The sequence below is a fragment of the Cynocephalus volans genome, chromosome 3, assembly GCF_027409185.1.
Source record: "Cynocephalus volans isolate mCynVol1 chromosome 3, mCynVol1.pri, whole genome shotgun sequence".
NCBI classification, from domain to species: Eukaryota; Metazoa; Chordata; class Mammalia; order Dermoptera; family Cynocephalidae; genus Cynocephalus; species Cynocephalus volans.
The window spans coordinates 23,680,076-23,968,433 of record NC_084462.1 but is presented as its reverse complement, the minus strand read 5'-3'; the positions used below and the strand labels follow the sequence as shown (position 1 = coordinate 23,968,433).

Here is a 288,358-nt window from a genome sequence, read left to right as displayed (position 1 = left end):
AAGTGAAGGGAGCAAGAGAGCCAGAAACTTCTCGGTCCTGGGTCCCCTAGGCCTTAGTACCCTTCCAAATGGAAATCTGTGCCACGACCAGAGAAGCCGGAAAGAGGGTGAAAATACTTAGGGGACTGGGTCCTCCGGTCAAAGGCAAGACTACAGGCAGTAATGACAGGGCGCCCAGCGAGGGCAGGGGCTGGGCTGCTGAGGGGGGAGGGGTGGTTGAGAAGACTTTGATGAGGGGAGTCAAGAGGCGCAGAGGGGCAAGCCCCATGTGCCTCAGGAGTGATGCAGATTCCTGCCCCTGTCCCACCATCAGAGGGGCCTCGGGCTGGGTCTGGGGCCTCTGACCCAACATGCTATACCTTTCTCTTGGCCACAGCCAATTTCCTCAGTTGGGTTTCCTCTGACATCTTGGGGCAGGGAAAAGGAGAGGGGGACCGCATCACCATCATCCAAGCACTGCGGAATCGCTTCCTTCAGCTAACAGCGCAGATCTGCAACTGAGCCAGAGCTGGTAGGAGCGGGTGGTAATAGGCAACACTGAAGTGGGTGTGGCCTCAATGCTCAAAGCAGGTGGAGTCACAATGAAAGCTGTGATTGTTGGCCCAACCCCCTGGGGGAAATGGGCGGGGCTCTGGCTTGGTGCCCACTCAACTCCTGTATGACCCTTCATGGCGGTTGTCACAGAATTCGAGGCACCTGGAAGAGCAGAGAAGCCGCTCTAGGGCCCCGCCCTGGGCCCTCCTGTGACAGTTCAACCCCTAACCCAGGGGGCGTAGGACCCCAGGGCTTAGGAGGTGGGCAAGGAATGGACAGCAGGGGAGAGTGTATCCCTTCACAGTCCCTTTCCAGGCTCCTCACAGCTCTGCCTCAGACTTTCTCATCCCAGAAACCACCTCCACAGACCCCCATCCAGTCCTCCAGATGCTTCTCCACTCATACTCTTCCTCGAGGGTCCTTTCACTGATCCCAGGAGTGTAGCTGCCCCCTCCCAGCTGGGTCCCATCCAGGTCACTCCTGCTTGCCAGCTGCTCCTCCTCTCATGCCCCACAGCACCCCCCTCCTCCCAGCACAGGCTCTAGGTCCCATCAGCCTTTTCCCTCAGATGCCTCAAGACCAAACTGGATGGGGGGGGGAGCTAAAATGATAAAACTTACATAAGGACACATAACTGTAAATCTTCATGATCTTAGATTAGGCGATGGTTTTCTAGGCGTGATATCAAAAGCACAAGCAACGAAAGAAAAAATGGATAAACTGAACATCAAAATTAAAAACTTTTGTGGTTCAAAAAATGCCATTGAGAAAGTGAAAAGAAAAATGAAAGAAAGTGAAAAGAAAACCACAGAATTGGAGAAAAGTTTTACAAATCTTACATCTTAGGAACTTGTATCCAGAATATATACAAAAACGATTACAACTTGATAATAAAGAGATAAATATCTCATTTTTAAATTGGCAACAAATCTGAATAGTTTTCTAAAGAAAATATACAAATGGCCAGCAAGCACATCAAAAGATGTTTGACATCAGGAGACATCAGAGAAATGCAAATCAAGTCCACAATGAGACATCACTTCACACCCACAACCATGGCTACAATCACAAAGATGCATAAAAACAGTGTTATAAGGATATGGAGAAATTAAAACCCTCACACATGGCTGGGAAAACTGTACAATGGTGCAGCCTCTTTGGAAATAGCCTGAAAGTTCCTCGAATGATTCAGTGTAGACTTATCATATGATCCAGCAATTCCAATTGCTCCTAGGTATATGCCAAGAGAAATAAAACTATGCATCCACACAAAACCTTGAATACAAATGGTCATAGCAGCATTATTCACAACAGTCCAAAGGTAGAACTAGCCAAGTGTCCATGAACTGATGAAAGAATAAACAAAATCTGGGATATCCATGTAAATAAACATTCTTCAGTCATAAAAAGCAATGAAGTACTCACACATGCTACAACTTCACATGAACCTTGAAAACATGCTAAGTGAAGGAGGCCAGTCACAAAGGACCCCATAATGTACGATACCTTTTTTATTAAATGTCCAAGGTAAGGAGATTTGTAGAAAAATAAAGTAGATTAATGGTTGCCTAGGGTTGGAAGGGATGGAATAATTGGGGATGATGGCTACAGGATTTATTTCTGGAGTACTGCAAGTGTTCTGCAATTGCTATGATAATTGCAAAACTCTGAGTGTATTAAATCCATTGAATCACACACTTTAAATAGGTGAGTTGTATGGCATGCACATTATATCTCAATAAAAGCTGTTAAAAACCAATGTGCCATGACTTCAGCTTCTCATTAGGATATAGATGTTGCAACAGCCTGATGCACAACACAATGACTAGGAAAAAGCCAGATAAACTATTAAAATCCTATTTTTGAAGGCATAACAGAGTTGTGGAAACAATAATTAGATGAGCTTGAATTTCATAAAGAGAATTCTAGGGCAGGGTTTTTGCTAGTTCTCAGCAGGGGCTGATGATCACACTTGGCCCACGTGGGGGACAGAGAAACCAGGGAAGTATTGGTTGGTCACTCATGGTTGATGCTGGCATGAGAGATCACACAACTCGAGAAGCAATGACTGATGTCTGGGAGGTCCCAGTAGATGGTCTCAACCCACCCCATCTTCTTACCAGGTTCTTGACTCCACCACAGGAAAGAATTCAGGAGTAGAGTCACAGGACAAAGTGAGAACAGGTTTAATGTAACAAAGGAGAGAGAGAGAGAGAGTGCAGCCTAGGTCCAGAGACTGAGAAGGGCCCACACCAAGTTTAACACAAAGGCAAGCAATAACACTTAAAGTTCAGTACCGAGTGCAGGCTGGCTCAAGAGAGTGAGCAGCTGCTAGCTGAAGATAAATTTGATACAAAGAGAAAGAAATATACACTCCACAGGTAGAGTGTGGGCTGCCTCCAGGAGAATGAGAACTAGCCCTGCCTTCTGCTGGGATCTGGCTTTTATAGTTTCACGGTCTAATGAATATTCAATAGAAAGTGTGGTTCCCAGTTGTGTAACAGTCTTCCACATGCTCAGCTGGTCTCTTGATGGTGCATGCTCATTGGTCAAATCCTACCACATGCACCAGACATATCTGAGGATATTCTGTGCTCTCTAGCTCCTGTAGTGGAAGGTCATTCAGCTACCAGGGTTACATAACCCCTCTCTACTGAGCATGACCAGCCACTGGATTTGCATAAGCCAGCCCTTTGTGGTCTCATTTTCACCATGTTGGCGCTGAAAATAGGTCTAACTGGCAACAGTAGATTTCCTCTAGGGGAGACCTCAGGGAGTGGCTGGAAACCCAGACGCATGTCCAGATACCTGGACTCAGTGAAACTGAGCACCTTCTGTCTCACGACATGGTTGGTGTTTTCAAGACATTCTGTATGTTCTGGAGATGAATGTAGGGGATTGAGGAGCCAGGTAAAGGTTCCCTGAAAGTCAGAGTAAAATCTTCCTGAAGCTCAAAGTGCTTAGATTATGTTTCCCCAGAGGGAAAGGGCTGCTGATTGGTCCCTCAAGATTTTTGGCACATTTTAAAGCTGCAGGATGTATGCTCTTAAGAAGCAAACTGAAACCTCTTAAAGGTCACAAGTGGATTTGTCATGGTCTTTCATTGTTGACCAGTGGCCCACCAGAATTTCCATCCAACTCCCTGAAGGGCCTTCCCTGAGGAAGAGGGAAGCACCAGAGGTGGATGAGCCTCATTACAACTTTGTATGGGTAATTGGACTCAGAGGGGGACAGAGAGGGGAGAGAGAAGGGGCAAAAGCCATAACTGAAGGTGTAATTGCTGAGGATTTTCCAAAATGGGTATAATACACCAATCCACAGATTAAAGAACCCCAATTAGATCGGCAAACCCCAATTGGGAATAAAAAGGAAAAGAGGAGGAAATCATACTAAAGCCCATCAGAGTTAAATTGCTAAAACGAAGCAAAGTCAAATTTCTTTTCTAAAGCAAATTCACACCCTTATATGTCATTATTAAACAATGAATATCAAAATACTCTAAAAACTACTCATTCATCATAAAAAGGTGAGAAAATAACAACAAACCTAACATTCACAGGAGAATGGATATACTAAACACAATAGAATGAGATCAAATTATCAGGAGAGGGGAAAATGACAGAATTGATAGACTAGTAAATCTAAAAGCTGTTTATTTGAATAATAAAAACCCAAGAAAAAACACGTATTCACTTTCAGTATTTATTTTAATTAAATAAATTTTATTCAAGTAAAGATACACAAAAGTGGGAGTGAAAAAAAATGATGTGACTATGGATTCTGAGGAAACTACAAAAATAAAGGTAACTATTGAAATAAACTTTTCATAAATATGTTTGATATTTTAATGAAACAAAATTTTCTGGTATAGTATAAATCATAAAACTTTATTTAAGGGCCCCCCTGGCCTCACCTGGACTTCTGCTAAGGGCCTCCTTGGCCTAAACTTGCCTGCAGCTATTTGTCTCACTGGCCTGGCCTGGACTTTTGCTAAGGGCAACCTGGCATGAACTGGTCTACCACTAATGGCCCTATGATTTTGGCCTCTGATGTCTCTTAGGGCCCCCTATCCTGGCCTGGCCTGGTGGTAAGGAGCACCATGGCCTTGCTTGGCCTGCCACTATGGACCACCATGGAAAAACTAGCCAGCTGCTAAGGGGCTCCTGGAGTAACCTAGCCTGCCACTAAACTGAGCTGTTTAAGCCTGGCACTAAGGACCCAAATGGTCTAGTGCTAAGGGTTCCCTGTACTGAGGGGACCTGGCCTGGTGATGACATGCCTGACCTGGCCTGTTCTTTCCTGCCACTAGGGGCTCCACTTTCCTGGCCTAACCTGCTACTAAGGATCCACCTGACCTGGCCTGGACTGACATATTACTAAGGGCCCCCCTTGCCTGGTCTGCTCCTAGGTCTGACCAGGCCAGGCCTGCCCCTACAGTGTCCCATGACCTGGCCTGCTGTAGGCCCCAATTGCCCCCCTAGACTGGCCTGCCAGTAAGGGCATCCTGCCGATGAGGGTATCATGCCACTAAGGACCACCATGGTCTGGTCTGCCTCTTAAGTGTCTTCTGGCTGCTAAAAGCCCCCTATGACACTAAAGGCCCCCCTCCAATATGAGCCCCCCTGCCCTGGCCTGCTCCTAGGTCCTCCCTGGACTTTCCTGGCCTACCTCTAGGCACCCCCTGGCCTCACCTGACCTGCCCCTGCAGCACCCCTGGCCAGGCCTGTCCTGTCTAAAGGGTCCCCCTGCCCTGGCCTGCCCATAAAGCTGGCCCTGGCCAGACATGCTGCTATGGGCCTCCTACCACTACGGCTAGCCTTGCCTGGTGGCCCATGGGACCCACTGGTTGGCCTGACATAGGGCCACCCTTGACAGGCTTGCCCTAGGGCCTCCTTGGCCTGTCTTGGCATTAAGGGGCCCCTTGCCTGGCCTGCCATGAAGTGCTCCTCTGGTTTGGCCTGTTCTGTCACTAAGGGCTTCCCTAGTTAGGTCTGGCCTGCCACTAAGTACACCCCTGGCCTAGACTGCCACTAAGGGCTCTCCTAGCCAGGTCTGGCCTTCCACTAAGAGCCCCCCTGGCCTAGCCTATGGTGCCCTTAGCCTGGCCTGACCTGCTGCTAAGCAACCCCTACCACTAAGGGATGCCCTGGCCAGAACTGATGCTAAGGGACCCCTTGACACTAAGGGTTGGCCTGGCCTTGTCTTTCCAAGAGACCCACTAGACTGGCCTGCCAAAGGGGCCCTTTCTATAGATCTGCCCCTAGGGGTCTCCTGCATTTAAGGCACCCATGCTTCTAAGGGCAACCCTGCCACCAAGAGACACTCTTACCTGGCCTGGCCCTAGGGGCTGCCTGGCCTACCTCAGGGTCCCCCTGGCCTTGCCTGGCACTAAAGGCCTCCCTGTCCAGGCCTACTATTCAGGGACCTCTGCTGCTAAGGCCCCCCTTCTACAAAGGGCCTGCCAGGCATGCCCCAGCCTGCTGCTAAAGGACCCCTTGTACTGGCCTGCCCCTAGGGCCCCTTGTCCTGTCCTGTCCTGACCACTGGGCCCCTGACCTGGCAGGCCTGACACTAGTGCTTCCTTACCCTGGCTTGCCCTGAGGGCCTCATGTCCAGTCTGGCCTGTTGCTATGGGCCCCCCTGGCCTGACCCTAGGGCCTCCTGGTTGGCCTGCCACTAGGGCCCCAATGGCCTTGACTGCTGCTAAGGGCCCCCCATCACAGCCTTGCCCTAGGGCTCCCTGGCCTGGCAGTAAGGGTCCCCCTTGACTGGTCTGCCCCTAGGGTTCCCCTGGCCTGGATTGCCACTAAGGGCTGAACTGGCCAGGACTGCTGCTAAGGGCCAACCTGTTACTATGGGCCATCCTGACCTGGCATTGCCAAAGGACCCACTGGCCTAGCCTGCTGTATGGCCCCCCTCTACTGGTCTGCCCCACAGGGTCTCCTGCCGTTAGGTCCTTGCTGCCACTAAGGGCCCCTTTCTGCTAAGGGCCTTCCAGGCCTGACCTGCACCAGGGCCCTCCTGGCTTGCCTTGGTGCTAAGGGCCTCCCGGCCTGGCCCACCAAAGGGACCAACTGGACTGGTCTGCCCCTGTGAGCTCTCAAGCCTGTACTGCTGGTAAGGGTACCCTGCTGCTTTCTTTTACAGTTTTTCTTTTTTGTTGTGTTTTCTTTTCTTCTTTTTATTCATTTTTCTTTTTTTGTTTTCCTATTTTTCTTTTTTTTGTTTTCTTTCTCTATTTTTTCCTTTTGCGCTTTCCCCCCCCCCCCATTTTTTTGTCTTTGTTTTTTATACTTCCTTTATTTTATTTTACTTTGGATTTCTACTTTTTGCAGCTTTCTTCTTTCTGTTGGGGTTTCCTTCTTTTGGGGGAGTTTCTTCTTTGGGGGTGTTTCTCTCCTTGGGGGTGTTTCTTCCGTTTTGGGGGGGGTTTCTTTTTGAGGGGTAGTCTTTTTATTGGGATTTTCTGGTTGAATTTTCTTCTTTTTGGAGGTTCTTTAGGGGAGGTCTTTTTAGGGGGAGTTTCTTGACTGATAGTTTTTCTTGTTATGGGGGTTCTGATTTGGGGGGAGTTCTTTTGGAGTTGTCTTATTTGGGGGGAAGTTTCTTTTTGTTGGGGTTTTCATCTTTCCTGGGTTTTCTTCTTCTTTTCCTTAGGGTTTTCTTCTTTTGGGGGGCGGTGTTATTCTTTTGGAGGATTTTCTTCTTTTGAGTTTTTTTTTTTTTTTCTTCATTATTTAGGGTTTCCTTTTGGGGGTTCGGAGGGTTTTCTTCTTTGGGGGAAATTTCATCTTTTTGTTGGGGCTTTTTTTGTTGTTGTTTTGGTTGTCTTCTTTTTTGTTGGGATTTTCTTCTTTCGGGGGGGTCCTGTTTTTGGAGTTTTTCTGTGGGGGGTTTTTTTTTTTTTTTTCTTTGCAGGGTTTTCTTTTCTATGGCTTTTTTTTTCCTATGGGGGCCTGTTCTTCCTTTTAGGGGGGTTTCTTTTTGTTTGAGTTCTCTTCTGGGAGTTTTTCTCCTTTTTGTGGGTTTTTTCTTCTTTTGGGGGGTTTTCTTTTTGTTGGGGTTTTCTTCTTTTGGGAGGGTTTTCTTCTTTGGCAGTTTCTTCTTTTGGGAATTTTGCTTCCCTTGGAGGGTTTTTCTTCTTTTCATGGGGGATTTTCTACTTTTTGCAGGAGTTTTCTTCTTTTCATTGGGGTTTTACATTTTTCATTGGGGTTTTTTCTTTTGGGGGAATTTTTCTTCTTTTGGGGAGGTTTTCTTTTTGTTGTTTTTCTTTTGGGAGAATTTCCTCCTTTTTGTTGGGGTATAAATTCTAAAATTTTACTAAGGGCCTCACTGGCCATGCATACTGCTTGGCCATGCATACTGCTAAGGGTACCCCTTCAGCTATGGGACCGCTGACCTGGCCTGCCACTAGGGCCCTCCTGGCAAGATCTGTAATGTCCTCAGTGCCCCCCTGGCCTGTCACTTCACCATTGTGAGCTCCAGTTTCCACAACTAAGAAAGGGGTTAATTAAACTTCAGAGTGTTCTTGTAGATGTAAGTGCTATTAAAATATGAAGAATATTATTATCCAGACAAAATCCTACTTAAGAAATTGGCATTTGGATGGAACACTTAGCCCAGAAACAAGATTATTACAGAGAAAAAACACAAAAAAAATATTTTAATTTTTATATAGACAGCAAAATTGTAATGTTATAATAGTTCCTACAGAACTTATTCTTCACTACTGTGATCCTCGAATCAAGAATAATTCACCAACTGCTAAAATATTAATGATTAATATTTTCTCTATTTCACTGTAACACTTAATATCCAAGTTGAAAATGTTTTAAAACTCATTTGTACGGGGACTTTTCACTTGCTAGCTTTTTAAAAAATTGTGGTAAATTACATACAACACAAAATTGACCACTGGTGATATTTTGTACATTACAATACTGTGCAACCAACCATCAACCCCATCCCCTTTTGGAACACCTTCATTACCCCAAAAGCAAACCCTTTTCCCATTAAGTAGCCACTCTCCATTCCCACTGTCCCCAGCCCCTAAATCACATCTTGTTTATCCATTCATCAGTTGATGAATGTTTGGTTTATTTCCTATTTGGGGTTACTATGAACAATTATGCTATGAACATTGTGCAAAAATTTTTGTATGCACAGATGTTTCCATTTTTCCTGGGTCTATATCCAGAAGTAGACTTGCTGAGTCATATGGTGTTTCTATGTTTAACTTACTATGGAGCCATCAAACTTTTCCACAGTGTTTGCCACACTTTATATTTCTACTAGCAACAGCTCCCCTTCTCACTTCCACATCATCTCAGGGGAGTGGAAAATCCACTTGGTCCCCAACCTCCATAGATGCATGGATGCCACTTCTAATCACTTACACCAATTTGCAGAAAAGCAATAACAGCAAATAGCAAAAGCACTAGGTGTGAAGCATTGCTGTAAATGCCTTATACATAGTCACATAGCTTTATAACCAATACAACGTGTGTAAAACCTGGTTTCCACATTTCCCCTCTCATAAGAAAAAGAAAAAAAAAACTTTCTTTGGAAATTCCCTCATCAAAGATTTCATATATTCCCAATTAAAACTGTTTCCTTTCACCTGCAACAAGACATTAAATAATAAGAACTGATACACTTTAGGGAAATCTGTCATGGAAAAGAAGACATATAGAGAATAATACAAACATCTATTTTTTCCCAACTAGCTTTGGAAATGATTTCCTAAAGTCAACAGCTGCATTATAGAATCTAGTAAATTAACAACTTGGAAACGTTCTAATTATCTTAACTTTATGATTATGCATGATATTTTAGTGGATTACAGCGAGGAAGAGAAGAAAAGAGTGAAGTGCATGTAATGAAACCTCAATATATAAAAGAAGTATGAGACTTGATGTATGGTTTTCAGAGCAGCAGATATAAGTGCTAGATGATCCTTGTGAACTCAGGAGTGCCAATTCAGGGTCTCCAGGGTAGGGAGCCATAGTCCCCATCCTCATACTAGCCTAAGAATGTGTGTTGGAAAACTAACCTGAACTCCATGAATCAAACCTTTGTTTTAGACTGCCACCTCTCTATAGACACCAGATATGATAATCTGCTATACAGCAGTTCAGGCAATCAATTGGTTGATGATACAATTAGTTTTATGTGTAAATTCAATATTATTTCTGTAGGGAAGTAGTTTGGGAACATAAAAACAATTTTTCAAACTTTATTGGACTATTTAAGAACACTTGCTGAAGAAAGATCTGTTCAAGTAGTTTAAAAACCCAGATAATACCTGGGCATTGGGTAGGAGGTGGAGTGGGGCCTAGAGCCTTGCTCTCATGACTCTCATTCTACAGACTCTGAACACCCACTCCTCAAGCAGCACATACAGCCATGTGGAAAAACCACTCTCTCTCTCCACTTTAAAGTCTGTCTGCAAAGTGGTTTAAATACTAACATTGAAGGGCCATCAGAATACAGCCAGATCTCCTTGCTGCCACCTTCAAGTCCTGCTTCTGCATGAACCCATGTTAAATGCACCTGTGAACCTCCTACTCTCCATCTCAACAAAATCAACAGTAATTTAAATGTTTACTGCAGGGTCTCAAGAAAATGCCAACTGGGATGGAAGTAGAGAGTAGCATTATTCATAGCAGAGGATTTTAAATGGTTTTAAGAAACCATCTTTTCCAAATAAGGACCCTGTGATCAGGTTGACTGGGTTTAAACCTCAGTTTTCCCAGTTTTAAGTTGTGTGCCTTTGAGCAAGTTCCCTAAATATTCTGTGTCTCAGTTTCCTCATCTGTTAAGTGGGAATAAGAGCATGACTACCTTCCATGGTTGTTATATCAGGTCCTTGGGACAGTTTCCACAGGATTTGCTCAATAAGTAGCACGCACATTAACTGCCTCCTACACATACAAAGTCCTACTGCACACTGCTCAAACAACTCTCTCATATACAGCCTGGACTGGCTGTCTTCTATTTGTTGACTGCTTTTCCTTTTTGTCTTTATTCATTTTTTCTAGTCAGTAGCTCTTTGACTCTTCCAAAATAAATTAGTTTAGCCTCCTCAAGCTTCTATCACTTGCCCTGTATCCTTCCAGCCATTCTTTGATCTCATCAGGACCTCCAGCAGTTCACTGACTCATTAGTTTCTTACAATCCATCACCCCTCTATTATTTTTCACCTTTCTCTTTATCTGACTTAGATGGTGTTATGGTGTTGTCTTTCCACAACACTACTGCCAATAATCTTAAACTCTGTCTTTCTTTTGGTCTCACCTATATGGCAAAACACCAGTCCTGCATGAGCCTAACTCTATGTGCTCTCTGTACCTGCATCTGCACATCCCAGTGCTATCAAAGGTGCACAGCTAGATGGGACTAGTAACCCTCAAAATACATTTTAATTAGCTACAAATGGACTCTGAACACAAACCAGAAACCCTCTTGTTTGGTTAAGTTGCTCTTCTCCCTTTTCAATGGCTATTTCAGATTTTCCATACTGTTCAGATCTCCAAACCTTTCCCATCCACTCTCTCTCCTTCAGCTGATCTTGGTACTTTCTTCCCAGGAAACATAAAAGGCATCAGATGGGAATTCCTTCACCTTGCCATTGCCAAACAAACTAAGCAACCCACATATGCAAACATCTTCTCCTCCTGCCCTCCTGACTTAAAGAAGGTGACTTCTTTGCTCATAAAAAGTGTTACTTGCTCATAAAAAGTCAACCCTTTCCAACTTTTGTTTAGAGCCCATCTCCTCATGCCTATGCTTAACTAACCCTTTATTTGCATAACCAAGCAGCTCCCACCATAAATAATATGTATACCCAAAGGAATGGAAATCATCATGTCAAAGGGATAATTGCACTCCCATGTTTATCACAACTCTGTATAATAGCTAAGCATTGGAACCAACTTAAATGTCCACTGTCGTATGACTGGGAAAACAGCGACCATACCCTTGAGGTCAATAAATTCAATGGACATTTTCCAGTGCTCATTTTATTTGACTTACAACTACTATATACTTTAGACCACTCCTTCCCTTTTTAATATAATCTTTTCCTTGATTTCTGTGACACCACACACTCATTCTGTTCATCACCCTATTCATCCTAACTCTGTCACCAATCCTGTACATTGCAGCCATCACTCGTTTTCTGGCTTGTAATTGCTATAGTTCTTTTGCCATGTTTTAGTCTCACTCTATATACTCTCCCTAGGTATTATCACCCATGGTCATGGCTTAAACTTCCACCTACATGATTTTTCTCAATTATAACCTCTCAGGCTTAACTTCTCTGAGCTCCTAGACATCTCCACTGGTATATACCAGATACTCCAAATTCAACAAATTCAAAATTGTACTCCCCCTACCCTGCAAATCCTGATCTTTTATCAGGGCTTCCTATCTTAGTAAATGGCACCACTATTTACTATATTAAACAATCCAGTATACCAAGTATCATCTTTGACACCTCCCTCTCTCTTACCAGTCTATCACCATAACTGATCACTTTACCTTCAGAATATCTAAAGCCTCCTGTCTTCCTATACCAATTCTTGTTCCCCTCCAATCTATTCCTCAATCTAAAGCTAGAGTGATCTTTCAAAAATAGAAATCTTCACTCAGTACAGTGTGGTGCTGATAACAGCAAGTTCAAGGGTTTGGATCCCTGTACTGGCCAGCTACCAAAAAATACCATTCAATACAATATAACAAAATAAAAATCTGATTATGTTGACTCCTTGCTTAAAATCTTTCAATGACTCGTATCTTCAAAGTACAATGACAAAAAATCCTGAAAATATCCAATAAGTTCTTCCTATCCAGACTTATAACTACGTCTTCTCTTTCCTGAGGAAAATAACAAAGGGATCAGAGTACTCCATGTATATCTTACTTAGTCAGAAGAGAAGCTTTGTCAGGCCTACAAATGCTTAGCTATAAGATTCACATGATCCCTCTGTGTTAATCTGCCAGAAGTTCTAGAGTTGAGGCTCCTTCAGGAAATCAAACATACCCCTCTTCAGAGAGATGCTGAAGAAAATTGCAGGTATTAGCTAAATATTGTTTATGGTATGTACTTAACAGGTAATAATAGGAGAAAAAGTTTATATATATATTATTTTATATATATATAAAATAATCAGAGGATAGCCTTGTCCAGAGAAGAGAGGGAACATTAATTTTGGCAGGCCCTAAAACACCTGAGAAACAACAAAACTGAATGAGTAGACAGGAGTAAAAACTTATGAAAGAGGTTGAAAAAGAGCAGATAGAAAAGTAAAAAAGACAGAGGAGTACTTTTTCTTAAAAATTCATGGGAAAAGAAAGAAACGGACAAAAGCATAAAATGTTGCAGAATGTTGCAGTAAAATAAAGACTGTTTTACTTATAAATTAGTTATTTTTATAAGAATTTAGCCCTGAGGAGATATTTGCTGAACTTGGAAGAGGCTGATCAGCAGAGTGAAGGAGGCAGAATCCAGGTTGAGGAGTGAACTTGAAGGAAGTGGACTTAGGAAGCTTAGGCTCCTCTTTCAAGAAGCCCAATCACAAAGTGGCTACTGTGAGAAGGGAGTACAGGACTAAAGCTGTGTCTGGGTTGTTCTGTTTGTTCAAGATGGCTAAGCATGGAGCATGTTTATCTGCTGACAGAAAAGAGCCAGTAGAAAGGAATATGTGTCAGAAGATAACTGATGGGCCTCAAGTTCCTGAGGACATAGCAGAAGAGGAGCTCCAGACTGAGGAGTTGGTGGTGGTCTAGGGAGCGGGGATTACGTTAAAGAACAGGAGGTAGTGTTATCCTCCATGACGAGTGCTGCAGATGGGGCTGGAAACTTATGAAAGTGAGGATACAAAAAAGAGATGGATAAAAAAGGAAGTTGAGATAAAAACAAATTAAAATACTGGAAATGTCAGACTTTGGGCAAAGGAGAAGGAAGGAAGATTGATACAGTGGAGATATGTGAAGGAGTGATCAGGACACTGGTAGAAAAGAGAAATAAAGAAGGTCACAACACATCTAGAAGGCATTGGGGATTTAAGAGAATGCTGAACCTTTAAGGACTTTACCTCAATAAAATAAAATAAAATAATTAAATTAAATTAAAATAAAATAAATTAATTAAATTAAATTAAAATAAAATAAAATAGATGATGTGCATGTGTGCATGAGTTATGTAAACTGCTACAGAAATGTCAGATATTCTTGATAGTAGAGATATCCCTGCTGTTTTTAATACCATTGTCAGTATTTGGATTATGCTCCCTTTAAAAAAGCAAGCTTTGTATTTGAAGATAGTGTTAATCACAGGACTAACGAATGTTTTAGTCCGTCTTTTGTTGCTATAACAGAAATACCTGAGACTGGGTAATTTATAAAAGAAAGAGGTTTATTTGCCTAATGATTCCAGGACAGCTGCATCTGGCACGGGCCTCAGGCTGCTTCTACTCACGGCAGAAAAGTGGCAGGCAGCTGGCAAGTACAAGCAGATCACATGGCGAGAGAGGAAGCAAGAGAGAGGAAGGAAGAGTGAGAGAGAGAAGGTGCCAGGGTCTTTTTAAGCAACGAGCTCTCACGGGAACAAAAAGAGGAGAACTCACTCATTAATCCCCCCTCCCCCAGGGAGAGCATTAATCCATTCATGAGGGATCCGCCCCATGACTCAATCAATTTCCAACACTGCCACATTGGGGATCAGATTTCCACATGAGGTTTGGAGGGGACAACACATCCAAACTCCATCAATGAAATTAGTAAAATACCAACCTTATATTTTGAAAGTAGACTCTAATATTTCAATATATTTCACTTATTTTCTTAATTGAACACTAAGAAAAACTTTCCATCTCCATAAAGGAAACATAAATCAACACACCTGGATAGTAACCTGGATGAATTTCTTTTATTTTCTCTGATGTGAATGTTTTATATTTCAATGTTTCCTCTTCTGTTTCGGCTGGAGCATTCTTTGATGGTGTAACCTATTTGTATTTTTGCTCTTCATATTTTAAAAGTCTAGTGTGACAAGAAAAAAAATAAATCTAAAAAAATAAATAGCCACACCCACAAAATATTGAGCTGTTAACATATTACCTAAAATTTCACATTTATTATTGAAACAGCTTCTTAGGTTTAATAAATGCTACAGTTAACATCCTCTGTAACCTAAAGATTAAATATTCTGTACTTTATAGTACAGTATAATATCTAACCTTTCAAGCAAGTTTTGATAGGCACTTTGAAAAACAGATCTGAGATATTTACATGGAGGGTACAGTTAAATGCTAAATAGGTCTAACTGGTTTTAGCATAAGAAAACAAATATCATACATTGTCACTGAAAATTTAAAGCTTGAAGGGACTTAAGAATCTTGATCTTATTTTAGGAGATGAAGAAATGTTACCCAATTAAACTTAGTGGCAGAGTAAAGTCAGTTTGCTAAAATTGCATATTTGCATACTGCTCTCCTTTATGGGGGAAAAGAAAGTGCACAGACACAAACAAACAAAACACCCAGCCCATATCAGAAGTAGAAACCCAAACTTTTTCACAGTACATTAGCCAATTGTCTACTTTGTAAATGTTGGAAAAAACTTTATAAGAACAGAATCCAAAATCATTGCCTATAGATAGATTTTTACAAGGCAGAGGAAATTCAGGGTTCTGTAAAGCCTTATATGTACTTCCTTCTTTGAGGAAAAAAGTACCCATTAAATGTACCTGTTAATCAAAAATACTTAATAACATGAATAAGAAGGTAATACTTCTCTTCAAGGACAAATAAAGCACTTCTTTGAACTTGTTTATGAGTAGCTTATTTGGTATTCTTAACATTCTTCTCTTCTGAGCACTTTGTGAATCCCTATTTGATTTATAAACATCTTGAAATTTTTCCTCTTTATTGAAATGTCTACGCATATATTTTGCCCTTCCCCTCCCCCTTTTTTAGTATTAAATTGTTTGCCACTTTCTTAACAGTGTTAAGGAGTTATTTATACATTTTAGATACAATAGTAATCTGTCCTTTTATATCACTGATTTAGACTTATCTTTTCATTTTCTTGATGTCTTGATAAGTAGATCTTAACTTCAATAAAATGTCATTATCTATCTTTGTCTTTATGGTTTGTTTTGTTTATGCCCTCTTTAAGAAATCTTTCCTTACTTCAAGGTGATGACAACATTCTCTTATACATTTTCCTAAGAGTTTTTTTTTAAGTTTTGCCTTTTACCAAAGTTTTTCAAATTCATATGTAGGTTCATAATCCTTGATTTTGGGGTGTGATATAAGAGGTAGACTTAATTTTTCCCTTTAGCCCCCCAATAAGCATATGCAATTGTCACAGCACCTTTGCTGAACACCCCATCCATTCCCTCACCAACCTGTAACACCAAGTCTGTCATCACTTACAATTGTCTGTCCTTGTTCTTTACTGCACAAGAATTTTTCCAAGACCACCAGTGGATGCCTGAAACTGCAAATAATACCAAACCCTATATATGCCATATTTTTCCCTATACATACATGCCATAATAAAGTTTAAGCATTAGGCACAGTAAGAGATTAACAACCATAAATAATAATAAAATAGAACAATTATAATGATGTACTGTAAAAAAAGTTACGTGAATAAGGTCTCGCTCTCAAAATATCTTAACATTTCAAACCACGGTTGGCCACGAACGAGTAACTGAAACAACAGAAAGCAAAATGTCAGATAAGGGGAGAGGTACTGTATTTTTGTCTATCCTTGTTTCTTTCGCACACTGCCTTGATTACTAAAACTTTATAATGTTTTGATAGCTGTAGGTCAAGACTCCCACATTTCTTTTTTTTAAGGAGTGCTTTATGTATTCTTGGCCCTTTGCTTTCCTATATAAATTTTGTTGAGTTCTCAAATAAACTTTATAATTCTTTTTGATGGTCAAACATTAGTTTTAAAAATAAATTTTCTGGGTACCTATTTTTCATTACTGTTACAAATGGTGGTTATAACTTATGTTTTCAGTCTAATGCAATTCACTTACATATAGTAACCTTAAACTAGCAGCCTTGCTAAACTCACTTATTAATTATAAAACTTTGTAAATTCTTTGGTCCTTTCTTTGTAGACAGTCATATCATCTGTGAATGATTATGATTTGTTTCTCCTTTTTCAAACCTTACACCTTTCATTTCTTTTGTCCTTTTCCTTTTCTTCCTTTTTGTCTTACTGTCCTACAATATACTATAAGATGTTGAATAGAAGTAGCAATAGCAAGAATCCTTGTCATATTTCTGAATTTAAAAGGGATGTTTTTCACACTTGACCATTAAATATAACATTAAATATGGTTTGGGGTAGATGCCCTTAATCTAGTAGTTTGCTAAGTGTGGAGGATATTGACTAAGAAGTTATTAATGAGATACAAATAAAACACATGTATTTCACAGGGTCAAAGCCTGTAGTTTAGAGGACCAAAGTCCTTAGTTTAGGCCAAAGCCTGTAGCTTAGAAGGACCAAAGTCCTGTATTTTAGGAGGCCAGAGTCTCTAGCTTAGGGAGTCAAAGCCCAACCCTTTAGGAAAACATGCAGAAATGCCAAGATTAAGGAAGACCAGAAAACTTTCACAGGACTAAAGCCTTTGATGTAGATAAGAGAACTGAAGCACAGCAAAAAATGATTGCTCCCTTAGTGCAGTTAAACCTAGATGCTTGGGAAAGTATGTAAGCTAAAATTTTTGAGGATATTCTTCAAGTTAGTGCTTGGGGGACGTTCCACATCTTGCCCTAAGCTGTTTCTTTGAGTTTCTTGGGGAGTTAGGCACTTTGGTGATTATCATTGTTTCTTTTTGTACATAACATAGCTTAGTTTTATGATTCCTTTTGATGGTAAACTGCTTGAACTATTTTAAGATACACCTGCTTTAATGAAGATTGTCACGTAGCCACTCTACATTTTCACTATGACTGATTAACCACTTGTGTTTCTTCTGTAACTTTCTTGTCTTTACAATAAAAACTGAAGCAAGCCTGACTCAGGGCTGTGCCTGGGCTCTCCTCTCTTGAAGAAGTTTTCCCTTGGGGTAGTTCCTTTGGGCTTCTCATTGCTCTGAATACATGGGCTCTGAGTAATCTTTTGCATCTCTGTCACTCTGCAAGAGGTGACAGTTAAGAGCTTTTATCATTGCAAGATACTGAATTTTATCAAATACTTTTCTTCCTTTAGTAGTGGTAGTTGATATTGATTTTTCTAATGTTGAACTAACCTTGAATTTCTGAGATAAACTACTCAACTTGTCCTGATGTATCATCCATCTTTACACATTGCTATAATTAATAGGTTAATATTTTGTTTAGGATTTTGTACTTCTAAGGTCATGAATGAAACTGATTTGGAAGGCTGTATAAACTACCCTCATAAATTGAGTTAGGGACTATTTATTCTTTTTCTGTTCTATAGAAGAACTTGTATAAGATTGAAATTATCTATTTCTTGAATGCTTGTTAGAATTCATTTGTAAAACTGTCTAGACATGATGTGTACAGTGTGTATGGGGGTGGGGTGGGGGTGGTAGTGATTCATAGCTACTAATTCAATAATTTTAGTGATTAAAAGATAGTTGATCTTGTCTATTTAGCCCATTTTGATTATATTTTTTCTTAAAATTTTTATACTTTGTGTCAGTTTTCAATGTTATTGCCAAGAAATACTTGATAATTTATTTTTAATCGCAGGTCTGTCTGTATTTATCTCCCTTTTGTGATCTAACATTGGTTAAAGGGCCACTGCATGTCACTATGTGTTGCATGAGTCACGCTGCTCCACCTGGGTTTGTATATGAGAGAGCAAAATGTGAACAGAACACATTGAAAATGGTGCTTCCTGGAGTTGTGCAATGTCACAACCCTCATTATTTATTTGTGACTTCTCTCTTCTTTTTCTTGATCTTGTCAAAGATCTGTCAATTTTATTGACAACTGTTGCTTTTGCTGATCCTATTATATCTTTGATTTTTATTGTTAATTTCTGATATTATCTTATATCTTTCCTTCAACTTTCTTTGGGTTTCTTCTCTTCAGTTTTTTCCTCCTAACTCCTTACATTGGATTGTTAACTCATTATTTTTCAGCCTTTCTTTACTAAAGTAAGCATTGATGGCTATAAATTTCTCTCTAAACACTAAATTGACTACATCACATAATTTTTATATGTGTAACATTGTTAAGTAGTAGTTTGTTAAGGCATTTTATGTACTTATCTTATCTTACAATATTTGGTTCTAAGTTTTTTCTAATTTCCTTTAGGTGTCCTACATTCACCCATGAGTTATTCAGAAAAGTATTTTTCAGATACTATGCTCATTTCCAAATGTATTGCAGTTTTCTAATTAACCTCTTGTTACTGATTTCTAATGTAACTAAAGAGTGTGATCTACATTGATTTTCTTAAAATTTGTTTGAAAAAGCTTCTACACAACAAAGGAAAAAAAATCAACAGAGTGAAGAGGTAACTTGAAGAAAGGGAAAAAAATATTTGCAAAGTATTCATCTAATGAGGGATTAATATCCAGAACATACTAGGAACTCAACACAATAGCAAAAAGAAATAATCCAATTTAAAAATGGGCAAATGACCTGAATAGATATTTCTCAAAAGAAGACATACAAATGGCCAAGAGGTATATGAAAAATAAATGCTCAACATCACTAATCATCAGTCAAATGCAAATCAAAACCACAATGGGATATCATCTCACCCCAGTTACAATGGCTATTATCAAAAAGAAAAAAATAACAAATGCTGTTGATGGCTGTGCTAATTTACTTTCCACCAACAGTATTAAGAATTCCCTTTTCTGAACATCGTCAGTAGTTGAATTTTCAGGTGTCTCAGGTGTGGGTGCAGAGCCGGCTTCTTTCAGGTGCTCCACGTATGGGTGCAGAGCCAGTTCCTCTCAGGTACAGCACCAGCTCTTCTCAAAGACCATTCTCCAGCACCTGCTATTCATTTCTTCACACTGGCCTCCCTGATGGGGATTCGTCACAACTTCTTCTTGAGGATCTTGACTGCTGTCTTGCATAGCATCTCTGAGTCCAGCACCTCCTTCTCCTTGCCTACGACCCTTCCCCCAACAGGTACTTGCCGAGGAGCTTGGCCTGCTTGCCACAGGGCTTGGCAGGTGGACCCAATGTGGTGATGAGCATTGTCCAGCCCCACCGACATCAGCTCACCCTCTATGAGCATGCCCAGCTGCTGCAGCTCCACCAAATTCAGCCTGGCCCCAGCACTGCCCAGAAGTCCCACTGGCAACCCCTTAATCCCCAGGTGAGAGGTTCTTCCTTTTGTCTTGACTTCCCTTCTCCAAATGTTTAAAAAGAAAAAAACAAACAAAAGGCAACGAACCCCTCCCAAAAGAAAACCTTTCCTTCAACAGAAATGATTGTCAGTTCAGGCTGCAAGCAGGCACAGGGTGTGCAGCTTGGACCTGAGTTGGGGGGCTGCCTGGCTTCAAGACTGGGGAGGCCCGTGCAGGGTCAGCATGTCCAAGGAGGCCCTCAGGAGGCCTGCTGGGACTGCTAGGTCCTAGGTCATCACAGGCCTCAAACCCACAGACAAGCATACAGGCAGGCAAACAAAGCCTCCTTGGGGGTACATGCCCCTGGGGTGGGGCACGTGATGAGGGACCCACAGCAGCCAGCCAGCAAGTATATAGGGAGATGAACTTTGCTGGGACCTCTTCCAGTGAAGACCCTGTGGTCCTGCCACTGTCCCCAATGTGAGCAGATAGCGTGCTGCCACCCGAAACTGGGAAGAGGGAGCTGGGGGCTTCTGGGTGCCCTCCTGCCCCAGTCAACAGCCCTGCTCTGGGCAAGCATCTCCCAGTCATGCTCTCCCCTGACCCCTCCACCAACCTTTTGAAGTACCCTTGTATACATTTGCATATCATATATACATGCATGCTCTGCCTGAAATTATACTATAAATATTTTGATTACTACAAATGATTTATATTTTTTTTTTCTTAATAGTATGTCATTAGCATTCATCCCGTTGACCAAATTTTTAACTCTGGATACCTAAAGCACTTGTTTTGATTTGAATTTTTTTCTCATTCTAGGATACAGGTATGTCATGCTTTGCCAACTGTATAAAGAGCAATTTAGAAGCAGGGTTGTGTTGTGCCTTCCATAGCCCCTGATAGAGTGATAGGTATTTTAAAGCTATTTAACTAGTACTTCTAGAATTAAATTAATAATGAGTTGAGTCCCTAATTTAGCACTGTTTTATATTTAAGGGTTACGGGTTGGATATTTTGCAAGGGGATCAAGAAGGTATATGGGTTAGGAAGATGAATTCTGCATAAAACAAATACCCCAAAAGGTTAGAAACTCTATCCATTCTCATCTTCATTAAAATATCATGTTCAAAAGTTAGTTTTAGTGAATGTAACATATACTACCTTTAATATCAATGGGAACATCAAGTACAGAACATCAATTACACCAAGGGCCTAGACCAATGTAACTTCCAAAATCTGAAAATTGCTTGATGTGTCTAGGATTCAGAAAAAAAAAGTCTGTCTCACAATATTATCCTACACATTTAAAACAAAGTATATGGTTCATATCAATTAATAATTAAGATATAAGCAACAGGTTGTAAATATTAACAATGATAAAGATACTATATTTTCTAACTCTACCCTTAGGACATGTATATTTAAATTCCACCATGGAACATCAAAGAAAACTGAAGAAATGTAAATCCCTAAAGAGGTTGCATAAATCCTTTATTATTTCTAAGAAAATCAAAGCCCTACCTAAATAATAAAACTATGGAGAAATTCCCAGAATATTAATTTATTCAGTCGAAGAAAAATCAATTTATCGCTACTTGACAGGGGAAAACCCGCTTCTATATAAAAATGACCAGAGTGGATTTGGGGATAAAGTATCAGGTCCACAGCATGCATGGAAAGACCTGCCCCTTAATGGAAGCAGGGATTTCCTTCTCTTGTTTGTAGTGGGAGATATGTAAAAAATATGGTTCAGATGCTGTTGGTTTGTAGGTGAGGTGGTGGGTAGGTGTAGGAGCTGCTGTATACTAGTATCTGTTTTCTCACTGAAGTGTGAAGTGAGGTTATCATGAGTCATGGGTAAGTGGCACAGGATGTTTATGGAGGTTTGAGAGAAGATGTTAACAAATCTCAGAAACTGAGAAAGCTAAATTTGCATGGGAAAATCTTATAACATTGCTGAGAAGAAATGAGTTCCAACAATAGGTTCATGGTCATGAATTTAAAGTCATACCAGTCAGTGTCCTTGTAAGGACCTCCTCCTCTTCCCTCCCCACTCATGGCCAGAAAAGATTTTCAGCTACTCAATGCTCTGGAGCAAATAAGGAAAAAGCAAAGCAATGAGCTTAAGGAGGGATGCTGGGCACGTGCCTGGTGAGTGAGACAGTGTGGACCACAAGCTGCACATTGTTCCAGGTACAGAGACACAGCATGGAGCAAAGCAAAGCTGCTCTCCTAATAGAGCTTACACTGCTGAGGGACAAATAAATAACACAACTGTGGATAGTGCTAAGTGTTATAAAAAACATAAGGCTGGGTGGAGGCAGCTACTTCAGTTAGTATATTCTTGATTCTCCCAAGGATGGTACACAGCTAGCAACTTTATGATGAATGCTTTACAGCAGTAGGATTTAATTTTTTATATATGCCTTTTATACCAGGGGTGAGGGACATTCCCAAGGAAGTGTTTGAATGGAGACCATGAAATTTTGGCTTAAGTAGAACTATGAAGACAGGGCAGGGAAAAGTGGACAGATCAATGGATTGCAGGGCTAGATGAAATCCACAAAGATTGTTAGCATGTGGACCACAGATCACACAGTAGGTGATTTGCAAGGATAAGAGTTATTTCTATTATACTGTGAGAACTAATGCAATAAAAAGGTATGGCCAAGACTGGGCATAGTCTCCTGAATTGTTCAAGAGATTTGATTTTATTTGACCTTTTTTTATACAAACAGGGTGAGAGCTTTTATTTTTATTTTTATTTTTTAATTGAAGCACAATTGTTTATACATATTTTGAGAGTACAGTGTTGACTATCATTATTTATGTACAATATGTGATGATCAAATCATTATTATTAGCATATTCATTATTACGAATCATAATTACTTTTTGTGCCCCTTACGCAATTTCTCCCTAATGCCCCTCTCTCTCCCCTAAGTTCGAGAGATTTTAGATTTGGAGAATGAGACACATTCGACTGTGTATATAAAAACATGAATATGTCTATGTAAATTAATCTGAGCACAGAGGTTAATATAAGAATACTATTTTATTATTGATAATAGCCTAATTATAAGCAAAGATTTAGCATATATTATTTGTATTAATGTGGTCTTTTCTTTAGTTTATACATTTAGTTTTAGAATTTTGCCCTGACAACTAGAAGGAATATGGGGCAAAAAAAACTGGCTGTATTCTTAACAATTTATCTTAAGAGAAACATTTTTTGAAATCCTTTGTTTTCACTATGTATCATTGAATATAAGTTGGAGAACAACTATTTTTAAGGGTGGACTTTTATTCCTTAACATATTTGACACATTTGATCTAAACACATTTGATATACCTAAGTATGTGCTGCAAAGGATTTTCTGTTGTTTATGTTGTTATCGTCTGTCTTTTAGATAATGCAGAATGTAAAAGTCATTAAGACACATACATTTTCTTATTCACTGCCATAACTCATACTCAAAAGGATGCCTGAACATATAGAAAACATTTAAAAAAGTATTTTAATGAACAAATAATCATAGAACACTTGAATAGGACCAGAAAAGAAATAAAAAGGCAATTGAAAGTGGTAGAAAAAGAGCCAGAAAACTCATCTTACTTAATCTAATGACCAAAAGTGAAGCATTTCATACTTATAAGAACACACACGTTATTGTTCTTACAACACTGATGTTTTCATTTAACATCATGAAGTAAAACAATTGCTAATATCTGAATTTCATAATAAGGAGGTTAGAAGATCTTCCTGGAATATCACTAAAATCTGAAGAGATACTTATCCATTTAGCATTACTGGGCAATCCTGTCTTCTCTAGCAGACAAGTCTCGAAGGCCTCTACCCACCCTTTGAACCATCATAAATGATAAACATACCACATGTGGCTGATTATCTGTAATTTGGAAGTGTGGTTTCTAAATTCCAAATGGGTCTTAAAATATAATTCCACTATTGAAAAATGACTAAGATCCAGTCATTAAAAAACAGCCAAACAAAACAACCACAACAATGACAATGAAACAATCTCAATACCTGGTCTACAAAATACAGATTCAGAATATTATATAATAAATCACATACAACGTGAGCAACAATGTGAGTGATGCTTGTTCACTATTAGGTGTGAAATCCAGCAAATAGCTTGACTTCTTTTTTGAATATGTCCTAGGATTAAGTATTCCTTTCTTCCTATATGCCAAAAATAAATATTCCATGCCTTTACCTATATAATTTTTTAAAGTTATATATTCTCAAACTTAAGTATCCCTGGATGGAAAAAGCATGACTCAGTTTTATTTACCACCAAGAGTGGAGTCAGCTTACAGGGTTCTCTAGTATGTTACTACAGGACTAATGATTTCAGTCAAAGAACTCTAGAAATCAATAAATAGATTCCCCTTTTGAGTCACTGAGGATGTCAGAATTTGAAAATGACAATCACTTTATCAACTGACCAGAGTTCTGTTTCAATCCCAATGGTTACTTTAAATGGTTAGTATTTGTCCCATCTAAAAAACAGGCTGTTCTTAACATTTAATCAAATTGTAGTGTGACTCATTTATCATGAATCATCACTACTGACACTTGAATAACCTATAAAAAACACAGCCTAATAAATGGAGAATGGAGCTGACCTTCAGAATACTCCTTAGCCTCATTCTCATGCCATGTCAGCCTCTAGCAGAATTCCTGAAAGAGCGAGAACTTTCCCAGAGTGTGGCAAGATACAAACCTGATGCTGAGAAGATATGCAAACATTCAAAAGATGAAATGTTTTGAGTAGTAAACGCTTCGAGTTAATAGTAAGTTTCAATGATTTCAAACAGCAAGACTTTCAATAGATGGTTTCCCTCTTACAGAAGAAATTTCTTTCTTAGGTACCTTCTAAAATTTTCCATCTATGCTGATCTCATAGGAATGTAGCAAGAGTCAATGAGATAATATTTATATTTTTAAACTCACTGGAAGAAAGGTGTTAAATATCCAGAGGCATTAATGTAGCCTATAAAAAAAGCAATAAGGTTCTGAAGATCTGAAAAAACACCAATATACTTTGTTCTTTGGGCACAATGTTTTGACAAACCAAATAAATATCACAGTGAAATGAAGTAGCTAATTTTCTATAATAAAAAGCATGGAATTTTTAATGTCTCTGTAAGTCTGAGCTATTTTAACTAATATCTACTATATTTACTGGCATGTAAAAAAAAAAAAGCAACAATAATAATGAGTATTATCCACCAAATAGCTTCTTTAACAAATTGCTAGCCTCTCACAACTCTGTGTAACATCAAAATAATCCCTTTAAAACCAGTGAGTATTTGTAAAAAAATGCCTTCCACCTTTCCTCTGAAAAGGGAGGGAAACAGCACATCTCTTAGGAATTTACCTTGAATAACAAATTGCTCCATGTTTTCTGTGAAAAGATGCATGTGCTCTTTTGAGGAGATCTGGTACATTTTCCCCAGTTCATACAGGCTGAAATGACAGACTTGGTTTAGAGCGTCACACTGTTAATGGACCATTAACACAAATTTAAAAACATATGGCTAATGTTAGAAACTCCTATTAACCACACTAATTGACAAATATGTTGGATACACATATTTTGGAAACATCCAAATACTGACACAAGAGTCCTATGATCCAGACTTCCTTTTAGAAGACTGTAAAAATAAATTCTTTAGAATCTCAAGTCCCAATATGATCACTTCCAAACTGATCATTTAGGCAAGTTACTTAACCTGTAAATCTCAGTCTCTTCATCTGTAAAATGGGCATCATACTAGAGCCAACATCACAGATCAGTTAAGAGGATCAAATCCATTAACAGATATAAATGCATAAGACAAATGGTAGAATAGTGCCTGGCACATAGTAAAACAATATGTAACTATTTCTATCATCATCATCATTATTATCAACTGACTTCTAATACAAGTTTACTCCTAATAAAAAATCCAAATTTCTGAAAAATGGCAAACAGTGGTGGTAATGTTAACATAACCACCAATAATTATGGAGCATCTATTACATACCAGATGCTTTTTAGCTGTTATTTAACTTAATCCTTAGAACAAGTTAGTAAAGTAGATATTATTAGCCCCTTTTACACTTGAGAAAATTGAGGCACAAATAAAGCACTAACTGACTCAAAAGTTCACAAATAAGTAGCAGATCCATAATTGAAATCAAGATCTGACCCCAAAGTTTGTACTCTTTCTATGTCTCTGGCATCATAAATGTCTAGTGAGCCAACTTGTAATAATTAACTGTCTCTAAGAAAATTTCCAAAGAAATGTCTGCCATTGTGGTGATAGCAGGAGACCTAAGTCAGAAAGGAAGTCATTCAAAGTTGAAAAGTGTATATTTTAAAGACGAAACTTTGGACAGATAGAGGTCTGATACCGAAAAACATTCTCTCACTGCAATTGTTAAGGTCAGGTTACCAATTCTCCAAGGCAGCTTTGTAATTGCACTCCAACATATTTTCTTTCTCTTATAAAGCTGTACTTTCCTCCTTACCCCCTCCCCGGTCATTAGCTTGTCTAAGCAGGGGAACACATGAGGGCTGTACTGTCAGCACACATCCTGCAAATGCATAAGACAAATGGGCACAGTGAAATCTAAGACCAGTCCAGGCACACCTAGGATTCTCTCTGCCCATCTGCCCCGCACTCCCCACCTGTTGCCTGGGCAGTCTCGTGCATTCCAGATGCTGGTGACTGTCTGATCTATACCTTTAGCCCAGGTATCTCATAGCTCCAGACTTACATATTGAACTGCCGCTGACACCAAATGCTCAGTATTTTCAATACAGAACTCATCACACCCTTCTCTAAACTTGCTACAACCCTGTTCTCCCTCCTTTGGTGGTAATACCACTAACTCTCTCAAGCCAAAACAGGAGAGCCATTCCCCACTCTGTCTCTTTATTCCAGCATGCTGTTCTTTTTACCTCCTAAAGGTTGGCCTATCCTGTCCATTACTGGTCTATCATGGTACAAGTATCCCACTGTTCCTACCTGGGCTACTATAAAAACCTTTTACTTGATCTTATCTCCAATATACCACAAATCCATGCTGCTCCTCATAGCTTTAAAAGCCACCCAGAAGGACCTGACTAGTTACCTAAAACTGTTCAATGACCTCTGCCCTCACAGCTGCACCCTGAATAGAGAAACAATTTCAAAGCCTATAATATAAAGTATAGCACTCCTACAAAGTAGGCCGTGCCAAACTATCACACTATCTACCACTGCTTCTGACATTTTCTGCAGACTGAATGCAAATTCTCATCTCCATATCCTTGGTCAAGTTGTCTCTGTTTGAAATGCTTCTCTCCTTTCCCTCAACCCTTAAATCACCAATTCCTACTATAAATTTAGGTCTTAGGTAAGATGTAACTGCCCCAGAAAAGCATCCCCTGACCCCCCTACATCCCCTGCTTTCCTCCAGCCCTGCCACCTATCTCCAGGCAGAACTGGGAGTCCCTCCTTTGTGATCCCATTGTACCTTGTGCAGACAGTTAAAGCTGTTGTTTAATGAGTACTTCCTATGCACATGGACTGTTTCTGAGTGTTGCCCCATTCAATTCTCATAAAACCCTTCAAAGTAGGTTATTAATATGCTTGTTTTACATTAAAGAAAAATTAAGTACAAAGAGACTGCCCACATTAACGAGTTCATAAGCTGAGGAGGTGGGTTTCGATATCAACTACCACACCATATGAAAGTTATTTGTAACTGTGGCTACTCTGCTCCACTACACTAAGCTACTTGAGAGGAAATCTGGCTCATTTCCACTCGCGTGTCGAGTGCCCGACACAGGCAACAAATAATTGTTCAATGGGCTAGAGGCTGGATAAATGGCTACTAACAAGGAAATACATTCTATCTAGGTTTTGGAATCCAGCAGATGGGGTTTAATTTCCAGCTCACTCATCCACTGAACATGCCTGTGATTTGGGGTTAATTACCTAACCTCTTTAGATCCTGGTTGCAACATCTGACAATGAATTTATAAAAAAAATCTGTAACATTGGTATGATGATTAATCAAAATGTATATAAAATGCCTGATACTGAACTTGTGATAGATAAGTAGGTGCACAAAAAAATACTAGTTATTGCTGCTATTGTTTTTATAATCCAGATGGAGTTCAACCTAGAGAAGTCTAAGAAAATCTAAGAAGTCTATGAAATACAGTAGCTGCTTTCCAAGAGCTGAAGTGTGATCCCATGAATGAGTGGGTGTATACTTCCTCTGTCTATTTCACGGAAGGAGGAATCTGAAGGAGCAGAAGTCAGAGAGAGATGTCAGCTCAATGTGATGGGGATGGCAAATGCTCAGGGAGCTCCTCCAGGAAAGTGACCTGCCTGGTGAGGTGGAGAGCACTTCACCACTGGGACTATTCAGAAACTAGTTGCTGAAAGGAACGGGTCAGCTGAGGAGACACCTGAATTTAGCTTCTTATGGGCTGTGCCACTTATGACAGCCCAGGTAACCAGAAACTCTGCATTTTTAATGTGTCCAGGTGTATAATAAGGATATAATTATGTCATAACTTCCAGAGTTTTCTAAAAATGTATACATTAGGATCCTGAATAGAAGGAGTATTGTAATAGAAAAGTGTAACTTTAACCTACACTATTTGCCAGTATAACTTTAACCTGCACAAATTCCTGTAAGCACTTACTAAAAACGGGGAAACATATCTAAAGGTATTTTAAGTGAAGCAGCCTTTAAGAGGTCAGGCAGAGGTCAAGGCAGCCAGAGCTGGTCCCAAGAACTAACCAGCCCTCTTATCTTCAGGACACCTGGCAGAGCCCAGGGAAGATTGAAAAAATGTGCCTGTCCCTTATAGGGGTGCTAGCCTGTTGAGCCAGACCATAAATCTTAAGGAGCTTCAGCTAATTAACAGCTGACCCTGTCATAAAAGCCTCTGTCCAAGGGAAGTGTATAAAAACTCTAATATCAAAGAGCTCTGAGCTGCTTTTCCGAAAGGCAAAGCGCCCCAGCTTGCTGGAAAATAAAATTCCTCATGCCTGATTGCAGCGTCTCTCTTTTCTTGTGGTCTTTGTGAAGCGAGCCACCCCTGAGGTGTGGGATTTGTGCTTAGTGCACGGGTCTTACAGTATCACTTAAGTGACACATGTTATAATCACTTCAAGGGATTGACGTTGTTTACCAGCCCTTCCTATTACTTTAGTGAATCATTTCTGGTAAAACCAGTTAAGAGATGCTTCCAGAGGTCTTTGAGCAGTTTCTAATTGCCAATCACTCACTCATGCAGGGCACATATATTGATTGACCCCCCAATGGTTGAAATCACTGCTCCAGGCACTCTGGCTACTGTGTGAATAGAACTGGCCAACAACCTCTGTCCTCAGGGAGCTTGTCTCTGCTACACCACACAGTCTTTAATAACCATGTTTCAATCCCAGTGAGAAAAGTGAAATACTAATTGACCAAAGTCTGATAGTGTAGGCTAGCATGGGAAAATATCCAGTCTCTCACCTCCGATTTTCAAAACTTAAAAGCCTGAGGCAAGGGAGATTAATATTTTAACTGTTAAATTATTACTTCATTTCTCATTTTTTAAGTTAGAAAATTGAAGTATTAAGTGTTTTTTTCTCATGATGCTATACAATGTCTTGAGATCTAGGATGCTGTATGAACACCCTGACACTAGGAACTGGCAGAATCATGTAATGGGTCTGGTGCCTTAAAGGAAGATTTTGTTAGTTAGAAAAGCAGAGTTATTAGGTCATAGAGTTAGATCATAGGCTGTGACAAAGTCTTCTGAAGGTTGCCAACATTTCTCTGGGTCTTCAGTTTTACTAAGTAACTTTTAAACAACATCCAGCAGGTAAGAAGAAAATGCATGCAATAATAATTGGCCCTCAGATTTTTTTAATATTTTATATTTTAAATTAATTTTCACTTATTTTTAAAATGTCTCATTCACATGAACTATATTCTTAACATAAATGCAAGCAAAATCTGTTTTCTCTATTTCTTTTATGTGTTCTCCCCCTTAACTTACACTAGAATTTCCTGTGTACAGTGGGAATGAGTATAATTTCAGATCTAGAAAGATGGTAAGGTCATTCACTTATAGCCTCCTCTCATCTCCAATCCTCCTCCAGAAGGCCATGAAAGACATCTGTCCAGGATCCAGGTGTTTCCAGTGATGTCCATTCATATCATCAGGCAGCTTTTTGCTTACTAAGCTTCTCTAATCATTACAAATCTCAACTGTATACTGAGCAGAAATCTCTCTACAGTTTACCACCTGTGGAATGATATGTCTGGGGTTGTTTTACAACACTCCAGATGTATTCACATAAATACCCATGCAATTAAAAACAAGTAAAAAAAGGTTCCTAAGTCCAACTGAGAGTCAGGTCTTTAGTGCATCACAGAACAAGGTCTGCTTTCTTTGAGGACAGCTTTCTTCTTTACCCTCATCTCCTACCAATCTCCATTTACTTGTTCTGCTGTATTGTCAGTATAAGAACAGTCCCTGCTAGGCAGTATGCATTCAAGACTATCTGTGGAATGAAAACGTAAGTTAATTGTAAACTCCTGTCACAGTGATCTTCTTAATCTGAAAAATATCATACTTATTCAAATTTCTCTAAGCCTTACTCATACAATTCACCCACCTGACACACTCTTATCCCCTGCAACCCGGTGTTGAACTTCTACTTATCTATCCACACCCAGCTTCTGGTCTACCTGCCACCCCAAGCCAAGAAGGTCAATCTCCCCCTGAACTTTATATCTCCCTTTGCTATAGAACACGTGTGAATGATACAGGATAAAAGCAAAGCTTTGGATAAAATAGATCTGGGTTCAAGTCTAGTTCTACAACTAGCTATGTAATTTTGTGCTAGTTCCTTAAATTATCTGAGCCTCAGCTAGAAATTGATCTTGAAGTGCTAAGCACTGAGCTGGCTACTAGCAAGTTCTCCAAAAGCTACAGCTGTTAATGATATTATCTCATTTCATTTATTTGTGTATCTTTGTCTCTGATTACAATTTGCATTCCTTGAGGCCAAGGGCTGTCCTATTAACCTCTGTGTGTCCAGTGTCTGAAATACAGAGGAAGCACTAAAACCTTGTGTGGAAGAAAGTGCTTTAAACTGTGTCCATGATCATGAATTTTCTTAATCTGGATATTAAGTTTCCAGTGGTAGCTGACTTATAGCACCACATAAATCTGCCAAGTGTACCAAAACTCAAACCCAAACTTCCAAACTCTCAATTGTGATATAAAATCTGTACAGTTATTTGTGAATAGTTGTTGCTTTACTTATATTTAAAAAAGGAAGGTCCTGTTGGACAAACTAAAAATAGAATATCAAGTTCTAGAGTTTACAGACCTTACATATGTCTAATTCTCATATATACTCTTACATATTCAATACTACATATGAATATGTTCGATGCAGTAAGCTAATAAGGAAATTTCTCTAGAAGACTGGTTCCCATTCTTCTCTTAACTGTCATACATCATGCTGAGCAACACATCATCCTGGCTATTACTTATCATCTTCAAAATTTGTATGTGACTATGTAAATTTTTTAAAAAATCAAACACTACAAACTTACAAACTTGAAAGATCATTTAGAAACACTATTAAAAACAGAACAAGGATAGAGTTCCTGGAAAACTTGCATTATAGTCAAATCCAAATACGAAAAACCGTTTGTTAGCAGACTGCTGGCATCACTTAGAAATTCCAATCATATGAACTTTTGTTTTAAAGACCTTTTTGAGCCAAAACGAGTTTATATTTTGTTAAAGGGCAAATATTGGAAAGCATGCGTTAGGTTTCCAAATACAAAGAAAAATCCAGTCAAGCAGAAGAACAACAAAGATCACTCAGCTACTCCCACTGTAAAATGGGCTCCAGTACATCAGTGCCAACTACAGACTGGGGCACTATGGGCAGAGCAAATGCCACCTTATCACTGTCAGGTGCAACCAAGAGCAGCACACACACTTCCTGAACTGAACCATGCTCATGAGGAGTCTGGGCATAGTTTCTAGTGAATTGGAACATTCCTGCAGTAATTTATACTAGTCTCCAAGTTCAATCAATGTTAACCACAGTTTAGAGTCACTGCTATTCTGTGAGCTTCCAGAAGGTTTCATTGGCATCTACAAAACTGCCTTGGCAAGTATGAAGGAAGCCACATAAAAGATACAAAGGAGAAGACACAAGGGTGACTAGATCAGAAAATTCTTTCATCTAAAGCCAAATTGTGCATTACCCAGAGCAATCAGACCAGAGAAAGAAATAAAGGGAATCCAAATGAAAAGAAATAAGAAAGCAAATTGTCACTGTTCACAGATGACATGGTCCTATTTACAGAAAAACTGATAACCTCTACCAAAAACTCCTAGAGCTGATAAATGAATTCAGTAAAGTTGGAAGACACAAAATAAATATACAAAAATCAGTAGCACTCTTATACAGCAACAAACAGAAAAAGAAATCAAGAAACAAGCCTATCTACAACAGCTACCACAAGTATAAAACACCTAGGAATAAATTTAACCAAAGAGGTGAAAGATCTCTACAATGAGAACTACAAAATTCTGCTGAAAAATGGAACCAACCCAACCCTAAACGTCCATCAATGGATGATTGGATAAAGAAACTGTGGTATATATACACCATGGAATAGTACTATGCCATAAAAAATAATGAAATTCTCCCATTTGCAACAACATGGATGAGCTTGGAGTAACTTATGCTGAGTGAAATAAGCAAAGCACAGAGGGATAAATACCACATGTACTCATAACTGGGAGCTAAGAGAGAAAGAAGGAAAGAAAGAAAGACCACAGTGGTGCACTGGACTTGTAGAGGGAAAGAACATACCTTGGGATAAAAAGTGGAGTGGGGCAGAAAGGGGGAGGTGGAGGGAGACTGGGGATAACTGGGTGGCAGATACAGGATACAATCACAATTTGTGGTAATGGGCATGCTGCCAGTATGGATCTGGCCTTCACAGCTTGGGCACAAGGGGGGACAATCAGCATTGTATCTCATGAATATTCATAACCCAAAAAATAATTTAAAGAGGCCACCAAAATATGGGAAGACATTCCCTGTTCATGAATTGGAAGAATTAACGTGGAAAAAATGTCCATAGTATCCAAAGCAATCTACAGATTCAATGCAATCCACATCAAAATACTAATGATATTCTTCACAGAAATAGTAAAAACAATTCTAACATTCATATGGAACAAAAAAAGATCCCAAATAGCCAAAGCAATCCTGAGCAATACATACATACATACATACATACATACATACATACATACATACATACATACATAAATAAAACCACAGGCATTACAATATCTGACTTCAAATTATACTACAAAGCTGTAGTAACCAAAGTAGCACAGTACTGGCAGAAAAACAGGCACATGGGCCATTGGAACAGAACGGAGAACCCAGATATCAACCCAGGTACTAACAGCAAACTGAACTTTGACAAAGATGCCAAGAACATACACTGGGCAAAAGACAGCCTCTTCAGTAAATGGAGCTGGGAAAACTGTACATCCATGCACAGATGAATGAAACTAGACCCATAACTCTCACCATACACCAAAATCAACTCAAAATGGATTAAAGACTTAAGTACAAGACCTGAAACTATAGAACCCCTAGAAGAAAACAGGGGAAACACTTTAAGACATAGGACTGGGCAAAGACTTTATGAATAAGCCCCAAAAGTACAAGCAACAAAAGAAAAAATAAACAAATGGGATTATATCAAACCAAAAAGCTTCTGTACAGCAAAGGATTCAACAGAGTGAAAGACAGACCATAACAAAAAGTTGAACTTTCAGAAGGAGAGAACAGACCTATAGTTATTAGAGGCGGGAAAAGGGAAGGGGGAGAGGAGACAGGGAGTAATTTGGTAAGGGACACAAGAAGTAATTATGATTTATAATGATGAACATGCCAATAATATTAATTTGATCATCACATTCTTTACACAAACACTAATATTCAACTCTGTACCCCATAAATATGTATAAGTAAAATATATATATATATATTTGAAATTACGTACATTCAACCTTGGTGAACCCATCTTCATCTTGGTTACCCTCAAGGTTTGATAATTATGAATAATGCTATTATAAATATCCCTTTGCAGGTTTTTGTGTCTACCTACATTTTCAACTCATCCGGGTAAACCCACCTTTGTAAATTGGCTTGGGGACCAGGACAAACCTCTCTGCCACATGGATGAGGTTGAGAACAATTCACTCTGTGAACATCAAGTGGATGGGGACTTATCACGAGGCTTGCATAAAAATAAAAAGTGTGTGAATTCAAAATATAAAATAAAATAAAACCAAATTGTTTTCCATGTAAGCCTGCCTGGTTTATGCTTTATTGTGGGTTCAGCTTCAAGAAACAGAAACCATTGTATCTATTTAAAGCAGATTGATGCAGGCAGTGAGAGGCTTACAAACCAGTCATAAGCACAGAGAGACTGGGCCCTAAACTTGGTCTCCAGGTATGACTCCCAAAACAAAACTGCAGAACTGGCCCATCAGAGGAGCAGCTGTCTATACCACAAGCAGGACCTGTGCCATGTGGTGGGTGCCACAGACTCAACTGCTGATTTTAGACTCAAACCTCACCTGCTAAATCTGCACCATCAAATGAATTGTTGCTGTGCACATTTGCTCTGCCTCTCAATACTCAGGGGCCTAGTGATTGGGCACTGGAACACTGATTCAGGAAAACCCGATCTCTCCACATTACTGCTCAACAGGAAAACAAACCACAGAAGTGGCACAAAGATGATGTCTGGTTTCACCACTTCTCACAAGTACATGTACTAATAAAAGCAAAATCATACACAGAGCAGAAGGCTCAGATTCAAGAAGTATGTAGAGGGCAAAGTGAGCAGAGCTTGGTAACTGATTAGAGTGTAAGTCAGTGGCCCTTCATGAAGAGGCAAACTTCAAAATAAACTGTGGAGTCTTTTCAGAGTTTACCTGCCAGTGCTCCAAACTAAGTCATTTTAAGTAGTCATCTCTAAGGATAATATTCATGATGGCATTCACACAGTGACTCTGATGTGCACTCATGAGTGAAGGTGAGGGAACTGAGGATGGGAAAGAGGATTGAAGCTTGGGTGGCTTGGGAATGGAGGTTGCAGGAGGAGTAGCTTTCAGAGGAAAGAAAATGAATCTGGTTTTGAACACACTGGTTTTAAGAGGCCAGTGGAATAGCCGGGTGTAGTTTTCCATCAAGCAGTTGGATGAGTGAGTTTGCAGATCAAGGCAGTAGTGGAAACTCTGAGCATGGATAAGATCACTTGGGGAAAGCATGTACAGTGAGAAGAGGGGCCAAGGCAGAATACCTGAGGAATAGCAACTGTAGGAAGAAGTGGAGAAAGAGAAGACCATGAAGAAAGAAGACATAGAAGCAATGTCAGACATCATAACGAGAGTCAGAAATGAGTGGGGCTAATGAAGCTAATGGAAGAGTGAGTTATAAAGAGTGAGTCAAATGCAGCAGAGACACTGAATGATATTGGGGTTGAAATAAAATGTACACTCAATTTGGCAAACAGTGACAGCAGTGTCAGTAGTGCTAGGGACTAAAGACAAACTGTGATAGAGTGAAGAAGGAATGGGAAGGACTGGATCAAAGAACCCAGAAGTTGACCAGAAATCTATCACCATCTTGGCTAATGTGCATGAGTATTAACCCAGAACCACTGCCCAGCAAAGGTGTGTGGGTTATGGGAAGACCAGTGAATAAATTAACACAATCTTTCCAACTTCTAGAAAATTCTCATGATGTTCTAGTCTTGCTAGTAGTGGATCACTAGGTCTAACTGCACACTAAGAGAAGCATTTTACTGACATGGACCATTGTATCTGGAAGGTAGGTTTCAGAAAAATCTGACCCCTAATAATTGAATGTCTATAGACTAATCTCAAAATAGTTCCTCATCACATGAACACAACAGAAGAGGACGGAGATACCACACCCCCCCACACACACCACCTTAGCTAGAACACAGACTTAGCACTGTCTTAACTCACATTTGCTCTGAGTTCACTAGTTTATATGTCAAAACAGATCTAAACAGAACTGAAGGGCTTCATAAGTCTGTTCTTCAACTGGTGTTTCCCAAGTGTACTCTTCAACACAAGAGATTTCCAAAGGGAACATCATTTTAAGTTGAAACGAAGGGAAGAACAATGTATTAACAATTTTTGTTTTGTTGTTTACATGTTCATTTCTATAAGACAACTCTCAACTGTCAACCCCACCCCATACACAACTGATTATGTTTTCAAACACAATGCACCGACATGCACAGATCCAGTGTAAAGGTAAGAGACAGACAACAAATACTGGCTGTGACTTTCCAAAAGGTACAGTCTTTCTGTGTCTCAGGTTCTTCATCTGTAATACACAAATAACAACAGAACCTGCCTCCTAGCATTGCAGAGAGGAATAAGTCAATTTACTCATATGCAAAGCATGTAGAATGGTGCCTACAACACAGTTAGGGCTATGTAAATTTTAAACATCATTATTATTGTTGTTGTCATTGCTATTGCCAGAAGCAGCAGCAGCAAACAAAAAAGCAACATACCCCAGGGTCCAAGAGCATGAAGCCTGGAGACTGGGTTTGCACCCTGGCTCTTTCACTTACTAGCTGTGTGTCTTCAACCAAGTATGAATCCTCTCTGTGCCTCAGTTTCTTCATCTGTATAACATGGACATGATAATAGTGCATAATTCATAGGGTTGTCAAGCTCAAATTATTTTACGTATCTAAAGCACACAGAGCACAGCTTCACACATAGAGGAACACAAGTGAGAAAGAAAAGTGACCTGGAACAATAAGAGCTACATGAAGTCTGCTCAACTTATAAGGCCCAGAGAGATATGAGTGTGAAACTTCAGTCACATCTCCTTCACCATGTCTGGGATAACTGCTAAAAGGCATGTTTCTGGCAAGTTTCCAGACTAGCTGCAGCCACCCGTGGGTACAAACTACACAAATGTTATCACAAGTTGTACAATATGACCCTCACACCTTTTCTTTGTTCCTGGAATTTATGATGCAAAGAGCAATTTATACCTAATCAGTAGCTTGTGTTATTTTAGTTAAGCAATGTAAATTCTTGGCAAGCAACTTTGGAACTGCCTACTAACTTCTCCCTTTCTCCCTCTTTGTATCTCATGAATATTCATTACCAATTTAAAAAAATATGTTTGCAACCACTGCCTAAAGGAGCACATATTCAGGACAACTTGAATTTAGGTCTTCTGGGCTGCAGTCCTCAACCTTGACCCAAATAAACTCTTTGTTTTATGTGTTTTTCCCACAGTTCTCCATTAGGTGGAGAGAAGCGTTTCCTACAATCACTGCTGCTACTCTGCTAGCCTCACCACACACCAGCACCACTGCAATTACCACCACACAGGAAACTGAGCACTTAACCTCTCAATCTCAAGAAGCATGGAAGCAATGCTTCAGACTGTGAGTGGGAATGTTTCTATAGGGACAGCCTAGAAAGAGTTACAATTTTTTTTTAATTGTTATTGAATCAAAATTGATTATACATATTTTGGGGGTTCAACATTGAGATATGTTGATAAAATCAATATTACTAGCATATATGTTACAAATCATAATTATTCTTTATGCCCCTTGTCCAATCTCTCCCCATCCTCCATTCCCTCCCCCCTCTAATCACCCTAGATTTCTTCTCTCCCTCTGAAAGAATAATGGTTACTCTGTTGATTTGCTGCCCAAATGATCATCCAATGCTGAGAGGCGTGATCAGGTCCCCCAATACTATCATAGAGCAGATGTCTCTTCCGTCACTATGAAACGGGCTCTGTGGAGAGAGAGATCTTCCTTCTTTCTTTATCTCTGCTGGTGACTCTCCTTGTGTCAACTCACTCCAATGGCTGGTGGACCATCTGTGTTGTGGTTGTGGCATCTAGCCACTTTTGCGGCAGCCACGTGAGCCACCCACATGGAGGAGACATTTTAGCCTGCTCTGTGGTGCTAGCAGTGTGCCTGGTTGTGGAGAGTGTCCAATCCCCGGTTCCATGCCCCGGGTCCCCAAGTGGGTCCTGATGTACTGGCACAGTGTGCCTGGTTGTGGGAGGGGGATCCGGTCCCCTTCTCTATGCCTTGGGCCCCAGGCAGGGCCCTGATGTGCTGTCCCAGCATACCTGGTTGTGTGTGGCGAGGTCCAGTCCCCAGCTCCTTACCCTGGGTCCCTGGGCGGGCCCTGAGGCACTGGTGCAGTGTGTTTGGTTGTGGGAGGGGGATCTGGTCCCCTTCTCCATGCCCTGGCTCCCAGCGTGGGCCCCAAGCCGCTGGTGCAGTGTGCCTGGTTGTGGGAGGGGGATCCAGTCCCCGGCTCCAAGGTCCCCAGGTGGGCCCTGAGGCACTGGCATGGTGTGCCTGGCTGTGGGAGGGAGGTTTGGTCCCCTTCTCCATTCTCCAGGGTGCCGGGTGGGGCCCCAGGTACTGACGAGGTATGCCTGGTTGTGGGAGGGAGGTTCATTCTCCTTCTCCATGCCTTGGGCCCTTGGGTGGGCCCCAAGGGGCAGGCGTGGTGTGCCTGGTTGTGGGAGGGGGATCCAGTCCCCTTCTCCATGCCCCAGGTCTCAGGGCAGACTCCAAGTCACTGGCACAGTGTGCCTGGTTGTGGGAGGCACGTCTGGTCCGTGGCTGCTAGCACCAGGTCCCTGGCTGCTAGCACCAGGTCCCTGGGTGGGCCCCTAGGCATTGGTGGTGTTCCTGTATGTGGGAGTGGTGTCTGGTCCCCAGCTCCAATCCTTGGGTTCCTGGGTGGGGCCCTGAGGTGCTGGCAGTGTAAGTGGCTGTGGGCGGGTGTCCTGCCCCTTGCTCCATGCCTCATGTCCCCTGGTGGGCACCAAGGTATTTGTTGTGTGCCTGGGCTGGAACTAAGTTTTTGTCCTCTGCTTGATTCTAAACACAGGGGAACTTCCTGTGGGAACCAGTACTTGAGCTCTGTGGTTGAGGTAAATTGCTGCTTTGCTGCTGTTTCTCTAGGGAAGACTTTTTGTGAAGCTCAGGGTTTAACGGCTGACCTTATAGGTACTTCCGGCTCTCTAGAGACCCAGTGTACCTGGGTTGTGTAGAAACTGATCTGGGCCTGAGTTTTTTCATCGAACTGCACCCCATGCAATTCTGCATTCCCGACCAGTCTCCTCTGAGTGGTCCTGCACTGATTGGGGGGCAGATCGGCTGTCCTTGCTGTGTACCAGTCTTCTCTCAGTGGGCCCGTCTCCCCCACCGCCCATGCTCCAAACACTTCCCATGGGATGGGCCCTGTGCCAGTCTCTTGCAATGACTCACCGGCTGCTGAATAGCTCCCCCTTTTCAGCTGTTCTGGCTCCTTGCTCCTGCATGGGTCCACGGGAACCCTATTAGTGGTCTTGCTGTCCTGGGGGCCACCAAAGTCCTCTTCCCCCTTCCGCCTCCAAGTAACTCCATCTAAAGGGCTCCAGCATTAAAGTGGCCACAGCCCGAAATGCTGAGAGCAGTTTTTTCTTTCTCTCGTTGTGGTTTCTCCCGCCTTCATGATTTCCGTAGGTCTCTCCTCCTCTTCACCTGAGCTCCAGCAGCCCCAGCTTGGCTGATGTTACATTTTTATAGTTGTAAATTCACTGATTTGTGGGAAAGAATGATCCTGGGGACCGTCTATTCTGCCATCTTGACCAGAACTTGAAAGAGTTATAATTTTTTTCAAACGTATTCTTTACTGGCAGTAATTATTTATGACCTATCTCATACCTGATTAAGATGCATCTCATAATTAATGGTGACTCACCATGAGTTGGTAAGTAGATGACACTGGCTGGACTACATGACCCTCTAGGTCACTTTGATGGGAGCAAGTTCTCTGAGTTGGTAACTGATGGGTTTAAGCATAGACCTGTGACAAATAGTGAGTGAACATTGTTAGCAATTAGACTTTCTTTTCACATTTAGGATTGGAAACATAAAAGGTTAACTTTTATATGTCATCATAATGCCACAGTGGTCATTTAGATAACTTAAATGGAGTCACTCTATCAGTAAGGGACAGTCCAAAGTGAAATTAAAGTAAATTCTAAGTTGTAGAATTGATGTATGCAGTGTCTACATAAATAGCAGTTTTCCATAACGTAAAACTCCACAAGTTTGTTCTCTGCAAGCTTTAGGAAGAGTCACTAGTGTTGATTCTTTTAGCTGCAACCTTGAACATTTCAAATGGCATCAGTTTCTAACAAAAAGTCATGAGTAAATTATGGTATCTTCTTTCAAAGAACATCTATCAAACAGTAAAACTGACTTAACTACATTTACCTGCAATAAAAATAGATAAATCTTAATAACACAATCTTGAGAAAAAGCAAGCTTAGGAAAAATACAAACAGTATGATTTCAATTTCTTAAAGTTATTGCTCTTTTTTCTTTTGAGATATGTTTAGTGGACTTTGAAGCTTCCCCAAACTTAAAGCCCATAAATTCTCTAATAAGTCCTTGATTTCATTCCACTCCTTTCTGACACTTATTGTTCCTTTGAATGATAGACTAGATGGTGCCCCCTTAAGCATTTTAGTAGCTCACTCTGTACTTCAAATACTTCATAATTTTTTTCATAATTTCTTCTTACTGTTCTCCCCTCCTCCTACATGTATGTTTCTCTTCCTTCTTTTAAGCAGTTCTTTCCATACCTCCCCCTTCATTCCTCTTGTGAATTCTGGGAACTCAAATGACAATACTTTTGAACCCCAACACATTACTTGGCTTTAAATATATCCTTTGTTAATTCTCTGTTCATAGGCCCAAAGTAAAAACCATGAATTCAAACAGCTGTACATGTGAGGGTGGAACTTTGTAACACAAAGACCACATGTGGACCCCAAGAGGGCAAAGTCCTGATGAAACCTCATGTACTATCTAGTACATGGAAAATTCTAAAGAGTTACTTTCTACCACAAGTGTACACCGGGTCTAAAAGTAGAAGAATGTGTTTACTTCTTTCTATCTCCTCTATCTCCCTTCTTGGTCAAAATCACTCTCATCTTTTTTTTTGAGTTCCTAACTGGCCTCACAAATTCTATGTTTGTCACAGAAATATTTTTAAGACAAAAATCATTTCACATCAATTCCCTGATTAGAATTCTTCAGTAGCTGGATATTGCCTTTAGAGTAAAATGAAAACTCCTCTTGTACAATTTCCATGATCAGAAAATGTTTTCTCTCATCTCAAGCTCACTTGTGTTCCAAAATGCTGGGATATCTGAACATTTCCTCTGCCTGAAATGCTGCTCTGTCCTCTCCTCCTTTTCCTTCACAACCCACTTCTCTCTCTCTCTTGCTCTGGCTCTCTCTCTCTCTCTCACACACACACACACACTTTGCCCACCTAGAGTCTTCCTGCCTATGTGGGACTGCATACTCGGGTCACTACATATCTGTGGCTTTATGGCATTCTACTTCCCTGCAAGCAACCAGTATTCGAGTCATGTAGAATGATTTAAAATTCCAAAAATGCACTAATCTCATCTCATTGAACTGGATGATTCACCTATTCAAATTTCCTTCCATAAATTTTTTCACCTGGTATTCATATATCATCACTCAGTTCTAATGGCAATACCTAACTCAAGCCTTTCCTACCCAATTAGGGAGAATCAAGCTCACTTTTCACTCTGCTTCCTGTTTCTATTTTATCAACGTTGTTACTATGCTACAGTGCAATTCTGTCTGTATGTTTAGCTTCTCAACTACACAGTGAATTCTTTAAGTACAAGGACCATTTATCATTCATCTTCTCCCTTCAAGCATCAAGGAAAACAGCTTGGCAATAAAAAGTGCTCAATAAAAAGGCACTTCAGAAAGTTCATGGAAAGATTTGTATTTCCAGTTCTGAGTTCTTTTGTCTTTAAGGAGAACACATATTTGGATAAACTTTGTTCACTTAAACAGTACCAGACTCAGAACTTTATGGACATGCTTGAAACATAGTTGATAATATAATGCCAAAAAAGAACTTTACATGCAATAAAAATACAGCTCCACTGTACTAAACAAGAATATAAGAACAATGAAAATTTGATAGATTACTTGTAAAAATTTATATTACTTGAGACACATACACATAATGCAACCAAAGATGGAGTTGTATAGAAATGCCATGTGAAAAAAGACTAGAGCTCAATAGCTAATGTGTGATTCTGCGAGCACACCTTCCACTCCTTTATATGCCATGTCTAAAGCACTTGGTAATTGGGAACGTTCTGGTTCTTACTACTTCCTAATTAAACTTAAGTCTTAGAATAGAATTTTTTATCTGTATGTTTTTACGCTAAAGACACTCCTGATTTTTACTAGGGAATAATAATTCTAGATCTAATGGAAAATGGACTATGGAACTACATTTCAATGTAAATAGGTGAGGTACGCTGAACCATAACATGGGTGTGTGGTAGAAAGGGTGCTGAAATTGTTGTGTGAAGGATGGGAGTCTAAGGCTGACCCAGCTTGGAGCTATGATCTTAGCCAGGTCCAACCAGACTTCTCATTTATTTTCTCTGGTTCTGAAGGGCCTTAATTAAGAACGACTGACATCAAAGCCATTGACTCCTTTCCTTCTCCATTCCTTCCTGTGAGAGTTTTAGTATCCTTCCAGGTATCCAAGCTGGAAATCAAAGTCATCTTGTTTCCCCTTTTTTCCTTAACTGTATTAGTGCAATTACAGAATCCATCTCCACTCTCTATCTCCAAAGACTCCCAGACGTCTTCCTCCTCTTCATTCCTACCACAAGGACCTCAGCTTATGCCCTCAGCACCTCTCATTGGTGAGGCCTCCTGCTTCCTCTCTAAACCATCATTCATGAGCTCTCAGTATTCTCTTTCAAAAATGCATGTTTGTGTGTGTCATACCCTTTCTTTTTTAAAAGAATTGCTGTGGCTAACCAATGAATGCAGAATCAAGTCCAAACGACCCTTCACAAAGATGCCTTGTCATCCTCTGGTTCCACTCCCCTGAGCACACCATGCTTTGGTTACATCAGACTTTACCACCCATTTGTCATCAGTTTTATTAGTTCACTTACTGACTGAGTCCAGGTCATGTCAGGCTTGTGCTAAGAGCTAAGCACACTCAATGTCAAGCCTTCCCTAAAGGGTTCTGTGCAATTAACCCCAATAGGAAGCAGGGTTCATGCTGTGGTTCAGAGGATGAGCTCTGGATCAGGGTCCCCAGGTCCAATCCCAGCCCCCACTCGTGCTATATAACCCTGGGCAGGGCATTTAATGTCTCCAACTTGCAGTAACCTAATCACTAAAGAGTGGATCAATGAAAATATCTATGCCATGGGCATTAAATGAGTTAATGCATGTAAAACACAGACACAGAGGAGGCACAGCAAGCTACCCAAAAGGCACATTAAAATTCATAGCTGCGAGGCTTTTTCAAACCATATATGTGCACAGTCCTGACCCTGCTTGTGAATTCTGCTGCAATAAGCCACATTTCTGGTATGAATATTCTGTAACCCTCACATAAATGCCTGATATAAATTGATAAGCCTCTCGCCTCAAAGACTAATAGACAATGCCCAAATAGTTGCAAAATAGGTAACTTTGCTTATGCTCTTTCCTATGTTTCAATGCTATTATTTTTGCCTCTTAAGAAAATGTTACTGATTGTTCAAAGTCCATTTAAATATAATTTTCCAAGTATAGTTAATGATTACCTCTTCTGTGTTTCTATAGCATCTTGTGTATATAACTGAAAAATTACTTGTTATACTGCACAGTGGTTATTCATATCATCATTGTTCCTCTTTTTAGTCTATGAGCTATGAGGGAAGGCTCTATGCATTGTCATTTTCCATAAATTTAATAAACGTGTTGAATAATTAAGATATATGGATTCACAGACTGCACCTTCCCTCTGTTAAGGAAACAGCAACAAAAGAAAACACAAGAAAGGAAACAGAACATAGAGAGTGTGCTCTTAAATATGTAAATATCTCCTTGGATCAGAAATAGTAGAGAAGCCTGGGTTCATGAACAGGCGGAAGAAAGAAGTTGCTGGACTGTGCACGTGGAGGAGAAAGGAAAGAGCTTCGCTTCTGTGGGGACTGGGGAAGGGAGGGGAGGTCTCACAGGAGGGAATGGAGCCAGCTTCACTACTGCAGACCCAGAGCTGTGACTGGCCTCCCCAGCTCATGACAGGAGGTGCCACAGCTATAATTCATCACTTCCTAAGACTATAGCCCATGCACAGCTGTAGGCAGACACAGCTTTCCTGCTAAGATCTCAGTCAAGTCATTCACTAGCTTGGTGGTTGGATGTGCAATAAACCTGATATGCCCACAGGGCAGGAGCCCCAGGCTGCTGATGGAAGCTTTGGCTCTGATTTGGGTAACAAAGGCAGACCAAGTTAAAGTGATTGAAAAAAATCCACACAGTGAAGGACTCTGGGGGTCAGGGGAAGGGAAAGAGCCAGACATAGACAAATTGATATTCTCTATAGGAACTCCTTAACTGCAGTTATAACACAAAAGCAGTCTTAGACGATATGTAAATGATTGGGCATGGCTGTTCTTCAATTGAACTTTAGCTACAAAAAGAGGCAAAATTTAGTCCATTGGCCACAATTTTCTGACACCTTTTTAAAATCAACATTGTTAACATCACATAGGGAACTAATGAGTAGAAAGGCTGAGACAGGACAGGGCTAGGCCGGTAACCACACTGACTCCTGTTTCCCTGCAGAGGACATTTTGTTACTTTTCTACTCTGGAGTCATGAAACCCCAGGGCACGTGATCACTCCATAGCCCCAGTAAAAGTAACTGAAAGAGACCAGTTGGGGTAACAGCCCTGATAAAATAAACTGAGATAAGAAGGGAACAGATATTCACTGAGTTGTGATGGATTTTGGACGTGACCGGCGCCACTGTGCACATAATAAAATATATTATAAAATATTACAAAACAGCTGCCAGCCTCATCTCCCACTCCAGCACCAAACCCCTCCCCCTTCCCTTTAGGAGAAGCCTCCTAACGTAAACAGAAACCCCTTTTGCTTCTGCAAGGACACAGTTGTCCACCCAGATCCACATTAGCATAATGCCCCTCCTTGATTATATCAGCCAACCCTTGGCACCCTATATAAGCTCTACCACCCCCACACCTGGTTCTGTTCTCCATTTTGATGGCAGCCATGGGCTGCCACCCACTTTGGGCACAACCCAGCAGATTCTTTTCCTTTATTAAAGCTTGTTCGTTACCCGGCCTCTGGCTCACTTTCTTTCAAGTTGCAAAACCCCTTCCCCAAGTCTTGTTTATTTAAAACTTATCATCTACCCATTCCTTCTTTCCCTGTAATTACAAAAACTAAATTACAGGTTAACCTTGAGACCCCTTTGGGAGTTGCATACAGGATGCTCCCAGAACTGACATCCAACCCCCATGACCATGTGAAGATATCAGAAATCATCAAGACAAGATGCTGTCATCAATTGAGGGACTGCTTGCCTTTAAAAACCCTTCCCCAACTTCTCTTGGAAAGATAGCTTTTCTATTGTTATCTCCTTTACACATAAGTGTGTCTCTTTTTAATAAAGAGTTGCTTGCCTTAAATTCTGCTGGGTACTGTGTTCACTTTGATGACCTTGTGACCCAAGAGCCTAAAGGAAGATAAATTCACTTCAGATGAAATGAAAACTGAGAAAGGACTTTAATATGTTTTTACAAATATCAGTGAGATAAAAGATAATATCCAAAATAAGAACAAGAAACTGCTTTAGAGGCAAAAATGAATATGATAAAAAACACATTAGTAATCTTGGAAACAAAAATTATCACCATTTAGAAGTAACTACACTGATAATATAAACACTAGATTGGACAGAGTCCAAGAGAGAATTAATGAACAAAAAGATAACGGTGAAGAATGCATGAAGATTATAGTAAAAATGGGGGAGGGGAGATTTTTTCAATATGAGAGAGAAGTTGGGAAACAAAAGGGATTTGATCAAGAGACTCCAATGTACATCTAAAAGGAGCTTCAGGAAAAGAGGAGAAAAGTAATACTAGTGTGGATAATGACTGAGAACTTTTTTTTTTTAAAAGATGACCGGTAAGGGGATCTCAACTCTTGGCTGGTGTTGTCAGCACCACGCTCAGCCAGTGAGCTAACCGGCCATCCCTATATAGGATCCGAACCCGTGGCCTTGGTGTTATCAGCACCGCACTCTCCCGAGTGAGCCACGGGCTGGCCCTATGACTGAGAACTTTTAAGAAATTAAAGAAGCCATTAGTTTTTAAATTAAAAGTTCTCATTAAGAACACAGCAAGATAAAAATAAAAAGAATATATTTATACTATATATGTCAAAGGATATGTATTTATACTAAATATGTCATTATTGAAAACAGACTTGTCAGTAATAAGTAGAGATGTCAGAAGGAAACAAAAGTATCTTAAAGACACTGATGATCAATGAGTCAGTGTAGACTCTTTATCCAGTAAAACTATCATTCAAGAACAAGTAGGAAAAATTCATTTTCAGTCATATTTGGACTAAGTGTTTAACACTCACCAACTTGCATTGAAAGAATGCCAAATGAGAAGGGGGAAATGGGATGTTACCATGGTAGCATAGTAATTAATGAAATATACTTGTAAATGTTAATTCCAAAACTGATTATAAATCAGTAGTAAATTTTAAAAGAAAACTGGTATTTCTAAAAGTCTGGAAAGTAGAAGGAGATCAATTACTAGTGAGAATGTTCTAAAACTCTCATCTTATTTGGAAGGATCAATATACCACATAAATTTACAGCATGTTATAAAATTGTATAGTTAAGACAATATGTTAACATTTATGTCAGCCAACAGATTAATAGAAATACCATGTAGAAGGTGACAAACCAGAGGCAGAGAGTGAGCACCTGACCTGGCACAACCCTGTGAGTGACCCCTGGACCAGCCCTGTTTGGGGGGCTGATGCCCACCCGGCTCCCGCCTGCATCACCAGGCCACTCGCCGCCCCGGGGCTGCCTCCATTTTCCCAGGTGCTGGCAGCTCCGCCTGGCTCGGCGGTCACTGAGCCTTCCCACTTGCTTGGCCCGGCGCGGGGCTTTCCGGAGCCTGCGGGCCGGCCTCCCCTCCCACTCCCTCCGCGGTTCTCGGGCGGGTTCGTGGCGTGGGGCGTCCCCGGCCAGTGTCGGGAGGGCAAGGAAGTACGGGCGGGCCGACTGTCACTCCACCACACCCTGGACTCTGACCCACGGTAAATTTCCTATTACTGGGAGGCAGATACCATCTCTGCGGCCACCAGTTCGGAAAAAAGCCTAACGAATTTCTGGTAGGGAATAGTGTGGTAGGAGAGTTCCCAGGTCCGCTTGAACCTGCCAGAGAGCTGGCTGCAGGCGGGCGCTAGACTCGGTTTATACCAGGGGGATACAAAGGTGAACAAGTCCTGAGAAAGATCTACACAGTGCTACAAAGGCACCCAGAGTGACCGGTCGTCTGTGCCTAGCAGAAACCTGGTAGACTTCCTGGGCGAGGCGGTGCCGAGCAGGGTCTTGAAGGCCCAGCTGATAAAAGAGGGTTGCAGAAGACACGCCCCAGCCCAGCACAGTGCAGACAGACTGGGGAGACGTGCGGCCAGGGAGGCGGAGACTCGACAGAAACCACACACCCTGTGGGGTCGCCACTGCACGATCCAACAGCCTGGGCCAGAGCACATGGAACAGGGAGAAGTCCTGCACAGGAAGTGAAAGCTCAACAGCGATCACACACCTGGTGGTACGTGATCCACCAGCCCAGCAGAGTCCAAGCTGACCAGAAAGGTGGCTCCCCGGAGAAGCCCAAGACCTGAGGCAACCACACACACAAGGCACTAGAGGCCAACTGAGCAGCCACGGAGGTAGCCATACGAAATTGGCAACCACAGCAACATCCTAGTTAGTCATTAGTCTCAAACCGGTGGACTGTGAAACCCCCTGCCACAATGAATAAACATCAAAAAAAAGATACCAGAAATACAAAAAATCAAGAAAGTACACCACCAAAAGTTAATAAATCTCAAACTCTAGATCCTATAGAACAAGAAGCCCTTGAAATGACTGACAAGGAATTTCAAGTGATAATTCTAAGGAAACTGAATGAGATACAAGAAAACACAGCTAGACATCATGATGAAATGAGGAAAAGTATACAGGATCTGAAAGAGGAAATGTACAAAGAAATCAATGTCCTGAAAAAAAATGTAGCAGAACTTGCTGAACTGAAGAAGTTATTCAGCGAAATAAAAAACACAACGGAGAGTTTAACCAGCAGGCTTGTTGAAGTTGAAGAGAGAACCTCTGAACTTGAAGTTGGGCTGTTTGAAATAACACAAGCAGACAAAAACAAAGAAAAAAGAATCAAGGACATTGAAGAAAATCTGAGAGAGATATCAGACAACCTCAAGCGCTCAAATATCCGAGTCATGGGTATTCCAGAAGGGGAGGAAAATGGAGATTCCATTGAAAACATATTAAAAAAAATAGTGGCAGAAAACTTCCCAGGTATAGGAAAAGTCACAGATCTTCAGATCCAGGAAGCTCAACGATCTCCAAACGTATTCAGCCCAAAAAGGCCTTCTCCAAGACATGTCATAGTCAAATTGGCAAAACTCAGAGACAAAGAGAGAATCTTAAAAGCTGCAAGAGAGAAGCGTCAAATCACCTATAAGGGAGCCCCAATCAGGCTAACGTCAGACTTTTCATCACAAACCCTAAAAGCTAGAAAGGAATGGGATGATATTTTCAAAATACTAAAAGACAAAGATTGCCAGCCAAGAATACTCTACCCTGCAAGGCTATCCTTCCGAAATGAAGGGCAAATAGTATATTTCTCAGACAAACAAAAACTGCGGGAGTTCACTACCACACGACCACCCTTACAAGAAATCCTCAAGGGAGTACTGGGTTTGGTTCCTGAAAAATAACTACCACTGCCATAAAAACCCAAGAATAATCAATACCCACTAGTACAATAAAAATGGCATTCATGAAGAGAAAACAAGCAAACAAAAATGCTATCTACAACCTAAGGAACCAACAAACACAGAAACCAAACAGTAAATCAGAAAGCAAGGAACAAAAGACACCTAAGACAACCAAACAACCAATAAAATGCTAGGAATAAATCAACACCTTTCAATAACAACTCTTAATGTAAAAGGCTTAAATTCCCCAATCAAAAGACACAGACTGGCTGACTGGATCAAAAAGGAGGACCCAACTATATGCTGCCTACAAGAGACCCACCTCACCCATAAAGATTCACACAGACTAAGAGTGAAAGGATGGAAAAAGATTTACCATGCAAACAGAAAAGAAAAACGAGCTGGAGTAGCTATTCTTATATCTGACAAAGTAGACTTTAAACTAAAAACCATAAAAAGAGACAATGAGGGACACTACTTAATGATAAAAGGACTGATCCATCAAGAAGACATAACAATCATAAATATGTACGCACCCAATGTTGGAGCAGCCAGATTTATAAAACAAACTCTATTAGACCTAAAGAAGGAAATAGACACTAATACCATAATAGCAGGGGACCTGAACATGCCACTGTCAATATTAGACAGATCATCTAGGCAAAGAATCAGTAGAGAAACACAAGATCTAAACAAGACTCTAGACCAATAGGAATTGGCAGATATCTACAGAACATTCCACCCAACAACCTCAGAGTATTCATTCTTATCATCAGCACATGGATCATTCTCCAGGATAGATCACATATTAGGTCACAAATCAAGTCTCAATAAATTCAAAACAACTGGAATTATCCCATGTATCTTCTCAGACCACAATGGATTAAAACTAGAAATTAATAACAAATGAAATTCTGGAAACTATACAAACACATGGAAATTAAACAGCATTCTACTTAATGACATATGGGTCCAAGAAGAAATCAAGCAGGAAATCAAAAAATTTATTGAAACTAATGAAAACAATGATACATCATACGAAAACCTGTGGGATACTGCAAAAGCAGTATTGAGGGGGAAATTTATTGCATTAAATGCTCACTTCAGAAGAATGGATAGATGGCAAGTGAACAACCTAACACTTCACCTTCAAGAACTAGAAAAACAAGAACAATCCAAACCTAAAGTTAGCAGACAGAAAGAAATCATTAAGATCAGAGCAGAACTGAATGAAATTGAAAACCAAAAAACAATTCAAAAGATCAACGAATCAAAAAGTTGGTTTTTTGAAAAGATAAATAAAATTGACAAACCATTAGCATGGCTAACAAAAAAAAGAAGAAAGAAGACTCAAATAACAAAAATTAGAAATGAAAAAGGCGATATTACAACTGATTCATCTGAAATACAAGGAATCATTCGAGACTATTATAAACAACTATACGCCAACAAATTTGAAAATCTGGAGGAAATGGATAAATTTCTGGACACACACAAGCTCCCAAAACTGAACCATGAAGACATAGAAAATTTGAACAGACCAATAAAAATAAAGGAGATTGAAGCTGTTATCAGAAGGCTCCCAACAAAGAAAAGCCCAGGACCAGATGGATTCACAGCAGAATTTTACCAAACATTCAAAGAGGAATTGACACCGATTCTTTACAAACTATTCCAAAAGATTGAAACGGACGCAAATCTCCCAAACTCATTCTATGAAGCAAACATCATCCTGATACCAAAACCAGGTAAAGATATAACCAAAAAAGAAAACTACAGGCCAATATCCTTGATGAATATAGATGCAAAAATCCTCACTAAAATACTAGCAAACAGAATACAGCAACACATACGAAAAATTATTCATCACGATCAAGTGGGATTCATCCCAGGGATGCAAGGTTGGTTCAACATACGCAAATCAATAAATGTGATACACCATATTAATTAACTCAAACACAAGGACCATATGATCATCTCTATAGATGCTGAAAAAGCATTTGATAAAGTTCAGCACTCATTCATGACAAAGAGCCTCTATAAGTTAGGTATAGAGGGAAAGTATCTCAACATAATTAAAGCCATATATGCCAAACCCACTGCCAATATCATCCTGAATGGGGAAAAGCTGAAAGCTTTTCCTTTAAGAACAGCAACTAGACAAGGATGCCCACTCTCGCCACTCCTATTCAACATAGTGTTGGAAGTACTAGCCAGAGCAATCAGAGAAGAGAAGGAAATAAAGGGCATCCAGATTGGAAAAGATGAAGTCAAACTGTCCCTGTTTGCAGATGATATGATCCTATATATCGAACAGCCTAAAACCTCTACAAAAAAACTCTTGAAGTTGATAAATGATTTCAGCACAGTAGCAGGATACAAAATCAACACACAAAAATCAGTAGCATTTCTTTTCTCCAATAGTGAACATGCAGAACTAGAAATCAAGAAAGCCTGCCCATTTACAATAGCCACCAAAAAAATAAAATACTTAGGAATTGAGTTAACCAAGGAGGTGAAAAATCTCTATAATGAGAACTACAAACCACTGCTGAGAGAAATTAGAGAGGATACAAGAAGATGGAAAGATATCCCATGCTCTTGGATTGGAAGAATCAACATAGTGAAAATGTCCATACTACCCAAAGTGATATACAAATTCAATGCAATCCCCATCAAAATTCCAAAGACATTTTTCTCAGAAATGGAAAAAACTATCCAGTCATTTATATGGAACAATAAAAGACCACGCATAGCCAAAGCAATGCTGAGCAAAAAAAATAAAGCTGGAGGCATAACACTACCTGACTTTAAGCTATACTACAAAGCTATAATAACCAAAACAGTATGGTTATGGCATAAAAACAGACACACTGACCAATGGAACAGAATAGAGAATCCAGAAATCAACCCACACACTTACTGCCATCTGATCTTTGACAAAGGCACCAAGCCTATTCACTGGGGAAGGGACTGCCTCTTCAGCAAATGGTGCTGGGATAACTGGATATCCATATGCAGGAGAATGAAACTAGATCCATACCTCTCACCGTATACTAAAATCAACTCAAAATGGATTAAGGATTTAAATATACACCCTGAAACAATAAAACTTCTTAAAGAAAACATAGGAGAAACACTTCAGGAAATAGGACTGGGCACAGACTTCATGAATACGACCCCAAAAGCACGGGCAACCAAAGGAAAAATAAACAAATGGGATTATATCAAACTAAAAAGCTTCTGCACAGCAAAAGAAACAATTAACAGAGTTAAAAGACAACCAACAGAGTGGGAGAAAATATTTGCAAAATATACATCTGACAAAGGATTAATATCCAGAATATATAAGGAACTCAAACAACTTTACAAGAAAAAAACAAGCAACCCAATTAAAAAATGGGCAAAAGAGCTAAGCAGGCATTTCTCTAAGGAAGATATACAAATGGCCAACAGACATATGAAAAAATGCTCAACATCACTCAGCATCCGGGAAATGCAAATCAAAACCACACTGAGATACCATCTAACCCCAGTTAGGATGGCTAAAATCCAAAAGACTCTGAACGATAAATGCTGGCGAGGTTGCGGAGAAAAAGGAACTCTCATACATTGTTGGTGGGACTGCAAAATGGTACAGCCTCTATGGAAAATGGTATGGAGGTTCCTCAAACAATTGCAGATAGATCTACCATACGACCCAGCTATCCCACTGTTGGGAATATACCCAGAGGAATGGAAATCATCAAGTCGAAGGTATACCTGTTCCCCAATGTTCATCGCAGCACTCTTTACAATAGCCAAGAGTTGGAACCAGCCCAAATGTCCATCATCAGATGAGTGGATACGGAAAATGTGGTACATCTACACAATGGAATACTACTCAGCTATAAAAACAAATGAAATACTGCCATTTGCAACAACATGGATGGACCTCAAGAGAATTATATTAAGTGAAACAAGTCAGGCACAGAAAGAGAAATACCACATGTTCTCACTTATTGGTGGGAGCTAAAAATTAATATATAAATTCACACACACACACACACACACACACACAAAACGGGGGGGGGGAGAAGATATAACAACCACAATTACTTGAAGTTGATACGACAAGCAAACAGAAAGGACATTGTTGGGGGGGAGGGGGGGAGGGAGAAGGGAGGGAGGTTTTGGTGATGGGGAGCAATAATCAGCCACAATGTATATCGACAAAATAAAATTTAAAAAAATAAAAATAAAAATAAATAACTTTATACAAATTAAATTTAACAGAGTTCAATTGAAAAGAAAAAAAAAAAAAGAAATACCATGTATACCTTCCAAAATATTATTGGAACAGTCAGAGAGAGAATATTAAAAATGTATTAAGACAACAGACAACCATAAAGTAAATAGAATATATATGTAAATAAAATCAATTATTCTATTGTAAGGGAGAGAATGTAAGACTGAACAAAAATTGCAAAAACTACATGCATCACGGTATACTTGTATAATTCATGTACGTGCAATACATACTCGCACATCACATACAGACATGACAAAATATAAACATTGTTTATCAGATAAGTGTATTTTTTTCTCTACATTTTTCAATGTAGTCTAAAGTTCTTATGCTAAAAACATTAATTTTAAAATCATAATTAAAAGTTATTTGTAAAAAAGCTTGTTCTCTCTTCAAACATAGGGAAAAAAGAAAATATCAAAAATCTACAATTTTAAATATAATAGTTACAAATTTTAAATGTAATAGTTACAATAAAGTAAGATAATAATAATTCAATTACAAGCCAGTTTAAAGACCAGTGTTTCCTATATATCTCTGGACAAGACATTGCTTCACCTTGAAAATATAGTTAATAAATTTTAAACATATTTTCAAGTCAGGTATTGAAAAAGGTTGGGGGCAGAAGGCAGGACAGAGAGAGAAAAGATGCAGAGAAGAATTTGCATGAGAACATCCTTGTCCAGTTCTGGTAACTCAATTACTCAACACTGTGCATGTTGAGTTGAGTGAAGCCATGTGGCAAGTGCTACAATTCTGCCCAAGAAAGGCACTGGAATGGAAGTTATCCTTTGGCATGACTACATCAAGAACAGCTGCTGACAGCCAGAAGAGATCAACAGCAAATCAGGTTGCTTAACAAACTATGTGTCACTGAGCTCGAAAGCCAGAAGAGCACCTTGAGAAGCTGCGGAAATCTTGGCAATAAGTAAATAAACCAAACAGCAAATGTTCTTATAAAATGCTACAATGAGATTCAGTTGTCTTATTAAAATGTCCAAGCCATAACACATTACTTCTTAACCTTTTCTTAGAAATAAAAATCGCTAAGGAGAAGCAGAAGTGAGAAGATGAATAACTTCATGGTTGTAGATTATCTGTCCTTATCAAACTAATCACAGTATTTATTCTATTTTTACCTTATTATGAATACCACTATTTATTGGATATTTACTGTATGGAAGGTATCAGGATAAATGCTTTAAATACATAATCCCATATTCTAAACCTTTTTAAAACAACTTGCTTCTGAAAAATGTGGACAGCCATTTGAATCTTCTTAAATAAATTTCCTAAATTGATCACTTACAAGGAATCATTTTTAATAGGCTACATTGATCAAAGTAGACATCACTTTAAAGCAATTATATCTAAAATAATATAATCAAGTAATCTCCAATTAGTCAGATGAAGCTATATATCTATTTGTACCCATCTGATTCCTAAAAAGGACATGAGGCATCTGTATTTTATGACTTGATATAAAATGCTACATTTATGATAAATCTTTACTTCCAGCAATAGCATTTAAATTTAAGTTCACAAGATTTCCTTCCTCATGTCACAAAACATCTTATTTTCTATGTAAAAAACGAGTTTGGGGAAAGCAAAAAATGAAGTAAATTATAATTTTTTGTCAGTTTTTAATCTTCAGAGTTTGACAGTCTTGTAAACAGCTGAAGCTGATATCATTTTACAAGAACAATAATATATAATTACACTGTTTCATGAACTGTAGTTTCATTTTGCCTCCTTCACTGTAATCTCCTCAGAGGCAAATGTCATGCTTTTGTTGCTAACACAGTACCCGGCTTGCATTCCTCAAAATGTGTCCCACTGACTACAGAACCCACCAGACATTCTGTGAAAAAAAGTGCCGTGTGTTCAAATAAAATGGGAAACTACCATGAACCCTTCTTTTGGGGAAAACTGTGAATTCTTTTAAATTCAACTTAACCCAGCAATTTCTATATTCATTTGGTCATAGAACTCTCCATTTCTAGGGCACCACATTATAACAACCTATGTGCAAAAGTTGCAGTTGCCAGTTGAGGGTGCAGGGCTTTCCCCTACATAAAGGGTAAATTCTCAGGGTGAAAATCATCTCCTTAATCTCCTGAGGCACTCAAAATTTGCTAAGATGCTCCTTCAATATTTAACATTCCATAGCTACTGCATTCCTCGAGAAGGCAAATGGTCAAGAGGAAATGGTGTTCAGAGGCACTGCTATGTCCTTCTCAATCCCATTATCTGGTGTTAGTTAGCTTTTTCATTTTAGCTCCAAGCCTTGTGAGAACTTGCCATTTTCATGGCCACATGTATATGTAATACCTATAATAAGTTATGCAGATATTAAAAGAAAATAGGATAACGTTCCAAAGTGATACACCAACCAAAGGTAACACAAATCCTCTGGTAACAAGACTACCATCCCTCTCATTTATCAAATCATCTATAAACTATGAGATCCTACTCTGCAAGACTAAATTGTTGATCAAAGCATGAAGTTTTTCCTGTTCTACAAATGCCCCTAACACCACAGCAGAGAGAGAGAGAGAGAGAGTGTAAAATTTCAAAAGAAAACCAAGACATTTGGCATAATTCTGAAGTATCTAAATACTACAGCTTGAATTTTTTTTCTGTTGCTTTAAGAATTCATTCTTAAATACACAGTAAGATAAGGTTATACAAATGGAACATAGTTTCATTTATATTATTATGAGTATAATGAAAATAAGGCAAGTCAAGGCAGTCATTCTTGGGCTTAATCAATGAGCGCCAACTTGTAAGGCTCGAAGGAGGCACCTCTAAAGAGTGTCTTCCTCTTCAACAACAGGGAGTGTACTATGTACCCACCGCGCTTAGCAAATGCTTGACATGAACCAGACCTGTAGAGTATGCATAAAGCAAATATACTTCTCAGGGCCTGGTTTTCCAAAGCCTTGCAGTTTCAAATATTGACCTTGAAAAAGACAGGAAATTTTTCCCATGCTATATGGTCTCTGTTGTAAGATAAAGAATTGTAACACAACAAGGTTGCTGGCTCAAAGACAGACAAGTTACTGATTGATATGTAAAGTTATGGGGAAATTGCTGTAAGAAGAGAATGTTTGCTAAAATCAATCTTTTGTTGCAAATTGCATTCTAGAAGGTCACCTTGCTTGACTTACTGAATGTTACCAGCTTCTATTATTAAGCTTGTTAAACGGTACTTAGAAAAAACCCCACCTGTGTTCTCTTCCTGTAACTTGCTAGTCTGGAGAATAAATGCAGGAAGAGAACCCCAATTCGTGGTTAATTTCCCAAAATGGAAGGAATGCCTCACACTTGAGGGTTCTTGGATATTAGCCCCTTTCTGGGGCATCTCACTGCTCATAAGAGATGGGCTTTGAGTAATCTTTGGTGGCTCTGTCACCCAGGTGAAAAGGGGTGACAAATCCATGGGAGGTAAAGCAACACAGAGCCATAACAATTGTTGTTGAATATATAAGAACTACAAGAACACTATATACTGTGGCTATGTTCATTGAAATCCATATAAAAACATCTGTGCCCAGGATATAATAACTCCATGAAGTTAAACAAAGATCTGTATCTTTGGATAAACATCTCAGAACTGGGATAGAGTCTCTTAAAAAGTTATGTTATTTTTTCATTTCTGGCCCAAAATACTTCAGCCTCTTCTTCTCATCTAGTAATACAATATCAAATGAAATACTTATGTAAATTTATTCACTCTTTATCTGAACTTATTAGCATTAGAAAGAGGCTTAAATAGTTAAGGTGTTCTCAACTCTATAATAATAAGAATAAATCTCATGAAAAGGAGATAAAAGGGATCTTCCTTAGAAAAGTAAAAAAAAAAAAATTGCAAACTATTTACTTTTGAGTAAATGCCATCCATATTTTAGAAATTTTAAGAATTTCAGACTCTCTTCAAGGCTTCTTGACCGAACATTTATGTGTTTTTTGACCAAATATGCAAAAGAAGATATTGTGTTCCCAGTTTACAAGCCACAAAATCTTGAGCAATTATACCAAGGGAAAGTGGGGAGGGACTATTTATCTTTTTAACAATGACATGATCTGTGGACCCAATCATAACATGATTCAATGTCCAAATGCTCTTGGTTATAACATAAAAACGAGACGCGCACTTGGTTTTTATTCAAATACCAAGATACTATTCAATAACTAAATTTCTGACACACATAACTTTTTAAACAACCAAAGAATAAGAAGAATGGAAAAATATTTCTTCTGCTACACACACACACACACACACACACACACACACACACACACACACACACACACGCAATTTATTTCTACAAGCATATAAAAAACTAATTCAATTCTTCAAAAACATTCAAAAGTCTGCCTTCTCTCATTAAAAAAGCATAAATAAAAAAATGTGAGTTCTAGATTATGTTACCTTTCAAGTCTTTCTTCACTTTTCTGAGATCCTTTTGAAAATCATCTAACTTCATCTGTGAAGTCTGAAAAAGGTCTCGGGGTTTGGGCAATGGAAAAACACACTGTTCTTTTCCAGTATCCTAATTAGCAAGAAACACAGAGTTCTTAAACAAATTAGCATTAATAGGAAAAAGAATAACACAACAGCAGCAATGACAAAAACAAAAACAAAACAACAACGACAACAAACAAATGCCAGATAACCCAGCAAATGAAAAATGTATGTAAAAATGATCTTACCTCATCAAAATTTTGAAGATAATACGAAACAATGTATGACAAAAGGCTTCTACTATTGTCCTAGGCAGAAAGACCACAGTAAGTAACATCACATTTTTAAATTATTAAATATATACTGTTAAATAAATTCTAGTTAATCCACATATATACATGAGAACATTTAGAATGAAATGGAATATAATTTTGAATAGCCTCATCGTATCTAAGGAGTTTAATGACACAGAAGGTTCCTCTCTTCCCACCTCTGCCCAGCGTTCCAATCTAAACTTGAAATAGAAACACAGCTGTTTAAGGGCAGTCTCAACTGCAAATACTTTACTATTTGTATGCTCTTTCATCAAAATTCAGTTCATTAATTTTTGTTTTACTATTTTATGTTTCCATTATGAATTTTGGTTTGATAATTATATTTATGTTTTATAATTATGACCTTACATGAAATAATTAAATACTGCTAGCTTTATATACTCATAAGCTAGATGAGCAGGTACCACTCCAGTACTAAGTATGACTGACATTCATTAGCATCTAGACTAGGGAAATAAGTTAGGTAAGTAAGAGCTTTTAAAATACCAATGCATATTATAATTTTTTATATCAGCAATTGAGATTGAAGAACTAATATCCATGCAGCTATAAATGAGACAATGTGTGTAGTTCTATCAAAAAATGTAAAATTGTTTCATATATAATAGTCTTCAAAGAATAGTTTTTCATCTCCTTACTGTATTAAGAGGCATTGATTCAATTTATTTTTTAATTTTAATTTACACCTTGCAATAGTACATACTTATTGTGTACAGTCTGATATCCTGATACATATATATGTTGTATAGTAATCAGGTCAGGTAGGGGCATTAACTTTCAATTTAACTTTTTTGCATTGCTCCACATTAACAAAAGATAATCTGAACTTAAGAGACCATACATATATTTTACTTTAAAAAGAAACCCTATGATACAAACTACATCCTCTGGAACATTTGATATAACCACAATTTCCCCCTATTTTTTTCTCAGATTTCCTATTTTTTATTGACTATACATATTCATGAGGCATAGAACTGACTGTCAGCACCTGTGACCAAGATGTGGTAATCAGATCAATATGATCAGCATGACCAGAACTTCAAACAGCAATTATTCCCTGTGTCCCCTACCCAACCTCTCCCAAACTCCCCTGCTCCTTGCCCCAACCCCGGCAACCCTAGGTCTGTTTCTCTCCCTCTGCATGTCTTACAACCACTATGGTCTGTCTTTCCTTCCTTCTTTCTCTCTTAGCTCCTACTTAGGAGTGAGGACATGTGGTATTTTTCCCTCTGTACCTGGCTTATTTCACTTAATATAATTTTCTCCAAGCTAACCCATGTTGCTGCAAATGGCAGAATTTCGTGGGTTTTTTTTTTTAGGGATGAGTAATATTCCATTGTCTATATATACCACATTCTTTTAAATCCAGTTATCCATGGGTGGACATTTAGGTTGTTTCTATATCTTGGCTATTTTTTAATTTAAATTTGTTTTATCATTATCATATTCATTCTTCTAATCCAAGAGCATGGAATGTCTTTCCACCTTTTTGTGTCTTCTTTAATTTTTTTCAGTAGTGATTTGTGGTTTTCTTTGTAGAGATCTTTCACCTCCTTGGTTAAAAGATCCTAGATATTTTGTTTGGGTGACTATCAGAAATGGGCTTACTTCTTGGTTTCTTTTTCTGCTAGTTCATTATTGGAGAATAAAAACGCCACTGATTATGGGATGTTGATTTTGTATCCTGCAACATTACTGAAACTGTTAATCAGCTCTAAGGTTTTTCTATTTCTGGGATTATTTCTTCTACAAACAGGTACAGTTTGACTTCATCTTTTCCAATCTTGATGCCCTTTATTTCTTTCACTTGCCTGATTCCCCTCTGGCTAGTACTTTTTACACCATGTTAAATAGGAGTGTTGATAGTGGGCATCCTTGTCTTGTTCCTGTTCTTAAGGGAAAAGCTGGAAGCATTCAGGATGATATCAGTGGTGGGTTTGTTGTATACAGGTTTTATTGTATCAAGATACTTTCCTTCTATACCTAATTTGCTCACAGCCTTGATCATGAAGTGATGTGGAATTTTGTAACGTTTTTTTCTGCATCTACCATATTTACTTCAACTGAATATTTTAAAAACATGTCCATAATTTTCTTCATCATATTCTTCTGTGTGGTGATTCTTTTATCAGAGAAACATAACTCTTTTACTTCATACATGTAACCTCCTTCTATACCTAATTTGTTGAGAGTTTTTAACATGCTGGGATGTTTAATTTTATCTAATGCTTTTTCTGTGTGCATCTATTGAGATGATCATATGGTTTTTGTCCTTGATTTTGTTGATGCGGTATATCACAACTATTGACTTGTGTATATTGAACCATCCTTGTCTCCGTGCGATGAATCCCACTTGACTATGATATATAATTTTTTGATGTGTTGCTGTATTCTGATTGTAGTATTTTGTTGAGGATTTTTGTGTCAATGATCATCAGAGATACTGGGCTGAAGTTTTCTTTTTTGTTGTATCTTTGCCTGCTTTTGGTATCAAGGTGATTCTGGCCTCATAGAATGAGTCTGGGAGAGTGTCCTCTGTTTCAATTTTTTGGAATAGTTTGAAGAGAACTGGTACTGATTCATCTTTAAAGATTTGGTAGAATTCAGCAGTAATGTCATCTGGTCCCAGGCTTTTCTTTGTTGCAAGACTGCTGATTACTGCTTCAATTTTGTTGCTTTTTATTGGTCTGTTTAGCCCTATATTTCTTCTTGGTTCAGTCTTGGTAGTTTGTATGTGCCTGACATTTATCCATTTCCTCCAGGTTTTCAAATTTGTTGGCATATAGTCGTTTGTAACATGTCTAATGATTTGTTGTACTTCTGTGGTATCAGTTGTAACGTCTCCTTTTTCACTCTGACTTGTGATTTGGGTTTCTCTCTCTCTCTCTCTCTCTCTCTTTTTTTTTTTTTTTTTTTGGTTAACGTAGCTAATGTTTTGTTTATTTTGTTTATCTTCTCACAAAAAAAACCTTTTTGTTTCATTGATCTTTTGTACCATCTTTTGGGTTTCTATATCATTTAGTTCTTCTCTGACTTTATTTCTTTCTATTAACATTGGGATTGGCTTGTTCTTATTTTTCTAGTTCTTTGAGGTGTTATGTTAGGTTGTTTATTTCAAATCTTCCTATTTTTTTGACATAAGAATTAATTGCAATAAACTTCCCTATTAGTACTGCTTTTGCAGTATCCCACAGGTTTTGATATGAGAATAATACCCCTTCATAATGGAGTTTGACATGAGATAATAATATATCTACTAGAGACTTACCGCTTTAAACAAGATTAACTTGTAAAATGATTTAAGCAACTTCACTTCTTTTCTCTCTCCTAATGTGTAAATCAATGAAATGATTGGCAGTGACTAAATCAAGTAACATAACATTTAATAAAGGCCTACTGATAGGCATGCTTAGAGAAAATTCTGAGTGATCAAAGTAACAGCTCTGTCCTTGGATGTCTACAAACAGTACTGAGGAGTAAGTAGTTACATTTGTTTTATAGAGAAAGCACCAATTCAAGAAGACTCTGAAAGAAAGTGCAAGTAAAAATAAAATTCAGGAAGACTACAAGCAAGTGCAGGTAAAAATAAAATTTAAAAAATTTTGCTTCTTCACTCAGTATTTAATTTTTATTTTAGATTTCTCCTTAATTTTAATTTAACAAAATTTACCTTAATGGAAAATTGAATAGGATATATAAACAAATTTTTAAAATCCAATTCATTTTCATATATACTTATGATTGGAATCTATTTCAGATCCATTTTACAAATTAAACATATATTGATGTTATTTATACTACAATGCTATTTGCAAAAGTTATTTGCTTCAATCCCAACAAAAGCAACTGCTAGGAACTATTGAAGAACTACCATATGTTGAGAAAAGAGTTTTTGTTTGTTAACAAATGTGATTTATGAGGTCTATATGCTAGAGGTTCCTATGAAAATGTATATCACACAAATATAACAGCATTTGAACAAACATAACCATAAAATCCCCAAAATAATTTGCTGTTGGTGTGCCAAGAAAGTGTTATGCAATTTTGGAAAAGCACAGTTTCTAACAATTCATAGACACTCAGTGAAAGAATAAACAAACTGTTGACAGACAGAAAAGATCAAAAAGAATCTCTTATGAGGGAGATTATTTCATTATCTAGGAAGGAGAATCCTATATATTTTCACCTCTACAAGACAATATTTACTTAAACTGAATATTTTAAAAACATGTCCATAATTTTCTTCATCGTATTCTTCTGTGTGGTGATTCTTTTATCAGAGAAACATAACTCTTTTTACTTCGTAAGTTTACCCTCCCAGAATTTAGTCTGTCACTCTCAACGTCATTCCTAACCTATGTTTCTACTGGCACTGTCACAGTCTCTCAGATTTTCATTTTAAACAAACAACTGTAGAAGTAGGATCAAAAGATAATTATGTCTACAAAAGGGCTTAGACATTCCCCCACATACCAGTACAAGGAAGCTCAATCATTAAATGTTCCCTTCTGTGAGACTACTATCCTTCAAATTTAATGAGTACTTAAAGTAAAAGAACTTTTCTGAAATATGAACATAATTGAACAAAATTAAATATCAGAACTCAAGTTCAGTGCTCTTTAGACAAGAACCTACCTCACACAATTTCTGTAGTAATTCCAGGTTGCGATAAATTGAGCAAATGCTTTCTGAAAACGTGGACTGGAACATGATGCAAAAGGCTTGCTCCAAAAAGTTGGGGATTTGTGACAGTTCATGAAGGAACCTAAGGAAATAAAGCCAAGCTGAGAAGAAAATAGAATTCACACTAAAAGATGTTTAGCCTTGTCTCATTCACACAAGTATGCATTAAAGACTGTATTTCTACATGGAGAGAGCCCACTGTAGCCTGGATGCCCTCTGCATGGTCCAAGGCATGCTTACTGTTTGGGTTTATCCAGAAACTTGGCATTTCCCTTGACTTTAGAGGAACAGCCATGCTTTTCCATTTTTTCTCCTTCATCTGACTGTGCTCTCTGGAAAAACAGATAATGATAATCTTAAAATAGCAAAACTCTATGTTCATATTTCTTAGCATCTGCTTTTAGTAAAGCTTTACTTAATTCACGAGGCATTTTAAAGTTTAAATATGTCTAATGCAAATAAGTACATCCCCAAATCTTCTGTATTAGTCAATTTTTGTTGCTTATAGTAGAAATACCTTAAACTAGGTAATCTGTAGAGAAGCAATACATACTGCTTACAGTTTCGGAGGCTGGGAAATCCAAAGCCCAGGGAAAACATCTAGTGAGGGCCTTTTGGAGGGTGATGACTCTCCACAGCAACACAAGGTGTCACATGTAGAATAAGGCAAGAGCTGAGAGAAACTAACTTCCTGACTCACACTCCTTTCAGAGCCATCAGAACCATGCCCATGACCACCATTAAATCATCAGTGGATTAATCCATTCACTAGCACATGGTCCTTGCAATCTAACCACCTCTTCTAAGCCCCACCTCTTAATTAACATAATAGGATTTCCTATCCTCTTAATACTGTCAAGTAGGGGTTAAGTTTCTAATGTCTAGAACTTTGGGAGACACAATTTAATCAACAGCATCTTCCAAGTAATGTTATAGACTATTACTGATATGCAAAATACTTATTCATTCAAGCATGATTTAAAACAATACAGTTTTTCTTTATTACAGCTCTAATACTCTTTAGAATTAAGAATTTCACTTTACAGTGGTATTTCTTATACAAAAATAAATCAAGTTAAATTTGGAAGCAATTAGATCCTAAAGTTTTACAACATTTAAAAAAACACTTTCTTAGCTATTGCAAACATCGTTTACTGCTTTTTGTATTTTGGGGGAAGAAAAGTGCAACTAGGCTATTTATTTATTTAGTGCATAGCCCATATGAGGATCTGAACCCATGACCTTGCTGTTATAAGGCAGTACTCTAAAAATTATTAAGTCATAGAACAAAAATAAAAGGTTTTGAATTTTTGGTGAGTTTTCCTTTTCATACAAAAAGGGCTCCAGGATTATCTTCTTCCTGTCTTCTTTTACCTTTTATAATCTCAAATTACAAATTTGTCATCCTAAATTTGTTTCTCTATGGGAGAAGATCCTCCGCATTTTTAATATAAGGTAGAAGATTCCAGACTTCAAGAAGCACAAATGTATCTCTTTTTATAGAGCACTTATGTTATTTTTATTCTTAGTCCTGTCTTTTACAGCTCACAAAGATGTTTCAAAAGAGTCAAAATACTACATTTTCTAAACACATTAAGGAGTGTGAATAGGCCACACAATATCACAAGTGTGAGTCCAGACCTCAGAACTTAAAATTCTTTCATCATTATTTTGTATTTAAGAAGAAAGTAGCTCAGCTAAGAACTGCTGTAGAATAGAGAGTCTGACAGATTTCTAGAGAATAGACAGACATCATCTAAACAAAGCTAGCTTCTGCTTGGTATTTACTGATTATTTTGAAATGCAGGTTTTTAGTTGACAGGATTAACTAACGAAGACCCGTTTCCCCAAAAGAAGCTTCTTTTAACAGGGGAAGAGGAACTGATGATAGATCAGCCACATAGAAAAGTTGATCCTCTGACAGTTGCATAAACTTTGCTTTGGAATGCAGTTCATCAAAAGTATACAAAGCAGTAAAGGAGGTGCATTTTACTCAAATATCCCCAGCTACTCCCAAACCAAGAATCTTCTTGTAGAACTTCAATTGCATGGTAATCATTTTTCCCCTCATTTATTGTGGTCCTGCCCAAGAATTTTAGAAGAGTAAAAACCACCTCATACTTATGTTACCTATGTCAGCCTCACAGACACTACCAGAATACCACTTATATCAGTACCTTTTAAAAATAACAGTACCCATTTTTCTGGCAAGTGAGAGACCAGGGTAAAATTACAAAAGAATATTAAAGCTAACAATACCAGTAAGGCAAGGGTTGTTTTGAAACACACATGTCCATACCCAAGAATAACACATAAAGCTTTCCAATCCCTTTAATCTCTCTATTCTTTTAAAAGAAACGACAGCTTCTGCCAGAACAGGTGGTTAGTCTGCCATCTCCAAGCTCAACTTCATTCTATACCCAAAATCTTATAAGGAAAAAACAAAATCAAGCTTGCTGCAATCTGGTGAGGTAAATATGTTTGTTGGTTTCATTTTGGTTTTTGAAGTTTACATACCTTGACATGGACTCAACCCAGCTGTGTGCTGGTGCTGGGATGAATGACTAGAAACCCTCTCCATGGACCCAGTAAATCTTCCTGGATCTTAAAATACAAAAATAAAAACAACCCAAAGGGAGATATAAGAGAAAAAAAGATGGCCAAGGTAAATCAGAGTAATAATTAAAAATACAAGAGAAGGATAAAATTCCTCAGTGTCTTTAGAACAAAGTGACTTTCTGGCAGTGCTACAGAGTCACTCCCCAAACTACTCAGCACATATGAATTATTAATTGCATTGTCCTTTCTACCCTGTACTCTATTAGACCATATTTGCTCACTACAGAAATAAATGAAGCTTTCTCTGTACACTTTATGGCAAGTAGAGGGAACTGTCACTGTATCCATGCCCCATTAGCTCCTTTCTTCTTCCCCACAACTGTGTGTGCATGATGCTATCTCTTCTGTTCTTTTCTTCTTCTCTATGGAGCTTAGTTAACTCCATAGAGACCAGAGGTGGTCTCTCTCACTTTCACTCTCATACACACACACACATATATATATACATACACACAAACAAATACACATACACAGTCGATTGTCATTATTCATGGTACTGGACACTAAATTAGTAAATATTAAGCCATTACAGCTAGTAAAATACAGAGTTCCTTCAGACTGTGCAGTCACAACATTTCCATCGACCTGTCAATACATAACCTTGTTTTATGTTTAAAGACACCTTTTAAAATATATGCTGTTGATTCATTTCACCAAACTTATGGCCAACAGCACCATAATTCATGCCTGAACAAAGCTCGTCTAACACATTTTCTCCATAAGGCATACTACAGCCTTCTTGTGTTTAGCAACACTAGACAGCACTTCCACGCTGCAAAATCACTAACATAAAGCACAAGATGTGGAAACTTCAAAAAGGATACCGGTTGACTGCATGAGAGCTGAAAAAAGGCAGATGTCCCCTTGTTCAACCTCAGCTTGGCACATGCGTGTAGGGAGACTCAAAATTTTCACCACTCAGCACATGTCCACAAATAACCACAAAAGTCCCATGGATACTGATTTTGGGCTGCATAGGCAAATTTGCAAATATGAAATCCACAAATAATGAGGATCAACTTCACACGTGTGAGTGTCTATGACTACCCATGTGCACATACAAGGATACTTCCAAAAGTTCATGAAAAAATAGAATTAAAAGGTAATACAAACATTTCCATGAACTCGTTCAAGACCCCTCATACATGAGAGTTACTGCAAGTATATATTTTTGAGCCCCTTCATTTTTCTCCTTCAGCCAATTATGTTAGAAAAATATATCTCTTTTCATTCAAAATCAAAGCAATGGTGGATATGCAGAAAGATGGTGGTGGTATCCCTGAAGCCACATATTCTGATATATTAAATGTCTTAAAGAAACAGGTGACCAATCTCTAAAAGCCCTTGACATATCATAGCTTGCATATGGCCCCCAAATTGCAAACATTCAATAAATATCCATTGTTTAAGTAAAGATTCTCCACAATTAGAGAGTACTATAGCCAAAGTTTTATTTTCTCTATTTTTTGTATGCAAAACTTTAAAAAGTCATTCGTGGGATAGGCCAGAAACCAAACCACTACTTATAGTCTAGTATGGTTATATTTTAAAAGATCAGAATTGTCTGAAATGATGTTTCTGCTGTTGACAGGACTGGTGCCATTTTAAGAAAACCCCTCCATTTTGTAAAAACTCTGGCAGGGAAAACCCGGACGGGGAAAATGTGGGAGGGGCTGGGAGGAGCCATGCTAATGGCAAAATTAGCTTATGTACTGTTGGCTTGCTTGCATTGGCTAGTAACTCCTGGCGGTGATCAGATGACCGAGTTGCTGCACTTGCAGCTTTAAAAACCAAAAGTAAAAACAGCTTTGGGCCGCACTCTGAATTGGCTAGTGCGGTCCCAGCTGCTGGCAATAAAGTTTTTTTTTTTTTCCACATCAGTCTCCGAGGGTGATTTCTCCCAACGCCCATAACAGTCAAGTGCCAATGTTCAAATGACACACTCTCCTATTCAGTCTGACAGTGCTTTAGGAAAACAACAAAACAAAACATCACCAGAATAGCATATAAATCAATAGCAAATGAAAAATTACCAGATAACGTGTCCAGGTGGGGTACTTATGAGGAACGTGAGACAGGCTTGCAGTCTGTATGCTCAGCAGATGAGTACTGCCCACCTGCTGCCACAGCCCACTGGCATGATGAGGAAAAAGGAGGCTAGCAAACCCCAGCCCCTGTCTTCAGGAAGAGCACACAGCAGGCAGACAAATGAATAAACTGTCATGCACCAGTGTGATGGGTGCTCTAGTGGAACTAGTAATGGTGGCAGGACAATGAGGTTTGAGAGAACTTCGAGACTTTGGAATCTACAAACAGTTCTGGAGAACTGCTAGGGCAAAAAGATAAATGATTGGGATTCAGCTACCCTCGAGTAACACATGAAGAGATGCCTGAGATGAAGCTTCAGAGGAAAGACAGAAGCCAGCCAGGAACATATCCTGGACAGGACTCCCAACATCTCAGAACAGGCAGGTGGAGGCAGAGGAGCCAGTGCAGATGTGAGAGAAGAGGCCAGAGACACTTTTGTCCTCAGGCTGGGAGCAAAGGTGGAAGGAAGAACAAAGACCCAGTACCTGTACTTTGGTACAGGAAAGAATATAGAAAAACCTTGCATGTTGATGATCTCAAAGTTGTGAATAAATGTGGAGGTGAGATCATCTCCCACAGGTAAGGAAGTTCAAGGCAAGGACGATGACTTAGAGAGGGAAAGGTCTGGAGGAGCCACTGTGTGAGGAACACAAACAACAAGAGAGAAGCACAGTGAAGGGGTTAAAGTTCCAGTGATGAGAGAGAGGAGGGGCTCCTGGGGATGGCAGAGATCAAGAGGGGAAATCAAGTCATTATTAAAATAACTGGAGGCACAATGAAGATAAAGGACAGGTTCAGAGACATTATGGCATAGATGGAGAGGGGGGAAAAAAGTCACTCCTAAGTATCTTGCAAAGGGAAAACACCAACACACATGCCATGGCTAAGCGAGGTCCCCAAAGGTCAGCTTCACGCTGCTCCATGCCCAAGTGTGTCAGCCACAAACCCCTCTCAGGGGACAGGGCATGACAGCTCTCTCCCTTCCACCACCATGCCCTTCCATGTGTGGCTTCCTAACTCTGGAAAGCTCTTATTAAGACATGGTCAATCATCACTGCACTGGGGAATCACTTTCTGACCAAAGACCATTTTCCAACTATTCCTCTACAGCACTTACTGCCACTGTGATTTTATGCTTATTTTGGTGACTCTCTGATTAATGTCTGTCCCCCACAGAGACTGAAATTTCCATGAAAGCACTAGGAAAAAAATACCATGAGCTAGATTGGCCTGAAAAAGCTTCATTAATTAGAAGAGATAAGGCATGTGTTTTGAAGACAGTGTTGTCTCTAGATTGACGGGAAAGAACCAAGTTAATTTACATGACTCTACATTTGTTCTGCTCTTTGCATTCCGGTCATTGCTGAAGCACAGGCATCTACCCAATAACTCATGCATCCAACCAGGTCTTCTTGTCTGGAACAGGTTCACTCACTTTGGCTGGATACTCTTGGTTTGGCTTAGGTGTAACCTCCTCTGGAAAGCCTCCTGTGACCACCTTGACCCCATTATAACTAGTCTCTGTCTAGGATGATAGCACTGAACCTTATATTTGCTTTGTTTTATGCTACTCTTACCACAATGTTTTACTGATGAAATATAACTACACACACACACAGAGAGAGAGAAAGTCTGCTTCTTCTATTGACTAGGATTTAAGCTTTTGGAGGAAAAGGGCCATGTCTTATGTATCTTTATGGTCCTAGGGACCAGTATTGTTCATGGCACAAAGTTAGCAGTCTATTTCTTTTTTTAAACATTGAGATATCAAATCAGTAATTGAATAGGAAAAAAAAGAAGGCCTCCCGAGTGAGGGGGAAAGAGAGAAAGTAGAAAGAGGAATGATAACAGTGACAGGACAATGTAAGAAATTACATCGATGAAATAATGATATGCAGATAATGCCAATTGTTTAATATCATCCTGAGTATACTCAGTATATGAGTGTCCTTAAGAGGTCACACGAACTCCAAAATAAATATCCGGGCACGCATGAGACAGAATTAGTACTTTCAGATGTCAGTACACAAATGGGTAAATAAAGAAGAAAACTATGCCTAGCAAAAGTGCAGATGAATTCACTCATCACTCAACTTCATTGTGCACCTGTCATTCACACAATATGCAGAAATACATATGTGTGTAAAGGTATAAGAACAAGGTCTAAAACATATATATATATATATATATTTTTTTTTTTTTTTTGGTAAAGCAATGGTAATCAAATCTGCAAGACTCTGCTCTTCATTAATATACCATGACCAACTGCTTCTGACCCATCCTCTTGGCTTCCTTCTTGCAAAATATGAGGGATCGAGCAAGTCTGTTACTCTCTGCCTGCTAAGGCCCCAAAACCTCACTCGTATCTGTAATCATACGAATTACCTCAAACTAGTGACTGAAAGTTGTACCAGAAACCAGAAGTCATTTGGATAATTTTGGTTTTGCTTGACCTCCAAAGTAAATTTAGTCTCAAATGTTCTTCTCTGGCCCACCACTTTGACATAACCCTAAGGGTCGGGCTTTAAAAAAGGTAAATTTTAGCTGTTCATTCAACCATTCATCCAAAGGTTTATTGTTTACCAATCATTACACTGGACCCTGGGGATAAAAAAAGATAAATTCTGAGCTTCAGATTCAAGCAAAAGCTGACAACACAACACACCAAATTACTCATAACACCACTCCTGTTTCTTTAAAACATTCTATAGCTACCTTCTTCCATTGCTTTTAAGATTTTATACAACTCTCTATATGTGAAGGGGATGCTAGTGATCCACCTAGAATTTCATCAGTGGTGATGATTTGTTATCCCACTCTTTCCACAAAACTATATCTAGCACTTATTGCATTAGGCTGCAATTATTTACGTTCACATTTTTCATCCACAATTTACTCAAAGCTCTTCAAACAAGTGAATGGAACATTTATTTTATAACACCAACACCAGGCATATAGTAAATACACTCTAAATACTTCTTGGAAAAAACCTTAGATTTATGTTTAGGTTCTGTCATTTTATTTGAATATTTTAAAAACCTACACATAAGTTACCTTATGGATGAAATAGCTTCTTGTGTGATGGACTCGGGACTTCCCAGCCCTTTTAAGAACAAGTACTTCTCCATTACTAAAGGGCCACAACGAATATACTTTTGCACATTACACAGCCAAGAGTTGACGGATGGTCTATAGACTATTTGTTGACTCACACCTCCTCTAATCTCAAAAACTAGCCTTTCAAAGATATACTTTTTATGATCCACAGACAATGCACTCAGCCCCACAGATCTTTCTTCTCTAGGCACCTTAAACAACCGTAATATCTTTAATTGCCCAGGACTTAGGATAATCGTAAAAAAAAAAGTGATCACATACACCACAGCAAACTAAGTTCTATGTCCAAAGGCCAAATGGCTTTTTGAGGATGTGAAAATCTTGAATACTTAACTGTATGTCAGCAAACATGTGAGAAAACACAAACTTCAAAGCCAAATACATGAGATGCCATCTGGAATCACCCAACTTCCTAAATAATTCAGTGAAGGAAAATGTGGGAACAGTTCTACGTCCTTATTAAGAGAGTTGACTACTCCTTTCAAAAACTTATTGCCTAGTTAAATTTTGGTTGCTGCAATCACAAGCAACAAGGAGGGAAGGCTGATGACCCTTTCAAGCATATGTACAAACCATCAAATGTTTTTGATGTTCACGCATAATTTCCAGTCAGGACCCAGCTTCAGTAATAACCGAAGTACGCTGCAGGCACTTACAACAATGTTTGTTTCCAATTAAAAAACCTCTACCTTACATGATCACACATAGGCCAAACCTGAAAATCTTCTACCTAAACAACAATATTCCTCATGTTAAGTACATTCCTTTAACATAAGGTGAAGAAAGGGATAAAGAAGAATAAAGTCTTGTGAACATTTATGACATCAGGATGGCAAAATTCATTGTGGTTGCTAGCCAATTACACCATTTCCCTACTGCTTGCCTGCCATCATGGAAAATTGCTGGAAAATATTTAGTATAGGTGTGTCAGAGGAGACTGTCTTCCCAGAACAGCTGAACAGTTATTAAAGAGTAAATGTGCAAGAACACTTTCTGTACTCTACCAAGCTAAAGAAGAGTTGTTAATATTCTCAAAGAGAGAAACAAGAGGCAGATCATGGAAGAATAGAATTTATATGAAAACAATGGCTGATAGAGGCAGACAGGGACTTATAAATAACTGAATAGCCCACACAGGCATGTATGTGCAGGGTGGGAACCATCCGATCTGCTGGGGGTTCGGAGAGAAGAAGACAGAGGAAAGAGATGAAGCTCTCTCTCTCGATCTGCTGAAGCTGGGATACACTCTTCTCTCCTGTCCATGGACATCAGAGCTCAAGACTCTTCAGTTTTTAGGTTCCAGAACTTACACCAAGTACACCATAAGCTTCCCTGGTTTTGAGGCCTTTGGACTTGGACTGAGCCACACTACCAGCATCCAGTTTATAGACGGCCTATCGTGGAAATTTTCTTCATAGTCATGTGAGCTAATTTCCCTAATAAATCCCTCTCATATAATTATAATGTATCCTATTGATACTGTCTCCCTAGAGAACACTGACTAATACAGACTTTGGTACCAGGAGTGGTTCATGTACTTCTGAGAGAGCTCCTGAGGGACCAAAGAAGCTGTAATAAAAGGAGAAGCAAAGAAGTGTTTTCATTATCACATAAGGTCACATTTAACTAAAACACAAGAAAAAACAGCGGCAGGGATCAAAGCCAGAATTAAGCTGATATAAAAGTGTTGGAGTGAGCAGGACTGAAGCCATGTTGGGACCTAAAGCTGCCTGGGCTTCAGAGGGAGTGAGGATTTTTAAAAGGACAGTTTTTTTTCTCTCCTCTATTGCTTCCCATCCCCTGACTTTCTTATCTCGCTCGCTAAGTAGGAAAACAAGGCAGAAAAGCTAATTAGTACTTTGCAAAGCTAACAGTTCTTTCTTGGAGACTTGTAGAGTTTTAAGAAATGATCAAGACCAAATGACTGAAGCTGACCTTGGGTATCTGCCAAGTACACTGGCGCAAATTAAAATCTTGCAGGGTCCTGAGATAACAGCGAAGATGGGAACAGAAACCAGATGAGGCCTTGGCGAGACCTTGTACCTGACGCATAGAAACGGACCCCTCGTAACTCACATCTCCCGCTCTCCTGCTTTTCACCTCCCACGTTCCATTCCCTAAACCCTTCCTTTAAAAACCCCTAAGTAAATGTAAATCTTTGAGATGGGATAGCCTACCATCTCCTTCAGCTGAATACATCTGCTTTTCTAACACCAACCGTTTGACTTCTCAGTTTTTTCTTTCCTTTTCAAGGGGGCGGGCAGCCGGACCTGAGTCCAGTAACACATGGATGCTCAAGTTTCTGATAGAAAATTGAGTACTAATTGCATGTAACTTATGCACACCATCCCATATATCTTAAATCATCTCCAAATTGTTTACAATATCAAGTACAATGTAAATACTATGTTAATAGTTGTTATATTGTACTGTTTGAGGCAATAGTAAGAAGTCTGTACATGTTTAGTACAAATGTAACTATTTTCTAATACTTTCAATCTGCTATCAGTTGAATCCACAGTTACAGAACTCACAGATATGGAGGGCAAACTGTACTTGTATATTCTACATAGTAGTGAGATTGTGGGGAGGTTTAGGCTGAGCCTTGTGAAATTTGAAAGTCTTCTGCAGTTACTATTATCTACCAAAATGGGCCTAAGTTCTGTGAATACCACATCGACCTCTGAAATATGAACCAAATGTTTTATAAAAAATTCAATCTATTTTCACAAAACTAAACTACTACTACAAAGCTGAAGGGGACCGGACCACCCTCCCACAACCATGCACACCATGCCAGCACCTTGGGGCCTGCCCAGGGACCTGAGGCAAGGAGAAGGGGAATGGACCTCTCTCCTACAACCAGGTACACTGTGCCAGCACCTCGGGGCCTGCCCAGCCCAGAGGCATGCAGAAGGGGACTGGACCCTCCTCCCACACCAGGCACAAAATGCCAGCACCTCAGGGCCGACCTGGGTATCTGAGGCACAGAGAAGGGGACCGGACCCTCCTCCCACAACCAGGCACACTGCGCCAGTACCTCGGGGCCCGTCCAGGGACCTGGGACATGGAGAAGGGGACTGGACCCCTCTCCCATAACCAGGCACATGGCACCAGTGCCTTGGAGCCTGCCCAGGGACCAGAGGCATGGAGAAGGGGACCAAACACACCCCACAACCAGGCATACTGCCAGTACCAAGGAGCATGCCAGAAAACAGCACCTCCACGTGGGTGGCCCACCACAGCCACCACAATAACCATGGCTGCTGCAAAAGCAGCTAGATGCCACAGCCATCACGCAGATGGTCTGCCAACCACTGGAGTTTATTCACACAAGAAGAGTCACCAGCAGAGACAAAGAAAAGAAAAGGATGTCTCTTTCCACAAAGCCCATTCCAGAGTAACAGAAGAAGCATCTGCTCTATGATAATATTGGGGGACCTGATCACATCTCCCAGCATTGGACAGATCATCTAGGCAACAAGTTAACAGAGTAACCATTATTCTTTCAGAAGGAGAGAAATAATCTAGGCCAATTAGAGGGGGGAGGTGGAGGGAATGGGGGACGGGGAGAGGTTGGACAAGGGGCATAAAGAATAATTACAATTTGTAACAATATATATGCTAGTAATATATTGATTTAATCAACATATCTCAATGTTCAACCCCAAAAATATGTATAATCGATTTTGATTCAATAAATAAAATAAAATTAATTTTTTTAAAAAAATTCAATCTATTTTCACAAAACTAAACTACTACTACAAAGCTGCCGGGTACTCTCATATTACCCATATATGCCAATAACAGGCTAAATAAATTGAATCAATCTTCCCACTAAGAATAACTAAAAATGCTGCATTAAATTATGTTTATAAAATATCATAAAGGCATCACAGAGCTGACAAGACCGTAAAGCATAACCTCGTAAATGGAAGGGAAGAGAACACTCAGAGCTCACTAGCCAGCTCACAAGCTGCTTTTACTCTGATGGTATTTGCCTATCCCCACAAATCTGAACTTTCTGTTGACAGCTTTTTGAGGCCAGAGGTCAAATATCAAAGCCCAGAGCCCACCCAAAGTACAGATCCCAGACCTTACCCACAATAAACTGGGACTCAAAAGGCTGTACACTCAGGAAAACTAATCCATGCAGTGGATATGGCCAGTTAGCACTGCCTGAAAGGACCCCTGGAGCTTGACTTAAGGTGATCCCAAAACCCACACTGCCCCCAGGCCCTAGTACACACACACACACACACACAAACGGCAAATCCTCTCTGAAAGGTACCTTCACTCTAGACTTTAAGTTATTCTAAACCATCAGACTGGGAATTTTCAGGAGTGCATGCCACAGTTTCACCCTCCCCATGGAAAAATTGTTGTAACCTGCAAGTCAGTTTAGAAATTACCAAACTACTGTATTCCAACAAGCACAGAGCTCCGGCCTTCAGTATGACTATTACATACACACGCATGCACACATGAGTGCACATGCACACACAGAGTTAATCATTCGGGGCTGCCTCAGTTGTAATTTGCCACATTAATAAACTTAGTTAAGAACCAGATCCCTCCTCTCCTCTCTGCCTTTTGATTGTGTGTGTTGCTGATGACTCCTTACAGCAGCTATTGTGGAAATAACGTGCACTCATCCTACAGGCTGAGCATGAGCATGGAAGTGGTACCAAGACTCAGTGGAAGTGGTACCAAGACCCGGATTAGACCTTTGACACCTAGAATTCATACCTCACACACTATTCACTCGCCTAGGGACATCATAACTGTCATAACTTCGTAATACAGCGCATTACTCACATGTTTGTGGTGATGCTGGTATAAACAAAATATGTTGAGGAGGAGTGCCTAGCTTACCCACAGGGCGACCCTCCCAAAGGTAGCTCAGACATTTAAGACAGAAAAGCAAGAATTTCAGAATAGGTCTGACCCCAAGTGAAAGTGTTGTTGTCTACTTTACAATTTTTACACATTCCCAACCTGTAGTTTAACATTTGTAATTTTGTGGGGGTGGTATTACTCTAATGCTAATATAACAGATGAGGAAAGCGAGGTTCCAAGATACTTAGTAATATAACTAGAGGGCCCATTTTCATGTAACTCAGTGCAAAAAAAACCAGAAAAATTCACCACTATTCCCTTTACACTGTCACACAACTATGAAATCAATTTCTCAGAACATATTCCTGTTGTTAAGTGATACATAACTGAATTTTATTTCGGCTTATAACAATGACAAAAATAAAAATGATAATACTCAATGCTGATCAGAGTTTATACTCATACACTGCTTAGGAAATCATAAATAGGTTCAAGTTTCCTAGAAATTATTTGGGGAAGATTATCAGGAAACTTAAAAGGACCACTCATTTCATCCAGGAATTTCACTACTAGTAATCTATCCTAAGGAAACAACAGATAGTCGGATAAAGATTTACATACAAGAATATCCACTATTCCTATTTATAACCAAAATAACCAACCAAATGGGAATTAAGTAAATTAAGGTACATTAATATATATAAGGTATATTATGATGCTATTAAAAATCGTGTCCTTAAAGAATAGTATATTATAATATGAAAGGAAAATGAGAATAACCTTAATTTTGCTTAAATTATTAATATGCATAGGCACAGAAAAAAAAGATAGGATGAAAAATCAGTGATGATGTACTAGTCAAAGTAAAAAAAAAACACAAAAAGTCTTTCAAACGAGAATACTGTACCCAAGAAAAGTGTCCTTCAAACATGGAGAGATAAAATCCCCTCCCGGACGAACGAAGGCTGAGAAAATTCATCACACAGACCGCTCTTAGAAAGCGAAGAGAGTTCTTCCACTTGACAGATGATGTTGACGTGCGACACCACCACACCTGAAGGTACAAAAAGTCACTGGTAATGCAAGTATCAAAACAAACTCAGAAGACACTCAAACTGGGACCAGGAGGAGAGAACCGCTCCCCGCCCCCGCCAGGTCTCCCGCCATGTCTCCCGCCGCACTCGCAGCTGCCCCGGCTCACCAGGCCCCGGACCCGAGGGCACAGCCCCGCGACCCGGAGGTGCAGCCTGGCCGCACCTGCTCACCCGGCTTGGCCCCAGCCCCGGCGGAGAAGGCGAGCGCGGCGCGGAGAAGGATGGCTGGCGGCGCTGGCTCTCCTGAGGGGAGCGGACGCCCAGTCTCCTCTCTCTTGCCAGCGCCGGGCACCCCGCCGTCTCCATGCCCCCCGTCCCACTGGCCTCCGCCGCCCCTCTCCCCCAACTCGGGGCTCAGGGGACCCTCCCGAGGCACTCCGCGCCGCCCTCCTCTCAGCCCGACGTTACCTCCTCTGCCTCGGTCGGAATCACAGCCCAGAATCCGGACCCTACCTGGTCCACCGGGCCGCTCCTTCCCTCGCAGCGTCCTCCATCCGCCGCTGCTGCGCCACCTCACGATCTCGTCCGCACTCGTCCCCTGGAGCAACCGCCAACGGCCGGACAACGGCCAGACAACGGTCCGACAACGGTAACATCCGGGCTCCAGCCCCCGCAGAGGGGCGGGGCTCTGAGGGAGGAGTGGAGACCCCAGGGTGTGCGGGGCCGCGCGGCAGGGGCGCGTTTGTCCGTGCGGAGGCCGGTGGGGACTAATCTCACGTTCTCACACCCCCGTCAGGCCCCGCCCAACCGGCGTCAACACTCCTCCATCAGAGCCCCTCCCCTCTGCATAATACATGTTTCTCGGCTTTTTACTTTCAACCTATTTGTGCCTTATTTTGTACATTATTTTTCTTGTAAATAACACACAGCCAGGTTTTACATGTTTTATCCCATTAGACGGTTGTTGCTTTCGGTGGTGGTGCGTGGTCCGCTTGCGTTTGACGTGATTATTCACGCGGCAGCACGTTAAGTCCGCAGCCTGCACTGCTCCAGAGGCACGTGTGCTCTTCATTTCTTTGTCCCTTAGGTTTTGACTTCTTTGAGATAAACTGGTTCTTCTTTAAAGTTTCATGTTATCTTCTAGATCGTCTTTGTAGCTAAACTCCTCCTTGCCTGGGTCTGTGGCTGCTCTCTTCCCCACTGTTGCCGCCCTCCTCCTGTCTTCTCCCCAGTTTGGGTGTCTAGTTTTTTGTCTCCCCAAGACATTCCCTTCCAGGGTGACTGGAATCTTATTTGTTTGCTTAGGCACTCATCATTCATTCATTCATTCATGTCTCCTGGATGCTGGTTGCATACGAGGTCCTGGCTAAATGAGGGCATGTGGCTGTCTATCTGTCCTAGGGGAGATGGCACTCTAGCAGCAAGTAAGGGATGGTTTCCAAATGGTGGCTGGCGTCTAGGGTAAGCCAGGGTGCTGGGGAGGGTCACCTCATCCTGACAGGGCTTGGGGAAGACTCCAGGGAGGAGGTGACATCTGAGCTGAGGCAAGGCCTTGCAGGTGAAGGGAGGGAACTCTGAGGCCAGGCACACAGGTGGCCCATGGTGGGAGGGGTTCAGGGGCTCCAGACCCCTGCAAGGGACTGGGCAATGAGGAATGGTGGGGACACATGATGTGAAAGGGCCCAGGGCCTGTCACACAGGCCTGTGTATTCAGCTAAGGGGTTAGGGCTTTATTCCCTTGGATTATGCACAGCCTAGTTGGGGAGCCTCCTGTCCCCACCCCTCCTGCCAGGGCACCTGGCTCATGGACTCCCTTTTATTATATGGTGGGAGCTCCTTGGGCAGTGAGGGCTGTGGGGAGCAGGGAGCAGGGAGCAGAAAGGATGGTGAAGTGGGTGAGAACCTCATCTTCACCCCGTCACATTTGTGCCTGGGGAGAGACCCGCTTGCTCAGGGCTCAGGATCTTCTGCGAGGCATAGGATCACCATGGAGCCGTGGGGTATGGCGTCGAGCTCGGGCCATAACAAGGAGCCTGCCTGCTTCCTAGGCCACAAAGCAGAGCTCCTGGGTTATGTGGCCATTACCTAGACAAGAGGAACCTCGCCCTCTCCAGCCACGGCCATTCCCATGGGGCAGGAGTCCATGAGGCCATCTGCAGCCTGAACCCCTCTTCTAGTCATTCTCTGAGGACCTGGCTACAGCCCTGAGTGGCTTCCAGGCCTGCACTAGCCTCTTGCTGGAATTTGCCACCCTAAGGGAGAACTGTGCCTATGGTGGGTGGGCGCATCCTGAGCTCCAAGGGGCGGGAGAGGGGTGGCTGTTTAGAAGGGTGGGGAACGTGGATGGGCCAGGCCCACACGTTGTATGGTTGGGAGCTGGGGGTAGGGAGGAAAGTGAAGGTGTGAAGTGGTAGCAGGACCCGCTTCGCCTTGGGAAGTTACCAGGAGGGAGGATTCAGCACCTCCCCAAGACAGGTCTAGGGTGGCGTCTGGCTTGTGCCAAGCCCTCCCTGAGTGCTGGTTGTGCCCCTCTGAGAAGAACATGAAGTGAGCATGCGGCACCCGCAGCAGCGCCTCCTGCCCCATCCTCCTGCTGTCTGCACTCACTCAGTGGGGCTAGATTTGGGAATCAGCATGGCCGTAATGCTTGGTGGGGCTTCTCTGTGCAGAGTGCTGTGAGGTCATTATGTCCTAATAAAATTTTTATGGCAAAAGTGTGCAGGTGGGAGAAGGGAGGGTGTGGTTGTGGAAATGTGAGCGTAACAGCATAGGGCACGTTGAAGCCTACTCACAATGCACTGGGTACTGGCATATGTCCCTAATCCCTCTCGGTGCCCCACCCCCTCCCCAGGAGCCCCACATCTACCTCTTTCCCTGTGCTTATTCATTCACTGTACCTTTTCAACAAGTACTTATTGAGGGCCTGCATGTGCCGAGTGGGAATATGGTGGAGAATAAGACCAGTCCTTTCTCTTGTGGACTCTGTATTTGAATTGGGAAGGGGGTGACCAACAATAACAAATAAATAAATAATTGAGAAAAATATCCCCTAGCCGTGAATGCAGAAAATAAAAATAGGGTGCTATGACTGAGCATGACTTTCAAGGAGGTGGGAGAGAGACTCTTTGAAGACATGATGCTGAGATGCTGAGCCTCCAAATGAAGACTTAGTTTGTGCAAAGGCCCTGAGGCAGGGAGATCTTGGATGAAGGGACAGAGACAAGGTCAGAGTCCAGGAGCAGAGCAGCTGAGGAGAGTATGGGCAGAGACTAACTGCCTTGGGCTCACATTTGCATATTACTGTGAGTGCACTGGGAAGCCAAGGAGGGTTTTAAGTAGAGGAGAGAAGAGAAATAACTCAATTTAGGTTTTTTTTTTAATTAAACATTTTATTTTGAGATAACTGTAAATCACATGCCGTGGTAGGAAATAATACAGAGAGAGCCTATTGTTCCTCCCAATGGTAACATCTTGCAAAACTATGGTGTAATGTAACAACCAAGATACTGAGAAACCGACATTGGTGCAGTGAGGATACAGAACCCTCCCATCACCAGGAGGACTCCTCATGCTGCCCGTGTATAGACACCGCTTTCCTCCCCGCTCCACCCCCTCCTTATCCCCTGATAACCACAATCTGTTTTCCATTTCTATAATTTTGTCATTTCAAGAATGTTGTAGATACGGAATCATATGGTATGTAACCTTTTGGGAATGAAGTCTTTTCAGTCATCGTAATTCTCTGTTCACATCCAGGTTGTTGGGTGTGTCAACCTAAAAGAAGAAACTGAGGCAAAAATACGTAAAACAAAGAGTTTATTTGGGCCAAATTTTAGGCCTGCAGCCTAGGAGACATACTTAAGTCGCCTTGAATATGTTCTCCACCCAGCAGCAGTTACAGACAGAATTTTAAAGGAAAAAGAAGTTAAGGGGGTAGCGCCGAAGTTGTTTGCCAGGAATTTAAATTGGTTCAGTAAAATTACATGAGCTACTGATTGGCTATACATTATTCTGTGTGTCATAAATCCCAGAACATTGCAACAAAGAAAAAGTGCAGGTCACATGGTACAACTTGTAATAACATTTGGGTAATGTATACCATTGGTGACAGCAGCTAGTCTGGATATTATTGCTAAACATGCCTTTAGCAATTTTCCCGGACATGGGCGAGGGGGATGTGACTGAAGCCCCGTGCTCATATCTCTTTGGGCCTGATAAATTGAGCACAGCTTACACACCTGAGATTGCTCTGAGCTACTTTTCTTTCTCAGGTGTAACAAACGTTTATTCCTTTTTATTTGCTGAGTAGTTTTCCATGGTATGGACATACCAGTTGGTTCAACCATTCGTCCATTGAAGGACATCTGGATTGTTTCCACTTTGAGGCTTCTATGAATAAAGCTTCTATAAACATTCATATATAGGTTTTTATGTAAACATGAGTTTTTATTTCTCTGGGTAAATGCCCAGGAGTGCAATTGTTGGGTCATGGGGTAGTTGCATGCTTAGTTTTTTTTTTTTTTTTTTGTCTTTGTGTGACCGGCCGCACCGTGCTCAGCCAGTGAGCGCACCGGCCATCCTTACATAGGATCCAAACCCGCGGCGGGAGCACTGCTGCGCTCCCAGCGCCGCACTCTCCCGAGTGCGCCACGGGTTGGCCCTGCATGTTTAGTTTTTTAAGAAACTGCCAAAATATTTTCCAGAGCAGCTGCACCATTATACATTCCACCAGCAGTGTGTGAGAAATCCAGTTTCTCTGCATCCCTGACAGCCTTTGGTGTTGTCACTACTTTTTATTTAGTCATTCTGTATAATCTACCTCATTGGGGTTTTAATTTGCATTTCCCTAATGGATAATGATGTTGAACATTTTTTCATGTGCTTATTTGCCAACTGTAAATCTTCTTCAGTGAAATGTCTCTTCATGTCTTTTGCCCATTTTCTAATTGGATTGTTTGTTGTTTTACTGTTGAGCTTTGAGATTTCTTTATATATTCCAGATACTAGTCTATTGTCAGATGTGTAGTTTGCAAATATTTTATCCCACTTCATGGCTTGTCTTTTCATCCTCCTAACAGACTTGTGCAGAGCAAAAGTTTTTAAGTTTATAAGTTTTTCCTTTTGTGGATCATGCTTTTGGTGTCAAATCTAAGATCTCTTTGCCTAAACTTAGATCCTGAAGATTTTCTCAGTTTTGTTTTCTCTAAAGTTTATAGTTTTATGTTTTACAGTTAAGTCTAAGGTATATTTTGAGTTAATTTTTGCACAAGGTGTAAGGTTTAGTTTGAGAGTCTTTTGTTTGTTTGTTTGGTTTTTTCCCGCCTATGGATGTCTGATTGTCCTAGCATCGTTTGTTGGAAGGCTGTCCCTCCTTCCCTTACTGAATTGCTTTGCATCTTTGTCAAAAATCATTTGGACATAGCTGTGTCAGTCTGGTTCTAAGTTCTCCATTCTTGTCCATTGATCTGTGTGACTGTTGATCTGCTGGTACCATACAGTCTTGATTATTGTAGCTATACAACAAGACTTGAAATCAGTTAGATTGATTCTTCTCACTTTATTCTTGTTTTTGAAAATTGTTTTAGGGGCCGACCCCGTGGCTCACTCGGGAGAGTGCGGCGCTGGAAGCGCAGTGATGCTACCACCACAGGTTCGGATCCTATATGGGGATGGCCAGTGCGCTCACTGGCTGAGCGCGGGGCGGACAACACCAAGCCAAGGGTTGCGATCCCCTTACCGGTCGCAAAAAAAAAAAAAAAAAAAAAAAAAATTGTTTTAGTTATTATAGTTTCTTTGTCTTTTTATATAAATTTTAGAATTATCTTGTCTATATCTACCAAAAATCTTCATGGGATTTTTTTTTTTATGGGAATTGCATTAAATCTGTATATCCATTTGGGAAGAATTGGTATCTTTAGTGTGTTGAGTCTTCCAGTCCAGGAACATGGTGTATCTTTCCATTTATTTCTATCTTTTCAAATGTATTCCATCTTTCTTCATTGATTTCTTTGATTTCTTGTGGGTTTTGGCATATACAAGTCCTATACTTGTATGTTAGATTTACACCTAATTATTTTATGTTTTTGAGTGATTGTATGTGGTATTATTTTTGTAATTTGTAAAGTTGCATCTTTAATTTCAATGTCCATGTGTTCTTTGCTAATATCTATATCTAAAAATATACATAGTGTCTATATCTAAAAATACAGTTGATTTTCATATGTTCGTCTTGTATCCTGTGACCTTTCTGAACTCACTCACTAGCTCTGGGAAGCTTTCTGTAGTCTTTGAGATTTTCTATGAAGACAATCATGTCATTTGCAAAGAGGGGCAGTCTTATTTCTTCCTTTCTGATCTGTATGCCTTTTATTTTCCTTGCTTGCTGCTGCACTGGCTAGAACTTCCCGCATGTTGTTGACTAAGAGTGGTGAGAATGGACAGAATGCTTGGTTCCCAAATCTTAGGGGGAAAACATTTTACCATTAAGCGTAATGTTAAGTGTTAGGTTTTTATAGATGTTCTTTATGAAGTAGAGGAAGTTCCCTTTTTACTATTTTTGTGGAGTGTTTATGGGTGTTGAATTTTGTCAAATGCTTTTTTTGCATTGACTGATATGATCATGTGATTTTTTTCTTCTTTAGCCTGTTAATACGGTGATTACATTGAGTGATTTTTAAATATGGATCCAGTGTTGCATGCCTGGAATAAACTCCGCTTGATGATAATGTATAATTTTTAAAATATATTGCTGAATTCTATTTGCTAATATTTTGTTAAGGATGTTTGTGCCTGTATTTATGATGGATATTAGTCTATAATTTTCTTATTTTGTGCTGTCTTTATCTGGCTTTGGTATCTAGGTAATATTGGTCTCATAAGATGAGTTAGGAAGTGTTTCCTCCTATTCTATTTTCTAGAAGACATTATATATAATTGGTGTTAATGCTTCTTTAAATGTTTGGTAGAATTCTCCAGTGAAACCATCTGAGTCTGGATATTTCTTCTCTGGGAGTTTTTAAACTACAAATTCAATTTCCTTAATAGTTATAGGGCTATTCAAAAGATCTATTTCATATTGAGTGAGTTGTGGTAATATGTGCTTTTTGATGAATTGGTCCATTTCATTTAAGTTGTTAAATGTATGTGTAAGGTGATGTCCACCCTTTTGTTCCTGATATTGATAATTTGTGTCTTCTCTCTCTCTCTCTTTTTTTTTTTGTCAGTGTTGCTCAGGGTTTGTCATTTCATTGATCTTTTTGAAGAACCAGCTTATGGTTTTATTGATTTTCTTTTTCTCTATTGTTTTTCTATTTTCAGATTCATTGATTTCTGCTTTTTACTATGTTCTTCCTACTTATTACTTTAGGTTTATTTTTCTCTATTTTTTTCAAAGTTCCTTAGATGAGCTGATTTATGTTTTGAAAAGATCACTGGCTGCGGTGGGGAGAATGGAAGCAGGCATGGCATGGGGGGTGGTGGCTCATGCTAGGGTGACAGCTGGGGCAGTAGAGAGAAATGAGTTCATGGGGTATCTGCGAGCTGAGAAGACAGGAGTGTCTCATCACTTAATGGCGGGGAGCAACCAGGGATAACCCTACATTTTTGGTGTGAGCAGCTGGCTGGCTGGGCATGACGTTCACTGAGATGGGGACACTGGGAAGAGGTCAGGCCTGAGAGGCAGAAACCAACAGTTCCACTTTGGCCAAGTTGTGTGAGATGCCTGCAGGGCGTCCATGGGTGAGGGGTGCCAGGTAGAAGGTGGAGTAGGAGGAAGGAGCCAGGGCTAGGACCATATTGTATTTCATTGATCCTAAGATTTTGTGAGTAGTAATGCTGCTAATTAAACTATAGCACACTATCAGCTGTAGTAAGAATCCCAATGTCAGAGATGTTAAAATGTAATAATACGTGTATATTAGAACTGAGGACGCATGGTATGATTGAGAAGCATCAGCATGTAGATGGTATTTTAAAGTCATGAGACTGGAGATGACCTTGGGGGTGAATAGATGGAGGAGGGAGGCTGGTCCCTGAATAGTCCTGGGCACCCCAACCTTACAGGTGGGTCTAAAGAGGAGGAACCAGCTAAGGAGACCAAGGGGGAGCAGCCAGAGAGCCTGGTGTCCTGGGAGGTGAGTTTCAGTAGGGGGGTAAGGGGGAGAACGCAACTGTCCCAAATGCTTCCTGACGCCTTACAAGTGACCACTGGATTTAGCAATGTGAGGTCATTGGGGACCCTGGCAAGTGCAGTTTTAGGGAGTGATGGGGATGGAGGCCCAGATAACATGGGGGGATGAGAAAACAGGAGGTGAGGAAGTGCAAACCACGAGAACAGAAAATTCAAGAAGTTTTGCTGTGAAAGGAGCAGGAAATGGGGCTTGGAAGCTGGGGGCAGCCTGGGGTCAGGGGATTCATTTTGTTTGTTTTTAAGAAAGGAGGTCTGAGAGCATGTTTATGAACTGCTGAGAATGAGCCGGGAGAGCGGAGACAATGGCAAAGGACTGCTGCAGGGGCGAGTGCCGGAGAAACCAGAGGGGTGGGCAGGGAGCAGTGGGGGGAGCAGGGTGCTTGTCGGAGCAGCAAGAGAAGGGAAGGCTGGGAGCGGGGAAATCCACACGACACTGAGACCGTCTGACTGCTGGGCTCTTTCCACCAACCCATGACAGCCTCAAAGGCAGGAGGACCACATGTGCTCATTGAGTTATTCCCAGGGCTTAACACAGGGTCTAGCACGTTCAGGCGCTCAACAATGTTCATTACATGAACGAGTCCATCTTCTTGTGAAATGAAAAGAATATTTGTATATAATACAACTGTTTGCTGTGTCTATTTCCCCACTGTGTGATTTTTTTTATGTTGGATTTTTGTAGTGTGGGTGAGCGTGTTGGAGGTGGGGGTGAAGATAGCACCAAAACTAATGTTTGCTCTCGTGAGGCCCAGAGCCTGTGAGGTCTGGGTGCACTGGGGACAGTGGCCTTGTCTCAGGTTTCATCAGAGGGTGGGGTGGGGACACATGTTAATCAAAAACTCACAAGCAGTGGAGGGAGACCTGGACCAAGGGTTTCCCTGGGGAAGGACATTTGAGCAGAGATCTGGGGGATGAGGGGCTTTCACTAGAGAAGGGGTGTGGGTGCAGAAGAGGGGTCCTGGCAGAGAGAACAGCCTGTGAGGGTCATGCCATGGGACCTAGAGGGAACCCAGCCTGCAGGCAGGTGCCCTAGGCCAGTCCCCTCCCTGCCAGCTGGGTGACTGCCTCCTGACGGCTCTGTGGTGAGGGGCTGGACTGGGCGACTTCCCTGTAAAGGCCGCCCAGACCCAGCTGGGGACCCGAAGGCAGAGAGGGCCAGCAGTGCTTACCTCCTCTGTGACTTAGTTTCCCTTTCTGGAAAATGGGGATAGCCCCCTGCCTCACTCTTGAGTGCAGAAAATGCCCTGGCTTGTGCTCTGTTCCTTGCCATGGGGAGGTCAGGCGTCATTGACGCTGCCCTCTGCCTTCAAGCCCCTTCCTCAGCTGCTAGCAGGGGTGGGCCGGGGCACAGGGGCCTGAGAGACTTGGAAGGACAGTCCCAGGGACTCGGGGGTTAAGTTTTCTTCAGCCGGGCTTGCCCTGCCCTTGGCTGTCTCCCTGGCCCCTCCGAGTTCTCTGATGGCATCAGAGCCAAACTTTTCCAGATGTGCTGAGCGAGGGGTTTGCCGGAGCTCTCCAGGGCTTCATCTGCCTCCTTCATTCCCTCTGCCAGACGCCCCCGCCAGCCAGCCTCCCCCCTCCAGTTGGGTCGCCTGCTGCTTGGGACAGATGCCCTGCCCAGAAGGTTACATGAAGTCCTGGATTTAGGAACTTTCTTAAAAGATGGCCCTTCTTCCCTGCCCCTGCTCCTCAGCTGGGCTGTCTGGCCGAGAGCTCACAGGGCTGCCTCCCCCAGCGGTGGGAGCCTGTCTGGGCTACGTCCCCCTACCGCCACTGCCCCCAAGCAGACACTGGTCCTGGCTGGACTGCAAGGGGAAGCCTGGGCGGAAGACACTGCCTGCTGGGCCCACTGTCCCTTCCGTCTGGCATTTAGGAATGACTAGCTTGGATTCCAGGGAGGCCAGAGGCCAGAGACCCCAGCGTCCTGCCTCAGAACTGTGGTGGGACAGCCCCTTCCCCTCCCAGCCCACCGCTGCTACTAATCAAGGGATTCATAATCTCCTGCCTCTCTCTGAAACCCCCACTCCCGTTTCCTGTTGAGTCTCCAGCCTGTCTCGGAACCTCCCAGTCTGTTCCTCCTCACGGTGGTCCCTGTTGGGGAAGTGGGGACCAGGGCAGGAGAGGGGGCCAGGCAGGAACGGAGTTCTGGAAGGCTGAAGTGCCTAGTGAGGGAGGGGGCGCCCTGCTCCCCCAGACGAGATCTCTGGGCTGGCAGAGTCTTTCTGAGCGGGAGAACCAGGTGGATAGCAATGTCCGGGCACCCACTGAGGCACCTCGTGATGCTTTGGGGACATCACCTTTGGAAGCCAGAGAGCCATGGCCACCTCACCCCTCCTGAAAGCTCTTTCTTCAAATCCCCTCTTATGTGACCTTGTGTGCCCTGGGCTGCCTTTGGGGACACACAGGACACCTGCGCAACTTTCCAGGACAGTCATCAAGCCTGCGGTGGGATTCCTGAACCTTCTGCAGGCTGGACATGTTGAGCTACTGCAGCAGCTCTTTGGAGGACCTCATGACCTCAGTCCTCTGTGCTCCCTGGGAGGGTCCTGGGCAGGGGGTCGAGGGCTGTGGCCTGAGGGCTCCCGGGAGGCAGCTTCTGTGCAGTGGAGCCAATAAGAACACACACGTCAGACACATCAGGAGGCCGCGTCCGTCAAGCCTATGCCACTTTACAATCTGGAGTCTGACCCCCTGCTCTCCTCGGCCTCAGTGTTCTTCCCTGTAAAGTGGGGACTTTCATCCCTGCCAGGCCCCCCTCTCTCGGCTGGCAGCCTCCTGACTCACTTCTCCCCTTCCCACCCGGCCTCCACGCTGCCACAGGTAGAGCCTCTCATGAAAACAGATCACACGCTCCTCGGCTTCTCAGCACCAGGGGCCTCCTCATGGCCAGGAGGGGTGGCCCCTCAGTGGGTACCCAAACCTGTTTGTTGAAAGACAAAAAAGCCACATCAGGTCTTCTGTTTATTTTTGAATCTATAAAATAAGAGAAACAAAGCTCTACTGATTTTTAATATATGCAAAGACAGTAAATAGTCCATGTATGCATTAATATGCATTATCACAGTCTCAAAAGTAGTGTGCTGCTCAGGAGCATGATCCGAAAGCCCAGAGAGCTCTGGCCAGGCCAGTGTCCACAGGCTGAGTGCAGCTTCCTGGCCTGCATTCCAGGCCTCTCCCAGCCTGGCCTTCGTGAGCTGTCCTGTCCGTCAAAGCACTCTGCTCAAATGCACCCAGAACGACCTCTGGGGCTGTCCTGGTGCTGGCTTCCTCCTTGCCTTCTCAGCTCGACAGACCTCCGCAAGTGTTCCCCATATGGGAAGCCTTTTCTGCCCCCTGCCGTGGAAGAACCGGGTCCTGCTCCTCCAGACATCAGAACGCAGACATCAGTTTTCATAGCCGTCCCCAGCCCTGCACCCTGATCTGCAGGGAGCTGCTGGTCCAGCCAGCACTGCAGTTCCCTGACTGGGACTGCATTGGGGTCACACTGTTCATTGATGGCTTCATTCATTCCATCAGTCTTTACTGAGCACATGTGATGTGCCTCCCTGCAAGCTAGACTCGGGTCAAGCCAGGCTTGCTGGAGGAGACAGACATCAGACAAATAATTGCAGGGGTGGGTGTGTAATTATAAGTGCTTGGAGGAGAAGTCTGGGCTCTTCGAGAGCGTAAATCGAGAGGGCCCAGCCTGCAGTGGTGGGGGGCAGGACAGAGGGTGGGCTAGTAAAGGAGGGCCTCTCAGAGGAGGCAGCACTTCTGCTGGGCTCTGGGGACTGCACCGAAGCTAATCTGGGTCTTGGGCAGAGGGAAGGGCAGATGCACAAGCCCGGGTATGGCTGGTGGAGTTCTGAGTGGGGGGGGGGAGGGGCGAGCAGGAGGCGGCCAAGGTGGACAGACAGTGGCTGGATCTTAGTCCATGTAATCATACTAAGGATTTGGGTTTTGTCCTAAGATTGAAGAAGCTAGGAAGGGTTCAAAAAGGAAATTTCTGCTAGGAAAACATCCCTCGGAGGAACCAGAGAAGCCTCATCTGACCTCTGGGACTTATCTGGGGCAGGAGGTGGTGGCAGGTGCAGTTAAGGGTGGGGCAAAGGCTCATGGCTGGCTCCTCCACTTCCTGATGGTGCAGGACTCAGCATTTTCATCTGTAAAACAGGGACAGGAAAACTCACAGGTATGAGTGGCCTGAGCACTCAGGTGTTCAGTTGATACCACTCCCGAAAGTCCCCTTTGTTTCCAGAGCTCATTTTGCCATCTGTAAAACTGGCATATAGAGCACTTTCTGTGGACCAGTGAGGGGCTCCCCACCTTCAGCCCATCCCCACGGTCTTGTGGCCTTGGATGACATTTGGCCAGCAGGCTCCAGGTGAACCATGACAGGATTTCTTTCAACTTATGCACTGCTGAATGTAGAGCCCAGTTAAAGCCCCAGGGGGGATGAAAACAGGTTTGGGAGGAGTCAGATCCCTGGTCAGTTGATCAATAGTCTTGACTGTAGTGTGGACTTGGCTCTAAAGTCGGGGATGGATGGGACATCTCCATCTTGGGGAGGACTCAGGCCTTGAAGCCAATCTTGTTTCTCCCTCCAATATCCAGGAGTCATTAAAGTCTTGGTGGTAGGAGGGACTCTCCTGGGGCTATGTGGCCCTCATCCAAGACCTTGTCTTTGGCCCTTGATATTGCTGCCAAGGAGAGAGTCTAACACTACTTTGTGGATGGTGGGGTGAGCACTGAGCTGGGGTGCAGCCTTTGCAGAGAGCCTTGAGGAAGTCAGGTTTTTTCCTGGAGTCTCGTGTCCTCAACTGAGAATAGCCTCGAGGCTGTCAGAGGTTAAATAAAATGTGTAAACCCCAGGATTATATTAGCTGTCTTATTGTGGAGGTGTTCTGTGGGGGTGGTTTTGATTTGAAAGGAATTGTTCCTTGAGGTGAGGGGTGGGAGTGGGGTGGAGAGAGGCCTATCTTCCCCTTGGGAACAGTCTTAAAGCAACAACAGGTAGCCTCCTGTTGGGAAAAATAGGAAAATGTCAGGGCTCCTTGGATGTTCTGAGTCTTGCCAAGCATTTGCTGTAAATATCCTCAGGTGTTCCTTGTTACTGCTTAATGTAAGTTGTGTATGGGCACCCAGGTGTCCAGAGTTGTGGACTTAAGTATAAAAGACTAACAGCTCTGATCCACAGTGCTTCTCAGAACTCTCAGAGAAGCAGCTAGGATAGTTGCTCCTAGATCTGAATAAAACCCATTCATTTTTCTGTAACTATGGCTCCCAGAACCTTTTTTTTCTATTACCTAGCTCACAGACCTGTGTGTGGAGGGTTTGTAACCCAATCTGTGCAACAGACTCGAGGGGTCTGTAAGCCCTAGCTTTACACCTCCTTATCTCAGATATGCCCTCAAGTCAGTGTGTGTGTGAGTGTGTGTGTGTGTGTGTGTGTGTGTGTGTGTGTGTGTTCCTGCTTCATTCATTGGTTCATTCATTCATTTATTCATCAGTTATCTACTGATGTGGCTATACTTTAACAACACTGTGCTCAGTCGATGAGGCAGAGGCGGGTTGTACTTGGGAGGATGTCCTGGTCTGTCGGGGGCAATTACTAAACAAAGAATAGCTTCTTCATTATTATTATAATTGATAACATTTGCTAACATTTATTAGCATTTGCATCTTCTACCTGGACATCATGTCAAGCACTGAATATAAATCTGTATTAGTCTGCTTGGGCTGCTATAGAAAAATATCACAGACTGGGTGTCTTAAGCAACGAACATTTATTTCTCACAGTTCTGGAGGCTGGGAACTTCAAGATCAAGGGGCTGGAAGATACAGTTCCTGGTGAGGGCTCTCTTCCTGGTTTGCAGACAGCTGCCTTGTTGCTGTGTCCTCACATGGCAGAGAAGAATAGAGCTCTTGTCTCTCTTTCTATTCTTATAAGGCCACTAACCTTATAATGGAGGTCTTAGTATTACAACCTCATCTAAACCTAATCCTCTCCCAGAATCGCCACCTCCAAATACCATTACATTGGGGGTTAGGGCTTCAACATATTAATTGGGGGTGTATTAATCAGTTTTCTTTTGCTTGTAACAGAATACCTGAAACTGGATAATTTGTAAAGGAATAAAATATATTTCTTACATTTTGGAGGCTGGGAAGTCCAGGGTCTTCTGTAACAACATAGGTGTCTGTATTAGTCCATTTTTGTTGCTTATAACAAAATAATCAAAACTGGGTGATTTATAAAGAAATGAAATTTATTGCTTACAGTTTCTGAGACTGGGAAGTCCAAAGTCCATCTGGTAGTGGTGAGAGTGACCCAGGGGTCTCACATACCAAGATGGTGGAAGCAGAGAGAGAGAAAGACAGATTCTCCTCTGTCTCCTTTTAAAGCCCTCAGAACCACTCCCCTGACTGCCATTTTTAATCCATTCACTACTGCGTGGTCCTAAAATCCAACCTCTTCAAGGCTCCACCTTTCAATTACCGTAATAGGATTTCCCACCCTCTTAACTGTCACAGTGGGGGCTAAGTTTCTAATACATAAAACTCGGGTGACACAATTCAGCTTCAATGAGTTTTGGGGGGACATAATTCAGTCCACTACAGAGTCATGTGGCGAGAATGGGCTGAGCAACACTGAACTAAGCTTGTCACTTGCTCTCCTTATAAAGCCATCAGAGCCACTCCTATGACCATCTATTAAACCATCAGTGGATTAGTCCATACAGGAGAGTACAGTCTTTACAATCTAATCACCTCTTAAAGGCTCCGCCTTTCGATTACCATAACAGTGTTTCCCACCCTCTTAACACTTTCAAAATAGAGATTAAGTTTCCAATACATGAACTTTTGGGGGACATATTTGACCCATAGCATTCTGCCCCTGGCCCCCAAAGTTCATATTCTTTTCACATGTAAATACATTCATTCCATCCCTAACGGTTAACTTGTTTCAGAATAAAAGTCCAAAGTCTCATCTGTGAAATCAAACAAGTTTTCTGCTTATAAGATGCAATAATGGGACAGGCATAAAACAGAAATTCTCATTCCAAAATGGAGAAATAGACCAAAAGAAAGGGGTTACAGATCCCAAACAAGTCCAAAACCCAGCAGGGCAGGCATCAAATTAGAAAGCTGAAGAATAAATTCCCTTGACTCCATGTCTGGATCCTCTGCACACCAGTGTGGGGGTTGGGCCTCCAAGTCCTTGGGCAGCCCCACTCCTGTAGTTTTCCTGGTCTCCAGCCATGTTTTAACTCTTGCAGGCTGGCATTGCACGCTGGTAGATCTACAGCTCTGGGGTCCATATAGTGGTCCCACTCTCACAGCTCCATTAGGAATGGTACTGATGGGGTTTTTCTGCTGCAACTCTGACCCCATATTTGTGCTCAGCATTGCTCTAGTGAAGGCTCTCTGTGGTGACCTCAGCACTGTGACAGACGTCTTCCTGGGCCCCTATGCTTTTCCATACATCCTTTCAAATCTGGGTGTGATACCTCTACAGGCTCTTGCATTCTGTGAGCCTGAAGACTTAACACCACATGGACACTGCCAAGGTTTCCAGCAGGTATCTTCCCAAGCAGTAGGTCCAGTTGCTCTTGGGGCCCACTTAGCTACTGCTAGGGCAGCCAGAGCAGCTGGGGTACAGGGAGCAGCATCCTGAGGTGGCTCTAGGCAGTGAGCCTGTGGGGGGTGCCTGGGCCTGTTCCTCAAAACCATTCTGTCTTTCTAGGCCTCTGGGTCTGTGATTGGAGGGGATGGCTGGAAGATCTCTGAAATGCCTTCAGGGTCTTTCTTCCATTCTCTTGCTTCTCATTTACATACAAGACCTTCTCAGAATGGCCTTTACTGTCCATATTTCTATCAGCATTCCGGTCACCACCACTTAAACAGTCTCTAAGACCTTCCAAACTTTCCCTGGTTTGCTTGTCTTCCAAACCTTCACCAATATCTAGGCTTTTCCTATCCTCCTCCTCCAAATTCTTCCAGCCTCTGCCCACCATCCAGTTCCAAAGCCACCTCCACATTATCTGGTATTTGTTATAAGCAATACCCCACTTCTTGGTACCAATTTTCTGCATTAGTCTGTTTTCTGTTGCTTATAATAGAATATCTGACACTGGGTAACTTATAAAGACACAACATTTATTTCTTACAGTTTTGGAGGCTGGGAAGTCCAAGGTCCAGGGAACACATTTGGTGAGGGCCTTCTTATACAGCGATGCAGGGTATCACATGATGAGCATGGGCTGAGCAAGAGTGAGCTAAGCTTCTCACTCATTCTCCTTCATAACTACACCCATGATCACCCCTTAAACCATCAATGTATTAATCCATTCATGAGGGTATAGTCCTTACATCTAATCACTGCTTAAAGGGCCAACCTTTCAATTACCATAATAAGATATCCCACCCTCTTAACACCATTTCAATGTAGATTGTTTCCAATACATGAACTTTAGGGGGACACATTTAACCCATAGTAGGGTGGGGAGGGAATACAAACTTTCAGTCCATAACAACATTGGCTGGCCAGTTAGCTCAGTTGGTTAGAGTGGAGCTCTCTAACACCAAGGTCATAGGTTCAGTTCCCCTTACCATCCAGCTGCCAAAAAAATAAAAAAATAACAGCATCATCTCATTTTTATTTAGTATTTACATTTTATTAGTTTTGAGTGATTTAAAAGGTACAAATTTCAAAATCTAGAAAGTATAAAGGAATTTGCACTGAAAACTAAGGCTTCTTCAGCCCTAGAAGTGATCACTATGCCAGTTTCTTGTGTATTTGTCAAGAGATAGAGAATTCCAACTAAATAAATCCTTTATGACCATAGATATAAAAAATCAGAACAAGATATTAGAAATAGAATGTAAATATAAATATAAAAAGGGTAACACATCATGACCAAGTGGGATTTATCCCAGGAATGCAAGGTCAGCTTAACATTTGAAAGTCAATTAATGTGATTCATCAAAGAACAGAATAAAGAAAATCATTATCATCTCAATAGATGCAGAAAAATTATTTGATAAAATTCAACACCTGTTTATGATTAAAAAGAAAAAACCAAACTCTCAGAAGACTATGTATATGTAGAGGATTGAATTGTTTCCCTTAAAACTCCCTGAAGCTTGAATTGTGTCCCTCAAGTTTTATGTGTTAGAAACTTGGCCCCCACTGTAACTGTTAAAAGGGTGGGAAATCCTATTATGGTAATTGAAAGGTGGAGCCTTAAAGAAGTGATTAATTGTAGGACCGTGCCGTAGTGAATGGATTAATGATGGTGGTTGGGGACATGGTTCTGAGGGCTTTAAAAGAAGAGAGGAGAGTCTCTCTCTCTCTCTGCTTTCTGCTTCCACCATCTTGCAATGTGAGACCTCTGGGTCACTGTTGCCACTACCAAGACCCTCACCAGATGTGTTCCCTGGATTTTGGACTTCCTAGCCTCCAAAACTGTAAGCAATAAACTCATTTTCTTTCTAAATTACCCAGTTCTAGGTATCTTGTTATAAGCAACAGAAATGGACTAATACAGTATAGAAGGGAACTTACTCAATCTAACAGAGTATGTACAATAAAACCTACAACTAACATCATACTTAATTGATGAAATATTATACACTCCCCCCCTAAGTTTGGGAACAAGAAAAGGATGTGTGTTATCAGCACCTCCTTTCAACATTGGACTATAGGCAAAAACACAAGGAAGATAAAAGCCACACATATGAGAAACAAAGAGGTAGGACTCTTTATTCATAGATGACATTATTTTGTACATAGAAAATCCAAAGAATCCACAATTATACTACTAAAATTAATAAATGAACTTAGCAAGGTCACTGGATACAAGGTCAACAAACAAAAAAATGCATAACAATATACTTAAAACAAACAAATAGAAAGTGAAATGTAAAAAACCTCCCTTGTACAATAAAGTCAAAAAGTATTAAGTACTGTATGGACTGAATGTTTGTGTCCGCCAAAAGCCGTATGTTGAAGCCCTAATTCCAGTGTGGCTGTATCTGGAGATGGGACCTTTAAGAAAGTAATTAAGGTTAAATGAGATCATAAGGGTGAGGTCCTGATCTGATAGGATTAGTGTCCTTATAAGAAGAGATACCAGAGAGCTTTTTTCTCTCTCAGCTTGTGCACACACCAAGGAAAAGCCACGTGAGAACAGAGTGAGAAGGTGGCCATCTGCAAGTCAGGAAGAGAGCCCTCACCAGAAACAGAAGTGGGTGGAACATTGATCTCGGCTAGAGTTTCCAGAACTGTGAAAAAATTAATTTCTGCTGTTTAAGCCACCCAGTCTATGGTATATTGTTATGGCAGCCTGAGAAAACTAATACAAATAACTAGGAGTAAATCTAACAAAAGATGTATGCACTGCTAAGAAAAATTGGAGAAGACCTAAATAAATGGAAAGTTATTCCATATTCATGGATAGGAAGACTCAGTATTATTAAGATGTCAGTTCTCTACAAATTAATCTATGGATTCAATGTAATCTTTATGGGATTTTTCTTTGGCAGAGTGAAGGCAGCTTGTTGTGCTATGGCGACAGGAGCCTTGGCTGGGAGTGGTAGAGGAGGTGATGGTAGAAAAGTGGGCAGGGCCTTATTTATTGACCTAAAGAGTTTGGTCTTTAGTCTATGGGAGCCATGGAAGGTTTTGAGGGAGGACAGTAACCAAACTGGATCTGCATTTAGAAAGTTTGCTCACTGTACCCCAGCAGCAGGGGCCAGGAGTTCTTCATAGTGTAGGAGGCCAAAGCTCCCTCAAGTTCTTGCCCAGACTGGGGGATGGGCCATGAATGCTGAACCTGCCTTGGGCATCCAGGTGAGACCCCCCCCCCAGGGGTCTGCCAAGCTCAGCCCATTGGGCTGGTGAAGCAGTGCCACCTACTGGAGTGCCCTGCTCCTGGACTTCACAGGCCATCTGGTCCTTTGCAGCCTTCTGGTTCCAGAGTGTCACAGGTCACTCCTGTGGCCCTCAGAATAAGGGTCAAAAAGAGAGCTTCTCTAAGGGGAAGAGCTCTCCCTCTAGTACAGGAGCCCAAGATCAGTATCCTTGTTTAGAGATGTTGGGAGGAAGAGAGTTCCCTCCTACTGAACGAACACAAACTGGTGGGCAATCCACAGGTGACCCAATTTACCCCCTATGTCCCGAATACCCAGGTTGAATTAGTTGACTTGGGGACACAGTTCAGCAGAACTGTGGGGAGCCCCTGGCTGCTTGGCTGCTGTGGTTATGGGACCTAGGGGTGGATAGTGTGATGTGCTTTGGTGAGGAGATGGAAAAGTTGGCCTCCATTACCATGCACCCATCCCTGAGGCAGTGGCTGCAGAACAGCCGCAGGAATGCACAAAGGCCAAGTAGTCACTCCTTAATGGAATAGGTGAGTGCAGCTGCCCGAACCATGTGGGCGAATGCTGGAGAACTGCCCAAGATTTTTAGCAAATGGCAAACATATGCTGAATTGGTTCAAATAATTTGGGAGCTAGGGATGTGGCAGTCTATGTTTAATGTGAACACTCGTGGCCCGGACAATGAAAATTTTACAGGCAGCATGAGAGACATAGTGCTGCAGAATGCCCCATCAACGTCCTTTGGGTCGTTGATGGCCATACTGGCCCCATACATGGGTCGTCCTGTACATGAGGTAATGACCATGATAGCCAGCTTGGGTGAAGTACAGGAGAGGAGAGGAGACAAGCAAAAGGGGTCCAAAAGGTGGCTAAGACCAACCCCCCAAGAAATACTTGGGATTTTATCCCAAGTAGACCAAGCAAGACTAGCCATAAGCAGAAGTGACTTGACTTGCTTGCAGCAGGGGTTGATAGGAAGAAAACTGACCAGCAGCCAAATGTGGTTCTGTTTGCCTTGTGGCAACAATTGCTCCCTGAAGAGCATTTTACTAAACGTCCAGAAACAGGTAGCAAGGTATGTTCGGTGGATTTAAAAGACTTTTAGGAGGCAGATGAAATGTTGAATTTTGAATAGGGAGCAGGCCAAGGTACTCATCTTTTGTGGGCAGTTGAGGACTGGAGGCCTCATGTTGAATTGGCAATACATTGGTCGAGGACAAATGTGCAGTGTGTTTTGGCATTGGTGGATACAGGTGCAGAATGTAGACTGATATATGGCAATCCAGATAAGTTTCCAGGGGCCACGGTTTGTCTAGATGGCTATGGAGGACATACTGTTGAGGTCAAAGCCATGTCATTGCCATTGGGCATAGGAAGATTACCCCCTCATGTATACACTGTATATATATCTCCTGTAGCTGAATACATCTTGAGTATGGATGTACTTTATGGTTTGCACCTGCAAACAACAGTTGGAGAGTTTCGGCTGCAGATATGGACAGTAAATCCTGTGTTATGAGGATATGCTAAACATGACCCACAGGTGTTAACCAAGCCAAGATATGTAGTTAATGTAAAACAATATCACCTACTGGGAGGACATGCAAAGATAAATGCCACTATATGGGAATTGGAAAAAGTTGGCATTATTCATTTAGATCATAGCCCATTTAATGCTCTGGTATGGCCAGTGAAAAAGCCTGATGGTACCTGGAGAATGATTGTAGACTATTGAGAACTAAACAAAGTAGTGCCTCCTTTGCATGCAGCTATGCCTTCAGTTCACAACTTGATGGATCAGCTGATGACTCAGCTGGGAACTTATCATTATGTATTGGACCTTGCAAATGCTTGGCCGATGGCCAAGATCAGTTTGCCTTCACCTGGGAAGGAAGACAGTGGACCTTTCAAGTATGGCTCCAAGGTTATCTGCATAGCCCAACCATCTGTCATGGTTTGGTGGCTGGGGACCTAGCCAAGTGGACTAGGCCCAGCACGGTTACAATGTTTCACTACATTGATGATGTATTATTAACTTCTGATTCTCTTGCAGATTTAACCTGGGCAGCTCCAATGCTGCTAAGTCATTTGGAACAATGTGGGTGGGCCATGAACACAGCCAAGGTGCAAGGACCTGTACTGTTAGTCAAATTCCTGGGAGTGGTCTGGTCAGGTAAGACAAGAGTCATCCCAGAAGCTATTACAGGTAAGATACAGGCATACCCTCGACCCACAACTGTAGCTCAGCTACAGAAATATTTGGGATTTATGGAGTATTGGAGAGCTTTTGTACCCCATATGGCCCAAATGGCATACTCACTGTGTGCATTAACAAAGAAAGGAGCCCCCTGGGATTGGATTGAGGAAGTAGAACAAGCTTATCGGGCTACAAAAAGTGCAATACAGCAAGTACAGGCTTTACAAGTGGCTGATCCCACTAAGCCTTTTGAGTTAGACGTACATATAACCCAGGACGGGTTAGAATGGGGTTTGTGGCAGAGACAAGACCAATTCCACACACCTGTAGGACTCTGGTCTCAGCTCTGGAAGGGTGTTGAAGTGTGTTACACCCTAATAGAAAAGCAGTTAGCAGCTGTGTATTCTGCCCTGATAGCCACTGAAGCTATCTCAGGAACTGCCAAAGTCCTAGTAAGGATGACATACCCCATAACAGGTTGGCTGTGCATGTGGGCTGCCAACCCTAAAATGGGTGTATCTCAGACTCCCACTCTGTCTAAATGGGGAGCATATATAGAACAAAGGAGCACTGTGTCAATGAGTCCTCTGTCCAAAGAGCTGCAAACTGTGCTAGGCCCAGTAGAGGCTGTGGGACCTATCACAGAGCAAGCTTGGTGTCCAGATGGCTCTAGCATGGGACCTTCAGCATCGTGGACAGCTGTTGCTGTCCAGCCCTCAACAGATACCATGTGATATGAAAATGGCACAGGACAAAGCAGTCAATGGACTGAACTGAGAGCAGTATAGATGGTGATTAAAAAGTGAGCCTGGGCTATTAACCATCTATACTGACAGCTGGGATGTGTTCAAAGGTTTAATTAACCCTTTGTATCTCTACTTGGAAGTATTAATGGGGGATGGTAGGCCACCAACCCCTGTGGGGACAAGCCATGTGGCAAGAGTTATAGGAATTGGGGCATGAGAAAGAAGTAACTCTTTTCCATGTCACAGGACACTTTCCCTTAGCCAGTCCAAGAAATGATGAAGCCGATGCCTTGGCTAAGGTAAGATGGCTGGAGAGAGCCCCAGCTGCTGATATAGCCCAGTGGTTACATCGACAAATGCAGCATGCTGGCAGTAAAACCATATGGATGGGCCCTGAGCTGCCAATCCATGACGTTCCCAGTAGGTGTGTGTGTGTGTCTCTGTGTGTATGTGTGCATGTGTATATGTGCATATGAGTGTCTGTGTGTAGTGTGTATGTGTGTCTTTGTGTTTATGTGTGTGCATACATGTGTGCATGCTTGTCAGTGTGTGTGCCTGTGCATGTGTACGCACACATATATGTGTGTACATGTGTGTGTTGTCTCTCTGTGTGTATATGTCTGTGTGTATGAGTGTGCACGTGTGTGTACGTGTGTCTCTGTATGTATATTTGTGTATGTATGTGTGCATGTATGTGCCTCTGTCTGCAAGCGCGTGTGTATGCCTCTGTGTGTACTCGTGTGTGTGTGTGTGCATGTGTATGTGTGTATATGTCTGTGAATGTGTGTGTGCATCTATACATACTTTTGGGTCTTAAATGGGGGATTTGTGTGGAGCAGCAACCACAAAAGGGCTTTGGCTGATGCTTGAGGTCAGTCCCAATGTTCTGGCCCCCAAACAGGCGCTGCTGAAGCTGAACTTTGAGCTGTTCTCCGCACAAAAGTTCACTGAATGTGTGATCAGGTGCATGGGCAGAACCGAATTCGTATCCCAGCCTGTCTACTTCCTTTCAGCGCCAGGTGACCCTTAGGAAGTAGCTTGAACCTCGAGCTTTAGCTACTATGCCTGTAAAACTGGCCTAAACCTGCTATTTCACAAGGGTGTTGCCTGGACGGACACAGCACACACTCCCTGCTCATAAATGGTCACTATTGTTGTCACACGTTTCAAGGGGATTGGGATCCTTTCAGCAGGAGCACAAGGACAGTTCGTCCCTGCATTCCAAAGCGAGGTGTGAGATAGCCCACGGGACAGACCCACATCAGAGAGGGGGCCCTCACGTGGGGGCCTCTTAGAGGAAGTCCATGGGCTGTGAGCCCCCACTCTGCATGGGCTTGGAAAGCTGAGTTGGGGCCGATTTTGAGGGTGCAGGTGTTCCAGGGGCTTCAGCCAGAGGAGGTTTATGCTGTGCCTTCTAATACTTTCCTAGCCCCCAACTCCCTGCCTGGTAGCAGAAGGAAAGCTGGGTCCCAGATACCGAGGTGACATTTCAAGGCTAAGAGTAGGATCTGGGGAGGGGCTGGACAACTTGGAGAGCCCGCCCGGCCCCTTCTGCCTCCGCTGGGCCTCTTGGCCCTCAACACAGAGATACCTGGGTCCTCACAGTCTGGCTGGTAAGACTCTTGCCTTCAGAGCTGCTTCTTTTATATCTCATCTGAATCCTAACAGCCTGGCTGTGTATCTCCAGTCCCCCATCACACAGTGTCTCTGCTGAAAGGATTCAGTTTTCCCAATCCTTTTCCAGACCAGACAGGCCACTGGGGCCTCCATTTTTGCTGCCTTGCCCCCAGTGAGGGGGGCAGATGAGCTACACTTGGAGCCAGGTGGATGGGGCTTCAGTCTGCTCCTGATTTGCCTCCTGGGTGATGTGTGCTATTTAAAATGTATTCTTTCTAATGCCACATGACTGACCAAGGCCAGTTTGGGCTCCACTGGGAGCTCAGATGTTCTCTCTGCACCATTTTGACAGTGAGTTGCAGCCTCTGGGCCCTGGCATGGGGGAGGGCGAGGGGGAGAGCTTCAGCTTTGCTGCCCAGACAACATGGGACGTGCTCTAGGCCCAGCGTGGTGATGAGATATCACCCTTCCCATGTAAACCAAAACCCATGAACAGACTGTAGTGGTTTTACAGAAAGGAGACCAGAGAGTCTCACCTCCCTTGGGGTTGCACATGTCCCCTGGAGTGGAGAGTGAGCAGGGGCAGCTGGCTTGGGCAAGGGCGCCCCCTGTGGGGCTGGGGCTTTCCATCCAGCTGGGAGGGAAGAAAGGGCTGAGCGCTCAGTTTCCCCTTCCCGCCACTTGCCAATTGCTTTGCCTGAAGTGGCTCCATTTCCCAGCTAGAGCTCCTGGGCACAGACGTGGGCTTGCTTCTGCACCATTTATCCCTCCCCGTCTGTCCCGGACAGTGATTCTGTATCCCTCCCCTGTATGGACAGTGGAAAGGCCACAGGCTTCAACTGCCTCGGACTCAGGGTTTAAATCCTGGCTCCACACTCTCCCTCTGTGGGCAAGTCACTTCCTATCTGAACCTCAGTTACCTCCTCTATAAAGTGGGCACAATGATACCTGTTTTGCAGAATCATTAATTATAGTGTGTATTAAATGTGGTGAATAACAAGTACCTTACATGGCACAGTCCATGGCACATAATAGTCCCTTAGCAAATGGCTTTTGCTACCATTGTTATTATCCCAACTTGCCCAGTGCCTTGGCACAATGGTGTCTGAAATACATGTTGTCTGATTTTTGTGTCTTCTCCTTAGAATATAGACACTTAGGACTAAAATGGACCCTAAAATCTCAGTTATGTCCTGGTTTGTGTGTGTGTGTGTGTGTGTGTGTGTGTGTGTGTGTGTGTGTGTGTGTGAGTGTGACAGAAAGAGATTGATTCAGTTTCTGCTTTTTTTTTTTTTGCGAGGTGGGGGGTCTGAGTACAGATTCTCTGGGTAGCAGGGGCCACAGAGGTGGGGTGTCCCTTGGCTATCCGGTGGCTCTAGCAGCCCTGGCAGGTGCAGGGTAGCTGGAGTTCAGGTACCTTGAGGGGCCAGAGTTAGTGAACTACCCCACAAAGGTGCTGTTCTCCTTTAGGGAGTGGAGATTTAGGGAGCGGCTGGGGTTTGGGACCCAAACACGCCTTCAAGGGCAGCGGGTCAGCACAGGGATGCTGTGAATGGAACTTGGGAGGCAACAGGTGGTGTGGACAGAGCTTAGGTTTGAGGCCAAAGTGGTGACCTTCGTAAGTCACCTGCCCTTCTATTTCTCCTCCAGAAACGGGGTCCCAGGAGTAGCACTGCCGTGGAGGGGGCGCCTTTGGGGTCTGTGAGTCTTCGGCCCTGTGCTCCCCGCAGCGGGGCTCCATGCTGCCAAGCACAGCCGCTGGAACAAGGCAAGCTCTGGTTATTGTAAACTTCCTGCAGAACCCAGGGTGCCTTCCCACGATGCCATGTCTAGACACAAGGTCAGGTATAAATTATGGACACAAAGTAGCATGTTCAGTGGTTAAACTGTAAAACTTTGACAAGAGGTTCTGTGTCTTGAGCACGTGCTGGGGAAGACTGTGGGAGGAGGGAAGAGACGCGCTCGCCTCCTCTCCGCTTCCTCCCGCCGTCTGCAGGGTGCAGGGACCACCAGGAGTGGGCAAAGCCCTCAGCACGCAGCTCAGACTTGGGTCTCTGATGGCGGCTTCCACCAGAGTGGGCAGTTCCCAGGACTGGTTAGACCTGGTAGCTGGAGCTCTGCACTACTGTGCTGGGTGGACCTTGGGCAAGTCATGGCCTCCCAGGGCCTCAGTTTCCTCATCTGTAAAATGGGGGTGCGAGAGAGACTCTTCCAGCACAAATGTTTCCATCTCCTGACCCTATTTGACCTGACAGAGAAAATCAGTACACACACGTGCAGACAGAAGGAATGCCTATTTGAGTTTAAGACCTCTCTCCTGGGGCTCAGGTGACGAGGCATGTGGCAAGGCAGAGGAAAGGCTTTGTGGGATGTAAAGTGCCATGCAGATGCAAGGGGGCTGTCCTGGAAATTCTGGGGTCGTCTTCTTAGAAACAGGCTGAAAGCTACACTGGTAACAATTTAGGGGAGATCTTTGTGGGAAGGAAAATAGACACTGTTGTGTTTTTTTTCTGATGACAAATGCATTGTTCCAACACCAGTTCTCCAATTATCTGACATGAACTAGGTGTCCAACAATTCAGTTCAGTTCTGATACTAACGATCCGGAGTTAGGGAAGACCCTGCAAGTTAAGGGCTCAGTGCCATAAGACTGTCCCCACTTCAGATGCCAGCCACAAGTAGGGTCCCCAGGCTACCCACACTTCTGCCCAGATAACTACAAATTCAGGGATTTCCAGGGATTTCAACTGTGATAATTTGCTAGAATTACTCACAGAACTTAGGAAAGTAATCCTAAGTGCTTCGCTCCTCCTGATGCTGCAGGACTTGTGAAGTCTTTGCCTGTTTTTTCCTCCCACTGCTCTTGCTCAGCTGCAGTTTTCCAGACTGAAGATTCTGTGTTTTCGATCTCAGCCCCACCCCACCCCCAACCCCCAGTGAGTTTGCTTGTGTCGGGTTCTGCAAAAGGCACACATGTTGAGGAATGGCAACATGCCTGCACACAGAATTCCCTGTGTAAATGCATTATAAATTTATAGAAACTTGACATCATTTCTCCCTGATGTTTTCTAGGATCATTTAAAAATTTTTTTATCTTCAAAGACATACAAAAGTAGAAAAAATGACAATGAACCTCCATGTACCCACTGGCCAGCTTCGACAACTGTCACATGGTCAATCTTTTTCGTGCATTCTTCCATGCACTTCCCATTCCCCACTGGACTGTTTTGAAGCAAACCTTAGATGTAATTATCATATCTACGATGTTTTTTAATGAGGCCAATCTTTCCACACTGTTCAGATGTCTAAGGTGGGCCCGTTCTGGGTGCCACATGTTAAGGGGAGCCTTCATAAGCCAGTGGTCATCCAGAAATGAGCAAATCTGAAAGTGTCAGGCCTAAACACCATAGCATTCTACCTAAGAGAACTGCAGAATTTTTCCTTACCTTAGGTAGGAGAAGAGAAGGGGAGAATAAAGGACAAAGAAATGTTAGTTTTCAAATATGAATGAAGTGTTGTCATTTGAAAAAGGAGTTTTTCTTCTGGGATTCCAGAAGACAGAAAGAGACCAATAAATAATTATGATGGAAAGGTTCACTAAAAGGAAAATCTTTCTGTTAGAGTGGCTCAAAAGTGACACTTCCTGCATCATCTTGGCTGTTCTGAAGAATGGGAGAGCACTGAGGATGGGGAGGATAAGAGTTTTGCAGAGTGAATCACTGGGCTACACAACCTTCAGCATCTCCTTCCTACAGCTTGCCTCAGACCCCACTAGTTTTCACCTACTCTCCAACCTTTTTACAATACTTGCTCACCATTTCTGTTCCCTCTACCCACATCCTTTGAGTATTTACTATGGGCCAGGTACTGTGTTAAGCATTTGGTTTCAATTCTTTATTGCTACATAAAAAAATGTAGTGCCTTAACACAATAATTATTTAATATTCTTTAGATAATCTCACTAATCTGTGGATTGGCTGGGCTGTTCTGCTTCTTGGTGTGTCAGCTGAGGAGCTGGGACGACTGGCTCACAGACTGGAATCTCAGCTGGGGACACTGTCCTGCAGCCTTGATTTTTCTCCATGTGAAACTGTCCACGTGGCTGCTTGGGCTTCTTCATGGCATAATGACTGTTCCCCAAAAGGAGCATTTTAAGAAGTGAAGATGGAATTTGTTGATGTCTTGGAAGTTACATAGCATAATTTCTACCATATGCTGTTTGTAAAACAGGTTACTGGGTCAGAATCAAGCAGAAGACAAACAGACTCTCTCTCTTGGTCACATTGCAAGAATCTGTTTGAGATAAGTTGTGACCATCTTTGGAAACAATTTACTGCACACACATTTATCTTCAGTATCTCAATCCTATGAAATATTGCAATCCTGAGAATACTTACCCCTGTGAAATATTAAAATTTCCATTTTATAGATCAAGAAATTTGGGCTTAGAAAAGTTACTTTTCAAGGGCCGGCCCGTGGCTCACTTGGTGGAGTGTGGTGCTGATAACACCAAGGCCACGGGTTCAGATCCCATATAGGGATGGCCGGTTAGCTCACTTGGGAGAGCGTGGTGCTGACAACACCAAGTCAAGGGTTAAGATCCCCTTACCAGTCATCTTTTTTAAAAAAAAGAAAGAAAGAAAAGTTACTTTTCCAATATTACACAAGTGCTATATATGGGAGAGTCAAGATTCAAACTTGGCTCTCTTTTCTCCAACACGCTATACTGCCTCTGCATTAGAATAAGAAAGAAGAGATAGGAAATGAGAACAGGATTAATAGGGCAGAGGGTGAAACCAGGAAACTTGCACGCATTCCATGAGCCACACTTGTGTCAATGCTTTGCCAACACTCCGTCCAGCCTCTTAGCGAAAGGGTCTTTGCCTAGTCATGAAATCAGTAAGTGGTTATGTTGGGCCTTGAAGAAAACCCTTCTAATTCCAAGTCCATTGTTTTTTCCAAAGCTGAGGTTCCACTAAAACAAAGGGGCTTAGAGTTGCAAACTATTAATGCCAAAACAGACCTTGAGGCAATCCAGTTAAGGTCTTGTTTTCAGATGACAAAACCAGTGCCTGAAGAAGTAGGATCCAAGGCATACTAGTTAGCTAATTAGTAGCAGAGCTGAGAGTAGAAGCCAGATTTTCTAATTCAATCCTGTGTGCTTGCTACTTCTCAAGAGATTTTTTAAAAAATATCATTAGAAAGATAAATTTACTTTCTATCCAAATCACAGTGAATTAAGACAAGTTGATTTAGGAGGATCCATTATTTCTTCCCATCAATATAACCATGACCATATGAGAAAACCCCAGGAGCAAAGACAAAGAAGAAGTTAGCCAACACGACCAGTGGCTCTCTGTGATGTGCCACACGTATTTCATCTTCAGAATGGTTTTAATTCCGAATGCGTTCATTCAGCAAACACTTATCAAGAACCTACAATATGTTAGGCATTGTTTAAGACTCAAAAATTTAAAAATAAAAAATATACAGCTCTTGGCAGATATGTAAACAAATAGTACAGATATGGTCAATGATAACAGAGAAGAGTTCCATAAGTGTTGACTGAGTGAATGTGTCATCCAGGTATCCATGGACTAACCTGCTCATACCAGGCACGCATCCTTCCTCTGATGGCTCTCTGCTTCTAGTAGCTTCCATGCCAGATAGCTTACTACTTTAGAAGACAGTTCCCTCCTTTTGGAGAGTACTAATTGCTAAATGTTCTTTAAAGCAAAAAATCTGCTTTCCTATTACTTGAACTCACTGAACCTAGTCCTTTTATCTCACAAAATACATCTAGTTGTTGTCCTTATCATCCCTTCAAAATGTTTGAAAACTATCACATGGGATTGTCCTAAAGATCACCTACAGCAGTTCTGTGGTCATGTCTGGAAGTTGCTTCTGAATCTTGGAATGTCAAATGTGTAGGCCTGGAGACCTGAACTCGTTTAAATGACTCTGGACTCTCCCACTTGACTTTCTCTACATTACTCCATTCTCTTTTGTCCTGGAAAGTTATTTGGCTTGACAAAAGAAAAAGATTTCTGTACTTTTGTAGAAGAAATCCAGCTACCAGTGTTGACCGTCATCCCTGACTCCCTCCCTTCTTTACCAGCAGGGTGATCATGGTTCTCTGCAGGATAGCTGTTTTCTGGATCTTCCTAGTTCATTCTCTCCATCATTTATTTTTGCTGCCATCAGCATGCTTGGCCAGTAGGGGGTGATCAAACCTTGTGAACACGGCTGGGCAAGCTTCCTGCCCACTGCAACTCTGAACACTTCCCTTTTTTAGTCCTGGAAGGAGTCCACGTGTACAGTGTGTTAGGAAGCTGCAAAGAATTCGCTAAAGAAAAGGAAAGGAAAAGAGAATAAAGGTGAAGTGGTGTAGGTAGACCATTGTTAAAGAAAAAAAATTCAATGATGCTTATTAAAGCACAGTCTGGAAGACTTTATTCAGGACCATTGAACCACTGGAATAGGATTTTGCAGTGAGTAAAAGAGAATGAGCTCGATTCCAAATACAGCATGGGGAAGTGGGAATTTATAGTCAAGGAACAAAGATGGGGGTTTAGTAGATGGAAAATTACTAAGAGGAAACATCAGAGGTAAGATGATTATGGCTAAACGGACCTAGCAGGATTCTTGCTGAAGACAAGACAAGGTGATCAGACACCACCTGGGGGATCGTGGAGGAACCCAATTTAGGGTGATCAGGTATGGTGGGTGGGGGGTTCTTGCTAAACTGACTTAGCAGTGTTCTTTACTAAAACTGAATTTTACAATGAAGTACACACATGAGCCTATGAAAAAGTTCAGGAACCCGACTAAACTTTGGTCAATCAAATAATCTTTATCACAGTCCTATGGCTTAGAACCAGAGCTCTGTTGCTAATGAGTCCTGGGAGATTTGGATAGGCAACTTGATTATCTGCAAAATGGGCCTAATAATACCACTCTGACAAACTGAAAGCATCTGGAGAAAGATCAAATTATAACATGTATGAAAGAGTACATGTTCACAAGCTAGCTTTGTGAACTAGCTTGGTGAAGAAAAAATTCACAAATAGTAAGGGATTTTTAATCTTCAGAACTCTTGGCTACAATATTATTTCTGAACTCCACTTTAATGTCAGCCTCCCAGGGATAGATGTGCGTTGACCTATCATGAATCCTTTTTCTGTTCTGCCTTTTCTGGATAGGGCTACTTGCATTCTTCTTAAGAAGGGAAGGGAAGGTGCCCTGCCAAGATCTTGTCCTTCTATAATAGCAGGTTGCTGGCTTGTTCTCTCTCGTTTGGGAAAGAACCCAGAAAAGATTTGCATAATCTCAGAGTGGAAGGAGATCATAAAGAGCATCTGGCCCAGCTCCCCCTGTGCAAAATCCCTTCCTTCCCAGGAACCCGGAGTGGTCCCCAGCCGTATTTGAATGTCTGAATTGATGCAGTGACATGCTCTGGCTGGCTCTGCCAGATGGCTCTTGCTTCTCCCAGTGGCTTCCATTTAGGGCCATTGCTTCTGGTTGTGCAACTGGTGCCCTGCACAACCCCAGGCACCATTCATCTTGTATCACAGAGTTGTTTAGTTATCACAACTTTCCAGCACAAGGCAGTCAAATGTCTTGAGGAGGTGGTGCCTCTTTCTAGTTTGCCCAAAGGCCTGGCAGCAGCTAGGCAGAGCTGGCCTTACTCACCTGCCTTACTCATTGCCATCTCTCTTTCCTGTTATTATTCCTAACACCCAACGCATGGCCTGACAGTAATGTTTGTTGAAAGGGGTTTAGTTCTATTTCCCAGAGTCATGCAGAATAAATCAAATCCCTCTTCTAACATGACAGGCCCAGATATTTGAGATCAGAGACCATGTTCCCAGCAGTTTTTTCTTTACCAAGCTAAACACTTTATTGCACCTGTGAGGTGGTTTTGAAACCCCTGTCAACCTGATCGCTGTCCTTTTGCCAGGCTGCAAGTGGTACGTCTCTCTTTTAAAACACAGAATCCAGAACCAAATGCAGGGCACACGGCGACTGCTAACCTGGGAAAGTTAGAGTCAAAACTTTCCCAGATAGAGTCTTGCCTCCTATATTCAAGAATCTGGAGTGGAACCCATGCTGAAGATACCTAAGACACGGGCAATAACTACTGCAAACAGGCAAGGGTGGCTTGGGATAGGAAAGGACTCAACAGAAATTTCTGTCACTCCAGGGGAAATTTGCTTCATTGGAGGATGTGCATTGCAAATCAGCTAGAGAAGGATAGGGCAGGGGAAAGAACTGAGCAGGGACTGGGACAATCTGAATCACAGAGGCCACGTGAAATACTGTCCATAACATCTGGGATTGTAATGGGACCAGAGCCTGGGTCCCCACTTTTCACAAAGACCTGGTTTCAAGGTTACGTATTTTAGGGACTCATGTGATGAAGGATACTGCCAGCATGCCTCACTTTAAAAAGGGAGACTTTTGTGAGGGGCAGATGAATATTCAAGAGAAAAGAGTGAGAAGCCCATGGAGAAAATAACAATAGCTAATATTTTTGGAACACTTATGTCAGGCACTGTTGTAAGTGCTTTACGTGTATTAGCTCGTTTAATAACTCTGTGCCCACTTTACAGATGAGGAAACTAAGAAATTTTAAGAAACTTACCAAGGTCATACAGTAAGTACGTGGTAGATGAAGGATTTGACCCTAGGGAAACTGGCTTCAATAACTGTGTGCTTAACCATCAGGCTAGGCTGATCCATAAACATAATTGTAGGGTCATGTTAGTTATGGATGAAGATGGGAAGATAATTGAGCTCGTAAAAGAGGACAAGGGACAATGAAATAGTGGAAAGAACCTGGTTGCTGGAGTCAGACAGACCTGTTTTTAAAATCCAGCTCTGCCACTTATTGAGTAAGCCACTTCACTTAATGGACATCAGTTTCTGCACCTGTAAAACAGGGCTACTGTCTTTGCAAAGTTGATATGTGGATTAGAGACAATTCATGGATGTTATTTTTCATGAGTGAAGGAGAAAGAGGCACGAGTTGAAGGACAGCATAATGCAAAAACTGAGAGGGTTTCAAGGAAATGGTCAAATGTTACAGAAAAGTAAGGAGAATGAAGATGAGAGAAAATGCTTTGTCAGGAACACTGGGGACCTGTAACAGTGCCATTTAGGCTGTTAGCAGAGGAGCTGAGTTGCATGGGGCTTTAAGAGGGGGATATCAGCAGAGTGGAGATGACAACAGTGGTTAGGAACCACTTGGCAGAGGAATTGGTAGCCGAAAGGAAGGGATAAAGTCAAACAAGATTTTTAAAATTTGCTTTTGCCCTTTAAAGCTACAGGTTTGTGCTTATTTAGACACAAAGCAAGTGTTTAGGCATGAGGAGGAATCTGGAGGCACTAGAGAGGTGACCACATCCGTTGGCAGTCAGCAGGACAGAGGGTAAAGGGAGCAGGACCAGATAGGGAAGCACGTCGAAAGGCCTGAGGTCCTTGGGAAAGAATATGGAGGGGCACCTACTGAGAAAGGGTGAGGTGAGGCTGTGGTAGGCATGGGGGTTTGGGGAGTAGTAGATTACTGGACCGTTGTAGGGCACTGAACCCAGGAATACAGCAGAGGATTGTCTAGGAGGGTCAGGGGAAGAATGAAAGTGGCTTAAAATTGTAGGAGGCCATCCGTGCATATTTTCCTGCAGCTGTCCTCTATAACAAAGGCACAGGGATGGACGAAGTGGAGGAAGCCATCAGGGTTTGAACTGGACAGAACATGGTAAGAAGTAGGGGAGAGAAGCTCTTGGGAGATAGATCTGACCCTTATGACTCAAGGGGCTCTTCCTGAAGTGGGGGCACTGTGAGGCTCTGGTCCTCTCCACACCCAAGCTGATATTAACCCATGACCAGAGTCTCTCACATCATCAACAGGTCTGGAAGATTCTATGTCCCGCAGAGCCACAAAAGTGACTTGGACAGACACCTCAAATAGAAAGAATACGGTCCAGCTACCTCAGACTGGGGCAGGCAATTTTCAGAAGACTTTTTAAGGTATGACACAGTGATTATTAAAAAACTTGGTCTTTGTCCCTCGTTCCTGGCACACAGCTCCTAAAACCCTTGGAATCTCCAGTTATAAGAATGTGTTTTGTATGCAAGTAAGACTACTGGTGGCTGGGGACGCCCAAATACCTGTAGCTTCAGGATGGGTGCTGGTTGCCAAAAACCAAGGCATGATTAGAAGTTAGGACTTGCAGACCCAGCTGGGCTAGAGACTGAGTTGATTACCAGTGGCCAATGATTTAATCAATCATAACTACATAAAGAAACCTCCATAAAACTCCCTAAACCACAGGGTTTGTGGAGCTTCTGGGCTGGTGAACACAGTGAGGTGCTAGGAAAGTGGTGCACCTGGAGAGGGAATGGAAGCTCTGTGCACCTCCCAACTAACACCCCATACCTTGCCCTCTGTACCTCTTTATCTGACTGTTCTTTTGTATCCTTTGCAATAAACCAGTAATAATAAAGCAAAGCACTTTCCTGAGTTCTGTGAGCCATTCTAGCAAATTATCAAACCTGAAGAGGGGGCCGTGGAAACCCCTGGTTCACATCCAGTCTGAAGTACAGGTGAAAAAAACTCGAGACTCATAACTGGTGTCTGAAGTGGGGGACAGTCTTGTAGGACTGAACCCTCATCCTGTGGGGTCTGCGCTAAATCCAGGTAGTCAGTCCAAGAATTGAATTGAATCATAGGACACCCAGTTGGTGTCCACAGTTGGAGAAATTGGTTGGTGTGGGAAAAGTAGTCCCACATATTTGGTGTCAGAAGTGCTGTGAGTACGAACAGTTCATAGATATATCTGGAACCCTCTTGCTCCTACCTCTCATCATCTCAGCTCACTTTTTTACTCAGGTCATTGTAGTGCCCAGCTTTGTGCAGGTGTAACCAGCAGCACTTGCTCCATGGCTTCTCTGACATGTACATACCTGAAATGGTGAGGAAATCACTCCATGGAGCAACTCTTGAATGAATGCTCCCTTCCTCAGTTCCTGGAGCTGCCAGTTTTGTCATGGGGGGATTGAGACACACTTGTCCACACAGTGACCAAGTTCAATAAATGTGTTGGATTTCATCCTGTTTCTGTCTTTCACCCTGCCCCTCTCTCTGTTCTCTGGCATCACTTCCTGAAACAAATCACCTGCACACAAGCCCTTGCCTCCGGTTCTGTGCTCTGGGGTACCCAGGCTAAGGCAGTTGGGCAGGAGAGGGTCAAGTTCCTCTAGTCTGGGATTTGCACCTGGTTAAAGACACTGTTTTTTCATATGTGCTACCTTTTATTCACCTTTTTTTTTTTTGCCTTAAAATTTTTTGTTTATTCCACCATAGCCTTGGAAAGCAAGCTGGGCAGGGGTGAGTATTCTGATCTTAAGGATACTGAAACTGAAGCAAAGAGGAAACCAGAGCACTCTGAACCTCTGTTCTGGTTTCTAAATAAGAGGAATGAGTCAATTACTTAAATTAGTCCAAAAAATAAAATCAAGTTTTGTGTGAGGGTTTTGTTTGCGGGTCGCAGTTCGTTTTTAACTTTGAAATTATACTTTTTTATTTACCCTAAACACGTGCATTTGTGCAACTAAGGATGACAAAAAACAAATACAAGTATTGCCACCTAAAGATGATAATTTATTGTTTTACCACGACCCAGAAGAGAAACAACATCAACAGAATATTTATGACAAATCCCCACAATTTCCTTCCCCAACCTCACTACTCTAACATTTCTTGGTCAGACACCACCGGCCTTCTAAAATGGACCATGGACTATAAGTGCATATAAATTTTATTTCACTGCCATTTCTCTTATGATTGAAACTTTAGCCCTCGATCAAGGTTTCAAATTATTTTTAGAGAAGGAATTTCCTAGCCTTTAAAAAAAAAAAAAAACACTTTCCTCTAAGATTCCATTATTTATCAAAATAAGCCGTTCTAGAAATGTTAATGAAGATTTTAAACAAATTCAATTTAAAAATCCTTTATTGAACATCTACCAAGCATCTGGACTCCTCAGAGACTAGCAAAATGAAAAATCCAGTTTTTAACAGCAATAACTTAATTCTGTGGTATACAAAGACAAATAAGTTTCTTCTTTTGGTTTTATTTATTCTAAACAAAGAAGCTGGAAACTGACAAAACAGAACAGGTTGTTTTATCTAGTCTACAAATAAACAAGACAATGCCTGAGTTAGCTCTATATATAGATTTAAGCTTATGTTGACCTGGTTGTCATAATCTATATTTAACTAAAAGTTAATAAAAATACATATGCTCATTTTAAAATAATTACTGATTCTGCTTACATATCCCACCCCTTACCCCTAAACTCATATTTTTAGAACAAGATTTTCCTGCATAATCACAATCTGCCTCCTCCCATCCCACCCCCCTCATATACATTTTCAAATAAGATCCCCTGCTACCAGCAGAAGCATCTCTAAGTCTAACATGCTTTGACCTTGCTAGGGCAGACTAAAAACTTTAAAAAGCAACTGAATGCTGTTAACTGGTTGAGGTCAAGGGGAAGGCAAGTGGGCACTAACCCAACACATCCCCAACAGTTTCTCTTCTCTCCCTCCTCAGGGAGGGCTGTTCTAACCTAACCCTCTTCCTCCTTCTCAGGAGACTTACATGATAGTGATTCAGGGTGATTGCAGCTGCCTGGTCCCTTCCCTGAACCAAAGGAACTTGAAACCCAAATCTGACACTGGAATGAAATCCAAGTTTCAATACCGCCTTTCAGTCACTCACAGATCTCACTATTTACATCTTAAAACAGCCTCATTGCTTAATGATCGCTGAAGGGAGAAAATTTAAAGAGCAATTAATTTTGCTGATTACTGTGTAATTTGAAGAGAGTCATGATTCTTTAGTAAATGGAAGTGAGAATCTCAAACATTAAAATCACAGCAGACCATGATTTACAAGTCTACCTCATGCCCACTCTTGACCTTCCACTGTTTTAGGATAACAGAGAAAAACATGAGATGGGTGGTGTCCACTATTAAACAGAGCCAGACAATATGAAACCAAGTTCTCATGTTAAGACATTCTGTATTATGGGATGTCAAAGTATTTCCCAAACTTTTGTTTGACCTGCAGAATTGGAGATGGCTTACCTCCCTATAACTTCAAGTTTGTTTTACAAAGCTTTGAAAAGTAAAACAGATAATTTCATTTTCAGATATAATAAAAAATTAATCTGAATAGCAAAATAAGTAACTGCTTTTAATTGTACAGTAGTGTGTCCATTCTAAAAATGAAAACTAAATCTACATTAGAAAAACTTTTCAAACAATAATGCTTTTTATTAAATTCTCTAGTACTAGTTGAAATAAAAATCTACTCTAATTCTATGAAACGATCTATTTATACTACTTAATTTCCTTTTTTATGATTCTATATTTCACTTAACAATCTGCAGACCTTCATTTGGTTTCCCAGATGGGGAACCCTAACCCCCTCAGAAATATTTCTGGTAAGTTGCTCGGAGTGGGACACACAAAAACATGGCTCCTCTGGCAAGTGTGGTTGTCGCTGACCTCATTTCAATATATGTTGAGCTTCCCTAACCTGAAATCTGAAATGCTCCAAAATCTGAAACTTTCTGAGCACCAACATGACAATACAAATGGAAAATTCCACACCTGATCTCATGTGACGGATCATGTGTTTCATGCACAAAATTATTGAAAATATTGTATAAAACTACCTTTAGGCAAAGCGTATAAGGTGAATATGAAACGTAAATAAATTCTGTCTTGGGATTTGGGTCCCATCCCCAAAATATCTCATTATGTATATGCAAATATTCCAAAATCCAAAAAAAATCCAAAATCTGAAATTCTTCTGGTCCCAAGCATTTAGGATAAGGAACAACCAACCTGTTCTGTTACTCTAATTCACACAATGAGTCTTCCATGAGGATGGCAGGGTGAACCTGGTTAGCTGGCTTTGTATAAGCAGATCAGCATGACTACATAGAAAACAAGGTGACCAACTCTAGGATAAACATTAAAAAAAAAATTCTTTCTTAACTATGGACCTTCACAAACCCTCTCTCCTAATAATAATAATCCAGGGGAATAAAGTGGGAGCAGGGAAGGTACACAGAAGCACAGCCAAAGGCAATATTGCAAAATGCTTCTCAAGCCCTATCAAACAAACTTCCTGCAGTGCCATACCTGGATGCATCTGTGTCTATTTCCCAGGAAAGAGCCTATCTTGGTGTCTTCCTATCCCCAATTTTCTAAGCATAAAGACTTGAGAGTTAGTGGGGAAGCAAGAATACAGTTTATAGAATCTGGTCAGGGTAAGTGGTCCCACTGGCCATTCCAGTACGTTCCCTACTCTCAATTCAGGGAGAAGACCCCTCCTCCCCGCCAAGCTCAGAGAATCCATTCCCTTTGCTTGCGATGGTCATCTGACAGCACAGAGGTCAATTTCCCAGTTTTGAAGAGAAAACTCTCAAGAAGTGGCAGATGTTTATAGGGGCTGTTCCGTTTTAGTGCCCTATTAATGGGTCCCTCCTCATGAAATTACCAGTCTCTTCTCTCGGTTTGATTAGCACCAAACTATGAAGCTTTTTTTTTCGTTTTCCCCTTTCTCAGATCTGTGAAACAACTTTTTGTCTATAACCACATCAGTTTCTTCACTACTCACTCCAAAACTTCACTCTTGTAGAGTGATGTGCACTGTCAAATAGATTAAAATACATAATCTGTTTATAGGAAATATACAGAATAACAGCAGGGGTTGGAGGTACAAAACACCCACTGACATTATGGTCATACAAAATATATATGAGTACCCAACATTAATGATTTTCGTAAGAAGTTGTACCTTTTGCTATTTCTTTAGCATTTTCCCACATTTTTTTCTTCTGTGGATCCTCTGGAGTTAAGATTGAGCTCCCTCTGCAGTGTTTCTGAAATTCATTACATGACTATAACAAACTGATGGAATTCATTTTCTATCCAAAGCAATGAGTGCTATATATGAAAGTCTTCATACTAACATTAATAAAGTTTATTTACAGTGTAAGCTTTCTGATGCTAAGGGCTGAGACATGATTAAAGGCTTTGCCATATTTATCACATTCAAGAGGTTCCTTTCCGGAATAAATTCTCTGATGTATATAAGATGTGAATAGTCCCACATATCAAATGTGTCAATCTCTCTACACTACATTAGCACAGTTTCACTTTTATGCCCTTAATATTAAGTGCTTTACATATCAAGATGTCTCATACATCTATATTCTCAGGTTGTAGTCTTGCCTATCAGGCTGGAGAAGAAACAAATACTCCATAACTTGAAGAATTTTACTTTTCTTCCTGGCAAGGTATATTTTTAAAAACTCTTTAAAAACTTCCATTAGGTCACCTAGCATGCTAATGGTTAACCAGGGAGTACATAAATGGTTAGCAGACTTCAGCCAATCAAGAAGTTCTGAATGACTATCCTGAGCATAAATTAGATGTCGCAACTGTTTTGGGCCATGACCCAACTACACTTTACACTGAGTATCTGATAAATGAATACAATGCAAATGGTTTTAATAAATGGGTTGTAGTCTGTTTCCTCAGAAAACATATCTTCCAATAGCTGCCTCAAGGAAAACATCTGCTGAAGATCTGGAGCAACCTTGGTGGCTATCCAACAAAGTCAGTAGGATGTCCCTACAAAATGGGAATTAAATGTGGGGGCACAGGCCACATTTAACTTTTACCTAAAAACAAAAACCTACAATGTTGGCAGAATTGTGTCAGCATGTAGTTGTGGCTGAAAAAGAAAAGGCCGACGTGAAACCAACCAAAGTCCCTTCCCTCTTAATAACAAAGTCACTGCTTGGATCGGTGCCTGGAGTTAAGCACCTCACTTTTGGATGCTTTCAAGCAGGTGAAAAGTCCTTGCTCAAAAACACCAGCAATTTTCTATACACCCACCGCTGTGGCTCATTCTTTGAAGAAAATCCTTAAAGCATTTCTACCTCTACTTTACTATAAAAAGTTACTTAGGTATATCTTCTGGAATATCTCTTCAGTTTTTCTTAAGTTGGGTGGGTAGAAAATTCTGGTAACCCACTGACTTACTACTTGAAGTTTTCCCAGGCAACACTGATGAAACTGCTATAAGGAAGCTGTGGTTGGTCCAAGTAATAAAGCCAAATAGAAGCCAAAGAAATGACTGCTGTGCAGAATTTTAGTTTGGTCTGGAGCAGAGGCCACATCTGCCCTCCACTTCACTGGCTTCCGCATAAAGCCATGCTGTCTTGTGGACTTTAGCTGTTGGTCAGTGAGCTACTGATGAATGATAGTATCAGTTCTATTTCTTGAGGGAAAATCTCAAACTGTATGTCGGATTCTCCTGAGAGCAGTGTGAGGTGGTCACTCTTACAGTCTTCAGGTTTGTTCTTAGTCTCTTTCTAAGTCTCTGTAGCACTGTTCTCGATCACTTAAATGCTCTCATGAATAGAGCCATCCCTGCTCAAGTCCTTGATAACTACCTATCTCATGACACTTGGGTCTCCTGTGTGTGCGAAAAAGTCTGTATCATTAGCTTCTAGGTAGTCATTGCATCCTCATGCCTAAATGATGGGAAAGTTAAAGTTTCATAACCTCACCTCAGTCTTTAGTGATGAGTAATAGAAAAGTCACTGTGCACTATGACCACAATACCAATCACCTCTTAGTACATTGGTGAACTTCTCAGAGCAACATAGTAAGTTTAGTAATTACCAGCTAATGATAAATGCTTTTGCAAAGTTTCTGGGAAAGCATGGAAAAATGCTTCCTACAACTTTCCTTTTTCAGAAAAGCAACAAAAGTCACATATTCTGAACTATATTATCTAAGTTACAAATGATTCAGAAAGTGCCCAAATCATCACACCGTTCAGCAGCTGACTGAAGAGAATTCTGGCTAAGATCTTTGCCACAGAAAGATGTCAAAAAGTGACCTTAGTGTGCATATTTTTCTTCTTTAAGGTAACAATGGAGTCATTTCCAACATTCCATAGTACTTACTCACTGATCTGTGTTTAGAGAGTCTATGCAGGTGGCTAACAGTGCCTTTTTGTTTATATTTAGGACAAAAATAGCATCAGACCCTAGCCACTAAGCAGGCCTCCTGACTCTGATGGTCCTCTTCAAAGTTTGGGCCAGGCTACTGTATCTCAGGTACTCATGATGCACAGGGCTTTATCATACATGAAAAAGTCCTGTTAGAAGTCAGTCATGAGTGCTTCGTATGTATTCAGCATTATATCTAATGCTGTGCTGTCAGGGATGATCGAAGCATCTCTTTTCGGGGGGTGGTAAAAACTTCCATACGTGAAACAATGAAGGATTAAAAGACAGTATACAATCAAGTGCTAACTTGTGGACAAATGCATTTAGGAGTGCAATAGTGCTTTAGAGATTTCAAGGAGGAGGAGAAGTGTTTTGACTCATTGTTGCCATTTCAGTAGAACTGATCTCAGCGATGAGGATAGACCATCTACATTTGTTGCAGTCCTTTGGAACTGTAGACTGGTGCACATACCCTCTCTTTCTGGAAGAGATAGAAATCTTTGGTTTGATACTGATCAGCACAGTCCTAGATTTCTATAGCTTTGGTAGGCTACCAGTGATCATATATATAACTTACTGTATACATAACTAGCTTCAGCAGCATGTCCCAATGTAGTTTTTGTTTTAACTGTCCCTCTGAGAAATAAGTAAGATGTTGGCCAAGTAGGGCTTGTTTGCAGCAAGTAGCTTCTTAACCTCAGTAACATGTTCACAGAGCCAATCTTATCTTTCAATTACATGTCGTGGTTGCTGATAGTCCAATAGTGCCTTAAAGGTATCCTCATTACTGAAAAGCTTGACATTTTACTGTGTATGTGCTTTTATCTTGTGTGGAAATATTATATGAATTATGCATATGACTAGCTTTCCCCTGTAGGGGCTGTGTGGAAGAGGTACATGTCCACAGCCTACACAAAGGCAGAACACTGCTGATCTAACTTATAAGGATCCTTAAGTGTCACCTTTTTTTTTTTTTAAATCTGTTGAGGCTGTTTTCTTTTTTTCCCTCCATGGGCACACATCTCTGAAATTTTAGAAACAAAAGGGAGAAGTGGCTGGATGACAAACACTTGCTTTAGACACAACTTTTCAGGAATGCTCCAAACGCATCAAGGGAGGCTGGGCTGTACTCAGAGGCCCGCTCTCTGGCATGGATTCTGTGATGCAGAGTGAGTGTTGAGCTCCGGGTAAAGGCCTTGCCACACTTAGTACACTTATAGGGCTTTTCTCGAGTGTGAATTCTCCGATGCAAAATAAGGTACGAGTTTCGGTTGAAAGCTTTTCCACATTCACTACATTCATAGGGTTTCTCCCCCGTGTGGATTCTCTGATGTTTAGTGAGGTCTGAGCTCTGGCTGAAGGCCTTCCCACACTCATTACATTCATAAGGTTTCTCTCCAGAATGGATGCGCTGATGCAGGATGAGATTTGAACTGTGACTGAAGGCTTTGCCACACTCATTACATTCATGAGGTTTCTCTCCTGTATGGATTCTCTGATGTAGGACGAGGTTCGAGTTAAGACTGAAGGCTTTCCCACACTCACTACATTCATAGGGCTTTTCTCCAGTGTGGATTATTTTATGGCGAATAAGGCTTGAACTTCTTGTGAAGCATTTACCACATTCATCACATCTGTGAGACTTTGCTCCTGTTGGAACTTCTTCAGGGGTATTAAAATTTGAACTCAGACTGAAGCTTCTTCCCAATCCTTTACCCTTCTCCCTTGGGCCTCTCTCTCCAGTGGTGGGTTTTTTTTCCTTGACTGTAGCTAGCCCTGAATCTCTCTTCTCTTTCCCAGTTTTTTCCTCAGGGTTTCTCTGCTGCCTTTCTATTATTCTGCCCTGCTGTTCACGTTTCTCTCCAAGCTCTTTTTGGAATCTTCCTGCTGTCTCCCGACGTGATGCTGAATCTTCTGTGATTTCAGCCTTTGAGGTTGACTCCTCATTCTCAGTCCTGTTTTCACAACCTGATGCAATAAATAGAAATACAAATAGCACCTTTTTCTTTTGAATATGTAAGTTAATTAAGTGACATTATTTTCCAGGAAGCTTCTACATGCCTGCAAAATGACTCCAAAATATTAATCAGAGATAAAATAGGAGAAAAATAAGTGAAAAAATTGGGTCTATAGGGAGTAGAGTTAGAAAATGAGATGGCAGGCAGAGAATGAAAGAGATGGGAAATTACAATAAAGGATGTGTGCAGAGAGGGCGGGAATAAACACATGGGGGAATGATCAGAGGGGACAGAACCAGTTAAGGAAGGAAGGGATAAGGAATGAAGGAACTTCAAGGTCACAATTCTATCATTGGATCGCCCAATAATTAATTTGAAAGAACAGATACACATTTAAAAAATCATGTTCCGTTTTTAATAAATATCAGTAAGTTTTAAAAAAGAGAACAAACAGGTCTTTGCTAGAAAGTGGTTGGGAGTATTAGCAGAAAAAAAGGAACACAGTTTAAAAAGGAAAAGCAAATATTCCTCCAATTCTGTGACTATTTTATCAACAAAGTGACGGTTAACGAGCAAAACAAGGAACTGTGAACTTGACAGGTTACTGGGACCTTCAGACGTAGGAAATAGTTGCTCTCCACCAAATAGAGCAGCACAGAGCTCACAATGCTCAAGTAACAGAGATGGGGGTGAAGAAGATGGTTGGGGCATAATTAAAATCTTCACTGACTGACAACGGGGAATAACTGAGAACAGAAAAGAAATTGAAAACAATTCTAGAGATAGTCCATAAAGGAGATAATATAAGAAAATAACATTTTACAAATATAGAGCTAATCTCTTCACTTTAGTAATCAGTATATTAAAACACTGGAATTTAATTTTTATTGTACACTGTTATATTCTGTGTGTCACTTTGCTTTTAAGTGAAGACTGAAGATTGTTCAACAAATGTACACTATTTTATATGTTTACATTTGTCTAAGGGGAAAAAACCAAAGTTTCCCAACTCTATTCTTTATTTATTTGGACTTAAGAGACCTCTCTAAGAGGGTGTGCATGATCCCAAATGGCCCCTGAATGCAACAACAGAGGGAACTGAATAATATCCCACTGTTGACGTTAATAATGAAATCACCACAAATGCTGAACCAATTGTAAGAAAGAGGAAATTGGAAACTTGTTTTGAATTCCAAGACAAGGTCCTTAACTGTCTGGCAGTTCCCAGACTGTTCCCAATGTCTTTTTTTTTTTTTATGTTACCAAAATGGGTAACACCAGTTCATAAGCAGAGATTGGTTCTTTGGCTTAATTTTTATCTAGTACGAAGAGCAAGAACAAAAAACCTACGAACCCCACTTATACCTATGGTTCAAAGCAAAACTTGAAGTTTCTTCAGTAATATCCTTTCTTCCCATTTACCCTTCCTTCACCCTCCCTTTGCCTTCCCCAGGTGGCAGTTTCCCTGTGGACTTCCCCATTACTGTACTAATTTGAGGGTTTCTTTGTGGCACTGTCTCCTAGGGGTTAAGATTTAGCAGATATAAACATGAATGTTTGCCAACTGGGTCACGCTGTCTTATCTGGCTGATGCCTCTTGAACTTCTTTGTTCTTACTACTCACCCGGGACACAGAGCTCCTCACAGAAGATTACAATCAGGTTTGGAAACTGGGAATCCTAATCATAAGGGAGGTCCAGGTGCAAGTGTGTGTAATCACACAAAGCAGTCTCTAAGCAGTACTCACACAGGATGGAAACAGATAGAAAGCCCCTTGGCAGGTTCAGGAATGTGGTACCAGGAATGGTGGGTTAGGATCAGACTGATGATCAGTTCACCTGGCCAGCTCTGCTAGGAAGTTGATATTCCCGACAAGGGCATTTACACCCACGGGGAGTGGAACAGAATCCTCTTAGGTAACTGAGTAGTTGAAGAGATGAGGACTCAGAGCAGAGAGTTTATTTCTGATTTCAAAGAATGAAAACTACCTAGAGTAAAAAGCCACATGGAATCAGGGAGTTGCAGTACCATGCTTTAGGAGTAAACGAACATGAATATTTTCACTCTCTATCTCATCAGAAGAAATGGGATCAGCAGTTTATAAATCCTTATCAACACTCAACTGAATGCATCACAGACTCCACAGCTAACAAATAAAGAGACAAAACAATCTTATCAGACAACAATCCTGCATCATTCTTACCCTGTGAAAACACATTCCCATAATTCTCCTGCCTGTTGTCCCTACTGAGATTCCTCCGAGCCAGGTTCTGACATCCCCATTCCTCCAGGATGAGCGACACAGCCATGTCCTCAATCTTCACCATTGCCTGAAATCATAGGAGATCCCCACATTCAGTTCCCCCAAAACTCAGGGGTAGTCCCACTGCCCAAACCTAGAGTCAGGGACAGGGGTGACTGTAAAGCTACAGAATGCTGGGAAGAGAGATGCAACCAGAGCTGGTGGACTGTGGGGGGGTGTGTGTGGTGGAAGATACTAAAAGGACAGGGGGTGGGGCTTCTCTGTGGACAGGGGCATCAAGATTAAGTGGCCTGTGTGGAGACTGCGAAAAAAGCTCCAGGTAGAGAGGCAGACAGAAGGGACTCAGGAGGGCAGAGGGGACCATAGCTCACCTGGGAATCTGCTGTCAATAGCGCAGATGCCATCGCCTGGTCTCTGGGACTCCCCTCATGATGAGGGGCAGGAACATGGGTGGCAGGGAGAGCTGAGGGAGGAAAAAAGAGCTGTAAGTAAATCAGCTCTGCTCTGAGCCTCCCTCAAAGAAGGCCCAGAGCACTCTCCTTCCTGCACCAGTAGGTTCACTATCGATGTTTAACTACTGAATAGAGAATTCCAGGGAACATAAATAAGAGAAAGCAGGACCTTGCTTTTCCCAAAACCTCTACTCCTAAGAAGTAGTCACAAGGAGTCACAAAGGGTCCTTAAAATCACCTGATCCAAACTTTTTATTTTTAAAGAGGGGGAACTGAGGCTCCAAGAGGGTAAATAACTAGAACTGAGGTTCTTACTCTCAGCTACAGGAGTGGGGAACACTCCTCACAGGATTGAAGTCTGGCTCATAATTTTCTCTAGTCCAAGGAACAGTACCAGTATATTAGAATCCCATTTATGCCTACATTCGTAAAAACACAACACAACTTTAAAATCCTTAGTGGTAATATCTAGAAAAGAAGGGAAGGAAGGGAGTCTTCTTACCTTTGGATACGTTTTTGCCATTTTTTTTGTTCCTCTACATTTCTCCCTCACTTGGCCACAATAAATACAGTTTTTTGAGAAAATGTACACATGGTTCAAATGTTCATGAGACATTTACAAGTTAAGTTTAAGGGTATGAGAGTCACACTCATATAATAAAAGACATCCATGACATATATAATCACACTAACTGCAATGTGTAAGAAAAATAAGAAAAATTTTAAACTAAAAATTATCCCCCCCTTCTCCTCTTGCCAACTACTAGTAGATTTGGAAATGTAACTGGTAGACAGAAGATGTTACTAATCTATGAAGATTAGAGAAATGGATTTGAAACTGAATTACTAAACCCTGTACCTGTCTCAAAATGTACAATAACAAGACAGGCTACAGCAAAATGTACATAAAGATCAAGTACCTAGTGTTTTAACTTTCTGACACAAACACTCCAGAACATGTATAGGACAAAGAGGAAACTGAGAATAAATGTATATGCATCGATTCATTCAAGAACTACTTACTAAATAACAACTCTATGTGTCAGGGTCTCTAAAACCATTACTCTGGCAATCGGAAGCTCTAATCTGCTGTCTAAAACCATGAGTATCCTCTCCAGTTTCCTAATGTCACCCTCAGTGACTTCTGCTTGTGGAGTGTGGAGAAACTCACAAGCCCTAGAAGGACATCAACAGTGGTGGAGTTAAACATCACAGTACATCGGCTCACGTGAATTTCACCAGTACGTGTCCTCCAGGACACATGGAATGTGTCCTTAAGCTCCACGATTTAATATTCCTACCCTAAATGTCACCACAAATAAACACACTGGTTAAGGAATGTGCCTTGATCAACTCTTCTTGAACAACTGTACCTTTAGCACTTCATTGTTTTACTGACATTCTATGCAGCTACACTGATTTTAAAATTAGATAAAGATATAATACATTTTCCTCAAAGGAAAAAACAAAACTGATTTTTATTTATATGACCCTGAACTAATTTTTATTTTATTTTATTTTTTTATTTTATAAAAAAATTATTTTATTTATATGACCCTGAACTAATTTTTTTCTCATGTTCCTCAACCAAAAAGTTTTTCCATTCTTTTCTCATTGTTTGAAATTTTTGAAAATAACCTAGAAAAGACTGATGCTATGCAATATCTTTATATATTTTATATAAAATGGATCTTTAAGTGGATGTACAATCCTTTTAAAGATAATTTATGACACACCAGAGTGTTTCCGAACTCAGGATAGAAATGATATATCATCTGTTCCCAATGCTTTTCTATTAAAAAAAACGTAATGTCCATCTAGTTCATTATGCACAGTTCATTTATCTCCTTAATAACATCAATTAACTCCTGAGACTGGTCTGTAAGTTATACTTCCCCTACATTTAGTAACAATGACAAGGTATAATAACAAGAATATGCCTGCTTTTTCATCACTGGCACTTAGCAATGGAGAGGGTGCCCCCATCCTGAACCATTTACTACTTCTCTCCCAATGAAACCTTACTTCTTACCCTGTGACTGTAAGAGGCGGGGTTTCCGAGAAGAATGCTTGAAATGGGACTGGGTGGCCTCATGATGAAGGTCGAAACTCGTTGACTCCTGAACTGGATCCAGAGGTACCACACCCCTTGAGAGCATCTCAGGTCCATGAACTTGACCTGGGACCTGAAGACAAACAGGTTGGGCTTGAGGGTAAATCACTTTTTAAATAGGAATTAAAATATTAAAGAAAAGACCATAACTATGCTAGTGGATGCAGGGAGAAGGCCAGAACACTTTTCAATACCTGAGAGCAGGCAGAAGAAGCATACAAAGACTACTAACTTCTAGTTTTAAATCAGTAACTTTCTCCTTGTGCTAGTCTCAAAGTCCACACCCTGCCCACACACATTAGATTTCACCTCTTTTTACCTGCTGCCCTGATAAATCAAGCTCCAAGTCTTCCAGCAGAGTCACAGCCTCCTCTCCACTATCAGGGCGGTATTCCTGCAGCCAGGCCTGGAGCTCCTTAGGCAGAATGGAAAGGAACTGTTCCAGCACCAGCAGTTCCAGGATCTGCTCCTTGGTGTTTATCTCTGGTCGCAGCCACTGATGACAAAGTTCCTTCAGTCGACTCAGAGCCTCTCGAGGCCCAAAAGTGTTCTGGTAACAGAAGCGCCTAAAACGTTGGCGGAATATCTCTGGGTCAGGGGGAGGCGTCTCCTGCAGGCTGGAATCTTGCCCCCACATCTGGTCTTCCTCATCTTCCTCTTCTACCTTCACTATCACAATCGCATCCTTCTCCTGTGCAGCCTGGGGGGACAGACCTGTGGCTTCCCTGGATTCAGCAGTCATCATTCAGGCTCAGGGTCTGTGCTCACCTTTCTGTCCTAGGAGATGTTTTAAGGTATCGGTTTCTGGACTATTCCTGAAGTATTAAAAAAAGTTATTAGCACCTTTATAAAAAGTAACCCATAATACTATGCTAATGCTTCATACAAGGATACCACCAAGGCACTAAGAATGCCTCTGAATAACAAAGAAAAGAACAACTACAGAGCTGCACTGTCTCCACTGTCACTTTCCATATCAAGGTTTGCAAACAGAAACCTCAATCAGGCGCACTCCACTCTCAGGGTGTTTGCCTGGAGTCAAAACAACTTACCTCCAGGTGGACAGCAGTTTATGAAATCGTGCATTTACAGTGCTTAGCCCATGAGAGCTAAATGTTAGCAGGGTGCCAGGCACCAGGCTTAAAGCAATACACGCACAGTCTTCTTTCGTTTTCACAACCATCCTAGCAGATAGGCAGAACTGTTAGTACCATTTTATAGACAACATAACTAAGGCTAATGATAGCTTAAGTAAATAGCTCAGTAGCAGGTGGTTACCTAGTGGAGTCAACATTCAAGCCAAGTTTGGAGGCCCACGATTTGCTAATCTACCATCTAGCTATTTTGATTTTTATGAATGTCTTGGCCAGTCTAAAGCTGTGGTTTTCAAAGTACAAGATGATCCACTAAGGACAAAGAAAGAGTCAGAATGTCTATATTTTAAAAGAGAAATCAAGCCATGTTTAACATGCAAATTGATGCTAATGCCCTCATTTGGTATAAATGTTGAACTGTCACATGTCACATAGGGTACGTGATACATCCTTAGGGAAAACAGAAAGGTCACCCCTTCACCCCGCAGCCCCCCAGAGGGCTGCCAAAGTGCCCTCACTCTCTTGTTCACTGTTAGATATTGTGATGTATCTGGTTTATCTGAGACAATAATGGATTATTTTATCTAGCTTTAATTAATCTCACTGTCATAAAAGCAACAAGCAGTTTTAAAGAAACTACAATTAGAGGAAATACTACTGATGCCAACACAAGTGAACAACAAGAAAATGGCACAGCTGCAGCTTCTATATAGAGCAAGGTCTTGGCCAGATTAGGAGGTAAAAACCAATGTTGATCTAAATCAAAAAGTCATCAGAGTGAGAAAAGTAACTGCTTTAAAAGAAAAAGAAAGTGTGGGTAAAGAACAGTTATGAGAACAGATGAATGAAACGTTTCCATTGTTATGTAATTTTAACCGACAAAAATGATACCAAGCATAGTGGAAAAACCCTTACGTATATATTCTAAAAACTTGGAAATATTTTCTAACCTGTTTAAAAATCTTACAGATGAAGAACTTTAGAACTTTAGGTCTTAAGCCTGTTAAAAATATAAAACACTACCTTCTGATTAGTTTGTAAGAATAGGTGATTTAAGGCCATGGAAAATGGAAATATACCCTGAACTTCAATAACAAAAATTTAGCATGGTTGGTGGAAGGGATCAACATATTATGCAGAAGTGACGATGAGATTCTTCCATCTGAATCTACAAATCTTTGTGAAGTATCTTTTGCACTTCTACAGCCATCAAAACTGAAATCAAATCGAAGATTAAGAAACAGACCGTCCAATCGCTGGGTCAATTAGTTACACCAATAGATTTAAACCAGTAAGGCATTTTTAACCACATGGCACTCACTAAAAAAATCATTAATAATGCTGGTGGAAAAGGAATCGTGTACATTTAACAGCATAAAAATTATTTTTAAATAGCACAATTTAATGTATTTTTTGTTTTATTATATGAAATCTTGGCAGAATAATACGTGTATGTAATTTTTATAAATTGTTGTTTTTACTGATACAAATGTATGACCAAAAAAGTTTAGAGAGGACTGTTTTAATCACAAAGATTATGATTTTAATCTAAAATTTATCACAAGATTAGTTTTTCAACTCACCTTTTTGTCCTTAATGAAAAATAGAAATCTTTATTAAAATTAAGTCTATAATAACAATATGAACACTACACTAAAAAAAAAAAAAAAAAGGCTTTCTACATAAATGTTAAGAAAACCTGGGAATTAAATCATTTCTCCAATGATTTTAAACTGGTGAAAGTTCTATTGTAGACCAATTTCTGGCCCTTCCCATTGATTCCTTCAGACCTGTTTTGTACCCAACCCCACTTCTGGGGTAAATATACTTGGTTTTTTCAACTTCGGATCAGCTTTCCCTCTGAAGTCTTTACAGTTACAATTATCCCATTTCCCAAACAATTTCTGCGTATCTACAATATGCAAGGTGTCTTGTAAGACTGAGGGCAATAAAAAGATGAGAAGCGTGATTCTGACTTATACACAAATAATTACAGTACAAAGAATGTTCTAAGGAGGTTTCAACACAAATGCTGGAGGAGCCCTGAGAAGTAACTGATGGGTTAACAAGAAAGGAGCTTCCAGAAAGAGATTCTCCTGGAGTTGGGGAAACGAGAAGAGACAGGGACTAAGGTAGCCCAAGAGATCCTTTCCTTTCTTTGACTATCTTTTTTTTTTTTTTTTTTACCTTTTTTAACTTAGCCTATGAGTAGTTCTCACAGCAGAAAGACTGTATCTTTTCCTGCTATGCCTCCCACACTTACTTCGCACCATCCTGATTCAGACTCCCTATCTCCTGCCTAGACTAGCACCACACTCCACAGTTTCTTTAGTTCCACTTTCTCCCTGTTCCAATACATCCAATATAACAAAGTCAGTGTAGTGTTGGTAAAGTATGCTTCTGGTCATTCCCTCCTTCCCCTCCATTATTATCAACGAACTCCTGATATCTACCAATTTAGCGTTCAAGAGACATCACACCACACTCCACTCTACTTTTCGAGTCTTACCTCTCACCACTTTTCTTAGTCATGATCCCCCATATTTCAGCCTATCTGGCCCATTAATGTTGCCCAAGCATGGACCATGAGTTTTCATCTTCACCTCTTTGCTGTGAATAATCTCCCTCCTGATCAACTCTATTGGCCAAATTTTTACTTGTCCTTCAAGATGCACAAATCTCTCCTGATATCCTGAATTAAATAAAATATCCTCCTCCTCTGAACACTCTTAGTACTTTCTTTGTTCCTATTTTATGGCACTTATATTCTCCATATATTATCATTACTTGGGTTGCAGTTCCTGCCTCTGCCTCCCAACTAAATTTTAAGCTCCCCAAAAACAGGGACTCTTGCCTTCTCTGTACTTACCTCCTAGAGAACCTGGCAATTTAACTCTGTGAAACTGAACAGATGTTAAGAACTGCCCAAACTATTCCAGCCTCCACTGCTATTCTCTTACTGCCTTTAGTGGCAATTAGTGATTGGGACATCACTACTAATATCTCAATTACTCAGGCTCAAAACCCTGACTTCTTTGATTCCTCCCTCCTCATATGCATTGCGTCTCCAAGCACCAGAAAGAAGTTTATAGTTCATACTTATTTTTCGATCTAGTTCCATGAAGTCCAGCTTCCTCTTTGGTTCCCTGCCTTCATTTTCTCCCTACTGTCTCACAATTCATCTTTTACCTTACTCTCAGATTATTCTTCCTAAAACTCTATTGCCTTGCGGTCAATACTCTCCAGTACCCAGTCCCAACATTCCCTCAAGCTTCATTTCCCATGATCTCCCTCTCCCCCTGCACCATGAACCTTCCCATCCAGCAAAATGAGTCTAATTGCTCCTTCCTACAGATGCCTTGTATTTTGGCACCATCCCTCCCTCGCATCATCCTCAATGGCTAGGATTTCCTCCCCGTCCTCTCTGCGTTTACAAATCGTACTTCTTCAAAGCTAAGCTAAAATGCCACTTGCCCTCATCACCGTTCAATTCGAGAACCCTCTCTAGTAGGTATGATAGTAACAGCCAACATTTATTATGTTAAGCATTTCATTTGACTACCCAACAATCTTAGGAGGTAGCTGCAACTATCATCTCACTTTATAATGATAAAACTGTGGTTTACTGACATTAAGTAACTTACTCAAGGTCACACAGAAAGTAAATGGTAGAGCCAGGATTTGAAATTAAGACAATGACTCCTTGGTTCAAGTTCTTTCACCATTATACCAAATTCATCCTGTACCTAACATGTGGGGTAATGAAGGGCTTCTGTGTACATATAGATTCTAAAATGAAGGCCTATGAAGGTGACTATGAAGAACGGCCAGTCAGCAATGGGCCTCATCTACCATCCACTGATTTCACCAAACAATCACTGTGAGAAAGAAGCCCTTCCTGGGAAAGGGACAGTCAGTAGGAGATGCAAGTGGAGACTGTCTACAATATAACTAGGAGGAACCTACAAACAGGACAATTGAGCAGAATTGGTACAGTAGCTAGCCTAGCCATTAGAAATCTCTACTTTTGTGAAAGTTTTATCCTGTCTCAGCTATGGAACAGGACACTCCTTGGATCAGTGGGAATCAACAGGAAGGGATTCTGAGGAGGAAGTGAGAGCCAATGGGACAGAGACAACAGCAAGGGCACATTCCCTCTGCTCTCAATCAGGTCAGGTCCTCTTCCCCACCCTCAATATTTCTCTACTCCTACTCTGGGCCAGAGAAGAGCCATAACAGCAGCGGAAAGGCTGGGTTTTATTTTAGGTTTCCCAGATGATTTGAGCACACAATCTTCTCTCCTGCCTCAAAGGCCCTAATGGTCTTCACAAAGCATTTGCTCTGTAATTTCTTACGATATCTCTTTCTCTTACTTTTTCTTGCACTTCTCCTCAACTAGACTGTTGTTAAGGGTAAGCTTCTTTGTACTTCTTATACTACTTAGTATGATTCCTGCAAGCATTATTTTTTAAAAAAATACATGACTGAATTTACAATGTTACTATTTTTTGCCCACTCATTCTGCATTCAATGTCTTTCTCAAATTTGTTCCACTGGTTACTTGAAAGAGTTTCATGTTAACATTAAAACTGCTCTACCACTTACTTAGTAGATGACCTTAGGCAAGTTAATGGCTCTCTGCATCAGTTTCCTCATCTGTATGATGGGAATAAAAAACAGTATTTGCCCCATAGAACAGTTGTGAGGATTAAATGAGTTAATATATATAAAGCACTTAAAACAGAGTCTGGTATTTAGCAGGCACTAGAGGTGTTTCAGTTTTTTTCAATAAACTTAAGAAATGTAACTGTACACTCCAATCTTCAGCCTGCTTAAAAGATTAAGCAATGGGAGAAATCCTGTAACAGTGAAAGCAGCACAGAGGCTGGAACAACTGAATTCTATTCTCCCACAAATAGGTTACACATCCCTGAGTTATTTAACTTCTCTGGCATTCAGTGTCCTTATCAGTCAAATGGGGGGGGGCGGGTGCTCAGAGCAATAGAAAACTACCTCTGGGGTCCCTCTGAGCTGAAAAACATGACATATCATCCACTTTAGCTAAGATTACCCCCAGCAATCAGTTCTCACCATGGATAAATATGAACAATTATCTTACAAAAAGTGCTTGGAGTTACAAACTCAGTTTATGTCAAAGACTGTTTACTGAACAGGACACAGTCTTTTTCAGGACACAGTCTTGAAAGTTAAAATAAATTGCCCCTCTACCCCCATTTTTTAAGAGCTATAAAATGTTTTAAAACATGAAAAAGCTACCTTTCAAGACAGCTAGCTACCCAAAGACTATTGATACTACCACAGTATGAAAAGGCAAGATTTACTGTAACATTAATCTGTATTTAGATGCAATATAAAACATTAGAAAAATTTTAATCAGAATCAGCAAAAGTATTAAGTAAGTAACTTCCCTATTTGTAGTTAAGATTGGTGAAAACTGCCTGAAATGAACAAGAATTTTACATAGTAATTCAGACAGGATACAAACCAGGAGAAACATTACAGAGCAAACTTTCATTACGTTTCCTGGTTCCCTACCTAATATAGCTACTTCTCCACGTTTGCCCAGCATATAGAGTAACAGTGCTTTGTTGATGTGGTTACAATGAATTCTCCACAATTCAATTCAACAAGTATTTATTGACCGCTTCCAATCCGCCTAGCACTGGCCCGTACAATAAATGCTTTCTTTGGTCCCAGGCCATGTAACAGCCACTCTCTATAATGAAAGTGTCTTACTGTGTACTGGAGGCACTGCAAGAAAGGGAGGGAAGGGAGGGGGAAGTGTCAGGCTAAACCGTGGCTGAATTTTTCAATTACATCGACCAAATCAAATCATTTCAAAGTTGGAAGGGCCTTTTGAGAAAATCTAGTTAATTTTATTGATGACAAATTGAATTCGTGTCTTGTCTCATCCAAGGTCACTCAGCTAATCAGTCTCCTAATAGCCCCTTGCAATTTCCACAAATTCTCTCACCCACTCCAAGTCAAAGAGAGTAACTACCCAGAACAGAAAAATCCACCTAATCTCCCAGACAGCTCCTTTTAAAAGGCCTTCAACACATTCCATAAAACTGAGAGTGGAGTGCATATAATCTCTACTAGATCCGAATCATTTCTTTATCCACTATGACTAGGCTTCAAACACTCTTTAATCACCGCTCAGTGGTGGGGGTAGGGTGACAAAAAGCAGGAGATCTGGAAACGTACGGAACACTTCAAAACGTGTCCATCTTTCGGTCTTCCGCATTTTTCACCTCAAGGTCCTGAAGGACCCAGGGGAAAAAAAACAAAACAAGACACCTCTCACCGAAATCAAAGCAAATGGCGACGATCGGAGAGCACAAAAATCAGACAAGGGTCGGTTCGCTCACGACCCTGTTCTCAGAAACGTCAAACGACGATGACGACACTGTGGGCTAGGGGCCCGGAAGGGGCCCGCGGACGGCTTCTCCACAGGTCCCCGAGCACCTCCGGCCACTGCAACCCTCGTCCCCTCCCTGCTTGGACCTGGGGGTGGGGCGTGAACGAGTCCCCGGGAGACGGCGCTTCTTACGGCCGGGTCTGGGGAGAGGGGAGGGGTATGAACTCTCTTCGCAGTGCGCCGGGACCGCCTGGAGGGGAGTCCCCGGGGTCTCAAGCTGCAGAGCCCACCCTCACGCACACACCCGTGCGGCCTCGCCCGCCCTCCCCACAGGCCGGCCCCAAGTCTCACCGTGAGCCCTGGGGGCGGCCTGGGGGCGCTGGGCGAGACAGGGGAGCTGACTCTGGGGCTCAGGCCGGCCAAAGGGCACCGCACACGGACCTAGGCCCTCCCGACGCCTCGACACAGACACAATGAGTCACAAAGGCCGGAAATGTGTCAGCGCCTCGCCTTCCGGTACCGCGCTGCACTTCCGGGTTCTCTCTAGGAGCTCAGGAGGACTATGCATCTCGGTTCCCGAATGAGGGGACCTGGCCCCTGCCCTTAGGTGGTCGGTCAAACCTCCAGCTTTGAGGCTCCTTCCATTGGCTTGTCCGGGACGAATCAGAGGGGGTTTCTGTTTGTTTCCTTGATGCAAACAGACTCTCCAGCACAGATACCAGACCTTATGAGAATTATATTTCTCCTGTCTTTTCCATCTCGGTCAGTCCTTGTAGTAATTACAGTTGTTATCAAACAATAACAATACTTAGTAATTGTATGTCTGTGGCAGAGGAACTGAAACAAGGGTGCAGAAAGCGGAAGATCAAAGTGAAGCCAGGGGTTTCTCAAAGCTGCCATGGTAGCTTCTCCCGGGGCCTTGGATGTATGCCAGTAGAGTGGGTGGTATTTTCAAATACCTGGCCTGTGGACAAATCACATCTTTCCACAAACAAGCTAGTTATAAGGTTCCGTGTTTTGCTCATGTGGTATATTCTACTATAGCAGTTTAAAAGGAGTTTTCAGAGTAATAACACTTTTGCCTTCAGGGAGCTTTCACAGCCTACAGCAATTCAGCCTTCATCTTCACCTTGTGGGATAAAGCAGGAATAAGGCTTCACCTTGTGCAAGAGTAACTATGGGTTTAATGGTTTGGACTTTACCTTCCAAGACAGGTTCATGGGAGAGACTGAACTGGATAGCTTGGTTGAATAACTCCTACTGCTTGGAGAGATTACCATTTTAAAAACACTCAAAACTAAAAAGCAATTACAGTATCAATAAAGCATATTTGCAAAGTGGAGAAAAAGAATCACCTGTAATCCCTCCACCCTAACACAACTACGATGCCTTTAATTCATCCTTTTCCTATCTGTTTTCATATATAAATTTTTATTTGTATTATTTTAAGCATTGTTCAAAACCATAACCATATTGGAGAGGTGGTTGCTGTGCTGGAAGTATCTGCAGCATTCATACTGTTTGACATACAGAGCTGATTGGATCAGGTTTGGGCACCCGATAGCAGCACAGCGAATACACATGTTGACCAGTGGAACTCGGAGGTGGCCTGGTCTGAGAGCTCTGATTACAGGGATAGCTGTGACTAATTGAAGCAATGATTTCCCGTTTCTTGGTGAGTTTAAATGTGAAACAAAGAAAATTGGGGACAAGCAGAAATCACTATGCAGAAGCTGTTGGGTGATAGAAGCCACAAAGTGTTGGGAGTCATGAGTTAAGCAGAGGCTTACTTGAGGTAGAGAGAAAAACAAACTGAGCTATAGAAACAAAGACAGTGAAGGGCTGGCACAGCACAATGGCAGAGCACACAGGAGGGGGCCCAGCCACCCAGTGCTGAGGGTATACAGCATGATGAGGTGACAGCTTGAATAACCTCCAGGCCCCAAACAATGTTTTGTTCTCTGCATTGCTTAACTTAGCTGCAGATGCCACTGTGCCCTGTCTTCCTATTTCCCTGCATGTTGTTCTGTTAATCCCTTGCCAACAAAAGACTGTAACTTTGTTCCTTGTCCCCTGGAAAAGCCTGATGTAAAAACTGCTGTGAAATCATTTTTCCCACTTAAAAATGCTTGATACCATATCACTAACATTTTAAATTTTGCTACATTGAATGGATAATTACCATGTTAATATCTGTATAGTATTCTATTGAGTAGCTATACCATTAATTATATTATAATTTCTCTATTTCTAGAACGTAGAATACTTCCAGAGTTTTGTTAGTTTAAGAAATAATTAAATGAAGATTTTTGTGCAAATATCTTTTGGATTATTTAGTTAGGACAGATTCTAAGAAATGAGTTAATAGATATGAACTTTTAAAAATATATATTACCATATTTCTTCCCAAAAGAGGTATGATTCTTATCTTCATCCTGAAGCAAAGTCATATTCACAGCGGGGGGTGGGGGGAGACAGGAATGGGGTGGGGTGGCAAATATCCTTCCATTGATCTTGCTTAATTTATTGTATTACATCAGAGTTATGCCAGAATTTATGTATTTATTCTATATTCATTTATCACCTGTTATGTATCAGGATCATGCTTGATTTTGGATGATACAAAAGTGACATTGCTGTGGCCTCCAAGAAGTTTACAATCTGGTAGGGCACATCAGACAAATGCATAGAGCATATATATATGGAACCATATAAAAGAAGTTCTCTGTCCTGGTTGCATCTTCCCCAGGACAGAACTAGGGTTTCTGTGGAGTCTCTCTTTTGAAGGTTCCTTTCTGCTAGTAGAAAAGGGAGTTGTCTCAAGCCTGCTCCCAGATTGACTATGTTGAAGCTGCTGGCACTGCTGTCTTCTTTGTGTTTTTTGGCTTTGAACAGTCTCTCCTCCAGATTCCTGAAAGGTCCACTAACATGAGGTGGTTGTACACAATAGATTTTATCCTCTGTTTCTGAATAAACTAGGAAGATTATAACAGCCCAGGACTGGAATCAACCTCAAGGTAAATATTCCACATCTTCGAGTTTCTCAGCCAACTCAGCCACAGGAATGTATCCCCAGCTAGCTCTCTAATGCTCAGCCCCCCTTGAAGTCCTCTGTTTCCTCCAGATCCTTCCTCACATCTCCTTTCCTCTAGAATCCTAATGATCTCTTGGAGCTTTTATTCTATTGAGCATTGATTTCTCTTTATATATATCAATCCTCCCCACCCCCAAATGCTTATAGGGGCCAGGCAGCCAATGGCTGGGATAAATTTAACTGTTACCTGGAGGTGAGGTGGGACTGTGGGCAGCTGCCCATCTGTTGAGCACATGCCCTGGCTGAGGGAGGCAGTCATTCTTCAGGCTATTGTTGCCAAGTGGGGTGTGGACTCAATTATCAGACGGTCTCATTTTTTTCCCTAGCAAAAAACTGATACCATTATTTGGACAAAATGTCTCACTTTTTAAATGGTACTCAGCAAGCAAACAAGGGGCATGCTTGTGCAGGGCACATGTACACATACACCCCCTCTAGGTTGAGTGCAGACAGGTCTGCAGGTGGGTGGTCCATCTGCTACCTCTTGTCTAAAGAGCCCCATGACTAAGGAGCCTCTCCTTTGTTAAACAATGACTCTCAAGGAGTTTCCCTATCCCTCCCCTGTAACATGGAAGCCCCATTACAATTCCTTCCCTTTCAAACAATAGTCTTTTTCTTCATGTTGCATGAGGACGTTCTCTGTGCATCCTGGAGGTGAGCTCACTAGGCCCCCAGTGAAGGAAATTGGCCTTGGATTTTAACAGATACAGCTGGTCGTTCTTAATTCTTGGCATCATAGCCTTAAACCAGAATCAACCTCCCCTGGGATTTTTGTGGCCCTCAGTACCAGGGGGTTGGTGATGACCTCCAACAAAGTCACACAGCATCTGCAAGCTTCTCACTGGCCACGCTTGCAGGAAGCCTGGGACTCCTCAGGCAAGGTGGATGGCTGGGGTGGAAAAGTTCAGCAGGTGGGTGGTCTGGACAAAGAGAACCGAGACCTCACCCAGGGTCTGGGCAAGGAGACCTCAGCTAGGTCCCATTCATCCACTATTGTGTAACCTTCCCCAGTCACTTCATCTCTCTCAGCTGCAGTAGGTCACTTAAGAAAAAGCAGAATAATGTTGCAGTCCCCTTCCTACCATCCAGGACAAGATGGGCTAACACCTATGAAAGCCTCTAAGTGTTACACAAATATCGATCCGCACCATGGCAATCTGGCTTCCATTGAGAGAAGCCTTCATGAAGCACCTGTCAGGTGTGTATAACAAGGTGTGTGGACAGATCAGTGGATAACATTTCTGTTACTCCTTCCCTTTCCCAAAGATAGGGAACACATTCCCCAGAAACCATAAGGAACTAAGAAGAGCAGATTGGAAGAAAAAGAACATAAACTTCTCTTACAAAGAAAATATTGAATTAGAAATATCAGTCTCACTTTAAGAAAGGGAATAAATACGTTTGGTTGGGTTTTGGGGGACAGTGGTTCTCAAAGCGTGATCCTCAGCCCACCAGCATCAGTATCACCTGTGAGCTGGTCAGAAATGCACATCTGGGGGCCCAGTCAAGACTTTCTAAATCAGAAACTTGGGGGTGAAACCCAGCAATCTTTGCTTTCACAAACCCTCCAGGTGATTCTGATTCATGCCAAAGTTTGAGAACCACCATTTTAGTAAAATGCTTTGATGGTTCGTGTAGTAGTCTGTTTCTGTTGCTTATAACATAATACATGGAACTGAGTAATTTGTAAGAAAGTGAAATTTATTTCTTACAGTTTCTAAGGCTGGGAAGTCCAAAGTCCAGGGAACACATCCAGTGAAGGTCCTCTTTGGTGGTGGCTTTCCAGCAATGCAGGGGTCTCACATGGCAGAAAATGGCAGAGCAGAGAGAGAGAGAGTGAGAGAGAGAGAGAGAGAGAGAGAGAGAGCGCTCCTCATGTGCTCTCCTTATAAAGCCCCGAGAAACACGCTTATGACCACCATTAAACCACAGACTTAATCACCTCTTTAAGGCCCTGCCTTTCAGTTACCATAATAGGATTTCCCACCCTCAACAGTTACAGTGGGGATTAAGTTTTGGGGGGACATTCAACCCAAGGCAGTTGGATATAGTCGAGAAAGTCTCAATGCAAATTATTTTTGTTTACAACATTCTTATAATGGTGTCTTTGTTTGTTTGTTTTTTAAAGTCCTGACCCTGAAAAGAAAAAGGACAAGAACTCTTGTAGAACTGATGAAATGAGTTGGTTTTCCCCTATTTATGAAATATACATCAAAGACCTTTATGATTGAGTTAGCTTTAAGGTTTATGAAAAATTATCCAAATAATTTCAAAAGTTATAAAAATGGTTAGTGTGATAATTCATGATAATTTAAGACTGTATTGGTATAATGGAACATAGTACAGTTGACTAAGCTTTTTCTTTAGGTGTATTATAAAAGCTATAAAAAGCTTAGGATGGATCTAATGTTTAAAAAAAATACATTGCTGTTTCCTGCAGCAATTTAAAAATAAAACAAAACCAAATACTGATTTCTGATAGTTTTTCCTGAATTTCTATCACAATGAGTTTATGTGTGTGTGTATTATTTATTATTCTTTCCCACCCCTGTAGTTACAAGTAAAGCAGCATGTGCACTGCAGGCAGCATGAGAGATGGGCTTAGAAGGCTGAGCCCCAGCCAGGGGATTTCTAGCTGAGTGGTCATGGGCAGGTTCCATGTCTTCAATAGGCCACAGTTATCTAATCTGTAAAATTGGTATAATAATAATAATCATACTGATGGAGTTTGGATGTATTGTCCCCTCCAAAACTCATGTGGAAATTTGATCTCCAATGTGGGGGTGCTGGAAACTGATGAGTCATGGGGGTGGATCCCTCATGAATGGATTAATGCTCTCCCTGAGGAAGGGGGGATAAATGAGTGAGTTCTCGCTCGATCAGTTCCCGCGAGATCTCGTTGCTTAAAAAGACCCTGGCACCTTCTCTCTCTCTCTTGCTTCCTCTCGCCATGTGATCTGCTTGTACCCGCCGGCTGCCTGCCATTTTCTGCCATGAGTAGAAACAGCGTGAGGCCCGTGCCAGATGCAGCTGTCCCTGAATCGTAAGCCAAATAAACCTCTCTTCTTTATAAATCACCCAGTCTCAGGTATTTCTGTTATAGCAACACAAAACAGACTAAAACAAATGCCTATGTTTTAGAGTTGTTGTGAGAGTTAAATGTAATGGTCTTTGTAAAAGTACTTCTCCAAATATGAAGGGTCATAGAAATGTTACTATTATTATTATTTACTGGAAAAATCAGAAAAAACAAGTGCACATAATCAGGAATGGTGGGAGACAGATGTGTTCATTTGCTGCTTGCTTGTGCATTTGCACCCATGATTTTTTTTTTTTAATTATTTTCTTTCAATTCTCAGGTAATTGTCATGCAGAAGAGTCTTGTCCCCTAGGCATGACTTTTTTCTGTGTATGACCAGAGGCTTCACATGGAAGTCAGCAGAGTGTATGATCCACTTGATCCTTAGTGTCAGACTGGGGTTTAAATCTTTGCCAAAGTACTAACTTTCTATGTGAGTTTGGGCAAGTTAGTTAACCTCTCTGAGCCTTTGTTCTTGTTTTGGGTTGAGTTGTGTCCCCCTAAAAAAGATATGTTGGAGTCCTAACCCCCAGTACTTCAGAATGTGACCTTATTTGGAGATAGTGTCTTTAAAGAGGTAATCACATTAAAGTGAGGTCACTAGGATGGGCCCTAATCCAATATGACTGGTGTCCTTAAATGAAGAGAAAATGTGAACACTTGCATGTACAGAGAGAAGACCATGTGCTATGGCTTGAATATGTTCCCTGAAAGGCATGAATTGGAAACTTAATCCCCAATGCAATAATGTTTAGAGGTGGGGCCTAATGGGAAGTGTGTAGGACATGAGGGCTCCACCCTCATGAATGGATTAATGCTGATTATGAAAAGAGTTTGAAGCTGAGAGTTTGATCTCTTGCTCTCTCTTGCCTGCTCTTTGCCCTCTGCCATGGGATGATACAGCAATAAGGCTCTCACCAGATGCTGGCAGCTTGATCCTGGACTTTCCAGCCTCTAGAACTGTGAGAAATAAATTTCTTTTCTTTATAAATTACCCATTCTGTGGTATTCTGTTATAGCAGCACAAAATGGACTAAGGCACCATGTGAAGACACAGGGAGAAGACAACTATGTAGAATCGAAGGAGAGAGCCAACCAACCATGCCCACACCTTGATTTTGGACATCTAGCTTCCTTAACTGAGAGTCAATAAATTCATGTTGCTGAAGTCACCCAGCCTGTGGTACTTTGTTATAGCAGTCCTAGCAAACTAATACTTCTAAGAGTTCATGGAAATATTTCATTATCTTTTAATTCTATTTTTCTAAAAACTTTTTGAAGTTCCTCAGTTACAAGCTGGGGTGAGTGGTCCCTGCCTCACAGGTCATTGTAAGGATACATGGGTATAGGTGGTGAGGAGTTGCTATCTAGGTTCTAACCTAATCCAATTTGGGGGTCCAGGTAAGTCTGGGTCTTTCGTGTTGGAAGAATATATCTTCCTTGGGTTTATTTGCATGAAGGTTTGAGGTGACTTCTGAGACAGAGCACCCCCACGGAGATGCCAGCAGATGAGTCATGCTCAGCAACAGAGCATTAGTCACCACAGAGGAGGGCACTTGTGAGCACACGCGATGGTGCCTCTCAGACCGATTTCTTGACTGGGCTCCCTGGGGCCTCCTGTTGCAGTCTCCCAGACCACAGGGCATATCTGCATAAGGAAAACTAGACAAGGAAGCTTTGCCAAATGCTGATGGCTGTCACTGCAGTGAGATTGGCCTGTCAGCCAACTCTTCCCTCTGGCAGAGCCCCAAAGGTTAGTTTCTGGAAGTCTTTTCTCTGGGGCTAATTGGTTTCTGTATCAGTTTCCTATTGCTGCTATAACAAATTGCATCAAATTTAGTGGCTTCAACAATACATACTTAATCTCTTACAGTTCTGGAGGTCAGAAGTCTGAAATTGGGTCTTACAGGGATGCATTCTTTCTGGAAACTCTAGGAGAGAATCTATGTCCCCTCTTTCCTGTCTTTTTTGGCTGTCTGCTTCCTTGGCTTGAGGTCCCTTCTTCCATCTCCAAAACCCAACAGCGTAGCATCTTCAAATCTCTCTCTCTCTGACCTCTGCTTTTGTCCTCACTTCTTCTCTGACTCTGAGCCTCCTGCTTCCCTCTAATAAAGGACTCTTCTGATTACACTGAGCCCACCTGGATAATCCAGACTAATCTCCCAACCTCGAGATCCTTGACTGAATCTGCAAAGTCTTTTTTTGCCAGAAAAAGTAACATATTTACAGGTTTCAGGATTAGGACGTGGATGTCCTTGGGGAGCCATTATTTTGCTATCTGAGTTTTAAACCATGTCTGTGGGCTGTGCGTCCAGCTCCCAGGTCCTGGGCACCCATGAACTTGCACCCCAGGCCACTGTGACTGCTTTGCCACCAGCTATCACCCTTGCAGTCTTGCTGTCACCAGTGCTAAAGCTGTTGCTGCGGCCACTACCCCCGCAGGAAATGACATCAGAATCTCCTTTTGGCAAAGGAGACTGGAAATTGTAACTTGCAAGGTCTGAGACTTCTTCAACACAGAATGGAACACAAAAGGGAGCGAATCAAGCTGAGAGCCAAGAGCGGATGGTAAAGCTGAGCAGCAAAATCCATCGCTAGGGCTTCTCAGCATACATTCTCACCCTTAATCCAGATTTAACTTCCACACAACAACAATAACAAACATGTTGTGTTTTCCCTTAAGATACTGTCTCTCATACAAGTGAAATGCTTTGGCTCTTTTCCACAAAGTCCCTGTTAGTCACGTATCTGCCATTGGGTATTGTTAATTTCTCTTCTAGTTCAGTTCCAATCTCACTGTAACCAAAATCTGACTTGTAAGTTAACTGCTTCTGATGTAAAATTAGCAATATTCTTTCTGTAAAATAATAGGGGAAACAGAGAGAGGTACAAGGAGTGATTAGTAAATACACAGAAATATATAAATATAATAATGTGCTGTATAACAATGTTTCGGTCAACAGTGGACTGCATATTGGTGGTCCCATAAGTTATAATGGAGCTGAAAAATTCCTGTTGCCTAGCGATGTTGTACCCATCTCAACATCGTAGTGCAACACGTTACTCATGAGTTTGTGGTGATGCTGGCGTAAACCAACCTACTGCAAAACATGTTGAGGAGGAGTGCCTAGCTTACCCTCAGGGTGACCCTCCCAAAGGTAGCACAGACCTTTAAGATAGAAAACCAAGCATTTGACTAATTAGATCTGACCCCAAGTGAAAGGGTTGTTGTTTACTTCAGAACTGTATTTTTAAAAATGATTCCCACCCATCCCCATAGTAAAATAATAGTTAACAACAGTTAGCCTATACTCACTGAGTACTTGCTGAGCTCCAGGCACAATCCTTACCTGTAATTTAATTTTCATAACTTTGTGGGGGTGGTGTTATTCTAATCCCCATTTAACAGATGCAGAAAGTGAGGCACAGAGAGATGTAGTAACATATTTGGAGATCCCACACTCATGCAACTAGTGGCCAGTGTGGATAACAGGAAAATTCATTGCTGTTCCCTTTCATAATACACTTTGTACAACAAAATCACCTAACAAGGCATTTCTCAGGATGTATTCCCTTCATTAAATGATGCACAACTGTATAAAATATAATACAAATAAGGAAGAAAATATTCATGGTTGCTACAGGTCTTCTTGTTTTTTTTTCTTTTTTTTTTTTTTTTTTTTGACTGGTAAGGGGATCGCAACCCTTGGCTTGGTGTTGTCTGTACCATGTTCAGCCAGTGAGTGCACTGGCCATCCCTATATAGGATCGCCCGTGGCATCAGCGCTATCAGCACCACACCCTCCCGAGTGAGCCATGGGGCTGGCTGAACAGGTCTTGTTTTTATAACTCATCATAAGATGTATGTTGGGCAATTGGCAACCAATCTGGAAAACATAAAACATTAGATATACACTTTGTACTTATATCAAAATAATTCCAGACGGATTAAAAATTTAAGTGTGAAATATAAAACCATATGAGTCACAGGAGAAAAGAGGTATTACTATTTACACATGTTGAGGAGTGGGGGGGTTATTAAGCATGAAACCTGAGGGGCGCATACAGTGACTTGTTTGCCCAGCAGACAAGGTGGATTTTCAAATTTAAATCCTCCTCTTCTGAGGACCCTCCACCCCTCCCCCGCCATGGAGATGTGGTTTGAACAGGTGGTGTCATCTCATCTCCTTGTGTAATTCCACTCTCCTGGCCACAGTGACTGGTCTGGAGGTGAACTTCTCATCCCAGCTGGGCTAATCGTTCCTCTGGCCGCCAATCTGAGTCACCTGGAGATTCCTTGAACCACTTTCTGTTCATGAAACCAAGGAGATGCGTGTTCTGGCCCTGCCTTTGGAGGTGATTCTAGCTGTCTGGACATAGCCATAGTGAGAAAATAAAACTGACGAGGAGAGAAAAGCAAGTTGAGGAGCAAGGAGAGGCCTGGTTGTGCCTGGCCCCTGCTTCTGTAATGCTGCCTTACCCCCTGTCCTTTCTGGTTATGTGAGTTCATAAACTCTCATTTTTGCCTGAACTTATTTTAGCTCAATTTTTATCACTTACAACACAAAGTTCCAATTCAAAAAAATACTGGAAACAGGGACCATAAAAAATAATAGATTTTAAAATTCAAATCCTTTTAAAACCAGTTTTTTTTTAAAAAAAAAATACCACATACAGGAATTAAATTACAAAATTAAAAGACAAGTCAGAAAAATTTGCAGCACACGTGACAGAGGCTTTTGGCTGTTTTCCCTCATGGCCCCAAGATTGCTGCCACAGCTCCAGTCTTCTCTTTCTCATACAGCCATATCCAGGGAATGTAAAAGGAACTGGGCTGTCTTCTGTCTTGTATCCCCTTTTAAGAGCAAGAAAAACCTCATAACTCGCTGTATCCCATCCCCATTCCCAGTAGCCTTTCACATCTCATCAGCTAGAATAGCATCATATGCCCATGCCAGGAACTATCAACACATAGAGGATGGAATTACCGCGATTGGCTGAGACTTATGAAGATTTACTGCATGGGGTATGGTACCTGTGAGTTATATGGAAGGTGAGAACCTAAATGAAGTCAGGGCTCTGCCAGCCAGGGAAAAGCATAATAGCTGAGATCGATAGAACTAGGGACACAGATTTAAGTAGACTAACCAACATGTTCTGCCAGATAGACAAGTAGCTAGGATACTTTTCTCTGAGATACTGTCTATTGCACAAATGACTTCAGAGACTGGCATAGCTCCTCTTAAATTTCACTATACAGCAGGCATAGTGTACTTACTCAGAGAATAAAAATTATAGTTATATGGAGCTGGCTTCAAATCTCAGCTCCACCATTAACTAGTCATGCATTTGGTACTTTTTAATAACCTCTCTAAGCCTTCAGTTTCATCTGTAAAGTGGTGATAGTTAATCATTGATAATTATTGATAATGGTGATAATTATATTAACCTCATAAGGTCTTGGTGAGAGTTAAATGACATAATGTGTATATACAGTACATAGAAAAGTGCTTGGCACACAGTAAGCACTCATGTGACCCATCATTATGATCATTATTATTATTATTATCATAATCTTAATTAGCAGAGGAAATGATGGAGTTTATGTCCATATGGAGGAAAAGGATGATAAACGTGTAAATAATAAAATAAAACAATTTCATAGGAGTGCTTTGAGAAAAGCAACACATCTTTGTGCATAGTCATGAAAGACATCTCTGATTATTTACTAAGGCTCAATCTCAAGAATTGAGGTTACTGGTCTCACAGGTAGTCAGAGGGACTACAGGAAATAGTGTCGGCAACTCCAAGCTTCTAGATCTGTTGGCAAACAAGCTCAGCTAATGAGATCAGGTGGCACGCACCCAAGAGTTTTGAAAGCTCTCAAAGGTAAGGGTAAAAACCACAAGACATAATGACTTATGATTACAAAGAGCCACCATGCTTGACAACAGGCAGGACATGCTGAACAAATAGAAGTTCCTGGAGGGCACTCTAGAAACAGTGGGCTCCCAAGTTTACTCTCATGTTGTGAAAGCTGGTGGAGTTAATACTAGAGGGAAGCATCCCTGATTTTGCTACTGACACCGTGCACTAGGGACCTCAAGGGTCTGTGTCCTCGTGTGCCCAGTGACTTTCTCACCATGACTTCCTTGGGAGCTGGTTGAGCCCTGGGTTTATGGTGCAGTCCTCAGAGAGAATCTGTGTTTGATTCTGTCATGTCCCCATGAATATGAATAAGTCAGGGTCATGATGAACAAAATTTAGGTAGAGAGAGATCTTTGGGGCCGCACCAATAGTGTGATTTTGTGCTTCAAACTTTGTGAGGGTGGCCTTGTGGTTAGGAAGGGCCCAAGCAGGCACATATCTCTGTCGTCTTCCTCTTCAGGGTGAGTTTTATTCTAATTCACCGTGGTTTCCAGCTGTAGGCAGAGGCCTCAGGTCCCTGGCTTTGTTTCCCACCCCCTCATGTGTGGCCTGTTAAAGCCCATGCTTTAGACACCAGGGATGGATACAAGTGATCCAGGGCACGCTTATCCCCCCGATTGCTGCCTACTTGTCACTTCTGGCCTCCAAGGAACTTCTTTACTTTCCCACCATTTTATTCATGCATTATAAAAGACGCTTTTGTGTTGAACCCACCATTTTTAGGTATGCTGTAGTGGGAGAGTTTCCCTGATCATCTATCTGCCGTATGGCCAGAAATGCAAGTCTAAGGGGATATATATTTAAGACTTGAAAAATTATAGATGGTGTGACTGGAGTAAAACAGGTGTAATCATTGAATCTTAGAACACTAGGATGAAGGATCCCAAGTGTGGTACAAAGGACAAATATTTGGAGATACTGCTTTACGTAGAAAATTGTTAAGTTTGTGGATCTTATCCCAGGGAGACAAGCTAGAGAAGTGTGACCCTCAATGAGTGTTTGCTGAATGAGTAGATGGCAGGTAAGAGCAGAGTTAGATAGCGTTTTTAACTAGTGGAATTATCAGACCCAAGTTATATTAACAAATGCACATCAGCTTTCAATGAATGGAGTCTCCAGAGGCAGGCTAGTGGCTCTGTCTTGTTGTTCCTGTTCAACATTTTTATCAATGTTATATATATGAGTGTTGGTGACATAAAATTAGATTTGTGCTAAGATTGTTCACTAGTATGTTGAAAGTAGAAAAGCAATCCCTGCTCCACCCACCATCCAACAAACAAACAGGGAATGGACAAGTTAGAGTGTAATAGAGCCAAATGTTCTGTATTTAGGTGGAAATATCTATTTAATATCCCTGTGGCCACCACCCAAGACAGAACATTAGTCTGGAAAAAATAAGTATGAGAGTACTGGAAGTGGCAGATGTGGCTTTGTGACAGCAATGTTAGTGAACAAGACTTGGGCTCTTCATGGACTCTAAGCTCAGAGTGAGCCAAGAGTGTGGTTCAGGGCTGAGCCCGTGGAGCACTCGGTAGAGTGCAGCGCTGGGAGCGCGGCGATGCTCCCACCGCGGGTTCGGATCCTATATAGGAATGACCGGTACACTCACTGGCTGAGCGCCGGTCACGAAAAACGACAAAAAAAAAAAAAAAAAAAAAAGAGTATGGTTCAATAAAATGTTAACGAACCTTGGAGTCCAGGGATGGCAGCACAGTGTCCAAACATGAGGTGAGATGCACGCCTTCCTCTGTGATGGTCAGACTACCTGCTCCACCTTCTAGGCACTGGAATGAACTGGAGTGCAGGTGGAGGAGAGCTACCCACCCAGGGAAGGGCAGGGAAACCTTCTCCATGGCCCAGTAAGAGGGGCAGGGTCTGCTTAGGTTGGAGAGGAGATTGGACGGCTGCCTGTGTTAGTTTGCTAGGGCCACCATAACAGAGTACCATGGACTATGCAGCTTGAAAAACAAATTTACTTTCTCACAATTCTGGAGGCTAAATGTCCAAGATCAAGGTGTTGGCCAGTTTAGTTCTGTCTGAGGCCTCTCTCCTTGGTCTGCAGATAGCTGTCTTCTTCTGTGTCTTCATGTGGTCTTTCCTGTGTGTGTGTCTGTGTCCTAATCTCCTCTTCTCTTAAGGACAACAGACATATTAAGTTAGGGTCCACCCTAGTGACCTCATTTTAACTTATTACCTCTTTAAAGGCCCTGTCTCCTAATACAGACGCATTCTGAGGTTCTGGGGGTTAAGACTTTAACATAGGAATTTGTGGGTGACATAATTCAGCCCGTAACAGTGCCTGAATCTTGCCTCTACATGTGGAAAAGGAAGCAGATTTCTGCTTTGTGATTCCAGCAGACAAAACAAAGACCACTGTGTGGGAATTGTTAGGGATGCTTATTCCGGCTTGATGTAAGGAAAAGCTTTGTAAAATACAAGGAAAACCTTTGCCTTAGGCAGGGATGGTTTCAAAGATGGCCAAAGGGAGGGTAGATAGTCTCTTGTTGGGAATGTTGTATTGGAAACAAGGCAAACTAGAAGATCCCTCAGATGCATTTATCATTCTGAGGTTCTTTGACGTTGAATGGCACAGAACAGTTGAAGAGTGTAGCTCATTGATCTCTAACGAATTATATAAGAAGCCTTGCTGTTTCAAGGATACTTTTTAGTCTTTTGAGGATATATGTGCACACAATTATAAAAATAGCTCTTGTGCTCCCCTTTAGTGATAGAATATTGCATCTGGTGCACAAATCATGGTATTAGACCAGTGTGACATTTCTTCTGTCCTTAGTTTTAAGCATAGGGACAAGAAGATGGCTGGACTGCAGCAAGGTGACCCAGAGGGAGGAGGAAATCGAGTCTTGCTCTGGTTCACTCGGCTGGAATGACTAGGGTCCACCCACGGGGGGGTGCACCCTCATCTGCAGCACCATTCACTTTGGGGATGAATGTAAGAAGATCCAGCTGGCTGCTGTGTCTCAGCAGAAGGTCACTCTGGTTACTCTTGGGCACCAGTTCTGTGACCTGAATTTCTGTTTGGTTCTAAAGATCCGTCTCCTTTAACCTTTCATTCTGAGTTCCCATATCTGGAATCCTGCCTTTTCCCCATGCCAGATGTCCTGACTTAGGAATTTGCCTAATACACTGGAACGTTTAAGACAGGCACAGGGCTTCAGCCCAGCTATTCCTCATCCAGGGGCTGGAGTTCTTCCCCTGCTCATGGTCACAGCAGGTAGATCCTAGATCCCTACTGACAGGTCTCCCTGATACCAACTGCCTACCTGCTTCCCAGTATCACCTGCTCCTGAATTCCCAGCTAATGTTGGAGCCTCCTGCTACTTTTCGTAAGATTCCCAATACCAACTGTTTGCCTATCTGCAGTAGACCCTAGGGACACTCAAGTTTCATGCTGATCAGGACTTCTTCCTGGTGTCCTCAACCGGGTTTCTTTTCTCTATGTCTTGACCCACCCAGCTAGAAAGCCTAATTCCAGATCTCAGCCCTTCAGAACTGTCTAGTCCTCCTTGGCAAAAGTGAGCCATGCCCAGACTTATCTAAAGAAGTGTCATTAAAGGTCTCTCCCCAACCTGCCTTCCTCTTCACTGGAGAAGCATTTCCCTACTAAATTGTGAAGGCAGTCACTATCTCACCCTCTAGTGGGCAATTACTTTCCTTATAACTTGCATATAATAGACTCTTCCTTCTATACAAATACTTCTCTTGGCCTCTTGGTTGCCTTAATGTGCAAAGTCCATGGTTTTCCCCAGCTTCCAGTTAGGACGTCACAGGAGCCTAGAAAGGCATGGAGCAGGTTCTGCTTATCATACAGAGTTATTTCTGCATACAAATCCTTCCTTGCCACTGTGCTGATAAAGAAAGGAAAATTTCCAGGATGGGTATTTGAAAAAGTCTCATAGGAAGAGGCAAAGGCCCTTCGTAGGGGACTGAGAAATATGTTCCATTTATCCTCAAAAGACAATGGCTCTTACTTTTATTCCCATAGCTGAACCATCTTCAAGGACATTATGGGGAAAGAATGGGTCTGTGGGATGGGAAGCAGAGTTGCCTAATGACCTATATAAAATGTCAATAAGAAAGAAGATTTAGAGGAAAACGGAAATTGACAATTTCTAAATATATATAGCTTGGAGCTTTAGGTGAATGAGAAGAAAACTCTCATGCCTCCAGCCAGAAATTATTATACCGTCTACCTCCTGACATAAATATTTCCTACTGCCCCAAGGATGGTGTCCACGCTTTGTTCTTGGGTAGGAATTAATTTTGTTACTTGACAAATGTAACCACTTTATTGAGCAGTCTCAGTTCAGAGATGTACAGCTGTGGAATAGTTGTTTTCCACATCATTGCCCGCCCCCCCTGCCCCGTATTGTTGAATCTCCCATCTCCTTGAGTAACAGATTTTTACATGACACTTGGAGAAGATTCCACACTCCCTGGTTACTTTCGGTTGAGATTTTGCCAAATTTAAAACCCTAGTCTCCTATCAGATCAAAAGTTCCTTCCTTTACTGGGTTTCCTTCTGGCTGTGGCTGGGGAGCCTGCGTGGGAAGGTGAGGGTGGTCTGTTCCTTTACTCCTCCCCCTACCTCTCCTTGGAGTGGATGGAGGGAGTGACCTGCCTCTAGGAGACTGTCCCCCCTTTATTTTCCTATTCTATAAGCTGTGGCTTCTCTGGTGTGTTGGATGGAGTGGAAGGAGAGGATCGAGTCTCTTAGGTAAGAGGCTGAACTCTCTGTTGGTCGTTGCTGCTTCCCTAGATAACACAGTGTTCCAACTACTTAGGCTGCAAAATGAATTACCCCAAACTTTAGTGGGCTCAAACAATGGCAACATTGTTTATTTTGCTCATAATTTCTTCAATTTGGGGCAGATATCAGCAGGGAATGCCTCTTTTGTGCTCCACCTGGCTCAGCTGGGGAGGCTCACAGCTGGGGGCTGGACTCCCTAAAAGCTCGTCCACTCACTCCTAATCCACTCACTCCTAGTAGAGTGATTGGTCTGGCAGTCTGCTGAGATCTTAGGTGCAGCTGTTGGTCAGAACACCTGCATGTAGCCTGGGCTTCCTCACAAGATGGTGGCTGGGATCAAGGACAACCATCCAGGGAGAGAGGGGAGGAAGGGAAGGAAAGAAGGAAGGAGGGAGAGAGGAGGGAGAGGTGGAGGCTGCATTGCCTTTATGACCCAGCCTCAGAAGCACACAGCATCACTTTCTCTGCATTCGATTCCTGGAGGTGGTCATAAAGTCATGCCTAGTGTCAAGGGGAGGGGAAATAGATACCACCTCTTGTCAGGAAGTGGCAAGGTTATGGAATTGCATGTAGAATCAGAAATATTGCTGTGGCCACTTTTGGAAAATACAATGAAATCTTCAGGGGGCACTAGGGGCCTGCCCCTTGCCCAGTCTCCAGCCCCAGTAGCTCTGCCTCCTGCCCCCAGCCAGGCAGTGCACAACCTCTATTGTTGGGGGTCCTTCAGGTGGGGCACTGGTAGGACAGCTCAAGCCCAGCTAACCCTCTTCTGGGTTCACTTGAGCTGTGGGAAATGCAGGCATCTTTGGCCGCTCACATGGCTGGAACATGGGCCGTCACACTGCCCCCCTCTGTCACTTCCCATCATGACAGTGGACTTGATCACTCTCCACCTGCCTGGGCGAGGAGAAAGTCTCCTATCTAGAAACATCCTGCAATAGGTGGAAGGCATTCAGCTTCTACAAAGTCCTTCCGCTCTTTCTTGCCAGTTTCATCTAGACTTGGGGAGCAGAAAAACTGGCCCAGCAAACAGAGCATCTGAGCTTTTCCACCTGTTATGTAGGTGGCATCTGGGACCTTCGATGTGCTGTGCTGTGGGCTGGGAGTGTCCTCCAGACATTTTGGCTGCTTTGTCCTTACTGCCGGACTCCAGCCACCAACAATGGAGTCCTAGTCCATGTCCAGTCACGCTGGTGCAAAAGCGCCTGGGTCTGAATGGGTATGCTTATGAGGATCTTGGTGCCTAATCAAATCAAATAAAAACAAAAACAAAAAAAAGTCCAAGCCTTATGGCCTTATTCTCAAATAAGCTGTAGCCATGTCCTTCATACCTATGGTGTGTAGCATATGGCTGCTGGATTCAGATGACCTTGGTTCTAATCTTGCTTGTTCCATGTACTCATCTCCTAGTTACTTAAACTTTTAGAGCCTCAGTTTCTCTGTCTGTAAAACAGGAGTTCAAACAGCAACTGGGTTGTCATGAGGCTCTAATTGAGTGGATGCTTGTAAAGCCACATGTTGTCTGTACGCTATGAACTCTTGCTGTAGCTAGTAACGCTGTTGTTATCGTTAGTATATGTTTTGCCTCACTCACCTTGGACTCAAGATGAGTTTAGGGCTCTGGGCTGTTGACTGGCTCATGGGCTTGAGCCGCATGGGTGGGCCCATGCAGCAGCTCTTTCCTGTCTCTGAGTGGATGACAGGGCCTCTCTGTGTGCAGTACCCAAAGGTGGCAGATACCGGGTAAAGCTGGTACAACTCTAGTGGCTCTGAAGTCATCCAACTGGGGTGGGATGGGCCTTCCTCACCCTTTAGGAAGTAAAGTAAAGACAATAATGACAATAGACTATGTTCACAGTCTTGTCTTCATTTGTCCAAACCGGGTACAAATTTTGCATGATCCTCTTGGAAATTTTGGGATCTGACCTTCGGATGCAAGACTAAGTCTTCTCTGATCATTTGGGTTTCAATTGCAGGCAAACTGGGAGTCATTTACAGCAGCGCCTCCCAATTTTGCCTCTGGTACAGGCCAAATGGCAGAGGAAAGAGAACACAGGTCATGAGGACACATCTCAGAGCTGGGCTGGCATCTGGAGAGCAACTGGACCAACCCAGAACTTCCTATAAGTATTTGAATAGTTTATAAAGGAAGAGGAGTGTGACCAGCTCTGAGGAGCTTACAGCTCGAGGCAGTGCACCGTGGATGTACAAACACATCCAGGGAGCACAGGGCACCTGGCTGTGACATGAGCTGTCATTCACCTGCCACATGATCCTGAAGGCTTCCGTTCCAGGAGTCACAGTCCGAATTTAGCAGTCTGTGACAGGAACTGAATGTAGAGAGAGAATAAAGAAGGTTAAAGGAGATCACCAATCAAGAGTTTTTGGAGGAAGGGAAATGAGGCCTTCCCAGTAGGAAGAGTACTTGAAAGCTTATAAATAGCTTTTTATCAGGAAGGTAATAAAAGATCTGAATGTAGGTTGGTTAAAAGAATAATGGCAGGCAGAATTCAGGCACAATGAAGGTGAAGACAGAAAAACAAACAAAAACCCCAACAGTTTTAGTCGTTTAGGCAGAAGATCGATAGAGATCTTACTGGGAGGAGGAGCTAACTTCCAAAAGACGCAGTATAAATGCATGTCTCTACACACGTCTGTAAAAATACTTTGAAAGCTGCAAAACACAGTAACACATTACCTGTTATAGAGGGGTGGTCACAGAAGGATAAATTGGCAAGAAGAGAGGAGAACCAAGATTTGACAGTGACAAGAAAGAGTAGATCAGGAGGAGAGCCCAGGGGCTAAGTCAGGTGCTGGGCTGGGCTAAGGGTGGTGGGAGCAGAGCTGAGACCTTTGAGTGGAAAAAAAGTTCTAATCAGTCACACTGGCAAAGCAATTTGGACCGGGCAGTGGAGCTGTATTCAAGGGACAGAAGTAGAGAGAGAAAGGTGAAGATGGAATGATGCCTGTTGGGTGGGTTTTGTGTTTTGTGTTATAAAAGGGAGGATAAAGAACTGGCAAGAAGTAGCTAGGACCGTAATTGGAATTCAGGTAATGGCTTCAGGTAGACAGGTGCAGGTTCGAATGCAGGGAGAGAGAGTTCGAGAGGATTCCATAACAGCTTCCTTGTTCGCCTTCATCAGTTCAGCTGCCTGTGGGACGTTCTGTGGGTGTTACATGAGGTTTCACATGGTTGGGCTTCAGTCTGCACATGAGGCTTACTCTGTGCGCAGGGATTGCCCCACTAGTGTTACCCAGGGACAGACTCCAGAGCCACCATCTATGCATCCACCATGTCCCTCAGGTGTAAGCTCTTACCCGGGGGCTGCCTGCAGGTGGTTATGATTGGAACCAGCTCTCTGCCTGCCTTCATTTACAGCCAAATGGCAAGAAAGGGGTGACGGAGTGGAAAGAACATAAAATCTGGGTTTACTCTCTGGCCTCTGCTCTCAGTGGGGGTGTGGTTTTGTGCTAATGACTCGACCTCTCTGCGTTTCAACTCTTTATCTGTAAAACAGGGATGACTTTTGGCGACTGCTACTCACTAGCTGTAGTGAGGACAGTGCAAAGGAGTGGAGAGGGCAATGCTTTGTTCACTGCGAGGTACTCTATATAACTGTCACCATTCTTTAAATGTGGAAAACTGCATTTCTCACCACCTTGCAAAAACAATTTATTTGGTTTGGATATGAATTAAAGGGGAAAAAAGTTTAAAAATAGCAATGTCTCAAGAATTTTCCCCCAAATTGCCAGGATTCACTGTCAAAGAAAAGATGGGCATCTCAGAAACAGAGTTGGCTGGGGGCTGCCTCCCCAGAGGCCCTGGAGCACAGAGGGTGCCTGACCTACAAATGTTCTGCAGCTCAGCCAGAGAGCAGCCAGATGGCTGCTGCCAACTCCCTCCCTGTGCAAACATCTGTCACCCAGCCGAGTCAACAGGCCTCCCTGAGTCAAGAGGCTCCTCTGCACTGCTTCTGTGTGGCAAAGCCCAGGAACAAGGAGACTGAGGCACAGAATTTTGGTTATGTTTCTAATTGGGCACTGAGGCAACAAGGTCATCTGTCTTGGCTCCCTCTCTCCTTCTGTAAACAGGGCTGGTGGGCCCATGTGGTAGAGCACAGCCAGATCCTGCTTTCACCCCTTCCTCGTGTAAACACATTACAAAGAATCTTTGTAGCTGTCCAGGCGGAGCAGCCCTGCGGAGGGGAAGAGAGCCTGCCTCAGGACAGGGGTCGAGAGGGCAGGGGTGGTGCCTACCCATACTTTCTGCACCATGCGGTGCACAGAGGAGCTCAGCTTTGCCCAGTGACTGACTGTGAGAGGAGAGGGTCTGTTACCTGCAGCATAAACCAACGTAGGCGAGGGGTATTAAAAAAGAGGGGAACCTTCATCCCCTAAAATCCCAGAGCTCTGACACCTTCCCTACCTTAGCATTTCAAATGTAGTAAAAAGAGAACTAAGGCCTTCTCCTCAAGCAGAACAGGGTAGAAGAAAGAATATTAGCTGGAAAGTCAAAAAAACACATTGTATTCCTGCCTCCAACCTGTATGAGCTCTGTGCCCTTTGGATGGTGCCTTATCTCCTCTGAGTTTCCTTGTCTAGATGCATTAGAATGGTAATATCCACCATTTGTTAAGCACCTGTCAAGTGACAGGGACTTTTTATATGCTATTTTACTAATCCACACAAATACCAAATGAGGTAGTGATAATTATACCCATTTTAAAGATAAAGACATTGAAGCTTAGCTAGGAGAACTGACTTGCCCTCAAATATACACGCATAAGTGGCACAAGAAGCTCTTTTCTGTTCCAAACCCCCATTCTGCCCCTGCAACTAAGAAAGGTGGGATTGCTTTCCTTGATAATTTGAAAGTTGAGAACAGACAGGGACTGAGCTATTTAAAGCAATGTTTATTGCTCGGGGACAGAGGTTCTGACTTCAGTAAGCACAAGGCCTGGATCAGGGCTGTGTCTTGGAGCCCCCACCGTTGCCAGATATCTCCTCCCACTGTACTCGTTTATCATCTTGGTTAACATCCAGGGAGAGGGAACAATCAGCAACTTGTTCCACCCGGGGTAGGAGTTGGCAGGAACCTTGGGATTGCTGTTACCACCTTTCAATTCCAAGGCAATTCATAAATGTCTAAATTTCCATGGCATATTTTGGAGGCTGCATGAGGGAGAAAGAACCACTAACACACAGACAACAGTCAGTTCTGGGAGGCATTGCTGGGCAGGTTAAGAAAGTTTCAGAGGACTTCGGCAATAAACTTCTGACTACAATGTCCTGGGATAGGGGTTGACATACTGCCGCATCCGGGCCAAGTGCAGCTGGCTGCCTAGGTTTTACAGACAATGATCTAAGAATTTCACATCTTTCAATAGTTGAAAAAATTGAAAGAATAATTGTTCACAATGTAGGAAAGTTATATGATAATCAAATGCCAGAATCCATAAATAAAGTTTTTCCTAAAACACGGCTATGCTCCTTCATTTACATATTGTCTATGTTTGCTTTTGTGCTGCAACAGAGGAGTTGAGTAGTTGTGACATCAAAATAAAAATAAAAGAAAGAATGAAAGAAAAAATAATAAAATTTTTTAAAAATTTAAAAAGACATCTATCACGTGGTGCGCAAGGCCTAAAATAGTCACTAACTGGTCCTTTACAGAAAAAATTTGCCATTTCCTGTTCTAGGAAAAAGCAATCTCTTGGGCAGGGGTGGGGGAGAGTCTCACCATTCAGGAGGTAAATATTCATTTAGTCCCCCTGTGTTCTTATAGCACTCACACCCTCACTGTGCCTGGTGTTCCCCAGTCCAGCTGGGTCTGGTTGGTAGCCTGAGGGGTGTGGGATCTCAGACCCACCGTGGATGGGCAGCCTTGGCCTTACCCCGCCCACCTTCAAGGGTCAAGTCCTTTCCTCTGTTGGCATCCAGAGTGGCAGCCAGGCTTGGTTTCCTCAGGTAGGAGACTGGAGAATTTTCCTCTGGAGTAACTGACCAAGAGACAAAATCTACAGATACCGACAGTTGGGAGTCCAGTTCCCACCAGATCATCTAAGGGACGCTCATAGTGGACAAGCCTGCCCACACCCAGAGCCTTCTGGTCAGCTTCCCAGAGCTCCATGTTGACATGTGAGTGGACAGCCAACACGTTTGAGAAAAGCCCAAATCTCACGGTAGGTGTGGTGAGTTTGAAGATTTTGGGGAGGATCAAGGAAGAGGCAGGACCAGGACACAGCAGGATTGCACAACAAGCTTTATTGGGCAGATTTTGGACAGGAGTACATGAAAGGAGAGGCCCCTCTCAAAAGACCTCACAGAGACAGCTGTGGTGCTGGCCACTGCCCAGAAGGGGAAAAGCGCAAGGAAATTCTCAAGGGAAAGAAGAATCAGAAAGGGGGCTTATGTGTCCAGGAGATGTCACTTAGCACCAAGGTGGGGAGTCTCTGGGTCAAAAAACTCTGAAGTACAGCAGCAGTTTGGGGTCCTTTATAGCCCCGGGGCTTATCTTATCTATGGCTAGCAGATGCTGGATGCATTTTTGCAGGGCATACAAGCTGGCAGGCTCTAAATGGCTAAAATATACTTATTTGGGCTATACTTAAAGCAGTTGGATGTGTAAGCATTTGAGATTAGCACTAGCTGGTGGGATTTGAGCTAAGGGTCCCAACCTACTATGAAGACAATATAGGAGACATCTTTGAGCCATTTAAATAAAAGCAGGCCACAAAAAAAGAAAAACCAGGAAACCATAACGATGCAAGGAGCAGAGGAAAACCTTTTACAGAAACCACTGCAGTTAATGTCCTTCAGGACAGAAGAAGAAATTTCAGGATGTTCTAGAGAATGAACATTCAGAAAACAAAAGGAATAACTTGGAAATGCAAAATATGAGAGCAAAAATGAAAAAAAAAAAAATCAATAGAGGAGAGGGTGAAGGAAATATCCCAGCAAACAAAAGAAAAAGACAAAGAGATTAACAACATGAGTGAAAAGGTTATGAAAATTAGAGAATCAACCCAGAAGTTCGACATCAGAATTTTAGGAATTTCAGAAAGAGAGAATGGAGAAAATTAAGTTGGGGAAATTGTTGATAAAATTTAAGAAAATTTCTCAGAAATAAAGAACAGGTACAGCCCACAGAATGCTCAGCAAGATGAATGGGAAATAAACAAACAAAACATACTCATCAATGTGAAATTTTAGAACTCAAAGATTTCCAGAAATAAAAAAGATTTCTCATATAAAGAACTGAGAATCAGAATACTGTTGGACTTCTTAACAGCAACACTGGAAGTTAGAAGGCAAAATTACAAGGGAAAATAATTTCCAACATAGATTTAATCAGTATTTAAGGGAAAAAGAAGAATCTTAAAGGGGCAGTTCCAAAGTTGTCATGAATTTACTTTGCTTGATTAAAATAACAGGAGCTACTGATTGGCTCTACAGTGATCTTTGAGTCACAAAGTCTACATTGCAACAACAATAACAGACTAAAATAACACGAGAGTAACATTGTACAATTAGTGGTAACATTTGTGTTATCTATACCCACAGGTGGTGCCAGCTAGTCTGCAAGTTTCTACTAGCATGTGATTTTTAGCAATGATCCCAGACAAGAGCCAGGGAGATGTGACTGAAGCTCCAGGCTCCTATCTCTGTGGGCCCGATAAATTTAGCAAACCTCGCATTTTTTAGATTTTTCTGAGCTACTTTCTTGTTTCAAATTTTACACCCAAACTATAAAATAGTTGTGAGGGGAGCAAAAAAGATATTTTCAGATATGTGAGTTTTCAAAATATGTACCCCACAGGCACTCTATTTCAGGAAGTGTCATGGAGGACATGCCTCACCATAAGAGGATTACTCAAGAAAGAGGTCAAAGTGGGATCCAGAAGCAGGAATCCAACAGGGGAGGGTTGTCAAGGGGCTCACTATAATGCTGCTGAGGGGAGGTCCTGAGAGAGCAGACAGGCCATTTTGGAGCAGGAAGAAAGAGCTTTAGATTTTTCTAAAGAATAAAATATATGGCTGTGTACAGGTTATAAATCGAACTGTTCTCAAAACCCAAAGAAGACATTTTAGCGTTTATGGCAAAGGGCTTTGCTGCATTTCTTAAGATTTTACTTTGTTGTTTAGCTGTTTTCAAAAAAGCAACCAAGTTCTTGTTTTTCCGTATTCTTTGTCACCTGTATATCTACTTGATAACATGAAGAAGACAACTTCTGGTAAAGAATATTCTGACATCTCTGGCTATCTCTTGCGTATGATATCTTACTACTCACTTCTCTTAATTTTCTTCTTTCACATTACGCAGAAAAACTACCAAAAATGTAGAGCCCATGGATTTTCCAGATGGCCTGGGGCCTGTTCTTAAATGCAAGATTGTGGAGAGTTGGCTACTCAGCCAGCTGTGTGAAGAGGCTGCTTATCCACCTCTGTCACCCCATCCGCCTCTGCTTACAAACTTTAAACACTGCTCTTGTGGACAGAGAGAAAATCAAGAGCCTACATCTGGAGAATTCTATTTATTTTTATTTATTATTAGTATTTTTTTTTTTTTGAAGCTGGCCTGTATGTGGATCTGAACCCCTGACCTTGGTGTCATTACACTGTCCTCTAACCAACTGAGCTAACCGGCCAGACCTGGAGAAGGATTTTAATGAAAAGATTCTGGGCATTAAGGCTAAAGTGACTTGATTCTGCCACGTTGTGGCTATTGGTCTTTGGCAGCTCTCTGAATGCCAGTTTTCTCACTGAGGTACTACGCATGATACTTCTAACCTTGCAGATCTTGTTACCAGACAATGGGGGTCTGTACCTCGGAGAGTGCAACCACGACTGGAGAGGGGGAAAAGGCTTTATTACTTGCAAGTAAGGAGAACACTGGGGATTGCTCCCAAAGCATTGTCTCCCTGAACAAGGGATAAGGGTCTTCTTATATGGCCGAAATTCCAACCTAACTCCCTGCCCAAGTTCTCATTGAGGTGCTCACATATAAATGAAAGATATGAACTTGTTCAATTTGGACTTGTTGACTATGGGACATAGTTCACTGCTTATTTCTGAAGCCCAAATTTGCATTTGGACCCGGGAAGGAATGTGGCCTTTGGGCAACAGTGGGACTTCAGGAAATTGTCACATGGACTAAACCTTGAGCCCTCGGCTAGTACAGGTTACAGTCCAGAAGTGGCAAATTGAGACTTCCTGTCGTGGCTGACTCATGACATAAAACAGGGGCAGGTAGGTGTGGGGATCCTGGCTCTTTCTTGGGTGAAGATTCACCAAAGTTCATCTCTGGGGCCCTATTTCAGTTTCAGCTGATATATTTTGAGGATAGTCTAGTATTTCATGGTTCATGACTTCCTGCTGCCTCCTGTAAGAACAGAAACTCAGAACAAGGGGTTATGACTGGCTCACTTCCTGTTTTGGGCCTTTTAGTGGGGGTGAGTGCCTGGGCATTTGGGAGACCCCAGACCCTAGGTTTCATTCAGAGTTTTAAAAGTGATAGTATCATGGATATAAAGCACCCTGTACCATTCCTGGTTCCTAGTAGGTGCCAAACACTTAGCAGCTATTATTACACGTTATTATTTTATAGTTTACACAGTGCTTTCATATATCTTTTCCCACTGAATCTTCAATGAGGTGGGAGGACAAGTTCTATGTCTCCTTTAAAAATAGACAAAATCAAGGCTCGGAACAGGCCAGTGCTATGGAGGGATCCTTTAGGGAATAACATTTATGATTATTCTCATAGATGGAGCCCTTGGGAAGTCAACTGCCATGAAAGATCAATTCTCCTTGCCATAGTTTTACTTCCAGTACAACCTTTCTAGCAGCAGAACCACGTGGTTGAGAACAGAGACTATTAAAATAACTGACACAAAAGCAGGATTCATGTTTAATTGGGCAAATTATCTGAGTATATGAGGATTCTGTTTACTTTTTCTGTAAAAAGAAAATGTACAATGAAAGGAAGAAAGTGATGTGACTCGGACTATTTAGTATAAGACCAAAGAGCCTTGAGAACCTCATTGTGTAAAGGATTTTCATAATGTTGACTGAGTTAGTAAAAACAAGTTAAATCACATACACATGGGAAGGTGTCACACATGTTAGAAAGATGTCCATGCAGAATGATTAAAAGTGTTATGTCTCAAGTCATTAGCAGGAAGCTAATAAATGTGGGTTGAATGAAGAAAAATTATTTCACAACAGTAAAATATGAGAAGACTAAAATACTAACATATAAATGGTAATCTCTAATATACAACAGTATTATATTCCAATAGTCCATTAGAATGGGCTATTGGGAATTTGGATCTCAGTTTCTCAGTGTTATAGACAGTAATTACACTCTCACAAAAACATAATGTAGATGAAACGCTTTGTACAAGCAGTGAAAAACAGTATCATCACAATTATTGCAATTCTAGCATCTAAATACAAAAGGAAAATAATAAAACTGGGTTAGAAACACTATTTTCTTCATTCTGGATGTTAGTATTTGAAGAGTTGAGGAGATCACCAAAGGAAGAGCTTCTGTCTGTGGAGATTCTGAGTGAGGTACCTGGGTTTTCAAATGATTAGGACGCTGATAGATGCTGTGTAATTTCACTTCGATACTTATTCTTTTCTTTTACTTTCTCTTTTCTTGATAACAGTTGTATCTCTGGATTATCGTTGATCAAATCAGCCACGATTATTGTCATTTTTGAGTTGACAAATGGAATGAACATGGTAAGACAAAAAAAGACAGTCGGTTCCCGAAGGTTTAATAAGGCAAGTGATGAAAGGCAGAGGCCTATGGCAGGGACATAAAGAGGGAGCTTGTGTACCTGTGTAAAAGAGAGCCTGAGATGGATTAACCAAATGGCGAGCAGTGACGGCCAGGAAAAGATGGCAATGAGGACGTGGTTTCTCTGAGGGACTTGGAAGAAGGTGGTAGGGAAGAGATGCCAGATCAGACATTTCCTTGAGCCATAACTCCCGGTTGCTGGTCAGAGCCCACAGGGGTGGTGGATTGTGGGGGTGTCTGGGAGTATAGAGAGAAGGTGGCACAGTGCAACTGGCCACTATTCTTGCACATGTTAGTAAATTGCACACTTGTAACTTGAGGACTACCTGCACTGTGTGTATTTCAGTCTCACCTGCCCCATCCCATTTTTCCCCCATCTGCCTTCCCGGTTCTTGACAACTGTGCGTCTCTGCTATAGAAGCAAAAATTATTATCCATGGCATTCTCTCCTGAGAAAAAATTAAGAAAAAATATAGCTTGAATTGTAGAAGGACCCAAAGGAAAAAAAATGACCAGATACAGTCTGTTTAGCTAGAATATGTGTTTCTGGAGTATGAATGAGCTCAGATACACTTGGTAAATAGGAGAATAATATTAGCATAATAGGAAATCCTGTTGTTCATACACAAGTTTTCTTAGCATGCTGATATTTTGTACCACTAAGCAATAGCACCTGGAAGCAAAGCACACCAGTAAAGCTGAATTCAGCAAGCTGTGGGGTATTCCAGTACTGTACACAACCACCTTTCCTCCTGTTCGCTCATGAGGCCACATGCTTTATTTCTGGAAAAGCTTATTGCACAGTTGCCCCTAATCTTTCTGTATTTGCCTGTGTCTCCCTAACTCAATAGCCTCAACCTTACCACATGGCCCTTCCAAGCTACTTTCTCCTTTTATTTTTAAGGTAAATTCTCATATACTATAGTATTCTTTTATTTATTAGGAATTGTGTCTTTTTAACTGTGCTGACATTTTAAGTTAACCCTAATTTAAAAGTTAGCATAGTTAAAAAGATATTGATTGGGACATAATTAGGATTGCTATTGTATTTTCTTGAAGTTTTGGTCACAAAAGTACATAATTTTGAGTAGTCTGCTCCAACCCTACCAGCCTTGGTCTTGTTTTGATTGCTGGGCACAGGCTTTCGAACAGAGAATTACACTTTACAAGGAAATTGGGCTTAATAATTGCTCTTAGGAAAAAAGACCTACCTTCCCCCGCCCCCACATGCCGAAGAAAACCCAGAAAACACAAAAGAAAGGGAGGAGGAAGAGAAAACATTCTCCTTCAGTTCCCAAGAAGGGGGAAAAAAGGCAGAAATTCTATAAATGAAGACAACTTTGGTTTTCTCAGTGATTCTCCGAATGTTTTCTATAGGCAGGTCCTGAACTCATGAGAGTCTTAGAAGGAGGTTCCAAGATGTATACATTTCAAATCACATAAAAATGTCATTAAAAAGTGATTTTGCATAGAGAAATACAAAAGTATACTTATTTTTTTAAAGTATACATTATTGTGCTTGCTTCCGCTCTGATAAAAACGGTGTAAGACGTTATGGGTATAATAACAGAGGATAGATAGATGATTTCCCATCCAAATTTTGTGAGGACTGAATAGGTTGACGTCAAGTTCCCACACACATCTTTCCTATCACTTTCTGGAATTTACATATTCTCTTCCTCTTCCCACATTGTTCACAGTACACAGAAGGAGGCTCTATGATGGGAAGAGCACAAACATTGAGAATATCACATTCTCAATGTTTATTAATAGTAAAAACAAAAACAAAAAAAACGACAAAGCTACCACTTATTAGCACTACCCGCCACATGCACTGTGGTGGCTGCTTTACACACATTAACCTCATTGATTTCTCCCTATTAAATATGTACTATTGTTATCCCTCCTTTAGAAACGAGGAATCTGAGGATCAGAAAGGTTAAGTAAATTGGACAATCAGCTCTCATTCTACTATACTATCTCTAGAAAACAAACCAAGATTTATTTTATTTTTTAAGGGACTTGGTTATTTTTAGCAGAAGAGATTTAACAATCTCTAGAGCAGGGATCTGTGGTCACACATTCTTTAATTTCCACTACCCAGAACAGAATAAACAGTTATCAGGATGGTGTTGAAATATTTACCACTCTCTCTGCAGTTCTGACTTTTTCACCTTTGAGCTTTTGCTGGAGCTGTACCTGGGATGTTCTTCTCGGATGGTTGGGCATTTCCACAGATCCAATTCCTACCCCTCCTGTGCGGAATACCTGTGCGGAAGTCTTCCCTGATCCCCACAGTAGCAGCTCTTTATCTGCATCTCTCTTACCGTATCTCAGTATATTAAGAACATACGTCAGTACCCTTGCTATATATAGTGTCCCATTCTGTGAAAGGCAAGAATCTTGCCTGAATCCTCACTTCCCCTATACCTAGCCCAACGCTGGGGTTATTAAGTGCATGTTGGAGAATAAAGAAAACTGAAGGCCAAGGGATCCAGAGCGGACAGCAGCGTGGACTTGGGAGGACGCGGGGTCGTCCTGAATTCTGCAGCCAGGCCGGCTCCAGGGACGGCTGAAACGAGGGGTCGAACCGTTCTCCTCCCTTTAGTCTTCCCGGCCGGCTGGGGGCACAAATGAGGACGTGACCAAAAATGTGGGAGCAGTGGAAAAGATGCGGTGCCAGGGTTGAACAAGCCGAGACTAACGCTCGGTGTTTGGAGAACAAACGCCTTCGAGCTGGGAACCCCAACCGACGCCTCCGGCCCTGACCCCGGCAGGCTGCCGTCGCCGCCGACACACAAAGGCCGGAAGTGCTGCCGGCGTCCGCTGCCGAGGCGCCCTCTCTAGGACCGCGGAGGCCCCGCACCTCGGTGGTTCCCTTGACTCTAAGACACCCCCGACTCCAAGGGCGTGTACCCTAATCCAGGGGCAGGGGGGAAAAGAATTGATTTCGGCAGCTCAAGTGTGTAAAATATATCCAAGACTAAATTTCAGCTAAGGGGTTGGAGCATGGCTGATTATCATGCTGGCTCCTGCAGAGAAAGAGGAAACTGAGGCCTGGAGAAAGTTCTCGCTTGGCCAGAGTCTCACAGTGACCCAGGTCTGAACCAGGACTTGTGCCACCATGGCTTGTGCCCTTTCCATCCCTTTCCACTGCCTGGGCTGCTTCCCATCATTAATGAAGACTAATAAAATTAAAGCTTATGCGTTCAAAATGGCAGGAAACAGGTAACAATTCAAAGCAGACAAAACAAGTGCACAAGAATTCAGAGACAACCACCTCACACCCATCAGGATGGCTGCCATGCAAAATAACAGGCATTGGCAAGGATGTGGAGAAACTGGAACCCTTGTGCCTTGTTGGTGGGAACGCAAAGTGGTGTAGCCCCTGGGGCCAACAGTAGGGTGCTTCCTCAAAAAATTTAAAATAGGGTCACCTTATGATCCACCAACTCCGCTTCTGGTATACACCCCAAAGAACTGAAAGCAGGAACTTGAAGAGAGATTTATACACACATGTTCATAGCAGCATTATTCACAATAGCACGTGAGTCTCTCTCTCTCTCTCTCTCTCTCTCTCTCTCTCTCTCTCTCTCTCTCTCTCTTTCTCTGCCTTGCCATTCTCGCCATGTGAGACCCTGCATTGTTGTAGAGTCACCTCACCAGATGTGTTCCCTGGACTGTGGACTTCCCAGCCTCTGAAACTGTTAAGCAATAAATATTGATTTCTTTATAAATTACCCAGTTCCGGGTATTTTGTTGTAAGCAACAGAAATGGACAAATACACCCGAGGTCTAGTCTTTGCCTCACTGCTAATAGTCAAAGGCCAGGAGGCAGCTCTGCCACGTGTGAAAGGGGTAAGCAGAGCCTCCTAGTGCAGTGTTGTGGGGGGGTCAGTGGGTGCCCCACCCCTGTGTAGAGGGGAAGGGCTGGGCTCTGGTTCCTGCATGCTCAGGCACACTGGGAGCAGCTCAGGTGAGGAGCATTGGTCTCCCAGGTGAAGGTCCTGAGGTTGTCCCTAACCCTGGTCCTCACCATAGAGCCCTTCTTGGAGGGAGAGCTGAGCATCCCACTCTCATGGCTGCCACAGACATGCCTTCATTTTCCAATTTATTTTAATATCATGGTACAACTTTAAGTCCCCCCCCTCATTATTTTAATCTCCCTGCTTTCTGTCTCTACTCGCTCTCTCCCCTACCATCTCATTCCTAGTTTACATAATCTTGGTGGGATAAACCATGTCTTTTTTTCTTTAAATTTTTTATTTCATTTTATTTTGAATTGAAACAGTTGATTGTACATATCTTTAGGGTACAGCGTTGAATATTAATACTTGTGTGCATTATGTGATGCTCAAATCAGGATAATTAGTATATTCATGTTGCACAGTATAATCATTTTTTGTGGCCCTTTACCAATTGGATGGACCATGTCTTGATTGGGTCAGGTTGGATTCAGGGTTTTCTTTCATTCTGCTCTTTTATCTTTTTGATCTCTAACCTTGTTCCTCTTCTACATGTGCTTTCAGCTTTTCTGGCTCAACTTTCACAGTTAGAGACTCTACTTGGAGGTGAGGAAATGTGGAAAAATTGTTTAGAGTTTCTAATCTAGCCTGAAAAACCAACCACAAGAAAAAATGACCTGATTATATGACCAATACATTTGCACTAGGGAATAAGATAAAATAGTGCTATGGGCTGAATTGTGCTTCCCTCCCATTCATATGTTGAAATCCTAAATCCGCAATACTCCAGAATGTGACGGTATTCGGAAATAGTGCCTGTAAAAGGGTAAAATGAGGCCATTAGGGTGGGCTCTAATCCAGTATGACTGGTGTCCTGATAAGAGATTACGACATAGACATGCACAGAGGGACGACCATGTGAGGACACAGGGAGAAGATGGCCATCTTCAAGCTAAGGAGAGAGACCTCAGAAGAAACCAGCCCTGCCAACACCTTGATCTTGGACTTCACACCTCCAGTACTATGAGAAAGTAAATTTCTGTTGTGTAAGCCTCCCAGTCTGCGGTACTTTGTATGGCAACCCTAGCAAACTAATACAAATGGACAAAGCATTCTGCTCTCATTCCTTTAGCCATTCCAAGGAACAGGAATTGCAAAAGTTGGCCCCAGAAAGCAACTGAGCCATTGAGTCCTGGGTCGGGGGAGGAGAGTGCAGAGAAGACCTCTGAAACTGGGTATGTTTCCTGAAAGGAGGGCTCCTCTTTAAGGTTTAACAAATACTAGAAGAGCTTTGGAAGACTTCTCATTTTGTCAAATGGATAGATCCCTTGACTGGCAACCCTCAGACACTGGACATCATTCAGGATGAACAGATGAAGATCCCTCATGGTCTGCATTACCAACCTGAACCGGTGGCCACACCAGGCATGCACAATCATCTCAACCTTAACCCCCATACAACAGACAGACAATGTGGCATGACCACTCCCAACCTCATTCATTCATAGCCGTTGGTGCCACGCCAGGTGCTAGGGCTGCAGGGCACACACTTTCCCACTCTCTTGGCTTTTAGGGAAGTCATTTGAGCAAATGATGACATTGCACAGGATAAGACGAGGCTTCCGTTGTTGAATGGAGAAATGGGCTGGTTGGGTTGAAGCCAGCTTGCTGGTATTTATCTGGATATTTATGTTGACTTTCAAAAACAATTTTTTTTATTGTGGTAAAATATACGTAAAATTTACTATTTTACCCATTTTAAGTGTGCAGTTCAGTGGCATTAAGTACATTCATATTGTGCAAACATGATGGTGATCCATGTTCAGAACATCTTTCATCTTCCCCAACTGAAACTCTGTCCCCATTAAACACTAGCTTCCCATGCCGCTGGCCAACCATGTACCTCCTGTAAGTGGAATCATGTGGTATTTGTCCTTTTGTGACTGGGTTATTTCACTTAGCATAATGTCTTCAGGATTCAAGTATCATCCATGTTGAAGAATGGATTAGAATTTCCTTCCTTTTAAAAGCTGAATGATATTCCATTTGTTTGGATATGTCATGTTTTGTTTATCTATTTATGTTAATAGAAACTTGGTTTGCTTCCAGCTGGGAGGACTCTGACACTTTAACTAGGGCACAGTGAGATGGGAGCAGTCTAGTGGGGGAAAGGGTGAGATTTAGAGCATACGCTGGATTTGGAGACACCATGTCTACATGGGATGAAAGAGAGGGGGCAGGAACCAATGGTGTTCGTTTGGGTGGTTAGGGGATAAGGATTCCTTCAACTGAGATAGAGAAACCAGGAGGAGAAGGAGGAGGAGTTGTTTTTTATTTCTTTGGAGATGGTGGAGGGTGGAGTGGGGAATGAGCATGCTGGGATTTGGACCCGGGATTCCCAAGGTGTCTTCAGGACCTTCAGGTGGATATGCTGGAGGACAGGTGTGAAAACAGAGTGGGGCTCAGAGGTTTACATTTGGAGGTCAGGGGAGTAGGTGAGATCACCCTGGGAGAGGCTGTCATGTGCAGGGGAAGACTGGGGCTGGAAGTGGAAAAGACCAAGCGTGCCTGAAGAACTGCTTTAAGGTTGCTTGAAATTTGAGGTTATTTATACGGCTAAATCACCGTATTGAAAAGTGTCACTTACAGATAAGAATGGGACAGGCTGAGTGAGGTAAAGGGGAGCTCAGAGCGTGAAAGAGGAAACATCAGACTCAGAGCCTTTCCTGGGAAAGGCCCTGCTAGGAAGCTCTGGAAGCAGTTCTCCCCGTGAGGCTTGTTCAACTCTCTACAGATTCTCCTGGGTGGTGCTCAAGCTTAGACCATGGGCTGTTGGCAAATAGAATGTGTGAGCTGATCCCATAAATACAACAGGAACCAACAAATATAGTTGAAAAGAAAATCCCTCCTCTCTCCTCATCTGCCAGGGCTCCCTGCCAACCCCACAGTTTTTTTCTTCTCTCAGTATTTTTCCCCCTGGTTTTATTAAGGTATGATTGGCAAATAAAAATTGCATATATTTAGGGTGTACATGTGATGCTTTGATATAGGAATACATTGTGAAATAATTAAATCAAGGAAACGAACATATGTATTACCTATATGCCAGGCATAGAAAGCCAAATACTTGGACTGCATGACCTCACTTATATGTGGAATCTGAGAAAGTGGAGCTCATAGAAGCAGAGTGGAACGGTGGGTGCCTGGGGCGGGGGTGGTGGTTGGGGGTTGGGGAGATGGGAGATGTCAATCAAAGGGAACAAAGTTTTACTTAAGCAGGATGAATAAGGTCTGAAAATCTACTGTACAGTATGATGACTACAGTTAATAAGAATGTATTGTAAAATTACATTTCTTCTGAAAATTGCTACGATCTTAAATGTTCTCCGGACAGGTCGTTAAAGCTGTTGGGAGAAGCTTTTGGTATAGTGCCCTCTCGTGGCAGTAACTTGCAACTGCAACTAAGCCTATAACAAGGCAGAAATGTCTCTCCTGAATCCTGAAAGCAGCAGTTCTGTCCTATTAGCCTAAGGAAATTTACACTGACTTGCACGCGGTGTGAGCAAAAACGTGAGAATTGGAACTCCTGCATTGCTCGTGGGAGTGTAAATAAGTAATCCCTTCTGGATGTCAATGTGGCATATGCCATTTGGCCCAAGACCACAGTCTTAATTATTAAGTTGATATTTGGTTACACTGAGATTATTGTATGTATATTTTGATATTATTGTATTTTGGTATCTGGTAGTGAAGTCCTTCCCACTCCTGCTGCCACCTTATTTCCACCCATTTCCTTAACTGTAAAATGGGGACAATATTATACTTACCTCCTAAGGCTGTTGGGAGGAGTAAACAAATTAATACAGGTAGAGTTTTGAACAATATCTGGTTTAAGAAAGGCTTCTTTATTTCAACAACAGTAACAATGATAATAATAATTATTTTAGATCCCCGTACTGGCCTGTCACCAAAGACAAATAAATAATAATAATTTTAGCTAGTAATTATTGAATGTTTACTAGGCACCTGCCACTAAAGAGTGTTACCTGTGTTACTTATTCCTCATCATAAAACTCTGAGGTAAGCACTACTCAAGTATTATTTCTATTTTACAGACAAGAAAACTGAAGTAGAGAGATTACATAGTTATAAATGGTAGAACTTCCAGTTGAAGCCGTTAACTCTTATGCCAGAGTCCACTTGCTTAACTAGTGACCCACACTAACTCATATATATATAATGTTTTTTACCTTTTGGGGGGTGATGGTGGTTTAGTATTATATTAAGGGCTGATTCCTATATCTAAAACAAATTGTCCTCAAGAAGGATGGGGGCTGGTCTGTTCTCTGTTGGTTAGAGCACGGTGTTATAACACCAAGGGCAAGAGTTCATATCCCATACCAGCCAGCTGCCAAAAAAGAAAAAAAAAAAAAAAAAAGATGGAACAATTATTTCAGGAGGTGACTTAGTAATATGCATCAAGAAGCTTAAAAAGGCAGGTGTGAAGATATCACAGCAATATTTATGCTATTGAAAACTGGAAACAGCATAAACATTCAACACAGGAAAATGTTTTAGTTAAGCCATGGAACATCAGTTCTATGGAATATTATTTCTGGAGCAAGGATGCTTTCACGGGATATGCAATAACATGGGGGAAGGAATTAGGATGTGAATTTATATATTTTTAAAAAGTCCATGTTTAGAAAGAATAAAAATGTTGGTAAAGATTAGGATATTTTTGACTTTTTCTTTTTTATAGTTTAATATACAAATGTTCCTTAATGAGCATGCAATATTTTATAACACATATTTTAATTTTATACTCATTGCATTTAGTGATGAGGTTTGTCTTGGTGAATAACCTAATATCTTACAGCCCAAAGAAGTATTTTTCAAATACCTCTAAATTCCTGTATAATGAGTCTGTATGACTGAACTTGGGGGAACAAGTGGATATAACATTGACCTTGTGGTCAGAAATTTCTTCTTGATCCCACTTGGGGATCAAGTTCTGGTTCTGTCATTCATAAGCCACATGAACTTGGCCTAGTCATTTCATTTTCAAATCACTATTTATAACATTTAAAACTAGAATTAGCTCCTGCTGTGAACTTGTCTGTTTTCTTTTCTGCTCTCCCTGCCTTCTCATACCTCTGTCCACAGACCCATGGGCTCCTTGAAACCCTAAGAGCATTCAATTGTTCACCAAGATGAATTCACCACTGAGTACATTTGGTAAATATTTACCATTAAAAAATTTAAATAGAACAATACATGCTAAGTAGATCTCCTTTTAAAAAGCCATTTAGCATTTTCTTTTTATTATGAAATACTTCAATTATACAGAAAATGTACAGCATATGATAATAACCACATGTGTAACCACAACCCAGTTTTGTTCATTTTGCTGTTTTTGCCTTATGTATATACTTTTTTAAAAAAGCTTCTAAAACAGTAGGGAAATAGTTGATGTTTCCTGCATGGGCCTTTCTGGTCCCATTCTTCTCTCTCCCTCCCAGGGGTAACTATGCTTCTTCCTCTGCGTATTTTTAGCTTACTGCATATGATGTGTCCACAAATTATACTGGGTTACATGTATTTAAGTTATAAAATGGATATCATACTGTACATATTATTTTGCAGCTTATTTTGTAATACAATAGTATATTTCTGGGATTAATTTATATTAATCCATAGAGCTCTGGTTGATTCACTCTAAATTCAGTGTATCACTGCATTATATGAACATGACACAATGTATGTATCCATCAGTCTGTTGATGAACATTTTGATTTTTTTGTACAAGTGTTTACTATCATAAACAATGTTGCAATGAATAATATCATATTTGTCCCTTTCTACTCACAGGAATGTATTTCCCTAGGGTATGTGCCTAAGAGTGGTGGTGTTGGGTTTTAGGATATGTGAATCTTTGTCTTTAGTAGATATTCTCCAAACTGGCTGTCCCCACTCCTTTCCCATCAGCAGTGCATGAGTGTTCCCGTTGCTCATCATCCGTGGGGTGGGGAAATGTATGCAAAATGTATCTCATTTTTTAAAAAACAGCTTTATTGAGATAATTCACATCCTATACAATTTACTCACTTAAAGTATATACTTCAGTGGCTTTTAGTGTATTCACAGAGCTGTCCAACGATCACCACAATCAACTTTAGAACATTTTAATTACCCCCCAAAGAAACCCCGCACAAAGTTAACCATCATCCTCCAAACCCCTCTACCTCCATCCCTGGTCAACCACTAATTTACTGTCTGTCTCTGAAGATTTGCCTATTCTGGACATTTCATGTAGATGGAATCATACAATATATGATCCTTTGTTTCAGGCTTCTTTCACTTAGCGTAGTGTTTTCAAGGTTCTCCCATGTTCTTGCATGTATTGGTACTTTATTCTTTTTTATTGCTGAATAGTATTCCATGGTATGGATATACTACAGTTTGTTTATTCAATCATGGGCAATTTGTTTTTTTCCATCTTTCAGCTTTTATAAATAATGCTGTTATAAATAAACATGCCGTACAAGTTTTTGTGTGGACATAAGTTTTTATTTCTCTTGGGTCTGTACCTATGAGTGGAATTACTGGGTCATATGGAAGCTCCGTGTTTAACCTATTGAGCAATGGCCAAGCTGTTTATCACAGAAGCTGCACCATTTTATGTTCCCACTAGCAGTGTATGAGGATTCTAATTTTTCACATCCTCTCCAACACCTATCTGTCTTTTTGACGCTAACCACCCTCATGGGTAAAGTGATGTCCCATTGTGGCTTTGCATCTCGTTGTTGTGATTTGCATTTTCCTGTTTACCTGTGACATTGAGTATCTACTTATTATCCATGCCTATTTCCTCTCCTGTGAATCATTTGTTCATAATAGTTGTCTTACTCCCACTTGCCTTTCCCATTAATTCACAGGTGTTTGAAATACATTTGCATATTAAATCTTTTGTTGATTTTATGGGTTGCAAAATATATTTTCCCAGCCTGTGGGTTGCTTTTCACTTATGTCTTTCATTGTACACATGTTTTAAGTTTTAAGGTAGTACATTTCAATTGATTTTTCTTTTTTTGGTTTATGCTTTTTGAGTCTTGCTTCGCAAATCCTTTCTGCCCCCAAGGTTATAAAAATATTTTCCAGTAATAAGTTTAAGGTTTTGCTTTTCACATTAAAATGGCTAATCTAGAACGATTTGGCCTTTTCCTTATACTTTCCCTTTCTGTGTTTGCTTTAGAATATTACTTCTCAAGACCAACAAAATGGCATGTGGTAAGGGACAGTGGTACAAATCAATGTGTAAATAATATGGAAAAGTGTACCCAGAGCATCATTTGTTTCCCATCTGTTGGCACCTGCATATACTGCAATTTTCTGCTCCTTTTGCTGTGATTCTTGCATAACCCACGCTCACTGGGCAGAGTTTTTTCTGATCCTAGAGCTTCCACTCAGCCTCAGAGGCCTGCATGAAGATTTCCTGTGTGGTGATGAAGAAGAGAGGCCTGAAAAGGAGAATAAAAGAAAGAGCCACAGTGACTCCATTTCTTGAACTTAATTGACATGTTTTCTTCTAGCCTGAGAAGCTGAACTTCCATAGAATGTATTGCTTGACAGACAAACTCTTTATGGGAATTTGTTGTCACCAAGAAACCCATTGCTTAGGTAAACTCAGATGACATTATTTAGAGAAATCCTGGGAAAAGAAGATGTTTTTATCCTGTTGTATTTTAAACAAATATGGGAATTACTTTCAAGCTAAGTAGTCTAGATTAGTGTAGCCATAAATATTCCAAAGGCCTGAGAAATCATCATTCAGTGTATCACAGTCAGTTCTCCATTCCGTCCTTATACAGTGTTTGGAATTTATTTACTGCCTAGACCTTCCTGAACTTATACTGTAAAACCTCCTCACCTTTTCTGCTTGTTGGGCAGACTTACTACCTCTGAGAGGTAGTCTCCCTGATTTGTAAACCTAATAAATGCCTCCGTACAGACTGCAGTGTTTCGCGTTGACAGTAGTAACCCTCTACGGCTATAAACTGGATTTTCCCTGGATCTCTATGCTCCAGCATGGCCGATGTTTAGCTGCTCACTGGCCTGGGCTCTGCTGATGCCCATTACTCTAACCCAAATGTCTACCGGGTCTGGATAGGGAAACGGTGGGCTGGCAAAGGGACACTGTCAGCCAGGTTCCCCAGGCTCCATTTCAACCCTATTCAGAGTTCATTTTATACAAGGATATTCAATGCCCTTTTCTAGGAGAATCAGAAAGTGAGGGGCAAAGAGGAGCTCAGCTTTCCCTGAAGCTTTCTGCAATCTCTTTACCCTCATCACAATGATCAATGTTTTCCAAGCAGATGGGAAATTCCTGTGTTTAAGCAAAGGGAGGCAGCTATAAATGGAAGGCTATCTTTTTTACTGGAATTCAGTTAAATCGCCAGAAAGTAGCCAGAACCCAACAGTATCTTTACATTTAGAAGAACACAGTCTTTAATCTCATGAGCATATTGTCTGGGCTCCACAAGGCTACAGGGGATAGCAGAATGATTGCTTCCCCACCCGAGGGGCGGCCCTCTTCCTGTGCCAATGTACCGAGTTCTCACAGCTCACTACAAATCTGGATGCCACACCTGGTTCCACATTTTCTTTTTGGACTAATTGGGATCAAGAAACAGAACCCAGTTGAGGTGGCAAAAGCGAATAGGGAAGTTTATTTAATGGACACATGGGATCTTACACTACCCAAGAAAGGAAGGGCACCCTTGGGCATGATAGGACCAGAAACTGGAAAGACATTAGCAATCAAGACAGACACCCCCACCACCAGCCCACACCTCTCTCTGTGTCTGTCTGTCTCTGAGCCTGCATGAGCTTCTATCTCTAATTTATTATTTGCTGATTTCACTTTTCTCCCTCTGGCACCCCAGACATTTCCTCCACTTGTCCATGGGGCACACATTTGCCCAGCACTCTCAGATTTCCTCTCTTCTTGATTCATGTCCCTGGCAAGAGACTGCAGGCATTGTTGGCTCCAAATCTAAATTTCTAAAGGAGAGAACTGGTTTGGCTCAGTGGTTAATGTGTCCACCTGATTCATGAGTTATATCCACTGGCAGGGGAGGTCAGGAGGCGTTACCCCTGTTCACCAGGGCTGTGTGGGTGCATGGTTTCTGGGAAGGAAAAAGGCTGGCCAGGCAGATGGGTCATAGTGTCTGCTGGAGACTCTTTCAGCTGCCCAGAGCAAGGGCATGGCTGAAAGAGGACACACCTTGGAAGTTCCCCAGGGACTCACAACATCTTCTCAGACCCAGAAGTACAAGTTAAAAAGGAGTAAAGATGAGACAAAACCCACTGACCCCAAACATGGTTTTTAGAAACATGATCTTCTTTGAGGGGTGGGACAAGATGCAGGTAACTCTACTGGGGCAAGACTGTCACTGGCATTCATAGAAGATGGGCATCTGGAGCCTGTACAGATGGTACTGCACTCCCAGGGCTTCTCCCTCAAGGACCAGTCAAGCCCCTGCCTGTGCCACTGTAGGCCCAGAGTGACCTGAGGCTTCCTGCCCCTGAGGCATCTCTGTAATTTTCCTACTGAGGAGAAGGAACCAGGGCTCCTGGAAGCTGCTCAGATTCCTGGCACACAGAACAGGCCAGGCCTGCTCTGTGTTAAATTCCAGCCTTCCTGGAAAGGTGCTGGAAAAGTAATTGGGGAGGCTGGGCCTGCTTCTTGGGAAGGGCGAGGCCCGGCAGGGGAAAGGTGATAGAATTAGATATCAGGGTTGGCAGCCATCAAGGGCCTGCAGCCTTGAAGGAGCCCTCACCGCCAGGGTCTTCCTTCTGTGTTTGGAAGTATTCCACAGGTGAATGCTTTCAAAACAACAACAAGATTTATAGCAAAAGCATCAGCAGACTCTTTTAAGTTCGTTGTTAAACTTCCTGGATTGGCCCTCAAATTTGTAAATCTTTTATATTTTCCAGCACTTTATCCTTGTAATGAACCGATAGATGTGTTCCCCTGAGTTCTCTGAGCTGCTCTAGCATATTAATGGAACCTGAGGAGATTGGGGGAACCCAGAGCCAGTTGGTCAGAAGCACAGGCCACCACCTGTGCTTGCAACTGGCATCTGAATACCTGAGGCTGAGTAGTTTATAAAGAACAGAAACTTATTTCTCATGGTCCTGGGAAGTTCAAGAACAATGCTCTGGAAGGTTTGGTGTCTGCTCAGGGCCTGGCCTCTGCTTCTGAGATGGTGCTTTGAACACTACATCCTCCAGAGAGGAGGAATGCTGTGTCCTTGCGTGGTGGGAGAGTGAGGGAGCAAGAGCGAGAGGGAGAGAGAGAGAAAGAGCCCCCTCCCACAAGCCCTTTTTTTTAGTGGCATTAACCCATTTGCAAGGGCAGAGCCCTCATGACCTAAACACTTCCCGTTTGGACCCACCTCCCAACACTGTCAAAGTGGGAATTAAGTTTCCAACACATAAATTTGGGGGGACACATTCAAATCATATCAGATGTTTTTAAAAGTCTAAATCAGATCATATTGCTATCTTAGTTAAAACCCACCACTAGTTGCTATTGCAATCTAAACTCCTTGCCAAGACCTACAAGGCCCTACGTGATCTGGCTTCTGCTGGCCTTTTCAATACCATCTCGTATTGCTCTCCTCTTGTTCATGATGCTCCAGCTCCACTGGTCTTTATTCCATTTTTCAGACACACCAAGATCATCCCTGACCCAGGGCCTTGGCATTTGCTGTGCCCTCTGCCTGGGATGCTCTCTCCAGAGCTTCTCGTGATGGTGTTCTGTTCATCAGTTAGAGTTGAATTCAAATTTCATCTCCTTAGAGAAAGGGCTTTTCTTACCTCCTCTCCCCGTCATTCCTTGCCTTGTTATTCATGGCACTTTATTTGTTGGTTTTTGTGTTGATAGCCAGTATCCCTCCTCTTGAATATAAATTCCAAGCAATCAGGGACTTTTCAGTTTCATTCACTGCAATATATACTAGAACGGTAATGAGGCACATGGTAGGTACTCACTAAATATTTGCTCAACCCATGAAAGAAGAAAGAAAGGAGGGGCTACTTTAGATGCTACTGAAAGGTTGAGCATGATTAGGGCAGAGATGAGTCCACCGGCTTTGGTTTTGACAACATGGAGTTCACTGGTAATGCCGGAAAGAACAATTTCAATGCAGGTGGGGAACGGATGCTCACTTGGGTGGTTAAAGGATGACTGGGAGGTGAAGGAATTAGGAAAGTGCGTATGGCCAACTCTCACTGACATTTTCTGTGAAGCAAAGAGAGCAATGGAGTGATGGCTGGAGGAGAAATGCTGTCATGAGAGGTTTTGTTTTGTTTTAAGATGGCAAATGCTATGTCTATTTTAGCTATGTCGAAGAGAAACAGGATAACTAGAAAGATGAGATCCTTGAATAGGAGAGGAAGGATGAGGTCCAGAGCAGAAGTGGAAGGATTGTTCTTCCATAGGAGGAAAGACATTTCCTCTTGTAAAACAAGAAAGAGAAGGTAGGGGAGATGATATGTCCCTGAGATTATGGTTTCAGTGGTGGGAGGATGGAGAATTTTAGTCTAATGAGCCCAGTTTTCTCAATGAAGTATTAGCGTCTCTCCTCTCCACCAATATTGGCTCATCTTCCTTTCTGTGCCTGGGTTCAGAGCTTGGCTCTACCATAAGATGCTTATAGACAAGTTTTAGATGTGCTCCAATCCAGAGTTTTTCCTAGAACATACTCTTACGTGCAGAAGATGTATAGCAGTGTACTCCCTCTATATGTGTGTAACTTCATTAATAAAAAGTAAAATCATTTGTGAGAAAATTCCACTGTGATGGTGGGCTCTGCAGGTGATTTTACAGTGGTAAATAGTCTGGAGGGGACAGCCTATGTGTCAGTGGAGGTTCTGATATCACCACCCTTTTCCCTCTCTTGCTAAAGGCCAGTGATTCTGAGCTCTTGTTTTATGGCTAGTTCTACATACAGGATGATGCCAGTTTCTTCAATGGCAATTGCTGAATTTGCAAAAGAAATTTATTTAAAATCATCTTCATTTAGAAATGAGAATGAGCCATATATCACTTTAGAAAGAGAGGTGGAAAAAATGAGATGTTATGAAGGTAGCTTAACCAATATCGGGTGTTACCATAGCAAGGAGATTCAGCATTTATACCTCAGAAATACCATCACAGATATCTCTACTTGGGGACAATGGGCTTTTTGCAGCTAGTTTCTCCCCAAACCCTCTAATCCACCATACTCATTAATATCCAGTTAATATCTGATCATGTCACTCTACTGTCAAAAAGCCTTCAATGATTACACTCAGAATAAAGATCAAACTTCCTAGCATGTCATTCAAAACTCTCCCAAGTTTGCCTAAAACACCTTTGGGACCTTACAGGGGATGATCTATTTTCGGTACATTTCTCTATCATATAAACCACTATCTAAGTGCCTTGTAACTGAGACACATTCAATAAACATTTGTCAAATGAGTGGATGGATGGATGGATTGACCATAACTCTAAATAATCAACGGAAAACCTTTGGGTTGAGATTCAGGAATTGGCAAAGTTGATTTCTGTACCTTTCCTATCATTTTTCTCACCTCCCTCTGCCTCCGTCTTTTATTCCTTAACTTTTTTTCCCCTGTTTTCTTCACATGAAGAAGGAACAGAAAAGAGAACCGGTGATAGAGTGGTCCGCCTTACTTGCACAGACAACCCTTCCATCTTTAGATAGTGTGAAATTTCGCTTCCCTCAAATGTGACGTCTTCCTTGAAATCATCCCTGATATTTCCATCTGAGAGAGACTCCGCATGGAAAGAATACACACTGGAGTTGAGGACTGGGGAAATGGTCATGGAAGGTGAGATTTTAGCTGGACCTTGACAGTGGGCATTGCTGTCATCAGCAGAATTAAGGTAAACTCCATACAGGAAAGGGCTGTCTCTGCTTTGTTCTACTGAGTCTCTACTGCTTATCAGAGTATCAGGCATATAGTAAAGGCTCAATGTGTAATTTTTGGATGAACCAATAACTGCACAAACAAAGGCAATAGAGAGAAAACACTGAATTTGTCTGATGGCCAATAAGTCTACTTGGCTGGAACAGCGAGAGCTACTGTGCAAGGGATGAGCAGAGCTCACCAAAGCTGAGAGGACTTCTCAGGGGGGTGCTGCATCTCTCCAGTGTACCTGGTGATGGTCCCGGCCTGTACATGTGAACTTGTGGTTTACTCATCAATCTTAAATGTTTATCCCGTTACTTTCTGTTTGTTCAAGGTGCTATCATAGTTTAAAGCATTATTTGCTATATTTTTCTTTCTTGACTATTTGAATTTTCTTCTCTGTGGCCCTCTACTGTTCACGTGGGGCTATTTTTTGCCCCAGAAGAGGGGAATGTGGATTTCATATACACTAAAGAATTAATTTCTCAGATTTGATTTTCAAAATGGAGCAAAAATACAACAAAAAATGAGTGTAGCCTTCAAATTTTAGCTTTCAGGGAAGGTAAGACAGTTATTCTGATTTCTGAAGGAAGAGAATGATTTCCTTAAGGAACTCAACTTGGAGGAGTGGTTTTGGAGGAATGCAGAGTGGCAGGCTGAGGATAGGGTGTTAAGGAAGCTATTGTCATGCAGGTGGGAAACACACAGTCACAGGCAGATGAGGGCTAATGAAAAGGTCAGGTGTGACTGAGTTCTGCTCTCCTTTTGGGTTTAACCTGTGCATGAATCAGTTGAAACAATACACTCAAGTGGATTTGGAGGGGTCCAAGAGCATCAGATCAATTCCTGCTTCCTTGGGAGCATGCCCTGGAGAGATGAGGTCTCCTGAATAACCTCTGACTATGTGTGGCTCAAGGCCAGCACGGTGTGGGAAAGGCTGAGTAGCTGGAACAGAGGGTGGTGTCTCACTGGGACAAGGGAGAGCTGGGGAAACAGGTACAGGAGAGGCTTGGGTTTGCATAAAAGAGGTTTCAGAGTACTAGGACCTCACAGCTAGAGGAGCCATGGATATCAGCAGTGAGTGCCTGAATAGTGCTCAAGGGACCAGGTGGTTGACACCACACTTGGGACATGCAGGTCAAGATGCCCAATAAACAGTGCTTGCAGTGGATACCAGGAATTTCAGATGAATCAAATGCTTGGGGGCAGAAGGAGTGATGAATGGAGGCGCATTTCACAGCACTTGACAATTACAGAATAGTCCGCTGTGCTGCGCAAGGAGATGATTGTTTATTAGGTTTACAGATTACACAATGGGATTTGCAAGGTGAGGTGATTTGGTGGTGAGAGTCAGCCCAGTGCCCGGTATTCAAGTCTTCTGTCTCCAAATCCCCCATCTGTCTGTCCCTGACACTGCCTCTGTGGGCCTTGCTGATGACACTGACAGTGACTGCTGAGGCTGAGCTGTCTCATGTCAGGCAGAAAGGGTGGCTACTGGGGCTGAGTCCCCGAGTTGCCAGCAGATCCTCCTACTGGTTCCCCAACCCACCGCACAATGAGGGGCCGGGCCAGGCTGCTGTGCTCCACATAGCAAAAGTAGGGGCCTCTGTCATGAACAGGGATTTGCACACTCATCCAGGCCTTGTAAGTGCCATTCCTGCTGGGAACAACTGCCCCCAACTCAGGCCCCAGTGGGACACCAGCTCGAGTCCAGTACAGAATAATATCTTCTGTGTTGAAGCCAGTGGCCTTGCACGTGAGTGTCTTCTTGCTTCCTGGGGCTGCACGGCTGGTGACTGACACAGAGGGAGGGTCTGTGGGGAGATAGAGGGTGGAGAGTGAAGGCTTGAGGTTGAATTCCCTGACCCATGTCACTTCTCACCCCCACTCCTGGATATCAGCAATCAGCAGAGCTCAAAGCTCCACACCCGCCTCCCCCAAGAGAACGTTAGGAAGATCAGGGGAGGCTGAGGCTTCCCCAGAGCCTTCTTGCTGGGTCATGTAATGTCCTCAGCCACTCTCTAGGCCCCTCCACACCCCACCGTGCATTGACTTCTGAGGGCAACAAGTTGTGAATGTCCCATCGCCTTCCCCATTCATTCCCAAATATCAGTGGGCTTTGTGGGCCCCCTCCCCCAATCTCAGCCCAGCCCCTGGTTCTCTCTGTGGCTCTTTCCTTCAAACTCTTCCCTGCTCCATGGCACAATCTTTATTCTCAGTCCTTCTCAAATCTAGCTCTCAGCTTGTGGCAATCAGTTCTGCTCACATTGGCTGGTATTCGTCCTTCCTAGGCAGACATTTAAACACCTGCCTTCTCTCCACAGACAAGACAGGAGGCATCATCGCAGAGAGAACTGACAATGGGATTTGGGATCTGAAATGTGGAATTCAAGTCCTGACTCTGCCCCTTACGACCACTATTAACCTAACCTCTCTGCCCCTACCTTCTGCATCTGTCAAATGGGGTATTTAGGGAAGCCCGCCACTGACTCGCTGGCTTTTCTGTACCATCCTGCCTGAAATTTTGATCAATGTTCTTTTCAGACCCCACATCATGTCTTCCCAGGGATGGAATTAATCCTAGGAGGTGCAATTTGGGCGAATAAGGGAGTTCCAGAAGTGGACAGACAAGCCTGAGATGTTCCCCTGAGCTCCCAGCCTGAGATCCCCTTGGTCTTTGCCAGCTCAGTACTGGGAACAGCCCATAGGACAAAGTGAGTACCTTTTTGGTCCAGGTACAGATTGCTGTATTCCAGGTACCTTCTCAGCATGGCGGGGCACTCCTCCTCCAGGTACTCCCTGGCTCTGTACACAGAGCCTTCTGTCTCCCACTTGTGCTTGATCATCACGGCGGCTGGGTCCAAGGGGATCCAGGCTGGGATTGTTGTGTTGAATTCGATGAAGTCCCGTCCATCATATGCGTTCCTCCAGAACGCCCCACTGCTTCTGTTATTCCTGATCTCACAGCCAAACATTTCCTGTAGAATGTGAGACCCTGAAGCCTCCCCCGACCCCACAGGGATTCAGTCAGCCTGGAACCAACTCCATCTGAATAACTCTGATTCCTGTATACTTTGCAGCCAATAGTAAACAAAGTTTTTGAAATGTCAGCATGCAATCCCTTCATGTTGGCAAATAGGTTACTAGGCAGGTATAAGCAGGCAGAGAGGAGAAACTGGTTGGTTTGGCATTTCAGGGCAGTCTGAGATAAGACATATTTTTTCCAGCCAGGGAACAGAAAAGAGATACAGACTATGGACAGATCTCTATCCTGTATCATCTCATTTAATGAAGCTTATTTCTTTAATTATAGAGTGAGTTCTCAGCAATCTGACACAATTACACCAATGTGCATTTCCAATTTATAGAATAATAAGAGAAATAATAGAAATTATTTGTGATTTCATGAGGATTACAGGAATCTCTCCTTTTCTGTCAATTCTAGGTGCAGTTCTATCACCAGTTGAGTAAATATAATTCGATCACTTCTTCCATATTTTTTGGTGGTGGTTGTCTTTATTCCATACCCTTAAAACCCCAAACGCTTACTTATTAACCCACAAATCTCCAAAATTGATTGCCTAAGGGCAGGGGTTCACAAGCTCCCCATATTGACTCTACAAGGAAGGGTTTACCCAATGCTGGTTAGTGCTGTTGGCACAGGCTCTAGTAGGTCTCAAGCTACCTGGCCTAAAGTCACAGATCTCCCCACACCCCAATCTGGCTTCTTCCATACACTTGAGCCATTAACCTTTGCTTTTCTCATCTCTGAAATGGCAACAGTCCTATTTTCTCGAAGGTTACCGTGAGCGTTAAAGGTTTTAATAAATGCGCCTGGCACAGAGTAAGGGCTCACACTTGTTAGCTGTTACTATTTTCTAATACCCTGTATTCATGTCTTTATCTCTGCATCCTCCTTACTCACAGTTTCTACTTCAACATTTCTATTCCATCAATCACAGTTTCTTTCAATGGCCTTCTTGGTCACCTGTGTCCTCCTACCTCCTATTTCTGACATACCGCACAGGTCATTCCTTTCCAAGACTTCCCGTTTTACACCTCTCAGATTTCTGCATGACTCTTGCCACCTGTTGGAAACCTTCAGACTCCATGTAGCTTCTTGGGCATTTTTGCACTCAGAAGCCCAGCTCTTGACACCCACCCTATAATAACTTGACATCAGCAGTTCACCAGACCTGAGACTGGCTGCCTTGGGGGTAGGCAGTGTGGGTCAGGAGACAGAGTGCTGGGCTGGGAGACAGAAGGACTAGTCTGCATCTGGACTCTACCACCTGCTCCTCCCACCACATGTAAAGATGACTCCTCCTGTGTCTTCTTTCTATGGACAGGAGGCTCTTTATGATTCCAGGAACTCTAATAGGCTGTGGTTTGAATCCAGCACTTACTGATCTCCCAGTATGGGCCATGGCTTGTGCTAGGAATGTTTTGTCTATTCTTTTGACAGATTTCAACCAATCAAATATGACTGCCTAAGCCCTGTCCTAGCCAATGAGGCCACAGGGAATATCACAGCCGACTTTTGTATCTTTCATGGAATCGACCAAGACAAGGTTGCAACACCTTTTAAAGGTAGGACTCAGTGCTCCAATTTTTGAGATTCTGACCAAATAATTGAGAAACTTGCTCATGGCCAAATGGCTGGTGACTGGTGAAGTCACCAGGTAACCTGGGTCTGGCTGGCTACAAGGTTGGCTCACTCTGCTCCCAACATCCCTGGACAGGGTGAGTCTGACACCTTCTAACGTGAGGTCAGGCTTGGGCAGGTGGGGTGTTGAGGTGAGTTGTCACAGGTTGCTGGATAAGAAGTGACTCTGACATGGACTGCTGTGTGAGCTGAGGCTGGGGGGAGCATGGGGGAAGCGATAGGGAGGGAGGGAGCAGATGTGCTGTGGGGTGGGGGGAAGGCGGACATGTCTGTACATTTCTCCCTGTGCCTCCTGTTCCTCCTTTGGGGTGGGGACTGTCCCCTCCGGCTGACCTCTTTCTTCTCATGTATCCAGGACTCCCTCTTGAGCTAAGACCTACCACCCCAGCCATCTGTTGTCCACTGACCTTCACTGTCATTGTAATAGTCCATGATTTCTTGCAGGGTCTTCATGTAGAAATCCTGCCTGGCCTGCTGAAGTCGGGTCTCATTCTTCCAGTCTTTTATTCCTTCCACATGCTTCCATGGTCCCAGGGGCTCAGCCTTCCTGCTGTTACTATTGTACTCATAGAAGGGCTGGTCATTTAGGTAGACAATGCCCTGGAGCATGGGGATGCCTTCTCTTGGCCTGGACCGCCCAGTGTAGACATAGGTCAGAGAGTAATTACCTAAAAATGAACAGAAGACTCTGATTGGGAGGGGTCCAGTGTGGGGCAGCAGAGGGCCAGGAGGGAAGACCTGGCCTCTGGGCTTCTTCTTTCCCAGCTGTCTGCCCTGCTGTCAGCCTCATCCGTTGGAGGCTCGCTCCAGTGAACAGGCTCTACTTCTATTCTGGGGACAATATTTCAGAGACCATTCTGTGTCTTCACTACATTGTTTCCTCTGCTTGGCACCTAAGAAGATCATATTTCTCAGTCTCCTTGCAGGTCTTTTGGGACGATGATATGAGTTATGGCAAAAGGGAAGTGACATCTTTCTTGTGGTCAAAGCCCTATGAGCTGGCTAGACTTTGCTGTCTCTGTTCCATTTAGATGATGACTGTGGAGGCCACAGAATGAAATGGAAGAGTCCCAGGACAAAAACAGCTTGGATCCCTGAGTCATTCTGTGGAAGATGGAAGAGATGTCCTATGTGCATTGAACTAGAGTTGAATGAGAAAAAAGTGTTGCAGGGTTTCATCACTGAATCCTTTATATGTTATTGCAAAATAGCCTCATGTAACCTGACAAACACCCTTGGTTAATGATGGGGATATATTCTATAAAATAGGTCATTAGGCATTTTTGTTCTTGTGCAAACATCATAGAGTGTGCTTACACACACCTATATGGTGTAGTCTATGACCCACCTAGACTACATGGGGTAGCCATTACCACCTGAAGGGACCACCATTGCGTGTGAGGTCCATCTTTGAGTAGTGCATGACTGCACATCGATAAACTTCCCTGGAGAACCCTGAGTCATGCAGATTTTTGTGTAGATTGTGATCAACATTCTAAATATGATTAGTTGTTATAAAACTAACATAAAGCACCTACGCTGATTTCACAATGTACCAAACGTTCAACTTGCACAGTTGAGTAATCATTAACTTACATGTCATCATCCTGAAAATAAGTTTGCCATAAGCAGCCTCATTCTCCCCACCTAAAATTGACTCTGCATCTTCTGAGCCCCTCTGTCTTTTCACCCAGTCACTTGCCTCCCAGGCCACTCTGTCCTTGTCTGACTGGCTGAGGCCACCAGTTTCCTTGCAGTGGCATCTCTGCAGCTCACCTGCCTTCACATTTGCCCCACGGGGCGCTGTCTTTCCCCGAGAGTCAGACCAGTGCATCCAGCCCCTGGAAGGAGGGAAGCACCTGGAGAAGGAGCTGTCCATGTGCAGGTCCTGCTCCATCCTGGCTGCCTGACCTCAGGCAAGTCACTTCACCTCTCGGGATCTTAGTTGTTCGTTTTTCTTTCATCTGTAAACTAGGGGTTTAGATTCAGATTCCTTTAGGCCGTATTGAGCTTGAGTCCAGAGCTCCGTGAGTGTTTCCAGAGTGTGTGAGCTGAGTTAGTGACAGCCTCGGACACCTATTAATACGGCACACGAGGAACCCCGGCTGCATTTGTGGCACTTCTGCCAGCACGTCCACCCTGCTCCTCCCCTTCCTGCCATTTTTCTCCCATGCCCATCGCTTGCTCTCCCCTCTCACCATCTTGGGCGTCCTGGAGGAACGCAGAACCCAGAAGGAGCAGCAGGGACATCAGGACAGGCACCATTGTTGCCATCGTGCCTACTTGAAAGGTTTGCAGCAGGAGACACAGGTATTTCTCTGGGTCCCGGAGCCCTGCCCAGGGGTTGGTGAATCTACAGACAAATGAGATTGGCAGAATGGGCTCCTCCCCTAACAGTGGGAAAACAGGACATGCAAAACAGGCTGGCAGAGGTTGTGTTCAGTGATTCCAAAGACAGGATATACAGACTGGGAGCTGGGATAGCTGATCTTTACACTGGGCCTCTATGTCTTCTTTGGGTGACAGAATGCCAGAGTGCAGGAGGTATGTGTGGCTCATGGCAGAGGCCTGGCACGTGTGTCACCCTTCCAGTCTGTGATGACATCCCCACCTTGAAGTCAGTGGGGGTATTGGATGTTGTCAGACCACATTTTATTCTTTCACTCTAGAAAATTCTGCACACGTGTAGGTCCTGGTCCTGGGTAGACCCCAGCTAGGGTCTACCACACCCCACCCCACCAGAGCTCTGTCTGGAGGACATTCACATGTCTCCCTCACTCACTTTTCACGATGGGTGAATCCAAACCTTTCTTCACGGAAACAGAAATAGCCAGATACCTCTTTTAGTAGCTTCCCTTGCAAAAGAAACAACAGCTGTGCACATGACTTTGGCTCAGCAAGCAGATGCACCTGCCCTGGACGAGGGTCTGCGAAGCAAAGAAGCAGATACAGCTGACAGCCTTCTCTGGTGGTCTTGGTAGCGGTGCAAGTGCCAGCTCCTGGGGGCAGCAGAGCAGCCTCAGTCATAGGGTGTCCAGTGTGCAGTCCATGGTGGTGTCCTGAGTCTACGCTGTGGCATGTGGTGCCCCCTGCTGGCAGATGCGGTGTGTTTCCAGGCCCAGGTCCAGGAGTGATTTCAACTGAACTTCTCCTGCCTAATTCTGAGCCTGAGTTCTCCAGCCTCTCCGTGGACTCTGAGAGCTAACCATTAATACTTTTATGTTCTGATTAATGTCGGAGTGGGATTCTGTTTCTAGCAATGAGTGATCTTGGCTGATACAGATATTGGTACAAGGATGGTTTTCAGGCAGCAGACGCTCAGGAAAATGGACACTGACCTGAGACAGAACTCCTGTTGGCAGATAGGAGGCAATTTTCACAAGCACAGGGGTAGTGTCTGTCATGTTCCTTTCTCTGTCCCTAGTGCTCAGCCCAGTGCTCGGCAGAAAGAAGACCAAGAACCAAACAGATCATTGGATATCACTGGATAATGAGCAAAGACAGAAGGAGACAGCCACAGACACATTTGAGGGTTACTGAGGCCAATTTGGCAGAAACAGAGTTCATGAAGAAGAGGGAGGGTGGGGTAGGTGGGGGTGATGCCTGCAAAGGGGAGTTGGAAGCAGAGTCTGGACAGCAGCAACCCACTGCACGTGTCCAGTGTCATCCAGCGAAAGCACATTTCCATGATGTGTCTCTTCTCTCTCCGCCTGTGTTCTCTAGGTGCCCCATTCCTCTAGGTCAGCAGTTCTCAATCTTTCTGTGCCATCTTCTTTGCCAGATATTCTCAAGATCATTTCTGGTGCATGAAATAAAATGCACAGGATACAGAGGAAACCAGTTATGTGGAAATCGGGTCTCTCCATGCATCTTTGGGGTCCGATGGGCTCTTTGCAGAGGGTCCCTCAAGCACAGAGTGACATGCTCTTCTAAGCTGACTGAGGAGTTATTACAGAAGGAGATAATTGTGGCAGTGAGACTCTCCTGGGGTGGGGCCTCCTCAAGTTGCACTTGAAATTGGTCCTGCCTGCAGCGAGATCGGTCGGTGGTACTTTGTTGTGTGGGTGGGAGGCAACCGTAGAGGGACCCAAATTTGGGTCTCTGGACCTGGTTGTCCTCCCTGGTGATCTCAGTCGATGCCCATGGCCAGCCCCACTCCCAGGTCACCTCCCTCATCAGGCCCCTCCTCATCAGCTGTGTCATCCCCAGGTGGTTAGGGACAATCTTCTGACCTCTCCTTGCTAAGCCGTCCTAAGCCTTCACACGTCCCGTGAAACCAGACGCCCTCCTGAAGGTTTTCTCGGGGTGTCTGAGCAGCTCTGTGCCCCTCCCCACCTCTGGCAAACCTGGGCAGGACTGGGGTCTTCTGAGGTTTCCTCCCCCTTGTCCACCCCCGCCCCCTGCTCTCCCAGGTGGGATCGAATCTCACTTTCCAGTTTTTCTTAGTCCCTTTTTGTTCACGTGGACTTTTGGTTTCCTCATTGGTCTGAAATGTTATCCTGTAGCCTTTTATTTGTTCAAAGTGTTATTATATCTTGAAATATCAATGGATATATTTTTTACTTGATTGTCTGGATTTTCCTCCTAGTGGTCCTCTACTATTTAGACAGTTTTCTTGTTTTGTTTTTGTTTTTTGTTTTTGCCCCAGAAGAGGGGAATGTGGATTTTATATGGACTAAAGAGTAATGGCTCAGCTTTGATTTTCAACATCAGGACAAAATATCAAAAAAAAAAAAAAAAGTGTAGCCTTCACACTTAGGCTGTCAAGAAAGATAAGACGGTTGACTCAGAATTCCAAAGACAGAATGACTTCCTTAATGAACTCAGCTTTGAGGACTGATTATAGAATCATCCAGAATGGGCGGCTGAGGACAGGGTGTTAAGGAAGCTCTTGTCACACAGGTAGAATACACAGTCACAGGCTGAGGACTAATGGAAAGGTCAGGTGTGACTGAGTTCTGCTCTCCTTTGGGTTTTGACCTGTGGATGGCAGTGGGTGAATCAGCTGAAAGAATACACTCAAGTGGGTTTGCAGAGGGTTCAATAACTTGAGGGTCAATTCTCTTTCCTTGGGAATGTTCCTGGAGAGATGAGACCTGTCAAGGGTGAAGGATATTCAGTAACTGGAGCAGAGGGTGACGTTTCAATGGGAGAAAGTAGAGCTGGAGAAACTGAGGTACGGGAGAGGCTGGGGTTTGCATGAAAGAGGGTTCAGAGTTCTAGAAGACATAGCCAGGAGGCCATGGCTATATCTGTGAGCACCAGCAGTGGGTGCCTGAACAGTGCCCAAGGGACCAGGTGGTGGACACCACACTTGGGACATGCAGGTCAAGATGCCCAATAAACAGTGCTTGCAGTGGATACCAGGAATTTCAGATGAGTCAAATGCTTGGGGGCAGAAGGAGTGATGAATGGAGGCGCATTTCACGGCACTTGACAATTACAGAATAGTCCGCTGTGCTGCACAAGGAGATGATTGTTTATTAGGTTTACAGATTACACAATGGGATTTGCAAGGTGAGGTGATTTGGTGGTGAGAGTCAGCCCAGTGCCCGGTATTCAAATCTTCTGTCTCCAAATCCCCCATCTGTCTGTCCCTGACACTGCCTCTGTGGGCCTTGCTGATGACACTGACAGTGACTGCTGAGGCTGAGCTGTCTCATGTCAGGCAGAAAGGGTGGCTACTGGGGCTGAGTCCCCGAGTTGCCAGCAGCTCTTACTACTGATTCCCCAACCCATCGCACAATGAGGGGCCAGGCCAGGCTGCTGTGCTCCACATAGCAAAAGTAGGGGCCTCTGTCATGAACGGGGATTTGCACACTCATCCAGGCCTTGTAAGTGCCATTCCTGCTGGGAACAACTGCCCCCAACTCAGGCCCCAGTGGGACACCAGCTCGAGTCCAGTACAGACTAATTTCTCTTGGGTAGAAGTCAGTGATCTTGCACGTGAGTGTCCTCTCGCTTCCTGGGGCTGCACGGCTGGTGACTGACACAGAGAGAGGGTCTGTGGGGAGATAGAGGGTGGAGAGTGAAGGCTTGAGGTTGAATTCCCTGACCCATGTCACTTCTCACCCCCACTCCTGGATATCAGCAATCAGCAGAGCTCAAAGCTCCACACCCGCCTCCCCCAAGAGAACGTTAGGAAGATCAGGGGAGGCTGAAGCTTCCCCAGAGCCTTCTTGCTGGGTCATGTAATTGTCCTCAGCCACTCTCTAGGCCCCTCCACACCCGCCATGCATTGACTTCTGAGGGCAACAAGTTGTGAATGTCCCATCGCCTTCCCCATTCTTTCCCAAATATCAGAGGGCTTTGTGGGCCCCCTCCCCCCGCCTCAGCCAAGCCCCTGGTTCTCTCTGTGGCTCTTTCCTTCAAACTCTTCCCTGCTCCATGGCACAATCTTTATTCTCAGTCCTTCTCAAATCTAGCTCTCAGCTTGTGGCAATCAGTTCTGCTCACATTGGCTGGTATTCGTCCTTCCTAGGCAGACATTTAAACACCTGCCTTCTCTCCACAGACAAGACAGGAGGCATCATCGCAGAGAGAACTGACAATGGGATTTGGGATCTGAAATGTGGAATTCAAGTCCTGACTCTGCCCCTTATGACCACTATTAACCTAACCTCTCTGCCCCTACCTTCTGCATCTGTCAAATGGGGTATTTAGGGAAGCCCGCCACTGACTCGCTGGCTTTTCTGTACCATCCTGCCTGAAATTTTGATCAATGTTCTTTTCAGACCCCACATCATGTCTTCCCAGGGATGGAATTAATCCTAGGAGGTGCGATTTGGGCGAATAAGGGAGTTCCAGAAGTGGACAGACAAGCCTGAGATGTTCCCCTGAGCTCCCAGCCTGAGATCCCCTTGGTCTTTGCCAGCTCAGTACTGGGAACAGCCCATAGGACACAGGGAGTACCTTTTCGGTCCAGGTATGGCTTGCTGTATTCCAGGTACCTTCGCAGCAGGGCAGGGCACTCCTCCTCCAGGTACTCCCTGGCTCGGTACACAGAGCCTTCTGTCTCCCACTCATGCTTGATCATCACGGCTGCTGGCTCAAAGGGGATCCAGGCTGGGATATATTTGTTGAATTCAATGAAGCGTCGTCCATCATAGGTGTACCTCCAGAATGCTCCACTGCTTCTGTTATTCCGGAGCTCACAACCAAAAGTTCCCTGAAAAGTATGAGACCCTGAAGCCTCCCCCGTCCCCACAGGGATTCAGTCAGCCTGGTTCCAATTTCATGTGAGTAACTATTATTCCTGTATACTTTGCACCCAATAGGAGGACATTTTTTGAAATGTCAGCAATGCAATCCCTTCAAGTTGGCAAATAGGTTACTAGGCAGACATTCAGCAGGGAGGGGAAGCTCTTTAGTCTGGCATTCCAGCCAGTCTGAGATGAGATATATTAAGGAAATATGGTCGGTTGTGCCCCATCCTACATGATGGGGATAAGGAGGAGATCATGACAGACTGTTATGTCCTTCATAGAATCAAAATAGACAAGGTTTACAACATCTTTAAAGATAGGTCTCAACGCTTCGATTGTTGCAGATTCAGACCAAATAATTGAGAACCTTGCTCATGGTCAAATGGCTGGTGACTGGTAAAGTCACCAGGTAACCCGGGTCTGGCTGATTACAAGGTTGGCTCACTCTGCACCCAACATCCCTGGACAGGGTGAGTATGGCACCTTCTAACGTGGGGCCAGGCTTGGGCAGGTGGGGTGTTGAGGTGAGTTGTCACAGGTTGCTGGATAAGAAGTGACTCTGACATGGACTGCTGTGTGAGCTGAGGCTGGGGGGAGCATGGGGGAAGCGATAGGGAGGGAGGGAGCAGATGTGCTGTGGGGTGGGGGGAAGGCGAACATGTCTGTGCACTTCTCCTCATGCCTCCTGTTCCTCCTTTGGGGTGGGGACTGTCCCCTCCTGCTGACCCCTTTCCTCCCACACTTGGGCTCTCTCTCTTGAGCTAACACCCTCTACCCCAGCAGTTTTTAGTCCACTGACCTTTACTGTTGTAATAGTCCATGATTTCTTGCAGGGTCTCCATGAAAATTGTTTCCCTGGCCTGCTGAAGTCGGGTCTCATTGTTCCAGTCCTCCATTCCTTCCACATACTTCCATGGTCCCAGAGGCTCAGCCTTCCTGCTGTCACTATTGTACTCAAAGAAGGGCTGGTCATTCAGGATGCCAACAGCCTCAAACTTGGGGAAGCCTTCTCTTGGCTTGGACTGCCCAGTGTAGACATAGGTCAGAGAGTAAGTACCTGCAAAGAAAGAGAAGACTCTGAGGGCAGGGTTCCAAGCATGTGAGTCCCAGTGGGGGCAGCAGAGGGCCAGGAGGGGAGACCTAGCCTCTGGGCCTCTTCTTCCCCAGCTCTGTCTGCCCTGCTGTCAGCCTCACCCATTGGAGGCTCGCTCCAGTGAACAGGCTCTACTTCTCTTCTGGGGACAATATTTCAGAGACCATTCTGTGTCTTCACTACATTGTTTCCTCTGCTTGGCACCTAAGAAGACAATATCTCTCAGTCACCTTGCAGGTCAATTGCAACCATGAGACTGAGTTCTGGCAAAAGGAAAGTGATGTCTTTCTTGTGGTCCAAGCCCTATGAGCTGGCTTGACCTGCTGTCTCTTTTCCCTTTACGTGATGACTGTGGAAGTCACAGGATGAAAAGGAAGAGTTGCAAGATGAAAGCAGCCTGGATCCCTGGGTCATCACATGGAGGAAGTGAAGTTGCCTGATCTGCATTGAACTTTACTTGAATGAGAATTAAGCATTTGTTGGGTTAGTCACTGAAAGCTTTATTTGTGACTGGAGAATAGCATCATCTAACCTGGCAAACACCGTTGGTTAATGATGGGTTTATGTTCTATGAAATAGGTCATTAGGCAATTTTGCTCTCGTGCAAACATCATAGAGTGTGCTTACACATACCTAGATGGTGTAGTCTATGACCCACCTGGACTACATGGTGTAGCCATTATAACCTGACGGGACCACTGTCGTGTGTGAGGCCCATCGTTTAGCAGTGCATGACTGCATGTCCTATTAGTTCTGTTTCTCTGGAAAATTTTGATTAACGCAGGTTTTTGTATCAAATGTGATTAACATTCTAAATGTGATTAATTGTTACAAAACTGCCATGTAAAACCTTGATGGAGTTTGGATGTATTGTCCTCCCAGAACTCATGTGGAAATCTGATCCCCAACGTGGCACTGTAAGGAGCTGTTTGAGTCATGTGCGTGGATCCCTCATGAATGGATAAGTGCTCTCCCTGTGGGGTGGGGTTAGTGAGGTTTCACTTTATTGGTTCTCGTGAGAGCTGGTTGTTTAAAAGACCCTGGCACTTCCCCTGCCTCTGTCTTGCTTCCTCTCGCCATGTGATCTGTCTGTACCCGCCGGCTGCCTGCCGCTTTCCGCCATGAGTAGAAGCAGCCTGAGGCCCACACCAGAAGCAGCTGCCGCAGAAGCAGAAGCCAAATAAACCTGTATTCTTTATAAATTACCCAGTCTTGGGTATGCTCAAAAATGGACTAATACACACCTATTCTGAAAGTCTGAAAAAGTACCAAATTTTAAACTTGCACAGTTGAGTAATCGTTAACTTACATGTCATCATCCTGAAAATAAGTTTGCCATAAGCAGCCTCATTCTCCCCACCTAAAATTGACTCTGCATCTCCTGAGCCCCTCTGTCTTTTCACCCAGTCACTTGCCTCCCAGGCCACTCTGTCCTTGTCTGACTGGCCGAGGCCACCAGTTTCCTTGCAGTGGCATCTCTGCAGCTCACCTGCCTTCACATTTGCCCCACGGGGCGCTGTCTTTCCCCGAGAGTCAGACCAGTGCATCCAGCCCCTGGAAGGAGGGAAGCACCTGGAGAAGGAGCTGTCCATGTGCAGGTCCTGCTCCATCCTGGCTGCCTGACCTCAGGCAAGTCACTTCACCTCTCGGGATCTTAGTTGTTCGTTTTTCTTTCATCTGTAAACTAGGGGTTTAGATTCAGATTCCTTTAGGCCGTATTGAGCTTGAGTCCAGAGCTCCGTGAGTGTTTCTAGAGTGTGTGAGCTGAGTTAGTGACAGCCTCGGACACCTATTAATACGGCACACGAGGAACCCCGGCTGCATTTGTGGCACTTCTGCCAGCACGTCCACCCTGCTCCTCCCCTTCCTGCCATTTTTCTCCCATGCCCATCGCTTGCTCTCCCCTCTCACCATCTTGGGCGTCCTGGAGGAACGCAGAACCCAGAAGGAGCAGCAGGGACATCAGGACAGGCACCATTGTTGCCATCGTGCCTACTTGAAAGGTTTGCAGCAGGAGACACAGGTATTTCTCTGGGTCCCGGAGCCCTGCCCAGGGGTTGGTGAATCTACAGACAAATGAGATTGGCAGAATGGGCTCCTCCCCTAACAGTGGGAAAACAGGACATGCAAAACAGGCTGGCAGAGGTTGTGTTCAGTGATTCCAAAGACAGGATATACAGACTGGGAGCTGGGATAGCTGATCTTTACACTGGGCCTCTGTGTCTTCTTTGGGTGACAGAATGCCAGAGTGCAGGAGGTATGTGTGGCTCATGGCAGAGGCCTGGCACGTGTGTCACCCTTCCAGTCTGTGATGACATCCCCACCTTGAAGTCAGTGGGGGTATTGGATGTTGTCAGACCACATTTTATTCTTTCACTCTAGAAAATTCTGCACACGTGTAGGTCCTGGTCCTGGGTAGACCCCAGCTAGGGTCTACCACAACCCCCTCACCAGAGCTCTGTCTGGAGGACATTCACATGTCTCCCTCACTCACTTTTCACGATGGGTGAATCCAAACCTTTCTTCACGGAAACAGAAATAGCCAGATACCTCTTTTAGTAGCTTCCCTCGCAAAAGAAACAACAGCTGTGCACATGACTTTGGCTCAGCAAGCAGATGCACCTGCCCTGGACGAGGGTCTGGGAAGCAAAGAAGCAGATACAGCTGACAGCCTTCTCTGGTGGTCTTGGTAGCGGTGCAAGTGCCAGCTCCTGGGGGCAGCAGAGCAGCCTCAGTCATAGGGTGTCCAGTGTGCAGTCCATGGTGGTGTCCTGAGTCTACGCTGTGGCATGTGGTGCCCCCTGCTGGCAGATGCGGTGTGTTTCCAGGCCCAGGTCCAGGAGTGATTTCAACTGAACTTCTCCTGCCTAATTCTGAGCCTGAGTTCTCCAGCCTCTCCGTGGACTCTGAGAGCTAACCATTAATACTTTTATGTTCTGATTAATGTCGGAGTGGGATTCTGTTTCTAGCAATGAGTGATCTTGGCTGATACAGATATTGGTACAAGGATGGTTTTCAGGCAGCAGACGCTCAGGAAAATGGACACTGACCTGAGACAGAACTCCTGTTGGCAGATAGGAGGCAATTTTCACAAGCACAGGGGTAGTGTCTGTCATGTTCCTTTCTCTGTCCCTAGTGCTCAGCCCAGTGCTCGGCAGAAAGAAGACCAAGAACCAAACAGATCATTGGATATCACTGGATAATGAGCAAAGACAGAAGGAGACAGCCACAGACACATTTGAGGGTTACTGAGGCCAATTTGGCAGAAACAGAGTTCATGAAGAAGAGGGAGGGTGGGGTAGGTGGGGGTGATGCCTGCAAAGGGGAGTTGGAAGCAGAGTCTGGACAGCAGCAACCCACTGCACGTGTCCAGTGTCATCCAGCGAAAGCACATTTCCATGATGTGTCTCTTCTCTCTCCGCCTGTGTTCTCTAGGTGCCCCATTCCTCTAGGTCAGCAGTTCTCAATCTTTCTGTGCCATCTTCTTTGCCAGATATTCTCAAGATCATTTCTGGTGCATGAAATAAAATGCACAGGATACAGAGGAAACCAGTTATGTGGAAATCGGGTCTCTCCATGCATCTTTGGGGTCCGATGGGCTCTTTGCAGAGGGTCCCTCAAGCACAGAGTGACATGCTCTTCTAAGCTGACTGAGGAATTATTACAGAAGGAGATAATTGTGGCAGTGAGACTTTCCTGGGGTGGGGCCTCCTCAAGTTGCACTTGAAATTGGTCCTGCCTGCAGCGAGATCGGTCGGTGGTACTTTGTTGTGTGGGTGGGAGGCAACCGTAGAGGGACCCAAATTTGGGTCTCTGGACCTGGTTGTCCTCCCTGGTGATCTCAGTCAATGCCCATGGCCAGCCCCACTCCCAGGTCACCTCCCTCATCAGGCCCCTCCTCCTCCACTGCATCATCTCCATCTGGTTAAGAACAAACTTCTGACCTCTTCCTGGTAATTTTGTTAAGCTTCATACCTCTTCTGAAATCTGACTTCTTCCAGGAAGTTTCTTTTAGTATCTGCCCTTCAGGATATTTTCTCTGGGTGTCTGCCCACCAGGACGTTTTGACTGGGTGTCTGCCCACCAGGACGTTTTGTCTGGGTGTCTGCCCACCAGGACGTTTTGTCTGTCTGGGTGTCTGCCTTCCAGGACGTTTCTCTGAGTGTCTTAATGGCTCTGGGCCCATCTCCTCCTCCCCTACAGCTGGCCAGGCTTGGGTTTTCTGAAATTTCCTCTGTCTTGCCCACCTCCACCATCCCTCCTGTTATTTATGGTCAAATCTGTCATTCCAATCTTCCTTAGCACTGACGATTTCATGTGAACTTTTGTTTTTCTCATGGATCTGATATTTTTATCCTGTCGTGAGCTATTCTTTATTTGTCAAAAGTGTCAGGAGTTGCTTTGAAATATCACTGGCTGAAATATTTACTTCTGGGGTATTTATTTTTTCTTCTGTGACTATAATGAATAAATCTGTCAAAGACAGCTGTTCCACAGATTGCCCACCCAATACTCTCTAAGAAAAATCACTAATAGGAAAGAGAACTAGGTACTGTGGTGCTTATTCAGGCCAATTGCTCCCTGAAAGAGCTTGGAATAAGGACAGAATCAGAACTCAGCTCCTTCGCTGGGTCTCAGGCATGGGCTTACAGTGTCCCTCCCCCTCCCCATCCTTGTCCTGAACCTGGAGCTTTTGAGGATACTTTTAGTGGGTTAAGTAGGATTCTGAGGAACACCATTCGAAGCCTCCAAGCCCTACTCTTTCCCTTCCATTGGGCCATCCATCCTGTTATGTCCCTTCTCCTCAAGGCTTCCTGGTCCTCATCTTCTTCCTTGCTGGTGGATAAAACATAAGAAGCAGTGAACACTTAGTCCAGGTGGCAGGCGACCCCTCTGCATCATCTCAGGGCCCTCTTCCTTCAGGGAGGCCTCAGTATGCTTCACTTAGATGCTCTCTGCTTCCCACTTCTGCTTGGGGTCCAAGGCTGCTGGGTCCTAGGGAATTCAGGCTAGGATTTCTCTGTTGAACTCGATGAAGTCCTGTCCATTGTTGGTGTACTGCAGAATGCTACCCTTCTCTGTCTGTGTTTTTACTCCAGAGCTCTCAACCTGACATCCCTGAAGTCATGAGATCCTGAGGCCTCTCAAACCCCACATAGTCAGCTGGCCTGGATTTGCTTCATCCTTCATTCATGGCGTTGACTCCATTTTGGTCTTAAAATTTTTTTAATATTTTATTTTTGTTATGTATTTTACCGTATAAAACTATAAAAGCAGTTGGGGCTTAAGTCAAGTTTTTGTTTTAAATAAACTTCCACATTATTTCTTCCAATTATGTCATCTGTTTATGATTTATCCCCTTTTCTGCTTTTTCCCTTCCCTTTGTCAATCATTTCCTGGTAAAACTTCTTTGCTTAAGACAACAAGTAATTTTTATGCAAAGGAATGTGGTTTCTTAAATATTTCCTGTTTATTTTTCACTCGATGATTTTCATATCTTTTTCCTGTTTGTGCTGTCCTGATGTTTCTGTGTGTAAGAAATAGTAGAAACCAAAGTGTGTTTTCTACTCTCACACTCACCACAACACAGAGCACTTCTGGTCACCCAGATGTATGTGTCTGTGGTTTCCCTGCACATCCAGCCATTCCACCAGCTGGGTGTCCTTCCATTTAACTCAATTCTGACAATATCTATCTGGGGGGTAAAGTCACACCCCATAGCATAGGGCCTCAGTTCCACAAGACTGTCTTCCCCACTTCAAATGCTAACTGCAAGTCTGGCTACCCACAAATTCTGTTCCACTTGGCTATAAATTAGAAGTTCCTGCAATTCCCTTCTTGGGTTCAATTAATTTGCTAGCGTGGCTCACAGAACTCAGAGTAATACTTATGTTTACTGGTTTATTACACTAATAAAGGATATGATAAAGGATGCAGATGAACAGCCAGATGAAGAGACACATAGGGGGAGGTCTGGAAGGGTCTTGCAAGAACTTCCATCTCTGTGGAGTTGGGGTGCACTGCCCTTCCGGTACGTGGATGTGTTTGCCAACCCAGAAGCTCTCTGAACCCCGTAGTTAGGGATTTTTACGGCAGCTTCATCACATAAGTATGATTGATCATTACCTCAGGCCCTCTCTTCTCCCCAGAAGACGGGGGGTGGGGGGATGAGGCTGGAGGTTCCAAGCTTCTAATTATGGCTTGGTCTTTCTGGCAATCAGCCCACAAAGAGTCACCTCATGAGAACAAAAGATATTCCTATCACCCAGGAAATTTCAAGGGATTTAGGAGCTCTGTGTCAGGAACCAGGGTCAAAGACCAAATATTAGAACAAAAGACAGCTCAAGAAATCATGTGGGTTTTAGGTTTTAGGAGGTCTGTGACAGGAACCGGGGACAGAGACCCACTATTTATTTCTTATGTCACAATCTCATGCAATGTCAGATATTATAAAGTTCATATTCTAGAAGATGATCATTTACCCTTTCTTTCCCAAACTGCCACCACACATATCTATTTCCTATCATCCATCCTTCTAATATAAATGTTATATATGATCATTTGAGTTATATCTATATTGTTTTCATTATTATGACTATGTAGTACCTTTACAGCTCTGCTACATAGGAAACTGTCATTCCTCCCTCCGTCTGGATGCAGACAAGAAACAGAACACACCCGGGGTCCTCAGGCAGGAGCTGAGAGCAGCATCCCCCACTGCAGAACGGGCAAGGGGCACCTGAAAACACCACTTCCTTGCAGGTGGCCCACCACAGCCACTGCCACAGACACATGCCACAAAAGAGGCTCGATGCCACAGCAGTAGCCACAGCTACCATGCAGGTGGCCCCCCAGACACCTGACTGCAGTGACACCAGCGGAGACCAGAAAAGGAAGAGGGCATCTCTCTCCTCAAAGCCCACTCCAGTGTAATAGAAGAAGCAATCGCTCTACTATGCCCCTGCTTTATTTCTGAATTTAGTAACTTCTGTCTTCTCTCTTTTTTTCTTGGTCAGTCTAGATAAAGGTTTGCAAATTCTGTTGATCTTTTTAAAGAATCACACACACACAAAAAGACTATTAAGCAGTCTACAAAGCACAACTGATATAAATATTTTAATCAAACATTAACTTTGCATAGTTATTTTAGGGGATAACAATCTTTATATATATATATATATATATATAGTGTGACTTGTTAAATATGTAACTATCATTCATTTTCTTTTGACAGACTTTGTTATGGGATATTGATATCAAGGTCAAAACTCATTTCTCATTATGATCTAATTTTTTTCCTTACTATATTTTCTGCATCTCTTCTCTTATGACAGTTTTGAATTTTCTAAATCACATAGTTAAGAATATTTTTGTTTTCAAGAGTTCATCATAATACATTTCTATATTATTAAATAAAGAAAAAGAAAACTAATTATTTTGCTTTTTACTTTTCCATACAACTTTTCTCCCTGGAGCTAATAGTTATTACTTTGTTATTCAAATGCAGACAGCTCACCTGCCATATTAATCTGATCTCAAGACATTCAGAAATCCTGGTTATTCAGTTAATTTATCTTCTCAAGAAGTCTTTTCTAGATCCTTCTGATCATCTCTTGTTAGACAGGTTGCTCTTCATACCTGGGGTCTCCCTTTATCTCAGCCTGCGAATCCCTTTGTCTCTCTCCTCCGTAGGACATTCCCTTGCCTATCCCTCATACATCATCCTCTCTTGAATTACTTTTAATTTTAATGGAACGCATTATCAAGCAGCTGTTGGAGGTAAACTTTTTGAGTGCTTGTATATCTGCAGATGTCTTTATTGTACTCTTACACTTGATTGATAGCTTGGTTAGGTATTGAATGTTACGTTAGAAATAATTTAATTATTTCTTATAATTATCGATAATTATTAATAATTAACTATTTCTAATGATGCCTTCAAAAGTTACAGGCATTGCTCCATTATCCCCTAGCTTTCCCTAGTGCATTTGAAATCTCAGAAGCCATTCCGATTTCTGATTCTTTTTTGTCCCCTCTGAAAGCTTTTCTCTAGGTTTTTGAAATTTCATAATGTTATTCCTGGGTATGAGTCTGTTCCTTATTCTCAATTCTTTTTTTTTATGGAACCCTATGTATAGCTATTGTACTTTCCAGCTTGGTAAATTTCCTAAATCTGTTTTCTCCTACTTTTTATTTCTTTTTACTGTAGTTTCTAGTAGATTTCCTCCACTACATTTTCCAACCCTTCTACTGAGTTTTTTAAACATTGCTTTCAATTTCTAAGAGCATTCTCCAAATATTCCATTTTTAAAAGTTAGCATCCTCTTTTTGTTTCCCAGCTGCAATATCTGCTCTCTCTCTCTCTCTCTGGGTATATTAATTTTTTAAAAAATTTGTCTTCACTCTGACTGAGCTCTGTTTCCTGAAAGTTACTTTTTTACTACTTATTTGCTTAGGTCTATACCTTTCTTGTTAGAGGTCTACCTCTGACATCTGTTAATCCTTGGGCATCTGCTCATGTTTAAGAGCAAGGGGTGGGGAGACTGAAAAGCTGTTTGAAGCTTTGAGTGTATACAGGAGCTTAGTGACTGCCAGAATCACTTTAGGTTGAGATGGCTGGTCACTTAACTAGGGAAGCTTCAAAGTCTTTATCTTTTGATCTTCTCCTTTTGGGTTAATGTCGGGTCTGCCACCAGCTGACCCGAACAGCCCTTGACTTGCTCTCAGTCCCTCCCTTGGTGTCCCTTCTGGTGGGTGGGCAGATTGCCCAGATTCCTCTTTCCCCGGTCCCTGTTGGGAGGAGATGGAGGAAGAGAGCCGTGAAGAGAGGTGAGCACAGCCGCAGGCCCCAACCAGCCCGTTAAAGGACACTCAGACACGGCAGGGTTTCTGTCAAGCAGTTCTGTTTATTATCACACAAGCACTTGCTTTTATAGGCGGATGGGGAGGGGAGGTTTTAACATACTCCTATCAGCTTAAAGGTCAAGAGAGTATGCATCCTATTTTAACGCCTAGCTATTGCAATCACACAGTGTCCATGAGTGCAGAAGCACATATTTGGCCAATAAGGGCTAGGGCAAGGTTCCCGCAGACCCTCCCACCTTACTTCCTCCCTGCGCCATCTTAGGCTGCCACGTTAATACGCCCTTGTGGTCCCATAATGGTGCTGCTTGTAATGTCACTTAAGGTGGCGTTAGTTTTTAAGGCCCGACATCTCCCTCTTTTTGTTTTAATAAGGCAGCTGGAGGCAGCTAACCTTCCCAGCCTCACCTCCATTCCCTCTGGTGGCTGTGCCTGTCTTAGGTTGTTTCCCTCTGGAAATCTTACCCGTCATTGACTATCCAGCCAAGCGGGGGCGGGGTGGAGCCTTATAGCTTGGTGTTGATTTTTTCAAGGGCCACAATCTGGCAGATAGCATAGGGCCACAGGATGATAAGAGCAAGGAAAATGGTTAGGGGGCCCGCCAGGGAGGACGGCAGGGTGGTGAGCCACGGGGAACTTGAAAACCAGCTTTGGAACCAATTACTATTGGCTTCGCGTTCTTTTTTGGGCTTTTCTAATCCTTCTCTAAGCTTAGCTAGGGAATCCTTGACCACTCCAGAGTGGTCGGCATAGAAGCAGCACTCTTCTTTGAGGGCAGCGCATAATCCTCCTTGCTGTAAGAACAACAGGTCTAGTCTGCGTCGATTCTGTAAAACAACTTCAGAAAGTGATGTTAGCAATTTTTAAAAATGTGATACAGACACCTCCAAGTGGCCAAGATCTATGTCCACTGCCTCCCTAAGGGAAGCTACCTGTTGATGTGCCAAGGCTATTCTGGTGGTCCCGGTACCTGCTCCAATAACTCCCAAGAGGGAGCTGATGGCCACTGCAGCCGCCCCTGCAGCCCACTTGTTTCGGGTCCACTTATTTCAGGTTTTGGGGGCTCTCCAAGTTTGGAATAAACTTTCCCTGGGATACCAGTGTACTGTGGGTACAACAGACACAGCTACGCAAGTGTCTTCTGCCAGGGAGGCATTGTAAATACACTGGGTGAGCCCCGCCTTGTTGCATAACCAAGATGCATTAACCACTTGGGTCCAGGGGGGCGGTGAGATTTGCCACAGCGCTGTATAAAAGGTTTGTTGGCACCTACGCAGGAACCTTTGCCAAGGACCCGCGGGAAAGTGAGTCCGGGGTTGGTTTTATTATGGTTACATACACATTGGCTAGCATTTACGCCTAGCAGAGTGTCATTGGGCAACGCTACTGCTTGATTTATCTCTGCCTGCACATGGCACTCTTCTTTAAAGAAGGCGCAGAACTTGATAAACAAGTTTGGGAGGAGGACAGCCTTACAGAGCATTTTCCAATCTTGGGTTGTGCAGGGTTGGTGTGCTAAGCCCTGGAGGATGGTTTCTGCCCATGGGGAATTGGGCCCATCCTCTGCAACAGCCTTTTTCAGCTCTTTAAGGTCATGAGCTTCCCAAGGATACCAAGCGGCCAGCCTATTTCCACCGGGGGCAACGTTGACCGGATAGGCCTGAGGGGCTGCTTCCCCCAACGGGCTGCGGATGGCTGGGGGTTCCCAGCAAGCCATGACAGGAAAAGCCTGCGGCTCTCTCGGGGGTGTTTTTAAAGGTGGGCTAGCCTCCTCCACTTCTTCAGGTGCCGCTTTCTCTCCTTCAGCTAAACTTTGGCGGGATGAGTATGCCGGGAGAGGAGGGTACAGAGTAGGGTCATAGGTATCACTTGATGGCTCAAGGCCTTGTATTGGCAGCTTAGTTTCCTTTTTTCTCTCCTCATCGAACTGCGCCCAATACCTTTCTGCCCCTTCCTGATGCTCGGGATGGAAGCAAAGCTTTAGGGCAGAAATAGTTGGGTAGAACCCTAAGGGGGGGGGTCTAGCCCGTGACTAATCTCTTTCTTTCTGGCCAGGGTCTGAACCCGGTCCCAAGTCTCATATGAGAACAAGTGGGATGAAGGTGCTCAAGGGGCCACTGGCACCACATGACGCCAGGCATTGATGGCCGTGGAGTCAGATATTTCTAGGCCTCTGCTTTTTAACAAGTACTTTAGAGCCTTGCAGACTGGCTCGTCACTCTTTCCACACGTGCCTCCCATGCCACTCCTCAAGGAAGGGACAAAAGGAAGCAACAGGGCAGAGAAGTGCAGGGACTTCCCCCTGTTATGGTACTCACCCTGACACACAGGTGGATTACTTCACGGTGACTACCGCGGTTGCAGGGGCCACTCCGTTGGTTGGTCACCCTTCGTCGACCTTCTTTCAGGACTGAGCAGCCAGGGACCTCACTCGCTTGCCTTTTACCCACGAGTTTTAAGAAATGCCTCACATGTGGCACCACTCTGTCGGGTCTGCCACCAGCTGACCCGAACAGCCCTTGACTTGCTATCAGTCCCTCCCTTGGTGTCCCTTCTGGTGGGCGGGCGGATTGCCCAGATTCCTCTTTCCCCCGTCCCCATTGAGAGGAGATGGAGGAAGAGAGCCGTGAAGAGAGGTGATTACAGCCGCAGGCCCCAACCAGCCCATTAAAGGACACTCAGACACGGCGGGGGTTCTGTCAAGCAGTTCCGTTTATTATCACACAAGCACTTGCTTTTATAGGCGGATGGGGAGGGGAGGTTTTAACATACTCCTATCAGCTTAAAGGTCAAGAGAGCATGCATCCTATTTTAACGCCTAGCTATTGCAATCATGCAGTGTCCACGAGTGCAGAAGCACGTATTTGGCCAATAAGGGCTAGGGCAAGGTTCCCACAGACACTCCCACCTTACTTCCTCCCTGCGCCATCTTAGGCTGCCACGTTAATACGCCCTTGTGGGCCCATAATGGTGCCGCTTGTAATGTCACTTGAGGTGGCGTTAGTTTTTAAGGCCCGACAGGTTAAGATTCCTCAGAGAAAACCTCCAGTTTCCTGCCTGAGGGAGGGTCTTCAAGAAGGCCTCATTGGCTTTCAGCATTCTGGGAGCTAAGTGACGAAGGGGGGCTGGGGAATGTTTGAAATAGGGGTGTTTTGATGTCTAAAATGGGGGAATATATCTAGGAATTTAAGAGACTAAGAATTTTCGACTAATCTTCCTTATTTAGCCCTTCCTTTGCCATCTTCAGAGGTACCTTGCGCTGTCATTTCCTGAGCCTTTTGGGGATCTTAAGGTATAAATCAGCTTGGGTCTAAGCCTCCCCTCTTAGGGTATGGACTCTAGATCTCTCAGTTCTGTGTCTGTAACCACTTCCATCTGCTTTCTAAATTTCTCTTGTTGCTGTTGTCTCCTCATTCCCACTTCCTGACCTTCTTGGTTTATGTCTTTAAAAGAATACCTTTACTTCTGTTTTAGTGGAGTGGAGTGAAAATAGACATGTGTTCAATATGCAATCTGTATTAGGAATCTCTAGGCATTTCCCACTTGAAATTTAGTACGTTTTGATGATAATTAATACATTTTATATCATTCATTTGTTTGTAATACCTAACTCAAGCACTTAGGATTAATACAGTTCTTTGGATGAAATACATTTTATGTAAGACATCAATTTAGATATTTTTCTGTTTAAGCTAGTTTGGCTTTCAGGGCTTGGAATGGCCTGAACTTTCTGAACATTTGGCTCAGACATTTTATGAACCAAATACACCACTGTATTCATGATCTATTGGGCTTGAGACATACTGGCGCAGGGTTATCAGGCAGTAGGAAAGGACAGTCACCAACTCAAGACAGCGGCACAGTGTTTCCTCTTCTTTGGTCATCTTTGTGGGGGGTTTGCTGATCTACTCTGAAAACTGCATTACACAAACTGTATTTGGTCTTGCATCACAGCAGGAGAAAAGCCCTTCTGGGAATCTATTTCATCAAGGGTTATAGAAGTTCCTGGAACCATTCCTAGACACAGACTTCTGCTTGGGCCTGCAAGTTGGCTTCGTTGAGGTGAGGGGCCCACACTGGAGAGAAATGTCCTGCTGAGGCTCTGAGTTGCCCCCTTGTGTTAGTCAGGGTTCTCCTGAGGGACAGGACCAGTAGGGGATACACACACACACACACACACACACACACACACAAACACATCTATATACATACACATATATGTGAAAGGGAAAGTATTAGGGGAATTGGCTCATGTGATTACAAAAATAAAGTCCCCCTGCAAGCTGGAGGACCAGAAAAACCAGTAGGGAGGCTTCCAGAGAGGCAGGTAGCCTGACATAGTCCAAGTCCAAAAGCATCAGAACCAGGGGAACTGACAGTACAGCACCCCATCCCCCAGGTCAGAAGCCTGGGAGCCCCAGGGGGAAGCCTCTGGTGTCCCTGTTGCAAGTCCCAGAGTTGAAAAGCTGGAGAACCTGGAGTCTGATGTCCAAGGGCAGAAGGAGAAAGAGGCATCCTGCTCCAGAGGAGAGAGAGAGAGAGCCAGTGAGAGAACCAGCGCGAGCTGAGTATCCCTCTCCTTCTGCCTCCTTCCTCCTCATCTGCCCCCAGCCCACCCACGCTGAGGGTCGGGCCTTCCTCTCTCACTCCAATGGCTCACATGTCAATCTCCTCTGGAAACACCCTCACAGACACACCCAGAAACAATGCTCCACCAGCCATCGAGAATCCCTCAATCTGGTCAAGTTGACACCTGGTATTAACCGTCACACCCCTGGCACTCATCAAGCAACTCACCTCCACCCCCACCCTCGACCCTGGTGGAGCAAAGGGAGAGGACCTAAGGGCTCTATATTGATTAAGAGGTGGGAGGTCTTTCTTTTTTCCATTGAGGAAATTGCTTTTGACTTAAGCATGCCACATCGTCAGTAAGGTGGGCTTGGATTTCATTTGAGTGCCTGTTATCCTTCAGAGACCAGCCAGAATTCTTTCAGGAATCCACCCTATCTATACCTGGGCTGGAGCCAAGGAGCAGGTGGGCTGTCTCCACCACACTGATGAACACCACAAGCTCTTGGGCTCCTGTTCTTTGGCGGGCTCAGTCCTTGGACGTTGCTAGCACCCATGTGCCACTTTATTTCAGGGGGGCATTGCTAGTTTGATTCATCATATCAGCTGCTGAGGACGGTGTATTTTTGCTTTTACACATCTTTCCGTACCACCATCTCCACCCAAGCCTGCGACATGCCACTCATTCTCCCCACCCCCAGCTTGGGCTGAGGGGCTCCAGAAATAGAACAACCCACAGCTGGGCGCATGATGGACCACCTGGAGCTTTCCAGGGCCAGCGAGAACTATAGTTGTGCCTCCCTCAACTGTCATACTTAAGGCCAGCCAGGAGAGCACCATGTCACCACGTCGATCGTGGCTGGTGAAGACACCGTCAGTGGCCACATTCAGTTCGAAAAACCAGCGAGGGATTTGGGTGTGCTGCTCCCAACATACTTAACATGTGGCACTGCCCACTGCCACTCCTGCCATCCTGGAATGCTGTAGATTCCAGTATGGGGTGCTGTAGATTCCAACATCCATCCCAACATGCACGGGGGTGGGGCAGCGGGTCATCAGTAGCATACAATCCTGAACTCGTCTTGTGTCCCATGTCCCTGAGAGTCATCAAAAACCAGTGTGTTAGTACCATTTTGACATAATCCTGCTCCAATCTATAGGAACAACCAATCTATAAATATAATCCCCTCTCCCAACCCTTCGGACAACTGGTCGGCCCAGTGCAAAAGTTGGAGTGTGAGGGATTGGGGAAAATGTTGTGAAAGGCCATCCTCCACAGGCCTTGAGCATCTCTGCACGTTCATGCCGGGCACATGGAAAATGCAAAGCTCTGTCTGATCTTTACCACCATTTCTCAGTGTAGTGTTTGCAGTGAACAACTTCAAGGGATGAACTACTAACCAACCCCCCTTGGGAAAAAAAGCAGGCATGTTTATGGCTCATTATAAATACATGAATGCCCCAAGTTCAGTGTTCCTTGACTGCAATGCAAGCCCACTGCCTGCAGAGCATCCATCTGGATGCTTGCGTCACCGTCTGGGATTTAGGGACCCAGGGGAACGGGCCAACACGCTGCTCACGCTGCTCACGCTGCTGGCTGTCCTTTGAACCAGAGCTCTCCTGTCTTCTGCCAGCGTCCATGAAACAGTAACAGGCTAATTTATTGGCTTGCAAGTAGGATTAAATTCTATACCCTGACAAGCACAGTCCCATCCTTCACCTGCCTGCACTGGGGTTCCCGCCTGAAGAAGGGATTTTGTGTGCTCAGCCAATCAACTGCCTGGAGTGGGGTTTAGCGTCAGGATTGCGTTGAGCGGCAACGGAGCTGCAACGGCCGCTGCAAATTCGGGAAGCTTGGTCCACCACTGCAAGGCGAACGGCCAAGACGATCCGGCCCTTGCTGCCAGCTTCTTGGGACTCTTTGGGGGGGGGCACCGGGGACAAATTCAATCCCATGTAGATTGGGCGGGAGCACTGGAGGAACGTATAAAAGTAGTCGCCAGGTGGCGCCCGATTGCCGGCGGGACCGAGACCAGGACAGGCTAGAATCCCCGGAATCGGGAAGGGAGGCCTCCGCGACTTCAGGTCTTATGCAAGTTGCAGAACCGCGTCACTGCGGCGGCTGCGGCGGCCCCTGTGGTCCCAAGGTGGGCAGGGTCTGGGCTCCGCACAGACGCCGAAGGAAGAAGCCTGTCCTTACCCCGGTACCTCGCTTTCCCCTTTAGTTGGGGGCCGGAAGCCGCTCCCATGCTTTACTACTCTCCACGGCGGGTAGAGAGATCGAACCCTGGACCTCGTTATCAGCACCACGCTCTAACCCACTGGGCTAACGGGCCAGCCACGCTTCTCTACTTTCCAGCACGCCCAGGTTGGTGTTTCTTGAGTCTGAGAGCCTGTCAGTAGTGGGCTGGGAGAGGAAAACTAGATTTACAGCCGCTTCTAAGTCAGTGGAACAGGGTTTATTTCTTTTGATATCTTGTAAATACGGAGAGAACTACATGCAACAACATTCACAAATATTCCAAAACCGAATAAAAATGATTTTCCACCTTGTTTAGATTTGCGACGTTTTTTTTCCCATGTAAGAGTTCATCTGCCCAGTCTAGTGATCGTAAAGTGACAACTTCTATCCCTTTATCCTGCTTTTATTATCTCCATCCCAAATTCCTGATGTCCGCATCTCCCTCCACCCATTTTCAATAATTCTCCATTGTTTTCTGCTCCCTGAACCCACACTTTCTGGGACCCGTGCAACCCCTACTTAGAACTTCAACCTCCCTCAGATTATTTGAAACAGTAATTCCTTCCTAGGATTTTACCCAATACTCATAGAGTGAGCGTTATATGGTTAATGATCCAGGTTCTACAGACCTGGGTTTGAAACCGCCCTGGCTCCCGCACTACTTGCTAAATGTGTGACCTTGAGCACATTACTTAATTCCTCTGTGCTTCAATTTCCTCATCACTAACATGGATATTATAATAATAGCTTGATCATGGAGTTTTTCTTGTAGGAATTAAATGACATAACATGTACCTGGTATATAGTACTTAATAAATGCTGTCTGCTATAAATACCTAGTACCCATCACCCTGCTATTCAGAATTTCTGTCCACAACTTTTCTGGCCCAGTCAATGTCCTTCCCAGTGTCCTGTGTCTTAATCACTCTTACTTGGGAAATAGTCCAGGCTATTTTCCTGATCTCTCCTCCTGGACCCAGATTCTCTGCATTTCTTTCTCTAATCCCATCCTTTACCCCTTATTCCATAACTTGCTATCAACAGTTCGCCAGGTCTGAGGACCTGGGCTCTAGTTTTGCACTGCACCTGGCAGTCTGGATGGCCTGTGCAAATTACTTATGCTGAGTCTGTTTCCTCATGTATAAACTGGACTAGAAGATCCTTTCAGTCCCATGTAGCTGTAACAGTCTATGCAAAGGAAAACAGCATTTTGGGAGCACCTAGCACGGGCCGCAAGCTGTGGACTGTATTTACTGAGCAACTTAAGTGCTGAGCGTGATCTTTGGCAATGGAGGTACAGGGCAGATGAAGAGGCACACCTTCCTTGCCCTCATGAAGCCTACACAGGCTGGTTTTGTTACATTAAATTCTCGCAACTACCATGAGAGGACTCGGTGGTGCAGTGCAGCCCACATAATTAAGTCATTTGCTCACTGTCAAATAGCTAGTTACTGGCAGAGTCACCACGTGAAGGTGAGTCTAGCGCCTTCTAACATGGGTCAGCTGGGACAGGTGGGGTGTGGAGGTGAGTGGACGGGGTTTCCTGGATAAGAAGTGACTCTGACATGGCCTGCTGTGTGAGCTGAGGCTGGAGTGAGTGTGGGGGACACGATAGGGAGGGAGGGACAGATGTGTGGTGGGGCGGGGCGAATGCGGATGTGTCTGTGCATTTCTACTTTTGCCTTTTGTTCCTCCTTTGAGCTCCAATATTTTCTTCCTACTAACTCCCCTTTTCATACCGCTTGGGGGCAGCCCCACAAGTGTTGTGAAAACAATACATAGCTACCTTCCAACCACGACTTTCAGTCCCTTGGGCTTTTCTGTCCTTGGAATAATCCGTGATGTATTGCAAGGTCACCATGAAGATTTCCTTCCTGGTCTTCTGAACTCAACCCTCCTGTCATCCTCCATCCCTGCCACCCGGCTCTCAGATCCCAGAGGCTCAGCTTTCATGCCCTTGCAATCACAGAAGAAGAAGGCTTGATCGTTGGGATGGGCAGTGGCCTGAAACTCAGGGAGGACTTCACTGAGCCTGGAAAATCTGGTGTAGAGAAAATCATAGTGTAAGGACCTGTGAAAGTGGAGAGGACTTTGAGGGGTGGGGTCAACTGTGGAGTCCCACGGTGGGGCAGCAAGGGGTCAAGAAGGAAGACCTGGTCACTGAGGTCAACAGCTGCTACCCAGGCCCTCCTGGTGTCTGGACATTTCTTCCTCTTAGCCCCACAGCGTGGCATGCTTACGTGGGCAGAAGGATTTGCCTTTAAATGGTAGAAAGTACAGAAAGGAAAATTTACTAGAAAATTCAGGCATGGAATAAAACCACAATGCTGCCTTTGCATCACCAGTTCTTTGAGTTGCTAAGTTGAATTCTTGCCATACTGGTGAGAAATGGATTTGCTTACTATTTGTAAATGTTACAGATTTAAAACCTGCACAATCTTAAGTAATCGTTGGATTATAGTTTTGTTTCCTCCAGATTTCTGTGCCCTTCTCTCTTCTAGATCACGTAGGATCCCAGGCCCAGGGCAGTTGTATCCAAGTCTGTGGGGGGATATTTCTTTCAAGTTCTGACACTTTCCTTCTGCCGACCCCTCCTCAATTCTGGTTCCTCGTGTCTCTCACTCTCTCCAAAACTAGGTAGATACCTTGTGGAAAAGAGGGATGGAGAGAGAAAAGAAAGGTCCCTCCTTCCTCATGGAAAAGAGAAGGGAAGAAGGAAAGAAAAATCCCTCCTTCCATTGATCTTGGGGTACAGCGATGCCAGGCTTCCACACTTCTTTCCACTCCCTGCCCTTGGGTGACCTCTGCACCCCGGGTGCCCTGCTGCCCCAGGCCTTGGCACATGTTGTCAACATATGGCCGTGGGAGGAGGCTGGTCTTGTCTGGTGGGAAGAGGAGGAAAAAGGAGGGCATTGTTAGTGGAATAAAGAAGTGGGATGAGAGCTCCCTTTACCCTTGGGGGCTTCTTTCCTGGCACCAATCCTCAGAAAATTGTGAAAGAGAAGTTTGTCTTGGTGCTTTAGGGTCCTGTCAGAAGCTCAGAAATAATTAGGCAGAACCTCCTTCCTCTCCACCCTCGGCACCAACCTTAGCCTCCTGCCCTGAAACCCACTCTGACTCGGGGCTGTGAACATTTATAAATGGAGCCATTAAGGAATCAGGAGAAATTCATGCAATTTTTGAAAAATGCCCCTATTCCCTAAGCCGGTGTATCTCTCCACTTTCCACCCCCACTTTAGACATTTATTTATTTATTTATTTATTTATTTATTTATTTTTATTTTTTATTTTTTAATTTTATTTTATTTTGGTAATACACAATGTGGTTGATTATTGTGGCCCATTATCGAAACCTACCTCCCTCCTCTTCTCCCCCCTCCCTCCCAACAATCTCCTTTCTGTTTGCTTGTCGTATCAACTTCAAGGAATTGTAATTGTTGTGTCTTCTTCCACCCCTGCCCCAGTTATTTGTGTATTTATTTATTTATTTTTAGCTCCCACCAATAAGTGAGAACATGTGATATTTCTCTTTCTGTGCCTGACTTGTTTCACTTAATATAATTCTCTCTAGGTCCATCCATGTCGTTGCAAATGGCAGTATTGCATTCGTTTTTATAGCTGAGTAGTATTGCATTGTGTAGATGTACCACATTTTCCGTATCCACTCATCTGAAGATGAAGATTTGGGCTGGTTCCAACTCTTAGCTATTGTAAAGAGTGCTGCGATGAACATTGGGGAACAGGTATACCTTCGACTTGATGATTTCCATTCCTCTGGGTATATTCCCAGCAGTGGGATAGCTGGGTCATATGGTAGATCTATCTGCAATTGTTTGAGGAACCTCCGTACCATTTTCCATAGAGGCTGCACCATTTTGCAGTCCCACCAACAATGTATGAGAGTTCCTTTTTCTCCACAACCTCACCAGCATTTATCATTCAGTCTTTTGGATATTAGCCATCTTAACTGGGGTGAGATGGTATCTCAGTGTGGTTTTGATTTGCATTTCCTGAATGATGAGTGATGTTGAGCATTTGTTCATGGGTCTGTTGGCCATTCGTATATCTTCCTTTGAGAAATGCCTATTTAGCTCTTTTGCCCATTTTATATTGGGTTACTTGTTTTTTTGTTGTAAAGTTGTTTCGGTTTCTTGTACATTCTGGATATTAATCCTTTGTCAGATGTATATTTTGCAAATATTTTCTCCCACTCTGTTGGTCAGGTCTTTTAACTCTTAATTGTTTCTTTAGATGTGCAGAAGCTTTCTGGTTTTTTATTTTTATTTTTTTGATTTTTGACCAGTAAGGGGATCGCAACCCTCGGCATGGTGTGGTCTGCACCATGCTCAGCCAGTGAGAGCAGCGGCCATCCCTATATAGGATCCAAACCCATGGCCTTGGCGCTATCAGCACCACACTCACCCAAGTGAGCCACAGGGCCAGCCCAGAAGCTTTTTAGTTTGATATAATCCCATTTGTTTATTTTTCCTTTGGTTGCCCGTGCTTTGGGGGTCGTATTCATGAAGTCTGTGCCCAGTCCTATTTCCTGAAGTATTTCTCCTATGTTTTCTTTAAGAAGTTTTATTGTTTCAGGGTGTATATTTAAATCCTTAATCCATTTTGAGTTGATTTTAGTATACGGTGAGAGGTATGGATCTAGTTTCATTCTCCTGCATATGGATATCCAGTTATCCCAGCACCATTTGCTGAAGAGGCAGTCCCTTCCCCAGTGAATAGGCTTGGTGCCTTTGTCAAAGATCAGATGGCAGTAAGTGTGTGGGTTGATTTCTGGATTCTCTATTCTATTCCATTGGTCAGTGTGTCTGTTTTTATGCCAGTACCATACTGTTTTGGTTATTATAGCTTTGTAGTATAGCTTAAAGTCAGGTAGTGTTATGCCTCCAGCTTTATTTTTTTTGTTCAGCGTTGCTTTGGCTAAGCATGGTCTTTTGTTATTCCATATAAATATCTGGATAGTTCTTTCCATTTCTGAGAAAAATGTCATTGGAATTTTGATGGGGATTGCATTGAATTTGTATATCACTTTGGGTAGTATGGACATTTTCACTATGTTGGTTCTTCCAATCCAAGAGCATGGGATATCTTTCCATCTTCTTGTATCCTCTGTAATTTCTCTCAGCAGTGGTTTGTAGTTCTCATTATAGATTTTTCACCTCCTTCGTTAACTCAATTCCTAAGTATTTTATTTTTTTGGTGGCTATCGTAAATGGGCAGGCTTTCTTGATTTCTCTTTCTGCATGTTCACTATTGGAGAAAAGAAATGCTACTGATTTTTGTGTGTTGATTTTGTATCCTGCTACTTTGCTGAAAGCATTTATCAACTCCAAGAGTTTTTCTGTACAGGCTTTAGGCTGTTTAATATATAGGATCATGTCATCTGCCAACAGGGACAGTTTGACTTCATCTTTCCAATCTGGATGCCCTTTATTTCCTTCTCTTCCTTGATTGCTCTGGCTAGTACTTCCAACACTATGTTGAATAGGAGTGGTGAGAGTGGGCATCCTTGTCTAGTTCCTGTTCTTAAAGGAAAAGCTTTCAGCTTTTCCCCATTCAGGATGATATTGGCAGTGGGTTTGTCATATATGGCTTTAATTATGTTGAGATACTTTCCCTCTATACCTAACTTATAGAGGGTCTTTGTCATGAATGAGTGCTGAACTTTATCAAATGCCTTTTCAGCATCTATAGAGATGATCATATGGTCCTTGTGTTTGATTTTATTAATATGGTGTATCACATTTATTGATTTGCGTATGTTGAACCAACCTTGCATCCCTGGGATGAATCCCACTTGATCGTGATGAATAATTTTTGTATGTGTTGCTGTATTCTGTTTGCTAGTATTTTAGTGAGGATTTTTGCATCTATATTCATCAAGGATATCGGCCTGTAGTTTTCTTTTTTAGTTGTATCTTTACCTGGTTTTGGTATCAGGGTGATGTTTACTTCATAGAATGAGTTTGGGAGAATGGTCTCTGTTTCAATCTTTTGGAATAGTTTGTAGAGAATTGGTGTCAATTTCTCTTTGAATGTTTGGTAGAATTCTGCTGTGAATCCATCTGGTCCTAGGCTTTTCTTTGTTGGGAGCCTTCTGATAACAGCTTCAATCTCTTTTATTGTTATTGGTCTGTTCAGATTTTCTTTATCTTCTTGGCTCAGTTTTGGTAGTTTGTGCATGTCCAGAAATTTATCCATTTCCTCCAGATTTTCAAATTTGTTGGCATATAGCTGTTTATAGTAGTCTCTAATGATTCGTTGTACATCAGATGTATCAGTTGTAATATCAACTTTTTCATTTCTAATATTTGTTATTTGGGTTTTCTCTCTTCTTTTTTTAGTTAGCCATTCTAATGGTTTGTCAATTTTATTTATCTTTTCAAAAAACCAACTTTTTGATTCATTGATCTTTTATATCATTTTTTTTGTTTCAATTTCATTATGTTCTGCACTGACCTTAATGATTTCTTTCTGTCTGCTAACTTTGGGTTTGGATTGTTCTTGTTTTTCTAGTTCTTTAAGGTGAAGTATTAGGTTGTTCACTTGCCATATTTCCATTCTTCTGAAGTAAGCATTAAATGTAATAAATTTCCCCCTTAGTACTGCTTTTGCAGTATCCCACAGGTTTGGGTATGATGTATCATTATTTTCATTAGTTTCAATAAATTTTTCGATTTCCTGTTTGATTTCTTCTTGGACCCATTTGTCATTAAGTAGAATGCTTTTTAATTTCCATGTGTTTGTATAGTTTCCAGAATTTCGTTTGTTATTGATTTCTAATTTTAATCCATTGTGGTCTGAAAAAATACATGGGATAATTCCAATTTTTTTGAATTTGTTGAGACTTGATCTGTGACCTAACATATGATCTATCCTGGAGAATGACCCATGTGCTGATGAGAAGAATGAATATTCTCAGGTTGTTGGATGGAATGTTCTGTAGATACCTGTCAAGTCCAATTGGTCCAGAGTGTTGTTTAGATCTTGTGTTTCTCTGCTGATTCTTTGCCTAGATGATCTGTCTAATATTGATAGTGGGGTGTTCAGGTCCCCTGTTATTATGGTATTAGTGTCTATTTCCTTCTTTAGGTCTAATAGAGTTTGCTTTATAAATCTGGCTGCTCTGACATTGGGTGCATATATATTTATGATTGTTATGTCTTCTTGATGGATGAATTTTTTTATCATTATGTAGTGGCCCTCATTATCTCTTTTTATGGTTTTTAGTTTAAAGTCCTTTTTATCAGATATAAGAATAGCTACTGCAGCTCATTTTTCATTTCTATTTGCATGGTAAATCTTTTTCCATCCTTTCACTCTCAGTTTATGTGAGTCTTTATAGGTGAGGTGGGTCTCTTGAAGGCAGCATATAGTTGGGTCTTCCTTTTTAATCCACTCAGCCAGTCTGTGTCTTTTGATTGGGGAATTTAATCCTTTTACATTAAGAGTTGTTATTGCAAAGTGTTGATTTAATCCTAGCATTTTACTGATTTTTGTTTGGATGTCTTAAGTGTCTTTTGTTCCTTTCTTACTGATTTACTGTTTGTTTTCTGTATTTGTTCATTCCTTGAGTTGTGGATAAACTTTTTTGTTTTCTCTTCATTATTGGCATTTTTATTTTACTAGTGGGTTTTGATTTTTTGGGGGTTTTTATGGCAGTGGTAGTTATTTTTCAGGTACCAAACCCAGTACTCCCTTGAGAATTTCTTGTAAGGGTGGTCGTGTTGTAGTGAACTCCTGCGGTTTTTGTTTGTCTGAGAAATGTACTATTTGCCCTTCATTTCAGAAGGATAGCCTTTTGGGGTAGAGTATTCTTGGCTGGCCATCTCCGTCTTTTAGTATTTTCAATATATCATCCCATTCCTTTCTGGTTTTTAGGGTTTGTGATGAGAAGTCTGATGTTAATCTGATTGGGGCTCCCTTATAGGTGATTTGACACTTCTCTCTTGCAGCTTTTAAGATTCTCTCTTTGTCTTTGAGTTTTTCCAATTTGACTATAACATGTCTTGGAGAAGACTTTTTGGGTTGAATATGTTTGGGGATCTTTGAGCTTCCTGAATCTGAAGATATACGTCTTTTCCTATACCTGGGAAGTTTTCTGCCACTATTTTGTTGAATATGTTTTCAGTGCAATCTCCTTTTTCCTCCCCTTCTGGAATACCCATGATTTGGATATTTGAGCACTTAAGGTTGTCTGATATCTCTCTTAGATTTTCTTCAATGTTTTTAATTACTTTTTCTTTTTTCTTTTTGTCTGCCTGTGTTATTTCAAACAGCCCATCTTCAAGGTCAGAAGTTCTCTCTTCTGCTTCTGCAAGCCTCCTGGTTAAACTCTCTGTGTGTTTTTTATTTTGTTGAATGAATTCTTCAGCTTGGCAAGTTCTGCTACATTCTTTTTCAGGGCATTGATTTCCTTGTACATTTCTTCTTTCTGGTCCTGTATACTTTTCCTTGTTTCATCACGTTGTCTAGCTGAGTTTTCTTGTATCTCATTTAGTTTCTTTAGAATTATCACTTGAAATTCCTTGTCAGACATTTCAAGGGCTTCTTGTTCTATAGGATCTAGATCATGAGAGTTATTACCTTTTGGTGGTGCACTTTCTTGATTTTTCATATTTCTTGTATCTTTCCTTTGATGTTTAGCTATTGTGGCAGGGGGTTTCACAGTCCACTGGTTTGACACTATTATTTGGCTAGGATGCTGCTGGGGTTCCCAGTTTGGTACGGTTGCCTCAGTGTCTGTTTGGTTGCCCACTAGTGCATCAGTGCATGGTCGCCTCAGGTCTTGTGCCTCTCTAGGGAGGCACCTGTCTGGTCAACATGCACTCAGCCAGGCTGGGGATGGAGTTGGGTGGCAACAGTGAGGCCTACATGCTGGGTTGTGCGCTGGCACCACAGGGTGCATAATCTCTGCAGATCTTGGGCCTCTCTGGTTGGGCACCTCTCTGATCACCACTTTAGACATTTAGACAACACTGTTGGTTACCCTGGCTGGGCCATCTGTGTAGCCCTGAATGGTGGGGTCACAGCTCTTAGTTTCCAATAATATCACATGCCATGAGCAAAAATGTGCTGGCACACCTGACTCAATGGCTTCTCCTTGAAAAGTGGTTTAGCAGAGAGGGAAGAGTCTGACCCTGGAAACATTAGTTTACTGGCCGTTTGGATTTCTTCTGTGAAGTGCCTTTTCTCTGCTTTTGTCCATTTTCTCTTGAGTTTATCTTTTGCTATTGATTTGCACTTCTTTGTATGTCCCTGATACCAGGGCTTGTTTTTCTACCCTCTTCATAATTAAAAAAAAAAAACAGCTTTATTGATGTAGAACATAAAACAAACTGCATATATTTAAAATGTCAAATGTGATACATTTTAACATTTGTATACACACATGAAATCATCACTATTAATTCCATTGTGATCAGAGAACATACTTTGTATAACTTAAATTCTGTTAGATGTATCAATATTTATTTTATGGACCAGAATATGGTCATCTTGGTAAATGTTCTATGTGCTCTTGAAAAGAATGTGTTGTTATGTAGAGTGCTTTATTGTCAATTATGTCAAGTTGGTTTATAGTGTTGTTCAAGCCTTCTATATCCTTATTGATTTTCTATTTTTTCTATCAATTATTGAGAAATGGGTTTTGGCTCCTTGACTATTTTGTGTATTTGTCTATTTCTCTGTGTACTTTTTGCTTTATGTATTTCAAAGCTCTGTTATTAGGTGCATAAACATTTATGATTTGATGAATTGACCTCTTTATCCCTAGTGGTATTTTTGCTCTGAAGTCTACTTTGTCATTAATATAGCCACTCCGGGTTTCTTTTGATTAGTGTTAGCATGGTATATATTTTCCATCCTCTTGCTTGTAACCTATTTGTGTCTTTATAATTAAAGTGTGTTATTTTTAGGCAGTGTATAGTTAGGTCTTGATTTTTTAACTCAATTTGTCAATCTCTGCCTATGAAGTAGGATGTTTAGGTCATTTACATGTAATGTGTTTATTTATATGGTTAAGTTTAAACATCCCATGTTGATATTTCTTTTTTATTTGTCCCATATGCTTAATTTGTTCCCTTTTCCTCCTTTTTCTACTTTCTTTTGGATTAATTGAATATATATATATAAATTCAATTATACATGTATCCATATATATTTTATATATATGTATTATACGTATGTATACATATATGTATATAATTCTATTTTATTCCTTTGGTTGCCTTATTAGCTATAACCCTTTTGGGGTTATTTTAGGACTTATACTTTACATTTTTATCTTATCACAGTCTACTTCAAATGATATTTTACACTCCATACACAGTATATAAGAACCTTACAAAGAATATTCCCATCTCTCCCCTCCTAGCTTTTATGTAATTGTTACTATATATCTTAACTCTATATATGTTATAAAGCCTGTAGTACATTTCTATAACATTCCTTTAAGCATTCAATAATCTTTAAAGAGATTTAAATAATAACAAAAATAATCTTTATATTTACCCACATAGTTACCATTTCTGGTGCTCTTTATTCTTTTCCATCTGTTATCATTTTCTTCTGGTTCAATGGACTTTATTTAGCATTTGCTATAGTGCATAAATTCTTTCATTTGTTCTGACAATGAATTTTCAGCTATTGTATGTCTAGAAAACATCTCTATTTTGTCTTTTTTTGAAAGGTATTTTTGCTGGTTATATAATTTTAGGTTGACTGTTGTTTCTTTGAGTACTTTAAAGATTTTTTTCCCACTTTCTTCTAGCTTGTATTGTTTCCAACAAGAAATATACTGTCATTCTTATCTGCTGTTAGTGCCTTGCCTAGATTCCCTTTTCTGGGCTGGAGCACCCATTCCTAAGCTGTTGTTAATGCTGGAAGTTATTGGCTCACTGACTCTCTCCTTCTCTAAAAAGATAGCCTTGCCTGGGAGAATATGACTCCTCTTCCCCATGGCATTCCAATGCCAATGACTGACTGACATTGGAGTACAAGAGACCAGCCCCTTTACCTCAAGAGGGCTAAATCCATGATATGATTTATGCTTCAGGGACCCTTATGGATAAGACCAAGTTCAGGCTTTACCTGAGATCACATTCTTGCACAACTTTTTCTACATTACCTTTTCTGCTTCCCTAACTTCTTTAAAGATATTTCCTGAGGAACCTAACCTGAAAAAATCACATGCATCCAAATCCCTGTGTTAGGCTTTGCTTCTTGGAGACCAAACCTAAGACAGTGGGCATCAGGAATGGTCCTAGGAAGCATAAGATGAGGATGGGATTCTGGGGCTGAATTCCTGTCAGCCCTCTGGCAATGAGGACCTTCCTGCTGATGATGGGTAAAGTATTAATAATCCATGGCATGCTCTGGCAATGCAATTGATAAGACTTTTACTTGAGGAAAACTGGCTAGGATACAGGTGAAAGTAGATGCACTGGCTCATGCAACATATCTGGCATTTAAGAGATAGGAGACAGATTATAAATATAAGGACTTTGGAATAGAGTGACTATTGTTGAGCACCACTGAGGCCTTGAAGAGAAAAAAATGATAGGTTCAGGGCAATAAGTAGCCAATTAAAAAATACTTGTATAAGAGTTAGACTGCCTCCTTGGCAGCATTTAAAGAGACCCTTATCTTCTATTGCCTGAGGGCAGATAGACCAAGCTGGGGACTTAATTGTAAAAATGGTATAACCTCAGAGAAGATTGAATTTTCAGCATAGGGAAGTCTCCAGGGCCAAAGTCAGGACCCAAATAGGGAGGAATAAGACCTTGAGAATTAGGGTCGTGATATGAGGTAGCTAGCCTTTGAGATCCTTCAACCATCAGATTTTTCTGAACAGTCTGGTTCTGCAGAAGTGTCTCATTCTCCTCATGGGAAACCCTTACTTGAAAACCTTGCAAAAGCCTTAAACTAGAGAGGTGCATTGTACAAAAATGCCGGCTCTCCTCAGGATATGTCCCCACCTCCCTTTTTGGTCACCAGACCTATAGCAAAGGTCAAATCTCAGCATGACCCAATTGGGGAAGGGCTGGATTTACTAAGAAGAAGGGTGGATTAGGTACTACAAGAACTGCAGGACTTGGATAACACGTGTCATCAGGAACCAGGAAAGTAGGCCTGAGAGTAAATCCTGAAGCTCCTGGATCAAGGGGAGGGGCTGGAATATAAAGCTGGGTGTGGGAGAGCTTGTCAATATAAGACGTTCTTATGTGACAAAGGATTTAGCATCCTAGCAAGGTTTTTCTTAGGAGGTTGACTTATATGCTGCTGGGCTGGCTTTTGGAAACTTGGAAAAGACAAAAGCTCTCATTAATAAAGTTGAGATGCATGAACATCTGTGGAAATTTGTGAAGAAAAGATTCAAAGGTCTCAGAGAAATGGACATGGGAGAATAGCCTAAAAGATTTCCAAAAACATGGAAAAAAGTTTGGAAGGTTCACCATCAGACTACACTCCTTAGGAAGCCCTGGAGAACACTCATTTTTACCAAAGCAATAATGAATGTGCTGGTGAGGGGGATTCCAATGGCTATGAAAAGCTGAGTAGTGTACATCATCTGTAGTCTGAGGCTGATAGCAGAAAATACTGTTATATGCTGACTCCCTAATAGCAACAGGGATGATAGGATCCTGATTGAGCAGAGGCTAGTTGGCAGCACTAAACCATCAGAAGCAAAGTAGGTATAATTGTTATAATAATCAGCAAGATCTAAATGATAGCCAAAGGGTCCTGACCTGCAGAGATCTATGGAGATGGCTAATAGAAAATAGTGTTGCTGTGCACAAGACACATGGCTGTAAATGTCTCAAATGTGATGAAAACATTAATCTACACATTGAAGAATCTCAACAAATTCCAAGTAGGATAGGCTCAAAGACATTTACACTCAGACACATCACAGTCAAACTGTCAAAAGCCAAAGACAAGATGAAAAAACAAAGACAGAATCTTGAAAGCAGCAAGAGAAAAGCAACTTATCACAGACAAAGGATCTTCAATAAGATTAACACCTGATATCTCTTCAGAAACCATGAAGTCCAGAAGGCAGTGGGATGACATATTCAAAGCGTTGAAAGAAAAAGGCTGTCAACCAAGAATTCTACACCCAGCAGAACTATTCCTCAAAAATGAAGGAGAAATTGAGACATTTCTAGATAACTACAACTGAGAGATTTTATTGCTAGCATAACCACTCTACAAGAAATACTAAATGGAGTCTTTCAGACTGAAAACATAACAGACAATGTCTACATGAAGAAATAAAGAACACTGGTAATGGTGATAACATAGGTAAACATAAAAGACATATACAAAACTAAAAGCTTTCCTCCTAAAATCAAGAACAAGACAAGAATGTCTTCTCTCATCACTTCTATTCAGCACTGTACTGGAGGTTCTAGCCATAGCAATTAGGCAAAGGGGGGAAAAAGACATCTGGATTGAAGAGAGAGAAATACAATTTTTTCTGTTAGCAGATGACATAATCTTGTGTAGAGAAAATCCTAAGGGATCCACAAAAAAAAACTATTAGAACTGTTTTAGTCCATTTTCTGTTGTTTCTGTCTTGGTAATTTATAAAGAAAATAAATTTATTTCTTACAGTTACAGAGGCTGGGAAGTCCAAGATCTAAAGGCCACATCTCATGAGGGCCTTTTTGTGGTGGAGACTCTGCAGAGTCCCGAGTTGGTGCAAGGCATCACATGGCAAGGGAACAAGAGCATGCCAAACTGGCTTTTGTAACAGACCCACTCTTATGATAACTAACCCACTTCTGTGATAAGTCATTCATTCACTAATTCATTGACCCATTAATCCATGAATGAATTAATCTGTTCATGAGTGCAGAGCCCTCATGACTCAATCACCTCTTAAAGGCCCCACCTCTCAATACTGTTACATTGAAGACTAAGTTTCAACATGAGCTGCAGAGGTGACAAATATTCAAACCATAGCAAGAACTAATAAATTATTTCAGCAATGCCACAGGACACAAGATTGATATACAAAAACCAATTGTATTTCTATACACTAGCAATGAATAACCCAAAGAGGAAATTAAGAAAACTATTCGATTTACAATAGCTTCAAAAAGAACAAAATATCTAGGAATAAATTTAACCAAGGGAATGCAAAATGTACACTGAAAACTACAAAGCATTTTGAAAAAAATTAAAGAAGACCTAAATAATAAAGAGACACTTCATGTTCATGAATTGGAAGATTTAATGTTAATATAAAGTTAATATGGCAATACTTCCCAAGTTGATAAAAAAAATTCAGTGCAGTTCTTATCAAAATTCCAGCTTCTTTTTTAAAAAGAAATTGACAAATAGAATCTAAAATTCATATGGAAATGCAAAGGACCCAGAGTAGCTAAAAGAATCTTGAAAGATAAGAACAATATCAATGGAATAGAATTTAAAGTCCAGAAGTAAATGTTTACATTTATGGTCAGTTTATTTTTTATCAGGGTGTCAAGACAATTTAACTGAGAAAAAATAAGTCTTTTCAACAAACGGTGCTGGGACAACTGGATATCCATATGAAAAAGTATAAAGTTGGACTTTTACCTCACACCATACACAAAAACTAACTCAAAATGGATCATAGACCTAAAGGTGACAGCTAAAGCTATAATGCTCTTAGAAGAAAATAGTAATTCATTGTTACCTTGAACTGAGGAATGCTTCTTATATATTGAGACCAAAAGTACAAGTGACAAAAGAAAAAAATGATAAATTGGATTTCATCAAAATTAAAAACTTTTGTGCTTCATAGAGAACTATCAAGAAAGTCCAAAGTGAAAGTACAGAACAGGAGAACACTTTTGTGAATCTTTTATCTGATAAGGGATGTGTATCTAGAATATATCAGGAATATGTTGCAGTCACCCACATAGGCAGATAGACCTCCACCCAAAATTTAGTTTAGATATTAAGACTGATGATGCCACACATGCACCAAGAGGGTATGAAAATGTTTATTACTCGTGTAAGGAGGCTTTTAAGAAAAATCAGCATGGCTCACAAGCAGTTCTGAAAATGGCTTGAGAGGGCAGGGGAAAGAGACTGGTTAGGGTTTTTCATGGTGGTTAAGGAATAAAGTCAGGGTGAAGGCTCCTGTGAGTGGGTATGAGCTTGTGTGGTTTGAACTTCCTGACAGCATCAAGGAGAGAATACCTGGATTTACCAACTTTCCCAGATGTAGGGAGGAGGGGTTAAGCTTAAAAGCTGTCAGCAGTCAAACATCAAAAAATGGAATTAGATTCTCTTACAGACTCTTACAGCTCAAGAAAATAAAATGGCAAATAACCCAATTTTTAAGATGGGAAAATGATCTGCATAGATATTTCTCCAAGGAAGATATACAAATGGGCAATTAACACATGGAAAGATGTTCAACAATATTGCCCATCAGAGAAAAGTAAATCAAAACTGCGATGAGATACCACTTAATACCTACTAGGATGGCTATAATTAAAAAGTCAGATAATTAAAAGTGTTGGCAAGGATATGGAGAAGATGGAATACTCTATACTTCTGGCAGGAATGCAGAATGGTGCCACCACTTTGGAAAACAGTCTGGTAGTTTTTCAATAAGTTAAACATAGATTTACTGTAAATGAAAACATATATCCATACAACAGCTTGTACACACATATCCATAGCAGCATTATCCAAAAACGTGGACACAACTGAAATATCCATTAACTGATGAATGAATCAAGTGTGGTATATCCAAGCGATGAGATATTATTCAGCCATAAAAAGGAATAAAGTACTGATAATGCTACCCCATGGTTGAACTTTGAAAACATTATGCTAAGTGAAAGAAGCCAGTCACGAAAGGTTAAATATTGAACAATTCCATTTATATTGAAAAGCCCAGAACAGAAAAATCTATAGAGACACAAAGTAGGTTCATGGTTGCCATTGGATTGAGGGTGGGGAGAAGGGGAGTGACTACTAGTGGGTAAGGAATTTCTTTTGGAGATGATGCAATATTAAAGTGTGGTGAATCACAACATTTTGAATATACTAAATGCCAATGAATTGTACACGTTAAGAAGACAGATTTTATGGTGTGTAAATTATACCTCCATAAAGCTACTATAAAAAAGTCAGTAAATCTAATTAGAATTGAGTGTAATATTCTGTCCACAATGCAGAGAATGGATTAGAGGTGAAAAAATCTGGAAGCAGGAACATTAAGTTGATGTTTCAGTAACAGTCTCGAACTAAGGCACCTTCTTAATTCAAGGGACAGAATCTGTATAACAAGTAAATCTATAAGATGCAGTCAGGGAAGGAGAAGTTGCTGGTGATGACACCCAAGTTTCTGGCTGGGATACAGGATGGAGAGTGAAGTTAGTCATTAAGATGTGGAACATGTAAGTAGAGAATTTTTATTTTCTTGAGGATGTGAAATAACAACAGGTTTTCAATTAAAGCTCTTTATAGGCTGGCAATTTGAATGATGAGAAGGCTAGCAGTATAGTCGTGTTTAGAGGTTTGCCATCTGCAGCCAGATTGCTTGTTCAGATTCCAACTTCTCCACTCACGAGCTGGTCAACCTTGAATAAATCACTTAACTTCTCTCTTCATTTCTCTCCTCTGTAAAAGGAGATAACGATATTTACATCATAAGGGCATTACGAGGGGTAAGTGAGCTAATACCCATATAGCACTTGGCATATCCATCATGTATTAAGCACTGAATAATGTTAGTGAAACAGGATACTAAATGGGAAATTTTAACTGGGATTTCAAGATGCAGTGTTCAGAGAATACAACACATATGACATTCCAAAGTGATTTGCTAGTCTGAGATGCAACATTTCAAAAGAAAACAAACAACAGTTATGCCACTCTTAAACCCGCGCCCACATCCAAGTTGTATAAAATGGCAGAGGTGTTGTAAATGAGAGAGAGAGAGAGAGAGAGAGAGGATATTTTTGAAGAGAGGAGTGCTGAGAGTTCTCCCCAAGAGGACAGAGTGAGGGGAGTGCCTCCCATATCTCAAGCCTCCTGAGAAGGACTCCAAGGTGTTTATTGCCTCCTGCTGGATAAATCAAAGAGGCAAGAGATGGGATAGCCAGCACATGAGCAGAAGGAGATGTGGCTGTATTGGAATTGGCCTGCACATCCAGAAAATAAAGGGTGCTACATTTATTTATCCCAGCCAAACCATTAGTCAGGTATAAAGGTAATGGGATAATAATTTGAATATGTGAACAAAGAAAATTTGTCCCTGTGAGCCCTTCTTTAAAAAAAAATAGGTTCCAAACTTTAGCCAATCAAAAAATTGCAGCAAAAAGATTGGTGGTCACATAATTAATATAGGACTAACTGGAGCAAATGTGAAGATTATGGTCTCAGTAGAGAATATAAAAGTTATAAATTTTGTAGAAGTCATATAACTAACAAAAGCTGTTGGTGGGAGGGAGAGAGGGGGTAATCGGTAAGGTAAAAGCAAGGCAAAGCCTAGACATCAAGTAGTTAACATGTAAATAAACACTACAAATGATACTATGTAGTCGAATCAGGTGTAGATAAGAGGGAGATATGGTCATCATTGCTTATAAGAGAGGTTAAGAGATATTGTCTATGGAAATACAAGATAAAGATATTACATGAAGTTCAGGTTAGAAGACAACTACTAGATAAAGGTACAGACCTTCTATGGGCTGGCTAGTTAGCTCAGGGGCGTACACCAGTTTGGTTACGCTGCTGACACCAAGGTCCAGAGTTCGATCTTCGTACCAGCCAGCCGCCAAAAAAAGAAAGAAAGAAAGAAAGTAAAATGCAGACCTTCTAAGTTTTCACAAGAAACACATCCACAACCATAAACACATAGATGACACAGTTAAGGATTTTCAAAAACTACAGAAATGGAAGAATACCACAAAATAATGACAGGCCTTATCAATTAAAAGAAAAATATATTCTTACTTAAATTTACAAAGCAAAATTCAGCCTTGTGCTCAACCTAACAAGCATCTCAGAAAGGTTGAAAATAAAAAAGATTTAGAAAAGTTTACCAGGGAAAGACAAACCACAAATAAGCAGGTGTTAGACTTTTAATATCAAACTAAGTGGTGAAGAATAGCACTTTATAATTCTAACAGGTACAATTTATAATGAGTAAGAATTATGAATATCTGTGCAAAAAATATAGTCATGATATTCAGTACAAAAAAAATACAGGAGATACAAGGAGAAAAAGAAGAGTTTAATTTACTTTTCTCAGTCCATGGAAAATCAAAGAGAAACATGAGTTACAGAAGATCTAAATGACATAATATGTTCAAGCTAATCTAAATACACACGTGTGTGTAAGTAAGTGTGTATGTATGTGCATATATGTGTGTGCATGTGTACATATCACTTAATATCCCTAAAAGAATATGTAGAGCATTCACAACAATTATACATTAGAGCATCTCTATTTTAAAGTGATTGTCTCAATGAATATGAACATAATTAAGGCTTATGATAGATATTTCCCAAGTGTTCACCGAAGGACTGGGCCAACTTGCATTAAAACTGGCAATATATATGAATGCATGCATATCCCAGTACATGCTCACCAGCTTTAGGAGTTGCAGTTCAAAACTATTTGCCAATTTTGATCGGTAGATGGGTAAGGGATTGCCTTAAGCTACTAGTAACAGACTGGACATAGTTAGACTTAAAACTAGATACGAGTTTATTTCTCTCTCCTGTAGAATGAGTTCAGAGGTAAGCAGTCCAGAGCTGCTGGCAGCTCCTCAGTATCATCCCCAGGATCCTTCAGGCAAGGCTTCCATCCTCAAGGCTCATGGTCGAAGATGTGTTTTTGGAAAGTCCCAATAAACAACTTGTGCTTATGTCTCATGGGTCACCCCTAAGTGCAATGAATGCTTGGAAATGTTGTCTTAACCAGGCACACTAAATAAAATCGGGGTTTCCTTACTAAGAAAAAAAGGGGAGAATACATATTGGGTAGGCAAGTAACAGTCTGTGACACTGTGGGTAAAAATAGTACGGCATTGCTATTTTACTGAGTATTTCTTTGTTTTCTACCAAATGAACATTTATAGCTTTGAATGACTTTTCTATGAATGGTCTTTTCATGTCTTTTTCAGTTTATACCTTGGTGCATTTAGAATAATCTTAAAATTTGTATAAGCTCTCAATATAATTTTAGCAAGATGCTCTTCTGACATGATATTTTGTGTTATTTTTTCTCTGCTTTAGAGAGATAGGTGCCAAGATTTATTTTTGGACCTTGATTTCTTTCAGGATTCCCTGCAGGCCGCTCTCCTCTGGGAACGATAGGCAGGACCTGAGGCTTCCCAGAGGCACTGAGGCCAGCCACCCTTACGACGTAGTGGAAGAGCTCTGCTGGCTGGGAAATGTTCTCGGGACCCCATCTTTGAACCCATGGGGAACCCCAGATAATTAGGACATCTCCTCCCCTCCAGGGACCACAAGGGCCAATTGCTGGCAGTAGGTCTTTTGGAAAACCTTAGACAAGAGGGCACCAGAGTTCTGGACAGGGTCTGCGGAAAAGAAGGCCATCGGGGAATAGCATCGCCGATGGTGGTGGATGATTCAGTTTTGGGTTATGAGGATGCTTTTGTGCCCAGGAAGTGGTTGTGCTCATGAACGGAGAGAAGGGGTATTGAGACTGAGCATCATGTTCTGAGCCAGGGGCAGTATCTGGAACCAAGGTTCTTTCCAGCTGCCCTCCATGAAGACTCCAATGCTGGCTCTGGGAGCTGTCTCAGGTGACAGAGTAGAGCAAGCCTCCCTCCGTACTCCCTCGGCCTTGTGATTACTCTCCCACCCACTCACCTGGTTGCCCAGCCTCGTCCCTTCCCATTCTCGGCCATATCTCTGGAGGGAGTCCTGGCTCAAGCAGTGGCGGGCAGGAACGGGTGTGGAAGCAGGCGTCACAGTGCTCATTTGGCCCTGGTGACATTGGGCTTCTCGCTTCCAGGGCTGGGCTTCCTGGGTTGCTGAGGGGACATGGAGCAGATTTCCATCATGCAATGACGGGCAGCCCGTGCTATTTCTCCCAGCCACAAGAAGAGGACATGCCAAAGTCACCATGAATTCTGGGATGAGGGCTGCCTGAGGAAACAAAGCAAACACATACAAACACACACAGAGACACACAAATACACACATGCATACATATACACACATGCACACACACACACACTCTTCTCGTGCTTTGGGTACTTTGGGCAGGAGAGTGGGGGATTCAGTAGAGATTCAAATGCATGGAAATTCTATCTGTTGTTGCCTGTAGCCCCCACACTGGAAACACACTGAAGCCATTCTCCCCTTTCAGATGATCTGAAAATCCGTGTTTCAGTTCACTTAGAAAACCCTTGCCCTCAATGACAGAGAGTTATTCTGCAGAGCTCATTCTTCAACAGCAGGGCTGCCTGCTCCTCCAACTGCAATTCCTTTACCCTTTGCCAAGGCTGCCAGGAATGAAAAGGGGAGGAGGAAGAAGTGGGTGGTGGCAGGAGGCAGGGCCAGAGAAGAGCTGGAACCCTGAGGGCTCCAGCCTGAGGACTCTTCTCTGCCTCTTTCCTTGAGCTGCTTCTGCTCAAGCTGCCAGGTGAGTGCATGGGCAGAGAGCGGCTGGGTGGGCTCAGCGTTTGGCAATGGGGGTGAGGTGGGGCTGCCCCGGGCTCTAGAGAGCACTTTTCCAGCTCTGATGCACACATGAATCACCTGGGGGATATTATTAAAATTCAGATAGGATTTGGAAGTCTGGGATGCAGCCTGAGATTCTGCATTCCTGGTGATGCCAGTATTACTGCTCTGTGCCACATTTTGAATAAAGAAGAATCTAGAATGTTTTCCAGGCCAGGTGGGGTGAGATGGGAGCCATGAGCCTGGGTCTGCACTCAAGGTCCTGCCTTCCTCACCGGACCTTCCCTCCCTCACACAGTAACTCTCGGAGATGGATTCTACACCAAGCAAATACTGAAATTTTACTCCAAAAAACCAAGAGATGCTTAGACACTATCTTATCAAAATCATGATGGAATTTTCAAAAATCTGTTGAGATAATTAAAAATCCCCTCAAACTCTGGGCTTTCCCTCGTCTCCCAACTCTTGAGCTCATAGGTGTTGCGTGACTTACTAAAACCTTGACAGGGCTCAGACCCTGCTAATTCCCCGACACATCTTGCAAACTATTTTTCCACTCTTAGAAACAGTGGTGTCCCTTAAGCTGAGCTTTGCCAGTACTGCTGGATCGGGGGCTTTAGTAGCATCTCCTCTTCCTTCTTGGCCTTGGCATCCTGGGTCCTGTGGAGCAAAGCTGCAGACATGTTTGTGAGAAGAGGATGTGGGTGTCAGAGAATGAGGCAGGTGGGCTGGGGACAGCTGGGCCAGATGGGGGAGGCCACGGGGCCCCAGAAAAGCAGGAGATGAGGAAGGGGGGAGGGCCGTAGTATAGGAAACTCTCTTTGGTTTTCACACAAAAAGGGAGAGGGAGCACGATTTTGTCTGAACCCTCCAGGAGGCTTGAATGTGTGAGGAATAAGTGTTGTTTTGGCGATAACAGCCATGGAGTGAAGGATGAGGAAGGGTACTTAGGATTAGAAATGGGGACCCCAAACCAAGGGGATCTCAGGCAAGTCCTCTCCCCTGCTTTTGCCCTTCTCTCCTTCCTAAACCCTGAAGCTCTTGTGGTGAGCTCTGGAGACCTCAGCTCAGTTCTGAGAACCTCTGAGAGGACATTTGGGTGTCTGGTCATAAGCCTGGGGTGGGCATGGGTGGAGACAAAAAGAGAGGGACCAGAGATAGGGCCTTTGGAAACTATTCAAATTCATGACATGTGGAATATGCCAGGCCTGCCCTGTGGTAAATTTCTGGTTGGCTGGGAATGTGCTGGAAATGTATTTAGAAGCTGCTGGGCCTGAACTTTGAAATACGATGAGGCTCAGAGGAAGACATGAGAATTTACCAAATTAGCAGTTAGCCTGATAACTCTGCAAGAGAGCCAGGGCAGAAGCCCTCAGAGCCCGGGGGCTGCCTCCCCTACAGGGACCCTGTAGACTTATGAGGTGGGGCAGGGCTGCAGGCACTTTCAAAGATGGGGCTGGTTGAGGGAGGATGTGTGGCCAACCTGGAAGATGGGCTGATTATCATGGCCCCACTGGATGGAAGGCTAGAAAAGTTCTTGAGATGCTCTGGTACAGATATCTTGAGTTACAGAGCTGGTAACTGAGGCCAAGAATGGAGAGATGATGGAGCAGTGCTACCCTAAAGCAATGCTTCTCAACCAGGGGTGGATTTGCCTTCCAGGGGACTTTATCAATGTCTGGAGACATTTTTGGTTGTCACAATGTGGGTAGGAGGAGAGGGGTGTGCTGCTTACATTTTGTGGATAGAGACCAGGGATGCTGCTAAACATCTTACGATGCACAGACAGCATCCACCACCCTCAACAAAGAATTATCGGGCTCCAGATGTCAAGAGTGCCAAGGTTGAGAAACCCAGTATGAGCATTGGAACTGGAACTTCCTTATGGTCTTCTAGGGAGCTCCATATCTCCTCTAACAAAACTTAGTCAAATATTTATTGAGAAACTACTTTTTTCTCAGTCACTTCACTAAGTGTTTTCTCTCCTGATAAATAAGCCAGTGATTTTACATTATTCTGTCTTGATTTTCAAATTAGCAAACAGACTTTGTTCTCATTTCTATTTACCTTTTATTATTTTCAATTATTCATTTTCTTCCTCCAAATTCTAAGAGTTTCCCAAGAATGTTTTCCAGTAACCCAATTTGATTTTCCACAGAATCTGTCCTATTGCCTTCAAGATGGATTTTAACTGTGCTATTGATGATTTTTCTCCTACTCTATTTTGTACTGGGTTTATACATGTAAAAATTTCATTTACTCTTACTTTTGAGGAGTTTTGGGAATGACAAGAGATAACTATTTATCTTTGATCTGCCATCATTAATCACAAGATGGATTTTGCATCTTTCTAGAGTCTGAAAATCAATTTCTTCTAAAAATCTTAATCCATTTTTATAGAAAAGAAATTTCAGTGACCTGATATACCTTTGAGTCTCCACAGTCTGTAATGGAGGTACAAAGACAGGGACTGAGGGGCAGGCTGAGGTTCACATTCTGACTCCTGGTGGCTCAAAATATGGTTTCTCACAGATGGTGAGGCAACATATTCCTCTGGTCAATTGATACCCATAGAATAGACCCTTGGAAGCATCTCAATCCATCCTGACAGCACAAAAGTGACCACAGTGCCTAAGCTTTGGCATGTGGCTTCTTATGTATAGTTTATAACACTACTGCCCACTTAAAATCGTTTTGTGCATGTTCCTGGTATTATAATTGGGAAGCTGATATGAGACACATTGGGCATGTCTCATCTGCTCCCACGCTAACTAAGAAACCCAGGTTATTGTTCTTGGCATTAAAGGGAGATACCTAAGCATATGCATAGTCAGAGAGGAATCAAGGGGGGGTGGTCTGAGTTACAGAGAAGATAATTTGGAGGATCAAATCCTTAAAGAAGCAGAAAAGGAGAGACCCAAGGACACAGATTTAGAAGGGACAGTAGCCTTGGACAAGCGTAGTCTTGGACAAACATATCTCCTTCTATGAGATGTTATTAAATACGAAGATAACAGAAAGTAGTAGCTTCAGGGTTTCACATCAAAGAGTCTTTATTTCCTCTGTGGAATAGAAGGTTTGCATTGTTAGTCTGTTCAGGCTTCTGTAACAAAATACCTTAGACTGGTGATTTATAAACAACAGAAATTTATTGCTGACAGTTCTGGAGTGGGGGTCGGGGGAGTCCAATATCCAGGTGCTGGCAGGTTGGTGTGTGGTAAGAACTTGTTCCTCACAGACAGCGACATCTGTATGTCCTCACGTGATGGAAGGGGCAGAACGATTCCTTCAGCCCTGTCTTATAAGGGTACTAATTCCACCCTAAAGGCCTCACCTCTTAATACTAGCACATTGGGTATTAGGTTCTAAAATATGAACTTTGGGAGGACACAAACATTTAGACCATAGCCCATGGTCTTCTGAGAGTGAAGGGAACCAGGTGTGTAAGGGTTTGGGCTAAATGGGGACAGTTTGAAATGGCTGCTGGTCATCGAGGAAGGCTGCTGATCTGGACAAAGATAAACATTGTAAACTTGGACTTGGAGATGCTATTTCAGCCAGGGAACTGAGGAATTTCTGAAACCTGCCCTGATCATGATCACCTCTCACCATGAGGGAGATAAATGCCCAAAAAACAATGGCAAAGGGAAGTCAAAATTTGAATGTCTATCCCATCAGCCCTGACTTTGACCCCAAACCCTATGGCATTTAACTCTGGTAAATTCTGCTGGGTTACCCTAAAAACGTTCCCTTTTTCCTAAGCTGGTAAGATCTAAAGAGCATCAGACTAGCACAAACCTTGACGCTCACTCTGTCCATTTCATCCCATCCCTGTCCAGCTCCCTAAACTAACCGCATCTCAATCTTACCACCATGTTGGGAGCAGAGGCCATCCCAACACACGTGTGAGGGGCTGAGGGCATGGAGGCAGAGAGAAGCAGAGAGGAGCAGACAGCAGGAGAAAGCACGTTCCCTCCCAGCGCCAGCACTGATGTGGTTAAGGCGATGCTGGCAGTACGGGTAGCAACAGACCTGGCAGCATCACCCGGGGAAGCAAGAGTTTTCAAAGGGGGAGTTATCAAAAACCCGTGTTGGTCTCTGTGAGAAAGGGAAACAGGGAGGGAGTGAAAGAGAGAAAAAGACACACCCTGGTCCTCCCCGACACTGAGAGTTCCTCTCCACGCCAGCAGTTAGAAGGGGGAGGCAGAAAAGAGAGCACCAAGCCTCCACACACTGGCTACTATTATTTTACATAGATTATTCCATTAACTAGTAAATAGGTGCAATCAGACTCTTGGTGTTTGATCAGCCAGATCCTCAGAGATGAGCAAAAAGGATTGCCTTACTGATCTTTAGATTAGGAGCGAGAGGTGGCCTGGAGCTCCCTCTAAAGGACAATGAGCAACACACCCACACTGATGACTGTCCCGTGCTCTATAATAGGATGTGCGGCAGGTTCCTGAGGCAGCTGTTGGCTGAGGAGAGCAGGTACTCCACCCCCGTGGGCCGCCTCCTGCTTCCTGTGCTCCTGGGATTCCGCCTCCTGCTGCTGGCTGCAAGTGGGCCTGGGATCTACAGCGATGAGCAGAGTGAATTTGTGTGTCACACCCAGCAGCCCGGCTGCAAGGCTGCCTGCTATGACGCCTTCCACCCCCTCTCCCCACTGCGCTTCTGGGCCTTCCAGGTCATATTGGTGGCCGTACCCAGTGTGCTCTATGTGGGTTTCATCTTGTATCGTGTGATCTGGCGTTGGGAAGAATTGGGAGAGGTGAAGAAGGAGGAGGAGACCCCAATCCATGAAGGGGACAGCAGGAGAGATGCTACAGGGGCTGGAAGTCCCAGGCTGCTCTGGGCTTATGCAGCACAGCTGGGGGCCCGACTGGTCCTCGAGGGGGCAGCCCTGGGAGGGCAGTACCATCTGTATGGGTTCCAGATGCCTGGCTCCTTTGCCTGTCGTCGAGAGCCTTGCCTTGGTAGTATAACCTGTAATCTGTCCCGCCCCTCTGAGAAGAACATCTTCCTGAAGACCATGTTTGGGGTCAGTGGGTTTTGTCTCTTGTTTACTCTTTTGGAGCTTGTGCTTCTGGGTTTTGGGAGGTGGCGGAGAACCCAGAAGCACAAATCTTCCCCTTCTAACTACTTCCCAACTTCAGAGAGCACCAGAAGACACAAGGAACCGACTGATAACTTCTCAGTGGTGGAAACAAAAGAGCAGTTTCGAGAAGCAGGTGAGGACATTAATGACCCTCTCTCATTCTGCCACTGATGTCTCTGTCCTGATGACCTCCTCCGAGGGCAGGTCCCTCACTCATCTGGGAAGTACAACTTCCACATGTTACAGAGTAGATAACCAGGGTCTAGGCAGATGTGTTCCCAATGCATCTCTCAACACCCATCCCCATCAATTTGGTGATTCCTTCCAGTGAGCCAGGATGAGAGTGCTAGTCCGTTGTATCCTGTGAACATCCATTTGGGTCTCTTCCCACTTAGGAAAAATCTCAGCTTCTGCTTGATTCTCTTCTTTGCAGAGTTATGAAGACACCTGGCTTGCCTGAAGGAAATCCTATGATTGGATCTTCTTCCAACTTCCATTGAGTGTAGATTCATATCCATGACAAAGTAGAAGCTGTTGAAGGATCTCGAAGGGCTTTGGTGGTCCATGCTGTCTAAAGCATTTCTTCAAAGAATTCCTGATTGTGGCTTGTCACAAGAATACTTTGGTGTCAGCATCACAATTTTCATGGGCTTGGTTCAAGAGTCAGCCAGCAGAAGCCTCCATACGCTTTGCTCTTAGCTGCCCTACTCGATAAGTATCGATTCCTACTGCTGGCATTCCTGTTGCTGAAGACAATGCTCTTTCCTCTCTTGGTGCCTCAACTTATCTCTTTTCTATTATTCCACATTCTCTGCCCCTCCCCCTCTCCCATGTTAAAGTCTTGTAACCTATGAATGACCCTCAGCCTTGCAGCATATGTCCTAGCCAGAAACTTTGGCCTTTCAAGCAAATAGAACTCAATGTTCCTTAATAGCCAGAGGAGATTTATATTTATTCAAACAGCCAGCCACATACTTTGGGAAGATTACTGTGAATTCAGGGTTTATGTTTCCTTGACCACTGGTAGCTCTGCCTCCTGCTCAGTCCTCATTCTCTACTTGGTGCACTGCAGCTGTTTTATTGTCTCCAGCACAGCAGCGACTCACAGGTGGGACCAAATCCCTACTTTTTAAACTCATAACCCTCAATACCACACAGAAAAGGCAGTAGAGTTTTACTGCTGATTGGAGCAAGGGAGGTTTCCATCACAGTGTGACTCAGCAGATAATTTAAACCTGAGTATCAGGCTTCTCTTCTTGAGTCTTCTTGAGTCATCTCTGTTGGAGTGTGTTCTATCCTCCTACTTTTTTGTAGAACTCCCTCTCTCTCCTCAGTTCTTCCTTGCTCACAAAGTCTCAACTAAGAGCAGTTATCTGGTTTTCTTTTCTTTTTCTGAATCCCAAGTTATCCTCAAGTAAGGTAGGAAGGCTCATTTCCAAGGAAAGACATTTGGTCCCCCAAGAGACACTTTGGCAACAACTAGGAAAATAATAATTTTTCTCCCTGCTATGCAAGTGTTTCATAAGAATCTGTTATCTACTGTTGCCAGAGCCCAGCCAAGGTGATCAAGGAGAAAAGTGCACTCCATCGTTCAGAATTCCTCCTTATACTTCCCCTTTGGAAACAGTTTTTTGAAATATAATTTATACACCATATAATTCATCCACTTAAAGTATACTATTAAGTGACTTTTAATATATTTACAAAGTTGTGTGTCCATCAACACAATCAACATTAGAACTCTTTTATCAATTAAAAAAAAAACCAAGACAGCAACAAACCCACACCCCTTAGCCGTTATCCCCAACCTCCCCAACCTCTCTTATTGTTCTCCAAATATAAGCAACCACTGATCTACTTTCTGTCTCTATAGATTTTCCTACTCTGGGCTTTTCATGTAAGCGGAATCATACAATATGTGGTCTTTTGTGTCTGGCTTCTTTCACTTAGCATAATGTTTTTGAGGTTCGTTCATGTTGTACCATGTATCAGTACTTCATCACTTTTTATTGTTGAATATTATTCCATTGTTAGGATATACCAAATTTTGTTTATCCATTCTTCAGTTGCTGGACATTTGGGTTGTTTCTATTTTTGGCTATAATGAATACTGCTGCTATAAACATTTGTGTACCAGTTTTAATGTGAACGTATGTTTTCAGTTCTCGGGTAAATACCTAGGTGTGAAATTGTTGCGGCACATGGTAACTTTATATTTAACTTCTTGTGGAACTGCCAAACTGATTCCCACAGCAGCTGCACTATTTTTCCATTCCCATCAGTGTGTGAGGTTTCCAATTTAGCCACATCCTTGCCAACAGTTGTTATTACATGGTTTTTGGTGTTGTTTTTTGTTTTTTTTAAATTTCAAGGCCGGCCTGTGGCTCACTCGGGAGAGTGTGGTGCTGACAACACCAAGGCCACGGGTTCGGATCCTATATAGGGATGGCCGGTTTGCTCACTGGCTGAGCGTAGTGCTGACAACACCAAGCCAAGGGTTGAGATCCCCTTACCGGTCATCTTTTTAAAAAAAATAAATAAATAAAAAATAAATTTCAGCCATCCTAGTGGGCATGAGGTGGTTTCTCCTTGTGGTTTTGACTTACACTTTCCTAATGATTATTGATGTTGAGCATCTTTCCATGTGCTTATTGACCATTTGTATATATTCTTTGGAGAAATGTCTGTTCAAATCCCTTGCCCATTTTTAAATTGGGCTATTTGTATTTTTGTTGTTGCATAATAAGAACTTTTAATATATTCTGGATATTAGATACTTATCAGATAAATGATTTCCACATATCTTCTCTCATTCTGTGGGTTGTCTTTTAATTTCTTGACAGTGTTTTTTGGTGCCAGAAGTTTTTAATTTTGATGAAGTCCAATTTATCATTTTTTTCTTTTGTTCCTTGTGGTATTGATGTCATATTTAAGAAGCCATTGCCTAATCCAGAGCCAAGAAGATTTACACCTGTTTCCATCTAACAGTTTTGAAATTTTAGTTTTTACATTTAGGTCTCTGATCAGTTTTGATTTAATTTTTGTGTATGGTGTGATATAAGGGTGAAACATCATTCTTTTGCATGTGGATATCCAGTTGTCCCAGCACCATTTCTTGAAAAGACTGTTCTTCCTTCACTGACTAGTTTTGGCATCCTGGTTGAAAATCAATTGACTATAGATAAAGAAAGATGTTTTGGACTCTCAGTTCTGTTCCATTGATCTATATGTTTATCATTATGTTAGTACCATACTGTTTTGATTACTGTATCTTTATACAAAATTTTGAAAGCAGGAAACATGCATCCTCCTACTTCATTCTTTTTCAAGATTGCTTTGGCTATTCAATGTTCTTTGAAATTCCATATAAATTTTAGGACCAGGTTTTCCATGTCTGCAAAAAAGGCAATGGAATTTTGATAGAGATTGCATTGAATATGTAGATCAGTATCGGGAGTATTTCCATCCTAATATTAGGTCTTCCAGTCCATAAACACATGATATCTTTTCATTTATTTAGGTCTTCTTTAATTCCTTTCAACAATGTTTAGTAGTTCTTGCTGCACAAGTGGTACACTTCCTTGGTTAAATTTATTCCTATTTTACTCTTTTTGATCTTATTATAAATGAAATTTTCTTGAATTTTTTCCCTTAAGTTATTTATTAAAATTTCCTCCACTTTCATTCCTGATTTTAGTAAACTGAGTCTCTTCTTGGTCAGTGTAGCTAAAGTTTTACTAGATTTGTTGATATTTTTGAAGAAACAAATTTTGGTTTTATTAATTTTCTCTATTATTTTTCTATTTTCTGTTTCACTTATCTCCACTCTAATATTTATTATTTCCTTCCTTCGGCTTGCTTTGGGTACGGTTTGCTCTTCTTTTTGTTTCCTTAGGTGGTCAGTTAGGCTACTGATCATAGGATCTTTTTTATATTTTTAATTAATCCTGGAATATAAGAACACTGTTGATTTCTCATTTTGATCCTATATCTAGCAACCTTATTAAATTCTCTTATTTTTTCAAACAGATTCTCTTGCATTGCAAAGGTAAACAATCACGAAACTGCAATAAAAGTGTTAATGAGTGTTCCTTTTCTTATAATGCTCCAGACTGGCCCAGAAATGATTTCTTCCTACATAGCTTGAAAGAACTCAATGAGAAATCATTTAGGATCCCATAGACAATACATCAGTGGAGCTTACTTTCTGATCCAATTTGAAAGACTTGCAAAAAGTGGATATAACTATAAAGCTTCTAGAAAAAGATCATGTGATTAAAATCTATATGACTTGGTTTGGTAATGAGTTTTTAGATACAGTATCAAAAGCATGCTCCATGAGAGAAAAAATTGACATGCTGTATTTTATGAAAATTAAGAACTTTTGGTCTGTGATAGACACTATTAGAGAATAAATATTTGTAAATCACACACATGATAAGGAACTTATATCTAAAATATACAAAAAAAACCCCTTTAAACTCAACAATGAGAAAACAAATAATCCAATTAATAAACAGGCAAAATATTTGAACTGATACCTCACGTCACCAAAGAAGTTATACAGATGGTGAATAAGCATATGAAAAGATGTTCAACATTATTTGTCATCAGAGGAATGAAAATTAAACAATAGATACCACTAAACTACTATTGAAATGGCTAAAATCCAAAAATTGACAGTATCAATTGCTGTTGAGGTTGCAGAACAAAGGAACTTTCCTTCATTGTGGGCAGGAGTGCAAAATGGTGCAGCCACTTTGGAAGACAATTTGGCAGTTTCTTATACAACTTAACATATGTCCCAGTGTGATGGTTAATTTTAGGTGTTACTCAACTGAATTAAGGGATACCCAGATAACTGGTAAAGCATTATTTCTGGGTACGTTTGTGAGGGGGTTTCCAGAAGAGATTGGCATTTGAACCAGTGGACTGAGTGAGGAAGATCCACCCTCATGCAATGTGGGTGGGCACCAGCCAACTGGCTGAGGGCCCGGATGGAACAAAAAGGCAGAGGAAAGATGAGTTCTCTGTCTCTCTTTTCTGGGACACCCATCTTCTCCTGCCCTTGGACATCAGAACTCAAGGTTCTCCAGTCTTTGAACTCTGGGATTTGCACCAGTGGCCTGCCAGGTTCTCAGGCCTTCAGACTTGGACAGACCATGCTACTGGATTACCTGCTTCTTCAGCTTGCAGATGGCATATTGCAGGACGTCTCAGCCTCTGCAATAACGTGAGCCAACTCCCCTAATCAATCCCCTCTCATATATTTCTGTCTCTATTACCTATCTATCCTATTGGTTCTGTTTCTCTGGAGAACCCTGATAAATACACCCAGAAATTGTGTTCCTAGGTATTTACTTAACTGATTAGAAAAGTAGAGTCACACAAAAACCTGTACCTGAGTGTTTATAACAGCTTTATTTATAATTGCCCCAAACTGGAAGCAACAAACATGTCCCTTAATAGATGAATGGATAAACAAGCTGTGTTACAGTTACCCATGGAATAGCATCCAGCAATAAAAAAGGAATGCGCTTTTAAGCTATACAAAAATATGGATGAATCTTAAATGCATACAGCTAAGTGCAAGAAGTCAGTCTAAAAGGTTGTGTACTGTATGACTTCATTTATATGAAATTCCGGAAAATACAAAACTACAGAGTCAGTAAACAGTGGTTGCCAGGAGGTTGAGAAGGGAGATTGAAGAGATTAAACACAGGCAATGTTTCAGGGTGGCAAAACTATTCTATATGATACTGTAATAATGGCTACATGACACCATACAAAATTCATAGAACTTTACAGCATGAAGAATAAACCTCAATGTATAAATATAAAAGAATCATTTAGGTGGTTGGGTGATCCAGGCTGGAATGTAGGCTGATAAAATAATCTAACTGTATTACAAATGTATTAAATAACCCCATTGAAGGAGGTGGAGGAAATGTCCTGACCAAATAACTTTGGAAGTGAGTGGAGACTGTAAGACTAAAGGCAAAAGGAACTAAGAAGAGCACTGTACTCCAGCTGGTAAAGTTGTTTCCCCCGGGGGCATGGGTTAACAATTCTTAAACCACCATACACGCATATGGAACTGAACAATTAAGTAAACGGATGGTGGATGGTGAGAACCAGATTTTTCACTGTTGGAGTGGGAGGCTGTAAACAAGGAGGAGGAGGAGGCTAGAATAATCCACATGACACTGGATTAGAGTTGGTAACATCAGTATGGATTACTTTTAGTTTACATACGGACACATATAGAAATACTTTTAGATATGTGTATCCACAGAGGTTAGTAAACACACATATATTTCTTTGCTCTTTCAGTTGAGAGAACCTAGAAGCAATAACACACCCATAGTGATAAGCAAGCCCAGTGCCCAGAATTTGGTTTCTACTCCAATTCACCAATAAAAGGAACCAAGACTGCTTGGAAAAATGGTCGACATTAGGGGTTGGCTGGTTAACTCAGTTGGTTAGAGTGCAATGTTATAACACCAAGGTCAAGGGTTCAGATCCCTATACCATCCAGCTGAAAAAAAAGTTGACTTTAGTGTGGAGAGTACTAACATTAATATAATAAATGTATTTCACAGGACCTAACTTTTTAAAATTACACATAGAAATGTTAAGCTTGCAAAAGACAGGAAACTTTCCCCAGGCTAAAGTTTCTGTTGTAGATAAAGAATTGTAACACAGCAAAATTGCTGGCTGAAAGGGCAGATGTCCTTGGTACAGGTCAACCTACTGATTGATATGTTAAGGAAGTTACTTGATTGTTGTGTAAATATACCGAGGAAATTGCTGTAGGAAAAGAAAGTGTTTGCTAAGAACAAGCTTTTGTTGGTGGATCCACTTAACCTTTTACAAATTGCATTACGGAATGTCACTTTGTTTATTTCACTGATGTTACTAGTTTCCATTGTTAAAACTATACTTAGCCATAACTCCGCCCATGTCCTTGTGCTCTTTGTAATGATTAAATCAACTGAATTTTCTTGTGAAACTTCCTTGTCTTTACAATAAAAGGGAGAACCTAACTCTGAATCAGGGCTGTCACATTCAGCTTTCTCCTCCTAATGGGGAAATTACTGAAGTGTAGTTATTCCAGGCTTCTCAATGCATTCATAGTGCTTTGAGTAACCAAGTAATTCTTTTTTATGTCTCCATTACACAAGGGGAAGTGTAACAATTTAGGGCTGAGGCAGGAAAATATGAGATGAAACTGGAGTATTTTGCAGTGGCAGGAAGTAAAGAAGGGCAATCTCCCTCCCTCCACACTAACAGGGCTATGTCAAAGAAACACAGGAGCCAACCGGAAGAGATCTCAAGGGCCAAAGCTGGAATAATTTGAGCAATAAGATAAATAATGTCGTATTGGATTATAATCCAAAGTATAAAATAAGTATCCATGAGTTCATACTGATATAAATAAATAAATAAGTAAATTGCAGAAGAATGTGGATACTTCTCCCTCAAAGAGGGGAAACATAATTCCTCCCTTTTTAGGTGTGGGTGGCACAAAGTGACTTCCTGCTAAAAGGTAAAATGGGAAAGAGGGAAAAAGAGTAACTTTTCAGAGGAGAAACCTGTCAAACACTACCTCAGCCAGGTGATCAAGGTTAATATTAACAGTGCTGAGTAATATTGATAGCATGTACCCATGATATGATGTGGTGAGAATGGTGGTCTTCATCTCAAAAAAATCGATAACCCCAGTCTAATCATGAGAACAACATCAGATCCCAATTGAGGGACATTCTACAAAAATTCCTGATTAATACTCCTCAAAATTGACAAGGTCATCAGAAGCAAGGAGTCTTATGACTCAAATGCCTTGATAAGAAATAAAAAGAAAAGGAAAAACAAGGAGTCCAAGAAAATGTCACAGTCTAGAGGAGCCCAGAGAAACATAACAAGTAAATGTAGTGTGGTTTTCTGGATTAGGTTCAGGAATAGAAAAAAGAACATTAGATAGACACTAAGGAAAAGCCAATGAAGTGTGGACTTTTGTTAATAATAATGTATTAATATTGGTTCATTAGTTATGACAAGTGTACCATACTAATGTAAGCATTAACAAGAGAGGAAACTGGGTGTGGGAGGTACGGGAATTCTGTACTGTCTTTGAAACTTTTCTGTAAAGCTATTCTAAAAGAAAAAGTTTATTTTAAAAAGTGTTAAAGGTGGGTTACAATATTTACATTTATTAGCATAACATTCATTTAGTATTATTCCTATTATTCATTTAGTTTTATAATTGTAATTATAATTACTATTCCATTCATATAGTAATTATTCCTGTCATCTTAATTGCAGATTTCTGTATATCTCCTTTGTTTTGGTTCATATTTTAGGCTCCCCTGCAAAAAAATGATATACCAGCATGACTTTTAGTTATATTAACTGGTCACTTTAATATCTACATGTAATCCTACATTCCTCAAGTTACCATTCCAGAAGTGAAATGGAATCTCTTGAATCACCAGTAGCGAAGATCATAAAATTAATATTGACTCCTTTTCAGTGTTGCCAGTTCCTGAGGTGAAGAAAGCTTAATTATTGATTTGAGACCTTTCTCTTTTTCTAATACAAGCATTTAAGGCAATATATCTTCCCTCTAAGCAGTGCTTCAGCAAAATTACATACATTTTGATAGCCTGTATCTTCATTTTTGTTATTGAAAATATTTCCTTATTTCCCCTTGAGATTTCCTGTTTGACCCAGGACTTATGTATTCTTTTGCTTTTTAATATCCTGGTATTGGGAGATTTTTCCATTATGTATTATTAATATCTGGTTTAATCCCATTATGGTCAGAGAACATACTTTGCATGATTTCAATTATTTAAAAACTTCTAAGTTTCGTTTTATGATTCCAAATGTGCTTTATCCTGAGGAATTTTCCATTTGTATTGAAAAGAATGTAAATTCTGTTGCTGTTGGGTAGAATATTCTATAAATTCAGTTAGGTCCATTGGTCAATGATGTTGTTTAGTTTTTCTGTATCCTTGCTAATTTTCTCTCCACCTGTTCTCTTGGTAACTGAAACAGGAGTGTTGGAAGTATCTAATTATAATTGTGGATTTTTCTATTTCTCCTTTTGGGTCTGTCATTTTTTTTTTCTCATGTCTTATGACCTTCTGCTGTTAAATGTATACACATTTGAGACTGTTATGTCCTCTTGGTTAATCGACCCTTTGTCATTATGAAAAGTCCTTTTTTTCCCAGTAATTTTCTTTGCTCTGACATCTACTTTGTGTGATATAAATATAGCTACTCTTTCTTTTCCACAAATTTATTTCAATTAGGCTTACATGGTATATATTTTCCATCCTGTACTTTAAACAAACCTATATCATTATATTTGATGTGAATCTCCTGTAGACAGCATGTTAGTCGGATCTTTTTAAAAATCCATTCAGATAATCTCTGTCTGTTAATGGTATTTTGGACAATTTCATTTAATATAACTATTCACATGTTTCGATTTAGGTTTACCATTTTATTGTTTATTTTCTTTCTACTCCATCTGTTTCTCTGCTTTCTCTTTCTCCTATCATGCCCTTTTTTAGATTATTCAAACATTTTTTAGTATTTTATGTATTGTGTCTTTCACTATATCTCTGTATTATTAGTGCTTGCCCTAGGTATTATAATATACATAACTACCTTTTTACAGCCTCCATAGAATCAATATTTTAACATTGCAAGTGAAATATTAAAAGATTCAATCTTTACCACCATATAAGTTCTCTTTTACTTTTTTGTTGTCTTATGTACTATATATACGTACATTAAAAACCTGTCAGGCAATAGTATAATTTTTACTTTCAACCATAAACCATATTTTAAACATATCAATAGAAGAGTCTAGTATCTGTACCCAGATGTTTACTTTTTCTATTTCTACTCCTTCATTTATGATATTCTGTTTCCTTTGGTATCATATATCTCTGTCTGAAGAACCTTTAGAAATTATCTTAGAGTAGGTCTGCTGGTGACAACATTTCTTAGTTCACCTAAGAAATCTCTCTAGCTCACCTTCATTCTTAAAGGATATTTTTGCTGGATATAAAATTCTGGGTTAATAGTTTTGTTTTAGCTCTTTAAAAATGTTGTGCCAGTTCCTTCTGGCCTCCATGAATTCTTTTTTTCTTTTTCTTTTGGCAGCTGGCCTGTACCAGGATCTGAACCCTTGACCTTGGTGTTATAACTATATTGAGTCTACTAATGGGCCCAGTGAAGGCATTTCTCATTCCTATTACTGTTTATAGTTCTATAATTTCCATTTTATTCTTTCTTACAGTTTTCACCTATTTTCTAAACTTACCTATCTGAGCTTGCATGTTGTTTACCTTTCCCTTTACGGCTTTCACCATATTAATTATAGTTACTGAAAACTTTCTGTCTGATAGTTCTAACATGTACGTTTTATGAGTCTGGTTTTAATGAATGCTTTGTCTCTTCAGACTGTGTTTATTTCTTGCCTTTTTGAACGTTCTTTTTTCTTTTTTGTTGAAAGCTGGACATGTTGTATAGACAGATATTGAAGTAAATATTTTTATGCTTGGAGATCAGTGTGCATTTCCTTCTCCTAGACCTTTTGTGCATAATGGTGGTGAAGTTGTGTCAATCTAGTCAGGAGTAGGGCTAGGTTTAAAGTTTGTTGTTGCCATGGTTACCCTAAGCACTACAGGTTTCAGATTCCTCTAGCGATAACCTCTGTGTAGGATGTGGGTTTATCTCAACAGCAGGTATGTTTTCAAGAAGTCTGTATGGGTGCCAAGTTGACCAGGGATGAATAGTGGTTGGTGAATAGTCAACATAACGTGTTGACTTTGCTAAATCGAAGTATATTTCCCAAAATTTCCTTTCCTGTTTGTTTTTGGTTAGAGTTGGCCAAAAAAGACAAGTTTTTGTAGGTTTTGGAGGACAAAATGAAGCAGCCCTCCGGTTTTACACTCAAAAGGGCTGTGCAGGGGCACTAGGTGCTATTGTAACTCATGTAGTTTGTCACTTACGAACTGTCTCACTTTGTTGGCCTGGGGCAGCAGCCTTTCCCTTGTTGATCCTTCCCCTTCTTTGATTCCTGAGCCAAGTGTATGTTTAGCCCTGTAGCAAAGGGTGTCACTTCTTTTAGCAGGGATACACACATCTTCAAAGTTGGACATGGTGAAAGATGACAAGCTCCTGTTGTAGGTTCCAGTTCATTCTTGCTCTTTTCTACATTATGTTTTTGTTTTGTTTTGTTTTGTTTTGGTGTCTGGCCAGTATGGGGATCTGAACCCTTGACCTTGGTGCTATCAACACCATGCTCTAACCAACTGAGCTAAGTGGTCAGCCCCCCTACTTTGTTAACCTTCCCTTTTCAATTGCTTGCCTTACAGACTTAAAATCATAGTGATCTGTTTCTCTGATTGAACCTTGGCTGATAAACAGATGTATAGACATTTTGTGATGGAGAGAATTGTGAATTAGGAAGTCTTAATTTTTCTCAGTAAAGAAGGAAAGTCATCTCAGGAGCATATCAGAAGAAAAGACATAAAAGATTTAAATGATTACTGTGAGGAAGTAAATGCTTCAGAGGAATGCAGAGATTTCCCGCACAATATATGGGTAGACAGACAGACACACGCACCACAAACACTCATGATAAACATCAGTAACTGATAAGAGCACTCCTCCCTGCTTAGTCCATATTTAAGACTCAGATTCCTTCTCAAAAGTATTCCAATTTTTTAAAAATGCACTTATTAGTTGCATAATTTAAACATTTTAAAAATAGATATTCTGTGGAACTTTTGTCAACAATCCCAAAAGGTATCTCTGGAACCCCCTTTTCAAATAATTCAGTCATACATTCAGTAACTACTTACTGAGAAAGTTATGGGAAAGGCAGTATTTGATATTGGGAAATGAGAGGAATGAAAAATGTGCTAAATTATATAAGCAGGAGCCCATTAACCTGAGGCTGTCTTAGTACTTCGAGTTCCTATATAGCAAACTGCAACCTAATTTAGCACATAAACAAACTGAAACCTAACAGTATATTTTTAATAGCAAACAGCCAAGTTTCAGCCAATCAAAAACAGCTGAGCTTCAGCCAATAACTGGCAGCCAACTGACCAGACCATGCCCAAATAAGACAAAGCCTCATCATAGGATAGCCAAATAAGGCAGACACATAGATATAACCAATCAAGTGATTTCTTTACTTTGCCTCCTATAAAAACTAGCTGCTCACACTGCTGGGAAGAGCTCTCTGAACGTCTTCTGGTTCTGAGTGATACCTGATTCATGAATTCTTCTTTGTTCAAATAAATTCTGTTAAATTTAATTGGTCTAGAGAAAAGGAATAAAGTGGGAAGAATAAAAAGCAAAGCAATTCAGAAATGCAAGATCAAAAATCACTGAAGGAAAGTAGATAATTCCCTGAAACAGGCAAGTATATCATTTGTTGAAAGCCTCCATGGATGTTTTTGGGGAGCAAAATGGTTGCTATTCTTCGAGGTGGGTACTGTTACATAAAAATTATTGAGGCCATTGTTTTGGACTCAGTTCCTGCACTAGGCCCCAAAAGACAAGACTAAATGTCAAAATGGAGTCACCCCTGCTAAGTTCCACATGACTTAGGCTGTGGCATGGCCCTCCTAGAAGTCAGGAGAAAGAAAAAAAGTCCATTTCTAAACAAGCCAGTTTTAATCTTCAATGGGTATGATAATGAAGTTCCCTCTGCTTTAATCCTCACACAAAAGAGACAGCCTGGAGTAACCCGATGTTAACTAAACAGGCATTTTCCTATTGTTCTGTCTCCCTGTCCCCACCCTATAAGGAAAGTAACTTTGACCAATCCACTTTTTAATAGATCTGCAACACAACCAGCGCCACTTTAGACAGACCCAAGTACAAAATGGCACCGCCCACCTCCTCCCCTCCCCACTTCCCTTTATGAGAAGCCTCCTGACTTAAACAGAAACCCCTTTTGCTTCGCGAGGACACAGTTCTCCACCCTGATCCACATTAGCATAATGACCTTCCTTGATGGTATCAGCCAGCCCTTGGTGCACTATATAAGCTCTACTACCCCACATCTGGTGCTGTCCCTATTTTCAGGGCAGCCCCAGGCTACCTGCCACTTTGAGCACAGCCTGGCAGATTTTCTTCCTGAACGATACCCGGCATTTCGGCTCACTTTCTTTTACTTTTGTTCTTTGTTTCTGCTTTCTTCATCCCTTTCTGTCTATAAAGCCTCTGTTATTTGTAAAAAAAAAAAAAAACTTTGGAGCACCACTCTTACTCTGTGTCAAATGGTGCTTCCTGGTTTGATCCTCTTATTTGGCTCCCAATAAACCTTACGAAGTTACTTCTACCTGGACAGCCTTGATTTTGGTTGACAGTACCAAAAAGGCAAAGTATCTGTGAGCCTCCAAATCCTAACCACTCCCACCTAAAAAACTTGACCTCCTTCTCACCCACTCTCCTGATCCCATCAGGTCCTTCACAGTGTCCTCACAACAGATACAGCTTCAGCTCCACTCTCCAGGCTTGGCTTTCACACCTTGGTCTTGACCTCCTCAGGTGGATGATCAGGAACTGCTCCTGCCTAGCATCTTAGGTGACAGTCAGTCATAGCAGACCATCCTGAGTTGACTTACAGCTACCCACAGCCCCCAGACCTCCTGAGAGTTGAACCACCTAAAATACTGGTGGGAAATCTCAAATCTCGGGAAGATCATCTAACCCCAAACTCTCTTCCCCTAACTTAACTATTAGAAAGAACCTCTATCTGCACTGGGTGAGTGTGTCCCAAGCTCTGAGAATAGGCTTTCTCTAACAGGCGTGTGTCTCACATGCTTGGGAAGAGAGAGAAATCAAGATGGCAGGATGATCAGATAGCTCTTCAGCAACCTATGAGACTGAACACTTCCTTTCCTGCTTGCCTCGCCAAAATTTCGTTCTCCAGTTCACCCGAAGAGCTGGTGGAACTTTGTGGGGGCAGTAGAAAATCCTGCCTTTCTAGGAGCTCAACTAGACCTTAAGGCCAGGGGCCGAGAACAGGTTCCTCTCCCTGCGGCATGAGGCTGAACAAAAAAGGGAAGACTTCAGGGAGCGCAAGCCTATTGGGCACAGCTCCTCCTTAGTCAAACTGCAGGCCCAGCTGCACAGATCCTCGTAGCCCAGAACTCCTTCCTGGGCTGCAACTCGCCTAGGACTCCCGAACTTAAATCAACCCACGCGGCGGACGAACACATCTCTCACGCCTCTAACTTGAAGGAGAGGCCAAGTTTGGAAGCACCTCTCTGCTTGGCTCCACCAGAGGCGGCACAGTCGCCGAACTCCTGTGCCTTTCCCACACCGCAGGCTTCTGACGTCCTGCTAGGTTTCCCCGAGAGGGATTTCCGCATCTCTATGGTCGTTTGGAGGAGCCGCCCACCGTCCCGTCATGCCCCGCGCTCAGGCCTACGCCAGTCGCTTCTGTCCTGCGGGAAACCCAGCGGCTCCTAGGCCCGGATCTCGGCCCCGGCCACGCACTTGGGGGAAGGGGCGCTGTTCGGGCCGGGATTGGGTCGCCTGAACACTGGGAGAGAGGCAGCCTGCCGGCCCCTCCCGCGCCTCCCGTTGGACCCCGGCTCTGCGGTAGAGAGGCGGCATGGAAGCCGAGGACCTCCAGGAGGAGCTGACCTGCTCCATCTGCCTGGACTATTTCCAGGAGCCGGTGTCCATCGAGTGCGGCCACAACTTCTGCCGCGAGTGCCTGCACCGCAGCTGGGAGTCGGGCGGCGGCCCGTTCTCCTGCCCCGAGTGCCGGCGGCCGTCCACGCGCGCCGCGCTGCGGCCCAACTGGGCGCTGGCTAGGCTGACGGAGAAGACGCGGCGCTGGCGCCTGGGCCCCGAGTCCCCGGACTTGTGCGGCCGCCACCGGGAGCCGCTGCGTCTCTTCTGCGAGAACGACCAGCGGCCCGTGTGCCTGGTGTGTAGGGAGTCCCAGGAGCACCAGGCCCACGACATGGCGCCCATCGACGAGGCCTTCCAGAACTACCGGGTGAGCAGGCCGTCGCGGCCATCGTCACAGGGCTGCCGGTGTTGGCCTAGAACGTTTGCTTAGTTCTCATAAACGACCCGCGAGGTGGCTGTCATTCCTATTGGAAGCATGAACCCCCCCAACCCCCCGAAACTCAAAGGAGTTAAGCGACTGGCAGAGCTCAGAGCTAGGATTAGAATTTTGATTAGGGGGCGAGCCCGTGGCGCACTCGGGAGAGTGCGGCGCTGGGAGCGCAGCGACGCTCCCGCCGCGGGTTCGGATCCTATATGGGAATGGCCGGTGCACTCACTGGCTGAGTGCCGGTCACGAAAAAGACAAAAAAAAAAAAAAAAAAATGAATTGGGATTAGGGGAGGGGCGGTGCAAGCCTCAGCGATCATTATGCAGAATTTTCAAGGGGCTGGCCCCTGGGGAGCTTCTAGTTAAGGTAAAAACATACTGAAAAGATGTTTACCAGTGCTATCCGGTAGAAGTGTAATGTGAACCACATACTCATATAATTTAAAAATTTTCTAGTAGTACAAAAAAAAAAGGTGATGCTAATTTTAATAATATAGTCTATTTAACCCAATTAGCCAAAATATTATCATTCAACGTTAGTTGAGATGAAAATTATCAATGAGATATTTTACTTTTTTTTTCATAATTCTTTGAAATCTGTGTGTATTTTACACTTAGAGCAGAAATCACTTCGGACTATCCCCATTTCAGGTGCTTGCATGGCTAATGGATGTGTATTGGGCAGTGCAAGTCTCTGCCTATAGATGTCATAGACAGCTAATGATTTGGGAAAAGCCTGGTGTGGAGTGTTGAGGCTGGGTTTTGTTATTAGCTTCCTTTATCAGTTGCAAAAGTAACACTTGAATTTGGGGATTATCTGTCCCATCTTACCGGGTTAAGAAGCTTCAGTTGAGTAACTCAGTTTACCTTACTCTGCTCCAGCCACACTGGCTTTCTTGCTTTTGTTTCAAGTCTGTTCTCTTTCTCTGCCCATACCTCCCATCCTTTAGATCCTTTTAGCTTTTAGCTTGAAGACTTTCCTTGATCATCCTTTCCAGAGTAGTCCCACCCTTTTCAGGGTGTAACTACAGTGGTCTCCAACAGAATTCATATTCAGTAAGTACACGGATACATGAATTTAATGACACGCTAATAGTGTTTTATAAATGTAAAATGCTGTACAGTTTAATCAACTAAATATGAACAGGAAACAAGTGCAAAGCCAGACTAGAAAGTGTACATTTATTTCTTCATCCAGTAGCTTTTATAGGTGCTTACTGTGTGCCAAGCATTGATGTTGAATCTAGAAAAAATTGATGAGAAAGACGTGGGCCTTGTTCTATAAGGGAAATAAGCATGTAGAACGTTAACTTCAGCGCATGTGAGAGTTGTTAAGTATGTACCGAGTACAGTACACAAGAGATCGGCGGTCAGAGTGTTGGGTGAGGAGTGAGGAAAGGCTTCAGACAGGAGTTAAACACGAGTTAGCTCTGTATTTTCTTTTTTGGCGGCTGGCCGGTATGGGAATCTGAACCCCTAATTTTAATGCTTAGTGTTATCAGCACCACTGCTCTAACCAAGTGAGCTAACAGGCCATCCTGTGAGTTAGCTCTTGAAGGGTGAGTACAGCAAGGTAGGGGAGAGGGTGTTTCAGGCCAGAGGAACAGCATATTCGACATGTGGCGTGGAATAGCATGTGATGTGTGAGAGGACTGGAGACTGCTCAGTACTTCTGGAGTGTGAAGCACGGGAGGGAGGCTGGTGGGAATTGAGGTTGAAGAAAGAGGCAAGGGCCATGTCATGAAGGTTCTTGTTGACCATCCTAAAAAGATTGAGCTTTCTCTTTCAGGCAGTGGAGACTCTTTAAAGGGTTTTAAGGCAGGGAATTATATGACCAGTTTTTTTTTTGTTTTAGAAAGATCACTTTGGCATACATGTGGATGAATGGAAGAGAAGACCAATTTGGCTGCTGTTGCACTACTTTAAGCAGGAGATAAGAGCCTGAATTAGTGCAGGGCAGGGGTGATGGAGAAGAGGCAGTGGATTAAATATGAGCTGGAGGTGCATGGGTGGGTGACCAATTCGAATTGGTGGGTAAGAGAGAGAAGAATCTAGGATGGTAGTCCAGATTTCTGGCTTGGATGTCAGGTAGATGATTGTGGGGTTAACCAAGATAAGGTACATAGGAGGAAGAGTAAGCTTATCACAGAAAATGCTTTGTTCATTTTGGGACATGTTGAATATGAAGTAACTATGACAAGAAGGCCAAGGAAAAGGGACAGCAGGCGGGCACCTAGAAGGCCAGAGACACAATATTTTAGAATCGTCAGCTTATCCTTGAAGTCATAGAAGAAGTAAGTAGATGAGATTCTTCCCGAGAGACCACATAAAGGGTAAAAAACGATGGGTATGGAGAGAAGCTTGGAAAACACCAATGGTTAGTAGCCAGCAAAAGGGATGAAGGGACCCCTCAGAGAAATGTGAGAGAAGATACATTTGTGCGTGAGGGCTGAGGAAAATATAAGTGGATGGGAGTGGAGGGGGTATAACCCTTAAATCTTCAGTAATAATAATAGTTTTAATAATAGTTGTCAGTTATTGATTACTTCTTATGTACCACCCAAAGTTCTAAGCGCCTTTCATATTGTTATTCTTAGTCCTCATAGCAACCCTATAATTAGATGAATTCTTTTATCTCCTCTTTGCAGGTGAGGCAACTGAGGCACAGAGATGTGAGATAACTTGCCAAGATCACAGAGCTAGGAAGTGACTAAACTTAAACCAAGGTCCTCTAACTCCTAAGTCATTGCACTTTTCACTGTGCCACAACTAATCCAAGAAGACTTTTTGGAAGAGGTGGGATTAAACAAAATGGTCCAACAGGCTGGGAGTGAGTGGGTAAGGGTAGCATTGGGGTAGGCTGAATGTCAGAAGGTTGGCTGGGCAGGTGTTCAGGAGTTGAGTCATTAGGCAGAACTCCCCAGTATCTGCCCTTCTCTGCCTAGTCCTTGCTCCATTTATCCATCTCTTACTCTATCCCTGCCCCAAGTTAGTTAGAAAAACATTAAGTTGCTCTTGCGGGGAGCTACACTGTTTTCAAGCATCCCATTCCTAGCACATACTAGGATAGGTGGACTCTGTCTTAAAAGTTGGACAGTTAGAAAAGTCAGGAGTTCCCTAAATCCATGGAAAATATCCCCATCCTCTGCCCATACCTGAGCCCTGCAAACAGTGTGCCAGAAGCTTCCTCTGAGGATCTGAGCCCCTGAGCACTACATCCAGGAAACTTGCTTTGGTGAATTCTTAGAACACCCTGCTTGCTGTCTTGGGTCACGCCAGTGGCTCAAGATACACATTAGGACCACCACAAAAGTGCCTTGGGGTACTTGTAAGAAATATCAAACCAGGGCCCCACCCAGGGATTTTGATTCAGTTGGAGGCGGGGGGCTTGACGTCAAAAAAATTCTCTAGGTAATTCTAATGTGCAGATAGGATAGAGAACCGTGGTGCCACATCATCTTAGTATTTTCATGGAGGGAAATCTCAATTTAAAAATCTTTCAGAACAAGTGTTTTTAAGAGACTCATTCATGGCAGGGAGAGAAAAAGAGAGAAAGAGCTTCATGAACCTCAGGATGCAAATTGTTTGCACGGTAAAGGCTTCCAGACACAGCTCTTCTTTCCCTGATGCCAATATTTAGTCTTCTGATTCTAGGAGCTAAGCTTTAACAAATACTGAGCACTGGTGTTGTGTCAGATACTGCACTACGGTGTCAGACACAGCACTGAGAATACAATAGTGAACAAGACAGATGAAGACTTTCCAGGGAAAAACAAAACTAATAGGAATAAATAAGAAAGAGATTAAAAAAAAAAAAAAGAAGACTTTCCAGGGAGCTCATGGTATAGTTGGGCTGGGGTTGGGAGGTAGTTAATAGACAAAAAATGAAATTATCACAGATTGTGATGTGTGCTGTGAAAGAAAGTGCTGTGCCAAACAAGTAACAGGGGCTTTAATAAGGTGAACAGAGCCTTCTCTGGAGATTTGACATTTCAGTTGAACTTGATGGTTAAGGAGTCAGCCATCTGAGGAGCTGCGGGATAAGCATTTTAGGCAGTGGACAGAAAATGTGCAGACCCTGAGGCTGGCGAGAGCTGGATATATTTATGGAACTGAAAGGTCTGTGAGCCTGGAGCATCATAAGTAGCATGAGAAGAGATGCCAGATGTAGGCCAGGGCTGAATTATGTGGGGCCATAATAAGGTGTTTGAATTTCCTTGGTGAGGTGGAAAACCAATGAATCTTCAACAGGGGAGTGACATGATTTGATTGGTTTTTAGAAAGATTATTCTGGCTGCTGTGTGGATATTGCATGAGAGAAGGACAAGACTGCTAGTAGGGAGACAGTCAGGAGGTTATTGTAGTTGTCCAGACGACAGACTTACAAGTGTCTTACACCAGGAGGTGGCAGAAGGGTGGCAAGTAGGCAGATCTGAGGTGTATTTGGAGGTGGACCTACCTGCTTGGATTGCGTGCAGAAGTAATAATGACTGAAGTTTACCGAACTTAAGAGCTGGGGTGGTATTTAAGAGACCATTTAGTCCAGTTGTCTGCATTTTATAGGTAAGGAAGCTGAGACCCTGGAAATGTGTGAGGCTGACTTGGTCACAGTTACACAGCTAGTTTGTGAAGGCCTAGTCTAAACTCAGATCAGAAATTTGAAGTTTAATGTTGTTTGAACTATCTGAACACAAGTTAGTAAATATCTTCACTCTGAATGTTTGCCTTTTTGTTAAACCCGTGTTTTCATACACATACATTTTCTCACGTTAAATGAAGAGAAAGTAAAATTTTAACTTCGGTACCTCTAACCCCACTTTGAAATGCTTGGTGTTGGCAGTGCCTGTTGTTGCAGGGAAGGTGTTTTTTAATCTCCACAGTTGCCAGGTTTACTCGGGTACCATTTAGATCCCAGCTGTGGAAGAATTCTAAAAGACTTAGGTAGAGTCTTGGATAATAGAACCATACAGATCATTTATGCATACTGGAATTGTTAAAGGGCTTTTTTAAAAATGGAAAATCTCTATTTAAAAGATTTTTTTTTCATTATCAAACAAAATTGAAAACTTAAAAAAACTTGGTCATATTTAAAGGTGCTGTATATCTCATTGCAAGCCTCATATGCATCAAATTTGACAATGATCACAAAGTGGCAGTTATAATTAAATTAAGGAATAAAATTACATGAGATAGCTTATTGAGTAGCAGGGTTATATACCTATTTAAGTTAACCGCTAGAGGTAGTAAATAGATTATATTATGTTAGGAAAAATTGTGGTAGAAAGAAAATAGCACAGATGCTCTTGTGACCGTGTGTGTGTGTGTGTGTGTGTGTGTGTGTGTGTGTGTTAGAAAGAAAATAGCACAGATGCTCTTGTGACCGCGTGTGTGTGTGTGTGTGTGTGTGTGTGTGTGTGTGTGTGTGTGTGTGTGTGTGTGTGTACACTGCTCTAATCAACTGAACTAATAGGCCAGCCCGATCTTGTGACATTTAACAGAACTATATAAAATCCCTTTTATAATCTAATCTTATTTTTCCCCAACATTTTGGTATGAAATTTTCAAACATATATCAGAGTTGCAAGAATTTAATGATAATACCAATATATCACATCTAGGTTCTACCATTAACATTTTACACTGATTGTTTATCACATAGCCATCCATCTGCCTATATCCTCTCTATCCATCAATTCTTATTTCCTTTTGAAGTATATTAGAGTTAATTGTCAGCTGGTTAGAGTGTGGTGTTATAACACAAAGGTCAAAGGTTCAGATCCCTGTACTGGCCAGCCACCAAGAAAAAAGTCAATTGCAAACAAAATACTTTAGCATGTATATCATTAACCACATTCAGTATTTGTTTATGGTATATTTTGAGGTAAAATTTAATACACTAAAATACGCAAATCTTAAGTGTACATTTGCTAAGCTTTTGACAAATGCATTTGGGTGGGACAACCCAAGCCCTACTCAAGATAAAGAACATTACCATAACCCCAGAAAGTTTCTTCATGCCCTTTCGCAGTTAGTAATCTGATCCCTACACCCACCCAACACAACCACTGTTCTGATTAACCACTAATCAACACAGATCAGTTTTGCGCATTCATTCCAGAACTTCATATAAATGGCATCTTATAGTCTATACACTCATGTAGAATATTTTTGTTCAGCATATTGATTTTGAGATTCATCCATTTTTGTGTGTCAGTAGTTTGTTACTCTTTATTGCTGAATGGTATTTCATTGTATGAACATACTACAGTTTGTTTATCCATGTTCCTATTAATGGATACCTGGGCTGTTTCTAGTTTGGGGCTGTTATGAATAAAAGTGCTTTGAATGTTCTTCTACAGGTCTTTTTGTGAACACGTTTTCATTTTTCCTGGGTCTAGGAGTAGAATTGTTGTGCCATAGGATTAATGTATGTTTAGGTTTGGGTTTTTTGGCAGCTGGCTGGTACAGGTATGGTTTAGTTTTCTGCTGGAACTTTTCCAAAATGGTCTTACCATTTCACACACCCAGTGACATCGTATGAGAGTTTTGGTTGCTCCACATCCTTGCCAATTTTGAAGTTCTCAGTCTTTTAAGTTATTTAACTTTATTAACTATTGTCGTTTGTAAATGATTGAAAGAAAAGTTATACCTATTAGTTTTTATTACTCTCCTAGGGAAGAATTTTTAAAAATTATATAGTTTATTAGTTCTCTTCATTTTCTTTTAGCTTTTTATTTTTATATACATTCAGCCTTACAGAAAGTTGCCCTAGGCCACCCTTCAGCATTTGATACTATTCACCAGTTTTTAATTTAAAATTTCTCTTCCTTCGGCAAATAAGAAACCATTTTCTCTTGGTCTGTCACCAGCTCCCCATCTTAGCTTCTTTGCAGGATTTTCATCCTTTGTGTACCCCTTAAATGTAGTTGTTTCCAGTTCTAGCCTGGATCCCCTTTGTGTTTCTTTAACCTGTCTATTTTGGTCATATCTGACATTCTACTGTCAGGTACTGCCCTTCAACAGCCCACTTTGTCAGTGTTGATTGACTCACTTTATTTTTTAATAATGTATTTGGATTTTTTAATTACAAAAAGGCCTTTACCTCTTGTAGAAATTCAAACAGAGCAGAAATTTATAAAATTTCTAGTCCCACCGCCAACTTCCAAGCCATTCTTATTCCCCAGAAATAACCAGTGTTAATATTAGGTAATATCTTTCCACATTTTTCTTCTATTCACATACAAATACGTACATGTACATAAACACATATGTGCTCAGACACATATTTATTTTTTTAAAACACATACAATACATATTGTTTTATAGTTTGACTTTTACTTAATATAACATGTCTTTCATGTCTATATAGAGAGAGCTACCTGAAATTGATGCAGAGTATCACCATAATTTATTTAATAATTTCCCATTAATGGGTAATAAATAATGCTTCAGTAAACATTTCTTTACGTATTATTTTTGCTAGTGTTTTGTTGGATAGATTATTAGAAGTAGGATTGTACACATTTAAAATTTGTTAAATCCTGCCAGTTGCCCTTCAAAAAGATGGCACTTTTTTACTCTTCTGCTACTGTGGTGACAAGGACTTTCTCCCTTGCCAATACTAGATATTTATTAATCCTTTAACAGTTTCTAGTTTTTACCAATTTATTAGGCAAACTCCATGTAGCGTTGTGATACTGTCAGATCTGAGTAGTTCTTATCATAGGCCTATGACCATCTTCAGTATTTTCTCAATCTCATTCCCCATTAGGTGACTTTTAGCTCTTAAACAAGGAAGATGCTTGGAGACATGACTTCTTTCCTATGTATGTTTCTGCTGGCAGGAGAAACTTCTTAAATCTCAATTTATTCTTATGGCCAAAATGAAGAAAGCCATGCATTTCCAGGAGGTGGAAGTGAAGAATGCTGCAAAGTGGAAGGTAATGTAGAAGTGGCATTTCTTGCTCCTGAGGCCCTTTCGGTCTAGGGCTGCTCATGGGGTTTTACAGGGAAGAGCTTGCAGGGTGTCATTGGTTGTCAGGCTCATTGCAGATAAGGTGATAAGACAGGAAGCATTTATCCCTACTGACCTGTGGCTTTGAGCAGTGTGAGCTCCACACACTTCATCTCCATATCTCTACTTTAAGGAAGTGCCTCCCTCCTTCCACTTTTTTCTAAATATACTCCCTAGGTTGGAGTTGGTTTGGGGTCCATGGGATTATGGAAAGAAACTGATGAGTTACCTTGCTTTCAGGGAGGCTAGTCTAGTTGGGAGGTATCATGCAAGCACATAGACACTCCTAAAGATTTAACAAAACTAAACAGGTGTTCTGAGGGCTAAACTAAATAATAGATATGAAAATGCATTTTAGTTTAAAAAGTATACAAAAAAGGCATTGTTGTCAGAGGTAGAGACTTAAATGTTATGAAGAATGAATGAATACTGTAATGACTAGTACAAAAATATCATGTAGGTGTAAATAAAGGCATAATGGAAATTTGTGGTGGGTGGGCCTGAGTTTTTCTGGATGAGTTGATTAGGATGGAAAGGACCATGGATTGTTGGGGAACCATGTGCAAGGAATTTAGGAAGAAGGGCCAGGTAGAAAAAGGACTGAGCAAATCTTATATTGCCATAGGAGAAGATAAAGAATCAGCGAATGAGAATCAGCACAGAGTTTTCAAAGCTGCACCACTTCCTGGCTGAAGAAGAGCAACTGTTTCTTCAGAGACTGAGCAAAGAAGAAGAAGAGACAAAGGAGAAACTGAAAGAGAACATGTCAAGTCTCAATCAAATGATCACTTCCTTGAAGAACCTCATCTCAGAGGTGGAGGAAAAGAGCCAGGCCTCTACCCTGGAGTTACTCCAGGTGAGGCAGGCATGGGAGGAACTAATCTCTGTCTCTATGGAGTTGTTAGGTAACATCACTAACTGAACTCCCTCTTGTCTTTAGAGCTGAATGTCTTTCCTGGTGAATGGCTTTAATAGAAGTCATGTCTTCTCTTTGTTGGTAATTGTGTTACTGCTATTGTTGCATAGTTAGAGTCAAAGATACACCATTCAGAGAAAAATAATCTGAAATTTAGATATGCTAAGCTCAGGATCTGAAGCACATCTAAGGCTTTTCCATTCATCTTATTTGTACATTTATAATGTATTAAATATATTTAAGCTATACTTTTATCTTTAAGTATTGCTTTGTGTTCCACAGATTTTGAGATATATTATTTTTATGTTGTCATAAGTAGCAGTAGATATTTGTTTTCGTCATTACACAGCAGTCGTTTTCAACCAGAGACGATTTTGATCGCCTGGAGGACAATTTGGAGACATTTTTGGTTGCACAACTTGGGGGTGGTTAATAACTGGCATCTAGTGTGTACAGATGCTGCTAGACATACTGTAATGCATGGCACACACCTCTCCCCAGCCCAAAATGTCAATAGTGTCGAGGTTGAGAAACCCTGCTGTATAGTATGTTATTATATTAACATGCTAAACATAGTATTCATTTTACTTTTGAGGGAAATTTGGATTATTTTTAGTTTTTAGTGTTACAAAAAAGTAGCTATGGATATGCATGAACATATCTCTGTGGTGCACATTTGTGCACATTACTCTCAGTTCTATACCTATGAGAGCAATTCCAGGTCACAGGGCATGCATGTGTTCAGCTTTACTAGATGATTCCAAGTTGTTTTCCAAGTTGGTTGTATCACTTTGCAATATAAGTAGCAATGTGTGAGTTCTGGTTGCTTTCTGTCCTCACTAGTACTTAGAATTATCATCTCTCTAATTTTAGCCACCTTAAAGGTACATAATGTTATCTCATGCCCTCAACCAGCATGCTTTCCCTCCTCCTGAAAGACAGATGGCATATCCCTGATAACTGTGAGAAATAACCTCACCTGTCCAATGCCAAAGAATGGACATGGAGACATGAGGTACAGTGAAGCAAGACTTTAATGACAGTCTTGCAAGATAGGGTGTCTGTTTGGCAGGCACACAGGGAACAGTTACAGCAAGCAGTTTATTCTCTAGTGCACAAATTCCTTCCCCAGTTCCTCATTGGCTGAGTACTATGGGATGCACAATCTTCTCAGATGTTGCCCAAGATTTATTATCTCCTTGTAAGGAATTCCTTTGTCTGATGACTTAGGACAAGCTCACGAAAAAGGCCACCAAAGCCCTGAGAAGGGAGAAGAACCAGGAAATGAAGAGAACAAAGGGGCTAGTGACTAACCACCATCTTGAGGAGTCGTTTCTCAAGAGTGACGTGCTGCTGCTGAGCTCTGCCCGTTCAGGGGCTGTCTGGGAACAGGTTGAGCCAGTTAAACATGCTTTGCTAAGCTATTCCTGAAAATAAATCACTTAGGCTATTTCCTTACAATAACTAGTGAGATTGAGTACTTTTTCATATAGTAATTAACCATTTTTTAAAAAGGACAATTTAGATTTACAAAAAAATTGAGAAGGTAGTACAGATAGTTCTCATATCCTCCCTCACGCAGGTTCCCCTGTTATTAACATCTTACATTAGTATGGTTCATTTGTTATAATTAATGAACCAATATTGATACATTATTATTAACTAAAGTTCATAGTTGATTCATACTTTCTTAGTTTTTACCCAGTGTTCTTTTTGTTTTCCAGAATCCCATCTAGGAAATGACATTACATTTGTTTGTCATGTCTCCTCTTGGGACTGTTTCTCAGACTTTTCTTGTTTTGATGATCTTGTAAGTTCTGGGGAGTGCTGGTTAAATATAGGATGCCCCTCTACAGTAAACTCTCTTTATCCACAGGGGTTACATTCTAAGATCCCCCAGTGAATACCTGAAACCACAGATAGCATTGAGTCCTATGATTTTTCCTATACATACATACCTATGATAAAGTTTAATTTATAAATTAGACACAGTAAGAGATAACGAGAATAGAACAGTTACAAAAATATACTGTAATAAAAGTTATGTGAATGTGGTTTCTCTCTTTCAAAATATCTTATTGTACTGAACTTACCTTTCTTGTGATGATGTGAGAAGATACAATGCGTATGTGATGAGAGGAAGTGAGGTGAAGATGTGTAGGCATTGTGACGTAGCATTAGGTTATGATTGACCTGTATTCCCGAATGTGTGTAGCCATCCCTTACTTGCAGTAAATGGCTTGGTGTAACTTGTTTCAGGGGATCCTTTGCTGAAGTCTTCCATAGGCTAAGTGCTTTCTGGCACAACACGTTGCTGTTGATTGGAACACAGTTCTCTTTGTGTCTTCCACCCACAAATTTAATGCCTTTTCCATCTTAACGGCATTTGTCACACACTGTGGGCCTAACTTTTGCAGTTTGAGGTGCAACACCAAAACTAGTAAAACTAGTATGAATATCTTTTCTCTTCCTCACAATTTCATGAATAGAAGATTCATTCTTACCATAGATCTTAGCAGCCTCAGCGTACAACTTTTTTTCTTTCCTTATTAAGTTGAGAACTTTCACCTTTTCACTTAAAGGAAATACTTCATGGCTTCTCTTTGGCATATCTGATTTGCCAGCTTTACTACTCTTGGGCTTTGAGGCCATAATTAAGTAAAATAAGGGTTACTTGAATCCAAGCACTGCGTTACTGCGATAGTCGATCTGAGAATTGAGATGCTACTGAGTGACCAATGGGTGGGTGGTGTATATAGGGTGGATATGCTGAGCAAGGGAATGATTCATGTCCCAGCATCATGGAGTGGGACAGCATGAGATTTCATCACACTACTCAGAACAGCATTCAGCTTAAAACTTATGCATTGTTTGTTTCTGGAATTTTTCATTTAATATTTTCAGACCACTGTTGACTACAGATTACTAAAACCAAAGAAAGTAAAACTGTGGAAAGTGAAACCATGGATAAAGGGGAACTGCTGTATTGGAATTTGTCTAGTATTTTTCTCATGATTAGACTGGGTTATAGGTTTGGGGGAGAAACTTTTAAAAATACACTAATGGCATTGGTTAGCTAATATTTTACTGAGAATTTTTGCATCTATGTTTTTAAATGAAATGGGTCTATAATTTTTTCTTATGTTTATTTCCTTTAGTGGCTTGAAGAACAAGGTTATACTAGTCTCTTAAAATCAGTTGGGAAAACTTTCTGTTTCTCTCCTTTCTGTCACAACTTAGGATAGGGTTTTTTTAGTTCTCTAAATTTCAGTAAAATTTACCTGTATAAAAAACTCTTCGGGCCCACACATTATAAAGGTGTCCCTTGTGATTATAACTTAAAAGTAATCTTATAAAGCAAATAAGAGGGAAGGAGAAGAGCAGAAGGTTGAAGCTGGAGCCTGTCAAAGGGCAAGCAAAGAAGGTGGCTCTGTGATTGAAAGATGGCAAAATAGGCAAAAGCCAGGAGAGAGTTAACATCATAATGCCAAAGGAAAAAGAGTAGAGTTTCAAGAAGGGAATTGGTCAACATTGTCAGATAGTGCAGAGAGGGATCACATGAAAAAAAAGGAGTAGATTATGTCAGTTCTTTGTCTTTGGCAGCAGGAGATCATATGTGACATTAGCAAAAGCAACTAATAGAAAATTCCTGCTTACAAAGTTGTGTCCTGGGTCTCAAGGGGAAGGTCCATACTTACTTCTTTCTTCTTTTCACAGAATCCAAAAGATGTGTTGACCAGGTAAGAGCTTCTGCTCTCATATGGGAGCCTGAGTGGAATGGTAAAGATATAGGCTGAGCAGAGGAGAAACAAGTTTTGGGCTCCATAGATCAGTCTGGGCACACACCCTTTGGGGTCTGTGGAGGAGGAATTCCACTATTCACTTCTGTGAGGAGGAACACAAGCACCACGTTACTGCAATAGTCGATATGATACCTGAGATGCTACCAAGTAACCAATGGGTGGTGGCATAAAAGTGATCTGAGCTTTGGCCTTGGAACCTTCAGGTGAGAGTTTGGGATCTTGGCTGCCCTAGTTGTCTTCTAAGAAGAGTGGCCTTCTGTCCTTTTCTTAGGAGTGAGAACCAGGATGTGAACTATTCCTTTGAAGTTCTGAACGTGAGGACAGTGTGCCAGATACCAATGATGAAGGAAATTCTGAAGCGATTCCAAGGTGAGCAGAATCTCTACGACTTGGAGCTCCCTAGAAACCTTTCATGTAAGAGAATAAATGGTGAGAGAAGTCTGGAAAGGGAAGAGGAAACAGAGCATGCAGCTAACAGGAGTATCAGGAAAAATGGTAATAGTAAATGGATGTATACTTCATTCAAGAAACATTTATTTAACACACATTGTGTTACAAGGTACTAATGATACAGAAAGAAAGAGACCTATTCTTTTTGTAAGAGTTCATAAGCAAACTGGAGAGACAGACACATACCACTTATTGTAATACAGTATGAGCCAATGTTTATCAGTGGTAGGAGTAAAATGTTACAGAAATTAAGAGGAAGGGCTCTGTTGGCAATGAGGTAGGGAAGTTTTCACAGCAGAGGTGACAGTTCTGGAATTTGAGGGATTAGTAGGAGGTTTGCCCAGTAGAAAATCAGGGTGTACGCATGTACAGAAAATGGAGGGAAATTATCCAGTGTCGCTAAGTCATAAGGTGCACTGCAGGGAAAGGTAGGGACTGAGGTTGAGAAGATGAGTATAGGACAGACTGAAAATAAACTCATTGGATCTCTAGGGAGGTATCAAGGCATGTGCATGTTGTAAAAGCTGTGCAGACAATTCTCGTGCACATCCCTGATTAAGAATCATGTTGTGGATGCTCACTTCCAGCCAAAATGGAGTAACGGGGACTAGATTTACTTTCCTGTCTGAAACAACTGAGAAAACAAACAAAAAACCAAGAGACAGTACATGAAACAAGAACCTGAAACACTGGGCATCTGGCAGTAAAGGACAGTGATCCCTGAGAAATGTGAAACAAATGAGGTGAGCCCTGTGATTGCTCTAGCCTACAGCGTTCAGAGAGTTTCCAGGCCATCTCAGGGAAGAGTAACTGAGGGAAAGCCAGGCAGACTTGTTGAGTTGAAGGACAGAGCTGAGAGTCCAGGTAGAACAAAGCAGTGAGAGTTTGCAGAGTACTGGACAGTATTAGAGAGGAGAGAGCTGTACAGAGAACCCTGATAATCTGCAGAGGGACTCCCTGAGTATTCAGCAGAGTACTGATCAGCGCATGCCCGTGAACTACCTGAGACTGAAGAAAGAGACTTCTAAAATGATTGGAAGGAACAGTTCCTGGTGCTCACACAGGGCCAGGAACAGTGCCTGTTCCTGTTAGCCGTATTAGAAAACTCTTAATTCGTGGGGCACTGGGTAGAGTACTTAAGAATATCTTGCCTCATTAGTGAATGATACTTAGTCCTAGACTGAGCACTACTCTATACCCACCTTACAAATCATGAAAGCAAGACTCAAAAAGACCAGACTGTTTTCAAGTAACTTAACTGCATCCCAGGTCAAAGCTTAAGAAAATTAATAGGAATAAAGAACAAACACCCAACAGAGTAAATTCACAGTGTCTGGCATCCAATCAAATATTATCAGACATGCAAAAAGATAGGATAACAATGATTCATAATGAGAGTAATCAATTAAAACTGACCCGGAATTGACATGGATGTTAGGAAAAGCATGGAAGGACGTTAAAACCCATGTTATAACTGTATTCTGTAAAGAGGCTTAGAGAGACATGGAAGGTACTAAAAATACCCAGATTGAACTTCTAGAGGTGAAAACTATGGTGACTGAGGTGAACAGTGCTCTGGATGGGATTAATAGTGGATTAGACATGGCAAAATAAAAATTAATGAACTTGAAAACAGAGCAGTGGAAACTATGCAAAATAAAACACACAGAAAAAAAGAGTTTAAAAAATGAAAAGAGCATCAGTGACCTGTGGGATAACTTCATGCAGCCTTATCTATGGTGACTAAAGTCCCTAAAGGTGATGAGTAGAGATGAAGATGGGACAAGAAAAATATTTGAAGAAATAACAGCCAAAGATTTTCCAAATTTAACAAAAACTGTAAGTCACAGATCCAAGAAGCTCAACAAAACCTAAGCACGAGAAATATGAAGAAAAGTCCACGAAGGTATATCATAATCAGCTTGCTCAAAACTAGCAATAAAAATAAAACCTTAAATGCAACTACAAAAAAAGAGCATGCTGCTTACAGTGGAACAAAAACAAAGTTGACATTACATTTCTCATTGGAAACAATGCAGGTGAGCAAAGTCTTTATTTATTTTATTTATTTTATTTATTTTTTTTGAGCAAAGTCTTTAAAGTCCTGAAAGGAAAAACATAACCTAGAGTTCTATTACTGGCAAAAATATCTTTCAAAAAGAAAGATGAAATAAAGAAGTTCACAGGTATAGAAAAGCTGAAAGAGTTTATTAACAGTAGACCAGCACTTCAAAAAATGTGAAATGAAGTCCTTCAGGCAGAAGGAAAGTGGTAGCAGATGAAATCTGTATCTATACAAAGGAATAAATTAGTACCAGAAACGGTAAATGACATGAACAAATACACATTTTTGTTGTAATTTAAATCTCTTTGAAAAGTAATTGTGGTGGTAAATTTATTTGTCAGATACACTGGGCCACAGGGTGCCCAGATATTTGGTCAAAGATTATTCTGGATGTTTTTGTGAGAATGTTTTTGGATGAGATTAACATTTAAATCGGTAGACTTGGGGAAGGCAGATTCCCTTCCATACAGTGGGTGGGCTTCATCCAATTAGTTGAAGACCTGAATAGAACAAAAGGCTGACCTTTCCGCAGAGCAAGAGGGAAGTCTGCAACTGACTCTCTTGGACTTCACCTTCAATATTGACCATTACTGCCTGATGGCCTTTGAGCTGGGACATAGGCTCTCTCTGAGTCTTCAGCCTGCCATCCCACACAGGAGATATGAACTTGCCAGTTACCATAATCATTTGAGCCAATACCTTATAATTAATCTCATGCACACACGTGCACACACATATATACATATACACATACATACGGCAATAAACTTCTTATTGGGTCTGTTTCTTTAGAGAATCCTGATGTATACAGTAATTGACCATTCAAACAGACAAAACAGTGTATTGTGGGGTTTGTAACATATTTATAAGTAAAATGCATGAAAACAATAGTGTAAAGATTGAGAGAAAAGAAATGGAAGTATACTATTGTACACTTCTACTGTATGTGAAGTGGTATAATATCACTTGAAAGTAAACCGATCAATTAAAAGTGTATACTGTAAACCTTAAATCAACCATTAAAGTAAAACAGTTATAGCTAATCAACAAAGGAAAGAAAGCGGAATCATAAAAAATACTTCATTAACCAAAAAGGCGGAAAAAAAGAACAAATAAGACAAATAGAAAAGAAATAGCAAGATAGTAGATATAAACTTAAGCATAGTAATAATCACATTAAATATAAGTGCTCTGCATACCCTAATCAAAAGGCAGAGATTGGTTGGATTGGATTAAAAAGTAAGACCCAGGAGAGGCTGCCTCACTTACAGGCACCAGCTTTGACGTGTGGAGCAGGAAAAGAACTGTTTCTTAGCTGCAAAAGCGAGTCTCTAAACAGGGAACACGGCGCCAGGGCTGCTGTGGATGCAGCCAGGATCCCGGAGGCCGGGGCTGCGCTGAAGGCGGCCAGCTGCCCTATTCAGGATTCGAGGTTTCAGGCCGGCATTAACGAAGATTCGTGGGAGCGCCCGAGCCGTGCCGCGACTGAACAGCCCGAGGCGGCAGCGGCCGCGAACGGTAAAGGCGACAAACCAGAAGCAGAGAGTGAGCACCCAACCTGGCAAAGCACTGTGAGTGACCCCTGGCCCAGCTCTGTGTGGGGGGCTGACGACCAACCAGCTCCCGCCTGCACCACCAGGCCACTCACCGCACCGGGGCTGCCTCCATTTTCCCAGGTGCTGGCAGCTCTGCCCAGCTCAGCCGTCACTGAGCCTTCCCACTTGCTTGGCCCAGCGCGGGGCTTTCTGGACCCTGCGGGTCGGCCTCCCCTCCCACTCCCTCCGTGGTTCTCTGGCAGGGCTGGTGGCGTGGGGCGTCCCCGGCCAGTGTCGGGAGGACAAGGAAGTACGGGAGGGCCGACTGTCACTCCACCACACCCTGGACTCCGGCCCCCGGTAAACTTCCTGTTACTGGGAGGAAGATACCATCTCTGCGGCCACCAGTTCGGAAAAAAGCCTAACGAATTTCTGGTTGGGAATAGTATGGTAGGAGAGTTCCCAGGTCCGCATGAACCTGCCAGAGAACAGGCTGCAGACAGGCGCTAGATTGGGTCTATGCCGGGGGAATACAAAGGTGAACAAGACCCGAGAAAGATCTACACAGTGCTACAAAAGCACCCAGAGCGACCGGTCATCTGTGCCTAGCAGAAACCTGGTAGACTTCCTGGGCGAGGTGGTGCCGAGCAGGGTCTTGAAGGTCCAGCTGATAGACGAGGGGTGCAGAAGACACGCCCCAGCCCAGCACAGTGCGCACAGAGTGGGGAGACGTGTGGCCAGGGAGGCGGAGACTCAACAGAAACCACACACCCGGTGGGGTCGCCACTGCACGATCCAACAGCCTGGGACAGAGCACACGGAACAGGGAGAAGTCCTGCACAGGAAGTGAAAGCTCAACAGAGATCACATACCCTGTGGTACGTGATCCACCAGCCCAGCAGAGTCCAAGCTGACCAGAAAAGTGGCTCCCCGGAGAAGCCCAAGACCCGAGGCAACCACACACACAAGGCACTAGAGGCCAACTGAGCAGTCACCGAGGGAGCCATACGAAATTGGCAACCACAGCAACATCCTAGTTAGTCATTAGTCTCAAACCGGTGGTCTGTGAAACCCCCTGCCACAATGAATAAACCCCCCCAAAAAAGATACCAGAAATACAAAAAAATCAAGAAAGTACACCACCAAAAGTTAATAAATCTCAAACTCTAGATCCTATAGAACAAGAAGCCCTTGAAATAACTGACAAGGAATTTCGAGTGATAATTCTAAGGAAACTGAATGAGATACAAGAAAACTCAGCTAGACATCATGATGAAATGCGGAAAAGTATACAGGATCTGAAAGAGGAAATGTACAACGAAATCAATGTCCTAAAAATAAATGTAGCAGAACTTGCTGAACTGAAGAAGTTATTCAGCGAAATAAAAAACACAACGGAGAGTTTAACCAGCAGGCTTGTCGAAGTTGAAGAGAGAACCTCTGAACTTGAAGATGGGCTGTTTGAAATAACACAAGCAGACAAAAAGAAAGAAAAAAGAATCAAGGACATTGAAGAAAATCTGAGAGAGATATCAGACAACCTTAAGCGATCAAATATCCGAGTCATGGGTATTCCAGAAGGGGAGGAAAATGGAGATTCCATTGAAAACATGTTCAACAAAATAGTGGCAGAAAACTTCCCAGGTATAGGAAAAATCACAGATCTTCAGATCCAGGAAGCTCAACAATCTCCAAACGTATTCAACCCAAAAAGGTCTTCTCCAAGACATGTCATAGTCAAATTGGCAAAACTCAGAGACAAAGAGAGAATCTTAAAAGCTGCAAGAGAGAAGCGTCAAATCACCTATAAGGGAGCCCCAATCAGGTTAACATCAGACTTTTCATCAGAAACCCTAAAAGCTAGAAAGGAATGGGATGATATTTTCAAAATACTAAAAGGCAAAGATTGCCAGCCAAGAATACTCTACCCTGCAAGGCTATCCTTCTGAAATGAAGGGCAAATAGTATATTTCTCAGACAAACAAAAACTGCGGGAGTTCAGTACCACACGACCACCCTTACAAGAAATCCTCAAGGGAGTACTGGGTTTGGTTCCTGAAAAATAACTTCCACTGCCATAAAAACCCAAGAATAATCAATACCCACTAGTATAATAAAAATGGCATTTATGAAGAGAAAACAAGCAAACAAAAACACTATCTACAACCTAAGGAACCAACAAACACAGAAACCAAACAGTAAATCAGAAAGCAAGGAACAAAAGACACCTAAGACAACCAAACAACCAATAAAATGCTAGGAATAAATCAACACCTTTCAATGTAAAAGGCTTAAATTCCCCAATTAAAAGACACAGACTGGCTGACTGGATCAAAAAGCAGGACCCCAACTATATGCTGCCTACAAGAGACCCACCTCACCCATAAAGATTCACACAGACTAAGAGTGAAAGGATGGAAAAAGACTTACCATGCAAACAGAAAAGAAAAACGAGCTGGAGTAGCTATTCTTATATCTGACAAAATAGACTTTAAACTAAAAACCATAAAAAGAGACAATGAGGGACACTACTTAATGATAAAAGGACTGATCCATCAAGAAGACATAACAATCATAAATATGTACGCACCCAATATTGGAGCAGCCAGATTTATAAAACAAACTCTATTAGACCTAAAGAAGGAAATAGACACTAATACCATAATAGCAGGGGACCTGAACACCACACTGTCAATATTAGACAGATCATCTAGGCAAAGAATCAGTAGAGAAACACAAGATCTAAACAAGACTCTAGACCAATTGGAATTGGCAGATATCTACAGAACATTCCACCCAACAACCTCAGAGTATTCATTCTTCTCATCAGCACATGGATCATTCTCCAGGATAGATCACATATTAGGTCACAAATCAGGTCTCAATAAATTCAAAAAAATTGGAATTATCCCATGTATCTTCTCAGACCACAATGGATTAAAACTAGAAATTAATAACAAACAAAACTCTGGAAACTATACAAACACATGGAAATTAAACAGCATTCTACTTAATGACATATGGGTCCAAGAAGAAATCAAGCAAGAAATCAAAAAATTTATTGAAACTAATGAAAACAATGATACATCATACCAAAACCTGTGGGATACTGCAAAAGCAGTATTGAGGGGGAAATTTATTGCATTAAACGCTCACTTCAGAAGAATAGAAAGATGGCAAGTGAACAACCTAACACTTCACCTTAAAGAACCAGAAAAACAAGAACAATCCAAACCTAAAGTTAGCAGACAGAAAGAAATCATTAAGATCAGAGCAGAACTGAATGAAATTGAAACCCAAAAATCAATACAAAAGATCAATGAATCGAAAAGCTGGTTTTTTGAAAAGAAATAAAATCGACAAACCATTAGCATGGCTAACAAAAAAAAGAAGAGAGAAGACTCAAATAACAAAAATTAGAAATGAAAAAGGCGATATTACAGCTGACTCATCTGAAATACAAGGAATCATTCGAGACTACTTTAAACAACTATATGCCAACAAATTTGAAAATCTGGAGGAAATGGATAAATTTCTGGACACACACAAGCTCCCAAAACTGAACCATGAAGACATAGAAAATTTGAACAGACCAATAACAATAAAGGAGATTGAAGCTGTTATCAGAAGGCTCCCAACAAAGAAAAGCCCAGGACCAGATGGATTCACAGCAGAATTTTACCAAACATTCAAAGAGGAATTGACACCGATTCTTTACAAACTATTCCAAAAGATTGAAACGGACGCAAATCTCCCAAACTCATTCTATGAAGCAAACATCATTCTGATACCAAAACCAGGTAAAGATATAACCAAAAAAGAAAATTACAGGCCGATATCCTTGATGAATATAGATGCAAAAATCCTCACTAAAATACTAGCAAACAGAATATAGCAACACATATGTGAAATTATTCATCACGATCAAGTGGGATTGATCCCAGGGATGCAAGGTTGGTTCAACATACACAAATCAATAAATGTGATACACCATATTAATAAACTCAAACACAAGGACCATATGATCATCTCTATAGATGCTGAAAAAGCATTTGATAACGTTCGGCACTCATTCATGACAAAGACCCTCTATAAGTTAGGTATAGAGGGAAAGTATCTCAACATAATTAAAGCCATATATGCCAAACCCACTGCCAATATCATCCTGAATGGGCAAAAGCTGAAAGCTTTTCCTTTAAGAACGGGAACTAGACAAGGATGCCAACTCTCACCACTCCTATTCAACATAGTGTTGGAAGTACTAGCCAGAGCAATCAGAGAAGAGAAGGAAATAAAGGGCATCCAGATTGGAAAAGATGAAGTCAGACTGTCCCTGTTTGCAGATGACATGATCCTATATATCGAACAGCCTAAAACCTCTACAAAAAAACTGTTGGAATTGATAAATGATTTCAGCACAGTAGCAGGATACAAAATCAACACACAAAAATCAGTAGCATTTCTTTTCTCCAATAGTGAACATGCAGAACGAGAAATCAAGAAAGCCTGCCCATTTACAATAGCCACCAAAAAAATAAAATACTTAGGAATTGAGTTAACCAAGGAGGTAAAAAATCTCTACAATGAGAAATACAAACCAGTGCTGAGAGAAATTAGAGAGGATACAAGAAGATGGAAAGATATGCCATGCTTTTGGATTGGAAGAATCAACATAGTGAAAATGTCCATACTACCCAAAGTGATATACAAATTCAATGCAATCCCCATCAAAATTCCAAAGACATTTTTCTCAGAAATGGAAAAAACTATCCAGACATTTATATGGAACAATAAAAGACCACGCATAGCCAAAGCAATGCTGAGCAAAAAAAATAAAGCTGGAGGCATAACACTATCTGACTTTAAGCTATACTACAAAGCTATAATCACCAAAACAGTACGGTACTGGCGTAAAAACAGACACACTGACCAATGGAATAGAATAGAGAATCAAGAAATCAACCCACACACTTACTGCCATCTGATCTTTGACAAAGGCACCAAGCCTATTCACTGGGGAAGGGACTGCCTCTTCAGCAAATGGTGCTGTGATAACTGGACATCCATATGCAGGAGAATGAAACTAGATCCATACCTCGCACCGTATACTAAAATCAACTCAAAATGGATTAAGGATTTAAATTTACACCCTGAAACAATAAAACTTCTTAAAGAAAACATAGGAGAAACACTTCAGGAAATAGGACTGGGCACAGACTTCATGAATACGACCCCCAAAGCACGGGCAACCAAAGGAAAAATAAACAAATGGGATTATATCAAACTAAAATGCTTCTGCACAGCAAAAGAAACAGTTAACAGAGTTAAAAGACAACCAACAGAGTGGGATAAAATATTTGCAAAATATACATCTGACAAAGGATTAATATCCAGAATATATAAGGAACTCAAACAACTTTACAAGAAGAAAACAAGCAACCCAATTAAAAAATGGGCAAAAGAGCTAAGTAGGCATTTCTCTAAGGAAGATATACAAATGGCCAACAGACATATGAAAAAATGCTCACCATCACTCAGCATCCGGGAAATGCAAATCAAAACCACACTGAGATACCATCTCACCCCAGTTAGGATGGCTAAAATCCAAAAAACTCTGAACGATAAATGCTGGTGAGGTTGCGGAGAAAAAGGAACTCTCATACATTGTTGGTGGGACTGCAAAATGGTGCAGCCTCTATGGAAAGTGGTATGGAGGTTCCTCAAACAATTGCAGATAGATCTACCATACGACCCGGCTATCCCACTGTTGGGAATATACCCAGAGGAATGGAAATCATCAAGTCGAAGGTATACCTGTTCCCCAGTGTTTATCATAGCACTCTTTACAATAGCCAAGAGTTGGAACCAGCCCAAATGCCCATCATCAGATGAGTGGATACGGAAAATGTGGTACATCTACACAATGGAATACTACTCAGCTATAAAAACGAATGAAATACTGCCATTTGCAACAACATGGATGGACCTCGAGAGAATTGTATTAAGTGAAACAAGTCAGGCACAGAAAGAGAAATACCACATATTCTCACTTATTCGTGGGAGCTAAAAATTAAACACACACACACACAAAAAACCGGGGGGGAAGAAGATATAACACCCACAATTACTTGAAGTTGATACAACAAGCAAACAGAAAGGATATTGTTGGGGGGAAGGGGGGAGGGAGAAGGGAGGGAGGTTTTGGTGATGGGGAGCAATAATCAGCCACAATGTATATCGACAAAATAAAATTTAAAAAAAAAAAACGATAAAAAAAATAAAATAATAAAAATAAAAAGTAAGACCCAGCTATGTGCTATTAGAAACACATGAAATATAAAGACCCATATATGTTCAAAGCAAAAGAATGTAAAAAGATAATTATGTTAATACTAATCAAAAGAGCTCTGGAATGGCTACATTAGTATTAAAGTAGATTTCATAGCAAAGACTATTACCAGAGATAAAGAAGGTCATTTCCTAATGATAAAGGGGTCAATTCATTAAGAGGACATAATTCTAAACATTTACGGACCTAGCAACAGAACTTCAAAATAGATTTTAAAAAAGTAAGAACTTTGAGGAGAAATTGACAAATGAATAATTATAGTTGGAGTTTTCACTACTTTCTATAATTTTTAGAACAATAGGTAGCAAATGAGCAAGGATATAGATAGATCAAGGTGGACCGTCAAATAATTCTCAATAAGTTCAAAAGGATTCAAGTCATAAAAAGTGTATTCTCTGACAACAATAACATTGGAATTGAGTAGCAAAAATATCCCTGGAAATCACCAAATGTTAGAAAACTAAATAGCACACTTCTCAATAACCCATGCATTAAAGAAGTCAAAAGGGAAGTTAGAATATACTTTGAAGTGAATGGAAAGGAAAACAACATGTCAGAATTTGTGGGATGCAGCTAAAGCAGTATTTAATGAGAAATTTATGCTACTAACTATCCATATTAGAAAGAAGAAAGTTCTCAAATCAGTGACCTCTGCTTCCACCTTAAGGCATTAGAAAAAGAAGAATATGTAAAGTCCAAAATAAATAGAAGAATAGAAATAATAAAAATCTGCAGAAATTATTACAATAGAATACAGAAAAACAATAGAAAAACCAATAAAACCAAAAGCTGGTGCTTTGAGAATATCCAACAAAATTGACATACCTTTAATCAGATGATCAGGAAAAAAGAGAAGGCACACATTACATCAGGAATGAGAGAAGTGACATCATTACAGATTCTACAGATATTAAAAGGATAATAGAATACTATGAGCAGCTTTATGCCAATAAATTTGACAACATAGATGAAATGAACAAATTTCTTTAAAAAAACAAATTACTAAAGCTGACTCATGAAGACATGGATAACTGGAATAACCTTATTTCTATTAAAGAAATTGGTGTTACAGTTAAAAACCTTCCCAAGTGGCTCCGTTGGTGAATTCAGCAAACATTTAAAAAATAAATACCAATTCTACATGAACTCTTATAAAAAACTGAAGAGGACGGGACATTTCCCAATTCTTTTTATTAGGCCAACAGTATCATGATACCAAAATCAGATGAAGATATTACAAGAGAAAAGAGCTATAGATCAACGTCTCTCATGAACGTAGATACAGAAATTCTAAAGAAAATTTTAGCAGATTGAATTGAACAATGTATTATTAATAGTATAGCACACAATAATCACAACCAAGTGGGATTTATCCCAGAAGAGCAGGATTGGTTTAACAATTAAAAATCAATGTAATTCACCATATTAGTAAACTAAAAAAGGAAAACCATATGATCATCTCAGTTGATGCAGGAAAAGCATTTGTCAAAATCCAACATCCATTCCTGATTAAAAACAAAACACAAACTAGAGAGACATGGAGAGTCTGGGAGGGAGGGGAATTTGGAGGCAGGGAGGCCAGGGAGGAAGTTATTGACACAATTAAGGTGAGAGATGTTGACGGTTGGAGTGAAGACAGTGGCAATGGGAATGAAGAAGAGGAAAAGAACCTGAGTGATATTTCCTCTTCTAGAGCTAGAGTTGGTAGGTCTTGGTGTCTAATTAGCCACAGAGGGTCAGAAGAATCAAAAATAAGCTCAAGATTTTGAAGCACGAGTGCTCAGGTAATGGTAATGCTCTGGCACCTTAGAGAACATAGAAGACAAGATGTCTGCATGTGAGAGGATTAGTCTCAAGTGGGTAGAAGAGAGCATAGGAAAATGAGTTCAGTTTTGAATTATCTGTTGGGGACTTGTGGAGATGCCTACTAAACAACTAGAACTTGTGAAGAGGGACCTTATTAATCTCTCTTCTGTGTGACATCTGTGTGTAGCTGTACAAAGAATCTGTAAGTCAACAACTTTGGTTCTGGTCCTGATTCAAGAAGTCAGGATTTGTTAATGTCTCCAAATCTTAGGCTGATTGTGAAGCGTTGGGGTCATGAAATAATAAGCTCCCTGTTTTCTAAGTCTTAGTCTTTAGAGCAGAAGGGAAATGAGGATTTCAGGTTGCTAAATGCACCTAACGAGCATTTGGGAGACGGTGAGAAGTCTTCTCCCTAACAGTATTTAGGAGGAGAAAGATGAAACCAAAGCTGGAAAAGATGGACATTTCTGGAGGAGGGTTGACGATAAACTGTTGCATTATTTATCTTAGCTCTCATTTTCTCTGCAGTGGCTGTTAACCTAGCTGAAGACACAGCTCATCCTAAACTTGTCATCTCCCAGGAAGGGAGATATGTGAAAAACGGAGCATCAGCCGGTTCTTTGCCAGTATTTTCTACAGCATGGAACTACTTTAGTGGATGGAGAAATCCTCAGAAGACCACACATGTTGTAGAGAGATTTCAACACTTACCCTGTGTTCTGGGAAAAAACGTTTTCACTTCAGGGAAACATTATTGGGAAGTTGAGAACAAAGATAACCTGGAGATTGCTGTGGGGGTGTGTCGGGAGGATGTCATGGGGATTACTGATAGTTCAAAAATATCACCCCATGTGGGAATCTGGGCTATTTATTGGAGTTCAGCTGGCTATCGGCCTCTAACAAGCCTCCCTGTAATTCCTACCAATCAAGAGTCACCTCTTCACCGGGTGGGGGTTTATCTGGATCATGGGGCTGGGAATGTCTCATTCTATAGTGCTGTGGATGGAGTCCACCTACACACTTTTTCTTGTTCTTTCGTCTCACGCCTCCGACCATTTTTCTGGTTGAGTCCATTAGCATATTTAGTCCTCCCACCAGTGCCTGATGGGAAGTGAGGTTATTTTTCCCTGCCCAAGAATCTCTCCATATACCCCAGCCCAGGGACATACATTCTTTGGCCCTCTTCTTTTGCTTTATATGTATCCCGGGTAGTCCATCAGTACTGTCCATTCAGATTCCAATTTCATGTTCTGTTCAGGTCCCTGCATATCCTGTGCATACACAGATATGGCAGTCCTCATTGGCTGTCTTCCTGGTAGTGAATCCCCCAATTCCTGCCACCTTTTCTGGGTCTTCCTAATTGAACTGTTTGGTATTCCCCCTGCATGTACTTCAGAAGAGGCAGTCCCATGTTAGCTAATTCTGGCCAATGGAGATGGGATGGGAAATTTTCCAAGGTGCTTTTGGGGGATGTCTTTTTAGATTTTTAAAAGATGTTTGGGAAGATATAGCCCCACTTCTGATGTTAGCAGCTCAGGAGAACACAGGAACAGTGGAAAGGGAAAAGAAACACAAGCTTTGTTGCCATCATTAAACATTGAGATGTCTCTAATCCCAAACTTCTTGTTATATGAGATAATTACTCCCTTATTATATAAGGCAATTTTAGTTGCATTTGGTTACTTACAGTCTGAATTCCCCTAATGGGTACTACAGGCATATAGCATGGACATCCCATGGTATAGGCTTATCTAATTTTTTCTTAAATTTGACAAATTTATAGAATCCTTTTCTGTCGTCATGCAATGCTTGTCTTTTTTTTTTTTTTTTTTTTTCGGTGGCTGGCTGGTACAGGGATCTGAACCCACCTCTTCTTTCTAGTAAATACTGACATTCCCCACTTGTCTGGACCAGAAAGTTGAGGAAATCTTTCCTGCTCTGCCATGCTGCTCTCCTGACTATTTCTCTGCCCTCACCTGTTCACTGTGGTGTACATTTGTCAGAGTCATATATTGTATGTACAGGGTTGTTAATGGAAATTGAACTATTTGTACAAATGACAAAACTGAAACCATTAGAGTAATTAGCTCATTATTGCTTAGCTGACAAATGGGGGTATTGGGATTAAAATCCAGATTTGTCTGAGATGAAAGCCCATGCTCGTTTCTATTCTTCTTTTCTTTGTAAGCATTTATTGAATGCTGGTTGTGGGCCAGCATCATCTTTATTTCACCTTTTTGTTTTATGGTTTTTATCCTGTGTGTGTTTTATTCACTTTACATTTCTGTTTGAGATTGTACACAGAATTGTGACAATTACTGGATAGTTACTTTTTTAATCTGATTTTTTCTCTTTGGTTATAAAAGTCATGTGCACTTATTGTAGAGAATTTGGAACATGTTCCCCATCCTATGTCCCACTCTATCCTTCCTTGTTTTTCTGTTCAACCTGAGCAACCCCCTCATTCAACAATTTCTTCTGAGTTCTTAATTCTCCGGGATACTTTCTGTTATGGTTTGAATTGTGTTCCCCAAAAAGATATGTTGAAGTTCTATCTATCTGTGAATGTTACTTTATTTGGAAATAGGATCTTTGTGAATGTAATCAAGTTAAGATGAGTTTTTTGAGTGGACCCTAATCCAGTATGACTAGTATCCTAATAAGAGAGAAATTTGTATATACACACATATGCACATACACACACAGGAAACTGCTATGTGAAGACACTGAGGGAAGATGGCTACGGGAGACTGAGGCAGAGATTGGAGTTATGCTGCCACAAGCCAGGGAATTCCTGAGGCTATTACAGGTGAGAAAGGCCAGGAAGAATCCTTCCCAGAAGCTTCAAAAGGAGCATGGCCCTGCCAACATCTTGATTTCTGACCTTCAGCCTCCAAAACTATGAGACAATAAATTTGTATTTATGTCATCCAGTTGGTGGGTAATTTTTTATGGTAGCCCCAGGAGATGAATAAATTTGCCCATCAGGACTTCCTCCAGAACCTGCCTTGCTAATTTCCAATCCTTGGAAAACTCATCAGTACCTTTCCTCCACTCTTCCTTCTGTACTGTTCCAAGGTTGATTGGATCTACTACAAATTCTTGCTCTCTGACTTCAAGTGGGCTTGGTGAACACTTTTTTTATCCCTTGACTTCCCTTTAAATCTTTGGTGGTCTCAAAGTTGAGCAAAATATAGAGATGAATCTAAACAAAACATTTTATTTGGGAATCAGAATTGCAATTAAGGGCAAACACACGGATCAGGGTGGTCTTTGGTATGTCCAAAGAACAAAGAAAGGTTTGGGAATTTTATTAGAGAAGTGCTATGTATTGTTTTGGAAGAAAGCTCATTGACAGCAATAGTTTTGCGGAGTTGACAAGCTCTGATTGGTGAATGATGGACAATAGGTAAAACTAATCTTTGAGTCACAGCAGTTTGTTTTAGCAGTAACTAGGTAAAACTGGCCCTAGGGGTATAGTAGATAATTTTCAACAGCTGTGCTTGTGGAACATTTGGGGAGCAGATACTATGTGCCATGAGTGCTTTTTCTCCTTGGCCCCTCAACTCTGATCTAGTTTGAGTATGACAAGAATGACCCCGTTTATATAATTAACTAACACATTTCCCCATTTTGATCAGACCTTTCCCTGAAAGCATTGCTGATGAATCATCTTGAAGTTGGGCTCAATTGTCCCTCAGTGCTGGGATGGACCCTGTCCCAGGTTGTCTCTGTCCCATCAGAGGGGTGGAGATGGGTGGGGGTGTGAGGGTGGGGAGGAGTATGGGAGTATATGTCAGGGACGAGTCATACTTGAGCAGCAAAAAGGCAGGAAGGAAAAATTCCCGCAGGGCAGATTTATCTAGAGTTCAGCATCAGGTGTTACCTTATTAGTCCCACATGTGTTAGTAATCATCTTGGGCATTGGGCTAACATTATCCTATTGGAAGAACTGGCTTTACAAAGATTACACAAGCAACAAGAACATAGTTTAAATATCATAATGTAAAAAATAATCGCAACGATATAATAAATTCAGTTTGTACAATGGTTTTCAATCAAGAGCCCAAGCTTAAGGGCAACCAGGTACATAAATCAAAAGACCATGGGGGAACTGGATGAGACCTGTTGCAGCTATTGAGTAGAATTTTATGACTGGGTTGAATTAAAGCAGACAGTGTCAACTCTATAAAAGGGACCACTAGTACAATTTGAATAAAAAGTATTGCTAGGGGTATTGGCAGTTACCCACTAGGTGGACCAAAGAATTTTTTTTTAGGTTAGGTTTTGTCAGGTTACCTATAGTAGTTACTGATGATGAAATTTTAATTACAGCATCATTTTGCCAAGTGAAAAATGTAGGCATTAAGAGGGGTAAGAGCCTTATTATAATATGAAGTCTTGTTTCAGTGGTCTTGGGAAGAGCTGTACAGCATGAAACTGTCAACTTCTTGTTCTGGTTCATAGTTTGAATGTCTCTGATTATGACCTCAGGTGGTTTAGTGAACTTTTTGGGGGGCCCATACATCAGGCATGAGGCTTGTCTTTTGAAATTTATATGAAATTGTTTAGTTTTAGTTTATAGGGCTTTAGGAAAGAGCAACTTTTGTTCTTAATTTAGTGGAAAAAATGGATTGGAGGAACCTAGAAGACTTTAGGATCCAGTTCATTTACAGGTAGATAATAAAAATTTAAAAACAATGCACAAGCTACAATTTAATGCCAGGTGTATTATAGACATCCCAATATTTACCAAAGATACAGTAAGACTAATTTGCACAATAAATTTAGTTTTATAATAGTGGCCTGATTATTTACATAAGTGTAGCAAGAACAGTGATCAAATTCCAGATTGGGTTTTTGTAGAAAATGTTGAGGATAGGGAGCCAAATCAAAGTAGCTTTAGCTTTTATCTGTAGTACCTGTAAAAAACTTAAAATATAATAGCTTAGTCAAATCTTAGTAATTGACATTTTAAATTGCATCCTGTTATAAGGAAAACAAGTTTTTATAGAACTTATATAAATAGCCATGAATAGTTTTTAAATTTTGAAGTGATCAAGTAGGAAGAAAAAGTAAATATTTTCATTTTTGTTCATAAAAAGTATACTAAATTGTTGTAAACTATATGAGAGAAAGTTTTTTTAATAATCTGGAAAACATTGTTTAAGAACCAACAATATTTTAAATAAAAGTCATAGAAATTATAATTTTTATCAGTTGTTTAATCTTATGTAATTAATTTTTGTGTGTTTGATCTTGATGAGCAGTTTTATGAACCCATCAGTTTTTTATGGAAATTTTTAGTTACTTCATTAATCTTAAAATTATTAAAAAACCTGCATTTAAGAAAGCTTGTTAGAGTCTTTTTTATGAATGTGATTGCAGATGCCTTTAAAGAAGAATCAGCACTGAAGATTAAAAACTTAGAATAGCCTTGGTTAAAATCCGATGAAAATTCACGAATTGACAAGGAAATTTAATTATTTTTATTGTATACAGCATTTTAAGACAACAATCAGAATCGTGACTGACAGGATCACACCAAAACATTAAACTAATAAATTTTATATAATCCTTAAAACATTTACATTAATAACATTTACATTAATATAATTTTTAAAACTTAGTATCACATTATTATTTGGTTGATTTTATTAAGTAAGCCTAATGAGACACAATTTTTTTGAAGGCTTTGGGGCCCAACTGGAAAATCCCAAAGTCAAGTTTAGGTCAAAAAGACCTAAATTAGAATTTGATTTTGGTGAAATTTTTCAAAGATATTAAAAGGTTTAAAATATTTAATTAAAATAGAATCACATCATTAATAGATAGTATTCATTAGAGTGATAATCAAAAACTTCAAAAGCAATACAGAAAAGTTACAGAATGTAAATAAAAAACACTTTCAAAGTTCAGTTTTTCTAAATAATCAAAAAAACCTCATAAAGACAGTATAAAGCACAAGAAACTATATTAAAACACAAAATCTTTGTTTCTTAGGCTGATGGCTTAAAATGTAAAGAAAAGCCTCCGTTAATATGGCTGCTTCTCTTTATGGGAAGCCTGTTTAGATAACTTGGAAATCAAGCTAGATAACTTGGAAATCAAGCCTTATGAAAAGGTACTTGAATTTAATTAGATATGGGAAGAGGCGTGTGTAAGGTTATGAATGTACACCATATTATAGAAGAATAATATAAGCAAGAAAACCAGTACCTTGAGCAGGGCAATGCATAGCTTTTAGACAAAGTAAAAGCACGTGAAATTGTCTGGTTATATAGAACAAATTAGACACATCAAGAAAAAGCCAAGAGCACAGAAAAAGTCTATACTAGAGAAAAAAGGCCTGTCCTAGGCTTTTAAGACAAACATTCTCAGCACTAGGCCACAATAGAAGCTTTAGTCAAGTAAAAGACGTACCTTTTTTAAGGAGAGTAAGAAAGAAGAACAGAAGGAATAAAGCATGGCCTGTAAATCACATGTAGTGAGATGGAGTAAAAAGCTGAACCCTTGAGATGTGAATCTGGAAAGACTTAAGAGAAAAATTCTACCGTGAGAAGTGAAATGATCATTTAAAATGAAGACACCACTTCCAACATGAAATTAGGTAGAAACTGTAAAACAAGGAAAAAGCCGTAATTTGGAAGATGGTTGAAAACAGATTTCAGAATTAAAATCAAAACCTCTTGTAATTTTTTTTACTAAGAGCATATCAGCATTTTAAGAAAACCTTGTTTTAAACATAGAGGACTAGACTCCAGTGCATCCTTGACACCGATTCTCAATTTTTTGAAAAATTTGTAAACAATTCCTTTCCAATCCCAGCCTATCTGATCAAGCATGAAACTGTCTTATAAGATCCATTCTTCATAAACCTTCACATGAACAAAAATTAATTTTTATATATTTTGTGTATAGGGTAACATATATTAATTAGAACTTTTAATTTTTGGTAACCTTAATTTTTAGTAAAAACCCAGGATATAAGTAATTTCAAACTATTGTATATCAATATCTCATAAATATGTTTTATTAATAAACCCAAATATCTTTTGTCTTTGTATAAAATTTAAGAAGCTAAAAGTAAACAAAATTGAATCTATGTTTAGTAATTAATGTTTTAGTATTTTATTTAGAAATGACTCAGATATTTTATAAATGTTTACTATTTAACAATATAACTTTAAGATTTTAAATGGTGTGAAAAGTTTATAACCATTTATCTCATTTACATTTACCTTATTTATTTTTAATAGTTATATGTAGATTAATCATAGAAACATATTAGACAAAGCTAGTCATCATTGTAAGTTACTTTTTTTGTTAACCAATTATATAGCCTGTGAATATCGGATGTTCACCTAAAGTTAAATATGTAGGTATGTTGCCAATAACTCAGAAGATAAAGCTGTTTTTATTAAACCAACAATATTAATTAGTCTTGCTTATCAAAGAGTTACACAAATATTATTCTGTTTTTAAGCTGGGTTTATAGTTTTATGACCTTAAAATACTTAGCAGAGACAAATATAAAACTGGCTGACCAGTAAACCCAGGCAAAAAAAAAAAAAAATGTGTTAACAATTCTGAAGACATCTTTATTTTTATTTATTTATCAACAAATTTAGTATCAGTTTATTTATCAAAGATTTACTTATGTCACTTGAACTAAAAGGCATTTGGGTTATTTATTATATATTTTAACAATTTTTATGAGTGAGTACACATTTAAGCCAATCTGAATAGAATTCCTCAAGGGACTTCTGGCCGAATATGCCAGGCTCTATCATGTAGACAAAATATACAACATAATACATGTACATATTCATAAACGCATCTAAGCATAAATACATACACACAAAGATAGCATTCATTTTAGAATTTTAGTCATGAGACAGTAAAACATAGTAATACAGTTTCACCAGTTTATAAAAGGCAGTTGGATTCAAATTATATTTTTGACAAAATGAGATAAGGCTAAACCTTAAGTTTTTTATTTGATCTAATTATAAAGTCTGTGAATCAAATTTTTGGTAAAGCAGTTTGAGTCAATTAATAATGTACTGGATTGGACAAAGAATTGTTAAATGTGAAAATGTGACTGAATTATGTGAGGAGACTTAAATATGATGAGTTATGCTAACAAGGTCTATACATAGACCTTGAGTATTCTCCAGATCTCAATTCCTCGTCCTCAAAGATAAGATTGTTGCCTTTTATTCTTGCATAGGAAAGGTATCTTTTACATGGAAATTTTACCTTTTGCTCTCAAGAAACAGCACAGATCAAAATGATTTTCTTTTGTACCTGCTTCTTTTCAAGTGTGTATTAGTCCATTTCTGTTGCTCCTAACAAAATATCTGGAACTGTGTATTTTATAAAGAAAATGAAATTTATTGCTTACAGTTCTGGACACTGGGAAGTGCTAAGTCCAGGGAACACATTTGGTGAAGGTCTTGGGGGTGCTGACAGTGACCCAGGGGTTTCACAAGGTGGAAAATGGTCAAGTAGAGAGGAACTAATCTCTCATGCTCTTCTTTTAAAGTCCTCAGAACCACACCCATGACCACCGTTTTTAATCCACTCACTATGGCATGGTCCTACAATCTAATCACCTCTTCAAGATTTCCTATCCTCAACCATTACAGTGGGAATTAAGCTTCTAATATATGGACTTTGGGGCACACTTCAATCAATCCACAGCATTCTGCCCATGGCCCCCTAAGTTCATGTCCTTCTCAAAGTGTCTACTTAAATAGTCAGTATGCCAGAATAGCTGAGGAGTTTTGGGAAAAAAGAGAGTTTAGCTTAGAGAAGAATAAAGAGGAGCAGGCGTTATGAAGAGAAGTGGAAGACTGGAGAGAAGAGTCTCAGTTAGCTTTGAGAGAGTATTTTGCAGTGAGGCAATCTTTGAGTCCCAGATGCACTTTAGATCTCAAGATATCAGTTGACATATGTATCCTATTTGGACTATATAATTTTATAGCCACAGTCTTTAGTTTCATTTTAAGAAAAACAAACTGAATAATCCCCATAATGTTTGAACATCTCACCCAGAAGCAGAGGGACTATCTTGGCATGCCTTTGAACTTTGAGAGCCCATATTTTAGATGATTTGGTTTAAAGCCCAATATACAAAAGCCAAAATAAAATTCAAGTGCGCAAATGAACTGGAAAATAAAGTGTGTATTTACCAAGAACGATGCCAAGCCTTCTTTACCATGAAAGAAAAAAGTCCCTCATAACCAAGAAGGGGGAAAGCCCCTATTAACTTGGTATTGTCAGCACCACACTCACCCAGTGAGCAACCAGCCATCCCTATATGGGATCTGAACCCGTGGCCTTGGTGTTATCAGCACCACACTCTCCCAAGTGAGCCATGGGCTGGCCCCGGAAAGCCCCTATTAAACAGGAGGTCTCACACCCAGGAGGGGTAAAATCCCTCCTAAACAATTACCAAATAAAGTAAAACTTGATGAAAAAAAAATAGGAGTTCAATCTGAAGGTGATTCACCTGAGGGCATGGAGAGCAACTCATAAAAGCAAGAGGCTCAGGCCAGACTTCGGCTCACTTGGGAGAGTGTGGTGCTGATAACACCAAAGCCATGGGTTTGGATCTCTATATAGGGATGGCCGGTTAGCTCACTTGGGAGAGCGTGGTGCTGACAAAACCAAGTCACGGGTTAAGGTCCCCTTACTGGTCATCTTAAAAAAAAAAAAAGCAGGGGGCTCAAGGGGCTTGTGTACCTCATGCCATAATTCCAGGGACTATTTTATCTGTTCAATGTGAGTCTGTTTTGGATCCCATCTTCTGACACCAAGTATTTAAAATCAAATAAAATATAAAGATGAATCTCTAAACCGTAACAGTTTTTAGAATCAAAGTGAAGTCACTTGTGTTAAAAACAAACAAAAACAAAAACAAAAAACCCTGACAGAGCTGGGGAAAGGCTATGAAGGGGGGGGTTCTCATGTTGTTATGCCTGATAACAAGAACTATCACAAAGAACTCTTCAAAGCCACAACCTTGCATAGAGGCCATCACAAACAGTACAAAAATACTTCTGCAAGAACATCTGCTCAGTGACTGCCTATTAAACCTTGGACTGGTGTCACTCTTGTTATTAAACTTTGTAGCCAAGGATAATTATCCCCAATTATGTATGTGATACTCTATCATTTTTCCTTTAAAACCCTTTGCCTTCCTTTACCTCCGTGACTATGCACATAGTTTACTGTAGAACACATATTCCCACTGCAATATTCCATTCCCAATTAAACTTACTATTCTTTTAGAGAACTTCTCTCAGTTTGTTATTTAGGTTGACATAAATGGTGTCAGAAGTGGGGTTTAAAGTAAGAATCACCCTCAGAAAAAATTGGCAATTCTTGGAACCAGTGTATAGTACTCACTTGCTTGAGCACTTTGAGCTCTCTTCTTCCATGCCTTGCCTTATTTCTGCCCCAGTGAGTCTTCTCTCATACTGAGCCTCCCTCTGTTTGGCAGATGTTCTTTTTTACATTAATTGGGAATTGTTTTGGTTATAAGGCCACCTTAAATAATAATGCACCTTATATCCCTCCTAGGATGTCAAAATACTTTTTCTTTTCAGGCATTCTTTCTGGTATAAAGATTAGTGTCTTTTCGGTTTGAGTACTCCAGTTTCTACAGAATTTACATTCTGTCTGGGAGGTTTGTCTTTTCTGGTGAATTCACTTTTGGATTCTATATGCCTAGTTTAATATTCTGTTTGATCTGCATGTCCAGGTTAAACTTTTTGTGAACACTCTGATTTTGATTTCATTTTGGTTTGGTTACACATGTCTGTAAATGATTTGGCACTTTTCCCTTGCTGTTTCTAGAAATCTTTCAAGAGAAAAAAATTGACATTCCAAATAGTGAACACAGGATGGCTCATTAAAAGCCACTAGAACAGTTGCCATCACCTAAAATACTGGTTCAAACTCCTGACATTCTCTGGTGGGATTTATAAGATTTTCTTTGCTCTCGGGAGATTGATAAGAAACAGTGTATTAGCTTATTTTTGAACTGGGTAATTTATAAAGAAAAGAGTTTTATTTGGCTCACAATTATGGGACAGCTGCACCTGGTGTGGGCCTCAGGCTGCTTCAACTCATGGCAGAAAATGGCAGGGCATCCAGTGAGTGCAAGGAGATCACATGATGAGAAGAAGAAAGAGAGAGAGGGAGGGGAGGTGCCAGGGTCCTTAAAACAACCAGCTCTCATGGGAACTAATAGAACAATAACTCAATATCCCTCCCCACCAGGGATAATATTAATCTATTCCTCATGGATCCACCCCCATGACCCAGTCACCTCCCAACACTGCCACATTGGAGATCAGATTTCAAAATGGGCTTTGAGGGGACAACATATCCAAACTATGTCAAACAAAATAGGATTTTCAAACATTAAGGCATGCCAAGTTTTTGAGGCTCCAGCCAGCTGCATAATTTTTCCTTATGCACATTTTTACATTGATCACCATCATGGGGATCATTCAAACTCCCAAGTTTTTTTTTTTCTTAGTACCAAATTTAGAGACTACAACTGTAGAGTTAACATGTAGAGACTTCTAAGTTTCTCTCTCTCTCTCTCTCTCTCTCCCCCTCTCTCTGTTTTTCTCTCTATATATAGTAAGACATACATATCTTTCCCTGCTTACTCTGTTGACTCTTCTGCAGGTGTTGAGACAAAACTCACTGCTTATGGCATTCCAGCCAAGATTTTTTTTAAAAGTCTTAAAGGGCTTTTAAGTTAATGGTTTACAAATTACAAAAGCTGCATGGTAATCCACAACCTAGAAACCTAGACACCTTTTGGAAATGTAAATAATAATTGCTTAGTTTGATGAAACAGTTAAATGAAGTATTGATAATATAAAACAAACAAACAAAATGAGACAAATCTTTATAAAAGTTAGGATCTCAGATCCAACAGGTCAAAATCTTGAGTTCAGAGCAATAATATGAAATATCTCTACTGTGGTTACTACATGTGGGAAGCGGGGAGGGAGAAGGAGATTAGCGAGAAATTGGTTAATAGACACAAAGAAGGATTATGTTTTGTAACGATGAATATGCTAATTATCCTGATTTGATCATCACATATTGTGCACAAGTATTGATAGTCAACTCTGTACCCACAAAGTATGTATAATCAATTACATTTAAATAAAAATAAACAAACAAACATCAGAGATTCCAGGGGGGGAAAAATCTCTGTCTGGCCTAACAATTGCTTTATCTGCCAAGCACAGGCCATAAAGAGCCAAAGGAAAATAATAACAATAATGACAATAGTTTATAATAATGACAATAATAATAATAATAATAATAATAATAATAATAATAAAATCTTAGAAAAATGCTTCCCTACCCACATTGATGGTCCAATAAACCAGATCAGCAAATGAAAGACAGATTTGTTGCTAAAAATTTCAAGGCCACTTGGAAATTTTGTTTTTCTTATACAATTCAGCCAGTTCTAGCTAAAATATAAACATTAAATATTTAACACCTCAACTGATTTAAACCTGGAAAAAGGAAAAAAAGTTTAAAAGTTTTTCTTTACAAGTCAAACTGCTATAGAAACTGCTTTACCCCAAATTTTGGTCTTCATTAGATTACCTATCAGAGTAAATAAAATTTAGCCATGTGAACAAGTCCTATTTTGTCTGAAAAATAATTTAGATCCAACTGTCTTTCATAAACTGGTGAGTTTGTGTTACTATCTCATGACTAAAATTCTAAAATGGAAGCTATAAGATCTTTATTTGTGTATGTGTGTATATGTGTTTAGGTATGTTTACACATAGCTACATATATTATGTTGTATGTTATGTCTAACTGGTAAACTCTGGTGGTGTTGGCCAAAAATCTCTTAAAAATTTTTTTTCTATTCAGATTGACTTAAGTGAGTGCTCATATAAAATACATAGTAATTGACTCAAATGTTTTTAGTTCATGTGACTTAAGTAAATCTCTGATAAATAAGCTGGTTTTAAGTTTGTTGATAAAATAAAAACAAATATCTTCAAAACTGTTGGCATACATTTTTGCTTGGGTTCACTGGTCAGACATCTCTGTTAGATGTTTTAAGGTGTCAGTGTTTGATAAAAAGGTTAAAACTACAAGTCCAGACTGAAACAGAATGATCTTTGTGTAATTTTTTGATAAGTGAGATTATTTCAATGTTGTTGGTTTCATGAAACTGTATCATCTGAGTTATCAGCAAAATACCTATATGTTTAACTTTATGGTTCTTACTTGGGTGAAAACCTCATAGTCACAGGCTATGAAATGCTGAATAGGAGGGCCAGCCCGTGGCTCACTTGGGAGAACAAGGTGCTGATAACACCAAGCCCACGGGTTTGGATCCCTAGATAGGGATGGCCGGTTGCTCACTTGGGAGAGTGTGGTGCTGACACCACCAAGTCAAGGGTTAAGATCCCCTTACCAGTCATCTTTAAAAAAAAAGAAAGAAAGAAATGGTTAATAGGAAAATAAAATGATTACTACCTTTGTCTAATATCTCAGTTTTCATAAGTAATCTAGGTATAATTGTTAAAATTAAATAAATTAATTAAATGTAAATGGCATAAATGTTTATAAATAAACTTTTCATGTAGTTAAAAATCTAAAATTTATATTATTTTTATTAAAATGATATTCATTAAATGTCTGAGTCATTTCCAAATAAGATAAAAACTGAAACATAAATAGGCTTAACATAAATATAACTTTATTCTTAGCTTTTAAATTTTATAGAAATGCTAAATACATTTGAGTTTATTAATACACATAAAAAATTAACATTATGAGAAAGCATGTTTTTAAAATTATAAAATGGTTCTCATCTGTAAAATACTGATATGTGACAAACAGTTCAAAATTGCTTTTTTTCCAGGTTTTTACTAAAAATTAAGGTTACTAAGAGTTAAACAATCTAAATAATATAATTCTGTATACAAACTATAACAAAAAGATGTTTTTGATGAGAAAAATTATATGAAAGACATAAATGTGTTCTTTATTGAGAAGAAGAATATTTTTTTAAATCAGAGGTTATTTAAGATTGTTTTTTAAAAAGTAAATTTAGGAAGGAAATAGAAATAAGATAGAAATGAAGCTGTAATTAGGACAGAGAGAGGTATGAAGAAAGTCATGGGTATGAATATGTATTTTTGATTAGGAAGGTTAAAAAGAAAGAATAATTTTGTATGAGAAAGGATCTTGGCTAGTAAATTTTTGTCCTAAAGTATGATTGGTTATTTAGGAAAGAGGAAGTATAGGGCAAAACAGAAAGTCTAGAGCATGTTGTGGAAATGTCCAAGTCATAATCATGGTTTGTGAAGGGTCAATTTATGAAAGAATTTTGTATGTGATTAAGTTAGCTATAATTAGAAGAGAATTCTTTATATGTCTTTCTAAAGATTGAGCTTTGATAATTAAAATACAATGATACAAAATTAAAATTTTGGTGCTCTATGTTAGAACAACAAAGTTTTCTTGAGGTATCAATTTGCTCTTAGAAAAATTACAAGAAGTTTTGATTTTTAATTCTAAAATCTGTCTCTTTAATAGTGATCTTTTAAACTGCAGACAGTTTCTATTTCCACCACATTTCTTCCTGAGATCCATTTAATCTCCCTATTTCGGGTTGGAAATGTTGTCTTCTTCATTTAAGATGGCAATTTTATTTCTTGAGATAGAGTTTTTCTCTTGAAACTTCTCAAATTCTTTTTTGATGACTACAGTATATTTTATTCTATTTTATTTAATTTTGTATTGACTATGAATATTCATGAGATACAAAGCTGATTGTCACCCTTTATGCCCATGATATGAGGGCCAGATTCATACTGGCAGCATACCCATTACCACAAATTGCATTTGTACTCCATGTCCCCCACCCAATTATCCCCAACCTCCCTCCCATCCCCCTTTCCCTCCGACTCCACTTTGTGGCCCAAGGAGTGTTCTCTCCCTCCACAAGTCCAACATACTGTGGTCTTTCTTTCGTTCATTCTTTCTCTCTTAGTTCGCACATATGAGTGACTACATACAGTATTTATTTATCCCTCTGTGCTTTGCTTATTTCACTCAACCTAAGTTTCTCCAGGCTCATCCATGTTGTTGCAAATGGGAGTATTTCACTCTTTTTTTATGACAGAGTAGTATTCCATGTTGTATATATACCACAGTTTTCTTATCCAATCATCCATCGATGAATATTTAGGTGGGTTCCATGTCTTAGCTATTGTAAACAGAGCTGCAATGAACATGGGAGTGCAGGTATCCCTTCAACATCAAGATTTCCATTCCTCTGGGCATACACCCAGAAGTGGGATTGCTGGATTGTACGGAAGATCTATCTGTACTTTTTTGAGAAACCTCCATACTGTTTTCCACAGTGGTTGTACTAATTTAAAGTCCCATCAACAGTGTAGGAGTGTTCCCTTCTTTCCACACCCTCATCAGCATTTGTTATTCAACATCTTTTTGATTATAGCCAGTCTAACTGGGGTGAGGTGGTATCTCAATGTAGTTTTAATTTGCATTTCCCTGATGACTAGTGATGTTGAGCATTTTTTCATGTACCTGTTGGCCACTTGTATGTCTTCCTTTGAAAAATGTCTATTCAGCCCCTTTGCCCATTTTTTAATTGGGTTATTTGGTTTTTTACTGTATAATTGTTTGAATTCCTTGTATATTCTGAATATTAATCTCTTGTTGGATGCATAGACAGCAAAAATTTTTCTCCCTCTCTGTAGGTTGTCATTTCACTCTGTTGATTGTTTCTTTTGCTGTGCAGAAGCTTTTTATTTTGATATAGTCCCATTTGTTTATTTTTTCTTTTGCTGCTTGTGCTTTTGGGCTCATGTTCATAAAGCCTGTGCCCAGACCTAGTTGCTGAAGTGTTTAACCTATATTTTCCCTTAGTAGTTTCACAGTTTCAGGTCTTATATTTAAGTCTTTAATCCATTTTGAGTCAATTTTACTGCATGGTGAGAGATGCATATCAAGTTTCATTCTTCTGCATATGGATTTCCAGTTTTTCTGGCACCACTTGTTGAAGAGGCAGTCTTTTCCCCAATGTAGATTTTTTTTTTTTGAAAGATGACCAGTAAAGGGATCTTAACCCTTGATTTAGTGTTGTCAGCACCACGCTCTCCCAAGTGAGCTAACCAGCCATCCCTATATAGGGATCCAAACCCATGGCCTTGGTGTTATCAGGATCACACTCTCCCAAGTGAGCTATGGGCCAGCCCTCCCCAATGTAGATTTTTGTTGCCTTTGTCCAATATCAGATGGCTGTAAGCCTGAGAGGTGGTTTATTCTACTCCACTGGTCTGAATGTCTATTTTTATGCCAGTACCATGCTGTTTTGGTTACAATAGCTTTGTAGTATAATTTGAAGTTAGGTAGTATTATACCTCTGACTTTATTTATTTATTTATTTTTTGCTCGGGATTGTTTTGGCTATTTGGGGTCTTTTGTTGTTCTATATGAAAGGTAAGATTGTCTTTCCCATTTCTGTGAAGAATGTCATTGGTATTTTGATGGGGATTGCATTGAATCTGTAGATCACTTTGGGTAGTATAGACATTTTCACAATGTTAATTCTTCCAATCCAAGAGCATGGAATATCTTTTCATCTTTTTGTGTCTTCTTTAGATTTTTCAGAAGTGGTTTGTAGTTCTCATTGTAGAGGTCTTTCACCTCCTTGGTTAAATTGATCCCTAGGTTTTTTTTTTTTCTCACAACAATTGTAAGTGAGCTTACTTTCTTTATTTCTCTTTCTGTTAGTTCATTATTTGAGTATATAAATGCAACTGATTTGGGAGCATTTATTTTGTATCCTGCAATGTTACTGAATTTATTAACCAGCTCTAGGAGTTTTTTGATAGAGTCTCTAGGTTTTTCTATAAATAATATCATGTCATCTGCGAATAGAGAAAGTTTGACTTTGTCTTTTCCAATATGGATTCCCTTTATTTCTTCCTCTTGCCTGATTGCTCTGGCTAGTACCTCCAGTGCTATGTTAAATAGAAATGATGAGGGTGCACATCCCTGTCTTGTTTCTATTATTAAGGGAAAGGCCTTCAGTTTTTCCCACTCAGAACGATACTGGTGGTGGGCTTGTCATAAATGGCTTTTATTGTGTTGAGATACTTTCCTTCTATACCTAATTTGTTGAGAGTCTTTATCGTGAAAGGACTTTAAATTTTGTCAAATGCTTTTTCAGCACCTATTGAGATAATCATATGGTCTTTTTCCTTGAGTTTGTTCATGTTATGTACCACATTTATTGACTTTTGTATGTTGAACCATCCTTGCATCCATGGGATGAATCCCACTTGATCATAGTGTATAATTTTTTAAATGTGTTGCTGTATTCTGATTGCTAATATTTTGTTGAGGATTTTTGCATCTAGATTCATCAAGGATATTGGCCTGTAATTTTCTTTTTTTGATGTGCCTTTATCTGGTTTTGGTATCAGAGTTATGTTGGCCTCACATAATGAGTTTAGGAGAGTCTTCTGATTCAATTGTTTGGAACAGTTTGGGGAGAATTGGTATTAACTTCTCTTTAAAAGTTTGATAGAATTCAGCTGTAAAGCCATCCAGATCCAGACTTTTCTTTGTTGGAAGTTTGCTAATTACTGCTTCAATCTAATTGCTTGTTATTGGTCTGTTCAGGTTTTCTCTGTCTTCTTGGTTCAGTCTTGGTAGTTTGTATGTGTCTAGAAACTTATCCATATCTTCCAGATTTTCATATTTGTTGTCATATAGTTGTTTGTAATAGTCTCTAATGATTCTTTGTATTTTTGTGGTATCAGT

General features: G+C 41.6%; 5 protein-coding genes across 7 annotated transcripts; 2 read left to right on the top strand and 3 right to left on the bottom strand.

The window, feature by feature from the left end:
• Positions 1-111,671: 111,671 nt before the first annotated feature.
• On the bottom strand, positions 111,672-131,852 carry ZKSCAN1 (zinc finger with KRAB and SCAN domains 1). The gene is made up of 6 exons (XM_063088357.1): positions 131,742-131,852; positions 124,234-124,729; positions 123,834-123,987; positions 121,721-121,812; positions 121,290-121,416; positions 111,672-119,096 (listed from the first exon to the last, which is right to left on the bottom strand). The coding sequence occupies exons 2-6, from the start codon at positions 124,657-124,659 to the stop codon at positions 118,204-118,206; spliced, it is 1,692 nt and encodes a 563-aa protein (XP_062944427.1). The 5' UTR covers positions 124,660-124,729; positions 131,742-131,852; the 3' UTR covers positions 111,672-118,203.
• Positions 131,853-137,430: 5,578 nt separating this feature from the next.
• Positions 137,431-230,900, top strand: GJC3 (gap junction protein gamma 3). Of its 2 annotated transcripts, none has more exons than XM_063088381.1 (3): positions 137,431-137,527; positions 229,787-230,571; positions 230,872-230,900. In XM_063088381.1, the coding sequence occupies exons 1-3, from the start codon at positions 137,478-137,480 to the stop codon at positions 230,877-230,879; spliced, it is 843 nt and encodes a 280-aa protein (XP_062944451.1). In that variant the 5' UTR covers positions 137,431-137,477; the 3' UTR covers positions 230,880-230,900. The 2 variants fall into 2 exon arrangements, 1 of the variants encoding a protein (XP_062944451.1); XR_010022862.1 differs by lacking the exons at positions 229,787-230,571; positions 230,872-230,900 and adding exons at positions 188,237-188,362; positions 188,726-190,211 and having other exon boundaries at positions 137,440-137,527.
• On the bottom strand, positions 177,301-183,001 carry LOC134371552 (zinc-alpha-2-glycoprotein-like). The gene is made up of 4 exons (XM_063088378.1): positions 182,886-183,001; positions 181,095-181,355; positions 178,744-179,016; positions 177,301-177,835 (listed from the first exon to the last, which is right to left on the bottom strand). Exons 1-4 carry the CDS (start codon positions 182,959-182,961, stop codon positions 177,513-177,515), a joined length of 933 nt encoding a protein of 310 aa, XP_062944448.1. The 5' UTR covers positions 182,962-183,001; the 3' UTR covers positions 177,301-177,512.
• Positions 186,151-191,013, bottom strand: LOC134371553 (zinc-alpha-2-glycoprotein-like). 2 transcript variants are annotated; one of them, XM_063088379.1, is made up of 4 exons: positions 190,897-191,013; positions 188,692-188,949; positions 187,600-187,872; positions 186,151-186,691 (listed from the first exon to the last, which is right to left on the bottom strand). In XM_063088379.1, the coding sequence occupies exons 1-4, from the start codon at positions 190,970-190,972 to the stop codon at positions 186,369-186,371; spliced, it is 930 nt and encodes a 309-aa protein (XP_062944449.1). In that variant the 5' UTR covers positions 190,973-191,013; the 3' UTR covers positions 186,151-186,368. The 2 variants fall into 2 exon arrangements, with proteins under 2 accessions (XP_062944449.1, XP_062944450.1); XM_063088380.1 differs by having other exon boundaries at positions 187,600-187,752.
• A 14,021-nt stretch (positions 230,901-244,921) lies between the features above and the next one.
• On the top strand, positions 244,922-273,416 carry TRIM4 (tripartite motif containing 4). Its single transcript, XM_063088364.1, has 6 exons — positions 244,922-245,490; positions 253,394-253,489; positions 254,189-254,419; positions 258,197-258,219; positions 258,554-258,651; positions 271,016-273,416. Exons 1-6 carry the CDS (start codon positions 245,098-245,100, stop codon positions 271,600-271,602), a joined length of 1,428 nt encoding a protein of 475 aa, XP_062944434.1. The 5' UTR covers positions 244,922-245,097; the 3' UTR covers positions 271,603-273,416.
• Positions 273,417-288,358: the final 14,942 nt, after the last annotated feature.

Bases quoted from the DNA above. Each gene is read 5' to 3' on its own strand.
- TRIM4 (XM_063088364.1), top strand. From the start codon at position 245,098: ATGGAAGCCGAGGACCTCCAGGAGGAGCTGACCTGCTCCATCTGCCTG. The intron at 253,490-254,188 runs GTAATGTAGAAG...ATATTGCCATAG, and splicing joins AGAATGCTGCAAAGTGGAAG to GAGAAGATAAAGAATCAGCG. The intron at 258,220-258,553 runs GTAAGAGCTTCT...TCCTTTTCTTAG, and splicing joins CCAAAAGATGTGTTGACCAG to GAGTGAGAACCAGGATGTGA.
- LOC134371552 (XM_063088378.1), bottom strand. From the start codon at position 182,961: ATGGCAACAATGGTGCCTGTCCTGATGTCCCTGCTGCTCCTTCTGGGT. The intron at 179,017-181,094 runs GTCAGTGGACAA...GGGAGGCTTCAG, and splicing joins CTATTACAATGACAGTGAAG to GGTCTCACATTCTACAGGAA. The intron at 177,836-178,743 runs GTACTCACTTTG...ATCTCCCCACAG, and splicing joins TCTGTACCTGGACCAAAAAG to ACCCTCCCTCTGTGTCAGTC.
- ZKSCAN1 (XM_063088357.1), bottom strand. From the start codon at position 124,659: ATGATGACTGCTGAATCCAGGGAAGCCACAGGTCTGTCCCCCCAGGCT. The intron at 123,988-124,233 runs GTAAAAAGAGGT...GTTTGTCTTCAG, and splicing joins TTGATTTATCAGGGCAGCAG to GTCCCAGGTCAAGTTCATGG. The intron at 121,417-121,720 runs GTGAGCTATGGT...CTATGATTTCAG, and splicing joins TATTGACAGCAGATTCCCAG to GCAATGGTGAAGATTGAGGA.
- LOC134371553 (XM_063088379.1), bottom strand. From the start codon at position 190,972: ATGGCAACAATGGTGCCTGTCCTGATGTCCCTGCTGCTCCTTCTGGGT. The intron at 187,873-188,691 runs GTCAGTGGACTA...GGGAGGCTTCAG, and splicing joins GGACTATTACAACAGTAAAG to GGTCTCATACTTTTCAGGGA. The intron at 186,692-187,599 runs GTACTCCCTGTG...ATCTCCCCACAG, and splicing joins GCCATACCTGGACCGAAAAG to ACCCTCTCTCTGTGTCAGTC.
- GJC3 (XM_063088381.1), top strand. From the start codon at position 137,478: ATGAGTAGAAACAGCGTGAGGCCCGTGCCAGATGCAGCTGTCCCTGAA. The intron at 137,528-229,786 runs GTAAGCCAAATA...GCTCTATAATAG, and splicing joins GATGCAGCTGTCCCTGAATC to GATGTGCGGCAGGTTCCTGA.